The sequence below is a fragment of the Barbus barbus genome (assembly GCF_936440315.1).
Source record: "Barbus barbus genome assembly, chromosome: 33".
Lineage (NCBI taxonomy): Eukaryota > Metazoa > Chordata > Actinopteri > Cypriniformes > Cyprinidae > Barbus > Barbus barbus.
Genome location: NC_136761.1, coordinates 10,872,247 through 11,082,016, shown reverse-complemented (window position 1 = coordinate 11,082,016; position 209,770 = coordinate 10,872,247). Strand labels below are relative to the sequence as shown.

The 209,770-nt window shown below is 36.5% G+C and overlaps 12 protein-coding genes across 17 annotated transcripts; 5 read left to right on the top strand and 7 right to left on the bottom strand.

The window, feature by feature from the left end:
- The first annotated feature begins 7,324 nt into the window (after positions 1-7,324).
- Positions 7,325-27,745, top strand: LOC306852832 (vascular endothelial growth factor A-like). Its single transcript, XM_079389931.1, has 8 exons — positions 7,325-8,235; positions 12,015-12,057; positions 13,422-13,618; positions 14,704-14,777; positions 18,786-18,818; positions 20,442-20,522; positions 22,081-22,284; positions 24,632-27,745. The coding sequence occupies exons 1-8, from the start codon at positions 8,152-8,154 to the stop codon at positions 24,651-24,653; spliced, it is 738 nt and encodes a 245-aa protein (XP_079246057.1). The 5' UTR covers positions 7,325-8,151; the 3' UTR covers positions 24,654-27,745.
- A 3,482-nt stretch (positions 27,746-31,227) lies between these two features.
- LOC306853540 (syntaxin-5-like) lies at positions 31,228-38,803 on the top strand. Its single transcript, XM_079391035.1, has 11 exons — positions 31,228-31,333; positions 32,379-32,635; positions 33,515-33,582; positions 33,718-33,773; positions 33,963-34,033; positions 34,205-34,321; positions 34,506-34,562; positions 34,816-34,897; positions 35,705-35,811; positions 35,939-36,060; positions 36,733-38,803. The coding sequence occupies exons 2-11, from the start codon at positions 32,567-32,569 to the stop codon at positions 36,890-36,892; spliced, it is 909 nt and encodes a 302-aa protein (XP_079247161.1). The 5' UTR covers positions 31,228-31,333; positions 32,379-32,566; the 3' UTR covers positions 36,893-38,803.
- Positions 38,659-42,952, bottom strand: LOC306853541 (protein RD3-like). 2 transcript variants are annotated; one of them, XM_079391037.1, is made up of 3 exons: positions 42,400-42,952; positions 40,763-41,064; positions 38,659-39,806 (listed from the first exon to the last, which is right to left on the bottom strand). In XM_079391037.1, exons 2-3 carry the CDS (start codon positions 41,062-41,064, stop codon positions 39,443-39,445), a joined length of 666 nt encoding a protein of 221 aa, XP_079247163.1. In that variant the 5' UTR covers positions 42,400-42,952; the 3' UTR covers positions 38,659-39,442. The 2 variants fall into 2 exon arrangements, with proteins under 2 accessions (XP_079247163.1, XP_079247162.1); XM_079391036.1 differs by lacking the exon at positions 42,400-42,952 and adding an exon at positions 41,825-42,001.
- A 1,417-nt stretch (positions 42,953-44,369) lies between these two features.
- On the top strand, positions 44,370-67,208 carry LOC306853690 (uncharacterized protein). Of its 2 annotated transcripts, none has more exons than XM_079391282.1 (16): positions 44,370-44,558; positions 46,058-46,276; positions 49,196-49,392; positions 51,266-51,369; positions 51,641-51,684; positions 52,114-52,375; positions 55,547-55,728; positions 55,815-55,940; positions 56,155-56,283; positions 58,823-58,945; positions 60,550-60,685; positions 61,136-63,519; positions 64,176-64,363; positions 64,593-64,737; positions 65,317-66,166; positions 66,377-67,208. In XM_079391282.1, the coding sequence occupies exons 2-16, from the start codon at positions 46,115-46,117 to the stop codon at positions 66,508-66,510; spliced, it is 5,166 nt and encodes a 1,721-aa protein (XP_079247408.1). In that variant the 5' UTR covers positions 44,370-44,558; positions 46,058-46,114; the 3' UTR covers positions 66,511-67,208. The 2 variants fall into 2 exon arrangements, with proteins under 2 accessions (XP_079247408.1, XP_079247407.1); XM_079391281.1 differs by having other exon boundaries at positions 52,111-52,375.
- A 4,767-nt stretch (positions 67,209-71,975) lies between these two features.
- On the top strand, positions 71,976-79,765 carry LOC306853525 (potassium channel subfamily K member 4-like). The gene is made up of 6 exons (XM_079391008.1): positions 71,976-72,170; positions 72,933-73,047; positions 73,130-73,290; positions 75,205-75,391; positions 76,607-76,743; positions 77,481-79,765. Exons 1-6 carry the CDS (start codon positions 71,982-71,984, stop codon positions 78,324-78,326), a joined length of 1,635 nt encoding a protein of 544 aa, XP_079247134.1. The 5' UTR covers positions 71,976-71,981; the 3' UTR covers positions 78,327-79,765.
- A 5,562-nt stretch (positions 79,766-85,327) lies between these two features.
- Positions 85,328-92,824, bottom strand: LOC306853227 (transforming growth factor beta-2 proprotein-like). Its single transcript, XM_079390480.1, has 7 exons — positions 91,012-92,824; positions 89,313-89,476; positions 88,983-89,115; positions 88,758-88,868; positions 87,854-88,031; positions 86,502-86,652; positions 85,328-86,026 (listed from the first exon to the last, which is right to left on the bottom strand). The coding sequence occupies exons 1-7, from the start codon at positions 91,358-91,360 to the stop codon at positions 85,868-85,870; spliced, it is 1,245 nt and encodes a 414-aa protein (XP_079246606.1). The 5' UTR covers positions 91,361-92,824; the 3' UTR covers positions 85,328-85,867.
- Positions 92,825-96,405: 3,581 nt separating this feature from the next.
- LOC306852834 (uncharacterized protein) lies at positions 96,406-101,203 on the top strand. 2 transcript variants are annotated; one of them, XM_079389935.1, is made up of 5 exons: positions 96,575-96,652; positions 97,157-97,347; positions 97,812-97,953; positions 98,116-98,240; positions 99,583-101,203. In XM_079389935.1, exons 2-5 carry the CDS (start codon positions 97,183-97,185, stop codon positions 99,910-99,912), a joined length of 762 nt encoding a protein of 253 aa, XP_079246061.1. In that variant the 5' UTR covers positions 96,575-96,652; positions 97,157-97,182; the 3' UTR covers positions 99,913-101,203. The 2 variants fall into 2 exon arrangements, with proteins under 2 accessions (XP_079246060.1, XP_079246061.1); XM_079389934.1 differs by having other exon boundaries at positions 96,406-97,347.
- Positions 101,204-105,146: 3,943 nt separating this feature from the next.
- Positions 105,147-106,644, bottom strand: LOC306853565 (multifunctional methyltransferase subunit TRM112-like protein). The gene is made up of 4 exons (XM_079391068.1): positions 106,447-106,644; positions 105,996-106,097; positions 105,712-105,804; positions 105,147-105,476 (listed from the first exon to the last, which is right to left on the bottom strand). Exons 1-4 carry the CDS (start codon positions 106,519-106,521, stop codon positions 105,378-105,380), a joined length of 369 nt encoding a protein of 122 aa, XP_079247194.1. The 5' UTR covers positions 106,522-106,644; the 3' UTR covers positions 105,147-105,377.
- A 500-nt stretch (positions 106,645-107,144) lies between these two features.
- On the bottom strand, positions 107,145-136,613 carry LOC306853354 (autophagy-related protein 2 homolog A-like). Of its 2 annotated transcripts, none has more exons than XM_079390680.1 (42): positions 136,099-136,613; positions 135,320-135,482; positions 135,061-135,210; positions 134,843-134,945; positions 131,529-131,667; positions 131,045-131,248; positions 130,780-130,882; positions 129,404-129,574; positions 127,742-127,884; positions 127,275-127,350; positions 126,917-127,169; positions 126,688-126,829; positions 124,776-124,874; positions 124,509-124,676; positions 124,117-124,378; positions 122,483-122,570; positions 122,168-122,336; positions 121,944-122,086; positions 121,559-121,713; positions 121,145-121,299; positions 120,862-121,012; positions 119,835-120,019; positions 119,652-119,732; positions 115,390-115,496; positions 115,217-115,309; positions 115,064-115,134; positions 114,897-114,973; positions 114,222-114,392; positions 114,014-114,140; positions 113,467-113,693; positions 113,087-113,316; positions 112,739-112,874; positions 112,447-112,659; positions 112,272-112,373; positions 112,097-112,178; positions 111,105-111,258; positions 110,943-111,012; positions 110,680-110,762; positions 110,480-110,601; positions 110,111-110,265; positions 109,103-109,255; positions 107,145-108,995 (listed from the first exon to the last, which is right to left on the bottom strand). In XM_079390680.1, exons 1-42 carry the CDS (start codon positions 136,267-136,269, stop codon positions 108,759-108,761), a joined length of 6,084 nt encoding a protein of 2,027 aa, XP_079246806.1. In that variant the 5' UTR covers positions 136,270-136,613; the 3' UTR covers positions 107,145-108,758. The 2 variants fall into 2 exon arrangements, with proteins under 2 accessions (XP_079246806.1, XP_079246807.1); XM_079390681.1 differs by having other exon boundaries at positions 113,467-113,690.
- Positions 136,614-136,746: 133 nt separating this feature from the next.
- Positions 136,747-150,140, bottom strand: LOC306853017 (nuclear RNA export factor 1-like). 2 transcript variants are annotated; one of them, XM_079390175.1, is made up of 22 exons: positions 149,994-150,140; positions 148,832-148,888; positions 148,291-148,486; positions 148,067-148,190; positions 147,795-147,878; positions 147,150-147,254; positions 146,979-147,059; positions 146,819-146,888; positions 146,602-146,690; positions 143,770-143,877; positions 143,502-143,611; positions 141,044-141,080; positions 140,610-140,678; positions 140,468-140,523; positions 140,260-140,364; positions 139,222-139,280; positions 139,017-139,132; positions 138,876-138,918; positions 138,710-138,782; positions 138,277-138,456; positions 137,788-137,848; positions 136,747-137,400 (listed from the first exon to the last, which is right to left on the bottom strand). In XM_079390175.1, exons 1-22 carry the CDS (start codon positions 150,073-150,075, stop codon positions 137,362-137,364), a joined length of 1,944 nt encoding a protein of 647 aa, XP_079246301.1. In that variant the 5' UTR covers positions 150,076-150,140; the 3' UTR covers positions 136,747-137,361. The 2 variants fall into 2 exon arrangements, with proteins under 2 accessions (XP_079246301.1, XP_079246300.1); XM_079390174.1 differs by having other exon boundaries at positions 137,048-137,400; positions 146,979-147,254; positions 149,994-150,137.
- A 1,108-nt stretch (positions 150,141-151,248) lies between these two features.
- On the bottom strand, positions 151,249-155,947 carry LOC306853431 (inositol-trisphosphate 3-kinase B). The gene is made up of 8 exons (XM_079390831.1): positions 155,886-155,947; positions 154,691-155,576; positions 154,102-154,186; positions 153,749-153,962; positions 152,915-153,119; positions 152,446-152,547; positions 151,965-152,036; positions 151,249-151,702 (listed from the first exon to the last, which is right to left on the bottom strand). Exons 1-8 carry the CDS (start codon positions 155,903-155,905, stop codon positions 151,484-151,486), a joined length of 1,803 nt encoding a protein of 600 aa, XP_079246957.1. The 5' UTR covers positions 155,906-155,947; the 3' UTR covers positions 151,249-151,483.
- A 601-nt stretch (positions 155,948-156,548) lies between these two features.
- LOC306852997 (seipin-like) lies at positions 156,549-174,515 on the bottom strand. The gene is made up of 11 exons (XM_079390139.1): positions 173,523-174,515; positions 173,331-173,419; positions 170,128-170,166; positions 161,469-162,143; positions 160,442-160,523; positions 159,334-159,477; positions 158,740-158,874; positions 158,491-158,588; positions 158,214-158,343; positions 157,566-157,635; positions 156,549-157,124 (listed from the first exon to the last, which is right to left on the bottom strand). Exons 4-11 carry the CDS (start codon positions 161,726-161,728, stop codon positions 156,880-156,882), a joined length of 1,164 nt encoding a protein of 387 aa, XP_079246265.1. The 5' UTR covers positions 161,729-162,143; positions 170,128-170,166; positions 173,331-173,419; positions 173,523-174,515; the 3' UTR covers positions 156,549-156,879.
- Positions 174,516-209,770: the final 35,255 nt, after the last annotated feature.

Here is a 209,770-nt window from a genome sequence, read left to right as displayed (position 1 = left end):
ACAAAGGCCGCTCACTTCCGGCTTTTGGCAAATCGGACCATGCCGCCATTTTTCTCACACCGGAATATAAACAAAGGCTCGTTCAGGATCCTCCGGTGCAGAGAGTAGTGACGCGCTGGTCCTCCCACTCAGAGGCTATGCTGCAGGCGGCTCTTGATGACGTCGACTGGGACATGTTCCGGGCGAGTTCTTCTGACATCAGCGAGTTCACGGATGTAGCATTAAGCTTTGTAAACACGCTAACCGAGCAAGCTACAGAAACAATAACGATAAGGACATTCTCCAACCAGAAACCGTGGGTGGACAGTACAATCCGTGCTGCGGTTTACACACGCACTGCCGCTTAAAATGAGGCTCTTCTGACCGGGAATATGAGCGAGTACAAAGCATCGTGCTATGCTCTCCGACGCGCAGTAAGAGCCGCTAAACACAGATACAGAGAGAGAATTGAGTCTCATTTCCAGCTCAATGACTCTCGACGGATGTGGCAGGGACTGAGGACCATCTGTGCCTTCGGAAACGAATCCTCCGCGGAGGTGAGAGCAGATCCGTTGCTGGTCGACGAGTTAAACACCTTCTTCGGCCGCTTCGATTGCAACGGCAGCGGCGCGTCTCTGCCGACCAGTGCGTCAGGAACATAGACTGTAAAAAAAAATGGACGTAGTGTCCGTGACGTCACTCGTAGGTTTCTGAAGAGCGTTTTTGAAGCCTAAAGTGGGCGGAGCCGACCGCCGCCATCTTGGCAACGCGTCACCACGCGTCACTCCCGGATGATCCAAAATGGGCAATGAGGCAGGACGTGGGCGGAACTGAGGTGCCTGGTTGTCTGTATATAGTATGCTTTATTAAACATGTTCTCACTGAGTTTCGTCTTTTAAAAACAGTTTTAATCGTTTTTAATTCTTTAAGCCACAGAGTTTGTATTATAGCCTAACAGTTTTCTATTGGAGGAAAACGCTTAACCAGTAACGTTAATTACAGGCCTAACGTTACAGCCAATCACAGTCTGTCGGATTCTGGAGTGTAGTTAAGTTTTAAATAAAATTATAAAGAATAAATTAATTAATAAATAAAATTACATTACAATATCACTCACCAGAAAAAATGGAGCCTAGACTTGGACGGTCTGTTAGTACAATTAACCGCACAACAAGCCATTTTATTAGATAATTTTAAGAAATAATAACGAAAAAAGCCATAGACTGTATAAAACAAAAGCAGAAACACGGCAGAGATGCCAAGTTCAGCGGCTGAGGTAACGTGACGGCTAACAGACAGCAGATAGAGACAGCAACGTCAATCAACCTGTCACTCAAGTGGCCACGCCCTTAATTATGCAGAAGTTTAAGGCTTAATATAATTTAAATGGATGAGTTATAAAAACATTCACCCCCCTCACAGTTGTCACGAAGGGCAAAATTAGCTATATAGACCAAAATAAATTTTTGTACCAGGCTGTAAACATGTTTTTTTCTACTGTAAAGTTGGGCATTTTAACATGGAGAGTCAATGTGATTGACTCCCTTTTGGAGCCAGCCTCCAGCGGCTAGTCTTAATCACTTCCGTGTTGGTTTCACTAGAGGGAGCGGGAGGTTGCCGCTTGGTCAGGAAGCAGCAGTCAGAGCAGCGATGATCCTGTAATCACCGTGTCAGAGGATGAGGTTCGGAGGGCGCAAAAGAAAGTGAACGTCAGGAAAGCAGCCGGACCTGATGGGATAACCGGCCATGTTCTGAGGTCCTGCGCCGATCAGCTCGCTGGTTTGTTCACGTCTATCTTTAATGAGTCCCTTGCTACCTCCGTGGTTCCCACCTCATTTAAAAAATCCGTAATAATCCCTGTGCCTAAGAACAATAAACCCTCTTGCCTGAATGACTATCGCCCAGTTGCCCTCACATCTATAGTCATGAAGGTTTTTGAGAGACTTGTAAAGAGCCACATCTGCTCCTCCATCCCTGATACTTTGGACCCTCTTCAGTTTGTCTATCGCCCAAACAGATCTACGGACAATGCCATCTCTCAGGTCCTCCACTCTTCCCTCACACACATGGACAGCAACAATGGGAATTATGTAAGGCTGCTATTCATTGACTATAGCTCGGCTTTCAACACTATAGTCCCCATCAAGCTGACTTCTAAACTCACAGACCTCGGCCTAAACTCCTCACTCTGTGACTGGATTCAAGACTTTCTCACCGGCAGACCTCAAGTGGTGAAAGTTGGCCAGTTCACCTCAAACTCCATCACCCTGAACGTAGGAGCCCCACAGGGCTGTGTCCTGAGTCCCCTGCTCTACTCTCTCTACACGCATGACTGCGTGTCCTCTCACAGCTCCACATCTATTATCAAATTCGCTGATGATACTGTGGTTCTGGGCCTCATCTCCAACAATGATGAGACCGCATACTTGGATGAGGTAGAGAGACTCATATCATGGTGCCAGGACTACTGTCGCTCTCTGAATGTGAGCAAAACTAAAGAGCTGATCATGGACTTTAGGAAGAGAGAGCAGCAGCCCTACACTCCTCTTATGATCAGTAGGACCCCTGTGGAGAGGGTGAGTAGCTTCAAGTACCTCGGTGTAAACATCTCCGAGAACCTGACTTGGACTACACACATCCAAACACAGGTTAAGAAAGCCAGGCAAAGACTGTACCATCTGCGACAGCTGAGGAAATTCAGGGTCTCGCCAGCAATCCTGAAAACTTTCTATTCAGGGAACATAGAAAGTGTACTGACTCAGTGCATCTCAGTGTGGTATGGAAACAGCTCCAATCAGGACTGCAAAGCACTACAGAGAGTTGTACGCTTAGCTGAGTGCATCTCAGGGTCTGCTCTCCCCTCTCTGCAGGACATCTACCTGAAACGCTGCAAAAGTAGAGCTGTCAAAATCATCAAGGACTATAATCACCCTGGTAACCGACTATTCACTTTGCTTCCATCTGGTAAGCGCTTCCGTAGCCTGATGGCAAAAACAGAGACTTAGGAGGAGCTTCTTCCCCCAGGCCATCAGGCTCCTAAACTCTAACTCCGTGTCATAACATCACTTGACTCCATGTTAACATCACTATATCAATAAGTTAGTCATAATTTTTTCTACCTCATATTGCTGCTATTTAAATACCCTGTACAACTTTTTTGCACATTCTTTTGCACATTCCTGTTATATTACTATTTATGTCAACAACATACTGACCTGCACATTTATATTTATATTTTTTATCTTTTATTTTACTCTTTTTTTTTTTTTTTCTACTTTTCTTTTTCTTAATATTTTCCTACAATTGCACTGTGCTTGGAGCGGACCTGACCTACATTTCACTGCTGGTTATACTCTGTATAATTGTGTATGTGACAAATAAAAATCTTGAATCTTGAATCTTGAGCTCAGAATTTCTGTAAAAAAAAAAAAAAAAAAAAGTCAGATTACATATAAAGTGTTCAGATTAAACTTTTAAAAGAATTTTGCTCATAATAATCCCCACCACGGTAAAACAAGTATCTTCATACTGCATATATATGCTTCAAAAATTAATTCACTCTAAAAACTGAACCTGCTCTTGAGCAGCTGACAGATTAGGCCTCCATTCAAGAACAAAACATGATGCACTTACATTTTACGGCTTTCTCTTACGGATCTAAAGTGTTTTTCTGTGTCAGAGCTTCCCACACGGCAGTGTTACCACAAGATAAATATTATTATTAAATTCAGCAGTGGAAACTTAAACTTAGCAGGTGCTATAACAGCGTGCTCAGTTTGATTCACAAACAAATGACTCATTTGAATGGTTAAGTGAATCAGATCAGAGAGTCACTCGTATAGATATTTATGGCGCCAGCAGCGGCGTCGACTCCTATGATTCAATAGCAATCACTCGTTGAAAAAGACGATCGAATGAATTCTAGCAAACAAAATAGAATTTAACTTATTCAAATTTAATTAGCTAACATTATCGTGCACTGGATACAGCTCATCGTTTTTATATAAAAGAACATTTTTCTAAAGAGACCGTGCCTAACAGTTAGGCCTAAAGTTCCTCATCAACACTCAATACAGGTGCTGGTCATAAAATTAGAATATCATGAAAAAGTTTATTTCAGTAATACCATTCAAAAAGTGAAACTTGTATATTAGATTCATTCATTACACACAGACTGATATATTTCAAATGTGTATTTCCTTTAATTTTGATGATTATAACTGACAACTAATGAAAGTCCCAAATTCAGTATCAGAAAATTAGAATATTGTGAAAATGTTCAATATTGAAGACCCCTGGTGCCACACTCTAATCAGCTAATTAACTCAAAACACCTGCAAAAGCCTTTAAATGGTCTCTCAGTCTAGTTCTGTAGGCTACACAGTCATGAGGAAGACTGCTGATTTGACAGTTGTCCAAAAGACGACCATTAACACCTTGCACAAGGAGGGCAAGACACAAAAGGTCATTGCTAAAGAGGCTGGCTGTTCACAAAGCTCTGTGTCCAAGCACATTAATAGAGAGGCGAAGGGAAGGACAAGATGTGGTAGAAAAAAGTGTACAAGCAATAGGGATAACCGCACCCTGGAGAGGATTGTGAAACAAAACCCATTCAAAAATGTGGGGGAGATTCACAAAGAGTGGACTGCAGCTGGAGTCAGTGCTTCAAGAACCACCACGCACAGACGTATGCAAGACATGGGTTTCAGCTGTCGCATTCCTTGTGTCAAGCCACTCTTGAACAAGAGACAGCATCAGAAGCGTCTTGCCTGGGCTAAAGACAAAAAGGACTGGACTGCTGCTGAGTGGTCCAAAGTTATGTTCTTTGATGAAAGTAAATTTTGCATTTCCTTTGGAAATCAAGGTCCCAGAGTCTGGAGGAAGAGAGGAGAGGCACATAATCCACGTTGCTTGAGGTCCAGTGTAAAGTTTCCACAGTCATTGATGGTTTGGGGTGCCATGTCATCTGCTGGTGTTGGTCCATTGTGTTTTCTGAGGTCCAAGGTCAACGCAGCCGTCTACCAGGAGGTTTTAGAGCACTTCATGCTTCCTGCTGCTGACCAACTTTATGGAGATGCAGATTTCATTTTCCAACAGGACTTGTTGGAAAATGAAGGTTACACACTGCCAAAGCTACCAGTACCTGGTTTAAGGACCATGGTATCCCTGTTCTTGATTGGCCAGCAAACTCGCCTGACCTTAACCCCATAGAAAACCTATGGGGTATTGTGAAGAGGAAGATGCAATACGCCAGACCCAACAATTCAGAAGAGCTGAAGGCCACTATCAGAGCAACATGGGCTCTCATAACACCTGAGCAGTGCCACAGACTGATCGACTCCATGCCACGCCGCATTGCTGCAGTAATCCAGGCCAAAGGAGCCCCAACTAAATATTGAGTGCTGTACATGCTCATACTTTTCATGTTCATACTTTTCAGTTGGCCAACATTTCTAAAAATCATTTTTTTTGCATTGGTCTTAATTGATATTCTAATTTTCTGAGATACTGAATTTGGGACTTTCATTAGTTGCCAGTTATAATCATCAAAATGAAAGGAAATAAACATTTGAAATATATCAGTCTGTGTGTAATGAATGAATCTAATATACAAGTTTCACTTTTTGAATGGTATTGAAATAAATCGACTTTTTCATGCTATTCTAATTTTATGACCAGCACCAGTATATCCGTATGCAAACTTCCTAATAGAAACTATCTAAATACTCTTCGTGGCATTTAAAACATCAAACAACACGCGACTGAATATTAAATAACTTGAATAACTTGCTGAAGTATTCCTCTTGAGAACTGTGCCCGCTGAAATCTCCTCAGAATTAATCTCCAGATCTTTCTCTCAGGCGCTGATCTCCTTCAATCTAGCAGCGGCCCGCCGGAGACTAAACTAACTCGGACCAGAGATAGAGACACTAAACTAACCCGGGCCAGAGATAGAGACACTAAACTAACTCGGGCCAGAGATAGAGACACTAAACTAACTCGGGCCAGAGATAGAGGCACTAAACTAACCCGGGCCAGAGATAGAGACACTAAACTAACCCGGGCCAGAGATAGAGACACTAAACTAACCCGGGCCAGAGATAGAGGCACTAAACTAACTCGGGCCAGAGATAGAGGCACTAAACTAACCCGGGCCAGAGATAGAGACACTAAACTAACTCGGGCCAGAGATAGAGACACTAAACTAACCCGGGCCAGAGATAGAGACACTAAACTAACCCGGGCCAGAGATAGAGACACTAAATTAACCCGGGCCAGAGATAGAGACACTAAACTAACCCGGGCCAGAGATAGAGACACACAACTACACAGAGTGTAGACCTGCCACGCCTACAACAGCTTTCAGCCGAGATCGGCCCAGATAGAAAGAGCCGTCTGTCAGCCAGAAGTGTTTTGTAGAGTCGGCGCGGCTCTGGCCCATCATCTTCCACCGATTCGTTTGCTATCTGCGCGACGATTCCAGGATTACATCGACAAAATAATCTCGTGGCCAGACATATTATCACACTCCCACGAGTTAATATGTTGTGGCCAGGACAAAACTAGCCTAATTGAACCGAACATATCCCCTCCCGGTCGGAGATCATCTACTCTTCCCTGTGGATGACCTCTGACCTAGTTTCTTTACGATCTGAATTTCTGCGCTTTGAATTTTAAATATTGAATTTAATGTTCCGAATTTCTTCTTCATCTTGAAAACTTGAAGCTGTATTTTTTAAAACTGGATATTTGCATTCAAAGAATTCAGAACAAAAAATCCGCTGTTTGAAAATACATGTCTATTAAAAAAACTGCCATAAAAAAATTCAGTTGTTTCATTTCAAATGTTCATTATTCAAGTTTTAAAAAAATCAAATTCAGAACTATGTTAAATGCCACATTATATTCAGTTTTGTTAAATGACACCTGTCAATAATTAAAATTTACATAATTAAAATTCAAATAGTTTTGTCATATTATAAGCTCCATAATTAGGTAGCTAGACCTACTCAGGTGAGACAGATTTAACTCCTTAAGGAAACAACAGCGCAGTTTCGCGTTTAACTGTTTGCCGCCGCTATCGATCGATCAACCCACATCCAGAAATGAAATTAGCCGTTTTATAATTACCATCCTGTCTGTTGGTAAAAGATCAATTCTTTGCAAAATGCATGCGTGCTTTCAAAAAGAACCCAAAACACCCTGACAGGGTAAAGCACTCAAAAATAGACAGGGGGAGTCGGTTAATAATTGTCCACCTCGCGATGCGCGAGCATTACACCTGTGCGCTTCTGCGCGCGAGCAAAGTCTGCGCGTCAGGAGGAGAAAAAAAAAGAAAAGTTCCACGAGCGCCACGGTGACGCGCGCAGAGTGTGTGAGTCCTGAAGGGCAAATAAGAGACTGGAGAAAACGACCTTAACCATATCAAGGTGCATTTCTCTCGTTCTTATTTCATATAGGCGCATGTGCGTTGACAGTGTAGATTATGTATATGTCGAACATTTGAATTATAAGATCTTGTGTCTGACAAGCAAAGCGTCATCATGGGTTTTGGTGGGCATGATTTCTCTGGTGACCTACAGTAGCACGGGATGCGCCGCACAAAGCGAGTCTGAAATGCCAGACGGGAGACACAGAGACCTTCAGGAGGCTCATAACATCGATTATTGAGGATATATTTATTTGTTACCGGATATATTTCTCTGGACCTTAAGGACGTACTCTAGTGCCACCGGGAATTTTGCTGCGAGGGAGCCGGTATAAATGAAATGCGTGGAATGCATGGAAAACTCTCCTGTAAAATAACATATATTGAGTTATTTATAATAAATACGCCCTACGACCATATTGAGTTGAGCTTCTTAAAAGCCTGATATTATAGCCTACTCAAGGAGTCCCTGTTGTCTATTTGTTCATTTACCTTCTTTAAAACTTAAGATATTTCATTTTTGTCTTTTTTTTTCTCTCGTTAAGCCATGACAGGGATGACAATTGCCTTGTTTTTTGAGAATCTGCTGAGTAAATTGTCATTGCTTGGATTAAAGATGTTGGATTCGGATGTGAAAGTGGAAAAATCATTCATAGAGAATTGACAACTGTAAGGACTGGACGTTGGACCTGCTATATATTATTTACTCAACTATTTCTGACTTTTCTTGGTGAACTCAAACAATGGGGATCAAGCTGAGAGTTATTCTGGGAATGTTTCAGTTCGTCTCATTTACCAGAATACCAACACAATGTGCCAAAACACCGGTAAGTACATGTTTTTAATTATAATAATAATAATATATTTGTTATGATTTTTGTTATGATATTAAATATTAGACAGTAGCATTGCAGTGTTCCTACAGTACTTCTTTTAAAATGTGTAGTCTTCATTTTAAAAAATCTTTAAGTCTTCAAGCTTAAATTGAATGAATTTAACTTATCTGGTCTGTCTTTTATCACACACTTGATAAGTATCTTTTAATTCCTCACTATTGCTTGTAAAATGCACTTTATAGAGCTGAGTTAATGCACAACATACTTCTAGGCATTTTATGTGTTGAAATAACCTGACGGTCATTGACGTTTGGCAGGATGGGAAAGGTGCTGCTTTTAAAGATGTAATGCTCTGATAAAAGCCACCAATTAAGTTATCGGACTTATGTTTTGTGTTTAGTGTTGTCTGAGAACAGATTAAAGCGAGTTGAGGGTGTCAAAGAGCACATTATGGGGGTGTGGCCTGTAATATAATATCAATACATTGTGGTGCAATATAATAATATAAATAATAAAACAATAGCCTATAATATAATGCTAGAATATTTTAAGATTAAAATATATATATATATATATGTAATTTAATAAGCGTATAATATTTTTATGTATTTTATTTAGTTTTTCTCAGTATTCAATATCTACTATACATCGTGGGTGTAAAATAATATTTTGTGTGTTTATTAAAATCATATTTTAATAATATATTTAATTAATATACATGTATTGTTTGTTTGTCCAAAACACTTTTTTTTTTGGCTGGGTCTTAGAAGGATAGACAGTGACGCACGTCTTTTCTTTATCTTCACTTAAACAAGCTTTTGTCAACATGACAGCCATCAGGCCAGGCTATTAGCACCAATAGCGTTGCGAGGTGTGATAGTAGCATATGAAGGCAGGATGGCAGAATGCACTGAATTTGCGCATCTCCGTTGATCGTAAGCGCAGCGGTATGTGGTCGGTGTACGTGTGACCGGAGCTCTGCTTTATGGAAGCATATCATAAGTCTTCGTAATGATGCAGCTCCACTCATCGTTTGTCTGTCGTGTTTAGCCGAAACTTGGTTTATTTATTTTAGACTGCAGTTTGGCTCTAGTATATTTAATTTGAAGATGCTGTGAAATGTAAACCTTCCGAAATGTTGCACTGCATTACATTGCATGCTGCCAGGCTTGGTGTAAGTGCACCTCAAATGCATGGTAAGGTATGGCTTGATTTTCAGAAGTCTAACCTTGTGACCTTTAGGTTTCTCTATGTCACGTGCACAGTGATGTTGAAGTTGCTATTGCCAGGTGGGCAGTGATCAGGGTTGCCAATCCCAGACAAATTTTGTCCTCAAAACTACTCTCGAAAAATTGATTTAGCAATAGTTTTCACTCAGAAATTGCTTGTAAATTTCACAAGTAGCTACAAAGAATAGCCAATAACAAGGGAATTAAGCATTAAAATTTGAAATATAAAGTAAAGAAAATATTTTCTTGTAAAAGATACTTCAATATTCTTTGTTTGCAACTTCAAAAATAAATAAATAGCATTTTATTCATATTCTATTTTGGTACTTTTAATTCTTCCTTTGCTTTTTTGTTGATTTTTAATATTCAGCTATTTTTTTCTAGATAAATTCCTTAAAATGTGAGTAACAAAAATTAATAACACTGTCACAATGTGATACACTGACATAACCATCCATAAAATGCTGTGTCAATAAATTAGTTTTTACATGTTGTCCTTTACCTTACTTACTTTTAATTGTAGTTCTTCTGACCTCAGGACCATTGTTAATACACATCATACTGTTTTATTTTCATTCGCTCTTCTTTCCACAGTCACTCTTGTTTTGTCTTCACACGAACATCATTGTGCAATTTAATCCTTAATGTTTAATCCAAACTCAGTTAAGACGCCTTAAAATCCAATCCCTGATGTGGGCGAAACTCACATAATCTCTAGATTCAAACATGCCCCCCATATTTTCCATAAGGTTCTTAGGTTGCCAGATATTCATTTAAAGGATCAATACACACAAAGTAAAGATAATACATCGTATATACTAAAAAGATCTATCTTCATTGTTCTTTTTCTACAGAAAAACTTTTTGCAGCTCCGGTACATTATAAAAACTAGGCCAAAAAACTTTCCCGCAACTGCATTTTCAAAATAGCGCAAATGTGCAGGAAAACTGCACCTCTGATGGTGATGTCTAGCATGTTCTGTTTGCAATCAAGCATGTGCAGTGAAGTCTGAGACCACTAGTGAAAATATATCTTGCTTTTTTTTCAAATAACATTATCAGCTTAATCATTTAAATGAGGGGATATTAAACAATATAGGCGAATTTCAGAACATCTTAGTATTTGGTTTGTCTCCTTTTGCTTTAATGACTACAGTATTATAACTGACATGAGCAAAACCTGATGATTGTGTTCTCCAGCATGATTTAAGATGATTCAAAGAGCATCTTGTTTCAATAAAAAAAAAAAAAACTTTTGTAGAAAAAAAATCTCATGCATAATGTCAGAAATTGGTTATATTCAATTAATGACCTAGAAATACATTGTAAAAAAATATTTCTGGAAGTTAATTAAGTTAATTTGAAGTAAAGTAAACAAGGATTACCGGAGTATGTATTAGAAAACACTATCTCAGTCTTTCTACTTGAGAATTTCACATTCAATTCAATGTTTCTTTCCATGTATGTGTAATGATTTACTAGCAATTTCTGGGTAACAAAACTACACCAATTTTTTTTGCAGTGAGGTCCAGAATTTTACATCATAGTATATCTCTAATTTTAATTCTTGAATTTCTAAAACATTCTGTTTATTTTCAGTTAAAAAAAAAAAATCCCAGATTGTCCTTGTGGTCTCAGACTTGGATCAGCTATAGCAGTGCCTGATACCTGCTGTTCATTTTGAAAAGCTCGAGTCCATTCACAGACGCCAGACTGACCCACGGGCCTCAGGTGGAGGGATTGTGGGAGAATGAGGCAGCTGAGCTGATGATTGGTGCTCAAACTCAAGGGCTCTTAGAAAGAGAGGGCTGACACAGCCAAATCCTGCCAACTGCTGCTGCAAAAAACCTGGCAGTACTGTGATTTTCAGTGTGTGTGCATTTCAGAGAGAATATGTGTGTGAAAGTGTGTGTGTGCCAGTCGCCTTGCCAGCTCTGAGCTGGCTACTGTATTTCACAATGGCACCGAGGCAGGAGGTAGATGAGGAATTGACTGACTCAACCCTCATATTGCAACACAGAATCAGCAGACGCCTCTCCCCACATCACTGCCGTGCAATGATCTGCCTGTTTTCGGATTAATATTGCACTTAATTACATTAAACCTTTATTTGATGCCAGAATAAATGCACAGAAACACAGGGTATAAACTGAATGTGCTGGCCTATATCAGTGTAAAATCACTTATAATACGATTGTCACGCATGCTTAGAAAAACTACCCACACAGTAAGCAGTCAGACATGGTTCAAGGAAGCCATGTATGTGTGTGTTGTTTGCGCTGCAGTGCAAAGTCTGCTTTCTCCCACAGCGGTGACCTTGTTCCAGTGCATGGACCTCACCGTATAAGGGTGTGAATGTGTGCTAAAATCCACCTTTATGCTGCTCTGGCACAAATAAAGACTAGAAATGCATTATAAGAAAATGTTCTCAGCATTATGTTGACTGGAATCAGCTCTTCATGGCATCATATAGAGTGTGTGCTTTTGTTATTGTCTTTGCTGTATGTTGTGTCTGACGCTTTGTCTGTGTCCTTTCCTCTAGTCAGACCACTGGATGCCAACAGAGAGCCATAAATCTGGAGAAGGTATTGAGTCTTGCTTTCTTTTGTTATCTTATTCTCACAGGTGCTTTACTGATTAAGTGAGGTTACATAATATATAATAAAACAGAGTATTATAATAAAATAACTCATTCTGGTCCTCAGTGCTCATGGCAGAATACCTCTTTGGCAGCTACTGTGTCATTACATTGCACCCATAAAAGCCACCTACAGTAAAAGTTTGGAAAATTTTCTTTTGTTTTAAAGAGAACTTTAATTCAGCAAGGATGCACTGAATTAATCAAAAGTGTCATGAAAGATATTTGAAGTTACAAAAGACTTCTGCAATCAAAAGAATACTGGGGGAAAAAAAATATTTCAAGAAATATATTAAAGCAGCAGCACAGCTGTTTTTAACATTGATAATAATGTCTCTTTAGCAGCAAATCAGCATATTAGAATGATTTCTGAAGGATCGTGTGACACTGTCCACTTTGCATCACAGTATTACATTTTGAAATGTACTTAAATAGAAAACAGTTTAAATTATAATAATAGTTCATAATATTACTGTTGTTACATTAGCGGCTTTTGTACGGTAGCATGTTAACCTTGATTTTAGCAACTATTTATTTTATTGGAAGTCCACTGAAAGAAACAATAATTTAATTAAAATTGTCTTTAAAGCAATAAAGTACTTAAGCAATGCTATATTGTATGAAAAGATGTTTTGGAAAGTTTTTTATGTTGCATTACAGGTGCATTACAGATCAGTTTATTAGTTTCTTTAAAGTACCAGTATATTGGTGCTATTTAAAGGAATGTTCTGGGTTAAATATAAATTACACTCTATAAACAGCATCTGTGACATGCTGTCAATTACCGCAGGAAATAATTTAAATATTTTAGTTTGTAAAAGCAAAGAAATCTTCTCTGACAATGCACTTATTGTACAGTTGATAAATGTTAAAAATGCATACTATTTTGAAAGTACAGCCTGAACTTTATATGTGTTCACATGAGACTGGTGCAAGAGAATCACTTACAAATATGTTGCACCATGTAATGCTTTACGCACATGGATACCAGGCACAGATTGTTTACACTGAGAAAAATCAACCAACTGGAATTCTGTTGATAACACATCTAACAGATATTGCGTCAATAATTTAGATCCTTGCATCAATATTTATGTCTATATAAATTTATGTATAATGTATAATCCCTTTATGCACATGTATAATGTTGTTTTAAATAATGATGAGGCAGGTTGTCTAATTAACCTTCCAGAATGAATGAATGTAAAGTTTATAGAATAGCTTGTCACAGATTCTGTGCTGAACCCGGAACGTTCTATAAAGAGCAAATGGGTGTCTTTCTCAGTGTTATTCATTTATTCTCTCTCTCAGGGGTGAAGTGGTTGGATGTGTATCAGAGAAGCGGATGTCATCCCAGAGAGACACTGGTGGAAGTTTGGCGGGAGTTTCCGTGGGAGACACATCACCTCTTCCTGCCGTCGTGTGTAACGCTGCGCCGCTGCGGAGGCTGCTGCTCCGATGAGGCACTGGAGTGTGTGCCATCACAAACACACACACTTGTAATGGAGGTACATTCACACACAAACTAGTGCACTTAATGCAGGGTTCACACAGGTGCAGTTCCTTGCATTAATTATGGACATGTTCTATAAACATTCGACATCCAGTATTTTTTATTAATAAATGACATTTATTTTGATATTAAGTTATCTAATGCAATGGGATTCATGCATTCTTAAAATGTAGCTGAATTGTCCAAATACTTTTTAGGGACCTCTGTATATAATTACATTCACCATTGTTCAAAAGTTTGAGGTTGGTGAGATTTTTTTGTATGTTTTTGAAATTTTCACCAAGGCTGTATTTATTTGGTCAAAATTACAGTAAAAACAGTATTATTGTGAAATATTATTACAATTCGAAATAACTCTTTTCTATTTGAATATAACTTAAAACTAAATTTATTCCTGTGATGCAAAGCTGAATTTTCAGCATTGTTACTCTAGTCTTCAGTGTCACATGATCCTTTAGAAATCATTCTAATATGTTGATTTGCTGCTTAAGAAACATTTCTTATTATTATCAGTGATAAAAACAGTTGAGCGGCTTAATATTTTAAAAGTGTTGTTTAAAAAAAATCTTACTGGCACCAAACTTTTGAAAGATTTTGAAATTCTTTTCATTTCACCACTCACAGAAACACTCATATATAACACTCACAGAAACCTTTCACACATACATGTACTATTTTACATTCACATGCTTAATGTGGTGGTATGCAACCCTCATATTACACACTCATTTACATGTATACGTCAATAATGACAAATGTTTTGGGGCAAAGTACCTCCACACACAAACACACCCCATATAATGCAAGATCTCAAACCTCACGGCTTAGTATGGTGAATAAAATATCCAGAAAAACACACACACAGAGGACACACAGCATGAGTTAGTCATACATATTCAGTATGGGTAGATGAAGTCTCTAGTGTAATGGATCAGGTTGGATCCTGGTCACGTACTGTATAGACAGATTGAGGGATAAAAGATGGAGTCATTACTATGCAGAACAGATTGTCCGTGTGTGTGTGTGTGTGTGTGTGTGTATGCATTTAAATGCTGACTCCTGCTCTGTTGAACTCCACAGCTCATGAGGACCTCATACATGAAGCATGAACTTGTGCAGCTGCCTTTTATTGAACATAACCAGTGTGAGTGCAGGTGAGATACATGCTCACACACACAAACTGACCTAGCAATGTCAGTAAGGGCAGCATACCATAGACTTATATTCCCTTGTAAAAAAAGTTATATATTTAAAAACATTTACTTCATACTAATTTAAATCTATTAACATATTTACTGACATATTTCTCAAGACTTACTGATATACAAAGTATAATTCAACTTTATTTGGAGTATCACTTGTGCACAATGCACATTTCTTAATCTTAAGCCTAAAATGTGTTATAATATCTCTATTGACGAGGATTGTGTGAATAATATCAGTCTTTAAATGCAAGATATTTCAAGTGTACCTGAAATATACTTGCAAAGTTCCACAGCACAAACAAATACTTCAGGATATGTAGTATTTTAGTGGGACTTCAGCACTACTTCCGGAACAATTAAAGTGCATTAAGTCCAAATTTAGTTGTTCCAATTTAGCAGACTTTGAGTATACCAGTATACTAAATAGCATACTAAAAGTGCAATTGCAGGGTAATTTTATTAAGCACATAAATGTGACCCTGGACCACAAAACCAGTCTTAAGTCGCTGGGGTATATTTGTAGCAATAGCCAAAAATACATTGTATGGGTCAAAATGATCTATTTTTCTTTCCAAAAATTATTAGGATATTAAGTAAAGATCATGTTCCATGAAGCTATTTTGTAATTTTCCTACCGTAAATATATTATGACTTAATTTTTGATTAGTAATATGCATTGCTAAGGATTTCATTTGGGCATCTTTAAAGGCACTTTTCTCAGTATTTATATTTTTTGTTTTTGCACCCTCAGATTCCAGATTTTCAAATAGTTGTATCTCAGCCAAATATTGTCCTATCAACAAACCTAACAAACCTGAAATTGTCCTTTCATCCTAATAAACCACATATCAATGAAAAGCGTATTTATTCAGCTTTCAGATGATGTATAAATCTCAGTTTTGAAAAATTGACCCTTATGACTGGTTTTGTGTATTTGTAGTATACTTAGCATGAGATAAATGTACTTCAAATACATTTTAGTATATTTATTTTTTAGGGTTGTTTTAATATAAAGCTAATTATTATGAATCACAGACCATCTCAAACCCTAAGGGGCAGTTCAGATGACATAATCTTGTGTTTAGAAAATTCTAGACAAAGCACTATGAAATGGAACGGTAAAAGCTGAACTACTTTTAATTTGATGCACCACCCTAAAATCACTGTGCTTGTGGTGCCAAACACTGAAAAACAACGATGCAACATCGAAGACTATGCATTTGAGCAGAAATTTAAAAACGGAAACGAACAGAACATGTTCTGAGCAAAAGGCCCTTAACCCTAACTAAACTAAATAATTTTGTATTTGTAGAATAATAAAATCACTTATATGGAAATCCTTATAATTACTAAAAATCAGATCATTATAAAAACCTGAAAAGTTAAGAAAAAAGACTTTGAAATGGTTAGGTTTTTCTCTGGTTTTGACATCAAAACAAACCTGTATAACGAGTAAGACATGCTTTTTTATACACTAACATTGTATACACTTTGGGATCAGTTTGTTTTTAAATAGATTAATACTTTTATTCAGCAAGGATGCATTAAACTGATCAAGAGTGAGAGTAAATACATTTTATGGTTAAAAAATGTTAATCAAAGACTGTTCATCAAAGATCCTGAAAAATAAGTATTATTAAGCAGTACAACTCTTTTGTTGATTTTGATTGCTTCCATTGTCCTCATTTGTAAGTCGCTTTGAATAAAAGCGCCTGCTAAATGACTAAATGTAAATGTACAACTGTTTTAAACATTGATAATAACAAGAAATGTTTCTTGAGCAACAAATATTAGAATGATTTCTGAAGTATCGTGTGACACTGAAGGATGCAGTAATGATGCTGAAAATTCAGCTTTGCATCACAGGAATAAATTATATTTTAAAACATATAGAAAAGCATTATTTTAAAATGTAGTAACATTTCCTAATATTACTGTTTTTACTGTATCATTTTATCAAATAAACGCAGCCTTGCTGAGTTAAAGAGACTTCTTTCAAAAACATTTTAGAAAATCTTACTGACCCTAAACTTTGAATGGTATCAAAAATCATTGAATGATAAAAGAGCACAGTTTACACAACTTTATTAATTGTCAGGTTATTAAGCACGATTACTAGAATATTTACTATATTTATGAACCATTTTACCCTTGAAAACTCTCAGAAAGAATGTTTTGTCACATTTTGCCAACTTGTTCGGGGAATTTTGTCCCCTAAGAATAGCAGTGCCCCCACACACACACCCCAATCCAAAGCCTATCTGACTTTCAGATCACCCCTCACACACACAAATGCACTTCCACCCTGTTTGTCACATGGGGAATGACCCCATCTCCCCACAGACTACTTCCTGAACCCAGTCACAGAAAGTTGTCACCCCCGAACCACTCTTTTGTTGGCGTGTAGCCGAGCTGTCAACATCAGCTCTTTATCGGCTCATTGTGAGGTTCTCCTCAAAAGCCTTTTCAGAGGTTGTGGGGTTCGGATTAAGGCCAGGGGTGGAGCCGAGCGTTCGGTAAGAGCATTTACATGCGCTCACCTCTCTATCCTCTCTTTGTAATACTGATCTGCCCCGTACACACTGAACTCACCACTGTTGACCAACCCTGAGTTCCTTAAACACCCACGCTAACCACACGGGCAACCACCCAACATTATTAACTGCGCCCAGTCCGAGGCTCACGTTATCATGCGATAAAACATTTATCTTACTCATAATGTTTACACTCTCACATGCTAGAACCATTATCTTGTGATAAATATATATGCACATTCAAGTGCTACTAACATTAACATTAAAATTCTGATCTACATTATCTCATGTGGAAGTATGCAGAGTGATAAATACTAATTTAGATGTTGTGGATGGTAGTTATGTGGTTGCTTAAGCATTTTGGATGGATACCAGGATGTTCTGGGTGGTTGCTTACTGGCCCAAGTCATATCTTAAAGGAGTGGTTCACCCAAAGATGAAAATTTGTTGATAATGTACTTATGCTCAGATCAACCAAGATGTAGATGAATTTGTTTCTGCCTCGCAACAGATTTGGAGAAATTTGGCATTACATCTAATCACCAATGAATCCACTGTAGTGAATGGGTGCCATCAGTAGAAAGTCCAAACACCTGATAAACACATCACAATAATCCACAAGTAATCCACACCACTCCAGTCCATCAATTATCATCTTGTGAAATGAAAAGCTGTGTTTATAACTTATGACTCTCATTGTGACGGCAACCATTCACTGCAGAGGATGTATTGGTGAACAAGTGGTGTAATACTAAATTTCTCCAAATCTGTTCCAACGAAGAAACAAACACATCTACATGTTGGATGGCCTGAGGGTGAGAACAGTTTTAGCTCATTTCAATTTTTGGGTGAATGATTACTTTAACTTCTCTTGAAAAATTGATTGAGTCACTAAAAGAACATTTGGAAAGTTTAGAAATCAATCCATTTTGACAAATTTGTGTTGCTACAGCAAATAGAAGACACTAGTTTAAATGTATAACAAGCAGCATTTTATTGTTCACCAATCAGTGATGTATTAACACATCCAGATTGCAAAACCTTTTGTAAAATAATCTTATTACTCCCTCAATTCAATGTGATTTTATACCTCATTTGCAACACAGCAAAACTAGATTTTGTTCTCATTGTAAGTGCTTAAAATAACTTGATTAATGTATGCATGTAGTTTTGTTGCTTTGTGTTGCACCACTTGCACTCAGAGTGGAAATAATTGATGCTCGCTTTTTTTTTAGCAGCACAGAACAAGTTAAGCCTCCAGAGTTGAATTCTTATTGTTAGGGGTTTATTTAAAATGATAAAATATGAGCAATAATAACAGTACTTGAATAACCCTGTGTGTATGCTGTGATCATGTTTGATCTTTCCTTTAATTGTAAATTTCATTATCATTTTGTTTTTACTGTATGTATTTTCCCTACAGGCTAAAAGCGAATCTTTATGCAGAGCCAACCAGGTAAACTGTTTATTTGTGTTTATTTGTGTGTGTGTGTGCGAGAGAGAGAGAGAGAGAGAGAGAGAGAGAGAGAGAGAGAGAGAGAGATGAAGGTTCGCCAGCAGTATGAACACCATTTGCCATCTTTTCCCTTTGCCCCACTGCAAACACACTCACACACTCATATACACATACAACTCCATGGAGATGGTTGCATGGTGAGTTAATTGTGTGTGAAAGGCAGAAGTGGTTCAGTCTGTTCTGCTCTGATACTAGTTTACGCTGACCCTAATGTTAAAGAGAACAGCTACTGCTTTTTCCAAATATCTTTTTCACAGTCCTGTCCCAGACACTCTTGACCAAAAACACAAATCTGATTTCTTAGAAAAGTAATTGCACACTCCTCAGGGAGCCACGCGATTTGAAGCATCATTCATGCCTGTTGCACAAACCGTGTGGGATGGCGTTTTATATTTAGATTTTTCAAACAACTAATGATACTTTTACACCACTATTTTTGACAATTTCATTTCAAGATTGAGCCACATTCAAGTGTGTATACTGATAATAATATATGCTAATTATAACCAATAGTGGCATTAGAACTGTGATGAGAGCAGACAGTAATTCATTAAAAATGTATTTAAGTGTGTAGTGTGTGAACTTGGCATTGGTCCTCATGTTCACACTTCTCTTTGCTGTGAAATCAGTTTTTACAAGTAATTCTCCCCTTTTATTGCCAATGGACTGTCAGTCTGTTCATTTAAAGTGGATTTTTTTTTGGTACAACCTACATTTTTGGAAAAAGATCATTTGAAAAAGAATAAAAGAAAGAGAAAAAAGAAAGAAAGAAAAAAATGATTGGCATAGGACAAAATAAAGAATCGGAGTAAGATTGATATGGGATAAAATAAAGAAGCTGTTTAAATTTCCAGTGAGCAGTAGAATATGTTTATGTAGACAAAGATACTTTAGTAATGCACCGGAATACATTGTATGATTTTGGGCTGTCCCAAAAGACAACCAACGTGAAACAATCAAGGCGATTTCTTTCATTATGGCTCCTAAAGGTTTTATTATTTTATATTAACTTGCATTATAGCTTACGATTCAATATGTGTCATCATCGTACATTCTACATGTCGCACCCAAGTTTTAATAGATCTATGTCACACATGTGGTTTGTAATGATCTTATAAGGCTGTCTGTAGGCATAAAACACTGCATTTATCATTTGAAAAAAATCTCTGACTTCTAAAAGACATAATCATTAGGTTTGGTGTGTGTGTGTGTGTGTGTGTGTGTGTCCAGCTGGCGTGCGTCTTGCACTGTTGGAAGGGAGTCAGAACCCAGAACCCTCCTTTGTTGGGAAATGGAACAGAACATTCATTTTATTGCTTAATTAGGCCACTGGCCCCTGAGGAGCCTCACCGAGACCAGGGCTAAAGAGTCACAAGAATTAAGACTTGATAAAGTCATCTCAAGACTCTCTGAATGAAATATCTTAATTAAAAACGTGAAATGCAGTTTAATACTTTTTATGCTGACATAACATGTTTGTGTAAATACATTTTAGCTGAGTCATGATCATATTGTACTTTATCTATTTATATTTAATATTTAATATATTTTGTATTTTTTTAGGCAAGGCCCACAGACAACAAGAAAAGGCAGAAAGCGGCAAAGGGGGAAACCAAAGCGAAAGAAACACATGGGGAAAAAGCCGTAAGTTCATCATTTCCTATTACAAAACAAAATACTGCCATGTTACATAAAAAGTATATTTTCTAATATAATATAAAAATTATATTCTCAAATGAATCTTATTTTCAGACTGTTTACATATTTTTACTGGAAAACACGAAAAAAGTACTGATTAATAAAATGCCATGGTATTTATATTTCCACTTTAAATTGCTTCAAAGAATACCATGGCACATTTTGGTACCTTTTTGTTATTGTAGAAATTACTAATGATAGACATTTAATAGAAGCAGTTTAGCAAGATGCTTAATAATTAATCTTTTTTTTTTGCCTTAATTTATTTAGTACCATCAATATTATTAAATATTCAAATCTATTTCGAAGCAACAATGTACATGAATCCCATAGATGCATTTCTGGGCAATGAGAGCTTAAGATTTTCTTTGAAATCCCTATTTTTCATACATGCCATATTGCACGTTTATGCATGCAACATTGACTTCTACTCAGACAACAATTAATTAATTCTGGTCAGGGAAAGAATTCAACAGTTCCGCTCCTTCCTTTTCTACTTTTGCTTTTTCGTCATTGGTTTTTGGTGAGGGCAAGTGGAGGATGCTTCTTTTGGACCATCTTTCCCTCCCTGCTATCCATCATCTACTCCTCCATGGATGGAGTCAGTGGCAAGTGTGAAATCAGGCTAATTTGGCAGCCAGAACGCCCCTCCCTTTTCCTCGTCCTCCTGTCCGCCGGTTCTATCAGCCTCTCAAACCACTTCCACACAATGATTGATTTTCTTCCTTAATTAACTCTCACCCATACACTTCTCTCCAGTTTTGGTTTAGTTAAAAAAGGAAAGAGGGGAAAAAACAGCCCCACCAGCCCACCATCCCATCAGAGATGTCACACAATGAGATATCAAAGAACTGGCGGCCATAGACACTATCCAGAGTATATCTGAGGTGCCGTCCAAAAAGAAGATCAGGGCTGTGCATGTTCAGAATGCATTATGGGTCCTTTTGTGCTTGCTACTGAATTTAATTTCAAGCCTAATGTGGAGATGCAGGCTTGGGTCTGGTTTTGCAAAGTTAATGATTGCAAGGACCGACGTGCTCTTTGTCCATTGTCGCGGTTTTACATAATTCTCTTGGAGCCGGATTTGTCAGAACCAGTATTATAATCAGAATTGTGTTACTCAATTACTTGGAGTCTTTTCTTACTATTTTAAAATTCTTCCTGACTTTAGGACCTCTTTACAGTTTTCACAACTTGAAACTGAAATCAAAGAATAGTTTGCCAAAAATGACATTGTGTCATAATTTACTTATTCTCATACTGCACTCTCAGAAAAAGGAGCAAAAGCTGTCACTGGTACCTTTTCAAAACTTTCACCTTTATACTGTATTTACTCCCAAAAGATTCATATTAGTATCTTTTAGTACATATTCATGCCTTTTAAAAGCTTTGGTACTTTTTAATGTAAAATAAATAATAGCAACTGTTCCTTTAAGGCATATGAAGGTCATGCACTCTTTATTTCACACCATCAGCTGATTTTTTTCTCTTCTCGTGCCAACAGGACTCTCATGCCAACTACACCCCCTCCTCCTCCCCCTCCCACTCTACCGCCTAACTCCGCCCCTCCACCACCTGCCAGAGAGGCGTGTCCACAGTGCCCCACCCGCAGGATGACATCACAGCCTCCCTCTTGTGAATGCAGGTGCAGTTTGAGGGAGGTGAGCTGTACAAAGAGAGGGAAGACACTTAACCACCACAGCTGCCGGTAAACACACACACACACATAGTATCCAACTAATTCAAATGTAGCTTATTGTGCTAAAAATAGACCCTTACACACAATGGCATGCCCTCCATTTGGGAGTTTATTGCACAAGGAAGTGTTTCTCCATCTGTGACCTGCAGAAAAGAAAAAGCATTTGATAGCATTTGACACACACACACACACACACACACATAGTTCTTTATACATAAACAGACTAAAAATTACAAAACATATTTGATATTTTTTGACACACACACACAGTTCTATATATATATATTTGACTCTATATCTGTATGTGTATATACATATAGACTATATTGCCAAAAGTATTGTCACCTCCTTCTAATGAACATGTTTGACTACTTTAGTCATTTCTATGAGTACAAATCTTAATGTTTAAGCATATAATGATATTCTATGGAATTGTGTGCTTCTAATTTTATAGCAACAGTTTGGACAGGACCCTTTTTTATTCTAACATGACAGTGCCTCTGTGTATAAGGCACTGTTCAAAAAGACATGATTGATTCAGTCAGTGTGGAAGAACTTGACTGGTCTGCAGAAAGCCAAGTCCTGATCCCAGCTGAACTCCTCTGGTGTGACTTTAAATGCAGACCTTGAGCCAAAAAACTCATCACCAAACACCAATGACTTGTACATAAGGGTACTGTCATTTTAAACACGTCCAAAACTGTTGCAACAGAGATGGAAATACAATTTTTAAATACATGAATTATGTTTCCATCTTTGTTGCCACAGTTTTGTTAGTGCCTTTTTCTGTTCTAAAGTAGGGGGTGTCCCAACACTTTTGTCCTTATAGTGTCTATACAAGTCATTGGTGTTTAGTGATGAGTTTTTGGCTCAAGGTCTGCATTTAAAGTCACACCAGAGGAGTTCAGCTGGGATTAGGACTTGGCTTTCTGCAGACCAGTCAAGTTCTTCCACACTGACTCAATCAATCATGTCTTTTTGAACCGTGCCTTATACACAGAGGCACTGTCATGTTAGAATAGAAAAGGGTCCTGTCCAAACTGTTGCTATAAAATTAGAAGCACACAATTCTCTAGAATATCATTATATGCTTAAACATTAAGATTTGTACTCATGGAAATTTCTAAAGTAGTCAAACATGTTCATTAGAAGGGGGTGACCCAATACTTTTGGCAATATAGTGCAGTGGTTTTCAACTCCAGTCCTCGCATCCCCCCCCCCCCCCCCCCCCCCCCCCGCTCTGCACATTTTGCATGTCTCTGTTGTTTAACACACCTGATTCAGATCATCAGCTCATTAGAAGAGAGTTCCATGAATGAACTGTGTTCTGATTGACATGCTCCCTACACAGAGTTCATTGCTCCCTACTCCCTAAGCATGAGAAATCCATTGACGTTTACTTCACTTCGGAACTTATTTATTCACTGATTTATTCACGGATTTACGCTACGCCACCGCCAGCGCCATAACACTCACAGACGAAACTTACTAGTGAAGTGAGACAAAATATACCTCTGTAAATAAATACAATTTAAATTCACGTCTCGCACACTTCAATGCCCTTTGAATGGAACATATACGCTCGCTTCGAACTGGAATCATGGTGGAATATCCTGTGATGTCCACTTTGCAGGGCACTTACGGTCGAATAGAACAAAGGTCTGAAGTGAAGAAAGAAACATACAAAATGTGCAGAGCGGGGGGGGCGCGAGGACTGGAGTTGAAAACCGCTAATATAGTGTGTGTGTAATATATATATATATATATATATATTAGTCATAGTTATAGTTGTTGGTTGCTGGTGGTTTCCAAACTCTTGATTTCTCCATGCCCTTTATTTTTGCTAGAGCTCTAATTGACTTCCTCTCTTCTTTTAGCATCCAAATTGCTTGCTTTTCTCTCAAAGTCAGCTCCCTCATCTTCATCCTGGTTTGTGTGTGTCATCATCGAATGCAAGATTCAGAATACAGAATTAATGGATATAACTGATACAACACATTCCCTGCTTTTAATATCTGAAGAATTAATGCAACAGGACACAGCTGATCACTTAGAAAGACATGGTTCCAATACTTATGCTCACATCAGATAGAGGGCAATATATATATATATTCAAATATTGTGTATAATCACTATTTTTTACTGTATTTGGATCAAATAAATGCAACCTCGGTGAATATAAGAGCCTTCTTTCAAAAACATTTCAAACATTACCAGTCCTGAACTTTTGATCAGTAGTTTAACAATTGTTATGCATTACCATTGTGGTTACAATTGCTTATGAAAGGCTTGAAGTAAAGTGTTGCTCAGTATTTTTAACACGAGTAATCTCTTTCCTCCTCTCATTCTCTTTCAGATGTGAAACCCAAAGCGAATAGTGAAATCAAACCACCCGTATAATCCACCGATCAAACTTTGCACAGCTTTGAGGAGGTCAAAGGTTTGCTTATTCTTTTGTCACGGACTCTGAAGTTTGGGTCTCACGCAAAAAGAGGGTTTGCAATCGGGAACAAACCACAAACCCACCCCCTGGCCCATCTGGCTATGTCCCACACACTATTACGACAGTATTAGACACATATTCACTCATTCTGTACCATGTGTATACGGGAATATCACCAGATCCTACTGTTGAAGTCTTTTGCCATTATGATCCAAACTTCAGATCACCTTTAACCATTTGACACTGTATTATGGACATTCAGTGGGTCAGGCGTATCGCTGGAATATTCAGTGCGCTAAAAGTGAACCATAGTGTTCTCATTAAGCTTTATCCAAAACCAATTTGGGGATTTTGTTCAGCTTCAATGGATCCTCATAGGCATGGACACAGCTAGTGTGATGCTAAGGATGACGAGTGCGCTGAGAACTTTCAAAGGGAAAACTGAATAAGGAAGGAGTCCTTTTTCCTACCAAACTACTTAAAGTGGAGAGTTTTCGATGGGATGGATGTTGACAGATCTTCAATGTTGAGAGAACTCAAGTGTTTCACTACACAAACAGAGTATCTCATCCTGAGAACATCCCCGACGTCTCCTCTGACCGTCCGCATGTGATAAATGGATGGATGGGTCAATTAGACGGATCGACGGGTGTCTGTGTGGTCTGAATTGTACATAATAAGGATCTGTGCGTCTATCCTAATTTATTCCTGGCCTCTATAAGTCCATAATGTGGCTTCACAGACTGTATCAATGAGTCTTTTTGTGTTTGTTTGATTAGCTTTTTGTTCAGTTCCTTCCTTTGGGAATTGAAAGCTTTTTCCCACTGGCTAGCCAGTGAGAAGAATGCCAATCGTAGTCTCTTTCTTTATCCCTTTTCACTTCATCTGTCTCTTTTTCATTCTTTCTCCCTCACACACACAGTCATGCGTACACATACAAATGCAAGCAGGTAAATATAAGCTTTTCTGTGTTGATACTGAAAGAAGAATTTATTTTTATCTTATTCGTTTTGTAAAGAATACTAATGTTATTGTAGTCCATTTTGTTTTAAAGAATGTTTCTTTTATGTATCTCTGTTAATCCAACCTATAGAGTCAGGCTGGGTGGCCGGCTGTGTGTTGAATTTGAGTAAAAAGCTCTGAAAGTCTTTAGGAAAAGGGAAATGCTTTTTCTGTTTGTGTTAAGTCAGTTTTAATCATCTCGCAGCATTGGGAGTATGATGTATTTATTTTTTATATTGAGATGCATTTTGTATTATGCTTTGCAATGTTTCTTTTGGGACGTTTAATTATCTGCTGCGACTGATGATTCGAGAATATTCAGTATTTTTGGCTGATTTCCTCAGAATCGTGCAGCTCGGATAATGTAGCTGTCAGTCGATGTTGAGGATTGTTAGTTTCCATCGATGCCAGAGTCTGCGAACGTGAAAGAATCGCTTATTTTTTTAATGGTGGTCATTTAACCAAACACTTCTTTCCACCATATATGTAGCATTATTGAATGAAATATGAATTTCAAGAGCAAGGCTGACCTCACTTTAAGTGATTTCTCAGATTATTTATTTAGTCATTATCTGCAATAATGTAAATTATTAGGATCCCTCAGCACCCTTTCACTCTTCAGACTACGCAGATATAAGATATCCACGAGTTATCAGCATTCCCAAACTACTGATCTGTGTTAAAGTCAACAAGAAGCAACCCATTTTACTTCAGTGTACTGAAACTGGTCTTCAGTGAGAAAAAAATATGTAGAGTGGCACTTAATTTTATGCATTGGCAGTTGATTGAATGGTGCATTAAAAAAAATGTTGCAGGATTTACTACAATTTTCACTCAGAAATTCCTAGTAAATTTCACAAATGGTAGGTAACACAATAAATTTAACGTGAAATTTTGAAGTAGAAAGACTGAAATAGAATTTTCTTGTAAAACATCAGCCAATAATCTTTCAATTTGAAAAAAAAAGTGGGTGTTCCAAAACAAAATGGAGCAAAACCTGAATCCCTAATTAGCTGTTTGACTATTCGTTAGCATTATCCAATAGCCAACATGGCCTAAGTGACATCAGCGGGAAAGGAAAGTTGTTTCAGAGACAGAGCAAGTTATTTTTAATGTAAGATGCGAATGCAAATATTTCTTTCCTTAAGACCAGGAATGTGTAAATGAAAGTAAACAGGGTTGATTTTGAGTTCATGTTGACTTAAAGGTCTTCTCTGTGTGAACTATGTTGTCCTGTTTCCTCGTCTATGATGACTGGCTTTCCTTCAAATCTATTGCCGCTGTGAAATGTTCCGTGTGAAATATCCTGTACTATAAACGTAGCATTTTCTCTCTCTCTCAAAAGTAACATGTATCAACTACCTCTGTGTCTGTACAGTTAACGTAACTATCACAATAAGATTATAGAACCGTGAAAATATATAAAACACATACACAAAATGCATACCATATGAATGTACCGGCAGAACTTCAGTGTTTCCGATCTCTTCTGTGTAAAGATAATTCCAGAACCCTGTCGCTTTGTTCCGAGATTTTGTGCGTAGAACCATATCTGTCCGATATGTATCCAGGTAGATCAAGACCCAACAGAACCCAATCTGCACCACAGTCTATACACGATATAAGCTTTGAGTGTTTGAACGTAGTTAATAATGGTTATTGCTGCTACCATCTGTGCCCAATTCTCCTGTGTGTGAACATGTGTATAATATTTGTTACAGAGAGGCATAACCTGCTCTGCTTTATGTCTACAATGTGTATAAATTCAAACGTAGGTCAGATCACACATACAGTATATACAAAACACAACAGCCATAAAGCAATGTGCTATATATTAATATAAATAAAGTGAAATGTCTTATTTTTGAGATAGATTTGTGATGATTTGGTAATTCTGAAGTGTCAAAATTTACCACAGTATTGGGTGAATCTCATAAAACTTGTTAAAAACATGTCTGGGTCAGATTTCAAATCAAAATTGTTTTAAAATCAAAAGAAAAAAAGTCTGATTTTTGTTATTTTCATTATGCATCTCGTTACTGTATTGCAAACAAAGATATATATATATATATATATATATATATATATATATATATATATTTTTTTAAAGATATATATTTCTATATTCATAGAATATATTGGGCAACATATAAAATAAATGCATTACAGAAGTGTTTATTGTATTGTCTTGTGTAATTTAATTTTTGTAGTTTATGAACAGAAAATCATTGTATTACAGGGGTAAAACTCAAAAGTAATATCTGATTATAAAATATAGAATTTGTCATGAAAATAATGTTTACAATGCAAAAAATCTTAATGGTCTTAAAAATAGACTTCATTTTTGTGGTGAAATGTGACCTGGACATGGTGATGTGAGATTGGATCTATAGTGGAAATATGGTCTATAACTGGACATGTAACATGATTTGAAGAAGACATTGACCTTGGATGTAACATGGTACATGTGAATAGTAATCATTTAGTACCATACTTTATACATATCGAAGTACTATAGTCTTACTATCTGATAAAATCACTGTACCATGATAATGTAACAGTAGTTTTCTGTAGGGAAAGCACATATTTGCTTTAGTCTTTGTTTTATTCTCAATTCAACCTCCCTGTTTTGTGTCGTCCACCCCCTCCCTTCTCTTTTCCTGCCGTTTAACGGTAATGAAAGATAAACAATGTGATAATTATCACCTGGGTCTGGGAGTCTCGAGCAGAGGGCCGCCAGCACCGTAATGATGTGAGAAATAATATTATCTCTCTCCCTCCTCTCGCTTGACTGCTGCTGAGTCAGACTTGCTCACACACACACACACACACACACACACACACACACACACACTGCTTAATGCTAATGCCACCTGCCCAGTGCCTGTGGAACCGCACAAACCTTACCTGATATCTCTTGTCTGATGATTCACTGATACTTGTTTTATTCTCTCTTTCTAGGCTTTTAACAGGAGTGATACATCTGAAGACATGCTGCTAAAAATACATGCAGCGCTACCAGTGAATCAGTCCTTCTCACAAAGAAATGTCTGGCTCAAATCAAATCAAATAAAAAAGTAAAGTAAAATAAAATAAAATTATAAAACAAATACGAAAAAATTTATAAAAACCACTTACCGTAAAAAAAACAATTTTCAGTGTACAAAGTTTTTATGAGACTCTATTCATAAATCTAGTCAAAATCTAAACGTTCTGCCATATTTCAGACTCAAACAAGGGTTTTTGTTGGCCTGTGCTTGCTGACAGTTTTGTAAAGGTCAGATTTTATCATGCTGAGTGGCAGTGGCGCTTTTATTCACTGTCTGGTCCCCTCATCACACTCTCAAATGGGATTTTGTATTAATAGAGAGCCAGACATCTGATTCCAGTGACATTATCAAAACAGAACATCCTCTCCAGCGCATCACCTGCAGCGAGACGCAGCGAGACGCTGGAGAGCCAAGTTCTCATATAAATATTTCACAGCATGTTTGATGACTGTGCGTGATGCAGCGAGGCCGTGCATGTGGGGTGGTGGTGGGGGGTGCAGCAGTCTGCATTTATGGATTTATGTCTGAATTCAGTGCTTGACTGTTTCCAAATATGTGTGTGTTTGCTCAGAGTGTGTGTAGACTCATTTTGAGGCTGATGCTGGCCTACCTGTCTTTTAGGGCTCAGCGCCAGGACTAAATTTAGCAGACCGCCCTCAAGATTACGAAAAACGGGAGAGGGAGAAAATGCAGAGTGACTCATCCGTCCAGAAGATGGAATACATTTCAGTGCCACTTTCTGTCTTTCTCTCCCTTCCTCCCTGTCTTCTCATAGGCATTATAGAAATGATATTTTCCAGGGCCGCCCTATTCCTCTATCAGGCTCACCTCTTTTTTCATTTCCAGCTAAAAACACAGTCCCGTGTTGTTTTCCTGCTCTTGCGTGTGTGAGTGTGTTGGTGCCCAAAGTGGCACTAATGATAAAACATCAGTTGTGTTTTCCTTGCGTCTCTTTGTTGAAGCAGCTGTGTTCTAGCAGGCCTGGATGCTATCTGGACAACATGAATATGTGTATGTTGTGATGTTATCTGGCAGAGACGACGACATTGTCTGAGCGCAGCCGGTGTGTGTATGTGTCAGCATGTAAGAGAAAAATGTAAACCTTCACATTCAGGCCACTAAAACTGGTTTCCTAATGTGTTTTTATGAGCATTTCTGCACTGAGGGAACACTGATGCTATTGAACCCTGTCTGAAAAGAGCCGTGTCATCGATCTCAGTCCAAAAATAATGCAGATCCTCAGATAAGTTACAGGGTTTGCTGGATTCAAAGTGAGTTTGCTGATCGGCACAAAGGAGATAAGGAGCACAAAAAGCTCTTATGCTGAGAGGACTTCAAATAGGTTACATGCTGCTTCATGTTGAATGGCTGAGAATATGTATGTGTGTGTAGGTCAGTGTTTTCCTACACTGTGGAGACCAAGTGTTCACTAAAAGATAGTAAAATCTGAAATTGATAATTGTTACAAATAGATTAGGAATCATGCTAATCATGCATGTTTTGATGAAAATCGAAGGTTTGAGGCTAGGTGTAGGGTTAGAAAAATAGAAAATAAGAGTAGTTTGGAATAAAAACAAAAGTCAAAGTCAATCGTCACTGTCGTAAAACAAAAATGAGTGTTTGTTATTTGAAAGAATCACAATTATGTTTCAAAAGCACTGTCGACCAGTGTTACTTGGCTTGGTAATGTGTGTACTAGGAACAACATGTTTTAGTCTGTGCATGAGTAGTCTTTTAATCTTTGAAATCATATTCACTTCAAAATGATTCATTTCGTGGTTTCATTGGCATCAAGTGCAGTTTCTCAATTTTTAGTTCTTTTGGCGACATCTGCTGGTGTTGTAGTGCTTTGAAAGGTTACAGTCATTAGGTTTGCTAATAAAATTGTAAATGTTTATAAACTACGAATATTCGTCATAAAATGCACTTTAACAAAAACCAAAACCTATTTTTATTTCAAATTAATGTATTTGTAAATTTGTTTTATTTAAAAATATAATTTCTTTAGTTTTTTGTTGTCGTTAAATAAAGATAAAAATGAAAATAATAGGACAAACTAAAATAACATTTATTTCCATGGCTCCAGCACTATTTTAAATATAAATTATTTTAGTTTCAATTGATTATTAATAATAAACACAGATGTCACGTGGTTGGGAGTGTTAAAAGCATCCATGCATTTCATTAATTACCGGTAATTAATTTAAAAACCTTTCATTTTTGTTAAATGTCATCCCTAAGAATATTAAAAGTTGATTTAACATAAAAAAGTAAACATGCTATAAAACATTTAAACAAGAGAACTGTCTAAAAATAAATGTATACAGTGAAAACCAACTAGAAAACGTACAAATTAAATTCTAATTATATTCATATTAATCCTGCACAAAATTTTATCATCTGCGTCATAAATCACGCTTTCGGAAAGTGGTAGTGCGCGTGCGCAATCGTGGACGTGGCAGTGACGTAACGCACACCGGAAGCGGTTAGAGCTGGAAGTGAAACCCCGACCTCCGTAACATCGGGAATACTGGAAAAAAAACGACAAAATGATACAATAACAGTGAGTAAACGATTATAAACCATGTAATGAATGTGTTAGCTAGTGGTTTAGGTTCATCCGGAGTGTTTATAGTTCAAATTAAGACAGAAATTGTCGAGTTTTGGGCCAATTAGCCTCCAAAGAACTGCGTACCGCTGGACTGAAGACGGTGGCAGTCGCTATACAGACATAAACAAACAAACCTGTAAACACCTTCAGAAGATAGAATTAGTGTTTAGAACATGTGAGTAAAAGCTTGTAATATATCTTCGCGAAGAACGAGTTGTCCTTCATTGATTTGTGTTATTAAACATCTAATTTAGCCGTGAAGCCAGAATATTCTAGGTGGCCTATAATCCGATAACATGTGAGTTCAGTTTACCTCTCTGCTCATCTGACTGATGGTCCGGTTATTTGTAGACATTGTCTAGAGAGGGTTTCCTTATTGATATTGTAAAGAAGGGTAAGCTGAGGTGTTGGGATCGGTATATGCGCAGATCTTCTGTTTGTCAAGTATTACTGGATGTGGGAGTGACATCCAGACAAGAGTGTTTATCTAAATTACTTATTTTATCTGGATTCACAGACAGCAGCCATGTACCTAGAGAATTGTATTTGATGCTAAGTGGTTGAAAATCAGTTATGGGTAAAGTTAATGCATTATTTGTAGCCATTTCAATTGATATTTTGTTATCAGGTACAAGAGTATTTGGATATTTCACCCAAAAATGACAATTCTGTCATCGTTTACCAAAACCAAACAAACGCTGACGGTAGCCATTGACTTTCATAGTATGGGGAGGATAGAAACCTAAGGAAGTCAATGGCTACCACCAGCAGCTGTTTCGTTACCAAATTTTTTTAAAATTATCTTTTTTTGTGTGTTCAACAGAAGAAAGAAACTCATTCTGGTTTTGAACAGCTTGAGGATGAGTAAATGTCAGAATTTTTATTTTTGGGTGATCTGTTCCTTTAAGTGTCAAATGTTTTCTAACATTGTTTAGTCTCTTCCCAGCGATGACAATCAAAGTTCAGGTGATTGATTGAATCATTCTGTGATCCTCAGATGATGTGCGGAGTCGCTGAAGAACAGTCAACTCTTCCAAGCTTTTAGTAACATCTGAAGCCTGAAGTGTTTGCTTTGGCCCTCATAAAGACGCCAGCAGAGAGTTTCACAGCAGCCGGATTGCTTTAGACTCTGTCACACATACACATCCTGATATCATTTAGGGAAGGAGGTTCTGCAGCATTATCATGACGTGTCGGGACCGCACACTTGAGTTCCAGTCGGCTTGTAAGTCACTGCAAGGGAGACAGTTACAGGTATGACAATATTAAATACATCTGCAAACAGTGTTATACAAAGGATATTCAGTGAACTGTGCAGTGTGGTTTTCACAAATGCTTAAACTATGTGTAGCATATTACATATTTTAAAGGATAAAATAATAGTACACTTTACATTGAACATTTTTTAAAAGGATAGTTTACTTAAAATCTGAACATTATGTCATGATTTACTGACCTATTTCTTTCTGTCATGTAACACAATTTAAACTAGGCAGAATGTGAGCTTTTCTTTACATACATCCAAAGTAAATGGTGGTTTATGCTGCTGAACTCCGAAAAGGCACTATGCAAGATATATAAAAGCAGTATAAACCACCATCTACTTTCCTTGGATTGAAAACAGAAGGTTCTGCCTTATATCTCCTTTTCTGTTTCATGGAAGTAAAAAAATTGGTGTAATATTTTTAGATTTTCATGTTACACTTTGCGCAATTTATTCACCTTCAGGCCATACAAGATGCAGATTTGTTGTTGTTGTTAGCATTACGTCACTTGCTCACCAATGGATCCTCTACAGTGAATGGGTGCCGTCAGAAGGAGAGTTCAAACAGCTGATAAAAACATCACAATAATGCACAATTCCCACTGTTGTTTTGTTTATAATCATTCTGAAGGCACCCATTCACTGTAGAGGATCCATTGGTGAGTAAGTGATGTAATGCAAAATTTCTCTAAATCTGTTCTGATTAAAAAAAAAAATTTAACATTTTGGAAGGTCTTGTGGTGAGTAAATTTTCAGCCAATTTCATTTTTGGCTGAACTGATATTTGATGATGCTGTTAATTTTGGTGTATAATAACAACAATTTTATATTTTTGGTAAAAAAATAAACATTTTCCTCTGTCTTTTCAGAATGGGACTCACACTAAACCTGCCATTAATGCCCTTAAACAGCGCAGTGACTTCACTCTTATGGCCAAGTAAGAGTGCATATCCATGTTTTATTTGGCTTTTGCCCAGTTTTTTTTTTTTTTTGCTTCAGTGCAACTGAACCTTGTCTTGTTTCCTCAAAACTTTGCCCCCTGAAACCTTGTTTTTTTTTTTCTCCGTAACAGGAGAATTGGGAAAGACTTGAGCAACACATTTGCCAAGCTTGAAAAGCTTACAATTTGTAAGTAACAAGACCCTTATATTGGTGGTGGACGAATGTTTTCTACAGTACTGTTCTGATGCTTGTCCATGGTTATTTGGCAGTGCCCTAGTTTACTTTGGGGTCTAATATGATTGACTTAGAGTTATCGATTTCTTGCACTGTACGGTCTGGTGTCATTATAAACTTTTATTCTTCCCTCACTCCTAGTGGCCAAGAGGAAGTCTTTGTTCGATGATAAAGCAGTGGAGATTGAGGAGCTAACGTACATCATTAAACAGGTTAGTGACATCTCTGTTGTCATTCTCCATATGTCTCAGTTCTTGCTTATTTCACTTTGAAGTTGCCTGTATGCGTGTTGGTATTACCAGAATCTTTCAGCTAACTACAATATTGTGTAAGAGCAAACCTCTTGCAGTGATCTGATATATATACGGTCTATGTCTCATCAGGACATCAACAGTCTGAACAAGCAGATAGCGCAGCTGCAAGACCTTGTACGATCCCGCAGTGGGCAAAATGGCCACCACATCCAGAAACATTCCAACACAATTGTTGTCTCCCTGCAGGTACAATCTTATATCTGATATTTCTGCAGTTCACAGATATTCCAGGAAGTGTTATCTCAAATATCCCTAGCTGTAGACAGTAGGGGTGGTTGATCTCATTTTGATTGACATGAGATGACTTGACTACCACACCTTTCATTTTCCTGCTAAGAAACAGTCTTATCTGTAAATGTTTGTGTTGCAGTCCAAGCTGGCATCAATGTCAAACGATTTCAAGTCAGTCCTGGAAGTGAGAACAGAGGTGAGGGTTTTTTTTTTTTTTTTAATGATCAATGCCACACTTTTATAACATCATTTCATGCCAAGCAGTTGTTAGGCTTTTAAATATTTGATGAGATCCTTAGCAAAGCAAAAACGCACAATGTTTGCTGTACATCATGGTCCTATGTAACCACCTGCTTTTTCTTGTCAGCTTTCTTTTGTTTAAAAAAAAGCTTGTGTTTTAAAACAAGAAGAATTTTAGCTGAGGCATATCTGTCCTGTTGTGTATTTAGAATCTGAAGCAGCAGCGCAGCAGAAGGGAGCATTTCTCCCAGGCCCCTGTCTCGGCCTCTCCTCTGCTCGCCAATAACTTCAGTATGTAACCTCTTTAGTACTGCTATTTTCATTTTATTTTCATTTCGTGGTTCACACATCTGAATGTTTATCCTTTTAGGTTCCAGCTTTTGCTTTTTTATTTCAGTTAGTTCTTAGTAATGAAACATCGTAAACAAATGAAAACTTCCTTATATTTGAGATTCTCTCAGAATTTTTGTATTAAAGGGATCGTTCACACAAAAATAAATTCTGTAATTCGTTAATTACTCACCCTCATGTCGTTCCAAACCCATAAGACCTTCATTCATCTTCAGAAAACAAATTAAGATATTTTGATGAAATCCGAGAACTTTCTGACCCTCCATAGACTGCAAGGGTACTATCACGTTCAAGGTACAGAGAGTTTCAAAGAACATAGACAGAATAGTCCCTGTGACTATCAGTGGTTCAGCCGTAATTTTATGAAGCAACGAGAATACTTTTAGTACCCTTGCTGTCTATGCAGGGTCAGAAAGCTTTCAGATTTTGTCAAAAATATCTTAATTTGTGTTCCAAAGATGAATGAAGGTCTTACATGTTTGGAAGGACATTAGGGTGAGTAATTAATGAGAGAATTTTAATTTTTGGGTGAACTATCCCTTTAACAACCTTCACCTTAATTGAAAGTTTTTGTTGTATTTATTATAATAATTATTATAATAATTGAAATATTATGGATATTATTTTTTATAAAATATACATTATAAACTGTACATTTTATATAGATAATTTATATCTCAGTTCTATTCTATTTCTATCTATTTATAATTTTGTATCTAATAGTCTTCAATTTCTTGGCTCTCGCAGACACCTCAGTTCTGATGCAGGATGAGTCCAGGAGTCTGGGAGGAGAGGTGGCCATCGATATGGACTCTAGAGCAAACCCTCTGCAGCTGCAGCTCATCGATGAACAGGTATCAGTCTCGCAGGAAATTAGGAAGGGATTGCAGTCTAGGCTGTTGCTTGTAGCTGAAGGTTTGAGAGTATGATAAATGTTGAATGTTTGATTTCAACATCAAATGTCTCTTTATGTTTTTTTAGGACTCATATATCCAGAGCCGAACAGACACCATGCAGAACATCGAGAGCACCATTGTGGAGTTGGGTTCCATCTTTCAGCAGCTGGCACACATGGTCAAAGAGCAGGAAGAGACGATTCAGAGGTCAGTCAACCACACAAACACATACACACCACAGGAATAACATACTGCAAAACCACAGACTCAACAGTACAGTACATGCTTCATAAACATGCTGTACAAACTACACACAAACACTTACGAAGGTCATACATGTTTGGAAACATGAACAAAGGTCATACATGTTTGGAAACATGAACGAAGGTCTTACATGTTTGGAAGGATATTAGTATGAGTAATTAATGATAGAATTTTCATTTTCCCCATGAGGGGAAGTCGTGGCCTAATGGTTAGAGAGTCGGACTCGTAATCCAAAGGTTGCGGGTTCGAGTCTTGGGCCAGCAGGGATTGTGGGTGGGGGGAGTCCAGCGCTCTCTCCACCCTCAATACCACGACTGAGGTGCCCTTGAGCAAGGCACCGAACCCCTAACTGCTGCAGCATAAAATGGCTGCCCACTGCTCCGGGTGTGTGTTCACGGTGTGTGTGTGTTCACTGCTGTGTGTGTGCACGTTGGATGGGTTAAATGCAGAGCACGAATTCCGAGTATGGGTCACCATACTTGGCAGTATGTCACTTCACTTAGTCACAGTAGTATTCTTTTTAAATCAGCATAAATGTCAGTGTGAGTTTTACTTGGATTTGCGACTAAAAGTTGATGTGTGCAAATATTCATTGTCTGTTCTGCTGAACACCAGGATCGACGCCAATGTGGAGGACACCCAGCTGAATGTGGAAATGGCCCACACTGAGATACTGAAGTACTTCCAATCCGTTTCCTCCAATCGCTGGCTCATGATCAAGATATTCCTCGTTCTCATCATCTTCTTCATCATCTTTGTGGTCTTCCTCGCCTGAGAAGGAATGACCCTGAGTGTAAGGAGGGATGAAAACGGAGCCAAAGGTTTTGAAGGAGGGAGAAACAGGCTATGGACTTATGGGCGAATGTGCAAAAACACAAGTGGACTGTGCCGCAGGGGACTCTGGCTCCCGGGGGGGTTTCTGATGCTCAGTGGTGGGATGATTTTTGACAGAGTAACTTGAGTCAGATGTTAATTCTGTCACTGTCGACTTCCACTCCCTTACACTAGAGGGAGATGAAGATGAAGATGATACTGATGAAGACGGTGGAACTAAGATTTACTGTGCATTTAAAAAAAAAGAGGAGGGTGTTCGGATTCACTCTTTTCTCTTTAAGCTTCATTTACATCTGCATTAATATTTGAGCCTTCGTTTCTTATTAATAATCACATATTAAAAGTGAAGGCTTTTTCCCAAGTGGTTTGATTCTCCAAACTGGTTTAGTTGGTTTTTCTCAGTGTTATCCGTAATCAGCGATAACATTTTTTTACAGTAAATTAAATGTGACCTGATTCTCCTCATAAAACACGCCTGATAATAATAATTCCCCTGTTAATCTTTATTAATGTGTTTTTATATCAAAGATGGGTGAATCTCACAAAGAAATATCAGTCATATTTTACCCCAAATAATTGATAGGAAAAATTATTTATAATTAATTGTATTTTTATAATTAATTATATTGTAATACAAAAGTAATGTGTATTTTAGGACCATTATGACATTATTTCATGAAAACTAAGTTCTCATATGTAATGTGAAAAAAAGGGCCGTATAATAATGAAGATTATTATATCTAGCATGATTTTTAAAAAATTATTAATAATAGTATAAATTAAATTCAACAAATGCTACCTTGTTATATACGTACCAATGTACAATATTCGTAATAAATGTACAAATAGATTTTTCTTTCACATTACATTCATGGGAATTTGGGGGGAAATGTGCCTAGTTGTCATTGAAATAATACCGCAATGCAAATAAATAAATGTATTTATTTATAAATGGTCCTTAATGGTCATAAAAAAAATTATTTTCTTTTGTGGGTGGTGAAATATGTCTGATATTTTCTGACCATTTTCATGAGATTCTCCTTTCTAGTGTGTTAAGGCCTTATGATTGCAGGCCCTGTAAATATGGGGTCTGTAATGCTATATACTGTTTAGAGACTTTCAGTTTCTTTCGTTCTTTTTTTTTTTTTTTCTTTTGAGTTTGATTCTGCCAAATACACAAGGAGGAGTTAAAGGAAGTTGCCTGGTCTTATGTTATTGCTTCGTGCAGGAATGAAAAAGGTGCGAATGAAGACCGGTGTTTTAAACAGTACTATGGAATTTAAAAGATCACACTGCTGTTTAAAGGGCCCAAAGAGACTCCAAACGGGTCTAAAGCTATAAACCGCTCATTCATTACATCAGGACGTGTTTCGTTCCAGGCCATTGCAGAGGAAGTTGCATGTTTTGGTTGTTCTAGAGCTGAATGTCTTGTGATGAAACCGATAGGTACTCTGAGAGCTGAACACTGGACGCGTTTCCTTCATTTGTGAGGAGCAACTATGGCCTGATGAACATATTGGCCACCTGCACAAAGAACTGAAGATCAGCTCCTTCATGCTGTGATGCTGTGAATAATGGAGCTGGCAGAGATCGTCGTCTTCTCTTAGAAGCAGCGTTTTCAAGGTCAAACTCTCTAATTTGGTAAATCACAGACTTTCTCTCTCCCACACATGCCATGCTATCGCAAATCAAACTCACGAACGATGTACAGTGTATTATTTAATGAGCACTTTTTATGAAGACTCCTGTTTCCAGGCTTTTTTTAGCTGAATGGTCTGCATCTCTTGTATAAACTGAACGCTGTTGTAGTGTAAGGGCAAACAGTACATATTAAAATACATCTGAGAAACTGATTTTGGGTAATGTTGCTTTTGTCGCTGTGGCTGTAGAGATTTTGTTGAGTGAATCTCACAAAAGATGGAATATGTTGCACCAAAATGAAAAGAAAGCTGACATGGTTTTAATAATTCAGCACATTTCACCTTTTGAGGGTTTTATTATTTTGTTAATTTATTACTTAAAAATAGTGTACAATTAACTGATAAAAAATATATATTTTTTTGTATTTTATTTCAATATTTTTCCACCACTTTTTGTTTTTCTTATTTTGTTCCCTTATTTTATAAATGTTTTTTTCTTCCAGAAATATAAACTGGACATATTCTTGACCGGTTTTGTGAGCTTCACTCTGTGAAAATACACACATTTATGCCAAATATTCACATTTATATTTACATCCAAATATTCAAAATAATAAAAAAAGACTAGGCCAGTGTTCTTTGGTTCGATTAACAGTGTTTGTCTTGCAATCTGAAAGCATAAGCTTTAGTCTTTCAGGATGTCTCGTAGAATCAGATTTTCTTCCCTTCTCTTGTTCTTTGCCGTCGCCTCTTTTCTTCCTCCATTGCCAACTTACCTCGAAGGCTACATTTCCTTCAAGCTTTTCAAATCCTTCTTTCCTCTTGTCTTTCTCTTCATCTCTTCCTCTTGTTCAGGTCTGTGCCGCCTGCTCAAGAGGAGTGATCTCTGGCATGCTGAGGCTCCGTCCCTTCCTGGTGCGCATGGCGGTTGTCTCCTGTTCGGATGCTTCCTCGTCTTCATCAGACCATGTGTTTTCCTCTTGCAGGTTGTTGCGGGAACCACTGAAGCTTCCCTTCCCGCGGTTCAGGGTGCGGAACTTGGATCGAAATGTGACAAAGGAGAGGCTCTTGCTGCGCTGTTTTTCCCAACGGTTCACCCGATTCTGGAGCTCTGCGTCTCCCTGAAGCTCATCCAGGCAGTTTCTTAAGACGCTCCGGAACAGTTTGGGGACGTCCTGCACCTCCGTCTCAAACTCTGACACTAGCTTCCTGAACCTTTTAAACAAACAACAAAATCTTAGAGGTATTACTTGACTCACCTCTGTCACTATAACTCTTATTTGGCAATACCTACCAGGGTTATGTAAATCTAAAAACAGCATAAAACATTTGTTACTTGAAAGAAAATAAATCTTGATGGAAATAAAAGAAAAGAGAAAGAAAAAAATGAAACTTTTAGCTAGTTGCCAAGGAAATACTTTTTATTCTTGTTTAGTTTATCGGTAACCTGATGTACTAAAAGAACTCAAACTAAAACTGTGAACAAAAACAAACAAACAAACAAATAATACAAATGACAAAAAAAAAAAGACTAAAACTAACAAAAATGAAAAAGGAAAATATAGAAATAACTCAAATTGTACATTTATGTTGTAAAAATAATCACAGTAAGTAAAACAAAGATTGGAGTGAAATTATTATTTTTTTACAAGAAAATACTGTTTAGTCTTTCTACTTCAAAATGTAATGTTTAATTCAGTGTGCTACCTGCCATTTCTTTGTAACTAATTGTAAAACAAGCCATTTCTGTTTACTACTAATTTTAAACTTTTATATATATATTCATTATACTAACATAAACTGAAATAAGATATCATTTTAAAAAACATTGTATTTTACATGTACACACAAATACACATATAAAAATACATTAACACATTAAATACATTAACTTAAATAAAACATTACTAAATCTCGTTTTATTTCAGCTTAAGCTAGTTGCCAAGGAAACATTCCTTATTTTCATTTAGTTTTACTTGGGGTACTAAAAACCTAAAATTAAATAAAATGATATATATATTAAAGTATATATAAAAAATTCACAAAAGCTGACTACAAAAAATTACAAAAATTTTAACAAAACTTAAAATGAAACTAGAACATACAAAAACCTAATTCAAACTCTTAATAAAAATGTTATCTCAGTGATACTAAAAAACACTGATGCCCACCTGACAATGACCGGGCCGCACTGGTGAGGTGGGATCTGTGCGCAGAGGTCCTGCAGTTCCAGCACGTCTCCTGGCGTGAGCTCGTAGGGGACGTGTGGCTGAGGGCCGGCCAGCCAGCTGTAGTCTGCAGAGGAAGAGTTGCGGCGTCTGCGAGTCTCTGCTGCCTTCTCCAGCCGGATTCGCTCGGTTCGTTTCACCATGGCACCCAGCTCCAGCATCAAAGTGTTGGTCACTAGCTCCTCTGGAGTGCGCTGGCCGGGAACCTTTGGCTCCAGGGAAAACACAACCGACCAGGGAAACATCTGTGAGAGCAACAACCATTCAAATTTGAGTTATGATTTTTAACAGATCAGCGGATTTTATTTTTAATGTTTTTGTTAAACATTTAGAAATGACATCAAACTGTATTTGGTGCACCAAATCTATCTGATTTTAAACGTGTAATTTCTAATATGATAATATTAATGATAACGTAATATTTAATTATTCGACATTATTATTTATTATAATAATATCATAAATCTGTTTAATTGTTATTATTACTATGTTGTTAGATTTAATAATTCTAGATTAGATCATTATTATAATTATCATTTGGAAAACAGAATTTTTACCATTTTGATCCCTCAAATTATTCATATTCAGTGTATATCTGACTGTTTGGTCCATATTTAAAAACTTGTTTCAGTGCTAAATAGTAATATATGTAATACTAATATACAGTTTGCTTCCCGGATAGGTAGTAATCTGCTATAAAGTAAATACTGCTCTATTCTATTTGCACCCTTGAACTCATGCGTGGATAATTATCAAAACTGTTAATTGCAAATGATCTCAGGGTACAAATATCTGCACCGTGTTACTGGTATTATTTAGAGAAATTATAAAAATGTATGGCTGTTCAACTAAAGTTGAGTAAAGGAGCAGGACACTAAGCAACAAAAAATAGGGGAACAAATGTAAATAGCCACACTGATATTAGAGCAGCTGAATTTTATTTCGCAGATGCAAAATATTAAATAAGCTATATGTATATACTGAAGTTGCAAAAAATGATATTACCTTTCAAATAATGTGAGTTATATTCCTGTTTTAATGTGAGATGTCTTCAAATTGGACCCGAAGATGTAAATGTAGAGGCAAAATATTAAAATCCAGGATTTGGTTTCCAATCTAAGCACTCCGGAGGAGACCGCTCTCTGCGCTGTTTTAGACACTGTAAATGTGTGCATGTAATCCTATATAAATATGCAAGCTGGTATTTAGCCGTCTGATTAGCTCAATGAAAACACACCTTGCATACATTGTGATCTCCTGCTCATCCGCAGGAGCTGATTGCACAATATCTCCTCATGGACATGTGTGCACTGAATGAATGCAACAATTTTTTATTTTATTTTTATAAATTATTTAATGCACTGAGATTGTATTTATTGCATCATGTTCATATTAGACTATTATTAAGGAATTTCTAATTCATTTGTGGCATTTTTGAAGAGTAACAAAGCAACGTTTAAGTTTCATGCAAAATAATGCAATGAAAGTGGTCTGATTGTTAATTTTCAATAAATTATGACCTTTAGAGCTATTAAAGAAATGGTTCACCCAAAATAAAAATTTACTGAAAATTCACTCACCCTCAGGCCATCCAAGATGTAGATGAGTTTGTTTCTTTATCTGAACAGATTTGGGGAAATTCAGCATTACATCACTTGCTAACAAATGGATCCTCTGCAGTGAATGGGTGCCGTCAGAATGAGAGTCCAAACAGCTGATAAAAACAACACAGTAATCCACTCCAGTCCATCAGTTAACACCTTGTGAAGCAAAAAGCTGTGTGTTTGTCATAAACAAATCCATAATTAAGATGTTTTAACTTTAAACTGACCTCTGGCCAAAATAACAGTCCATAATCCATAATAAAGCTTCCTCCAGTGAAAAAGTCCATCCACTGTTCTCTCAATCAAATAAAGAAACAAACTCATTTACATCTTGGATGGCCTGAAGGGGAGTAGATTTTCAGCAACTAATCATTTTTCTCTTAACTGTTCCTTTAAGTTCTGCTGGACACCAACAGGTGGTAATATCAGTTACTCAGAGGTGCTTAAGGAGTTGTGTAACCCATGCACATGCTGTCTTAATCATTGTGTATCTGTACCCAACTCTCTGTGTCTGATCGGCCCGAAAGAGGGAGAGAGAACAGAACTGTAGGTGCTTTGATGGTTTCCGCTCTATTCAGCACTTCAGAGGTTTAATCTGCATATGTGTGTTCATGGATTACAATGCACTCCTACACGTTTCTCAGAAACAAGGCGGCGATGGACATAATCTGATTATGTGCTGTTTATGCTGGTGTAGACCAGTGAGAGTGACCAGTATGTTACATAATGCATGACTGATGTACTTGGTGCATCTTGTTTCTCTACTTAATTTTTGCATGGTTTTTTTTCTTATATTTGTTTTAACCTTCATAATTTTGACTAAAACGCAGTGATTTAATATTTATCTTTTTTTAATATATTTGCACACTAGAATTTGTGATGCCTATTATGGAAAATACAACCGAATCAATTAGCTGAAATCTATTCTTAATCTTAACAATAATGGCAGGTAACTGTATGAAATTACCATTAAATACAATACTAAAGTAGCCATAAATATCCATAAGAAATCATATCATGGTAAATCATAAATGGTACATTTTTATATTTTTGACGAAATATCTGTAGATGTCTGTGTTTACAGAGAAACTAAACCCATAGTAAACTCAGGGTTCCCACTCCTTATAGGCCTAACCCAGTTAACAAAAAATATACTCTAGGAACGTTTTGAAAGTTATGAAAATGTTATTTCTGAATGTTCTGTGAACGTCCACCTTTTTAAATGTTTAAAATATTTTTTTCCCCCTTGTTTATGTGAATGTTAGAGACAACATTAAGGGAATGTTCCATTTTATAAATGCAAACATTATGGGAATATTAGTTTTGAATGTTCTCTGAACCATCTAGTTCTCTGAACCATCTGAAACTAATAAACTAAAGTTAGACGGCCCATCTTAATTGTTTTAGAAAAACATTCTATAACGTATTTAATTTTTATTGTTTGCTAAAGTCTTAAGAACGTTAATAAAGACCAGATAACTTGGACTGAACGTTGTATTAATGTTACTGGAGGAATGTTTGGTCATAACTTTTGAGAGCCACAGTTCCCTGTTAGCTAGGAACCAGCTAAATTCTAACCTATTTCTATTAAAAAACCTTTCAGGGAGTTTGTGATTAACAAACATTTTAACAAATCTCCATGATTTTTCCTTTCAGACCTGGAAATCCTTCTTTGTAAATAACGTGAATGTTAAATAATGTGATATAAAACAGTATGAAATAGAGTGTTTAATGATTTTGTTTACTCGAGTATTTTTTTTTAAATATTATAAAATTATATATTTTTTATATAATTTTTTATTATTTTATTTGATGTATATATTAAATCGACGAAATCCTGTGTAAAAATGCTTTAAAAAATAAAAAAATAAATAAAGTGACCTGCGGGTGCCACTGCACTTGGTTACCTCTCAAGGCCCCGCCTCTTTATGAACGTCACGGACCCCACGCACGCCTCTAGTGAAATCAAGCTCGGCGGTTCTGCGAGGGGCACGAGATACAGCGACCGCGTGCGCTCAGTTTTAACTGTTAAAAATAACGACAATCTGGAAAAACGTTAAACGACCAGACTCCTCACATGTAACAGATATACATATCGGCTCTACTTTATTAACAGCCACGTTAACGAGCTCCCGGTAAGTGATGCCACATTGTTTGATTTCGCTGTAGCATTTCGTTTTATCTGACAGTATTTTGCTCTGCGTTTGTCTTTCTCAATAAATAAACCGTTTTTATTGCACTTCTGAAAGTCTTCAGGTTCTAGTTTGCTCAAAACCCGCCAGCAAATCCTACTATGGCGAAGGGTTTGCTCATGAATATTAAGTATAACTTAGTCTTCATTCACAAAGCTTAATTGATATTCATGAGCCAGGATTCGCCATAGTATGATTCATAAATTCGCTGAGGTTTTATTTTCATAAAAATACAGTGGATGCAGACTGTAAACGTAAGGCAAGAGTGTTGTTTAACGTGTAACGTTATAATCATCTCGGTAGCCACAGCCTGGCGTCAGCTGTATTTGAAAGCACCGTCTTTGATGCTTTGTTATGGAAATGAAGGTGCATGGAGAGATCTGACCAGGATGTTAACAGTTCACAGATTCATGGGCCGGATTTTCCTTGACAATCCAGTTCTCACTGTCAGTGACTGGGAAGAGAAACTAAACACAAGAGACTGAGAGTTAATGTAAATAGACACTTTCACTATGTGTGTGTCTCTGGGACTTTCCAAACCTTTGCTTTAGTGAAGTTCCCTTCAGAGAATAGTTCACCCAAAAAATAAAAAAGTCTTTATTTACCTCATTAGTACAACAAACATGGACTAATTCAATGCATGTATATAGGCTGTGTGTGTTTAAATGAAATATATCCAGTTATAATGATGGTGAATAAGAATTGGACCCGTCAAGCTGTAAAATTGCCAATAAATAAGTAAATAAAATCAACAAGTATCATAAAAGTGGTGCATACGAGCGCTCAAGCGTCATAATCCAAATCTTCTGACGCCTTATGAAAATACTGTTCACAAAACAAACCGAAATAACTCATTATGCACAAAAAAAATCTTGACATCTGGCTTCGCTCAACTTCGTGTGTTCATTCTGTGAATTAATTGTTCTTTTGAGTCCAATAATTTAATTGAATTTATTGATCTGTTACACAAAAGGCGGTCTGAATGATTCATTCATGAATCGGACTAATCTGGTTTTTGAGTTTAACTGGCAGTCCCTGTCCTTTGTAATTCCATGGATAAAAACAACCAGCACAATTGTCAGTATTTTTTTTGTGTTACAAAGAAAATAACATGCCATACAGGTTTGGATGAGTAAACAATCACAGAATCTTCTGTTTTCAGTTTAACTTGTGGTGTTTTGGCAGCAAAAGTCTCTTAAGAGCGTTTCCATGAACACTCTGACAAACACACACACCCTCGCCATCGCTGTGGTTTTCCTTTATATAAAACTGCGGACACAAGGATTAATTTTCCTTTTTGTCATTAGTGAATGCTAAAAGTATGTGAACTGATATTTTTGGTCTGAAACCAGTACAGGCAGCTGAGAGTGTATCCCCTGAAGCAGCACACAAGATCCTCGTGAACAACATTTCAAGATTTTTCTGTATCTCTTCTGTCTCAGCACTGGAAGATGAGCAGCCGAGCTTTCTGAAGCATCAGTCTGTACGCACCTGTGGCGATGAGCTGGGCCGGGGACGACTGGGCCGTGGGTCTGACGGGTCACGTCCTACAGAAGGTTCAGCAGCTTCAGGCTCAGAATGAGAAACTGAACAAGGAAAAGCAGCAGAGGCAACTGCAGCTGGACAATTCGGAAGCAGCTCTGCACAAACAGAAGCAGAAGGTGAGTTATGGGGGTTTAGTTGAGAGATATGTACATGAGCATTTTAACATTGTAAAGCCTGACATAGAAAATAATTTTTTCATTTTTAAATTTTTTTTTATTGATCAGTTTATTGAACCTTTTTTGAGCATGGTATTTGATACATTAGGCCTTCATAATTTATATTAATTGAGAATATGGAGCTTGAAAAATAAAAAACAAGTTTTGCCCAAACTGAACAAAGATATGCAATTCAGTTCAGTTGCTGGTATTTTTTATGGCCAGAAAGTAAGATGAAATTCTAATGTAAATCAATTATTTGTTTATAACAGTAATTCTGTATTTCCCAAAAAATGTATTAGTGAGATGCTATTTAATTTCTTAGTTGCATAATTAAAGTTCTGTAGTTTTTATTGATGCTGTTCGATCAGAGAGATACAAAAATGAAAAAGAAAATTAGAACAGTAGTTTAACAGATCAAAATTAAATCGGTAAAAAACTTCCTTACTCTCTGAGTCAAACACAAAATAGCCTACAAATAGTAATGCTAGCACCAAGAACAGTACAAAAAACTAAAATAAATTTAGTTTTAATTTTAAAAAAATAAAAAAAAGTAAATATGAATATATACATAAAATGCAGTAGTTGGAACAATTCTGAGGAAGAAAAAAAAGGGAGAAACGTACGGTGGCCGTGAGAGCTCAACGCGCTGCAACTTCAGAAAACACATGCAAATAGACAAAACACCAGCAAATCAAGAAAACATCTTCATCATTTTGACAACACATGCGCTGCAAATGAGAAACGCTGCAAATCCTCACAACACATGCAAATTGAGAAACGCTGCAAATCCTCACAACACATGCAAATTAAGAAACGCTGCAAATCCTCACAACACATGCAAATTGAGAAACGCTGCAAATGCTCACAACACATGCAAATTGAGAAACGCTGCAAATCCTCACAACACATGCAAATTGAGAAACGCTGCAAATGCTCACAACACATGCAAATTGAGAAACGCTGCAAATGCTCACAACACATGCAAATTGAGAAACGCTGCAAATGCTCACAACACATGCAAATTGAGAAACGCTGCAAATCCTCACAATACATGCAAATTAAGAAACGCTGCAAATCCTCACAACACATGCAAATTGAGAAACACTGCAAATCCTCACAACACATGCAAATTAAGAAACGCTGCAAATCCTCACAAAAACGTGCTGCATGGACCACAATGGAAATGTTTCAAGGGGACCCAAAAAAAGGACCAGCTGGGATTTGCTTATTGTGCAGTGGCTATTGGTTGAGTTGTTGGTGAACTGAAAGGTGAGTGTTTTTTTGTTGTTGTTGTTTATTTTAACACCCTGATTGCATGATTTCTTTGTCTTTTGGATATTATTAGATTAATAATGACAAATAACACGATTAACGTTATTATGTAAGATGGCTAACTTATCCTCAACTAAATATAATTTCAAGGTTAATTAAAATAAATTTGCAATGCTTCATTAATTGTTAAAACCAGGTCAAAATAAAAATGTCAGTAAGAATAATATTTAAAAATTTATTCAGGCTCTTTTAGTAGGCTAATGAAAGAAAGGACATTTGCATGTGTTGTGAGGATTTGCAGTGTTTCTCAATTTGCATGTGTTGTGAGGATTTGCAGCGTTTCTCAATTTGCATATGTTGTGAGCATTTGCAGCGTTTATTAATTTGCATGTGTTGTGAGCATTTGCAGCGCATGTGTTGTCAAAATGATGATGTTTTCTTGATTTGCTGGTGTTTTGTCTATTTGCATGTGTTTTCTGAAGTTGCAGCACGTTGAGCTCTCTCGGCCACCGTAGAAACGGCTTGCACCTAAGTACATAAACTTCCAACAATATGTATTTTTTTTCTCTGTGCTTTCCATTTATTAGTAAATCAGGGGCATGAAACCATAAAGGCCAGGTATAGAGGGAGGGGTTTTCTTATTTTCTTACCTCTTCATTTAAGAAGGGTTGCCAAGTAGTGTGACATTTTTCTGTATTATCGAGTATTGTAAATTTGATCTTTTCTATTTGAATAAGCTGCATCAGGTCATGTCAAGTAGCTGGGTGGGGATGGATTTTTCCAGTTCAGTAATATAAGCCTTTTAGCAATTATCAAGCAGAAGGTGAGCGCTTTTGATTGTGAGGGTGACAAGAAAACATTTGTGGGGTTGATATTTTTCAATATCGGAGATAAAACATTTGGAAATTGACTTTAAAAATTGATGCCCACTAAGAGGTCAATGCTGGGCAAAGCCAAAAACTATGATAAAGCGTAGCTGGAGCTTGTTGACTTGATGGATCACAACCAGGGTTGATTTTAGACCATTTGGCCTTTGTCCAATACACTCTATGCAACAAAAAACTCTGTACTTTCAGTGTTGTTTGAAAGATGAACAAATAAACTTTCCTCAGAAGCCTTAATGGATAATGTCTGATATTCACATTTAAACATAATTTTTCTAAAAAAAAAAAATGTATGAATAATCAAGTAAAGTTGTTTCAGTCCAGTAAGTGTTCATTTTGAAATATTACTGAAAATATAAAAAAATATTCTTGTTTACTTGTCATGAACCATGACCTGAATGTGCATGTTTTTACAAATATACTAAAATGCCTTTTGCTTGCTAAAAAAATATGAACTGTCAATCAAACAACAGAAGGCATGTAGTAGATAGTGTGCAACAGATTTCTGACCAGAGTTTTTATAATATTGATAATTTAGAGGCTTTAGCAATTCATGTATCAAATATGAGACAGAAGGCTTTTTATGGGGTTAACAGAGGCACTCTAGCAATGCAGAAAAGCTGCCTGGAAGGACACCAAATGGAAAGTTGGCTAAGAGTTCCAGCACAGCTGTAGCACAAACAGTGCGGGATGTGTTATGTAGCATCTTCCTCTCTGTCAGTATGAGGAGGTGCGTGTGGAGCTGGCCGCGGTTCAGAGGGAGCTGGGAGGAGTGCGTGAAGTGACGCAGGTGGAGGTGCGGGCCAGAGAGCGTCTGTCTCACGACCTGCAGGTCAAAACAGGTCAGGTGCACTCGCTGGAAGGACAACTCGAATCTACCAAAAATCTGACACACAACCTCACACAGGAGATCAAACGGTGAGACATGCACACACAAATCATCCTGTTTGTTTACATACCAAACTGAACCAAATCATGTGACAACGATTAGCAGTTGAAATGTCATTTTATTCTTACATTTATCCTTGCATCACTACTGTATTTATGTGTCTATATTCAAAAATGAAGGAATGTTAAAACTAACCTTTTATATCCTTCTATAACCCCAAATTGCTTGCGGACCCCACATGAAAGTGTCATCAAAAGTTCTGTCATCAATTACTCACCCTTATGTTGTTATAACCTGTATGCATTTCTTTATTCTGCTGAGTACAAAAGAAGATATTTTAAAGAATGTGGGTAACAGATTTGGTTTTCATTGACATGTATGGACAAAAAAAAAAAAACCCCAATGGAAATCAATGGGAAACCCACTATCCTAAAGAGAGATCCACCAATCAGAGAAGTTGCTGAGCATCGCACGTTCACGTCACGCACACTCACATTTAACTGTATTAGGAAGTGGATTATGTGGCAGCAACAACCAATGAAGGTGCACGATGTGACTGTGTATTTGCATAAAATTTAACTCTGCTGAATGGTGTTGCACAGCCAAGGGTCTCTGGTGTTTGGTTTGCCTCATCACCCACTCTCATTAAAAATGAATGACGTTTTGGTTGCTTTGTTGCTGCATATTGCTGTCAATACGAACATCCCTTAAAAAAAATACTTTACATAAAAAAAAATTAAAATTCATTTTCATTTTTGGGTGGAGTATCCCTTTAAAGTGGAAATTTCCTGTATTTTTATTACGTTCTGGTTACTGCTGTTTTCTAAAGAGATAACATTTAAATGCATTTGTTATTTAAGCCTAATACTGTGTTTTTAGCAGTTAAAGAGGTTCAAAATTTGTCATTTACTCATTTACTTATGTCCTTCCTAACCTGTATGAGTTTCTTTCTTATGTTGAACATAAAGAAGATATTTTGAAGAATGCTGGTAATCAATTTGATGGTCCCCATTGACCTCCATAGTATTTTTTTCCCTATTATGGAAGTCAATTGGGACCAGAAATCGTTTCGTTCATCTTTTTTTCAATGACATGAGGGTGAGTAAATGATGAGAGAATTTTCATTTTTGGGTGAACAATTCCAATTAACTAAAACAAACAAGAAAAATGTTTTCTTTAATTGTAATGAAGCTGAAATTAAAAAATTAGATGAAAACATAACATTACAAACTTAAAAAAACAGAAATATTAAAATTAGTGGTCAAACGATTAATCATAATTAATTGCATCCAAATTAAGTGTTTGTTTACATATGTGTGTGCACTGTGTATGTTTATGTATATAAAGAGACACGCATACAGCATATATTTTGAAAATATTTACGTTTAAATGTATATATTCATATTCATATAAATGATATCATATATAAATATTTAATATGTACACACATTATGTAAACAAACTTTTATTTTGCATGCGAATAGTCATGATTAATCATTTGACAGAACTAATTAAAATACTTGAAATAATTAAACACAAATTAGAAATGTTGTCTTAAACTAAGTGAAATAAAATGTTTAATTTGATGTACTAAAAGTACCCCCCCCCCCCCCAAGAAAATCTCATAAAGATGGCAAAAGCACATCACAATGTTGCTTAAACTAAAATGTTAAAATGAGAACTGAAAATAAAAGCTAATTCAAAATATTAATAAATACAATAATGCTATACACATAATACCAAAATAACCCTGGTGGAGCCTAAGGTGCTGTAGTGATTTCTGTACTGCTAGTAGCACCAAACTGAATTTAAATTTGTTTTTGAGAAACCTTTTTGCCCCATTACTCTGTTTTCTGTCTCATCCTATAACAAGCACCATTTCTATTCTTTCTCTGCCTGTAGGCTCGAGGCGGAGCTGGAAAAGCTGCAGAAGGGAAATGGCTCTGGGGAGTCCATGTTGTTTTCCACACCTTGTTGGAATATGAGCTCTCCCTGGGACAACAACGGTAGCGCACCTCACGCTCATTGCTTTTGTTTTTCACTTTTCTGTCTCTGGCTCTACTTCAAACATTGCAAAATGTATCCCCTGATTAAGTAGGGGAAGGAGTGTTTTATTTTTCTGAAGGTCACTAAGGACTGGTTGCATGGTACAATGTGTGATGGCATTGTTTCTCTCTGATTTGAACTTTGTATGCTCTGATTTTAACTTTTGTATGCTTTGTATCTAGAAAGATCTATTCGTCTTTATTCTTTTGCTGTTGTTTTCTAACTCTGCAGGTGGTTTCAGAGCAGAGAGTGAAACCAAAACACAACAGGCCAGAGTAAGTCATGTATACTTTTAAGAGCAACTTCTTAACCTCTTATTCTCTTATTGGGGTAGTCATGGCCTAATGGATAGAGAGTTGGACTTGTAACCTGAAGGTTGTGGGTTCGAGTCTCAGGTCCAGTAGGGATTGTAGGTGGGGGGAGTGAATAACCAACACTCTCTCCACCCTCAATACCACGACTGAGGTGAGACCCTTGAGCAAGGCACCAAACCCCCAACTGCTCCCCGGGCGCCGCAGCATTGGCTGCCCACTGCTCCAGGTGTATGTTCACTACTGTGTGTACACTTGGATGGGTTAAATGCAGAGCACAAATTCCAAGTATGGGTCACCATACTTGGCCACACACCACTTCCCTTTCCCCTTTCCCTTAAGAAACGCTGTTTATGAATATACTTCCTGACGGTGTTCTGTCTGTTGTAGCAGCACCTGCAGTTTGGAGATGTCCCCAAGCCCTCAGTGGGAGGGGCTTCCTCTCCGTTTCCACAGCAACCTCATAAATCCCCACCCCTTCAGTGCAGCATCCGCCAATCGGAACCGTCCACCCCTTCCTCTTTGTTTCCATGGGAACGTGAGGATTTGTGGTCCACTCCCAAAGGACGACCAGCTTCCTCGGTTTCATCCAGTGATGTCATAATCAAGAACAGTGACTCAGGGATGGAGGAAGCCTTGAGGAAAGAGATAGATGGTAAACTTCTCCACACACTATTGGGGTTTCAGAGGTTTTGCACCGAAAAGCTGAATTTAAATCCGTAAAATGAAACGGGGAATCTTTTTGCAACCACCCCAGACAATGCTCTTTATTTCTCAAATACTGAACTACAGATTGAGTTACATCTCTCTTCCTGGGCTGCTTGAATCCAGGACATTTGCTTGTCTGCTCTGTAATGTAGTCCGAAGTCACTATTTACAATGTGTTTGCATGGCAGCCAATGAGATCAACCTCGTCAGTGGCATGAGCAGATTTGTGTAGTATTTGCATGTTTAAGGAGATTTTTACAGCAGTCGTAGTTTCAGACTGTTGGAAATAAATTGGTTGCATTAGTTTGCCATAAGAATGTGCCTGGTTAAGGTAGTTTAAGGAAATACAGTGTAGTTTTATTTATTTTGTGCAGCTCTGTTTGCACATTAACCAAGGGAGAGTATCATGTTTATTAACTGAATGTCAGATGGATTTACATAAGCATCCTGATTATTAGTGAGTGAAGTAGTCAGGTTTCCAATACAGTGGTGTGAAAAAGTGTTGGCCCCCCCCCCCTTCCTGATTTTTTTTTTTTTTGCATGTTTGTCACACTTTAATGTTTCAGATCATCAAACAGATTTGAATATTAATAATCAAAGATAACACAAGTGAACACAACATGCAGTTTTTAAATGAAGGGTTTTTTTATGAAGGGAAAACAAAATCCAAACCCACATGGCCCTGTGTGAAAGTGTTTGCCCCACCCCGTTAAAACATAACTGTTGTTTATCACACCTGAGTTCAGTTTCTCTAGCCACACCCAGGCCTGATTACTGCCACAACTGTTCGCAATCAAGAAATCACTTAAATAGGACCTGCCTGACAAAGTGAAGTAGACCAAAAGATCCTCAAAAGCTACACATCATGTTGAGATCCAAAGAAATACAGGAACAAATGAGAAAGAAACTAATTGAGATCTATCAGTCTGGAAAAGGTTATAAAGCCATTTCTAAAGCTTTGGGACTCCAGCGAACCACAGTGAGAGCCATTATCCACAAATGGCGAAAACATGGAACAGTGGTGAACCTTCCCAGGAGTGGCTGGCCGACCAAAATTACCCCAATAGCGCAGCGACGACTCATCCAAGAGGTCACAAAAGACCCCACAACAACATCTAAAGAACTGCAGGCCTCACTTGCCTCAGTTAAGGTCCGTGTTCATGACTCCACCATAAGAAAGAGACTGGGCAAAAATGGCCTGCATGGCAGAGTTCCAAGACGAAAGCCGCTGCTGAGCAAAAAGAACATAAAGGCTCGTCTCAGTTTTGCCAGAAAACATCTTGATGTTCCCCAAGACTTTTGGGAAAATACTCTGTCGACTGACGAGACAAAAGTTGAACTTTTTGGAAGGTGTGTGTCCCATTACATCTGGAGTAAAAGTAACACAGCATTTCAGAAAAAGAACATCATACCAACAGTAAAATATGGTGGTGGTAGTGTGATGGTCTGGGGCTGTTTTGCTGCTTCAGGACCTGGAAGACTTGCTGTGATAAATGGAACCATGAATTCAGCTGTCTACCAAAAAATCCTGAAGGACAATGTTCAGCCATCTGTTTGTGACCTCAAGCTGAAGCGAACTTGGTTTCTGCAGCAGGACAATGATCCAAAACATACCAGCAAATCCACCTTTGAATGGCTGAAGAAAAACAAAATGAAGACTGGAGTGGCCTAGTCAAAGTCCTGACCTGAATCCTATTGAGATGCTGTGGCACAGCTGTAACAGACTCGTTGCAAGTTATCGCAAACGCTTGATTGCAGTTGTTGCTGCTAAGGGTGGCCCAACCAGTTATTAGGTTTAGGGGGCAAGCACTTTTTCACTCATGGCCATGTGGGTTTGGATTTTGTTTTCCCTTCATAATAAAAAAACTTCATTCAAAAACTGCATGTTATTTACTTGTGTTATCTTTGATTAATATTTAAATTTGTTCGATGATCTGAAACCTCAAAGCGTTACAAACATGCAAAAAAATAAAATCAGGAAGGGGCCAACACTTTAACACCACTGTATTTCCTAGTACAGGAGGTGCAAATGTAACCCATCTACAGATGCATTACTTGGTCAAAAACCAAGTTTCATTTTATGAAATATTATTGCAATATATTCAATGTAGAAAACAGTTGTGCTGCTTAACATTTTTATTTTTTCTTTGATTAGAAATTAAAAAAGAACAGCATTTATTACTGTTTACTGTTACTTTTGAATGTAATGCATCTTTGCTTAAAAAATATTCATTTCTTATAAAAAAAGAACTTGGCGTAAATGCTAATATTAGCCAATTTGTGGTACTGATCTTTTTTGCAGTGTAAAATGAATAAAATGAGAGGAGGGAATTGTACACTGACACATGCTGGTCTTATCTGTTGCCGGAATGGGACACATTTGTGAGGTTGTTTAGTGAGAGAGTGGGTGTGTGTATGTTGAGCAAGAGAGATCAGTGTTACACTGTGTGTGTGTGTGTGGTATGAATGTTCTCCATTGTCTTGTCTCTTTGTGTTGGTGAGTCATCAGGGTTGGTCATCTCCACAGACAGCTGTGCAGCTCTACAACACACTATCACTGATTCTTCCCAATAAACACTTCCCTTCCAATGGCCTCTGGATCCAGAATGTAAACTTTTTTGGAATGTAAATTCCTCAAGAGAGGCTGTAATAAACTGTCGCCGTGGCAGGTGATTCAGAAGGGTTTTAAAGGGGTCGTATCCAACACTTTTGAAACATTTCATTTCTTAAATATTCTAAATTAGCCAAGGTTTTCACTGAAAGTTATTGTTTAACAGACTATTTCATGCATCTCTTTGACCCTTAGAACTAAACAGGCTGTTTTTGCTACAATGGTAGCAAAATGACCAAAAAAAAGATGCTAAATTATATTTCAAATGAAGACAATGAAGCAAAACCATTTTTAGGGAATATTTTAACAACAAAAAAAATATTTTCATTGTAAGGAATTAGAATTTGAAGGGAAATAAATGCTGAATTGTCCTGAAAATAATGTTTATATTTTAATTAATTTGAGATTACTATTTTAATTCAAAATACAAACTCTTATTTCAGAAGAGCCAAAAATATCAGTCAGTATGATAATATAAATAATTTAGTGACTGTCTGTCTCTCTCAGAGCTGCGTGTGCGTGTATCAGATCTACAGCGCGAGGCACAGCTGGAGTCTGAGCGCTTGAGGGACATGGAGTCTCAGCTGGCTCAGGCTAACAGAGAGATCAGCACCAAAGAACAGAGCCTGACGCGCACGCAAGACCAACTGACCCGTGCACAGACCCGCATCACACAAGAGAATGACCGGGTAATTTATTAAGAATTTATTTTTGTTAAAAATTACTGTCTGTACTGAATATTAAATGTTTATAACATGTCTCTGTGTGTCTGTAGGCCCAAGCTTCTGAGCAGAAAGTGAAGCACCTTCAGGAGGAACTGAAGTGTCAAAGGCAGAATGCTGAAACCAGCCGCTGCCACGCAGAGCAGCGCAGGAAAGACATGGAGCGAGAACATCAGAGGGTGAGACGGAGAACACGGACACTGCACCGCCCTGCTGCTAAATACACAGCCTCATCGGTCTTTTAATTTTAGCTATGAGTTGTAAGGTTCCTGTTTTGGAATTGATTTTGTTTCTTTAATAATAGCTCTTTTCACAATGTATGATATTTCAGTGCAGATGTACAGAAAATTGTGCATTTAAGTCCCATGGTGACTGGAGATTTGTGTTGTGTAGGAGCTATTGGAGCTGCAGAGAGAGAGACAGGCTCTGGAGAGACAACATCAGCAGGAGAGCAACAGACTCAACCAGGAGATCCAGCAGGCCAGAACACTTCACAACACACTGCAGGCTCAGTACGACAAGGTACCATGGCTGAGGAGTAACTAGATGTAGCGACCCTGCTGAATTGACTAGAATAGTGTAGGCGTTGCTCAGCCTTTATATAAATAGTGTAGCTTTGTAGTGAGTTTAAGTTATTTAGAAGTTATGCTGTTGCTAATACTTTGTGTTTGCTCTGGTAATAAAAACCAGCTCAAAATTCCACTTCATAGAGGGGGTCTGACACATATCTAGGCAAGCCTTGATCTAGTAGGAAACCCCTACAAAACCAGAGCAAAGTCCTAACAACAATGTAGATCCACCTTTTAACGAGGGTAGTGCTTTAGCAATCACCCTGTGAATACCCTTGTGACTGCTTAACAACACACTGATAAACGTTTAAAGGGATAGTTCACCCAAAAATTTGAATAACTTCATGATTTACTCACCCTCAAGCCATCCTAGGTGTATATGACTTTCTTCTTTCAGCTTTATAATGGCAGTGAATGGGGGTCAAGATTTTGAAGTCCAAAAAAGTGCATCCATCCATCATAAAAAGTGCTCCACACAGCTCTGGGGGGTTAACCTTCTAAAGCAAAGCGATGCACTTGTGTTAGAAATATAGCCTTATTTAAAACTTTATAAACGTAATCTCTAGCCCCTGCTAACTGTTGTTGCGCATTCACGAGAGAGTGGCATTCCAATGGATGACTTAAGATATAGGCGTAGCAAACTGTATTTATTGACATCTTTGCACAGGTTCAAACACTGATCTTTCAAGAAATCTTCTGATGTTCATTCATATTTATTTCATGCTGTAATCAATAGTAAAGAAAAACAGTTCACATGTGCCCCATGCAAAATGTATTGTTTGCGTTTTGTAATAAAATAGACACTGTATCCCATACATAGATTTATTTGTGGTGGCCCGCCACAATATCAAAACTGACTAACACAAATAGATTTTCCAAAAGGCTTTGATTTAGTTGAATAAACATGAGCACTGCACGTTTCAAAATCAAAATGTGGCACGGGTGTTTTTATAACACTTTTTTTTGAAGAAGAAGAATGACTGTCTTCAGAATATTTTTGACGTCATTTTCATTTAATCTTGCATGTAATGCCTGATAAAGCAGCATTTGTCAGCTGAGCTCTGCTTTGTGTACAGCCGTTACTGCGGAAACCTCCATTTCTCCCACTCTGAAAGCGCCTCCTGGTGGCAGAGATTGAAATTGCATATATATTGTTTCTTTCCATAAGATCAATAAAAATGTTGTTAAAATTAGATGCGTGTATCTTTTAACCCCCCTCATGTAACGTATGCATACTCTAGTGTACGCAGTATACTTTGGGCTCTAGAAACCACATAGCAGTGCTCCAGTAACCAATTGGAACACAGGGCAATGTAATGATGAGTGTTTAGACAAGCACCACTTATCTCTACTCGCTTCTCCTATTTCCTTAAATAGCTTTGGTTCATTCAGCTACTTTTTGTTTGTAATTTGCAGAAACTAGATGTTTCCAGAAATCTAACCTCTACTCTATATTAAACTGTAGCTTCTGTCCTTTTTCTCAGTCTCTTTATTTCTCTCTGGCTCTCGTTCTTCGTCTCATGGGAGCTCCAGAACGGGTGTCCGCTGGTCAATGCACTAATGTCACCCCTCTTTCTCTCTTTCTCTCATTCTCCCACTGCTCATGTTTTCTCACACAGTTCTATTCCTTTTTTTCTCTTTCTGTTTTTCCTCCTCAGAGGACACTAGAGCGAAGGTCAGTGTTGTAATCTCAGTGTGATGTATGTTTTAAACTCATAGCATGTTTTTTTAGAAATGCCTTCTATTCTCCAGAGACTTGAGTACAGGAAGAAGATATGGAGATGGCCCAGGGGTTTAGTGTGTGTGTTTGTTGTAAAAAAAAATCCCTCTCATCCCATAAGTTCACTCATATCTCACCAAGATAAAACAAGTCTTGTTTGAGCCCTGTTTTGTTACTTGTGTAAAATTAATCATTCTGTTATATTGCTTATTTCCTGTGTGTTAAGAGACACGTGATGTAAGCATGTCTGTAAATACAGCGATCAGTAATGGTGTTCCTATGCTGATGGGACACTCAACTGATACCATGACCTGAATTGAGGTCATGGAATGTGCCGTTTTGAAATTCTGAAAGTTACAGGTTGTATTACACTACTTACAGCCATACTTGGATGTTTTACATAATTACACATTCTCTCTATTTTTATAGAGAGAAATAAAAACAAAGTGAGCATAAACATTTCAAATGTGTGCTTTGCATGAATGTCAAATTTACATGAATAAGCGTTTGGATTCAGTTCTGTAAATGTTGCATGGTTTGTACATCATCTGGTTAAACTGCAAGAAACGTGAAAGGGACATTTTTCATTTTACATTCCATAAATAAATCTCATCATTTGTTTGACATGGTTACGATAACATTGGTGTACGTGGCATCCTGCATGAAAATAAGTGACACGTACTTAGTCTGCCACAAACACGGCATGAAGATCCGTGCTCATTCTCTTGGCACACGCTCTAATCCTTCTGCTGATTGTTTGTCGTTCTCTCAGGTGTGTTTGCAGAAGCAGAGTTTGGAGAGAGATCTAGAGGATGTGAGAGGAAAATTGAAGAACACAGAGTCTGACCTGAAAGAGAGTCAGAAGAGAGAGACACAGACCGAGGCCAAACTCACGGTATAACAACATGCATATCACACTGACCTGACAGAGTCAGAGTCAACACGTCAGCAGATTTAGTTGTACTACCATTCAGAAGTTTGGAGTCAGTGAGATGTAGTGAGTCAGTGAGTGTTTTTTTTTTTTTTTTAAAGAAATTAGTACTTGTACTAAGCAAGGATGCATTTATTTGATCAGATTAAAGACATTTATAATGTTAAAAAAAGCTTCTGTTTTTAAACGGATGCAGTTCTTTTGAATCTGTTCAGGGAATCCTGAAAAAATGTATCACTGTTTGTTCAAGAAAAATATTAATCAACAAAACTGTTTAGAATGATCTTTGAAGGATCATGTGACACTGAAGATTGGAGTAATGATGTAAAAAATTCAGCTTTGCATCACAGGAATAAATTACATTTTAAAATATATTAAAAAAAATAAAATCTTTGTGTAATAATATTTCACAATATTACTGTTTTTAATGATGTAAATGCAGCCTTGATTTTCATAAAATATTTAATAATCATACTTTTTACTGTAAAATATAAAAACATTTAATTTCTTTATTAAATATTTTTCTTTCTGAGAAGGTCAAATTAGATATTTGGATTTGGTTAACTTTGGCTATTTTTCAGCAATTTTGTGTGCTTAGAAATTGTGATATTGTTTCTAAGTTGGAACTTTTTAAGGTCAAGTAAATAGATTAATTTATTAAGAATGATGGGACAGAGATGCTCTGACTTTTCACCAATCTGACACGTTATTTAATCAATCTGTACCTTGCCATTTTTTTTTTTTTCACTTTCATCAAAATATAATATGTGTGTTAAGTTACCTCAACAAGAGAGACAAGAACTGCTGTTCAATAACAACAACACAAAGACCAGTTCGAGTCACTCATCACAATGTCTGGTAGATAAGGCAGGGCTGTCTTCAGTTATGATTTATGTGACACAAATCTTTGTAATAATGTAAAAGTTTTTACTGTTGCTTTTGATTAACATGTCCTTGCTGAATAAAAGTATTAATTCCTTTTAAAAAAAAAAAATCTTACTGGCCCCAGACATTTGAACAGTAGTGCATAGCTAGATCAGAAACGCACACCAACTGATCAGAGAGACCCAGTTAAAGAGACGCTCACACACACACACACACAGATGAAGCTCCTAGTGCAACAATGCCGTTACTGACTCAGCAGAGTACAGTCTCAGATATAGCACCATTATCTCCTTATGGCTTCTGTTTCACGCCGGGGCTTGGGTTTAAGCGCTTTATTTTTAGACAGCATGTGTACAATATGAGAGTCATGTATTATAATCACCAAAAGATTTATGATGTTTAAAAGCAGTGTAATGTTATATGCAGATCAGGATTGCAGTTGGATAACCTCTTTGTCTGTTTGAATGCTTTCATTTTGTATATTTAGGTGTGTCTTTTTCCAGCATGCCTCACCCTAAACACTTTGAGGATTATGGTTGCTTTACTGTTCACTGTTAAAATTCTGTTCGCTATAACAACACAGTTGTATAATATAGTTTTATGGCTGTCTCGTGTCTTTTAATCATTAATCTCATTTGACAAGCCTGTTGTGCTATATGTGCGCTTCTCATCTTGTACTGTAGGAGGCGCTGAGGGATTGTGAGAGTCTCACTGTGTCTCTGGGGCAGATGAAGAAACAGGAGAAAGCTCTACAGGAAGAAGTAAAGCGTTTGACTGAAGAGCTTGCTGAGGCCCTCAGGCTCATTAAAGAACTGCAGGGTGAGTCCACACAGAGAACTGCCCTGCCCTGTTACACAGATCCCTTGTGTTTGTCTCCCTCTTCTGACCAAACCTTGACAGTACACCTTCAAAAATCACTGTGCATTACAAAAAGCCTGTGGTGGGTTAGACAAGCCAGTCAAAGCAGTGGACCCCCAAATCCTCCCATTCTTTATCATTTACATTTATGGTTTATAAGACTATACATTTTAGAAACCTGAATAAAATGTGTTATTAGTTGAATATTACTGCTGTTCTTGAGTGTCATAATATTAAACTTATTACTCTGACTTGAAGTAACAAATTCCAGAGCTTTTAATTATATTAATATTAAATGATAATTTATATGACATAAAATGTATATAAAACTTAGCTTTTTGCCAAATAATTGCCAATGTTTACCGTATATTTTGCTCATTTTTAAAATTTTCTTGATTCTTTTTCCTGTAGCTCAACTGGCTGCTCCTCCTCCAGCTGTGGCCGCTCCTCACTTAAGCTCTGCAGGAGACTGCTTCTCTCCCTCCGTTTCCCTTCATCATGACCGCTCTCCTCCCTACAGCAACTCCTCTCAGGGAAAGAAAGCCCGTAAAACAGGTCGAACAAGAGAAGAGGAGAGAATGAAGTACCCCTCCGGCAGAGAGCCAGGCGAGGGCATCGACTCAGAGCACATTGGAAAATTTGAGTCTGAGGAATCACAGAAATTTAAAGGAAGAGGAATCCAAATACATCCAAGTGACTCTCTGAGACTGAGTGAGACTGATGTAGAGACCTCAGTGACGGAACAAGACACTGGTATTGAAGATGTGGACACAGACTCGCTCACGTCTGAGTCAACCAGCGACGCAGTGCCTAAAAGTGAATCGGCCATCTCTTGTAGCCTACAGATAGATGACACATCAGGCAAAACAGAAAAATGTGACTCTGCACCTCTAAAAGATCTGAAGAAGGAGAACGCAGAACTTCGTGATGAACTTAAAGATGTGAAATATGAGCTTCAGAACCGACTTGAAGACCTCGAAACCCAGAGAAGAGCTGAAACTGAGTCTAGGACCAAACTGAAACAGTTGAGCCGGAAACACTCGACACAGACCGAGCAGCAACGTGCCAAAGCTCTTGAACTCAAAGACAGCGTGACAAAACTGGAAGCCCAGCTGGAGCAAGAGAAAAAAGAGAGCGCACAACTCAGAGAAACTCTTGATGCGTTAGAACGAGAAACTGAGAAGAAGCTAAAAGATATAGAGAGAGACCAGGAAGAAGGTACCCAGCTGAAGAAAGTCTTGGCTGAGATGGAGCAAAAGGAGACTTGCATGGAGGAAGAAATGGCAAAACTGAAAAAGGACTTGCAAGACCTTCAGCTCAAGCTTTCACAGGAACGGGAGGAAAGAGAGAGGGAGAGAGAAGAGGAAGGGAAACGGATCAGAAAAGAGGAATTGGAAGGACTAAAGATTGCACAGCTTCAAGAAGAGCTGGACAATCTTCGAAAATCTAGGAGTGTGGAAGAGAAGATATCAAAAGACAATCTTCCCCTCACATATTTACAACTAGAACACCATCCAAACACTAATAAGAAACCTGCTGTTACAGAAAACAAAGACTTGGTTCCTTCTCCTGACAATCAAGAGTCCATCTGTGATTCTGTGAACCTTCAGAACACAATGGTCTGCAAAGAAATCAGAACAATGGAGCTGATTATGGATCTTGGAGCACAAACTAAACCAACAGAGGACAGAACCTCTGCTGCAGAGATAGGCAGGACTCAAGCATTGAGCAAAGATGCCTCAGATTTGGACAGCACTACCATTTTAGTTTTAGAGCTCGAGCGCCTGAGGGCAGCGCGAGACCGAGAGTCAGATAAGGCCAAACTAGCTCAAGGAAAGCTGGAGGACCTACAGAAGGAAGTGACCACTCAGACCAAGAACCTTACCCAAGCTTTTGAAAGCCAGAGCAAGCACATTGAGAACCTGCTGAAAGAGATGCACGATAAAGAGTGCGCCCTCAAGAAGCAGAGCAAGGAATTGCAAAAATGTCAAGAGAAAATCTGTCTTCTTGAAGAAAAACACACTAGGATGACCATTGCCCCCAATGAGGTCTCTACGCTTCCTGAACTGGCTTCAGAGATCTCAAGAGACCTAAGCTGTGATTCGGTCTTCAGCAATACAAGCATAAGCGACCATGAAATGTTTAGTGATGATTCACAACCGGTTCTGAAGGAAAAGGTCTCATGGCCTACTGTACAACTACCTGTTAGTCAAAACATTGACCAAGCCAACACTAGTAAGATATCTGATAAGCTACAAGCGACTGAAGCTTCCAAGCCACATGAATTATGTCTCACTTTAGATGCACATTGTGGAAATGCTCTGAATTCTAGTGCTGATTCAGAAGCACCCAGACTTTCTGAGTTAACTGATGAGAAAACAAGTACTCTATTGCAAAATGAACAGCTGGATGTTCTTAACTTCCAAAATCACGTTCCAGAACCTTCCACAGGTGATATCAAAGAGCTAGAACGTGTAACAAAGGAATTACAGGATTCTCAGCTTGAGCTGAATGTGTTGAAGGCTCAGAATTCAGAGCTTGCTCTACAAGGAGATGTGATAAAGGAGGAGCTTCTGAATGTTAAACAAGAAAATGAAGAGTTGAAATTGAAACTGAAACATTTGGATGAAGACCCTTGTGCTAAACAAGATGGTGCCTTACTTTTAGTGAACACTGAAAATGAAGAATTGTCAAGCACAAAGGAAGGGTTACAAAGTGGCTTTCCATTAGGACAGGAGGAGCTGATTGTTCTTCATGCAAACTCCAAAGCAGAGGTTCAGTCTCCTCAGGAGCAGGTAAGTTTTATTAAAATGGAAATGTTTTGTTGGCATGAATTGGAAATACACCCTATCAGTTTTTTAAATCCAACTTGATGTTATGAACGGGTTTCATTTTTTTTTTTTTTTTTTTTTTTTTACATTTGACCTCAATCTTGAAATGACAGGATTCTCTCTCTATATGCCAAAACTTCTCCAGTTATTTTGTTTAAACCCCACCCCTTTTTTAATACTGACTGCAAGTTCACATTCAGATGTGCTTTCATCCAGTCAAAAGTTCCTAAATAGGGTGCAATGAGACAAAGCAAAAAGTGATAAATCCCTTCCATGTTAATCTGTGATCTTGTCCTAATCCGCTACGAATACAATAAGACATTTCTTTTTTTTTTTTTTTGTGGTGTGCTGTGTATCTCATCCCACAGTGAAATCTCATTATTCTAAAATCGCACAACCGCATATTAAACAAAGTATGTTCTGATTGGTTTTGATTTTGATACTTCATGCAGCATTTTCAATGAGCGCAGAAATATGGCTTGATAAACAGCAGATGAAGTACTGTAATATCACAGTATGTCAGACCTAATTGGGAAAACTCCTCTATTTACATGTATGTACAGTACATTTAGGTCATGTTCATTTTGTTATTTTTGATTCATATTCTCTGTGTCCTCCAGATCCAGGCATTATTAGAGCAAATCCAACAACTCTCGGAGCAGAACAGGACACAAGCTGAAGAACTAGAACTCTGGAAGCCCTCAGAAGAAACCGTGGGCAACAACTCGCCCGCCATCGTGCTAAAAGAGTTCAATATGTACCTCCCCTGCAGTACCAGAAAGCTGCACACGCAGTCCCAAATGACAAGGTAACATCCTTTGACTGGCATTTGTTGAAGATAAATATGCGATAAGCTACATAGTAATGTAAACAGCTTTTGTTCATAGTAAATTTAAAGGCAGTGTGAGGTACTTAACGTGAAATATGTGTATGTTGGTCCTGAGATGGGGAAGGTAAACACAGGTTCAGTGAATTGAGCGATGTTTATGTAGGACCCTTAATGCAAGACCCTTCAGTCTGTGCTCTGTCTGCTGTAGAACCAAGATGCACCAGTGCACTGTCAAAGATGTGACAAATCGATCCGGATTAGCCGACACAAATGACCAAACCAACTTGGGGGACCCTGTGTCACCTGAAACTCAAATGACACATAATGTGAGAGAATCTCAAGGACCTGATAAGGTAAATAACATTTCATAATTTATTTTATTATTTATTTACATATGGAAAAACGTTGAACTGTTGAAAGTGTTGAATTGTACTTTTAAAGAATAGGTTTCCACGAATGAAATTTGTGATCGTGCGCTAAAATTTTGTATTTTGTTTAAATTCTTAGAATTCTTTTTTTGTACAATGAGTGTGATTGGGGAAAGTGACAACAAAAGTGCATTAACTCATTCATTTTTATTTTATCGAAAATGACTGCATGAACATTCTGCTGAAAAATCTTTTTTTGAATATAGACTGAATAAAGATAGTTTAAGGCTGTATGATTAATCAAACTAAAACCATAAGAGCTCTCAGACAAAAAAAATATAAGATTGATGGCTTAACATTTGCAAATTTAGAAATATAAATATTATTCATAAATATTAGTATTGATGTCGCGATATTATGAAATGAAATTAAAATCCCCCCAAATTGTGCAGCCATAATAGTCATAAGCATTTGAAATTTGGTAAATGATCACAGACCTTTCTTTTTGTCTGCAATAAAATGCAATTCAAATGATCACTGACCTATTCATTTAATTGTTTTCAGGATTTTATGACTGGAAATGAGAATGTAATGACCAAAGAACATGCTCAACACAAATGTGAAAGCAGCTCGGTCAACAACAAAAGTCTTCCTGTCTGTGTCTCAGATATAATGAGTAGTAACACTAAAGACAAGCCGTCACCTCCACAGACCAAACCAGTAATTCAGATTACAGATTACAGTAATTCAGATTCTCAGACAGTTGCCTCAGTATCTCCCAAGGATCAGACCAAAGCAGCAGATGCTAGTGCGAACAGCCAGGAAGATGCCTTAATCAGTGTTTCCATGTCAACCAAATATCAGACCGAGGTAATCAACTCAAATCCAATCACAGAGTCCTACGGGACTGCAGACTCCCAAAATTTTGGTGTGTTATGCCTTGGGCATAATGAGATTGAAACTATGGAAACAGTTGATTTGGATAAATACGGACATTGTTATGGAGAAACAACAGATAAACAGAACAAACATGTGGAAAAGCCAATCAAGAATGAATCTGCTCAGTGTAAAATGGGCAAAGTCAGAACAGAGGTGAAGAGTGTATGCACTCAGACAGAGGAGAGCCAAGAGCTGATTTTAGGGGACAAACAGCCACCCGTCCACGCCTGCACCCAAACAGATGGAGAACAGCTGGAGACGGTGGAAGATAAAGGTGATAAAGAGCCTGCAGACTCGCCGCCCCTCTCTCTGACCCCACAGTCTGTTACAAACCAACTGCTGGTATCAAGTGTGTTCCCCATGAATGACCCAGCTCACCTCGCTGAACGCATCCGGAAAAACCGCAGCCGCATGTCTGCCGCTTACGACGAGACCGAATACGAACCGTATGGCCTGCCAGAGGTTGTCATGAAAGGTTAGATCCTATATTAAAAACTAAACATTCTTCAAAATGAAAACTTGTCTGAGATGAGTTTCTTTATCAGAACAGATGATCAAGTGTAATGCTAACTTTCCCCAAATCTGATGATCAGATGAAGAAACAAACACCAGTACATCTTGGATGGCCTGATGGCGAGTCAATTTTCAGCTAATTTTTTATTTTAATGCTTTTTATCTCTTGAAGGATTTGCTGACATTCCCAGTGGGCTGGGTTGTCCATACATCCTGCGTAGGGGGCTTCTGGGAACTGATGCAATGCCCCTCCCACGCAAAGAAGCCACACCCCAGGAGGAGGAAGATGATGACATCGAGCCATAGTACTCATACACACCTGATACCTCCCATAGGTTTTTACTCTGCATGCTTTGCAACACATTTTTAATGCATCAAATCATTTTCACTAGTTATTTTAATATAACTCCCATTTCAGAGCAGCAGCATCAGTGCATGTTCTCAGGTCTCCACGCTGAAGGAATTTCACTCTTTAATCATAATGTCCATGTCAATGGTGTCCTCTGCTCACATGACATTGAAGTTTTTTTTTTTTTTTTCTTTCATGATTGTTCTCGTCAGCTGAAAGGCAATGCCTTATTGTGCATATTGATGTCTTATAGTTTTGAGTGTTGGAGCCGTTTATAAAAAATACCAATGTAATATATTTTTGTTTGCGTAGAGGAGGTGTTAGCCCCTGTTTTATGAGACTTGAATTTTGTGAATAGCCTTATTTATTGACAGACACTTCTTGAAGACTTGCCTTTGTGCACTACTGTGAGAGAGGGAGAGAGAGAGAGAGTGTGTGTGTGTGTGTGTGGTATGACTCAGATCAACCTGAGCCCGTTTCCGATCCTTGTATGGCGATTCACTGTCAGGCTGTTTCTTTCTCTCTCTGTCATCTAACAGCTTTATAATGCAGAGTGGAGTATTTATATCATTGTCATTTCTTCTAAATGTCAAATGGTTTGTAGGATTTTCAGTTTGGAATGTTTACATTAATCATTAAACATAAATTAAATCCAAATGTTCGTGTGCTGTTGTTGTTTTTAGCACTGTAGTAACCTGTACCAACTACATTTGAAGTTTACTTCATAATGATTTGAAGATATTTCATTTTAATTGGTCAATCTCAGCTTTCTGTTAAACGTTTTTATATAATAATGGATGTGTATAATTTAGTTAGTGTATCATTTCCTACAGATTTTGTTTCGTTTGTCTCGTATACACACTCTATTTTCATATTTAAATAATTTTAACTCGTATCAATATTTCATGTCCTTTATTGATTTAAGTAGACATGCAATACAGTCAGCCAGTCATTATTGCAAATTACACTCAAATCAAGTCAGCTTTGCTTTACTATTCATTATTTTCCATTACATAGTGCTCACATCGAAATGTCATTTTATTCTTTTGAGTTTTGAATTTTTTAAACATTTATTTGTGGATCTTTCTTTAATTTCCATACATTTTGTGAATTTGAAGCTCCGTTTACACCATATGTTTGTGACATTACATCATATTTTTCATCAAATTTGTCAGATTCATGGGCAGCAGATCCCTGCAGCCTTAAAAACAAAGTGGATGCAGCACTTAGTTAAGTGTAAGCAAATGTTATCCAAACCTCGAACACAGTCATTTAAAGAGAGTAATGTACAACATTTCAGCTCTCTGTATTTTTAAAGACTCTCCGTTTGTGTCTTTTGGCTGAACAGGCTGTTCGAAGGGTCTGTGTTTAGTTGACAGTGGATGCTTTCCTCTGGTTCACAACATTTCTACTCATCTGTAAGAAATGTACTTCTGGCATAATGTCTTTTACACAAACCTCCTTCGGTCACAAGTAATTTCCACAGTTAAAGTACAACCTGTTTTGCAGAATAATGTAATAATAGATTGCGATAACTCATGAACATGGTGTTATGCACTTGTTTTCAAAAGCCAAATGTTAGTCATTGTTGGAGCAGAAATCAAAGGCTTCTCTAGGGATGTGATATCACATATCAGAGCTTTTAAGGCCATTTTGGTCTTTGCATCAGCTCAGTCAGGGAGTCCTGTTTCTTCTCTCCTGAGCTTTGGCTGGGTCCAGAGGGCCTACTGGGGTACTTACAGTGAATGTTTTGAATTCTGAGCTTTAATGTTTGACATTGATTTAGTATTGCACTACTGTCCACAGATGACAGACGTAGTGCTGGGTCATCACCGTAGCTGATGTCATTATTTTAGGAATGAAGGTTGTGCTATAAGATGAAAATAAATATACGTAGAAATGCACAGCCTTAAGAACCTTATTGAGAGAACTTTATTTGGTAACACTTTGGTAATTACTCTGTATTATGGACACCTTAAAATAATATAAATAATATATACTTACTACTATAATAACAATAAATTCTGCACAATTACATGCAAGTAACCCTAAGACAAACCCTAATCCTAACCATATAGTAAGTACATGTAGTTAATATTTCTTAGTATTTAAAATGTATAATTACACTGTAACAGAGACCCCTTAAAATAAAGTGTAACCCTTATTGCTTTAATAAAATGATTAAGACCATTTATGTCCTTATTTATACTGTACATATTTCCATTAAAGGCATATTTTATTGAACTTGCAGTAGACTGAGGTGTATTTCATTTTTACAAATGAAAACTAGTCTGTACAATCCATTCGGTAGGTTGAGTTGCAATTTTGTACTTAATCAAATTGGTTAAATTCTAATTAAAATGTGTGTACTTCGTATTTTATGTAGTCAGTTTTTCATAAAAGCAACACTTGAAGAACTGAGAGAATAGTAGTGTGAATTATTCAATGACTCTCAATAGTCTATATTCTGATGGATTTCTGTCAGTGTCCTCTAGCAATGTGAGCCTATAAAAAAAAAACTTTAATCCAAATCTTTTTCAAATGTAAATCTGTCATGAATTGTTTGACAGTATTCATTACATTACTTGCTGCTTCCATTTGTTTTTTAAATGACTTAATCTTTGTTTTTAATAAAATGTTATATAAATATTCCATCATTAATCAATTACCGGTTATAATCGACTCCTAAATTATGGACCTTTTTTCACAATCATATGTTTGTCTTCATGTGAAAGAACGTAAGTGAAAACGTCCAATCTGGTTTATAGCGTACCTTTTTTATTGCCACAAGAAAGGATAAATGCAAGGGGTGACTACCATTGAAAATACAATTACAGGTTACAAAATCAGGAAAACATTATAAAAATAACACCGTGAGACAGTTAAGGGCTGTAGAACTGCTGGAAGAGTGTCCAGGTAGGATTTAAGTTCCTTATAGAAAACACAGGAAAGTAGGGCTTAGCACCTTGAAACTTACATTTATGCAAAATAAAATAAAAATAAAAAGGAACGTTATGCGTCAGTGAAACAAATGCGCAGCCATCTCTAGAATCTCGTTTTTTAACTTCCGGTTTGCGGTAGCGTCACTGGTGAAATGGATTTACATATTGTAGAGTTAAAGAAAGTTATCGTGTGATTTGAAATGTTCGAATCGGGTGTGATAAATGTCAGTAGACCAGGAAGATTTTTAAACGAGCAGTTCATTCTTACAACTTTACCTTCACACTAAAGTGTTGCAAAGGGGCTGTATTGACCAATCAGCATCCAGGATTATAGTACGCGCTCACATCACCTGCATTTTTAGTCTTTAAAGCATATAAAATTCAAGCAAATAAGGATACAATTTCTGGAGGATTTCGGATTATAATTAGGGCACATGGACAAACGAAACTGTCTGTCCCAGCTATAACTTTTCAATCCCCAAATGTTCTGTGAACGTGTTTGTTTACAAAAGAACCTTCAGAGAACGTTCTTAGAACGTTAATAATAGGTTCCCAGAAAATAATCTAGTGGACTGTTTCATGGCATAACCCCAGTGCTTTAATTAAAGTATGAGATGAAAGATGAGAGAAGAGCGCTCAACAAAAATGTTTTAAACACCTGAAACGGATCAATAAACTGTCAGCTTTCGTTGGTGTCTCTGCCAAACAATCCTCTCTCCTCCCCTCCTCTCTCCGTCTCTCCTCTGCTCTTTTTCTTCTCTCATGTTGGCAGGTTCACATGGGGAAAGTCCTGATGAGTGCATGTATCCTCACAGTGGTCTGCAGGAGAGAGGGAAGTCCTCACGACACCCACTCTCGACGGAGGTAAGATAACACTCCCTCACTAACTTTACAGCTGTTTTTATGCTGTTTTGTAAAGCATTGCACTGATTAAACGAATAGTTAACATTTTAAAGTAGATATTAATGTGAACGGTTACTTTTTATTACCTGTTGCATTGCAAATAATCAAAAATGAAACTATAACAGTGATGTGGAACACTCAGAAATAAAGATGCATTTTCAAAATATGTATCACTTGGGTACTATGTACCTTTGAGGGACTACTGTGCACTTCTTAGGGGTAAACAGGTACAAAGGTGTGCCTTTTGAAAAGATACCACTCCACTGATAGCTTTTGTTCTTTTTTTGAGAGTGAAGATGAATTATGAATTATTATGAATTTGCTTTGTTTGAATGTAAACCTTAAGCATAGAGATATTGTATAGTATGAAAGTCTGTGTATTATGGGATGTATCAATATATATTACTTGGTTAATAAAGAAAGGTCAGAGAAATGTAATATCAAAGCCATTTTAATTTAATAAATGTAAGTCTTTAATCTGATCTTGGGAGCAACACAATTTTTTTATTCCAATATATATATATATATATATATATATATATATATATATATTTTTTTTTTTTTTTTTTTGTGCTTTACCCATTTGCAATAGTATATTTTGTAATATCTGTAACCATTTAATGTTCTTTGCAAAAAAAAAAAAAAAAACTGCAAGTTGTGCATATTTACGATCATAATCAATGCATTGTAAAACATAACACAGCAAAGTAAAACAAATGATTCAAATACTTAGTGACAACATAATGTATACCATAATATACGGTAACTATGCGTCTACAAAGTAAGCCTTAGAGAGCCCTGGTGAGCATCAAGGTTCTGTCAGAGGGCCGTAGAACAATTTGTTTACATAGACCTTTGCCAGAAGTTCTGTTTCAATGCCGTCATGTGTTGTCTTCTTACCTCTGTGCCTTTACCCCTCTCCTGTTATGTGTCTGGACTGGGTCAAAGCTCCTGAAGCTCAAAGCTGATCTGGAGTCAGTTTCAGGATGTTTAGAGCATTTTTTGACCATTATGTCTCACAGGTTTTTGTGTGCGCCAGTGGAAGAGGCTGTGCAGAGACAAGAAGAGTGTATAAATGACTACAGCAAACATCTGCTATGGAGGAAATGGAGAAAACAGTGAATTTGGAAAAACAACTTTGATAAGGTAAATCATTTATCTCTGTTTTCTATTACATATACAGTGAACCTAGAAATATTCTGTTGCTTAGGCGCTCATAAATAAATACCATTGCAATAGAAAACAAAATATCAAATAAGCTGCCATTTGTTAGGAGCACAAACACTTTCAAGCTGAACATTTCACAAAAAGATGTGATACTGTTCAAAATGCGATTTAATTTGCAATAAGTTGTTTCGCCTAATTTTTTACATACTTTGAAATGGTCCTGATGATAAATAATCAAAACACACTCACATTTCTTCATTTGTCGTGATAAGCAGAGATAATTTCATTGTGTTTGTTTCCCTTGATGCTCTTCTCTTCGCTCCACCTAACATGATGGACACATGATTATCAGTGTTTCCAAAACATTCATCCACAGTATGTGGCATCTTGTTTGACGTCATCAGCGCCTCGTAGCAATGCGGTACACAACACTGTTGACCATCCTGGCAGCCGTGCTGCTGTATTTGGTGTTGGGCGCTCTGGTGTTCGGCTGGCTGGAGTCCTCCAGGGAGGAATGGGCTCACCGCGAGCTGCTGACGTCTCGAATGGCTTTCCTACAGAACCACAGCTGCGTCACCCCTTACAGTCTGAGAGAGTTCACAGAGGTCTGTTTGAAAACGTAAATGTAAAAAAATTAAGTGGAATTACAATCTATAACTTGGGGAATTGGTGTAGAAATCATTTACATTCTGAAATTGCTAGTAAGTGTCACAATTAATTACAAAGAAATGACAAGCAATACACAGAATTAATAGTATAATAGTATTTTATGTATTACATACTCCAATAATCTTTATTTATTACTTTGTAAAATAATTATTTATAGGGTATATAACCAATAATTGTCTAAGTAAAGCTATTCAAAATTGAAATGTTTATTAAAATAAAGCTAAAATAAGATATTAGATGGAAAAACTTAAATAGAAATATAAAAAAGCAGCAACAACAACTTTTTGTTTTGTAGTTTAATAATTTAAACTAAAATTATAAAACAGAAAACAAAATATCAAATAAAAGACAAGTGAAAATATTAATAAATACTACAATAGTATTCAAATACTATAGCAAATTTTAGTTTGACTAATTTTGTAATATGCTTTTGTCCTTTTTTTATTTTGTTGTTTTATATTATATTTTATATTTAATTTTAGTTAGTATTTACTTTATTTAAATTACTTGCCAATGCCAAGACAACACTTCTAAATTTCTTTTTAATATTCTCGTTTAATTTTTTTTTAAATAATTTATTTGATTTCAGCTTTATTTTAATTAATATTTAATTTCTTAAAAATAACAACAATATTTTTATAAATATGCTGTGTGTGTGTGTGTACACTGGGGCATCATCTATCATCTTTTCACTTCAGAAAGTGGTTGATGCCATTGAAGCAGGTGTGGATGCCAGAAGCACATCAAATTATACCAGCAGATGGGATCCATCCAATGCTTTCTTCTTCTGTGGTACCATCATAACCACTATTGGTGAGATTTTTCACCTTTTCAATTTCATTTTTCGCTTTCATCATCTTAGGAGCTTGATTTCACATGCTCTCCTCTTCTTTAGGCTTTGGAAACATTTCACCCAAGACAAAAGGCGGTCAGTTGTTCTGTATATTTTATGCTCTGGTGGGGATCCCCATGTTTGGGATACTGTTAGCAGGGGTTGGAGACCACCTGGGCACCCTGCTGAGGAGAGCGGTGGCAAAGATAGAAACACTGTTCTTGGTAAGTGACTTCTCAATATTCAGACAGAATATTATAGAAAATTAGATTAATAATGTGGATGAACAGATAAAACAGTAAGTGATTACATATTGTATTAACTCATTGTAACATGAACATTTGCAACATGAACTTGACACAAAAATTGTATTGTATTACAAAACATTTCATAGTAATGTAATAAAGAAAGATAATTTTTTTCTTAAGATTGTTCTAAAAACAGTAACGAATTTAGCATGAGCTCTATCTTGAAACAGGCTCTTTAAAAACAACTGTTTAAAGTACATGACAAGTGCTGAACTTCCAGACGGTTACTACGAATAATAAAAAAAAAACCTTATAGATATCACCATACTTCTGCAGTTGATTGATTACATTAGAAATATATATATATATATATATATATATATATTCTTACATTTTGTATAAATATGTGACACTGGACCACAAAACCAATCATAAGTAGCACAGGTTTATTTGTAGCAATAGCCAAAAATACATTGTGTGGGTCAAAATGATCGATTTTTCTTTTATGCCAAAAATCATTAGGATATTAAGTAAAGATCATGTTCCATGAAGATATTTAATGAATTTCCTACCGTAAATATATCAAAACTTAATTTTTGATTAGTAATATCCATTGCAAAAGACTTCATTTGGACAACTTTAAAAGCGATTTTCTCAATATTTAGATTTTTTTTACACCCTCAGATTCCAGATTTTCAAATAGTTGTATCTCAGTTAAATATTGTCCTATCCTAACAAAGGATTTATTCAGCTTTCAGATTATGTAGAAATACAATCGGCTCTTATGACTTGGTTTTGTTGTCCAGGGTCACATGTAAATTAGGCATTATGTTAAATATACACTAATTTGCATACATTTCCAGAACAGAAATCTGTACATTGGATAAAGCCAGGTTAAATATTCTTGTTTCATTTTCTGACATAAAGTCAAAGGTTTCTACAGAGTAGATTTTAGATAAGATTTTTTTATCAAGCCTGAAATATGAACTTTCAAGTCTGAGAAAAAAATCTGAATTGTGATATATAAATTTGAAATTAAGAGAAGAATAGGCCAAATTGCGAGATTCAGAGAAAAAAGACAAAATTGTAAGATGTAAATTCTGAATCGCAGGAAAAAGAGGGTTTTTTGTTTGTTTGTTTATGTCTCACAATAAACTTGCAAAATCTGAGTTGTGATATAAAAAGTCACAATTGCATATGTTTTATTTCCATGGATAAAATAAACTTCTATAGAAAATAATGTCAATGCCCAGAAATAATGTTTTTAGGAATGTACAACATCAGGAAAATGACCAAAGAACAAACCCCTCTATAAAAACAATATAGATAGGAGTAAAACTGTAAAGTCTGGTGTGTGTGAGTGCTGCTGAAGAGGAGATTTCTTCAAAGATATGCATTGTGATAGAAGTATACAGACATAAATAGATAAAGTGCGATAAAATAAACACTTAAATGTGAATATTTTTTTATGTTTTCTTTCTACTAGTCTGAAACACCAACCAAATAACCCAAAATCTCAAAACTGACCAGTGCATGAAAAAGCAGTTTTTGTCAGTAGTATCTTGCCTTATTATGATTATTACTGTAAACTGCATGCAGCGCAAAAAGACAGCCTTGAGTTGTTTTCCATTGAATTGATCATCAAGTCTTCAGCAAGAACCGCAATACAATCAGTACACACTAAAGACATTCTTAAGAAATTACCTGAGAACATCTTAAGAATTACACTTTCTTATAAATTAACATTTTTGCGTTTAAAGATTCATGTGAATCCAGCCCCTGATTCATAAGTACTAATAAGCATCAAATCATTTCCCAAATAAAAAAAGATAACTCTATTGTGTTGTCAGGTTATGTTGAAAACGTCTTGATTTTCCCCCTGCTGAACAGCGTAAGGGTGTGAAGCCCACCAGTGTCCGTGTCATCTCCGCTGTCTTCTCCATCCTGATTGGCTGCTTAGTCTTCATCGCCGTGCCGACCATGGTGTTTAAGGAAGTGGAGAGCTGGAGCCTGTTGGAAGCGGTGTATTTTGTCGTGATCACCCTGACCACGGTGGGCTTTGGGGACTATGTGGCAGGTGCACAGATATATGATGTCTACATACAATAATCATTACATATTATTTAGTTTACTGTGTCATGTGACTGTATGATAATTCTGTTAAGGAGCTCAATATTGTATTACTCCTGGAATTGCAGGATGTTTTGTGGTCATTGGATCCAGACGGCCATGAAGTGGCAGACATATACATCATCTAATTATCTGTTTTTAAGCCATAGACACTAATTGTAATAGAATTAATTGTAATAGCTGTAATTTTAGACCGGAGCAGGCACTTATCTCTAATCTATGAGAATCTATATGTTAGTAATTTGTCATTTAACAGACGAAAAGTGACTTACAGTAATAAAAGAGCAGATTTATCAACACAATTTAAATTTAGTCTTCAGTGTTTTCATGTTATTTAATCAACACTCAAACTCCAAACTCAGTCTAGTGGTTTTGCTTTAGTCATACTTGTTATCTTTTGCCAAAATAGCTTTAAATTTATATATTTTAGTATTCATTAAATCCATTTCCCATTTTACTGACTACATTTTATGTTATTTTAGACAATGATAAGGTATTGAACTGTAACAGACCAAATTTAACCACTTTTTACTGTAATATATTTTTCTTGTAGTAATTTAGATATTTATATTTTTATATTTATTGCATTTTTTGTCTTTTAATAAATTGCTACTACTTTTATTAAGTGAGGATGCCTTAAATCAAATGTTACAGTAAAGACATTTATGTTGTCGGATATCCTATATTCTATATTCATCAAAGAATCACAATTTCCATACATTTTTCAGCACAACTGTGAAAATAATCAGCAAATCAGCATATTAGAATGATTTCTGAAGGATCATCTTATGGCTGCTGAAAAGTTAGGAATAAATTACTTTTAATAAATTATAGAACACAATAATTTTAAATGTGTCAAATTATTTCACAATATTACTGTATTTATTGTATTTTCTTTTAAATGTAGCCTTGTTAAGCATAAGAAACTTCAAAAACACCAAAAACCTACCAAAAATATTTGAGTGGTGGTGTATATTTTTGGTAGAGCTTAACTAGTGTTTAACTCAGAATATTTCTTTAAGTGCTTTGCTCATTTGGACAATGGTGTTTGCCCATGGCTCAATCTTCAAACCAGCAATCTTCCCATTATACCAGCCCAGAGCTTTCAACCACCAGGCCACACCACCCCTGTGTCATTATCTTTCCCTTTCTTCTATTCCAGAGAACAGGAGAGATGGAACGCCCCTGTACAAGCCGTTGGTGTGGTTGTGGATAGTGTTTGGTCTGGCGTATTTTGCATCTATCCTAACTATGATTGGGAACTGGCTTAGAGTGCTGTCAAAGAAAACTCGTGCAGAGGTGAGACAGACAGAATGAACAATGGATTTATCCATTTCAGTTTTTCCACAGTGGACTATGGAAAAAATTCCATAGTCCAAATTTGTATGTGAGATCAGATATACACTACTGTTCAAAAGTTTTTTGTTTTTTTTTCAGCAAGGATCCATTAAATTGACCAAAAGTGACAGCAAAGACATTAATAGTACTACAAAATATTTTTTGATCATGGGGAATCATGGGGAAAAAAGTATAACAGTTTAGAAAAAAGCAGCAAAGGTTTTCAACATATTAATAAGAAGTTTTCCTTGAACAAAAAATCAGCACATTAGAATGATTTATGAGGGATCATTTGACACTGAAAACTGGAGTAAAGATGCTAAACAATTCAGCTTTGCATCACAGATAAATTACATTTTAAATTATAATAAAATAGATAAGTTATTTTAAGTTGTTTAAAAATTATTTAACAATATTACTGTTTTTACTGTATTTTTGATCAAATAAATGCAGCCTTGGTGAACAAGAAACTTCTTTTAAAAATATTTAAAAAATCTTACCAACCAGTGTATAGTATTAGGATTTGTCCCAAATGAGTTTGTAAAAAAAAAAATAGAATGGCAACTTTTTTTTTTTTTGCATGTTTCTAGGCTCTTATTACCTTTTTACTGCTTGTATTGGAAAAAAATCACTTTCTCATAAGTTAATTCTCTCCATCAGTTTTTCTTTTTTTTTATGGTACTGTGTTTTTGTTTTAGATGGAGGAGCTCAGAGCCCATGCAACAGACTGGACTCAGAACATCCAGAACATGTCCATGGACTTCCGTATTCCCGTGCCACTGGATCTCAACGACCCCTTTCAGCTCCAACGGCGTCGTAGACGGAAGCGTCACCGCCATCATCGCCACCCGAGACTAAGCGCAGCGGGATTGGCTCGTGGGATCTCTCTCGATGCCGATGTTATCCGAGAGAATGGACACCTGATTCTCGGATGGCCTGCGTGCAAGTACATCCCAGAGTCTGATATCAAGTCTGAAGCACCGTCCCGATCCAGGTCGTGGTGTAGGTTAGATGGGGTGTATGAGGTGAGATCTGGATCGAGGCTGACAGTAGGACCAGCGTCAAGATCCGTCTCAAGGTTAGATCTGAAACTACCATCGAGACCCGGCTCCAGAGCCGTTGCCATGTCCCCTTCAGAATCTGGAACGAGATCAGTCTCTGGATCCGAGACGCCGTCGGAATCCTGGTCGGAATATGAATATGAGTCAAATTCCCTTAACTCAGAGGACCTGGAGTCTGGAGCTGAAGGGACTCTCAGATCACTGGAAAGTCCGAAGGATGTTCCTGTCGTCGTGGTTGACAGCTGCGGTCCACCTCATCCCTCCCTTCTGGACTTCTTTGGTGAGAACTTGGCGTACATTGACGAGTCCTCAGACACACTTAGTGATCGGGGCAAACCTGCTGGACAGAACCGCCAACGCAAAGCCAAGAAGAGGAGCATGACGAGACAGATTCCCCACTCACATCCTGTCGGACTGCAGAGGGAGATCAGTAGTGAACTACAACCTCCATCGCACCCTCCAACACCTCCACCTCAAACCTGACACATAAACATCTGACCAAAGGGCTGTTAGCTTTCAGCATCACAGTTTGAAGATGCTACACATGACCGATGCAGACCGTCACAAATATGATTGTAAATATAGCTTAAATTAAAATGGTTTGTGCATTGTACAAAGAGTTCACGCCTCCCAGACAAACATAAAGTGGCTTTGTTCAGAATAGCATACTACCATTTCTTTTGTCAAAAAGAAATTTGTACTTTTGTCAAAAGTTTTGAGTAAGACTTTTTAATGTTTTTTTTCATGTCCAAGGCTGCATTTATTTGATCAAAAAGTAAAATATTTTTCAATTCAGAATAACTGTATTATAATTTTAAAATGTAATTTATTCCTGTGATGCAAAGCTGAATTTTCAGCAGCATTACTCCAGTCTTCAATGTCACATGATCCTTCAGAAATCATTCTAATATGCTGATTTACTGCTCAAGAAATTATTAATGTTAAAAACAGTTGTGCTGCTTGTGGAAACGTGACACTTTTTTCCCAAAATAACAGCATTTATTTGAAATAGAAATGTTTGTAACGTTATTCTGTAAATGTCTTAACTGTCAATTTAAATCAATTGAATGCATCCTTGTTGAATAAAATATGAATTTCTTTTAAACACTTTTTAATGACCTCAAACTTTTAAACAGCTGTGCGTAAGGTCTAATGTCCAGATGGCAAACAACATTTGCTGAAATATGCAATAATAATAGAGCACACTGTACTAATTGCTGCATCTCACAATGCAATTTACTTTACCATCCATTTCCAGATGAATCTGAAGTAATATCCACATTAAACATCTTTTTATCCCATTATTTTCACTTTTTTGATTTAACTGATTTTTGCAAAATGTAAAATAACCATTTTTTAATTTTAAAAATATCAACTGGACATTTGACATCTGAATAAAACATGCTTCATGACGTCATGTATCAACAGTGTATCCTAATATGTAAAATTAGATGTATAATGTGTTCTCTTATATATGGTATTTAATAAATGTAGTATTCTATTCTGAACACTGCCAGAAATTTCAGATCAGATGTTTTGTTTTAATGTTTGTCACTGCCACCATTTGTCATATTCTAGTCATAATATTTAATACAATTCACTGTAAATGTTATGCTGTCAGTGAACTAGGTAATAGGTTCGTGTTCTGATTTGTAACCACAAAAAAAGTGAATGGTAAATGCTATGTTTTTAGGAGTGGTATTTTATTTGTAGTGTCTTGCTTGTTAATATTCGTCTAATAGTTTTTAGTATTATAGTTATATGCTTTAGTTATATAAAAATACTGTTTATATTTTGCATGATATACTTTGAGAAAATAGGAGACAGTTTGTTGTAAGAAGCGCATTGTTTAGTGACATAATTTTATTTGTGTGCCAAATTGGTTATAATTTTATTGTCATGAATACAATGTTTGGTTGTTGATTGATGTTTTTTTTTGGACATCAAGGCGGATTTCAGACAAAGAGATCTAAAATACCTGGAGGATGATAAATGCAGAAATCTTATTGCATGGCTACTTTTGAACGTCCATCCATATGTTTTCAGCTGTAGGTTGTAGAGGCAGAATCTACCAGCAGGGGCCAACATGCTCCATATCAAGCTTTAACTGCTTAACATTATTAAATGCCCTACTGTGGTCATCTGAACTGGGCAAATCTCAAGGTTTTCTCAAGTTATATCTCGTGATTTAAAAAAAATAAATACTTAGCAGGGCATAAATCAGTCGGTTGTTTGTGCAAATGTTATATTTGCCCTGCAGGTTTGCGGCTTACACACAGAGACCCGCTCTGAACACACTGCTCACTTTCCATTTACCCAAACACATTTTACAGCATTTACACAAACAGAATGTTTAATTTCGATAGTGAATTTGCACAGAAGGAGCTAGATGACCTTTTAAATGCCCTTGGTGTGGGAAGACGAGGCGAATGAGAGAGAGAGCGAGTATGTCCCAGCGTGCGACAGATCCAGGAATGGCTTTTGTAAGGCCCTGGCTGTGGGGATAAATGCTGGTTGCAGAGTAAAGGGGGTATTTAGAGGGAAGAGGACAAACACATGGTGGTGGTTTACAGAGGAGCTTTTCCCACAGGGCTTCCAAAGCACCCTTAAATTCTACCTCTGCACTTCAGCCCCACCTAACACAACTTCTACATCCATAATACTAATGTCTTGAAACGGAAACGGTTTCCTTTCATAACCTGAGCGTGAGTGCGATCGATTTCTGAGGGAAAATGTTTAACAATGTCTTGCTTTAGAAGTGGTCAGTGACACACCTGGACTTGGAGAGCAGTCTATGGAAGTAAACATTTATGTAATTTTGTAAATTATAAATAAAAAAAAAACTCTTTGTGAATAAAACCCCTGTTCCATAAACTTGCACAGAGTAAGATAATCATGGAATGAATTATCCACCACCTGGTGCCTTTAGGAAAACAGCGAACATATGCAATATGCAATTTAATGTGGTAAATATAGGCTATAAGAGAAATATGTCAGTCATTTATATGTGCCAAACTTACTGCCAGCTGGTGGCGCTATGACTATAAGTGAATATTGGCATCTAGATGTCTTCAAGCCAGGACTTTTATCAAACATATGAAGTTTGGTGCATATTAAACATGGTATGTTTGAGTTAGTGTAAAACATGACATATCCTGTTGCCAGCAGGTGGCGCTATGATTATAACAGCATATTGGCCTTAGATGTGTTCAGGCCAGGACTCTTGCCAAACATGTGAAGTTTGGGGCACATTGAACATTGTATGGCTGAGTTACAAGGACTTCCTTTTTCATGGCGAAACATCGAACTTAAGGACATGCCTTTTAACGAAAACTCAAGATCTTTGCAATTTAGCATCACAAAGAGCTTTAGATTACACTGACCAAATTTGGTGTTGATCTGATTAAATCTCTAGGAGGAGTTTGTTTAAATACAATGCCTGAAAATGGCAAAAAGGGCACCAAACTTGCCGAGAAAATTCAAATGAAGACTTCCTGTTGAATTTTGGACTTCTTTTGTGGGTATTGGTGTGTATGTGAAATATAGCTTTATTGAAAATTTATCTGTGGCGCTATTGAGCGATTTTGCCACACCTACTTCTGGAACCCATATCAAATGTACATTTTTGCCACTTCTGGCGCATGTGCAACGGTTCATGAGTTTTCAAGCATGTTTGGAGAAGAAGAAGAAACTGAGCAATTCCAATAGGGTCCTCGCACCACCGGTACTCAGAACTTAATGATGAAATTTTACTCCAAGCAGTAAAAAACATCTATCCCTTTATCCATGGTTTTACTGCAACACAAAACATGTTACTATCTACAGTAGTTAGTATTAGTATAGTTAAACCATGGAACCACATATTATCCATGGTTTTGCTACACTTTTACTAAAAACCATGATTAATTTTCGTAAGGGATCAAGCCAGATATAGAGACAGTGACACAAATCATTTGATCTGCATAGATATTTCTTTATAATATTGTACTACCAAACAACATATAACATATAAAGATGTATTAAGTTCAGTATTAAGTTCAGATTATCTCATAGACATAACTGCCCAGAAAAGTCTTCTAGTACATTTACTTTATACTTTCCACTTATTACAGTGCAACTCTAACTAATAACAGCTGTTGCTTGTTGAAGCAGAGACTGTTTAGATATTTTGGCAGAGACAATTCTTAGTAACTGCATAATTACGTTCTCGAATATCTTTTTTGTCTTGGGAGTTAATGATGTAAAAACAGGATGCAAGACATGTTCAAGTAACCTCTAAAAATCTCCACACATCCAACACTTCACATCTCATCAGCTTCACTGCATGAACATGACATCAGATCACATATTCCATTACTGTTTTTCTGATTTGTTCGTTTCCATTGGTGTGGTTGGAGATTTTGCATTCTTAATTGAAAGAATACAAAAACTTTGGCCAAGAGGTGGTGTGCTGGTTTGTATCTAGAGGAACGTTCTAGAACGACTGGCATTACTGTAAGTTTATGTTTTTAAACAGCGAGTGAGATCAGGAAATTTGTACTTCTGAAGGGTCAATATCGCTGTTCTTGATTAGCTAAAAACCACAGGGGCTAGAAAAGTCAAAACATATGAAATTTCCACCATCAACAGTAATGAATCGAAAACAAAATCAAACTATGAAGTTGTCTAAGATGACATCAAGTCATTTCTTAACCACTTAATTGGTGTTTCCATGCTACAGTTTACATTTAAAAACCTGATTCACTTTTGGCTGAAGTGCTCATCCACAAGATTAGCTTCTGGGCATTGTGGGTCGAACATTTCAATAATACCAACCGCTGTTCATGTCGTGAGATGTCAGGAACCCAATAGTCTAACAAAATACACCCTAAATGACATAATGCTTTATTTTAAATCAGTTATAGCTTCTCTAAATGCTTTCTCTGTTCTTCTCTTTCTAGTTTTTTTTTTTCTCATTGGCGAATGCAGAAATAGTTTCAACAAATACGCTATCCTTTAACTTTTCTAAAAGCATGCGATGCACATATCTAATATTTTTTGGTGAAAACTATTTAATAAACCATTAGTTGGCATCCTGGGCTGCTGACATTAAAATAAAATAAACTTAAAAAGTTATTTTGTGGCACATCTGTGGAAAGCTACAGCTTTACATTAGCTTTATATATCATACAGGTGTGAAGCAACATTTCGACATCCGCTCTGAACTCTATAAATATATAAACAAACTATAAATAAGTGCTTTTTCTATTCATGTATGTATTCAGAAGCCATTTTGTAACTGCTGCAGTGGATGTTTATCTTTAGCATGCTTTTAGAATTATTGGGGAATTGAAAGATTGAATAAAGAATTTGCTTGACATCCTCTCCATAAAAGCTTTTCTATGATTTTGTTGTGTATATAAAGATCTTTTGTACTCACACACTCTGCTGTGGCCAAGAATCTTCCTGTTTATAGACATGAACTGCCAGAATATCTCTGTCTCTCCATCTAGACTCTGCTTCAGACAAAGACAAACAAAGGTTCAATCAGTAATGCCAAAGAGATCCTTTGAAAAAAATATTATTAGTGATTAGACATTATAAATATTACCATTTTAAAATCTGTCATTGTCCTGGGTTCTTGATGAAGGTAAGTGGCCATGGTGCCCCATAAATGTCACATCACATCTTGGATCCATTTTGTGTTGCAGTTTGCATATTTATAAAGCAATATTCAATATCGGTGTCTTATTTTCCTGAACTGATCACAATTTCATGCAGGATTACAGTTATACTAAAAAAAAAAAACAATTAAAAAATCTCACTTCTGTACCGTTATTTGCAAGTACATATAAGAATTAACATTAACTGAAATAAAATAAAATATATAAAATATAAAACAAAAATTTTATATTTTTTATATTTTAACTTTATGTACTAAAATAACTAAAAACAGAAATTAAATGAATAAAATCTATATAGACATACTCTATAAAAAACAACTGCAAAAAAACAACCAAATTTCTAAAACTTTTAACTAAAATTAAAATGAAAAAGAAAATATAAAAGTAAAAATTTATTCAAAACATTACTAAAAACTATAATAGTATCTCAGTGATACTAAAAAAAACTGCCCTTAGATGGTGAGATGATCATAATGGTTTTGGAGAATATTAAATATTTATGACTTCAAACAAACACAGTTTGAAAAAATGTATGCATGTGTATTTACATGACAGGTATATTCATTTCAACCGAAAAAAAAAGCACTGTAATAATAACCCTTCTCTTACATTTATGCATTTTGCAGACACATCTGTCAAAAGCAACTTAGACTGCATTCAGATTTGAGCTACAGGAATGCAGTAAAATTGTTGTAATGCAGTCAAAAGTCTCCTAAAAATGTTGATCTACAGGATCAAGGACTCAACCAGTGGCTGATAATTGAGATCACAGTCTGCTGTGTCTAGACTGCTATGCAACTCTCACGACACTTGTGCACATTCACACCCCATCAAAGCCATGTGTCCCAAAGCTCCTCTCACACCCAGCCTGCTCTTCCCAAACCACACGGCCCTCAGACGGCTGATCGTCCTCTTTCGTGCCCCGAGGTTTCGAATTTGCACTCCACCAATCAGCCTTTTGCGGAGGACGCTGAGTCAATGTTGCGTAAGCGACAATAAGTATTTCTGTCGGTTCATTTTAAGGACTGTTATGTAACAATACGCTCTCCCTCTCTCCATTTGCATCCCCCATTTCCTATCAAGTTATAAAAGTTGTTTTCACTGAGCAAGAGACAGAGGAATTTGCTCATTTTAGCTCTGGCAGCCAAACACAGAAACCCTGTCATTCCCTACAGATCATTCTCACCGGCCACAGATAAACATTTAAGCTGTGTTTTTCACTCAAAAACAAACTTTTAACGCCATGCCAGCAGCTATAGGTTTTTAAAGGACACGTTGAGGCTTTATAGGCAGAATGAAAACAAACAGGCGATATGTAGGCCAAGTCAACATTCCTTCCAACTTCCCACAGATCAGACGAAATTATATCGCTCAGCATTATAGGGTGTGGATAGCACTGCCAGATTATACAAATCAAAGCCATCACATGGTGCGTTTGAAACGTGACCTACAGGCAATTTCGACTTGGTGGGTCGGCCCGCTTTTCGCCCACTATTCTTTCTGCCATGTCACCACAAACCCTGAACCCCAAGTGTTTAAATTTGGCGTTCTGTGAGTGGTCGGTGTCTGGAAATTGTTCACATCCTGTTTACGTCGGAGATTTTCTAACCTCGAGCCACAACTGGCAGGTTGAGTCCACTAGTCAAATCTGCATTTTCAGCGAGTGCAAACCACACAATTATCGTTTGAAGAAAAAAAGGAAACCTTGAGAGTAGGCCACTCGCTGGGCCGTATACTGAATAAATATAAGCCACAGCCAATAATCTACTCCGAGAAACTTCTATCAATGTGACGAAAAGAATAAAAAGGCCACAAAATATTATCTAATCAAAATTTATTGTATTTAGCAAATAAACACATATAAACATCACCAAAAACTATTTACACTTGCAAAAATATAAACTGATCTACAGTAAACTTCGTACAAAATCTAAAAACGATGTACTGCTGGCGTGTATTTTGTGTGTCACTGTTGCGATACTGAAAATGCGAGGAGATATTAGTCAAAAAAGCTTATTTATTAGACTATTACCAATGCAGGAGACGGTTATCGCTCCTGTATTGAAGATACTTGATGTATGATTATACGCTATTCCTCATACCACAAGTTTATAGCTATAGTTCACTCAAAAATAAAGATTCATTTCCTTCTTCTGTAGACCATAAAAGTCACATGGAAGTCGATGCTTTGGTTCCCAAAATTCTTAAGAATATTTGGTGTTTGTCAGAAGAAAGAAATGCATACAATTTTGGAACAACATGAGGGTGAGTAAATGAGGACAATTTTCATTTTTTGGGTGTAGTATCCCTTTAAGATGCCGTTCATCTCCTCTGATCCACCTGTTTTCTCTCTCCACTGCATCAACGGCACTTGCAGGACCGGACCACCATGTTGGAGAGCTGTTCCACACGGGGGGTTCGGCCTAGGAAATAAACAATGGTGAGGGGCTCCAGGTCCTGAGGAACACAACACGGAGCTGCTGATGCTTCTGGATTCATTTTATTATACAGTGGGAGAATCTAAAAGAAGGACAGACAGAGAAACACTGTAAGCAGACACAAAAAACAACATCTAAATGCAACATTTTAAAGTGAACTCTCTCCAAAACTGCACATACAAGCATTCAAATGTCAATGCCTTTCAGTTTTACTGACAAAGAGAAGTATCGAGAATCGTACATGTGAAAATGGGCAGAGAATTGTAATCTAGTTTAGAGGAAGAAAGGAATCATGTCTTTGTTGCAGTTTTTCTGGCGATTATGGTATAATAGAAGACTTATTCACCTTACAAATGATTGCTGACTGCAAACATGCGACAAAACGCATATCAGATTATGTGAGAAAGTGCGATGTGCTGAAGCAAAACAGACACTATTTTTGTAATCAGCAACCCTAATTTAGTAAGAAACCAGCACTGATGATGCAGGGCGGTGTAATCTTTGAGCTGGCAGTTCTGATCCAACCTTCAAACATGTTCAGTCTGATTAATATTTACCAAGTTGTAGTGGTTGTCTGCGCTCCATAGGTAAGGACAGTCCCCCGCACAGAAATTAGCTTTGTACCCTTTTGGCTCGTGGATCCACTTCCAGTTCAAGTCCCGACGAAAATCGATATACAGAGACCTCAGACAGCAGTCCTGATCAGTCCTGGAGGAGGGAAAATGATTGGTTGCAATGCACTGTGCTGTGTTTAAAAAGTAATATACCTACAAATGAGTGTTTTTATAGGAGCAACAGACTGGATATATAGTTTTATTTATATATTTTATTTCCAGTTATAGATCTAATATTTATATTTTGTTTTATTTAACCTTGATTTCAGTTAACAATTAGTTTCAGTTAACAATAACAACTCTATATTCTTATATTCTTAAAAAAAAAAAAAGTAATACATAATTCACCCTTAGTGCTCCATGGAAGAAAAAACTCTGTAAATTATGTGAGCAAATAATGAGAGAATTTTCATTTTTGGGTGGTCTAACCCTTAAATAATTGCTGTCCAGTTTTGACTCCAGCAACAAATTCAGATTTGACTTAAATGTGACCATTTCTATGTTGCTTAGCACAGAGGAACCACTCCACACAACAAATACAATTTAAAAAAGCATGTACTCCCAGGACAGACAAGATCCAGACTGCATATCAGACATGACACTCCCTGGGCGAGTCGCTGCATGTGTTCTGTGGGTGTGTGATGCAATATAATCAAGACTACTATTTTACATGTACACGCATTACGATCAGTCTCATCCAGTGCTGAGTGTCTCTGTTGGTTCCTGATTGGTTTTTCATGCAATGTTTTTGTTTTAACTGGGGACACCTGAGCTTCTATTCAAAGGTTTGATATATGACTGACACTATTGGATGAGAGCTGAATAATGACACTACTGTATTCCGAAGAGCTTCTTATAGCTAAATTGGACTTGTTTTATAATTGATGAACTTTACGCAGTAATTGAACTGAACTGAATCAACACTGAACTGACTTGAGCTCCATAATGACACTATTGTCTTATTAGAGCTCCTTTTGTCTCATATTTGTTGAAGAATTTTCCTGCTTATTACTGTATGTATTAACAGTATGTATTGAATAAAGTGCTATATGAATAAAGGTAACCTAACAAAATACTGTATATTAAGCGTGATACTGAAATCCTTCAGAGCCATTTACACTACCCTTTTGCATCTGTTTTTATACTAGCATTCATTTTGTCGCAATCTAGCTTTTCTAATGTGTGCTGGCATGGAACATACAGTTAAGATTATACAAAAATATCTGATTCTCAGTAAAAAAATCAAGTATTCCAGAGACATGCTACATACACTCCAGCACTCTTTCTCTCTGTACCGTGAGCATATTGATGTGTCTGCTGCTGATCTCTTCTTGCGGTTTTTCTTGGTAGGACTGTCTAGACGGTCGGTGGGCAGCAGGGTTAGTATCAAATGGGGAGTTTTTGTGCTGAATTCAATCTGTCCTTTAGTCATGCCTGGTCTTCTGTTCTGCTTTATAAGGTCGTCATCAATGCCTGGGAAAGAATCAATCCAAAATATCAATGATAACAAATAATGCAATGAGTTTCCTATTACATTAACAATGTTCCACAAACATCTGACAACTAGGAAAGTGCATGTTTTGTTTTCATTCTGAACAGTATTTTTTTACTGTTTCAAACTTACTTTAGGATGACTAGGGAAGGCACTGAAGTTGGCCAAAAAGTCACTGTTTTAAAAGGATTAAAGTCAACTATCTTTGTAGAGCTGAGTGTTGCACTTGTCTTCTAAAGTTTTACATTTTCTTTATTAAATATTTTGCTTAAAAATGCACTTGTGCTGTCTTATATTCATACTTTTTAAAATGTAACTGTTGGGGGGGGGGCACAGAACATTTATTTTATTGCAGCATTGTGTATAATAAAAAAAAAAAATATATATATATATTGTGTTTGTATTATATATTTTTAATTAAGTAATTCTGCATTTAATTATTGACGTGTTAGGATGCTACGTCGTTGTTGTTTGAGTTGAATGTTTGTGGCCATTCTCAATTGTTAACCATATGTTCTGTTTTTGGATTGATTGTAAGTAATATACATGTTACATACACAATGGATTTGGACAGTGAGGAAGGCTGTTAAAAGTCAAAACACTGACTTTTTAATGATTTAGCCCATATTCATTAAAAGATTTTAATTTGCTACCACCTGATTGCCTTTCTTGTTTTAATTCAAAATTCATATTGATGGGAATATGACCTGCAAATCTGGCTTCCAACTCTTCACTCTTGTTAGGGACGATATTGTTTGTGGAAGGGACGAATGTACAGCAGGGACAGTGAACGCTGATCTTGAGTCCGAGATTCCTCTCTAAAGGAGAAAAAGATGATTTTTCTTAGAGAACGAAGTACTTCTCATTTGACTTGCTCTTCGGCTTCATTGAGCAGTAAATATATGTTCAAACCTCCAGATGAACTCACTGACCTCTGAACGCCATCCACTCCTTCACAGTCTCAGTGACGTCGACAGAAAGCCACGCCCCCTTGGCTCGAGGCTCAACTGTTCTGGAGTCGATGTACCTCTGAGACGGTGCTGTCACGCTGTCAGATTTAAGAATCTGTGGGTGTGAAGGGAAAAAAACACAAGCTTATTTGACTTACCTATTCATTCAGCTGCTAGTCTATTTCTTGCACTGTACAGCATGAAAAAATACGTGAGGAATCAAACCCTGAGGAATCATCTGCCACCACTCGCTGCTCATGTTTGAAACGACCCAAGCCTTTTGTCTGGAAAAACCACATGCGATTCTCTCACCTGGTATATTTCCACACGCTGCTCTGTGGTGCGCGCCTGTGGGTTTGGCGCTCTGAAGATGCGAAATTCTGCTTTGACCAAAGTACTGGAATTTCTCTCCACGTTGGTGACGTCGAAGCCCACTATCCTGAAGTACGGGCTCTGAGGAACTGGGTTGATTGAGTCTGTGGAACAAAAGCAGGATTCACTTTGGCCTTATTTACACTCCGTGGTCTGTGCGTGGTTTTCAGAGGGTCAACCTCAAGGAAATAAAACTGGCTTTGATGCCAAAGCAGCAGATGTAATGACTAACCCCTTTCAGCTTCTCAGAGGCCTCACTGAACTCAAGCTGCCTTATTATTAGCAACAAAATTGTATATTATAGGTACACTATATATGATAGGTGTTAATATGCCTTAGAGATATTTTCAACACTGTACATTTTTCGAATCTGATACTTTTATTGTATATAAACTATGTATGTAAGGGAATGTCACAGAAGCATGTCCTGGTCATATTACACCCAAAAATCAAAAGAAAACCAATAATTATTTTGCATGAAGCAGACTTCTTTTTTAGGGTAACAACAACTACTTTGTATTGTGGCATTAATATAATGAAAATTAAGCACATTTGACCTACTACTGACAATGTACTTTTATTTGTGATTGCCATTATTTTCAATAGTTTATTAGTTCACCAATACGCGATTTAATATGTGATTAGAAAAACTGCATTATAGTTGTATTATTTACCATAATACAAAACAATAAATATAAGAGACAGACTAGTAATCTGTTTGATATTTTATACTGATAGTCATACACTATAACTTACACTTTTCTTTTTTTAGGGCACCTATTTATCTAGAGAAAAGCACCAAAAAGGTTATTCAAAATAAATAAATAAATGTATTAAAAACAAAGACAAATATAAGTTTGCGGCGATTTAGACTGCAAAACTATTTTTCTAAAATATAACAGCATTATAATTGCTCATACATTATATTTTTATTGTAGTTATCTAATAATCAGGTTGTTAGTAATGTGTTAAAAAGCAGTAATTAAAATATTGCATATCGGTTATTGTTCATAATAAGGCAATATTGGTCTACTAAATACTACTAGGAATAGAATTTAATAATACAATATGCAATATGAATCATGTTGTTATTGTGTTAAAAAGCAGAAAAAAAAGAAAAGAAAATAATGCATATCGGTTATCGGTCATAAAAAGGCAATACTGGTCTAATAAATACTACTATAAAGAGAATTTAATAATACTATAGGCAATATGAATCATGTTTTTATGGTGTTAGAAAGCAGAAATAAAACTGAACATATTGCATATGTTCATTGTTCATGTTCATTGCATATTGCATAAAAATAATGCCTGATATGATATTGATAATATATCGGTTGACACTTATTTATTTATTCATTACTTCTTCATTAAGCAAAACATAATTCCTAATATTTCGGGGGTGAAAAACAACCCAGACATGTTCTTGAATGAGATTGCTTTAACACTGTAAGATATATTTTTAAACAATATAATCAATAATCTCCTTTAATTATTATTATTTTTTTTCCACACGCACAACCAATTTGGATATGGGCGAGCTAAACTGTGCACTAGTATTAGGTTTAATTACGCATCCATAACCACAATGCATTCTTTGAATGGGCAACCATATCAGATAAAATTCCATATCACTCACTCGTATCTGTGCGCAGTGGCATCATATTGATCCGCTGCACCTCTTTGGCGTAATAGTCCTCTTCGCTGCTCTCCCGCTCGCACGCGGCTTCGGCCTGGCGCGCGCGCTCCTTCAGCAGCTCTTTCGTGCTGTTGTAAAGTAACATCACCTCCACCGGTACCGACTCCTGTGGCGGGCTGGACTCGGGATTCGGAGGACTCCGGATGCGCAGCTTGCTCAAAATCTGTCCGCGCACCGCCTCGATCCTTTTCGATTTGTGGTCGTCCAAGTTGTAGGACTGACACGTGGAGAATCCCTCCGCAGACACAGACAGTTTGAGAACGAGCAAAGTTAGATTGATGAACCACATGGTTGATTGACAGATGCTATTATGCTCGGATGCGCTCCTCTATAACGCCCGGTCCGCTGGATGTCCTCGGGGAGGGCGCGCACTGAGCGCGTCTCTAGCAATGGGACAAACCCAAAGTGCGTAGGCTGCACTGCTGGCGCTCTGTGTTCACCAGGTGAATGAGCCGCTGTGCTGTCAGATAGGAGCTTTTACCTCCTCATACACTGCCTGACATGTCATTTATGTACTCGTCTAGTCTATTTGGGGTTAAAAAAAAATCAAGAAAGAAGACTGCGCAGAGGACATTAGCTGAGCTCGATGTGTGAATTCCAAGTAACTTAAAGGAGATCAGTTTTAAGGTAATTTTTGAGGCGCAAACGTTTAAGGTACGTCTCATGTAACATATTTTTGCGTCCCTAACGGTTAGCAAAACGACAACCGTCTTAAATACTTTTTGTTTTATAATCTATTTGTAAAATAAATATACAATAAAGTGCGAAACAAGTAGCCTACCTAGTTTTATGCTTTGTTTTTCTGTTCGTGAGCGTTACAGCGTTGGGAACACTTAAATGTTTGTAAAGGTTTTTTTGGAAATTTATGTAATATGTTGAACTTTACCAGTTCAGTATAAGCACTTTCTAAGACCCCCAACTGTTAGTTTGGACTTTTTTATGGTTCAATCCCAAGCTAAAAACCCTCCTTAATTCACACCCTGCATGAGCTACTAAAGGTAAAACAAATGTTAAATATTGGCCAGATTTCTTTGCATGTTGTGATGACAAGCGTAATACAAGAGTCCATTATTACAGACCATCACAATAATATGAATCCGTATGGAATCTATAAACACAGCCTTTCCATCATGCGTCCCTGGGTTTTAAGTATTTACCGGTAAGGTAATAAATGGAACAGTTCCTCATGCTCGTCTGGTATCCAATGATTCAGAGAGAAACTCCAAGTGCTGCTTTGAATTCTTGTGGTTTCTCTTGGAGCTTTTGTGAGGACCGCTAGTACTTTCTTTTAAAGTGACTCTCCAGCTCATTTCCCATGATAGCTATAAGAGATCAGGTCAGATTTTATTCTCTTTTCTTACAGCCTCGAGTCAAGATGCAGACCTGCCATGCAAATGTTCAATCAAGCCCTTGAAGTTGCTTTAGGAAAATAAAATTATCCCATGACAAAGACTGACTGTCTCCAGCATAGAGTTGAACTGGATTTAATATAAACAAAATGAAAAAATGCTAGTCTAGGCTTGGCCTACCAGAATACATCTTTTGCGAAGAGTAATCCATTTAAAAGGAGAAAGGGGGAAAAAAACGACAAGACCGTCAACAAAAATATCAGACGTCAAAGAAAGTCTTTGAAGGTGTGAACTTAACTACTCTGCTATAATTAAAAACACAAACCTCTTTGGCTTTCAGAGCTACCAAACACATCTCTTCAACAAAACAAGTCCCTAAAGTTTTCTGAAGTTTGAAAGGAAGAAAAAAAAAACATACAGCAGCTGTGTGTGGGAGAAAGGGAGGGAGGGAGAGAGTGAGAGAGAGGGAGAAGGAAGGACAAGAGAAGCATAGAAAACTACAAGGACTAAATATGTCTACAATAATAAAAAGGAGAAATCTTTTGGAAATTTAATTTTGAACATGTCAAGTTCTTAGAAATATAATAAACATTTGATTTAATGATTCAAGTCAATGGGTCTAAACATTCAGTGAAAAGTTTGAATATTTTGCAGATGAATTGAATACAGTTAAGTTGTGTACAACTTTATCATCTTTCAACTGTATTATCAATTTAACATTTTCATAAATATAATGAATTCCCATTTCAGTGCATGTTGGTTATGCCAAACTGACTTTGATTTGGTTGGCAAAAATTTTAGTCAGCCTTTTAATCAGATACTTTATGCAAAACATGTTCATCATAGAAAAGATGTTATTTTTGTTTATTTATATGAATTATATTTTAATGCATTTGTTAATCTTAATAGAAGCTTTGTTAAGCATTATACAATAATTTGGTTGTGTTATCGTAAAAAGTCACCAGAACAAAGCTGCAGAAGTGTATTTAGCAGTTTTCCTGTGAAATATTAGTATTTCTCATAGACTTTTCCAGATGGCATCATTGCATAACAACGGTGACACTTTTTTGGAATCTTTCCTTGGCAACCGTGTTTCCAAGCAGCAGCCTGATATTTAACAAAAATCTTTACAAACAGTCAAATATCCACCACAGCAGGCTGAAGTTACTGACTGACTGTTTCTTAATTTGTTTACCTTGGAAATAAGACAATGATCTTTTCTAATCCAATATTTCCCTCATGCATTTAACAGACCCGTTTAAGAAAAAAGACCCACTGGACACATTTAAAATAGATTTACTGGATATTAATTTCACCTTCCATTTTGTTTCCTGAAGAGAAATGATAGATATCCAAGGCCTCAATCTAAACTTTCCCATCCTTTCATTTTGTACACCCTTCCTTACTGTCTTTCCACTCCCTATCTTTCCTCTCATTGTTAATTACAGCTCACCATCTACATGATCGTTAATCTTTCAAAAACAGCTTTATAGCTGCTCTCTCCACCTCTCCATTATGACATCATTATAGTTTGGCCAAGAGGACTGTAATTGAACTTCAAGAGAAGGCAGAAGGTATACGACACCAAAAGCCTTGAAGAAATGAGATATTAGCAACCAAAAAGAGACACCAGAGGACTGGAATTTTTCAAGGGCAGATACCATTTCCAAAGAACGGCTATTTTCTTGTTTAAACATGAATTCAGCGTTTGATCTCTGGTTCTGAATCGGAGAAAATGTGGAATAATCTTGACATGGATGCGGAGCCTCGAGCGCGGATGAAAGGAGCGGTATTGCAATATAAGATTTAAAAATAGAGAGCTTGAAAACAGTTTATCCCGTTTTTTTCTTTTAACCTCCCTCAAGCTAAGTATAGTCGCTGCCTTGCCACGTCATCTTGCTCTCAGAGGTTTCTGTGTGATATGAATAAGTCCTTGGCAGAGTTTGTTCAAGAACCTACTACAGCTGACCTAGATAATCTCAGACAAGAGCACTGACTACAGGAAGACAAACATAATGAGACTACAGCAGGTTCATGACTTTAGGTACTGGGGTATTATTGTAAACAAAACTATTAAAAACCTTATTGTTAATTAAATATAGCTGAAATAAAATTATTAGATTTAAAAACTGACTAAATGTTAACTTGACAACTAGTTAATAAGTTTTAAAGGGATAGTTTACCCAAAAATGAAAATTTGATGTTCATCTGCTGCTTACCCCTAGGGCATCCAAAATGTATGTGACTTTGTTTCTTAGAACACAAACGAAGATTTTTTTTAACTCAAACCATTGCAGTCTGTCAGTCATATAATGGCAATCAATGGGACCCACGGCTTTGAGAGTAAAAAAAACATACACAGACAAAGCCAAATTAAACCCTGCGGCTCGTGACGATAGATTGAGGTCTAAAGACACGAAACAATCAGTCTGTGCAAGAAACTGAACAGTATTTATATCATTTTTTTTACCTCTGATCCACCGCAATGTCCAACTGTCCTGAGCGCGTTCACAACATCCGGTGCATGATGCGTCAATGTGATCTGGCATAGTAGATCTTTAGACCTTTTCGCGTCTTTAGACCTCAATGTATCGTCACGAGCCGCAGGGTTTAATTTGGTTTTGTCTGTGTATGTTTTTTTTTTTTTTTTACTCGCAATGCCGTAGGTCCCATTGACTGCCATTATATTACTGACAGACTGCAAAGGTTTGAGTTAAAAATATTCATTTCTGTTCTACTGAAGAAACAAAGTCACCTACATCTTGGATGCCCTGGGGGTAAGCAGATGAACATAAAATTTTCATTTTTGGGTGAACTATACCTTTAAATATGTTAAGTTAGTTAAAGAATTGAAATTACTAACTCAGAATAAAAACTAAAACTGAACTAAAAATAAAATTAATGAACCTAAATAGTAATAAAAAAACAATAAAAGGTGTGTGTATGTATATATATACACACACACACACACATACACACTAAACAGTAATAAAAAACAAAAAAAGGTGTGTATATATACACATGCACACACACTCACACCTTATATATATATATATATATATATATATATATATATATATATATACACACACACACACACACACACCTTTTATTGTTTTTTATGTATTTCTTATTGTTTGCTTATGTATATGTATATGCTGTCAAAATTAGAGCGTTAACGCAGGCGATTAATTTTTTCAGTTTAACACGTTAAAATGATTTAACACCGTTAACGCAGGGGCGGGGCCTAGGGTTGGCCACCCCACTCATAACTGCTAATTCTGTCTCTTTTTTCTGAATTTATTCAGTCGCAGAACGTCGTTACGAGCGCATCAAACAGCGCTTCAGCGTCAGGCGAGAGCGCAGAAATGGTCCTGTGCTCGCAGCGCGTGCTCTTCAATACACGCACAAAGGTGCCGGCGCGCGCATAGCCTGTATCATTTCATATCAAATCGCGAAACAAACTACGAGCATGCAATGTGTTCAGTTAAGTCCTGAAGTTACCAAAAAGGCGATTAAAGCTGCCATAAAACTGCGTGCATGTAATATGTTATATATGAGTTACATTAAGAACATGTCTCTGAAATGGTTTTCAAAACCGCCCTGGAGGATCCTCATCAACACCCGATTCAACTCGTCAGCTCATTAGAAGACACTGAAATGGGTCAGAAAAGGTAGAGTTGAGAAAAAATAAGATGCGTCACATGCAGCTCTTAAAAATATAGCAGCCAAAACAACCTAATAACCAGCTGTGATGTCTGTTAATCAGGAATATACACTCTCAAAAAGGATGTGTTAATTAATAACACATTTTTTGTGTTATGGCTATTTTAACACATTTTGTGTAATTTTAAGTTGATCATGTGTAAAAGAGAGAGAGAGAGAGAAAGAGAGAAACAACACAGTGTGTCCAACACAACATGTGTTAACTATCATCCAATCACATTGCTGCTACGTCACTCCGCAAGCCGTTAAGCAATTTCGCGCCTCTATCTCCATCCATGGGTGACTTGGATGCACATGTCAGGTATTTGGATTTATTATTTTTAATTATTAGAAACTGTCATATATATGTTTAATGTGAATTTTTTAGACGGTCAAATGTGCGTTTAGTTAGCAGCCTCTAGTCATTCATACGGGTATTTTCGGTAGTCACGAGAGGCGGTGTTGAACAGGGCGAAAACGGCGTCAGATAGTTAATGCTTCACACATTATTATTTCTTTACATTTTGGTACGTTTGTTCCTCGCTTTCTGGAGAGAACTTATTTTTAACGAGTTTTATGTTTTTCTTTGCTTGATTTGTTGCCAATTATATGACGTCCGATAAAACGCTGCGGCCATGGCAGGATTGTCGTTAATGAGTTTGACAAAGCGGTAGCAGCTAGCAGCTAACTCTTATCACTTTCACTGCTATCCGTCGCCTTTCTTTCATTAAACAACATAATCTATTGATGTCTTGTTAAATGTCTTTAAATAATACTATGATGTATTACTGTAACGTTTAACATTTGATTGACTTCGACATTCGCATGTCTTTATCTCAAAAAGGATGTGTTTAGGTTTATATCTTGAAGGTTTATCTAGCTTTTGTTAGCTGTTTTTGTAATAAATATTCATTATAACACTGTTTGTTAACTACATTTTACATTATGAATGTATGTGTAATCAGTATATGTATATAACAGATTGGTGTTTTTCTTTGCCTTTTTTACTTTGGATATAACATATGCTGAAGGGGAGGAGGACTCCACTCAGGAGTGGATGACTGTGATCAAAAGGATGAAACCATCTCCAGAAAACCTCAATACCATCAAATTGGGCATGGAGAAAACATACAGTAATCGCAGGTTATGGATTGCAAACACGTCCCCAACAGTGCAAGAGATTTTTGAACAATATCCTCGATTTGTAGACATGCCATACTTGGTAAGAACATCTTGTGTTTTGCATCTTGTGTTTTGTGTTTTTTTTCTTCTAGCTAGGTATAAATAGACTTGTCAGTACAGGGACAAGGCTGCTAAATATTAACATTTAAAGTCCAAATGAATTCAAAATGTTTTTTTTATATACTTTGTTAGTGCACATTACTAATCTTGTGATGAAAAATTCTATGCAATTTAATTAAAATAAAGTATAAAATAAAGTCCTTTAAACATCCTTTAACCACTCCCCTCCAACCATCAGTCTGCTGCAAGCTAGAGATTGTAAGGTGCACTGAAATCAAGCTCCACCATTTATTTTACTTCAATCAGTTTAATTCAAATCATAAAACTGAAGTATAGTAGTTTTTTTTTTACTGTTATGATTGCATAAACTTAGATTTGATCATTTGTGAACATACTGAGAAAACACGGTAGTGTTGTAATTGTGTATTGTATCCTATGTTGTAGCTTGACACTGAGTTTGGAAAAATGTTTCCTGGGAAGGCTGACCTCTTTCTTCGAAAATGGGAAGGAAATATTGTTCCGAAGTTGCAAAAGATGTCCACAGTGAAAGATCCTCTGGTCATGCAAACTGATAATGAGAGTGAAGGTAGGCTACTTTGCTTGTTCTGTCAAACCGTTGTTTTTCTTTCAGTGGACACCATTAGTTTTACTAGTTCTCTGAAGGCAAAGTTGGAGATCAAAGTCTGCCATTATTTCAGCCATTTGAAAAATGCCATTATATTTTGTGTTTTTTTTTATTATACTACAGAGTCATGTTACAGAGCTCTTCAAATTCTTACTACACTGCTGCCCCCCACTGCGTCCGGAAGGAGCAAAGGTTGGGCCAAATGCAGTACAAAGTCAGCCCTTTCTTACCTCTTGGACATTAAGCCGGTAAGCAGCTTGATTGCCCTAATATGTTTATGTTTTAGTTTGTTAGTTTTCTGTGCAAGCACTTTGTGATGTTACTTAATTACATGACTCTCTAATTTACATAAAACTATACTGTTTTCATTTTGTTTTCTTTTAGGGATGCACAATATTAGGTTTTTGTCAGTATTTTTTAGCTCACTTTGGCTAAGTATCTTAAGGTTATTTGTGCATTTTACTTTTTATTTTGTTATAAATAGACCAACAGCGGCCACTAAACAAACAAAAAAAACGCCTTACCGAATGAACATTAGTACCAAAGGGAGGCTGTTGCTGCTGTTGTCACTGCACGCTATCACACTAAACACATCATTCTGTATGTGCATTCTCAAATGAAATGCAGTGATACAAAACAGTGAAGTGATAATATTGTGCATTCCTATTTTCTTTTGAACATAAATAAGAAAATATCCCTGGCCTTCAGTTCAATGAATGCAAATGAATTAAAGAGATGGTTCATCCAAAAAAGTTTTATTACTTAGTCAGTAATTATTCACCCTCATGTCGTTCCAAACCCGTAACACCTTCATTCAACTTTGCAAACACAAATTAAGATATTTTTGATGAAATTCAAAAGCTTTCGGACCCTCCATAAACAGCAACACACCTGAAATGTTCCCAAGCACAGAAATGTAGGATATAGGTAAAAGAGTCCATGTGACATCAGGGGTTCAGTTGTGCTGATATGAAGCTATGATACATTTGTGCTCAAAGAAAACAAAAATAACAGGTTTATTCAACAACTCTTCTCTTTATCATCTGCCGTGGTGTGCTGCAGTTTTGGAGAGAGTATCACGACGTATGCACAGGCTTTCCTGTCCATGTAAACAAAGCACTCGTCGTGTTTTGTTTATGAGCAGAGGACAGCAAATGCATGCCTTGTTTACATCAAGCGGAAGCAAGTACATGCGTCATGATACTCTCTTCACAATGGCGGCATACAGGCAGCAGATGGAATGAGGAGGAAAAAGTTGTTGAATTTGTAAAATTACAGATGAATCACTGATGTCACAGACAATTTTACTGATGTCCTTTCTACGTTTCTGCATTTGGGAACATTTCAGTTTTGTGTCAGTTTTGTTTCTGTTGCTGTTTATGAAGAGTCAGACAGTTCTCAGATTTCATCAAAAATATCTTAATTTGTGTTCCGAAGATAATAGAAGGTCTTACGGTTTTGGAACGACATGAGGGTGAGTAATTACTGACAGAATTCAAATTTTTGGTTGAACTATCCCTTTAAGAAAACCTTCAGTCACTTGAATTGTTTTAATAATAGCTTTTAAAAAATGTACTTTTATGTTTACAGGCTGGAACCAGCATCTCCAGCCTCCTGGATCATTCCCAGACAATGGTGGAAAACCATCAACCCCACATTGTCTGTTTAGGAGCCCGCAGTTCTACAGCGCAATACATCATTGTGGCCGAGAATGACAAAGTCACCATTCCACTCAACGATAACAGTCTGACGTGTGCCATTGACAAGCTGTTCAAAACGTATTGGGTTTGCAATGTACAATATCCTGTCCAACTTACATCGGTCTTTAATTTCCTTGAAAATGTATATGACATTCCTTTCTCTGGTGGGAAGAGATCCAAAGTTGTGGAGCTTATTTCGAAGCTTCAAGCACTATCCTAAATTGTACCACCATGTACATATGTCCAAGGTGTAAAAAATCAACTTCAAAAGACGTCCGGAAACTCATAATTCATCTTAGGCATGTCCATGCACTTTCTGATGGACAGGATTATACAATTGTTTGTAGTCAAAACAATTGCCAACGAACATACCATAACTTCAATTCTTATACTAAACATCTCAATAGAGAGCATGCTCAGGTTGCAAACCCATTACATTTAGAACAAGACCGTGACACCAGCACGAGTGAGGACTTTCCAGCTCCATCTTGCTCTGCTGCTGTTGATATTCCAGAAAATAATTTTGATGGCTCCAGTACTTGCAGCACCTCTGACTACCAAAGCTGTGCAGCAGCATTTGTTGCAAAAATGTACTCCTCTTCAAATTGTACTCTGACTGATGTGCAAAGAAGCATCACATGCACAAAAGAACTGCTCTGCGAAACCCTGGACTGTTTGCAAGAGAAAACCACATCTCTGCTTAATCGTTACTCTATACCCAGTGATGAATTGCAGACTTTGATGGATGAATTTGAAAGAGGACGACATATGTTTGAGGAAGTTGATACCCCCTACAAAATGACCAAATATTTTGCAGCAAACCACTCTTTCATCAAGCCAATAGAAATCTTCCTTGGAAACAGAGGTGATACTGCAAGAAAGCAAGGTACATTAACTCAAGTGTTAATAGCAGATACATGTCAGTACATATCTATTATTGATACTCTGAAGTTTCTTTTTGACAATGAACAAATGCAAAAGCTCTTTGTGGATTCAACCGAAAGTGACGACAAATTGCGTGATTACTGTGATGGCTCACATTTTAGAAATCACAAATTGTACAGCAGATATCCTCAAGCTTTGGCTATGAACTTGACACATGTAGCACTGTTCTCGTTTCTCACTCTGTTAATGCGTTCGGTCAGACTTTTCAAACTGGTTGTGTAATTGCTTTAAACCGTGACTTAAGAGAAGAGCGTCTCTTTGGTGACGTTTTACACAGTTCCACAATGTGAAAAAGAAAGGGTTGTAGTTTTTCTTAGTTCTATCTCAACTGTATTTTCACCCACACTTGTATGCATATGCTGTCCAAAGAACAAATGAATATAAAGTCATTAATTTAAGCAATGCTGCTGATGTAAAACCACTTCACATGATTTCTAACAAAGAAAACCTGTTTGTAAATCCAAGATATAAAATTGTTTAAAAATCTTTATGAAATTCAAATGACATGTGAATATTGCCTTTGTGAAAATTCAGAAGTGAAGTTTTAATAAATATGTATATATTTGAAAGAAAAAAGTTGTTTTTTGTATTGCATTCATTGTAACTGGTAAAAAATAGCACATATGACACAAATTGTGTTATCAATGACACATTAGTGTGTTAAATATTTTAACACACTGAATGTGTAAAGAAGAATAACACACTGGTTGAGTTAAAAGTAACACAAAATGTGTTGTCCTTAACTAGACACACGGGTGTGTTAAGATATAACACAGGTTGTGTTGTTTTTAACACATCTGTTTTAAGAGTGTAAGAAAAAAGAAGAAATCAATAACTTTAATAGTTTTAAGGATTCATCTGTATTTAGTTTAGAATTTAGTGTTTGATAACTTTATTCAATTTCTGTTGATTTCTGCTGAGGGGCACAGGTACATAAATATGACATTTATTACAATGTGTTTATGTGAAGATTGTTTTAAGTTCACTTAAATTATGCTATTTTTAAAGTCTAATACATGTTCAAATTGATTTCTCTTAATTATAATGTAAAGTTGAATGGCTATAGTCAATGGTTAAATATTAGTGGGAAACATTTTTATAGGGAAATCAGTATTAATTGGTATCAGTGATACTGGCCGCCAGTCATAAAAATAAAGATGCCATTCAACAAATATTAAAAATATACTGTCGTTATGTTGTTTGTACATTAATTTGGAGATTGAATGTGAAATTATTGCAATATAAAAGTATATTTAAAAACTTTAATATTAGGTGGGATTAATCGCGATTAATTTCAGAAAAATGTGTGATTAATTAGTAAAAATTTTTAATCGATTGACAGCACTATATATATATATATATATATATATATATATACAGTCCCCTCCATAAGCATTGGAACAGTAAAGACAAAATTGCTCTGTTGGCTGTGGAGTCAAGACATTTACAAATATGTTTAAAAGATGAATATGAGACAAAACTACAGAATGCACATTTTATTATTAGCCGTTTCAACACATACATGTTTTACCAAATAAAAAGAACAGCACTTTTAGAGTTCTTCCCACTCATTGATGTGAGCATAAGTATTGGGACAGTTGAACATAAGGCAGATATAAAAGATTAAAAGCTATTATTTAGTTGCAGATCCCTTGCACACAATCCCAGCAGTGAGTCTGTGACCCATAGACATCACCAGACTCTTGGTCTCATCCTTTTCCCAGCCTTTAATGCAGCCAATTCCAATTGTTGTTTGTTTTGGGGAGTTTCTGCCTTTACTCTCCTCTCCAGCTGCTGAAATTCATGTTCAATCGGATTTAAATCTGGAGATTGACTTGACTTTCCATTTCTTTGCCCTTATAAATTCCTTGAATGAACTGGCAGGGTGTTTTAATTAAATTAAAGCACTTCCCAATGAATCTGGTGGCATTTTCTTGAATATTGGTAGGCAAGATGGTTTTGTACCCTTCCAAATTCATTCTGCTACTGTCATCATGCATTAAGTCATCAGTAAAGTTGAGAGGGCCTGTTCCAGAGGCAGCCATGCATGCCCATGCCATGACACCACCTCCACCATGCTTTACAGATGAGGCTGTGTGCTTGGGATCATTTGCAGTTCCCTTTTTTCTCCACATTTTTGCTTTCCCATCACTTAGATAAAGGTTCATCTTTGTCTCATCGGTCCATAAACACAGTTCCAAAACTCTTCTGACTCACCTTTGTGCTTTTTTGCAAACTCTAATCTTGCCTTTCTATTTTTGGTGCTGGTCAGAGGTTTGCATCTTGCTGTGTAGCATCTGTAATTCTGTGTCAAAGTCTCCTGAGGACAGTAGATTGTCAGAGCATCACCCCAGCTTTCTGGAAGATGTTGGTGATTTTACAGACACGTATTTTAGGATTAATTTTCACAGCTTTTATGATTTGTCTGTCATCAACTACTGTTGTTTTCTCAGCCGATCAGGTAGTTGTTGGTTGCTGGTGTCGCTGGTTTCCAAACTCTTGATTTCTCCATGCCCTTTGTTTTTGCTATAGCTCTAATTGACTTCCTCTTTTGAATGAATGAATGAATGATGCATTTATATAGCGCTTTTATTGTGTATTGCCATACACCCAAATCGCTTTACAATCATGTGGGGGTCTCTCCTCAACCACCACCAGTGTGCAGCATCCACTTGGATGATGCGACAGCAGCCACAGTACAACAGCGCCAGTGCGCTCACCACACACCAGCTACAGGTGGAGAGGAGAGTGATAGAGCCAATTCAGTGGATGGGGATTATTAGGAGGCCATGATTGATAAGGGCCAGTGGAGGGAATTTGGCCAGGACACCAGGGTTACACCCCTACTCTTTACAAGAAGAGCCATGGGATTTTTAGTTACTACAGAGAGTCAGGACCTCGGTTTAACGTCTCATCTGAAAGACGGTGCTTTTTACAGTATAGTGTCCCCATCACTATACTGGGGTGTTAGGACCCACACAGACCACAGGGTGAGCACCCCCTGCTGGCCTCACTAACACCTCTTCCAACAGCAACCTAGTTTTCCCAGGAGGTCTCCCATCCAGGTACTGACCAGGCTCAACCCTGCTTAGCTTCAGTGGGCAACCAGTCTTGGGCTGCAGGGTGATATGGCTGTGGATATGGCTTTTCTTTTAGCATCCAAATTGCTTGCTTTTCTCTCAAAGTCAGCTCCCTCATCTTCATCCTGGTTTGTGTGTGTCATCATCAAATGCAAGATTCAGAATGCAGAAGTAATGGATATAACTGATATGACACAATCCCTGCTTTTAATATCTGAAGAATTAATGCAACAGGACACAGCTGATCACTTAGAAAGACCTGAGAGGCAACTGTTCCAATACTTATGCTCACATCAGATAGAGGGATGAAACTCTAAAAGTGCTGAACTTCTTAGCTGGTAAAACATCTGTGTGTTGAATCACCCAATAATAAAATGTGACATTCTGTAGTTCTCATATTCATCTTTTAATCATATTTGCAAATGTCTTGACTCCACAACCAACAGAGCAATTTTGTCTTTACTGACAAATACTTTTGGAGGGCACTGTATATAATTACATACACACGTGGTCAGAATTGTTGGTACCCTTGGTAAATATGATCAAAGAAGGCTGTGAAAATAAATCTGAATTGTTAAATCTTTTGATCTTTTATTAAAAAAAATAAAAAAAATAAAAATTAAGCTTTCATTGGAGAATAAGAATTTAAAATGGGGGGAAATATCATTATGGAATAAATGTTTTTTTTCTCAAAAACATGTTACATGTTACTGGTACCCCTAGAAATTCTTATGAGTAAAATATATCTGAAATATATTCCTATTCATATTCACAATTTTGAGCACTTCAGGGTGATTATGAACATGAAATTATGAAACTACTATGTTCTCTAACCTCATCAGGCATTATAGGTGTTATTATAGTATTATTATATACTTCTATACTATTTTGGCAAATGGAGGTTTCAAAAAGTATTGAACAAAAGGGTACTGTTAATTATGTCCAATGTGTATTAGAGAAAAACATTTATGTCATACCCCCCCCCATTTCAAATTCTTATTCTCCAATGAAAGGTTAGATTTTTGTGAATTTTTCAAAAGGATTAACAATGCAGATTTATTTCTACAGCCTTCTTTGATCATATTTACCAAGGGTACCAACAATTCTGACCACGTGTGTGTGTGTGTGTGTGTGTGTGTGTGTGTGTGTGGTTAATCTTTAACTTAGTGGTTAACAACTTTATATACACAAAAACATGACACCTGTTAAAATATGAATATAAAACATATTATTTAGGGATAGATCAGATAAGATACAGATAATATAACCGAAGAGACATAAGCAACTGAAATAAATGAATAAATAATACACACACACATTAGTATTATTATTATTATTAAAAAAATAGTCATTATTGTCATTATTATTTGCAGGTCGCACCAACAAGTAATAGATTTTGTATAGAAAAAAGAATCTAATAAAGCCCAACTTAATCAATACAAATTTATTTCATATTTTACAGTGACAGAAACAACAAAAAGTAAATAGCAACCAAATGCAAAGTAACCACATGTTAGTTGAACATGACTATATAAATCAGAATTACTTGTGAATTATGGTCTTATATTTATCTCCGTTATCCTTTGAATAAAACGCCACCCCAAAAACGTGGGTCTGATATTCAGTATCTTTTCTTCTGGGACACGTGCAGCAGCTTGATCTACTCGCCTTCATTGAGTAACATGTTGGGAACACCTTTGGAGATTGGGAACTCTCTGCCAGATTCAGGACACTGTAAACACCCCTCTAAAACCTCAACCTATGAGAAAAGAGAACACCGCTATCAGCACTAATTCACTTCAACAAAGTTCAAATTTGACATCTTTCTCACCAATGTAATCAATCTTTTTTTTCTCTCTTTTGGGAAGTCACAGAAATGCTATCATTTCTTTTGACTTCTGAGAACCCCAGACATGTGAAAAGGGTCCATGGAAAACTACTAAACTATTAAAAAGAAAAGCATTAGTTTCTATAAGTCATCTGATGTGTCTCACCTCCAGAAGAATTCTGTGAACTTTACGCAGGAACTCCTCATCATTTTCATAGTCTGGTATGAGAGTGCTGGGCAGGTCTTGAGACTGTCCAAGCTGTTAAAAACACTTCATGAGTATCCCTCAATCCACCAGTGAAATGCAATGAGAGACATGTTAATATCAGCCGATACTGATGTATCATGCACAGACAAACACCTCCTGCTTTCAGTACTTACTAGAAAGCTGTACAAATCCACCCTCCTTATTAAATATCATTAAATGACATCCAGTTGGTCTTCACTCACCCATTCTGCTGCCTGGATCAATGCACTCCACTCCAGCTTAGGAATCATTCGGCTTACAAACTGAGCATTGAACTCCAGCTCATTCACTTTCACTTCTGTTGCCTTCATTCATGAGCCAAGACAGAACAAGAGTCAGATTTGTCATTCAAAAGCATAATGTGTGTCTACACACACACACACACACACACATTAATATGTATTCATCTTCGGCAGTTGACATTTCAAGCTCTAACACTCATGTTAATTCAGCTTATACGGTCACATATTTTGTATTTTGATGGTCAAAAATGTTTCATAGACATGCAGCTTCCCTGTAATTTTCTAATATGTTTGATTTTTGAGCGATGAGTTTGTAATCCGCCCTAAATGACGGATGCATGCTGTATTTATGTGTAACGTGATCTAAAAAATAAACACTTATTATTAATAAAACACTGTACGTCAAGCTCACCTTGATAATAAGTGGGTATCCTTTAGTCACACCTTTCACGTGGGATGTTAACATGTTATGCGTTAACAGCTTCATCTCAGCAGTATGTGACTATTTATTTCAGAAACAAAGATTAATGATTATAAAAGCGTTACGTTATAAACAACAACCACATGCGTTTTGGCGATGACTGTATGCAACCTCTAAAACAAGCACCCTGAGAAACAAAGCGCGGTGTATTTGGTTCCGCGTGCAGAGCTACAGTAGCTGACTGCATTATGTCGTTATAAGTGGAATATATGTAATAATTTCAATGTAAGCTGTAATGTTATGGCTAAATTTCAGTGACTAATTTGAGTCTAAATTACAATTATACAAATGTGTTTCTTTAGTGGTTCTGAATGTTGATGTCAAACGTCTTGTTCAAAAAAGTGCTAAATTATCATAATGTGCTCCAAACTAAAACTCAAAATAATTTTTGTAATTCTGTAGCCTGTGAGTTTTACTATAGGCTATACATGTGTATGCATTAACTGTTTGCTGTGAGACAAACACCTTGTCACATAGCATAAGATATATGTTTAAATCTATTAATGTAATTTTCTAGAATGGTGCAGAAATAAAAATCTGCCTTATCAAGCTATATAAAATTATTTATTAAATCACACTATTATTGCCTCTGGATGAAACATCTACAACAGTAAATCACAATATTTTTTAAAATGCACATTTTTATTCCTTTTTTTTGTATTAATTTGTTTACACATCGTCTTGGTACTATACAGGTAATTCTTACAGCGTATGATATAGTTGTGATTCATATCGCGTATGAATCACATAGCCAGCCAGTCAACCACCAATACACAAACATCATGCATGTCCTGACACACTCACTCAAACACACATTGTACATACTTAGACACAAATAAAAACACACACCAAAAACTCACTTCCCTCACACTTATGCAATTACCAAAAAAGTGAATGTAACATTACCCATAAGCTCTTTGTCCACCAACCCACTCCCTACCGCTTCTTCCTGCACAAGGACATCAAATGCTCAACATTATCAGTTTTACATTTCACTAGCCATTATTACACATACAATAAAATATTTAAAACATGTAGGAAGGCAACTAATGAGACAAAAGCAAGCATGTTTGATTGAGGAGTAAATGGCAGATAAAAGGCTGAATCCGTCAAGAACATGCCTGGGTCATATTTCACCACAAAAACAAAAGAAATACTATATTGTACCCCCAAACAAAAAGTTTGCATTGTGCATTATTTTTCATGACAATTTAACCACATTTCGATACACAAATCTCATTATTGTAAAGAAAAGAAATCTACTGCAATGTGAAAACATAATAAAATAGCAAAGTATTTATTTATATTGATGGTATATATATATATATATGTGTGTGTGTGTGTGTGTGTGTGTGTGTGTGTTGTATTGACTTTATACTGATTTAAATATAAAATACTGCATTACAGAGATGAAAATTAAATGAAGAATTAAATGTACAATATCTGGATGCGTTACAGATGCAAATATGTGCAATTGTCAAGAAAATTATGTTGCAATACAGGAAATCCTAAAACAGGCTTTATTTTCTTTATGTATAATCTTGGTGATTTTGGGGTGAAATATGACCTGGACATTTTGCAAGATTCACCCAACAAAGGACAAGACAATAATCCTTCATTAAATTCTGAAAGACGAGAAGATGAATAGAAAACAAGAGTGACCCCCTCCCATACAAAGACTGCATCACTCAAATAACCAATGCATTCTTTTACGCTTAAAGAGTTTAAAACAAGATCTTTATAATGTCAATGAAGTAGAATTATGGCACAAAGACATCAGGATAGAAAGGACAAAGAAGAATCACTTTCCTAGTGTTAAATGAAAAGGCCACCTCAACGCATTCAATAAGTGTTTCACCTTACCTAAATGAGTATTTAACCTCAACATTATGTCTGAAATACTCGAGAGGATTTTTCGATTCAATCAGATGTTAAATGAGGGTTTCAGAGAGGGAAAAGAAACATCTGGTCTTGAGCTCACAGGTAAACAGAGTTACAGACTGATATGATTGCATACGTTTCAATACTAGATGAGACTGAGCTGCACTTGGCTGTCAAAAGTGCAAGACCAAAATATTTGCATTACATGAAACAATGTGTGCAACTATGTGGAAGTCACTTAAAAATGGTTCAGTTTCCATTTTTTTGTCCTTTGTTTTTGCATTGCTACTCACAGATAAACTCACATTCACACTCTCACATTCATACTAACAAAAATCAGACTTCATTAACGCCTGTCAATCTCATTCTTGGCCATCTTCGGTGCGCCATTTTAAAAAGTCTTCTTTCCGCGCATCTGGTTTAATTTGGTTCCGCATTCCTCCCAGTAGGTTTGAAGTGGCCTCTGAGGCAACTATAAGTGGACGGACTACAGTGGGCGGGATCTGACGCAAAACCCCGCCCACTGCTCCAGGAAGACCTTTCTGCTCGTGACCACGAGACGCGACATCACACAGGGTCTGAGCGGTGTCAATCACTCCCTGGGAAAGACAAAAATGGCACGAGGACGTCAGTGATAAAGAGAGTTGGACTAGCCATAAACACTTTATATTATACATTTATTAACTAAATAGTCGCAGAGATGTACCTCTCTGACGGTATCATAGGCTTTGGCCACACCCTCTCTGAGGTCAGCTGGTTGAGGGGTGCGCCTGGGACGGGGAGTGGGACGTCCTTCAGTGATGTAACGGGTCAGAGGTGGAGTCGGAGATAAGATGTCATACACGGTCTCCGCAGTGGCCTGGAAATATATAGAAAAATTAAATATTAAATAAATAATTACAAATTAAAAATTGTAATTAAGGCAACAAATATAATATGTAATTTAACAATTAAAATCTAATATATAAACAATATATATATAATAAAAATATATAAAGTAACAACAGATAGATATACAAATAAGATAAATATAAGAAATCTATCAACAAAACAATTAACTAAAATATCTAGTAACATGGTAAAAAGTACAAATATTGTAATAAATAATTTAAAAATATAATCTAACTGTAAGCATAAAATTATGCATAATAAATATAAATATAATTTATATTTATTATAAAAATATAAAAATATGATAAATATAATTCAAAAATGTATGTTTTAATAAAATGATTAAGAATAATAATGAATAATGATAATAATTATAGATTCAAAATATCTAGTAACATGGTAAACTAGCAACAAATAAAATACAATAAGATATAATTAAAATTTAAGAAATATAAAAATGTGTATAATAAAATATATAAAGTAACAAAAAAGGAAAAGTATACAAATGAGATCAATATAATTATGTAAAAATAGAATTAATAATAACAAATCTTTCAATAATTTCATAAACTATGATCAGAAAATTATACATAAAAATAAATATAATTTAAAATAACATGATAAATAAAAATACAATACAAAAATAAACGTTTAATAATAAAATGATAAATAATAATAATAATAAAATAATACATTCAAAATAACTAGTAACAAGGTAAACCAGCAACAAATAAAATAATATACAGCTTTAAAGATATAATTAAAATGTAAGAAATATACATGTGTAATATTTTGGTTATATGTGCGCGTGTGCAGTATATACCTGAATTGCCTGCACTAGTCTGTTGCTGAGCTCAAGAGCTGCAGAGGCTGTAGAGGTGCCAAAGGATGCCGCCCCCCTCTGGAGGCCTCGGATAATACGCCCATCCTTCCGGTACTGCTCGATCGGCATCCAGAACAAATCACGCACACCATGGACTGCAGAGAACAGAAAACTTCATTGCAATCTGACAATTCAAGATTAACCTCGTGGTCATTAAATTCCAACACCAATGGAGAAACATAACTGAAAAAATATTAAAGTACTGAAATCAGTCTAACCATTAGACTGATTTCAGTACTTTCCTTTAAGTAGCCAGAGCACTTAAAAGAAAGACAGCAATGTCTAACTAAGATGTGATGTCATACTCACAGAGCTGTACGACAGAATGCATGGGACCAACACCTCCCAGAATCCCTGGCAGCTGGTTCTTCCTAATGTCTGTGAGCCATTCGTTCACAGCATACTGAATCACCTTATCAACACCCAGCAACCTGAAACAAAACAGCTCACTCTTCAGATCTAGATTCAAAGGTAAAGCTGGCAAAAAGTAAAGATGAAGAGGTGTTTACCCATGTCTACAGCACAATCTCTTCAGCTTTAGTTCAGAGCAGTTCAGCTGGGCCAGACCAATCAGGATGCCTGCAAACGTTCCCTAGGAAACCAGAGATGATATATGTTACTACAATAGCAGTAAACGCACACAAAAAAAAGATCTTATTCTGAAAATTTTGGAGAGTTTTGTTGCTGGTTAGGCTTAGCGCTCAAACTACACAGATAAACTGACTATGATTGCATGAACAAAGCATCAGTTATTTTATAAGTGATTGCCAACCTGCTCAATAAACACATGCTTCCCTTGATAGTCCAGCCAGATGGGAACTTCAGAGGAGAAACGAAACTCTCTTAAAGAGAAAGAGTGCGAAAGGACATTGATTATGATTTACATAACTGTTTTGTTGGATAATGTCATGTGGTTCGATGCCAGATCTTCTACCTGAAGTAGATGGGTTGGTCAGAAGAGGACGAGGAGCCAGCGGAGGAGGAACTCTGCTCACTATAGGTTGTTTCTACAGAAGCAGCCAGATCATGGCCCAGTCCAGAGCCAGGATCTGTGTCGTCTGAAGCTTTCTGAGGAATGTCAGTCCTTACTGGGAGCAGAAGATCCAAGATAAAGATGATGAACACCAACACACAAATAATGTTAAAATAAAAAATAAATAAATGTGTACAATTAAAATTATACAATTAAACTCATATATAAAAAACTATTAAATTATCATTTTTATTTAAATAAAGCTGAAATAAAACAGAAAAATATCACATGAAAAACTTAAACTAAGGTGAAAATGAGAAATGTTGCCTTGGCAACTAAAATGAAATTAAACTGATTTAAAACTAAAATTGAAATTAACTCTAAAACTAATAAAAAAAAATAAAAAAAATGGCAAAACCACCAAGTGAGTGCAACTTTATACTAAACGTTACTCTATTGTATTTATTTGTGCTGTTGCTTGTAGATAGTCTTATTTTCTTTATATTTGACAGTATAGTTTTTTTCCTAAACACAGCACATACTGAACCGTACCGAAACCATAACTCTAAAACGATGATACAAACCGAACTGTGAGTAAGCTGAACTGTTGCACCCCTAATATATATATATATATATATATATATATATATATATATATATATATATATATATATATATATATATATATATATATATATATATATATATATATATCACACAGGAATGTTGCCTTGGAAATAAATAAATTGAAATAAATTAAAGCTGAAGCACTAAAATGAGTAAACCCAAACTAAAGCTAAAACCTAAACAAATTATTGCAGATTAATGAAACCCATTTAGTAATGTTAAAAAAAGACTAATAAAAAGTAATAAAGTAAATAAATAATAAATACAAATTTTAAATAAATAAAAAACAACAAACAAATAAATTCATTCATGGGGGGCAGACTTACCCTCAGCTGCAGGGTCGGATAGGTAAGGATTAACTCCTGCAGCCATGTTACTGAAAAAGTCCTTCAGGAAGAAAAGTGCATCCTAGGAAATGAAAACAAATGTGACTTTTACAGAGCCTGATATGAAACATTATTTGTGTTGTGTCCTGAAAAATGGTAAACACATAATGAGTACCTGGTCAATATTGAGTCGCAGTGGTAACAGACTGACTCTCAGACAGCACTCTGGTCCGCCCAGACCCGATTCAGGCATCACCTGCAGCGCTTTCACCGTCAACTACAGCAACAATTGAGCCGGGTAAGAACACAAACACAAACTTGTTCACTTTGTATCCCACTCTCTAACTCACCATGTTGGAGTGGGCTCTACGCGGCATGCTCTCACTGGTGTACAGGTACAGGAACTTGTTGATTTGAGAGGAAGCCAGACGGTCTCGCACCTCCAGTTCCTGGACGATAAACACTTGGCGGGAAATAGGCTGTTCTCCAAGGCTGGGTCCTTCTGCATCTGGTCCTGCAGCAGGGAGCACCACCACTGGGTACGTCTCATGCTGGAAACTGACCTGAAGAGAGAGAAAAAGTTTATAGAACTAGAAACAAGGCTTTCTGAATCTTCAAATCACTGATTGCAATACATTATACCTTTGTCAGTTGTATCTCCATGAGCAGTGTGTGCTGCCGCCCACTTCCTCCAACCCACCGCCAAGAGTTCTGGGGCCGCGAGGGCCCTGCTGAACGAGAGGGAGAACCACGGGCTCCAGGAGCAGCTGAGCGAACTCTGTGACACACAAACATTTCATAACATGTGATTTCAACGTTAAGGCATTTTCACACCTGGCTCGTTTGTAGCGCTTGTTTCAGAACCTGTTGCCTTGCGAAAGCAAGATGAACCATAAAGAAAATGCAACATTGTAATAATCTGTAACAAACAAAGCAAAGATCTACGAACACCATCAAAGTCTGGCTTCTCAGACCTTCTGCTGTACTCACTTATGGCTGTGTGGTGTGTGGGCCAAGCTGGGTTTGCCACCGAAGTCTTTGCCGCCATACAGGTGCCAGACGACAGACACCTCTCGGAGCACCACTCTGTTCTGAGGCACTGGGAAGTGGGCCGGGGCGCGCAGCAGATCTGAACTGCCCCGAGGCCGAGAGTAGTAACCATCCCGCACCTTTACAGGGCCCTGGGAGAGCACCGTCACCACAGGCTCACCATCTCTAGGCTATCAGAGAGAGAGAAACTGCACTGTAAAAATTATTTTTCAAAGTTTATTGAAGTATACTATTTATGTAATATTTATGAAATTTGTTTTGTTTTTCGCCAGTGTATTAATTAAAGGCTAGAGAAGAATATGAAAACTGAGGGTACATACTGGGATGCCCATCCCAGGAGCCTCTAGGATGCAAAAGTCGTCGTTGTCGGTGGAACCCTCTGATCCTTCCTCTGACATCATATCTGCATGAGCTTCCATAGCTGTGGTGACCAGTCCATCAATATCAGACTCCTCCCCTTCTAGAACAGAGGGGCAGAGCTTGGGGGCTTCTCCCGGGAACAGATAGACTGAGACAGGTGAGGCTTGGCGAATGGAGGGAGAACCTGCTTTATAAATAATGAGATAAGAATATTTCTTCGCAGCAAATCAGCATATTAGAATGATTTCTGAAGGATCAAAGAATACATTGCATTTTAAAATATATTCAGACAGATATATTATTATAAATTATAATAATACTTCACAATACTATTGATTTCACTGTCTTTTAGATTAAACAAATGCAGCCTTGATGAGTATAAGAGTTCTAACCAACCCCAAACTATTTATAAAAGAGTAGTCATGAAACAACTACATCAATTTAATTCCACACGTTTTGTTGTTATAGATATGCCTTGCATATATATAAACAACTTGAAAGTCTTACCAGAATCTTGGGTCTCTTCCTGTAGGATTCTTTCAGTGTCAATCAAGGCATCTGTGAGGTCACACTGGTTAATCTCTGCTGTCTCTGCTGGAGGGCAGGGCGGAAGGGAGGCAGGACTTTCTGATAGCTAAAAGAGAGAGATTTGAAGGTTGAATACAAATGGGAGAAAGAAGCCATACTATAGCTGTAAAAAAAAAAAAAATCATACCAGAAGTTTCTGTCCGGCGATCTCTGTGGGGGATGTGTGGCGAGGGGGAGGGTGAAGATCGCCCTGGGAAACCAGGTACTGCAGCATGTTAACCAGAGCAGCGCACGAGTCGGCACAGGTGTGCACGTGAACTACATTATTAGAACAACGAAGCTCGAACAACGGCTGAGTCTGCAAATATTATTAAAGAAACATAGATAGTTATTAACAAAATGGAAGATAAAAACAGAGTAAAATAAATGCTGCTACTGTATAGTCCAGCATTGTGTCAGGCTATAATTAATCTAAAATGGCATTTTATGTAATTATTGTATAATTTTGTAACCTTAAAAGGAATATATGAGTTTATATTTATATGCAGTAAAATTTATTTGTCACATCCCACGATTAAGAGATTAGCAAGAAAGATAAATTGTGAAATAAAATGGTAACAGGTTTATACAATTTGAAATAATAATAATAGTGCTGGGCAATGATTAAATGGCATCCAAAATAAAAGTTTTTATTTATATAATGTATGTGTGTGTACTGTATATATTTATTATGTATATATAAAGACACACATAAACCGTATACGTTTTGAAAATATGTATATATTTATATTATATATAAATATAATTAATATATAAACAACACATTTTTCTTCAAGCCAGTGGAGGTTGGCATGAAACTAACCAGTTTACTCGAGTCAGTTCCTTTCCAAGTTGTTATGGCCAGTTCCAGCAGATCAATGTCTAACACACAAACATAGTCTGAGACAGACAAAAACAATATAATTAGAGGTGGCCCACCTATAGACATTCATGCAAAATAAGATTTTAAAAGCTATGTTTGTTCTGTACCTCGTCTCAAATCCACAGTATCACTTTCACATTTATCGGACAGGTACAACGCAGAGTCATCTAAGATAAACCTAAAAGAAGATTTCAGAGCTGTTAGGTCCAATCAATTAATTTCAGCGCAACCATTTAGGATCACACCACAATGACCAGTACCTGAGGTGAAAGGTCGCAGTGTCCACAATGATGTTGCTGGATAAAGAAAAGGACTCGGCTGTAAACAACATTCGCAGAGGAAGATAAAGCGGCCTGGAGGGAGAAATGAAAAAGAAAGTTTACAGAATGAACAGAGTATTTGTGAGACCAAACATTCAGTGTTACTACAATACCTGTAGTCCACTGCACAGGTGGCCAGGTGAGTGTGAAGAACCGTGATGACGGCAGGTGGGGTGTAGCCTAATATGTCATCATCAATGAGATCAAGGAAATCAACAATCTGTATAGAGAACAGTGTTATTATAATTTACTGAAACTAAAACCATAAAAAAAACACATTTGAGTTATTTGCATTGACCGAAATAAAGTATAGAAATCCAACAATTATTTTTATTTCAGCTAGTTGCAATATAGTAGCAACATTTCTCATTTAATTCAGTTTAACTTAATGTACTAACCCCCGGTTTCACAGACAAGGCTTAAGCCTAGTCCTAGACTAAAATGTAAATCTGAGCTGTTTCAACAGAAAGAAACTTGCACTGACTGATCTTAAAACATGTCAGTGCTTTTGTTTTATCTTAAGATGCACAATAGTAATGCTTTTTTCTAAGGCATGTTTATAAAAATGACTTAAATGTCCTAATTGAACTATGGCCTAATCCTGGTATAGGCTAAGCCCTGTCCATGAAACCGGGTCTAAATTAACTAAAACTGGATTAAAAATGAATGAAAAAAAACAAAAAAACAAAAACAAAAACACAACAAAATTACTAAACTAAAAATGGAAAATTGATTGATTGAAAACTTTATTAATCCCAATAGGGAAACTGGTTTGCCGCCAACGAACACAATACACAATTTACAGACAGATAAATAATTCTGCATTAGGAGACTAATAAAACCTGATTAGTAGACACAATTGAAGGAGGATTAAATTTCACAGTTCAAAAATATAAAATACAAACACTATAAAAGACAAAAATAATATTAAATAATTAACAGTGTTCATTGAAATATCTGACCACTGCGGGAACAAAAGACCTTCTCATGCGCTCACTAGTGCACCGGGGCATTACTAATCGCTCACTAAAAGAGCTTCTGAGTCCTTTGAACAAATTGTGTAGTGGATGGCCTTCAAAAAGCAGGACAATTTTTAATTTTGAACTTATCCTCTTCTCCACAGTATCCTCCAATACATCTGGGTTAAGACCAATAACTGAACCGGCTCTCTTGATCATCTTATTTATCCTATTTTTGTCCGCAACAGATATACTGCCCCCCCAGCAAAGTACAGCATAAAAAAGAACACTAGCTAAAATCCCTTGATAAAAACCATTTAAGAGCTTTGTGCTGGTGTTGAATGATCTGAGTTTCCTCAAAAAGAACAGTCTCGACTGAGCCTTCTTCATTAGGTCATTAGTGTTCTCTTTCCAGTTAAATTTTTCATCCAGATGGACACCTAAAAATGTATATGACTGCACAATTTCAATCAACTGACCATTAATTGTAACTGGAAGAATCTTCTTTTTTCTTTCTGAAATCAATCACAAGTTCTTTAGTCTTCCCTACTTTCAGTTTCAAAAAGTTTGACTCACACCAGCTATAAAAAGACTGAACCTCCCTTCTGTAAGCAAGATCATCACCCTGATTAAGTAGACCCACTAAAGCAGCGTCATCAGAAAATTTTTGTACCCAGCAAGATGGCTGACTATGCCTGTAATCAGCAGTATAGAGTGAAAATAAAAAGGGGGATAAAACTGTACCCTGAGGTGCTCCAGTATTAGTTAAAATGGTATCAGAATGTTTGTTACCAATCCTAACAAACTGTGGTCGAGCTAAAAGATAGTCTAGAATCCAGGCAATGGTTGTGTTATGCAATTTAAATCAATTAATTTATTAGCTAAAATATGTGGCTGTATAGTATTAAAAGCACTCGAAAAATTTAAAAACATGATCCTAATGGAACTGGCAGTAGTTTCAAAATGACTAAATATTGTGAACCATAAATAGTAGTACATCATCTACCCCCACACCCTTCCTATAAGCAAATTGCAAAGGATCCTGAAAGGCAGACACATGCCTAGTCAGATGATCCAGTACAACCCTCTCAAAACACTTCATAATCTGCGAAGTCAGAGCTATAGGCCTCAGATTAGCAAGATTGTTAGACACTTTAGCTTTTTTAGGAATAGGAAAAAGACAGGATGTTTTCCACATAACCGGGATTTTGGCAGAAGACAGAGACAAAGAAAACAATGAATGAAGGATGGAGCACAGCTGGTCAGCACACACGTTTTAGGGTACGTGAATGAACACCATCAGGGCCTGCTGCCTTATTTGGTTTAATACGCTGTAACTGCTGACGAACCTCTTCAGTGTTAAGAATAATAGCTGGACTACAGTCCTCAGAGCTGCTCTGCCTGAGGTTAAAAAGAACATTCTCATGAAGTGAAGAAAAGTCTAATTCATCAAACCTCGCAAAAAAAGTATTGGCATCGTTAGCCTGTAAACCCAAATTACATAAACTGGGTTTACTGGTCCCATATCCAGTAATAGACTTCATACCATTCCATAATCCTCTTGTGTTACTACAGGACATATTTCCTTCAACCTTTTCCTTATACTTTAATTTGCCCTGTCTGATAATGACGTTCAACTCTCTTTGAGCGTTTTTAATTCTTTCTTTATCACCACTGTAAAAAGCAGCTTTCTTCTTATTTATAGCAGCCTTAACTTCTCTGGTGACCCATGGTTTGTTATTAGGAAAGATTTTGATTAGTTTACAAGGAATTATAGACTCAACACAATAATTAATATAACAAGTCACTTTGTCAGAAATACTGTCCAGATCACTGTCTCCATCAAAGAACACAGTCCAATCTGTACAATCAAAGCACCCCCTTAATGTTTCACAGGCATCCTCTGACCAGATGCGCACAGTCTTTGACGTTATCGGCTGTTTCCGTATCACCAGAGTATATTTAGACATCAAGGTTATCAGGTTATGGTCCGATTTACACAGGAAGCAATTTAGCAACATAGCCATCCTTAACGTTCGTATAAAACAAGTCAATAGTTTTGTCACCCCTCGTAGGACACGTCACCATTTGTTTAAGAGACGGCAGAGTGGTGGAGAGAGAGCTGTGATTAAAATCCCTGTTTAAGATAACCAGCGCGTCTGGAGAGGAGCGCTGTAAGTCATGCGTGATTCTCGAAATAGTCTCATTGGCACGTTTCCCATTACCCGATGGGGGAATATACACCACCATGACAATGACATGGGAAAACTCCCTTGGTAGGTAGTAAGGTCGACAACTTACTGCAATGAGCTCAATGTTCGGGTCACAAACTCTCTCTTTTACCGTAACATGTTGGGTATGACACCACCGGTCGTTAACATACAAACAAACACCTCCACCTTGCTTCTTACCCATGTTTGCTTGATCTCTGTCCACCCTATATAGTGCGAAACCTTCCATCTCCACGTGAGAATCAGGTATCCTGTCGGACAGCCACGTATCAGAAAAACAGAGTAAACTGGTCTGCCGAAACATGCGATCGAACTTCATACAGGCTGTCAACTCGTCCGCTTTGTTGACAAGGGAGCGGACATTCCCCATAATAACCGAAGGTAGAACAGGTTTATATCCCCGCCGACTGTTTCCTACCAGAACACCTCCTCTGCAGCCTCTCTTCCTTCCTTTGACCCTAGGCTTGATATCTGCCAGATCGGCATCATGATCCAGTAATCCTGGTACAGAAACCCGCAGCTGAATAAGATCATGCCGCCTGTACATTATGAGAGGCGGGCCGGGCTCTATCATCACCTGGAATGTTGTTTGTGCGGCTTTCCAAACAATCAATGTCCACAGCCACAGAAGGCAAACAATGGTACGATTGTTGAATAAAACCATAATCATGTCATCAGGGATCAATCACTCTAATAATCCAGAATTAAAAAGACTTCTGAGGAGTCACAAAACACATAAAACACGGACGTTCAGACGCACAGTGGTAGCAGAGTCGCCAGCAAAAACTAATTAACATACTAATAAAACCTATAAAAGTATCTCAATGTGACTAAAATAGCATTGATAGAGAATGCAGAAAAAAAATATCAGAAATAAATAATTACTACTACTAATAATACATAATTGAATTCAAAACATTATGTTATTGTTAACTAAAACTAAAACCATTACAAAATAAAATGAATAAAAAAAAAATAAAATAGAAAAAACAACAAATCTAAATATTAGATGAAAAACCTAAAAGACTTAAGTACTTTTAAGAAAAACTTGCCATGGCAGCTTTAGTTGAAATTACTAAAACTATAAGCTATATAGAAATACATAAAAAATCCACATTAGCCAAACATTCATGAGAGATCCACACACCTATTTTGTTGATATCTAATCTAGTTAACAACAGGTACCTGCTCATGCCAGCTATGATTGGTTAACGCCATGTGATGTCGTAAAGTAGCACCATGGAGTCGCATTGCGACCAGAAACTCCTGCAAAGAAAATGAGATGAATACTTATAAATGACAAACAAATAGCAATCATCCCATAATTAACCTAACTGATAGGTGACTAGAAGATGAAATAGCACAGACCTTCACATTCCTTTCAAGATCTAACGTGATCTTGATGGCAGTCGACAGCATCTGAACGTCGGTTTCTCGGCCACCAACACTGCTCACCCCCACTTCTGTGGGGTAAATGGTAGGGTCCAGATGACCCGGGGAAGTGAACCTGGGCATTTCCAGTTTCACAGGTATAGGGGAGTCTGGGACATCGGCTATATAAAAAGCCAAAGACACAAAAACAATATTTTGCATTTCAGAACAGGGTAATACCTTTTTTCCCCATGCAAAAACTATAGGAGTATAAGAGGCTGGATGTCATTTAAAGGGGTCAAGAACTGCCTTTGTTTTTTTTTATTTTGTATAGTTCTCTGATGTCCACTTATAATGTTATCAAGATTTTTATATAAAAAAAACATCACAATTTTGTTACATCAAAAAAACATTTATTTGTAATAGGCCATTGTCTGTCCTGTTTTGACCCAATATATTTGGCACAGCACTGTCTTTTAGTTTCAATGTTTCTGAAAAACCTGCATCAAATTGTGCCTTGTTTGTAAATGAACCCACGGTAAAATAAAGTGAACAAAGGACCAAGTTCTTACGATGCGGTCTGATAAAATAAAGTTCATCCACTCTTTTCTAGGGATCAGAAGGAAGGAAATGCAAAGACTGTGTACAGGTTGGCACTGGACAGTGTCTTGTTGTGTTGGGATTCATCTTTATTGTTTGGTTTCTGCGTAGACCTGTGTTCGCCTCCCGTTATTTACACTGCATGCACGAATCGGTGGGCGGGGCTAAACAGGCAGCGATGTAGAAGCAGACGTTGATCTTCTGCAGAGGCAGTGTTTAGCCCCACTACTACATCACAGAGTAGTACATTTCATTTGGGCAGACTGGCTTCAATATAAGCTGGTTTCAGACTTTCAACAAGAAAGTTTTGAGTTCTGAACCTTACAGGATGTTTTTATAGTACAATGACCTCTTATATGTGAAACGATCAAGGGAATTTTGGTTTCTCAGTGCAGGACCCGTTTTAAATAGATTAACAGCTCACCTTTATGGTACAGCTCTACTCTTCTGCTTTCTATGGTGAGGAAATTGAGATTGGGATTGTTCTGATGTTGCGTCACACTAAAAATCTTCCCTCCTTCCAAGTCCAAAATGAGTTCTCCATGACAGAGGTCCATTTTACGTCCAGCTTCATTCTTCAGAGGAATGGTATCAGAATTTGATGCGAGTAAAGTGAAAATGTTTATGCCATAGGTGTTGACTTCTATAATTTTGCTATTGTAACAAGGCTACAACAATTTATCATGCAATTTTTTTTTCACATTTACCTTGCAGTCTGTCATGGCTTGGAGACGACCTTTGCCAATCAGCACTGTTAAACAGAGCAGACTGAGGGCGTGGCTGGATTGAGGCTCTAACTGTTTCCTTCGTTTTGATTGGCTGGTTGAGAAGAACTGAGGTTCCTCCTCCTCAGAGTCAGATTCTGGAGTAACGAGTGGAAAGAACAATAATCTTTAATTGAAGCCAAAACATTGTTGTTGCTGTTAACTAAAACCAATAAAATAAAATAAAATAAAAATTATGTAAAGATGGAAAAACTTGCTTTAGCAACCAATTTAAATAAAATAAATTTAATTACTAAAACTAAAGCAAAAAACAATTGAAGCCATATAGAAATATAAAAAGAGACTAATAAAAATGACAAAAGCACATAAAAAGCACTTAAGATGAGCATGACTGACCCAGCCTGAAGGCAGATTTACAGAGGTGAAATTCATCCTCCTCAGGTCTGTGGTGGTGGGAGGGACTACGAGAACTTTGAAAAGAAGAAGGAGGAGCAGGAGGAGGGGACGGAGGAGGTGGAGGAGGTTCCCACATCAACAGATCATTATTAATCCTGGGTAGAAAGAGATAGCGGAGCTTGACATCAGTCAAACATGGCTTTATTTTTACATGGCATTAATTTTATTTTTTACATGGCATTTATTTTATTTTATTATTTGTTTGTACCCAACACAACATGCATATAATCTGAAATGGTCATTAATACTGAAAAGGATATTTCAAAGTCCATTTTTGGAGATAATTTTTTAGAAAGTTAATTCTCTTGAATGTGTTGAGCAATACCTGTTATAGATGCTCAGAAAAGCCTCTTTACTGGGAAGGAGAATGTAGGCAACAGGAAATGTGATATCCACCACATACTGACACTGACATATACACTGAGTCTGAAACTCATCCATCTCCTCCGGGTCTGCTGGGATTACCATCTGAGACAGAGACAGAGAATGAGTCAAGCACAGAAATGAAAAACAGACAGACAGCCAGAGAGACGGGTGAAGTGGACGTACCTCTTCTGTTTCAAACATAGTGCGGTTTGAGGAGAAAGGAGAGCTGTTCTTCTCTCTGAGTTCACAGGGGTTCTCTAGAGACATGGAGCCCAGCCCCAGATCCCTGTTCACCCCTTCACATACACCTGTACTGACAGAGTCCACCCCTTCATGCACTCGTATCTGAATCCTATAGATGGAAAAGAGAGGAAACTAAGAGAGGGAACTACAAATGCTTTCCTAAGATTTGGTGTTTTCCTCCAAATAAAGATTGATATGACACATTGTATTGTACTCATAACATAATCTCAGACACACATGCACTCTCTAACTCACCTGGGAATGCCATCAGAGTTCTGTGGATCTGGGCTCTTTTGCACACGGATACAGGGAAATGCCTCTCCCTCCCAGCCCTCATACACTCCTAAAACACACACATACACACTCCAGGTGAGTTTAGAGAGAAAATATCACTGTATCCTGAAATGAATCCAACCAGACTGAAACAGAAACAGAATTTAATAAAAAGAGCTGACAATAATTTTGATTTTATCCACTAGGATTTGATTGAATCATTACTATTAAACGGATATTAAAAAATATATTTTCAGGAATGTTGGCAACCACACAGTTGCTGGTAGCTACTGACTTCCATAGCATGGACAAAAAAAATGATGGAAGTCAATGGCTACCAGCAACTGTTTGGCTAACAACATTCGTCAAAATATGTTCTTTTGTATTCAGCAAAAGAAAGATATTTTTAATTTTTGGGTGAACTATCCCTTTAAAGGTGCAGTAGGAGATCTCGGAAAATGCAAACTTTAGCCTGATAGCACTGAACGCGAACGTCCCACCCTCCCTGCAAATCGCCGTTCAAAGCCACGCCCCCTGAACGCATGAACACACACACAGACCAGATGACCAGAGACAACATTACTACAATATATCATGTGTCATTCACCGGTGAGAAAACTTTATAGCACAGTTAGTAAAAGTACTACAATGCCAGGAAGGAAGGTGAGGTTGTTGATGTTTGTCTGCCATTCTCGCTCTGTCTGCATAGCGTACGTGAACACGCTGATGACGTATCCTGTCTGCCCGAACCGGGTGCGCAGAGGTATGCAAATACACATGTTGACAGGCAGGTAGGAAAGTCAATAAAAACGCTCGGAATGAGCATTTTGATTGGACGAACATTTCTTGGTCCTACGCCTTCCACAGAATATATAAATACATATAAATACATTTAGACCACTTAACATAATGATTGCTATCGGGATGACTTTCAACCAACATAACAAAAAATGATTCTGAAGACATTCACCTATTGCACCTTTAAGCTGATATTATTACTTATATATTATATAATATTATATTATTTCTAATATTTGATTATAACAATAAAAAAAATATTATTTGCTTTGGTTATATCATAAAAACAAAATTATATGGTTATTACATTTTGGTGAAAGATTTCAAAAATATTTTTCCCTTTATTTTACAATTTGATTTCGTGATCTCATATGTTAATACATATAAACGTTCAAAGTTTAGGGTGATACAATACACAGTAATACTCTTAAAAATGATTCTAAATTAAAAATAACTTTTCTATTTGAATATATTTAAAAAATTTAATTAATTCTTGTAATGCAAAGCTGAATCATTACTCCAGTCTTCAGCGTCACATGATCCTTCAGAAATCATTCTATTATGCAGATTTGCTGCTTAAGAAACATTTTTAATTATTAAGATTGTTTAATATTTTTGTGGAAGCCATGACACATTTTAACAGGATTCTTTGGTGAATATAAAAGTTATATTAAGAGCAGCATTTATTAGAAACACAAATCTTGATTAATATGTCCTTGCTGTATTAATTGCTTAGGGAAAAAAAATCTTACTGACCTCACACCTCTGAATGCTAGTGTATTTGATAACTGAAAAAATATAATAATTGGATGCCTCACCGTGCATATCAGTGAAACAGGCCTCCAGTAGTTTGGTGAGTTTGGCCCCTGGGCTGCAGAACGTCTGCTGAACGTCTGGCCCCTGCTGAGACTTCAGCTCCAGATTAGAGATCTGCAAGTTCAAGATCTCATTTCGCAATGCATGCTGACTCAGGGGCCGCCTCAGCCCCAGGGGTCGAAGGTCAGGAATGGGGAAACGGACCTTCAATACGGCATAAGGAGATTGAAGCAGGAGAGAAGAATGGAGCTCTAACAAATGAGACTGCAGAGAAAAAGACAGAGGATTAAACCACACATTACAAACAATGTAACTGTGTGAGGTTAAAAATAAACCATTTTTAGCTGAGGTAGGGGTATTATGCTGTTGTTTTCGATCAGGAGAGTTTAGTAACCTCTGCAGCCTGTGCTGTGTTTCTTTGAGGCGGTGCTGGACAGTGCCTCAGGGCCTGCAGGATGTCCTCCAGTCGGCCTATAATGTCCAGGTCCAACTCAGAGCTGAGCTCCCTGAGCTCGACTCGCAGAGAGCTGTCCCTGCGTATCACACGATGCCTGCTTCCACTCTGTAGGAGAACAGGAAAAATAGTTTCATATAGATCTATCACTGAAAGTATAAAAGACACAAACAATTCTCACAAATCAATATCATTCAACTGTAGTACCTTACGCATGTGCTTCTCAGACAGACTGTGGTGGAACTGGGCACAGGGTCTGGCAGTGGTGCCCATTGTGAAGAGGCCGGCTGACTGGAACTGCAAGAGCTGGGAAAAGAAAACGTGTGGACGCACATGCTCATTTTAAAGGAACTCATCCAGAACCTTCATCAGCCTGCATGATGTCTCCTTCTGGATTTTCAAAGTTTAGGCCGACTGACTGGTCGTAACTTAAATTGTATTCACATCTGTTTAAAATTCTCCCTGAGCAGTTGGCAAAGCCTCGGATGTGTGACTGTATTACACCATTACACAACTGTAATAATCTGGTGACCAACTGTTAATTTTCTTGTTTGAATTGCCGTTTGACTGTTTTGACAGTCCAGATTGTGGTCTAGAGTGCAAAAGCGATTAAAAATTAAACACAATACTCTACAAAATGATGTAACAAAAGTGTTTCAAGAGAACGTATAATGAAAAACAGAACTTGCTCTTTGCTTTAACTGAGAGAGTTCAAAAAGTTATTCAGTGTTTAGCATTTGGCCAGCCAAACATAGTGGAGGCCATTTGCATGTATTCTTCAAGATCCAGCTATTTAGTCCCAAGCTTATTTGAACTTTTAGGGGTCAGAGAGTATGGTGAAAATGATTAGAAAAACTAATTAGTCACACTGAAAGGGATAGTTTACCCAAAAATGAAAATTCTGCCATTAATTACTTGCCTTTGTTCATCTTAGGAACACAAATTAAGATATTTTTGATGAAATCCAAGAGCTTTCTGGCACTCCATAGACCACAGTCAAGGTCCAGAAAGGTAGTAAGGATATTGATAAAATAGTCAATGTGACACCAGTGGTTCAACTGTAATTTTATGAATCTACGAGAGTAGCCTGATGCTGCTGATGCAGCTGGCGTTCTGGCGTAGAACCCAGATGCGCTGTGGCTTGTTTGCAAAGAGAGGAATGCACACACATGCTTCATGGTACTATCGTGAATTCGAATTCTGACACAGAAGAGAAGAAATAGTTGAATTAAGTTGTTTTTTGTTTTCTTTCCGCACAAAAATAATCTCGCATTCATAAAATTACAGTTGAACCACTGATGTCACATGGATTATTTAAAAATGTCCTTACTACCTTTCTGGGCCTTGAACGTGTCAGTTGCGTTGCTGTCAATGGAGGGTCAGAAAGCTCTCAGATTTCATCAAAAATATCTTAATTTGTGTTCTGAAGATGAACGAAGGTCTTAAAGGTTTGGAACAACATGAGAATGAGTAATTAATGTCAGAATTTAAATTTTTGGGTGAACTACCCCTTTAACAATAAGGTTCAATCCCTTAACATTACTTAATGCATTAGATTAGATGTGATTTGAGGAAAAACATAATTGTGATTTTCCTGATAACAATTGTGATTGTGATTTCAAATGCGTTTAGGTTTGCTAAGCATGTTTGCAGGGCTGAAGTTTAAAAAATAAAAAAAAATCTAATTTCTGAATTCTCAAACGTTCAAACGATCTAGCTTTTATTTTAAAAGAAAACTGCAAAGAAACTGAAGAGCTATTTTGTTGACATGCATGCATTTATTTAAAATGCAGCCTTTTCAATTTGATAATCACACTAAGCAATATCACAATTTCAGTTTTATTTATTTTTTATAAATCAACATTAACCTAGATACACATTGTAACAAATACACATTGTATTAATGTTATTAAAATAAACTTTAGTTCATAATATATTAATTTATGCAAACAAAATGAACTTCACTAAGCATACTACTATTTTTACTACCATTTTATATGTGGACTTTAGCTGAAATTATAAAAAATAAAAATAAAATGTTTCAAAATTTGTACTGTAAATCAGATTTTGGTAAACCTTGATGACTCAATCAAATTATTATTATTATTAAAATTATTACCTCTGTGTACTGTGCACCGTCCGAGTCCCACAAACACTCCAGCAGTTCCAGCCTGCTGAAGGAGAGGTCAGAGGTCGTGGCTCGGGTGTGCCGCCCTGCACTACGCATCTCGCAAGCCAGCTGCACTGCTGCACCAGTCACCCTAATGACCAGAGGTCAGAGAGAGTCAAAATTAGTGTGTGGACATGCATATACCGTAGGTGAGTATAGCAGGTAATTCCTGCCGTACCTTATGTGGGAGTGGGGACATGCTTTAGCAAAATTTCCTCTCAGATTGTGGAAGTCTCTCTCACTGAACATGCTGTCCTTAAAGAACCCAAGCTCACGGAAAAACAACTGTGACACCTCAGCCAATGAGGAGTGCCCATCCGGCCCGGGAGGCGGGTCCTGCTCTAACAGAGTAAGTGTGACTCCACCCAGAGAGAGGCGGAGCAAGGAGTCTGGTTTCAGCGGCTCTGATTGACCGCTTCGAGAGGACCGTTCTATAGGGAAAAATACAACAAAGACTGATGACACATTGCAAGAGAAAACTTTAATGGAATGCAGTAACGCAAAACGTGTTGTTTAAAACAGGTTTAGATACATACTGGGAGGTCTGCTACATTGAGGCAAACTAGATAAGGATCCTGGTACAGGATAACGACGAGGACAGTTGAGCATTCCCTGTAAGACACGTATAAAAGTGCAAGCCAATCACACACTGTACATAGACAGCTAAAGCATAACAGGTTGATGGACTTTTTTTTGTTAAACATTGTTGCAATTGAGTTGTGAAAATGTAGCCTATCAATTAATATGTGGTCAGAAAAAGTGCATTCATAATAGCCTACGAAGAATAAAAGAAAATAATTAACAAAATAGACGTGGCATGCTATATAGCAAATCGAATGCGTCTTTACAAGAAAAAAAGTTGTTGCAAGCTGTTCAAACCAAGTCTGACGTGAAATTGTCATTTTCTGAAAAATGTTTAGACACCTGAATGAACATCAGAAATACAAAATATGCTGAACTTCATTAGAGACTTTTACACAATTGAGTTCATAACAGCACTGACCTGTGGAGACAGAGGGTTTGTTTGAACCAGGCTGCTCTGGCTATGAATGGACGACTCCATATCGCTGTCTGACAATTCACTCGCAGAGCGTGTTGACAACACACTGCTGGTCATATAGCCAGGACCCGTCGAATAAAACATCTCTGAGAAACAAGAGACAAAAATAAGAAATTTTGGGCGAAATACTGAACTATAAATAGTTCCAGAAAATGAAAAAAGAAGAGAATAAATTCTGACATTGCACTTTTCGTCAAGAGCCTGAACCCTCACTTGTAAAATATATGTATGATCGCATTTAAATCTAAATTTCATGGATTTCATCCAATGTCAAAGTAAGGAACAAATTGGGTTTAATTAAGACAGAAACTGCTGTGAAAATGTTCTTATGCATTGCATACACCAACTGAATAGCAAGTGTACAAACTTTCTGGCATTCATATAACAGTTATTCAATTAATTCAACATTGTATGTGAAAATGTATATGTATATAGGGATATATACATATAGATGTTTTATAAATTTAGCAAACTGCTGCACATTCACATTTGGGATCATTATACATCTTTATAAATGAGGCCCCTGGAGAAAATGGCTGCATATGGCCTACTATTTAAAAATAATATTCTGTGAATTAGTGTGTTATTTAGCAAGTGGCATCTAGTTACCACCTCAGAAATATTTTATATTTTAATAAAAAAAGAATCTATAAAGAGAAATTAAGTACCCTAACTCTTATTGCTTCCTGGCATGTTGATACGGTCACATATGAAACTGAAGGTCAGCATGAGCATATTGCATTGTGGAATACATTATTCCACACTCTTGTTGCACACTACACAATTTAGACAAGGCAAGGCAAGCTTATTTATATAGCACATTTCATACACAATGGTTATTCAAAGTGCTTTACATAAAAGGAAGTAAAATAATCATTAAAAAATAAATAAATCAAATGTCTAATATCTAATGTTTTAGCACATCTGATCTCTTCTGGAAGCTGGTTCCAACTGCGGGCGACATAATAGCTAAAAGCGGACTCCCCTTGGTATTTCTAACTGGTCTGTTAGGTTTATATTCAGTGAGCATATCTGCATTGTATTTAGGTCCAAGACCATTGAGTGATTTATAAACGAGTAAAAGTACTTTAAAATCAATCCTAAATGTAACTGGAAGCCAGTGTAAGGACCTGAGGACTGGTGTGATATGCTCAGATTTTCTGGTTCTAGTCAGAATCCTGGCAGCAGCGTTCTGGATGAGCTGCAGCTGTCTAATGGTCTGCTTGGGAAGGCCAGTGAGGAGACCATTACAATAATCCATCCTCCTTGTGATAAAGGCATGAATAAGTTTCTCCAAGTCTTGACTGGAAACAAAAGTACCATTCCAGAAAGCCTGACCCAGTTTTCCAGTCTCTCTAGAATTATGTTATGATCGACAGTGTCAAACGCAGCAGTAAGATCTAGTAGTACCAGCACTGATATTTTGCCAGAATCAATTTAGCAAATGCTGCATGCCAAGCAGGTATGTCATTCATAACAAAAATGAATTTACTTGCTGAAAAAAAATCTAGTAGTAATATAGAAGAATGCCAATCTGAACACACCCATAATTACAATCAGCCATCTCCAATAATCCTAACAAAATATTGACTACATTCGTCTCACCTCCGTTCTCCATGCTGATGACATAGGGTTCTGCTTCCAGCTCCAGATCTCTGTCATACATTTCTGAGTTCAGCTGCTTACTAAGATCTTCTTCTATCAATCGCAAATCATCAGAATCCAGAGGCCTAGAAACACCCCCACCGGATAAACCACCACCACCACCACCGACATCTGACAACAGAGAGAGAGAGAGCACAGTCATTTCACTGGACACTGCCAATCAGATAAGAACATCCAGGCACATGAAGTGTTTTTCCCACAGGCGATCTCCATTTTGAACAGCAGCTAGCACACCCACCACTATCTAGGTGTTGTTTATAGATCAATATCCTTATGGTGCTTACGCAACCAAGACAGAAGAATATGTTTTAGCATTTTAATAGTAGTAGAATTAATTATTTAAATACAAAATGTATCATGTAAAACTAATTATTTTTTACATGTTTATACAATATATTTTTAGATGTATATACAATAATTAATTTAAATTAAAGTAGTTCTAATTACTATATCTAGACACATCTAAAAAAAAAGTAGAAGGTAGAAAAACAAAGTAGTATACTTTAATATTTTTTTTCTTTATATCCAATTTTGCATATACATGTAAGTTCTTTGAGCTCTTGGAAATCATCAAATTCCCTGCACATTTTGCACACTTGGCAAATAGAGAACATTCTGATTCTGAAAAGGGATATTTCACACAAATATGAAAATCCTGTCATCATTTACTCACCCTCAAGTTGTTTCAACCAAGAAATAAGTTTATTTCTTCTGTTAAACACAAAAGAAGATATTTTGAAAAAGAAAGAAAGAAAGAAAAAGAAAGAAATAAAGAGTGGTAACACTTTACTTGAAGGGGTGTGCATAAGACTGACATGACACCTTCATAATCATGACATGACACATTATGAATGGGAAGGAGGTTTTATGCATGTTTATGACAACTGTCATTAAGTGTCATTCACTCTGTTATGTCATTTTTAATGCAAAGGTGACATTATTTGACCTAACCCTACCCCTAACCCATAACAAAGACATCTCAAACAATGTCATCTTTGCATTAAAAATGACATAACTGAGTGAATGACACTTAATGACAGTTGTCATAAACATGCATAAAAAACCTTCATATTCATGACGTGTCATGTCATGATTATGAACGCGTCATGTCAGTTTTATGCACACCCCTTCAAGTAACGTGTAACCAAAAGAGTTCCTTCAACTTTTTGGTTACCCATATTCTTGGGTAGACAGAATTTTCATTTTTGGATGAAGTATCCCTTAAGGTTGGTGCAAACAGCCATATGATGATTGCAGATGTGTCTCATTTGAAAACAGAGAAATTGAGATACGAGAGAACAGATTGCTCATGTTACCTGATGTCTCAATGCAGAAGGAGGACAAGAGGTCCGTCAGGTGTGTGATCTGACTGGGGGACAGCAGCAGGTGGAGACACCCGACTTTACCGTCCAACTCAAACTAAGAGGAAATTCAAATCAGTTAATAAAGTAATATAAATCTCCTGTTCTGCACAAATGAAACTCCTTCATTCATGATGAAGCCAAATGATTTGATCTCACTGATTCATGATCATGCTTAAAACATTCACATTCAGTCTTCATTTTTATTGTGCACACAAACCTTGGGCCCAGGCAGCATTTCATTCTGTTTGATTTTGACAGTCGTCTCTATGAATCCAGAGCACTGTCCTATCAGCAGAGGCTCGGGGGGCTTCGGGGTGGGATGTAATGATTGAGGGCCATCGGGGCCATTATCACCTCTATCATTTTCATCCATCTTATCCATCTCCCTGCTGCTCGCCATATCATCAGAATGAACTAGCCCCTAAATTGATGAATTGAAAATCACTGTCCATTATAACTTTATGCTTGCCATAGCAACAATTATATTTATTCATTTAGCAGATGCTTTTAACCAAAGCCACACATCACAAGGAACATCACAAGCAATTTATCATGAGACAACAATATTTGTAGTACACAGTGTTAAATATGAATACACAAGCTAGCGTGTAAGTGAAATGCAGAAAACAAGTGTAAGAAAATAGGAGTCATAGTAAGAGCAAAGTCACTAATTAATTAACAGGTTGTATTGTTTCCCTGACCTGTGATCCTCCGAGAGTCTCATAGAGAAGCTGCACAGAGTTGAGCTGAAGGATCTTGTGTAGGAAGGCTGGTGGCTGGTGGATGTCTACAGGCACTGTCTGGCTTGAGTCTCTCACAGCCTCATCACAATAGTCCACTCTGCAGTATCACATGTTACCACCAGGGACAGAACACAGATTGGTCACAAACAATGGAATGCACTCTAGAGCAGGGTTGCCAGGAGTTCACAACAAAACCCGCCCCAATTGCTACTCAAAGCTAGCCCAAAACTAGCTCAATCGAGTTTTGAGGGGGTCCCCCAGTAAAAACCATGTTCCGGAGGGTGAAATACACGTTTTATTTTAGTGGGGTTCCCCTGGTAAAATTTGCATTCCAGGGAATAAATATCACATATTGGTGTCGCTTCAACCCACAGACATGAAAACAACCTGCAGCAACAATGTGAAAATTCTGTCATCAATTAAACAGCCTGATTACAAACTTTCCACAAAATATATTCCTTTGTGTTTGGCAGAACAAAAAAATTCATACAGGTTTGGAACTACTTGAGGGTGAGTAAATGACAGAATTTTCATTTTTGGGTGAACTATCCCCAAAGTAGCCCAATTCCACAGGAAAAACACAGACTTGGCAACACTACTCTAGAAACTCAAGCATGCAAGGTTTGTTCTGAAGGATATGATTGATGTTTATGAGTCAATGAGTATTTTTGGTTTAACCTGTGAATTGACTAAAAGAATGCAAAGATTTTCCAGTATTTTGATTTGAAAAAATATGTTTTTCCAGTAACATGCAATACTGTTCAAAGGTTTAGGGTCATTACAATTTAGAAATGAATACTTTTATTTAGCAAGGGCATAATGATCAAATGTGACAGTAAAGACATTTATTTACAAATGACTTCTAATTCAAAAATTATTCTTTTGAACCTTCTATTCATCAAAGAAATCTGAAAAAAAATTTTCACAGTTTCCATAAAAATATTAAGCAGCACAACAGTTTTGAACATTGATAATAATAAGAATTTTTTGAACACCAAATCAGCATTTTAGAATGATTTTGGAAGGATTATATGATACTGGAGTAATGATGCTGAAAATTCAGCTTTGACGTCACAGGAAAAAATTACATTTTAGAATATATTAAAATAGAAAACAGCATAAGAGACATTTAAAAAAACATAAAAAATCTGACCCCAAACTTTTGAACTTTAGTTGGTAATACTTTATTTTAAGGTGTCATAATACAGAGTAATTACCTAATTAAGTACTTAGTAGTAGCCGTTGTACTTAGATGAAATAAAATGTACTTATGTAACTAAGTTATAGATCAGCCCGTAATTACAGTTTGTAATTATGTAGATGTAATAGGCAGCTACTGTTACACATATGTAACAGACGAGTATGTTACACAGCTACTATTACACTTAAGTACAATGTTGATACACTTTATTTTAAGTAGCTTATGTTTGTGTAATATTCTGTAATTTTAATGTAATTAGAAATGTATTACATGTATTTAAGCTGTGTACTGGTGGGTTAAATCAAACTAAGGTGCAGACTAAACTGTAGTTACAGGCTGTTCTATAACTTAGTTACATGGTAAGTACATTGTTTCATGTAAGTACAACAGCTACTACTAAGTACTTAACTAGGTAATTACTCTGTATTATGGACACCTTAAAATAAAGTGTTACCCATTAGTTTATTTTTTGAATAACCAGAATCAAAGTTTTAAAGATCCATGCCACTCTTCAATGGCACATTGTAAGGCTGTTGCCAATATGTCTGATCAACCCCTCGGTGAAACAAAAGGCCCTTCTGAAAATTAACACTTGAACTGTCTCCTGCATATGTAAAAGGAACTTCGGAGATGCAGCACACAATGCAGCTCACACTTCACACCCACACTATCTCCCCTTCACCCCCCTCCCCCTCCTCACCTAAAATACACTGAAAACCTATGCAATGTTATGTATGTACAAGAAGTAACTATACATGTTTGATATCATTAAAGTGTCTCCGTGCGCCTGGTAAAATGGTCTCATTCTCCCAACAATAATGAAAAGCTAAAAGAAGTTATAAAATATGAGACAAGTGATGTGTCTCTTAAAAGGTGTTTCCCTCCCCCAGATCCTCCATTCAGACTATACCTCCTGTATGTAAAACAAGAACCCATTCAAATACAAATTCTGATCTCACAGTGTGAATCCCTCAACAGGGAACCAAATTGTAATTATAATGACAGACGCCACCATTTGGTAAGAATATTGAATTAGCTGGGTATAAGCTGCAAGCTGACTTCCCACACAAACGCTGTGTGTAGTTTTGTTGACAGGTAGTAATTTCTACAAATTCCTCTATTTCTGAATTGTTGTTATGACATGTTCAACTGATGATTTTATTCTTATGAATTGGATTTTGAATTATTGCTTCATTACCTGGTCAATAAATTGTAAACGTTTGATTGTATTCTGACCGACTCTGAGATTTGTTTTTCCCAAGTAGATTATCAGATTCGTATATTTCCACAAGTTTGCGTCAGAGATTAGTGACGACTAATACCCAATATCTAAATTCAAGTGTGCTTGGATGAGGAGACGAGTAAGTTTCTGTCTAGAATCAGCAGATGCTGTTTGATCAGCCTAGATCTGAATGCGTCGATGACCTCTGTTCTAATTTAATGTTACTTTAGATAAGTTTACGTGGAACAAGCCACGAGCTTGGCCAAAACAAAGCCATTTTGAAGAAAGGTAAAGTTGATCGACTAACGTCTTTAAATGGTGGCCAAAAAGAAGACTCTAAAGTAAACGATTGAATTAAGTTCCTGAGGGGCATCCAAGGGGGCTATATATTACATATCTTTGATTGTGCACGTGGGAATACGGCAAATCTCAGATATTTAGCCAAATACCTCTGTTTTGGGTCATTGGAACTCGAAGCGATATAGTTTCCTGATCTAAGCGGGTAGAGTATAATCAGAGTTTAACAGAACAATCAAATATTCGTTCACTTCAATGATGCACAGATATCATTAAAACCTTTTTCATTTATGGAGTCAGATGAAACAACGAGTTATTACATGTGAGAAAAATATATTGCATTTAATCTTGTTGTGTTGCAAAAGGAAAGACAAGCAATACGCAGAGAAACCTTCCTCGTATTATTGGGAACCCCCATTGGACCAATAGACGAGCCTTACAACATCTACCTGGGTAACCATATCTGGCACATCATCACCATACTTTATTAATAAGCAACAAAAACAACAAAATGCATCCATAAATGTGAAAAGATGTAATTCATGGCCTCACCGTTTAATGCGCATCTCTAAGGCGACCCCAGTCTCAGCGTCCAGGGAATGGTGTTCTACTCGCACAATGGTGTCCAGAAAGGTGACTTTTATTCGACGCAAGACTGCAAACACACAAACAGTATGTGACAGTTAGCCAGTCATCTAACAGTTTTCCTTCATGATGCAACAATATAAATGTACAGAATCACACTCCTAGACACAAGAAATGCTACACACCTGTCTCGATGGTCTGTGCAAACATTTCCAGCCCCTCCAGTGGAGCAGGCGGCTCTTCTGACGCCTCGGGTGGGTCCTTCAGGCACTCCTGGGCCAGCTGCATGCTGGACGTCATGCATGACGACCACCCTTGGGAATCCCAGTTTCCGTCTAACCGAGATCAGAGAAAACACAATTAAACAATAAGTCAGTCCTGTGTAAAATATGGCTTTATGAATTAGACCAAATGAGTGCACAACGAATGCTCCACAGAACTCACTGGTTCTGTATTTGGGTCTGCATGTTATTTGCAATCCAGTGACTTCAAGTATGCAGTGTTCTGTCACAAGTGCCGCCCAGGGAATAGTCACTGCGATGCTGTTCACGAAACCTTCAACAATCTCCAGCGGAGCTCCCAATGAGTCCAACAACTCATTCACTGCCTGAAAAGAGGATTCAGAGAATAGTTAAGGAATCTGAAGGTCAAGTGATCACATGTGAGAACAGAAGATGTCAAAATGACTGTGAAACAGGGGAAGGATGTTGTGCTAGATCTGGGGTTTTCAGTCTTTTAGACGCCATAGAATATAATCATGGCCATACTAAAATTTAAAAGGTGTCTATATATTTGTAAGTATAAATACCCAATTTATACTGTCAAAAAGTGTAAAATAATTGTTTAAAGTGTTTATATTACATATAATTTATTTAAATAATTTAGTTAAATTTAAATAGTATTGACACTTTTACACTGACTTATTAGCACTCCTTTGCAGCCCCAACTCTGACAACTCCACAAAAATTAAAAAACACAAAGTAATTAGACTCAAAATGTGAAAGCAAAAGTTAGTAAGCCTTGATCACTGTGACTTAAGACCAGGAAGAAGATCTAAGATGCAGCCTTTTCTGCACAAGTCATCAAACTCTTGGAAACATGAGTGCTGCTTCAACTAACAAGATGTGTTGATCTCATACTCAAGACTAGATATTGCGTAATGCTGGAAATAAGGGCCACTTGGACAAGGAAACTCGTCTGGGCATGTCTTACCCCAAACTTACCCACACATCCAGGTTAATTTCTCTAATGACCCCGCTGCCATTGTACAGGTCCAAGCTCAGCTGGTCCAAACTGAGTCTTTCCTCCAAAAAGTGGCCCAGGTAGTGTTGCAGGAGGTACCGGCAGGCCCGTTTCTTTATTGAGCCCGACCAGGGGAAGAGCCACCGAGACATAGGTCCAGAGCAGACGGGGAGAGGGAGCAGAGAGGCGGCGGAACAAGAGACCAGTCCTGCATAACAGACCTAAACCCCCCTCGGTAGTGTGTGAAAATGAGAATACAATAATACAAGCGTACTGCGATAGACAAGAAGGGGTAAAACCGTCTAACTTCCTGTCCTTTAACACCAAAATCCCCTGGTTCTTCGTTTTTGGACGTCAGGTTGTCCAAAGCAGCGTTTAAAAGAGGATATGTGTGTTGAAACGGGTCACTCCGGTTCTACTTTTAATAATAAATGCCACTGAAATATGCGTCAGGTCCTCTAGCCAACGGGTTGTTTATTGTTTTCATACTCAGACTGAAGGAGTGTGCGTCATGACGGCAACGTAACTGAAAATACCGGAAGTTGGATGCGTCAATCCGCCATGTTGGGACGGTCAATTTGAACGCTTCATCCAGATAATGAAGAAATTACTGTACCCAAACTTACGTAGATTTACATTATTTTTTATTGTGTAGAGCTTTATGTAATAAAGATTCGAATAAGTTCCATAGAATTACTGATAACAAATTCAACATTCCAACTCGTTCTGTATTATTAATTCTGTATTGATTATTAGTTTTATACAAACGCAAATGTAGTCACATGCCCAAAAGTTTATCTGGATTTTTTTCTGGTAAGGGCCAAATATTCCTCAAGTGCTGTCATGGTTTTAGTGTGTTACATTTAGCAATAATCAGAATTATTATTTTAATATAGCAACAACTTGGTAAGGTATTGATTTCTTGATCTTGCTGAGTAAACAAACTTTATTGCTGTGAAAACATCACATTTAACACAACACCAACAAAAGCTCAGCACATACTTCAGACATCACAATTAAAACTGAAAACGTGCTTTTAAAATTAATGCAGGAACAGTGCTGTAATTTATTCAAGCATAAACCTGAGGTAGGCTATAACCCTTTTAAGAAAAAAACTCAAAACTATAATTAATATAAAACAAGTTTGTTTCATTTCAGTTTAACACATCATAATTAAATGCCTGCTAAACAACAAATAAAACTATGTACATACATACATATGCATTTCTGTATGTTTGTTGTCGTCATTTTATGAAAGCAGCTCCTGGGATCTTTCCTTGAGCCTGAAGGAGACAGAATATTATAATGAATAATATGATAAATTTCAAAGCCCAAAGCCTCAAAATGGATGCAATTAGATTTCAAAAGCACATGGTCCACCTCAGATCTGAACACTAATTAACATAAATTAACAGCAATGAGTTACAACGTTCACAAATCACCTGATATCTGGGGATTTTCAGATAAATTCTTCAGTTTACCCAGTCAAGGACTGGCAACATGTTTTGAGAAGGTTAATCAGCTTTTGAAACATTTAAACTAGTGGGGCTTTCAGTGGTTAATGCCAGTATCTTTTAATTTCTGATTATTTGTCAGCAGCAAACTGAACTGCTGAAATGAGGGCATATTGAACATATTCATTTCTATCAATTGGCCAAGCAAATTCATACCTTGAGTTCTGTGAAAATCTGAGCAGCTCGATGAAAATCCCACACGTTATCCTGCAGACATCTGACAGCAATACACAAGCCTTACCAACAGGGTTGGGATAATATTGACTAGGGCTGGGCGGTATGACCAAACCCTTACATCAAAGTAAGGGCAACTTTACACCAAAAGTAACAATATATAGTCTTCTCAAATTCAATTATGTTTTTTTCTTTTCTAAACAACAGTGTGATAATGCCTATTTTAAAATTAAACATTTTTCAAATGAAACCTACTTAATTTTTTGGGACTCATTTGTAAATTATGTCTTGCTAATACAGTATAACTTACTTCTTTGGATGCAAATAAATAGCAAAATAGCTGCTTTTGTATTAAGCTTCATATCGCCCAGCCCTAATATTTCCCACATCATTCATAGAAAGAAACTTCTATATCTAGTTCTATAATTAAGTATTGCAAGTATAAGGACGTGGTTTTTGCTCTCTGCTCACTTTTGAGACCATTCCAGGTTCATTTCAGACATCTGGGAGAAAGCGGAGAGCATCTCCTGCTGGGATGCCGTGAGGGTGGGCAGCACTGGGCTATTCAAGGGGGCTGGTGCTGCAAATGCACAGCGTATCTCCTCGCTGGTGGCGTTCCTCACAAAGAGCTCATCGTTCACGATACACAGACTGCAGAATGCAACAAATACCAATAAACATGCACTTTATGTTAGTAAGAGCTAATTTTGACCAAGTGACTAAGGATGATTGCTTTAACTGTCAGCTGAAAGGTCAGACATGCACATACATGAACTCTGGGAAATTAAGTGTGTCTGTGGGGGAAAGCCAGTAAATTAAGATAACCATATTAAGTAATAAAATACAGCCCAAAGCAGCGAGTGTTATTTGTTCATGCTTGTGATTTGCTGCAGGCTTCTCCTACCCAGAATTCCGAGCTGGAACTGTGATGAAGACTCTGGAGAAAGCCTTGACATGGTCTCTCAATTTGTCATCAGCTGAAGACAGAAAACAAACATTGAGTTGAAAACACAGCGTTATTTGATCAACTGTTATGCTGACACATGTAACTGCGTTCAAGCAAGACTCACCTTCTTTGAACACTCCACTCACTGTGAACGCTAATAAAGTCCTCTACGGAGACGGCAGGAAAACAACAAAATGTCAAAAAAATGTAAATGACAAAACAAGAGCTTCAGTGCTAGCAGTGTTAAAATCATCGAGGAACTCACCGAGTAAGTGTTGACATCAACATTGACTGAATTCATGTCATGCTGTGTCTTGGGGAGCTCGCTGAGGAAGGCGACTACAGTCAGGCGGGAGCGTTTTAGCAGGTGGAACCGAGCGGCTGTAAAGAAAATGATGACTGCACATGACAGATATTGATCGTTTTTTTTTTACTTTATTACTTGCTTGTTTCTCATGTGTGAAACATACAGGGATCTTTGATGTTCTTGATGTTGCGGCTGTGTTCATGATAATTTTTTAACCTGCATCTGCAAAATTATAGGAAAAAGAAATGAGAAATAAAATTTGTATATCATATACGATTCTGCACATTTACAAACACTAAAAATATTTTTTTACATTTACATTTATTTCCACAAAACAAATTGCGTAGTATGATTTTTTTATTGACAAAAATCTGGAAAACATTTTTTTAAAAATCACAACATTTTTTTTTTTTTTAAATGATAAGTTTTAATATATAACAATTATGTAACATAGTACAAAGACAAATAAAGCCTACTTTAAGGACCATTACGTTTTTTTATTTTACATTGGGACATTATACTATTAATAATATTTTTAATCTGTTTTTATTTTTTATATATTTCTGTTTCACTTTAGTTCAAGTTTAGTCATTTTGTTCGTTTTGCCATTTTAGTAGGTTTAAATATAGGTTAAATATATATATATATATATATATATATATATATATATATATATATATATATATATATATATACACACACACACACACACACACACACATATATACACACACATACATACATACATATATATATATATATACACACACACTATATTGCCAAAAGTGTTTGGTGATGAGTTTTTGGCTCAAGGTCTGCATTTAAAGTCACACCAGAGGAGTTCAGCTGGGATCAGGACTTGGCTTTCTGCAGACCAGTCAAGTTCTTCCACACTGACTCAATCAATCATGTCTTTTTGAACCTTGCCTTATACACAGAGACACTGTCATGTTAGAATAGAAAAGGGTCCTGTCCAAACTGTTGCTATAAAATTAGAAGCACACAATTCCTCAGAATATCATTATATGCTTAAACATTTTTAACAAGATTTGTACTCATAGAAATGACTAAAGTAGTCAAACATGTTCATTAGAAGGGGGTGACCCAATACTTTTGGCAATATAGTGTATATATACACATACATATATATAATTGTTTATTAAAGACAGCAGAGTGCCATCAAAGATGAGTGGTGTTTTACCTGGAGAGATGGTTTATGGATGGCAGGCTGAGAGAGAAGCAGGCATCATCGTGATATGCCTCCAGCAGCAGCTGTCTGTCCCCAGAGTCATACACACAGTAATAACTGCCACAAAACAAACAAAAACACACATCACTGCTGACAAAAGCTTGCTTTACAGAATACTAAAGATCATCCTACAGGAAAACAATTGCACACATGCACTTACTGTTGCAGAAAACACTGAATGAGACCCTGAATTTCATTCGACGCAAAGTGGCTGCCCTGAATTAGTTACACAGACACATCCAGTCAAAAACTTCACATTAACACTCCTCAGGTTAATATAACACAGCAGACTCTTGGGTTACCTTGCAAGGAGGGATGTTTGTGCCTGTTTCCACATCAAAGCAGATTGGAGGTGGAAGCACATGACCGTCCTACAGAAATAACACACATCCAATTCACTCATGCAACTGCAAGTGATCACATTTTGACAATAGATTATAAATACAAAGACTGTTTCTCTAAAATAACATGCACTGCTTAATTATGCATATTAACAGCTAAATAGGATTCATTTTGATTTCTTGTTGACTTTAAATTTCTGTATTACAGTTGGAAAATTGCCCTATGACACCAATGATCACAAGCATGCGTTCTTTTGGCAGCGAACATGGAATCAGGCTTCCTGTCCTTGACCGATTAATGATTGACTGACTTTATTTCTGACAAACACTAATAACTGTACCATACATTGAGTCCTGCTAGTTCAAAACCTTACTGACAAATGAAAAACCCTCACCAATCTGAGAAGCCTGGGAAATCTCTCCTGCACAGCACTGTCACAAGACAAGAAAGACAAGAGGAAAACAGTGATGCACCTGATCATTACAGCAGGCAGACACACACTCAGACACACACACACCTGTGCACTCCCAAGCCATTTCCCCTGATTTTTATTTGTTTATTGTGTATGCAATCACAACAAATGATTTCTGAAATGTGTTGTAAATTCATTTGAATCAATGCAGTACCAGGTTCAGCACAGAATAAATAGTTTTAACCCTATTTGCAACACTCTCTCTGGGTGGATTCAGTTTTTAGATTTTAAACCCTAATGCTGTCAGTCACTTTTACACCCCAGCATGTATAAAACACAAGATAATCACAAGAAAATAATAATCTTTCACCTACAAATGGCATATAGAAACATTCGCTGAATATTAAACTTGAATAGGAGAAAGTGTTTCTACTTTAACAGACATAGACAAGTTCTCAAATGACTTTGTGAATGAAAGTCATGCGTGCTCAGTGAAAAAAAAAATGTGTTGGGTGCTGTGGCTTTATTATCCATTTATGAATGCACATGAGGGTATTTAAGGAAAATTGATGACTGCAGACTCAATAGGTCATCAGAAAAAGCAGGGTTATTCAATTAGTGACCCACCATTCATCTTCATTCAAAAGAAGCATTGAGCTGTACACTTGCTGAATGTATCTGTGAAAACCGAAATATACTTAGAGTTTAACGTAATGTTTACTCCCAGACACCATTACAAACATTTACCATGAATGCACTTTAATAACACTACTTGTATTAACCATGTTTTTGCAGAAATGTGGTATATTCAATTGAATACTAAATTATTAGTCATGTATTACATTTATCAGGGGAGTAAGGTTTTGTTATAAAACTTTGGCAGTTTGTATGTGTGTGTGTATAGTTTTTACCAATGTTTAGAGAACCTCCCCCTTGGGATAATCTGGCCCTCAAATGAAGCTAACTGAATAGCCCTGAAGTAGTCTTTGCATTGATGCCCTGATAACCATCAAAAAAGTATCTTCTAGTGAAAATAAAAGCCATGAAAATAAAGTTAGCTATGAGAGAAATAGTAATACAATGAAACCGATCCCAGCAGCTCCAAAACAGAGAACTCTTTACACCAGTACTGACTTGCCACATAGACATAAACGGGCTCATTTAACAAAAAAAAAATTATTAGTAGGATGAATTTATTCCTGTTTTCAGGAGCATTTCTCAACTCACACTCTCAAGCATGAAAATTTGTCCCCAAGCCATTTAAATACAACAACATGGAGTTTTGGAACAGCCATCTTCCTTCCATCAACTTCCTTCTTCATTGTCATGACTGTAGGCTTTTTGCAGTAGACAGAGAGTGGGATCTTATCAGTCACTGGCTATCCAGAAACGACAGTCTGATTGGAGCAGGAATACAGGGACGGGGAAAAGATGAACATGAGCAAACACATTTACTACATTTTGCAGCAAAAAAGTGGACTGATTTCCCTTGAAATGCCACCATACTATTTCATGTGGATGTCTTGATGAGGAAATAAGTTATATTTTTCTTTAAACTTATTATAACGGTCTTAAAAAACAGCCTACATATTTTTTTATTATCATTTATTCAGTTCCCCGTTATAAAGGCTGGGATCAACTTCATGCATAACCAATGTTGCTTTATGGAAGAAAGAAAGAGGAATGGTTTTGTTAAAGCCCCAGAATCAACACAGGATGCAGCTGCTGCTGTGATTTGGAGAGAAGGAAGAAAGAAAATCCAACTAAAATGAAAGACATTCTAGACATGTCAGTCCGTCACACATTTGCACATGTGAATGTACTTATAACAAATGAACAGAGTGCCATATAAAAGAAAGAAACACTGCAATTTATTCATACAACTTACAATTTGTTCTGAACCACAGTAACTAAATAATGATGGATGCTCTGAAGCAGATGAAATAAACCACAAGCAACATCTGCAATGCCAGGTTTTGATGATTATTTTTAGATGATATTCCAGGTATATTAAGTACTACAGTTAAGTAGTATATTAAGTGTGGGCCAGAATGGGACTATATGAGGCTTTATGGCCTGTAAGACTGTACTGAACTCTGTAACTGTGTCAGAGAGAAACATCATGGATGCTACTTAGATAACCTGAAAATAGTCCATCTTCTTTAAGGCCAGTAGTTCTCAACCTTTCTGACTTCAAAGCCCTCCGTTGTCCACAATGATATTCAAAATGCCTGTTTTCTTAAATTTTTTCATTTTTCAGGTCTATAAATCACTTTTAAAATTAGGCTACCATATACCTTCAGGCTTTTAAAGAACTATAGTGATTTACTTAGTGACAGGTCTGGGATCATGTCTATGAGGAACAGTGATTATTTTAAGTATTCTTTCAGCTAATTGTACCAACTTTGACCTTTACCCTTGACGTGTCACTGGCACTGACCTGATGTATGTGGTCTGATCTTTGAAGTCATCACACAGAGGGTTCCTGTCCAACCAGAGCTCCACCAGCCTGAACCCCTTCACCTTATCCAGCTCTTGCTTTGACGTCAGCTGCAGAGAATGAAAAGACAATATGGCAACACAACAGATACTGAAAGTAAATGATGTGGAGCTTGCAATCGAGTAAACAGAAACTGAAGAAATAAATGGGCAAATATTGTGTGACAATAGCAATAACAGATGATAACAGCAGGGCCAGACTGACTCACCTCATTATGAGACAGGTTCAGGGACTGCAGTTTAGGGGCTTTGTTCACAAGTTCTGCAACGTCAGTCAGCTTACACAGCTTGTTGTTACTCAGATTCAAACACAACAACTAAGAAGGATCAAAGAAAGAGACATGTTACTTCAAACTCTTATTTGTTTAAAAAGAAGGATTCTCCAAAATGAGGAACATAAACTGCTGGGGGAGTTGGTGAAATGTGACCCTGGACCACACAACCAGTATTAAGTCGCTGGGGTAAATTTGTAGCAATAGCTAAAAATACATTGTATGGATGAAAATGATCGATTTTTCTTTTATGCCAAAAATCATTAGGATATTAAGTAAAGATCATGTTCCATGAAGATATTTTGTAAATTTCCTACCATAAATATATCAAAACCTTATTTTTGATTAGTAATATGCATTACTAAGAACTTCATTTGGACAACTCTAAAGGAAATTTTCTCACTATTTAGATTTTTTGTAGCACCCTCAGATTCCAAATAGTTGTATCTCGGCCAAATATTTCTATCCTAACAAACCATACATCAATGGAAAGCTTATTTACCACATTTACCCTTATGGCTGGTTTTGTGGTCCAGGGCCACAAATTCTAATAATTAAACCATAAAAAATAAAAATATCAATATTTAGATTAACTTTTTATTAAAAAAATATATATTTTATTTGAAAATTTATTTAGAAATGACTGACATTTTTCAATAATGTATTTTAAGTCAAAGAGCTTCAACTGACCAAAAAGTCTGAATCCCTGCATTTCAGCCCGGCCCCGACTTTTTTACACCTCTAGGGCCAGGCTTCGGGTCAATTTTCACATCATAGTTCAGACGCGGGCCGGGCCTCGGGCCTGTTTTAGGCTTCTCCTTATTTTTATATTTTAGACATCCATCAATTAGTGATGAAAAAAATTGCCGCGCTGGTGGAAACAACACGAGACCGGGCTTTGCAGCAAGCTTCAGCCTATTGCGTGCATTTGAACGCAGCGCAGATGAAGAGTTCTGCCTTCAAATGCACACAATAGGCTGAAGCTTGCTGAAAAGCCCCAGCAAAAGTAATTACCATGAATGTGTTGGGGAGGAAATAGTAAGGAAATATTTGAATTATTTACTAATAAACTAGTGTCAGTGTCGCAAAGATGAAGATGATGATCCTGACTCGCCATCTCCTCATTAGTCGCGCCTTTAGAGAGAAGTGCATCTTCACGGATTATAATGAAAGCGTTTTTGTTTTCGATTTGATTTATTTTGTTAAGTAGTAATTTAAAGCTTTCTATAGATATATTTATCATGTCTGTGAGGCATGTATTTGCTGACTTTCGGTTCATTTTTGTGAAGCGCTCCTGTTCAAGACGAGATGGCAGAAAGCGCATAATTGTTTTCTTTATTTTATATATCTATAGATTTTATTTTAGGCAAATCGTGATGATTTGAGAAGGCTAAATTGATCAAACATGGCTATGATCAGCCTGCCGGTCTGTCGTTGGCCGCTTGGTCATTACTTTAAGAAAGAAAAAAAACTTAACGAACAAAAAAATGCTCCAAACATTTTTCTAAATTAACTTAAATTAAAAAAACGAAATGAAATAATCACTTTGCCATTACATACAAAACTGAACTATTTTAATAGCAAAAAAACAGTATAATCTGATTTGGGAGAAGGGGGAAAAAAGACGGGCTCGGGATGGACTCGGGCTGGTAATTCTGTCAAGCTCTCGGACACGGGCCAGGCTAGGGCCTGAGTGAATATGCTGTCCAGAGGGCCCAGAATCCATAGCGGCGCCCCTGCCTGGAATCAGTGTTTGAGCACGGCCTACCCACAGCTGTTTACCCTAGAAATAAAACTGCAAAGTTTAATGTTTTCACCAGCTGGAAGTTTTGATTTCCTATTTTTGTCCAGACATTGTGGCTGAACTTTACTGGATCAGATGAAGTTACTATTTTTATTCTTTAGTGCTGCCAAACCGGTCATGAAGCAATGAACACCTGGCCTTTGACACACTTCTCAAATGATCATAGTAAACCTTCATGGATCTTAAAGCTACTTTGTCATAAACATTATTTAGCTGAATGCCAAGATAATGTAGTCCCGTGTCTTAGAAAAAAAAAGCCAAAAAGAAAGGACTAAATATTAAATTTGATGATGCTGAGTTCAAAAATTCCTTCATGTACAGATTGTTTCACAAAACAAGAATTTTGATTTTTCAAATCATATACATGTATCGTATGAATCAGCTTTAATGTACTTATAATAAAAGCAGTCAAATTTCTTCAAAGTGTATCAATTAACTTGCAGTAGTCTGCAAAGGAGTGAACAGGTATGTTCAAATACTCAATTTAATGTCAAATAACTTTACATAAACAAGTTTATAAATAAACCTTTTCACAAAATCTGTATTTTCTGTCGCTGTTGAGTAAAGGTAGTAGATGTAGAAAAAAAACATCTGGGTCATGTTTGCATTTTCTTCTGTCACTGGCCATAATCCTAACTTTAAAATCAGGATTAAGCATAAAACAATGTGTTAGAATCAGTTGTAATGTGAGGGAAAGGACAGGAATCATGTCTTTATGGCAGTTTTCTAGTGATTATGGGATATTACAAGACTTCCTCACCTTACAAATGATTGTCGAAAGCAAAAATGCTATAAAATGCACATATTTTGTCAGAAAGTGTGACATACTTGAGTAAAAGAGACACTATTTTTGGAATCAGCACCCAAAAATAGTAATAAACAACTATTGGATTTCATTCAACTAAGGTTAGAATCACTATTACTTATGTTTAGGTTAATGATTTGAACAAACCCTTAAGTCTTACCTCTGGGATATTCTCCTGTATGATTTTGATCACAGCTTGCATGCAGTTCTTTTGATTTAAGATCATCTCAATATTATGGGAAATCAGGTCTGATGGAAGAGAGTCAAATATATATATAAAAAAATCATTTTGAAAAAGCTCTCAACTGAATTTATAACAAATAAACTGTGGTAATATTGACCTTGGAAATCTATGCTACTTTGTAGTATAGATTTACCTGGATCAGTGTGGATGCTGTTCAGGTCGAGAGACTTCTGGGAGCTGTCAAAGCGTTTGGACATGCAATGCTTCACAAAAAAAGAACAACAGTTAAATGCAACAGCTGCCACCTGTAGACCACAAGTGTTACTGCAGCAAGAAGCAGCAGTACGTCAAACCTTTAAACACTCCAGATCTTGTGGCTTCAGCTCGCTTTGGAGGAAAGGGGGAGTGGAACAACTGTTCATAAGCACGGCCACCTGGAGAACAAGAAACATGTCAGCAGTTTCAAGAAAACACAGTAATGAGAACGAGATGAATGCTTTACAATAGATAAGACAGCGCTGTACCCGGTTCCCTTCACTGTCTGTGACTCTGCGTGAGAGTTTGCACAGAGCACTGGCAGCAGCAGCATCTTCCAGATAGAAATGAACTTTATTTCCCTCTGTGGAGTACTAGACAAAAACACAGAGAGACACAGATGTGACATCAGCTGAAAATAATGTACTGGTAATTCAGTGATTTAACAATTCACTGACAAGTTAGTTAAAAGGTTAACTCACGTCTTTGTGAGTATGTATTTAAATATCACCCCAAAATTTTATTTCGAAAAAAAAGAAAGAAATCCATTTTCTGTGTTAAATGTGCTTTACAATAACAGAAAATAATAGCAGTCCTAAAAATAGACTTCATTTTCTGCAATGAAATATTAAGAAATATATATTAAAATTGTCTTTTAATTTTGGGGGGAAATATGCCCTGGGAGTTTCTTGACAGTTTATGGGATTACCCTTAATAAATAAATAAATAAATAAAATAATCAAATATGTGGGAACATGACCACGCACTTGTTCAATAATCATTAAAAACCATTATCATCAACAATTACAAATACATTAATTGAAAAACATAACTGACATAAAACAGCTCTACTGATCCCTTGTGGACAAACAATATGGCTCAGCTAAACTGATCAAATCACAGCGATCGCTTACGTGTAATGGAATAAACACAATGGGGCAGAGATTCTGTAGTGATGTTAGAAGCCATTTCTTATCATACTTTTTTCCATGTGGGATCTGTGAAATAAAAGTAAATGTTTCAGATGAAGTAAACCAGTGGTTTCACAAGGCATTAATTGATGCAGTGGAATCATGTGGATTTTATCAGCTGTTTGAACTCTCATTTTGACGGCACCCATTCACTGCAAAGGATCCACTGGTGATCAAGTGATGTAAGTTTTAACAGGAATAGTTTTAACTCTTACTATAATTTTAAACCAATTTTTCCCTCCTCTCTCGGCATCTTCTGCTCCGAATCTGTGCGCGTTTCCCCCTCCAATTTTGTCCACCCCCCCCTCTCCTCTCCGACTGGAACGTCCATATGGAATACTACAGGAAAAGCATAACATGGATTGGGAATTACATGAAACATTCCTTACATAGGTACAATCTTTATTTATGAAGCTGAAACATTTGCAACAACACTTACAATCTCTGTTGGGACTTCCCAGACTGACTAGCCATCATAGACACATCAACACTGCCGTCCTGAAACCTGCCACGGGGTACCGGCCCCAACGGCTCTGGGGCTGCACCTCCATGCTGCAAGCAAACAGAATCACTGTGTAGACGAGCCTCGATGGACCCCCAACCTTGACGCACCCCCAACCAGCGCCCGTCATGATCTGAAACACAAACATATATCACAAATATCAGGTTTTCCATAACTGGCAGTGTGCCACTGTACATTTGATAAGATGTGCTTATCAGCTCAGTGTTCAGTTTAGGATATTTTTAAGTGCTTGTCATCCAAAAACAATCTTTTGCAGAACTACTGCATAAAGACGACACGAAATAGAACACATGAAATAGACACAGTCAAACAACAACAAACAAATCATAAGGAATGGAATAGTATTCTAGCCATATCTCTGTATACATGGACAAAAATGTAATTGTTTTAAATTAAAATAAATTCTCCAAATACAGTACAAAGTGTATATGTGCATATATATTCAGTGCAGTTTTACCAGTGAAAGAGCTTTCAGTGCTCCACACCTGTCTCACTACAGCAGAGCCACTCGGATCTAAGGGAAGGGGAGGAAAAGATTCAAGCATCACAGACTGCTGTTGTTCATGGACTGTACAAGTGCAGCATTCGCTATAATAACTACTAAACTATTGAGTTCTTATTTCATTCATTAGAATAAAATTATTTACAGGAAATGGGGAATATGGGAATTTTTAGCGAATGATCTGATGAACTGGATCAACTGCTTTCAGGGTCATATCTTCAATAAGAATTACTAAAACATCATACTGAAATACAATACCCATAATGCATCAACAAGCATTGAGTTAATCAAAAACTACAATTCCCCAAATACACTGACAGTCGGGTTTCTCTGCGCCAAAAAATTTATGTAATTCCTAACGTTACTTTCCTAGTATTCAAATACGGATTAATTATATTTAGCTGTGTGTAAATAATCATTTTTTCAATACAATATTGCCGCCTTTGCAGATAATCGTGGAATCATTTTTCCCGACTTTTCTATGGCATGCTTCCTAGTTGTAGCCTAACGTTATATTTCATTTGTACACTAAATTGTACATTAACGTTACACATATTGCTAGCTCCATAGCGAATTACTTTTGTTCCTGTTTTGTAAATCGCTTTGGATAAAAACGTTTGCAAAATGCATTATGTAAATGTAAGGATCAAAATCGAAGACAGCAACATAATAACATGAAAATATTACATACTTTTCTCATCTTTGGTGCAACTACATGCTCAGAAACACGTGCTCCTACATGCAAGTTACTGCAACTTTGAAATGTATTCGGCATGTTTATCCTGTTTAAAACATTTTAGGTTTAAGTTAATTTTACCCAATTCACCATGAATTATCAGTATTTGCATCGAACACTAAAAGGGGGGAGACATCATCATCATTATGCTTCACTTTTTGCACCGAATAATGTTGACGTGCTAAACGTTTATTTGTAATATAAAAACAAAGCAATGATATAATGAAAATGTAAAGATGAGCAGCTGACCACAATCAAACCTGTCAACAAGTCCGCCTTAATTAATATCATGCCGTGCAACTTTGTTCAGCAACGTTACTGCTTCGCAAGACACTAAACCACATGTTCATATTCAGACATATATCATGATAACTTCGGTACCTGAAGAACTCTCGCAAACCCGTGTTATCACAGACAGGTTGGGGTACCATTCCCGGTATCGAGTCATCTTGCACCGACTCATTAAGTTTAGATAATTGCTCGCGACCGCGTGCACGTGCTCTTACTGACGCACGTGAAAATGTCCTTGAAAGCATGAGCGTGCGCCAAACAGTCTTGCATAGATCCATTCAACAAGCATTTCTAACTAACCTTTCTATAAATTAGACATTTTAAAATATAACATGCATCATTTACTCAGCTGGGTTAATAAGCTAACCATATTTAAGCACTGACATTTAAAAAGTGGTTAATTTTAAACTACATTTTTTTAAAGAAAAGGGGATTTGTTTGTGTTGTGGCCAGTTGCTAGGGCATTGCCATGGCTGCTGATGTGTTTTGAGTGTTTAGCACGTTGCTATGGTGTTGTAGGTGGTTGCTAACTTATCCAAGTCAAAGGAGTCTGCTTTCAAGTGTAAATGTTATCTGGTCACTAGTGGATATGGATTGGTGTGCAAAGTTAGTCTGCAGTGTTCTCAGTCTTCTGCTAAGTGAAAATCATAAGTCCAATTGCTTATTAGCTCATCTCCCATCAAGAAGCTTCACAATTTGAGATACGTGACCCTGGATCACAAAACCAGTCATAAGGGTCCATTTTTGGGCATTGAGATCTATACATCATCTGAAAGCTGAATAAAGGATACAACTATTTGAAAATCTGAAATCTGGGGGTGCAAAAAAAAATCTAAATATTGAGGAAATCACCTTTAAGTTTTTAGCAATGCATATTACTAATCAAAAATTAAGTTTTAATATTTACGGTAGGAAATTTACAGAATATCTTCATGGAACATAATCCTTAAAATTGGTAATTATGACCCATATACTATTTTTGACTATTGCTACAAATATACCCATGCTACTTAAGACTGGTTTTGTGGTCCAGGCCAGGGTCACATATTATGCATTTCTGTAGCAAAATATGCACAATATAATTAAAGGGAAAGATATTTTGAGGAATGTTGGTAACCAAACAGTTGGAAAAAATACTATGCAAGTCAAAGGCTACCGTTAACTGTTAGTTACCAGCATTCTTCAAAATATCTTCATTTGTGTTCAACAGAAGAAAGATACTCATACAAGTGTGGAATAACTTGAGGGTGAGTAAATTATTACATAATTTAAATTTTTGGGTGAACCGTCCCTTTGGATGATCATTAGCTGGGTATCGGACAGAAAGAATACACACAATACTTTTAGCATATCAAACATTTAATAGACAAACTTTTATATGTAAAAAATGGTAAAGGTAAAACAGTAAATCCACAAGAACATCTGCAAGAACAATAGCAACACAATTGCTTAATTAATACTGTTAACTGTAAAGCTTTATAGACCTGTAAAGATGTGTAATGCCCAAAAGACTGTGTGGTTGTCTATTGATAGATCCAATATGAAATCCTCTGTATATGTGAGGACACATGAGGTCCCTCTCAGCTTTGCTCCCCTGCTTGCTTGATGGCTTCCCCCAGCAGAGTGATGAGGGAGGTCAGTCCGACGAGGTACCCATCCTCCCTGTTTCCCTCCACCCATGGAATATCATGCCTCAGGTGGACATCCTCTGGGTTTGTGATGGTCTTTCCAAAATCGATCATCCATATGTTTGCTTTGCTGCTGCAGTCGTGGACGAAAAGTAAAGAGCTGCCTATGATCTGTGAGAAGATGTTTATGAGGCAGACTGGAAAACACATTCCCATAAACTGTGTTTTGAGATTAAAACAGAGCTGTACAGCTTTAAATTTTATGTTTGAGGTAAATGTGCATAATTTATATTGTAGAACAAACATGAAAAGTCTGTCAAGAGCAATTCCACAGCTCAAAATGGCAATTCTCTTCTGATTTTTAAGGCTTCAAACTGATTACTGATTAATGTAGTATATAGAAGAAAACTGAAGTTTAAAGTTTCGCACTAACCTCATGTCTGTTGAAAAAGCTTGACCCCTTGAGTGCTTCGTTCAGTGCCTGTAATCTGGATTCGTAGGTCTCCTGAGATACACAAAGTTACAAATAGAGGACATATTTTAGATAACCTGCAATTGTTATTATGATATTCCAATTGTATTGTCAAGCAGGCATATTTTGTGTAGAATAATAGTCATATGAGCATACTAAAATATACTGCTTAAAGTCAACATGAATTTGCATTCACAACCCAATTTACTTCAACAATGTGACAAATTTCAGGGTAAAACAAGATATGCAAACATGGGATATGTGGGTTTAATTTGATCTTTTAGGAACTAACTGAATCGCCAGATGCATTATTTATTTGGAAAATAAGAAGGCCAGAAAGGAAAGTTGTTTCTGAATGTTGACTTCTGAAATATTTATATCTGTGTTAGTTTTTGAGACTAAAGTAATTAGTAAACTTTATAAGGAAATGGTGTGCACTCACTAGAATGTGAACCTGCCTCCTGGTGAAGTTTAACAGTGTTTCTATCACTTGAGCTTCTGTGCGTGTCTTGTAAAAGTCTCGTAATACTTTCCCGTTCCCCATCTGAAAAAATAAAATAAAATTGTGAGACAGTTATAATCTATATAAATGGCCAGTAAGTCGTTCAAGGTCCATTCACACCAAAGACAATGACTATAATGTTATAGTTTTACATGGAAAAGAATAGCAGAGTCCACAACACACAAATAATGATAATGGCATAGAGGAGCAAAATCATTAGAATCACTTTCACAACATTTATTTTTTTTTTTGCTGATGAATGACAGAAAGCATTGACAGCCAATCAGAATCCATTCTGCTTTTAAGATCTTGAGCATTTAAAGTGGCAGACAACAGAACTGCAGCATGTGCTTATATAGTATTTTTATTATTCTTGGTGTGACCTGGCCTTCAGCTTCAGGTTTCGTACCACTATGCCTTCTATGCGGAAGCCCAGTGAAGAGGTGGAACTGCTGTCATCCCTCCATTGCAGGTAACGCAGCTTCGTTACACCTTTCTGTGCATGTTCTTCTGCAGTGGGAGCTGCCGGATCTACTTTCACCATCTTTTGATACATATCAGAGCGTACACTGGCGTTGCTCCTAGCCTTTATGATCTCCTCCTCTTGGTATGTCCTGCAAGTAGTGCCATGAGTTCAGATGGTTCTGTATTATTGTTCAAATATTATGTGTTTATAAGGTCAATGAAGCATAGAGTAGTAAACTAAAATGGTATTTGGTGATCAGAACTAGAAATGCACTGAAATTAATTTACAGAAACGCTCAAACTGAAGTTTTCATTTAAATGAAAACCAAACAAATAAAGAGAAATTTGTATAAATGGACAGTAGAACTCGGTATGCTGTTCAGGGTGTTGTGTTGTGTTCACACTGCTGACATGTTGACCTGTTAGTATCCATGTTGAGTGCACAAAATAGTCCGTCACATGGTCAGAATGCATAATTGGAGAAGCACTAATTGAAAAGTAACCGTTTCGTCCAATGATTTAAGTACCCAAAATTCTGGTGTATCACTTATTAGAACATTCGTGCAATACTAATATTCTGTATTGCAGGCAAATACATCATGATATTATAAAAACATACCCACAAATTCCATTATTTTAAAGTATTGTCTGTCTCTCACTTTGAGGTACTCTGCTAACCATCGTGGCTTAAGTGAACAAATATAGTCTAAACTAAATATATTAAGTCAAAAATTATTCAGTGTTTGCAAGGTAAGCTGTTGGGTTCGTTCCTTCCTACCGGACACCCATTTTGCAGTCCATGATGACAGGATTTTTGAGCCCACTAAGCAGATCCTCTAGTCGGATGTATCGCTCTCCGTCCTGACTGATGTGCCCGAAATAATGAGGCACGAACTGACTGAGCGCATCAGTCATGAGGGCCTGTAGACAGATGGCCTCCACCTCACAAAACCTCTTCAGGACCTCACCACCCTCACTCAGCCTCACGTTACCTAGAAAGAACGTACAAATCTCATTTTCATTCGAAATACTGGTCATGGACATGGCAGATACAAAGGAAATATTCAAACTTATTTTACAATGTATTTTGATAGAAAGTGAAGGTATGGTTAGGGTCAATATCCTGAGTACCTTGGTGTCCTGCTAGCTGGATCCATGAGCTTTGTGTACGTTTGGACCACTGCATCATGGTCAAAAATGTTCTCCAAGATCGACACTGGGAAAGAAATGGGAGCTATTTAGTGGCAGTGATCAAACAGTACCTTAAAAAAAATTTTTTGGGTTTCATTTTCCAACTTTGTTCATAATTTTGTGCATGCTTTACAGTTATACTCTACCCATTGTGAAACTGTTCAGACCCATAGACATTGCCCACTGCTTGTCCAATATGGGGTACATTGCATGTTTATCAAGTATGATATTTGAAGATAAGTTGAATTTGTTTTGGCAATATTGCAAATGTGACAGTAACATGCTACTCTAGCCCTATCTCGGTCTACAGTACTATGCAAATAGCTTATTCAAATACGCAATGTTATGGGTAAACTTTCAGAATCATGCAAATTGTCTTATACATTTCAGTGCACCGAAAAAATACAGAAAGTTTCTGTTAGTCCACAGGTCAGACTGAACCTGACACCAGTTCACTGGTCCTGAGAGATTCTGCAGAATCTAGATAAACTGCTTTGTGCTTTCTAAGCCTTCCCAAAATTCCACTCACCTTCTTCATGGTCTGCCTCCTGGCAACAGTGTCCTCATTTTCACTGAAAACCTCATCGCTTTCTGCTGAGGAGTTGTTGAAGGAAGAAGAGGACGAAGCTGAGGAGTGAAAGAGAACCCGAGAGAGAACCGGGTGTGGAACTAATTTTTCCTCACCATCTTTCTCCATACTTTCCTCCACACAATGTTCTCCATCCCGTGATGACCCAAGCTTTTGTGCATTTCTCTGTCTTGAACCCCAACTCTTCTTCCTGTGCAGTCGTTTGTTGCTGAAATCTCCCTCGTTACTCTCATCGATACTCTCCAGACTTGCTCCCAGTCTTTCCCGCATCCCTTCCTTCACCCTTTCCCTCAGTTCTATCTTGCTTCTCCACAGGCTTTTCCTAGTTGCTGCATTCAACGCCACTTTTGAACCCTCTTCAACAAGATTTTCACCTGCCGTCACCCTCTCTTTCACTTTCTGCTCTTCTACGTCTTTGTCCTTGGTCGTTTCTCTTGTAGGAATTGGTAGGGGATCCATGCAAATGCATTCTGGAGGTTCTGGTTTCATATCCTCTGCTTCCTCATATGCATTTGTCTGCATTTCTTCTGGGTCTTCTAGCTTGGATGAAAGGATGGCATGAGCAGAAGCCAGTTTAGGTCTGGCTCTGAAGCCAGTTTTCTTGATATGATTACTTTGATTGATTGAGGATGGTGAGAAATCAAAAATCCTTTCTTCTATGGCATCTCTCATGCTCTCCCCATCACTTCCATTGCTCTTCTTTTCTGACAATGTGCTCATTCTTTCTGGAGGAGAATCCAAGTCTTTCATGAAGCCGCTGGGTGGGAAATTTTCATCAGAAATGGATAGAACTCCTATTTTGTTATTTTGAGCCCTAGAAGAGAATCTTAAACAAAATCATTATTTGATAAATCATACCTAAGGAAAACAGATGAATAAACAGATGACATCTTAACAACATAATACAATATTCAATATCTTAATAATATTGATATTTAAAGAGGCACATCATGTAGGGAATTTCCTGGACATATACAAAGCCTCGGTCTAAAAAAATATTGCCGTCACTTGTGGTTTCCTATAGAAATAGATAAAAATAAGCATCATCTTGTCCAGGAAATAGCCCACATGTGCTAAATGGCACAAAGTTCAAAACAATTACTTGTAGGGGGAAAAAGCACATACTCCCACGTACCTGAGTTGCCAATCTTTCATCACTCCTGTGTGTTAAACTGAATCCACCAGCAGTTCAGCGCCAAAGACTCAACACCAGTTTAAAGTCTTGCTGTCAACGTTTTCCAGCAGTGCTTTGCATAATGTGACATCATGGTTTTCCACAACATATCTGACAATGAGTGCTTCGAGGTTGGGCTGACGGCTGGCCCACACTCTCTAGTGTCGATAACGCGTCATATACAGTATGTGTTTCCATGTGGTAGATGGTTTCAGCTGTGATGAATTTATTTTATCAGCATGCAAATTTCCCAGGAATTGAACCTAGTGACTTGCTATACCATTTACAGTAAACTACAGATTTCGATTTTTATTTTTTTAAGTACTTGTTTTTTGGTGGATATACAGCTTGCCACAAATTGTCTTTTTAAATTCTCTCTACTATTATGCAGTATTTTTATTTATAAAATCAGTATAAAATTGTATTTATTTTTCAAATTAAGTTTACATGTTAAAATCATTATAAATGTCCATAAATACATTTCAGTAAAGTAATATCCTTTAGTTCCTTCTTGCAACACAAGCCGATATTTCTCTAGTTGTTTCTGCATTAGAAAAAAGTGGAATACATGTAAATGAATGCAAATTAATAATGTTATTTTCCAGACATAAACCACAAACAAATGACATTCTCCCCCTTTGGCTATTTATTGGCACAGTCTCACTCTTTTCAGTGTTGTGGAATATAATAATAAGAACAACAAAGGCTATGTCTAGAAAGGTCAGTTTTGGATATACAGGTTATGTCAATATTTGGTAGACAATAAATGGTTACTATACTGAATATTTGTGGTTGTCTTGATAATTGTTTTACAATAATGATACAAGTGATTAGGGCTAGCATGAAGTCCACATTTTTAAAACAAGGACATTGTTACCAAATCTATGAAGTCCAGTGGGTGGCCTTTGCTTTTCTTAACCTTTACCCTCTTTTAGCAGATGGCTCCATTCGCTCTCTAGCAGCTTGAACAGACACCAACACGGTAGTACGTTTTATCTGTGGTGTCTGTTAACGCTTGAGATGACTGCAACGTGCCCTGTGACAAATGCCTGTGCCTCAAAATCATTTCTCCAACCCCAGCCTCACAGGTGGATTCATCTTCAGCGAGTTCTCTGGAGTCATCGTCACTCTCCTCCACCCCCACGTCTGGAATGGATTCTTCTACCTCCACTGAATTGCAATCTATGGCGTCGAAACTTTCTATAACAATGAGGGGAATCCAACAAATGTGTTGTAGTGATCAATGAACATAAAAAAAACAATAAGATTGGAAAAGCTAGTTTAGCAAATGAGTAAAGGGGTAGTTAAACCAAAAATTAAAAAAGTAATTTTCTCTCCACCTTGTGTGCGGAACACAAAACAAGATACTTTGAAAAATGTTTCCATTTATTCATACAATGAAGTCAGTGGGGTCAGAATATCTTCTTTTGTGTTCTACATAAGAAACAAAGTCATACAGGTATTTTTTTTTCTTGATTTTATCTGATAATTTTCACAATTTTTAATTAATAAAATTTATATTTCTGTATATTACATCCAGTGTAAAGTAAATTTCCAAAATTAATGATCAGATTTTACCCTTTTAATTACTACATGGGTTGCAATTGGTTTTAAAATTTCAGTGAATAAACCAGATTTTACCTGGTGCCTTTCCTTCATCCTGGGGTTCAGACTTATCATTCAGGTCATCTGGTTCATCATTTTCTTCTTGCTGCATAACAGCCAGAAGCAAGGAAAACACTATGAAAAATGTTAACACAGACATTCACAGAAGAAACACAAAATGACAATTTCAAGGCTAGAATGGCCATAACATACTGTATACAAGTATATGAAATCAAGTATGCAAGCTAGATTTCACACAATGCAATCCAAATATGTGGACATAAGACAAAGCGAATGCGCATTGCATTTTATCAGTGCGGCATTAAAATATAATGGTCTTTTTTTTCTCACAATTGAGCCTTTTCTCATGAGTTTACATCTCAACATCTATGACTTTTTCCCTCAGAATTGTAAGTTACCATTTTGCAATTCTATGTTTATATGAAAAAAGTCTGAATTGAGAGATAAATGTCACAATTATCTTTATTTTTTTATCCTGTGGCAAAAACAAGCTTCCATACATTTGTACTGCTTTGAGTACTGAGGTTTGAAATGCCTCATTAATGATTAATGCATTACATATTTACAAGCCTTCACATCTGCATTTGCATACTTTTGAAGAGTATGCCCTTTTCCAGTGTCTTATATATTGAACATTAAATGCTCAATTTTAGAGCAGCGCACCTTTCCACGAGTTCTGTGACCGCCCAGATTAAACTGCAGGAAGCTGAGAACGATGATCAAACTGAGGAAAGTAAAGTTACTCATCACTCCCATCAGCGCTGATATCAGGGGGAAGTGATACAGCAGGTACCTGTGCAGATCAGAGAGATTCGTAAAGACCATCATCTGTTTGATGAATCTTAAACACAGAGCACATTATTTAAAGTAATAAAATATGGAAAAATGTAAGGACTTTTTAAGCAACCCTGCAAAAAGACAGGAATCCACAAACGCAAACCTGATGCCTTTAAAGTGAGCGAAGATGTAGAGATGAGCCCTGTAGATCTGAATATGCTGGGAATGGATCTCAATGACGGCTCCAACAGTGGGGTTGTACTGAACAGCGAAAAGAGAGAGACAAATATACTAAATGAGCTTCAAAATTTAGTTCCACTTCTCTTATACTGTAGATAAGCTGCTAAAGGTGTTCTAATTATTTTTGTAGAGTTTCTATGTGGTTGCTAGGGCGTTCAGAACCATCACTCACAGAATCATCTTTGAATTTAGAGTACAGCTCCACTATGACTGACTGCTTCTGCTCCGACGCTCCTGTTAACAGCATGGGGGAGAAGACCACTGTGCCCAGAGCCTGAAGAAGAGAGGAGCGATAATGGAGCATTGCCTGAGACACAGAGAGAGAGAGAGAGAGAGAGAGAGAGAGAGAGAGAGAGAGAGAGAGAAAATGGGAGTCAATCTGACAAGATACCATAGATGCATTGTGAAAACAAAATGTTCTAAACGGGTTCAGAAAGATAACAAGTCTCGCCCTGGCGAACCTACATTTTGCAACACTTACTTAATAGGAAATTTCATGTGCAAATGAAAATTCTGTTATGGAAAAGCACGATGACTTCTGTCCTACATTCAAAGTCTCTTGAAGCCATTTGACATGAATAATGTGAGTACAGGTGAGTAAATGCTTACAGAAATGTAATTTTTGAGTGAACTATTCCTTTTAAGCATTAAATGAATTTGACTGGTTGAATAATTTACATTTTACATAATACTGTGTGTAATCTAACAAGAAGCAAACATTTGATAGCTTTTCTATGTGTACCCGTCTCCTCGTTTGCATACTTACAGAACGTGTTGATATGTCAACAATCTGACCAGCTTTAGAATAGGGAGTAATTTTTATTAGGAACATTCCCAGCTCCTGATTGGCTGGAGACTCAGGCATTTCCAGCTCTAGCGTGATCTGATATGGCTGACCATATGTCATTACCTGTAGTAGGCAGGAAAGAGAAAAACAGCATTGCAATCTCTAGTAAAAAAGCAATATATTTAAAGTACATTCATTTCAAACTAAGTATAGTTCAAATCTATTAACAGATTTACTGACATGTTGCTCAAGACTTGCTGATATAATAATGATAATTAAACTTTATTTGGAGTTCTACTTGTGCAAAATGCACTTTCTTAATATTAAGCATAAAATGTGTTTTAATGTTACTATTGATGAGGATTGTATGATTTTTGAATAATATTGGTCTTTAAATGTCTTTAAGTACCTAAAGTATACTTGCAATAGTTCCACTTTAGCACAATCAAATATACTTCAGTATATCTTCGGTTGGACTTCAGCATTACTTTTGCACAATTAAAGTGCATGAAGTACAAAACTAGTTGCTCCAATTTATCAGACTTAAAGTACACCAGTTTAGTATACTGAAAGTACAACTGCAGGGTATTTTTATTAAGTACATGCATGTAGTAGACTTAGCATGAAATCAATGTATTTAGTATATTTATTTTTCACAAGAGATAATATACTTCTAAAACATTTTTTTTTTTAAATATGTCCGCTGTGCATAGAATGCAAATATTCTTTGTCCACAGCATGCAACCTGAGCTAAGTGTATAATACACTAAGTAAAGTGATGTCAACCTTTATTTTTAACAATTTTCTCCCGATTTATTTGATCAGACTGCCAAAAAGTAATTTTTGCACAAAACTGGATAGATGCAAAATAAATGTATTTATTACCAATATAACTGAACATAAATGGAAATAAATATGCCATAGTGACAACATTTGACAACAATGTAGCATGCTAGTATTTGAAACACTTATTGCATAGCCTACTACTATACTAAACTCAGCAATAAAAGATAATCAAAAAAGAACTTTAAAATAAAGTTTGGTTAAAATTAAGAAACCATGCAAGGATGAGATCAAGGATGATTACCTGATGCTTTCCATTTTTCAGTAAAGAGACATTAGCCACAGGGAAAGAACACACAGTGTGATGAGGAGATGGACAATCAGTCCTGCTGATCAGAAACACATTTGACATGAACAAGCAGATGACAAACATCAACAACTACCACACTCAATCCTCTGATGAATTGCAGCTGATTGTGTGAATATTTTACAACCTGTTACCATCTGACAAGGTGTCTTTTAAAAAAATATTCTCATTTCAACTACATCTGAATCATCAACATGATGAAAAAATATTGTACTCAATCTACTATGCCTTCTGTAGTTGACAGTTTATACATTTTTAGCAAGTAGGCCTGTTAGTATAAATCTAAAAATGTCTTCCTTTACTGATATTTCTAAAGATAAAGAACAACATTTATATTATTAGCAATATTTCAAGATGAACTGTATGAAATATCCAAGAAAAATCCTATCTTGGTCTACATCAAACACAATTGAATGCAACACAATTAGTAACAGCTTTTAAACCAAGCTCTTACTTTTTGGCCAAATAAATATCAGCAACTCAACCTACTTGTATATTTTGGGCACAGTTGGGCCTCTGAATAAAACTGAGGTGTTTTCTTATCCTCCTCGAGTGTGAGCTCCATATTATACTACACCACACTATATGAGCCATAAAAGTCTTAAATACTCAACAAATACACCTATGCAAACTTTTTTTGATACATTGTCTTTTTTTTTTACATTAAATTATTACATTAACATTTATTCATTTAGCAGACACTTTTATATAACGTGACTTACAAAAAAACCCTGCTTTTAAAACTATATATTTTTGTCTGTTTAATGCATATCATTTTTGTGAGGTTAATGCTTAATCATGAATAATGATTTTGTGAATGGGACTAGAAAAATGTGTTTTCTTCTTTTAAGAAGATATTTAATCATTTAGGCCTATGCTTAAAAAACATGAAAACAAGATGAAATCCTGATTAAGAAAATGATTTAAGGTGGCATATTCTGCTGGGTACCTGTAAACACCTCACCTGTAGAAAAAGTAGACAGGTGTGATGAAATTGGCCGTGGGCATAAAGGAATAATAGAAACTGCCATAGAGGAATACAGCCACCCAGAACACCAGCAGAATCACACAGATCAGAACAGCCATTTCCAGAAGCTTCTGTCTGATCCGGACCAGCAGCACTGACATCGTCTCCAGGCTCTGGATCACCAGGCCGTTGATTTCAGGTCCCACATCTTGAACACCAGAATCCTCTGAATCGAACTCCTCCATATTGGGCTGCATGTTTACTGAGATTTATTTCTCACAAACGGTCCAGTGTTGTTCTCAGAAAAGTCCTTCACAACTTCCTCTTCTCTTTCGATTTCAGCTCTTGTTGGCGTCTTTGGTTTATATACAAAATAACCCAAACCTGCCCCATTCCTCATGAAAACGCTGCCAATTTCTCACCACCACCACCAGTTCAGTTCTTGAGTTCCTGTGAGATTCTTCCTCTGCCCTTGAAGCTCTGACGTCTGACTTGGATTCATCTAAAATGTTCTGAATCAATGAACAAGCCCTTTTTAATAAATGTTCCTGCAGTAGTAGACTGTGACATTGTCGGTTCCTGGAAAAAATGGACAGTCCGAAGAATAGCTGGATCCCAGTGGGACGACGCTGGGACTCATGACCAGCATGTGAGGCAACAGGAAAAGGAATGCTGTTAGGAAATATAAAGGGTATGAAATATCCAAGGCAAATCCTTCTATCTTCAATCTAGATGACCTAAAACACAATTAGTAACAGCTATTAAACCAAGCAGAAACAGTTGTCATTTATCATTTTGTGAGGATTGTATGCATGTAAATGGTTTGCAAGGCCGGATACGCAATAACCATTTCAAGTTTACCATGCAACCACAAATCCATTGGATGCACCCAAGACACATGCGACTTTAAAAGCCGCCGAGCACAGTAGCTCAGGTCAATGCAAGGTTTCAATAAATGCTAAAATTACAGGCAATTAGCTCTTTGAGGACACACATGCACCCTGTTATTATGGCACTGAGTTTCCAGCTCAGTTGAATGTATCCCACATAATTACTCCTACATGAACGTAACAAGCTTTGCACACAAAGTAAAAAGGAGATTTTGTGTACAGCCCTCTTGTGTGTTCAGTATTGTGTCACCATTAAATGTTTTTGTAATGTGAATCTCTTTCCACTAGATGGCAATAAACACCCTTTCAGTAACATTTGTGAGCAAACTCAAACTGTATTACAGTAAAGCATGTTCATTAGGAGATTATGGTGAAGGATTTTATTGTAAATGATTATTTAAATGAGCGTTTATTTTAGTATTAGTAAAAATGGTGTTGCGCTCATGGAAAACGCAATACGTTAGTGATGTTTGCTTTTGAAGGAAGGACTCAAGCTGAATCATTGAGACCTAAAATTGGCTCTTTTGACTTGGGTACAGTAAATAACTACCTAGCAACAAAGCAAGACACCTTAGCGACCGCAACGCAATGCCATAGCAACCTCTCACAACATTCTAGCATTGGGGCAGTGAGTTTTGCATGGCAAAGAGCACTTACATTTCCTTTAGAAAACACAAAAATCTAGTAGTTTATGTAATCTTCAGTAACACGAACACCGGTATCAAATGTCTGAATGTATTCCTTTAGTTTTTTCCCCCTAAAGCAAGTGTTTTTGTCTAAAACGAGCAGCACTTGAAAAGGTGCCACGTTTGGATTGATTTTTCACATGCCAGAGAAAGCGCGAGAGATGATAGGAATTTTGTGGATGATTTCAAATGACCTGCCAAAGAGAGACTGCTGGCCTACATACATATTTAAAAAAGGATCTTGCAGGTGAATCAAATTGTTTCACCAAGTGGAATAGTGCTTTTGTTCTGATGGAATGATAAAGGGAGATAAAGTGAAAATTTAAAGCATGACTCCTTGAAACTTAAATGGAGATGGAATTAAATTTGTAAAAATGGAGAGAGGTGTAGCTGAACTGGACTGCAGATGAGAGTTCTTCTTCCCCTCCTCCTCCCCTCATGCTGGTATGACTCATTTGCAAATCATACTCTGTGATAAAGATATGTAAAGCTATAGTATGCAGCTGCACTGTGGCTGTCAACACTACAGAAATATGTTGTTCTATCACTTTGTTCTATCACTAAGGTTCTATCATTCTTACTTCATTCTGATTGGTCGGTCAATGCATCATACATTTTTAATGTGAAATCTGAATTACACCACAACAGAAGATGCCAGAAAGATTGTTCATGCTGCTCTTTACCATATAGCATAAGGTCACTTGTATTTGTACAAAATAGCTTCAAAAAGGGCAAAGCTGATTAAATGACTTCCTTAAAGGAATAGTTCACCCAAAAATTAACATTCACTGAAAATGTACTCATTCTTAGGTTATGAAAATTTGTTTCTTCATAGTAACAGATTTCACTTGCTTTCACATCACTTGCTCACCAATGGATTCTCTGCAGTGAATGGGTGCCTCCAGAATGAGAGACAAACAGCTGATAAAAAAACAAAAACAATAATTATAAATAATCCACACGACTCCAGTCCATCAATTAACATCTTGTGAAGCGTAAAGCTGTGTGTTTATATGCTAGAAATTTGTCATTATGGCATTTTAACTTTAAACTGTTGTTTCTGGCCAAAATAATCCATAATGAAGCTTCCTCGAGTGCAAAGTCCCCTTGTTGTCCTCTTACATCAAAATCCACCAAGATATTTGTTTAGAACGGTTTTGGCTTATAATATCTGAATATATAATATCTGGAATATAATATCTGTGCAAATTTCTTTCCTGATTCAGATGAGATGACTTTTTCACCATTGAAAGCAAAATACAGACAGAGTTCTGATATTTTAGCCGAAAAAATTTTTTTTTCTTAGAAACACACCTTTTCTCAAGACATTAATTGATGGACTGGGGTCGTAATATGTTGCAATTATTTGTGGATTATTGTGATGTTTTTAGCAGCTATTTGGACTCTCATTCTGATGGCACCCATTCACTGCAAAGGATCCATTGTTGAGCAAGTGATTTAATGCAACATTTATCTTAATCTGTTCAGATAAAGAAACAACATCTGCATCTTAGATGTTCTGAGGGTAATGAAGTTTTCATCTTTGGGTGAAGTGTTCCTTTAATTTGTTATTCAGTTATGAGAGCCACACACAATCCAGTCACGTCAGATATAGGTACCACAACAAACCCGCTTCAGGTCATGTAGAAACAAGGCCGAATAAGTTAATTTTTCCCATCAGTTAACACCCCCATACAGGGGTGTCGGACAGGGGGTAATAGTGGAACAAAGTAACAGGGGAGCTTGGCATTTTCCATTGAATTTAACTTTAAAAATGTCTATTAGTCTATTAGTGCATTGTTATCTTAGCAACATGTTAAAACCATACTGTTCAGGATGCTGCCTTATAAAGCTGTCAATTAGCCTTAGCAAGGCAGCTCACTAGGTTTTGGTATAGAGCCACAGTTCTGCTCAGGTGAAGTGAAGGGTAGCGGCTGTAGGTGTTCTCTTCACATGTGGATCTGACCCTTTGATTGACAGGTGTCTGCACCATTATCGGTCTTAGCTAACTCTTTTGACTTAAAGCGTACCTCTTGTTTGATCTCACCCTTGATGCACTCAGATGTTAAAAATAGGTATCTGTCTCCATTCATTTGAAAGTCATTAAAACAGAGCAGATGTGTTGTACTTCTTTTGACCTGTAGAGATCACTGTTGCATCCGATATTTTCACAGTGAAATTTAAAAAACAGGTTATTACAAATGCAGCAGTCTTTTTTTGTTGCCTTTCTGCAAGAAAAAGAATGTAAATTTTACATAAAAGTTTAACAAGATAAATTTAAATATTCTTAAAGTCATGATGAAATGGAAGTAGCGACAAATCTTTTCTTCTGTATATTCCTTAAATATGAAAGTATATGATTTAAGGAGCTAACTAAGTGATTTAAGTTATCTTGTTTTCACCAAAAGATCTAGCTATGACATATAATTTACATGTAAAAATAAAATATACATGGATGAATCATTCACAATAATATACAGTGGTGTGAAAAAGTGTTGGCCCCCTTCCTGATTTTTAATTTTTTTGCATGTTTGTCACACTTTAATGTTTCAGATCATCAAACAAATTTAAATATTAATCAAAGATAACACAAGTAAACACAACATGCAGTTTTTAAATGAAGGGTTTTTTTTTATGAAGGGAAAACAAAATCCAAACCCACATGGCCCTGTGGTTATAAAGCCATTTCTAAAGCTTTGGGACTCCAGCGAACCACAGTGAGAGCCATTATCCACAAATGGCAAAAACATGGAACAGTGGTGAACCTTCCCAGGAGTGGCAGGCCGACCAAAATTACCCCAAGAGCGCAGCGACGACTCATCCAAGAGGTCACAAAAGACCCCACAACAACATTTAAAGAACTGCAGGCCTCACTTGCCTCAGTTAAGGTCCGTGTTCATGACTCCACCATAAGAAAGAGACTGGGCAAAAATGGCCTGCATCCACGAAAACCGCTGCTGAGCAAAAAGAACATAAAGGCTCGTCTCAGTTTTGCCAGAAAACATCTTGATGATCCCCAAGACTTTTGGGAAAATACTCTGTGGACTGACGAGACAAAAGTTGAACTTTTTGGAAGGTGTGTGTCCCATTACATCTGGCGTAAAAGTAACACAGCATTTCAGAAAAAGAACATCATACCAACAGTAAAATATGGTGGTGGTAGTGTGATGGTCTGGGGCTGTTTTGCTGCTTCAGGACCTGGAAGACTTGCTGTGATCAATGGAACCATGAATTCAGCTGTCTACCAAAAAATCCTGAAGGACAATGTCCGGCCATCTGTTCGTGACCTCAAGCTGAAGCGAACTTGGGTTCTGCAGCAGGACAATGATCCGAAACACACCAGCAAATCCACCTCTGAATGCTGAAGAAAAACAAAATGAAGACTTTGGAGTGGCCTAGTCAAAGTCCTGACCTGAATCCTATTGAGATGCTGTGGCATGACCTTAAAAAGGCGGTTCATGCTCAAACCCTCCAATGTGGCTGAATTACAACAATTCTGCCAAAAACAGAATCTGCCATAAACTCAAAGCCAACATCCAAAAACCACAAAACCAATTTCACTGGCTCTTTAAATGAAAAGGTAAATAATCAGTTCAAGTTATTTCCAGCAACATTCTATTGGATCTAGATAGGCTAAATCCGCTATTGTATTTTGGGAGCTTGTGTGAAGGTTTTATACGAGACCATGGCAGGTGTCCTCTTTCCATCCGGATGATTTCTTATTACACTACAGTAATAAAGCCATCAGTGACCTCTACTCTCTTTACCACGCCTCATAATCTCTCTCTATCCATCTCTCTCTTCTGTCCTTGCTCTATATTAACCAGCCCTTGTCTGACAGTTGCGCTATTGTGACACTGGGGAAAATGGGTGTTCGAATCACTGAAAAAACATAGCTATTTTGTCATTTTATCTGCTCTAATTACGGTTCTGAATGCACTGCATTTCATAATCCCAGTATTTTTGTCAACTTTTGCACTTGAAGCACACAGTACGAAGGGAATGCTATCTGACAGCTCACAAATGCAAGGAAGCACTCAAGCATACATAGACATGAATGCATAACCAAAGTATTGCCAGCTCGCTGATCCAGTGTACGTACTTTATGTTTGTTCTTGAAAGAAAAATCTGACTGAGACAGTTTACGCAAATGCTAAACGCCACAGTAGCACTCTTTGAGGCAAAGCTGTGAATGCATCGTGTACTTGTGTTGCATTATAAACTGCGTTCTGACACATTTCAGAGCTCAATGGTGCATGAAATTGAGCTTGCATAGCTAGAAGCATTTGCGATCACATACTCGCATAGAGTATGTTTCGGGCCTAAGCAGGTCATTTCGCCATTTCTGATCAATTTGAAGCAAGGTGGCAATTTATTGACAGGTCATTTATATAAGACCTTACCTGGGCTTTCAAAACCTTCAATTGCTCCGAAGACAACAGGAGTCTTCTGTAAAGATGAAGTGTTCAACACTCCAGTCTGCTGTTGGCCAGCCAAAGAAATAGTCCAGCCCCAAAACTCCCCATTAGCAATCTCGCCAGGACACTTTGAAAGTGCAATTAAAATCATATTTACTACTACATATTTAAATTCTATTCACACAGAACAGGTTTACCAAGGCTTTTAATTCAAAAAGAATTAAATGGAAACCTGAAGCTTATATTACTTTTTTTTGTTAAAATTTTAAGGCACGCTAATTTTGAAAACAATTTTGGGGCCAGGATGATTTTTTTTTTTTTTTTTTTGAGAGATGAACACTTTTATTCCGCAAGAGCGCATTACATTGATCAAAAGTGACAGTAAAAACATTTAAAATGTTACAACAGAATTTTATTTAAAATAAATGCGGTTCTTTCAAAGAATCAAAAATGTATAGTTTGCACAAAAATATTAAGCAGCACAACTGTTTTCAACATTGAAGGTACGGAATGTTTCTTGAGCAGCAAATCAGGATATTAGAATGATTTCTGAAGGATCATGTGACACTGAAGACTGGAGTAAAGATGCTAAAAATTCATTATGCATTAATAATTCAAAATGCATTATAGGAATGAATTACATTTTAAAATATAATCAAATAGTAACCATTGCAATGTTATTTCATAATATTGCTTTATTTAACTGTATTTTTGATTAAATAATTGCAGTCTTAGCAATCATAAGACTTCTCTCAAAAACATAAAATAATACAGCAGTGCACAAAATTTATTTATGTATTTCTGAGATACACTGTCTGTTTATTTTCCTTAAAATAAATGCATATACTGTATGAGACTACAAATTAATCTTATATATTAATTAATTTAGCAGCATCCAACCAGAATTAATGTGCTAACCAAATAAAAAAAAAAACATAAATGTATTAAATGTATATAGACAAAAAGACATGAATCAAAAGAGCAAAAGAGGACTACGGATGAAAAGTACATGCAATTTTACATGTTGCTATGTATTATGTACTGTCCCTAAATTAAATTAAATATTAAAAAATATTAAATATGGTTAATTTATCCTTTTTTAGAGGGGTTATCAGACCGAGAAGATCCCTAGACAAAGGAAATTAAAGGGAACAGCATGTGTCTCATCGCCCGTCTGACACCAAAGATGTTGATCTTTCTGCCGAGTCCTGCTTCAGCTTGACAACATGCTGATTATTTCTGCCCCAGCAAGCAAACACCCAGACCAGGTGTCACCAGGCTTTCCATACTCAACAATAAGTCTGGGAGGCAAAACAAGGTGCTGTAAACTCCAGGAGAATTATAGGCAAGCAGATCCAGTCTAATAAACATGGGGCAAACACCATATGCCTGGGTATTTCTAGGTTTTTTATTTATCCCACTGATCTGTGATTAGAGCTTATTACGTACATGAACCTCAGACGAGAAATCTAACTGGATTACTGGGTTTATTTGTTGTTATTCTTCAAAGTGCACACATTAGAAATAATAATACTGACACAACAATGTGGTTTACAGAACAACAATTGTTCTCGCTGCAGTCAGAGGGAGAGAAGCTTGGCTCAGGTGTGTTTATATCCCAGCAAGCCTGTGATGTGAGCAGCCAATGAGGCCAGAGATGAAGCCCTTCCGGGTGGCCATCTGCCGGCTATGGTCTCCATACACTCACATGCTCTGACTCACGCGTTCAGACAAAGACACACACACGTTTTTTGCCTTTGCAAGCTTGGCTCGGTGCACAGTGCTGGATTAATGACAATAATAGGAGAAGAAATGAATCTACAGCCCTCGAGAACGATGCAATGCCGCCCACCTGCAGGTGGATGACATCATATCGAGTCTTGGGTCATTCCCACTGAATGAAGTAGTCATCTGTTGCTCTTTTGTGCGATGATAAAGTAGTGTCTATGTGCACACACACACACATGTTGGTTTTTGTGGTTTATGGGGACTCTCCATAGGCGTAATGGTTTTTATACTGAACAAACTGTGTGTGCTATTGCCCTACACCTAAACTTAGCCCTCACAGGAGACTTTGTGCATTTTTAGATTTTCAAAAAAAACACCATTTATTATGTTTTTTAAGCCTTTTGAATTACGGAGACATAGGCAGTGTCCTCATAAACCACCTTCATATTGTAATACCTCTGTCATACCCATGTCATTATACAAATTTGTGTCCTCAAACCACATAAACATGCACGCACACACACACACACACACACAAATGCATGCATACTTGCACAAAATAATCTTACTCACAAACAAACAAAAACACACACACACACACACAGCATTAATTGTAGCCCGATGCATAGTGACAGGCATGCATAATGGGAGTGAATAAATGTAAATGACATGTGGGCAGTGCTAACACTGCTGTCAATCATTCTGGATCAGTGTTGAGCCCAGCAGCTGAGTCTCCATTAAAACCAAATACATCTCATGCAAAGGAAGAACATTTCAGGTATGGAAACTCAACCTGTAGTTTTACCTACTAAATTACAGGCTGCCAGATTCGTTCTTCTGTATCTGATCTAATAGTTGTAGCAGGATTCACTTATTAGTGGTCAAATATTAAAGTGATAATTCACCCAGAACTGAAAATTTTATATTTACTCACCCTTATGTTGTTCCGTATACTATTCTGTAAGACGTCCTTCTGTGGAAGACCAAAAAACATAAAAAGTGGGTTTTTTGTCAATACAATGAAAAGTGAATGTGATTCAGTGTTGTTTGAAATCCATATCTCAAACTGAATGATGGCTCAAATAGTGTGGTTAGCTTCACGTAATCACAAAAAATATTACAATTAGAAAAGTTTACTTCACTCTTCCAGGTCTAAAAAAAATACACTTTAAATGACCACATAAATTAACCAGGTGTTGGTTCTTAAAGGGCTACTTCACCCCAAAATGAAAATTACCTCTTGATTTACTCTCATTTACCCTCAAGCCATCCTAGCTGTATATGATTTTCTTTTTTCAGGTGAGTACAATCAGAGTTATATTAAAAATATACTGAATCTTTCCGGCTTTATAATGACAATGGATGGGTATTCGGATTCTGAAGGCCAATAAAGTGCATCCATCCATCATAAAAAGTGCTCCACACAGCTCTGGGGGGTTAATAAAAGCCTTCTGAAGTGAATCGATGCCTTTGTGTAAAATATCCATATTTATAAACCGTAATCTCTAGCTTCCGCTAACTGTCGTATGCACGTTCACGAGAGAGTGGCGTTCCAGCAGATGACGTAGGAAGTAGGCGTAGCATAAGCTCTGGTGAGAATATGCTAGTCTCGTGAGAACCAAGTTTCGTTTACAGCAAAGGAAAACTAGTCTCCTCTTGGCTTTATATTGAAATCGCTTTGCTTCAAAAGGTATTTATTAACCCCGTGGAGCTGTGTGGAGCACTTTTTATGATGGATGGATGCACTATATTGGGCTTCAAAATCTCAACAACCATTCCCTGCCATTATAAAGCTTGGAAGAACCAGGAAATTTTTACATTACAACTCCAATTGTATTTGTCTGAAAGAGGAAAGTCATATACACCTAGGATGGCTTGAGGGTGAGTAAATCATTTCTGGGTGAATTGTCTTTTTAAATAAAAACCACAGTCATTTGAGGCCCCCCTGGAAGTTTGCCGAGACCCCCTGAGCCATAGACTTAAATTGACCCAAGACCAGAATAATATTGAGACATGGGTGGGCTCTTTTAACTTTATAAGCAAACACTCAGAACACCCTAGCAACCACTTAGCAAGAACACTCAGAAAACCTTAGCAACAGAAAAACACCCAACCAACAACTCTAGAATCATGCAGAGAGTTTTGCAATCTTAAGCGCTCTGCTATAGTCTACTATAAAATCTACTCTTCTGCATTTGTATTAATTATACAAATTTATTTTTCTTATGTTTCTACGTCTCCCCTATGGATATGAGAAAAAGCTTAGGGATCAGATATGTAGCTAAGGCCAAACGTTGTTAATGAGTTTACATGCATTCATTCAGCCTCTGATTAATATAAGCTCCCGTTTAAAGGTCATATGTCATGTTTCATAAAATGCCCTGCCAACTCTGACTGGAGTGTCCATCATGTCCGCCTAATGACAGTGAAACCTTTCATGACAGCATTTAGATGAGCGTGGCTTTCATTTTTCTGGAAATTACTGCCAATTGTTCTTGTTCTGTGTGTTTTTATCATTGTGCAAAAACATCAAAATTCTTCAATCAGCAAATGCACGCCGCACAAATATTTTTTGGCTAATTAGTGAAAGCAAAAAAGACTTTTCAAGCTTGCCAAGACAATTCACTTTGTATTAAACTTTGACAGACAGCTCTGCTGAACTGAGAAATTGTAATTCAGTTGAATTTCTGTTTACAGAAAACGTCTGTCAAACTCTTTTATTCAAAAAGAGTCTGAGTACCAGCTGAAATGAGAAATAATTACTGTATTCATCATTTGTGATAGTAAATATGGCAAATGTATCATTACAAACACAACACTGTATGTTATCTTTTTAAAAAAACTATCAATACATTATTAATGCTCATAGATGTTTGGCTGGGTGTCTGTCCTTCAGGAGCGTTTGCTAGTAAAATCCTGTAAATGCCTGCACAGACATTAAAGGAGATGGATCGTTAAGTGTTTGATGTCTGCTTCATTTTTACTTAATTATAAGACACTATTTGGCTGTCTGTCATCGTCTTTGCAGACACAACAGATGGATATGTTTGCGCAGTGAAGGTCATTTGATACCAGCGGTGGGGCAGATTGCACTCTCTATCTCTCTCTCTCTCGCTCTCTTCATTCAAACCCTGAAGGACTGTCTCTCATCTGATCCTTCAGAAGTCGTCCTATAGATGAGCTGATGTTGCAGTCTGAGCGAGTGAGTGATTTGGGCTCCTTCAAAGTAGTACTACAACCTTGAAGAGGAGACACTGATATTATTTTGCGGCATGTACTGTACTGATGTAACACTTATTATTTTATAGGGTCCTCTGAGTCTGTCTCTTCAGGAGTTCTGATGGCCTAACTGGCCGCTTGTACTCATTTTAGAATGATATGCATCTGTGTCCAATGCCAAGCACAAATAATTTGGCCTGAATTCTTCCTGTTTGGCTCATCAAACGCTCATTAGCACATGCTAATCCCGTTTGCTCTCTTCACACAAATGGAATTCCGCATAATTTCTAATATGAAATTTGTTGCTTCATTACACTATCTGATATGTTGACATTTTGACTGAATGGATAAAAAGCAGAGCTTTAAAATTCATTACGACAGAAAATGTTTTTGCTGAAATTATACAATAAACTGCGTTTACCGCTGTGGTGTATTTTTTCAAGAAATCCACCTAAACACCTTTTACAACAGCTTGTGTTTAAACAGATCTGTGATAGATGAGATATTTTAAATTTACAATAAATATATGCATATGCATTGTACATACATTGTTTATAGTCTACATTTAAAACAATGTCAAAACATAAAATCCAGCATAAAAGCATATGGCATATACAGTATCTTTTAAAAAGTAGAGCAAGTTATTATATTGTTATTGTATTTTGAAAACAGATTACAAAGATTACAGTTTTTCTATTTGGAATATCATGCACCAGTGAATCATGCACAATAAGATCAAGAATGTGCATTAAAATAGTGCCACGTCATTTCATGTTGTCTTTAAGCACAGAGCTTCGGGACACTGCATTTTCTGTTTCTTCATTTCTGAACAATTCCAACATTCAAAATATCTTACACACAACTGAAACCTCTCTGATAATTATACCTCTATAAGGAGGAAAACAGCCAAATATGTACCTCCATGTGGCCATCACTGCTCATAGCAGACAGGTGGCTGGAGACAAGTGCCTGAAACATGTTGGACTACTTTCTCCACCCATGCTGTTCTGACGTCAAACAAAAAGGAAAGTCATTTTAGAGCAAGTCAGGACATTTTTGATAAAAACAATAAATCACCCAAAAAAGAAAATTTCCTTAACATCCACTCACCCTCAGGGCATCCAAAATGAGTTTGTTTCTCGTCATTAATCTCAAAAAGGAGAGTTTTGGAGAATAGATCACAAATAGATCAAGATGTTTCCAGTTTAAATACAAGCCCTCTATCCAAAATACTGCTTCCTCCAGTGAAAAAATCATCTTGCCTGAATCAGGAGAGGACTATGTACAGATCAATATGCAAAGAAATATGCACCATTTACAAGCATAAATCATCAAAAACAGTTTTAAACAAATATGTTGATGGATTTTGATGTGAGAGAACAACAGGGAATGGACTTTTTCACTGGAGAAAGCATTATTATGGATATTAAACACAGCTTTTCACTTCACAAGACGTTAATGGATGGACTGGAGTGGCGTAGATTACTTGTGGATTATTGTGATGTTTTTATCAGATATTTTTGCCTCTTATTCTGACGGCACCCATTCACTGCACAGCATCCATTGCAAGTGATGTAATGCTAAAACTTATCTACATCTTGATAGCCTGAGGGTACATTTTCAGCAAATTTTCATTTTTCAGTGAACTATTCCTTTAAAAACCACCAATGGCACACCGTTTATTTTTCTTTGCAATAACACAAGACCAGAAACATGCATTTAGAAAGTAAACGGGGTCAATACAATACGTTTTCTTTAAAGGAACACTCCACTTTTTTGGAAATAGGCTCATTTTACAACTCCCCTAGAGTTAAACAGTTGAGTTTGACCGTTTTTGAATGCATTCAGCCGATCTCGGAGTCTGGCGGTAGCACTTTTACCTTAGTTTAGCATACATAGATCATTGAATCGGATTAAACCATTCGCATCGCGCTCAAAAATGAGCAAAGAGTTTCGATAATTTTCCTATTTAAAGCTTGACTCTTCTGTAGTTACATCGTGTACTAAGACCGACGGAAAATGAAAAGTTGCGATTTTGTAGGCCGATATGGCTAAGAACTATACTCTCATTCCGGCGTAATAATCAAGGAACTTTGCTGCCGTACCATGGGTGCTGCAGGCGCAATGATATTACGCAGCGCCTGAAAGTAGTCCCCAGCTATATCATAACTAGTTACCTAGCTGAGAACTACTTTCAGGCGCTGCGTAATATCATCACACGTACATCGACCAGATTAAACTGAGCACTGTTATCTATATTTAGTCATATACAATACAACTAATCTTAAACAAATGCAATGCACCATTACACACTACCTAAATGTAATCTAAAGTTATTATGTTTTAAATTAACATACCACATTTTCCCATATTTTTTTTAATTACTTTTGGAAGAGCGAGTTAAAACAGTGCCTAGATAAAAAAAAAAAAAAAAAAAAAAAAGGGAAGCTGCCTCTAAATGATCAATACACTATTTAAACAAAAGCCAACACACATTTACCCAGCTGGGACCATGTGCTCAATCTACTCTCAGTGCTCATACTACAGTTTTTTACAATCACTTTGCTACTATTTTCAGAACCTTGATGTCATTTTTCACAACTATAGACACAAAACTCACAACCAATAATCAAAATGCAAATTTTTTAAAACTAACCTTTTTCTCAATTGCTTGGATACAATACACATAAAACTGAGATCATTTGTTCATTCAACAAAAATCACCTGTTTAATATGACAAAACTTAACATCAAAGTACTGCTATTTCAAAAGGCAATTCACACAATACATTTCAAAAGAGTGTCTATTCATTTCTCTGTTGCATTTCTCTTAATGCATAGTTGTATGGAAACGTAAATAACATAAATTTATGTTTAAATCATGAAAGTTTCAAGATACTGTAACGAGATTCATTGTCACCAATTAGCGTGGAGCATGAACCAATTAGACTACAATATCCATGGATGTAGCCTAATATTTTATCATAATGCTTCATCAGACAATGTGTCTATGGTCCCAAATACTGTACCACCTTTTCAGACTATTTACAGTATTGACAGTACTGCACTGTATAGATGCAGGCCCTTGTAATTGCTTGTCCAATTCTGCCAACTTGTTACTGATGATTGAGTGCACATTGTGGAATGAGTATATAAAGAGTTGATTGGGATCCAATTGCAAGAGCATAGTGATACGTAACATGGAGCCAGCAGGTGATCCAGGTCACAATGGAGGTCAAGCAGTGGTGGGAGGAAGACGTGTTGGTCAAAGGAATGGCAGGGGACAGGCACCCCTTCTGAGAGGTGGTCGTGGGCCTCGTTTGAGAGGTGTGGGGGAACGTGGTAGAGGACAGGCACCCCTTCTGAGAGGTGGTCGTGGGCCTCATTTGAGAGGTGTGGGGGAACGTGGTAGAGGACAGGCACCCCTTCTGAGAGGTGGTCGTGGGCCTCATTTGAGAGGTGTGGGGGAACGTGGTAGAGGACAGGCACCCCCTCTGAGAGGTGGTCGTGGGCCTCGTTTGAGAGGTGTGGGGGAACGTGGTAGAGGACAGGCACCCCCTCTGAGAGGTGGTCGTGGGCCTCATTTGAGAGGTGTGGGGGAACGTGGTAGAGGACAAGGCCACGGACCAAGACAGCGGCAGCAACAGCATAGTGTCCAGTGAAATTCGGGCAATAGTTGTAGACCATGTCATAAATCATGCCATGATGATGACTGAGGCGGCTACAATGATACAACCAAACCTCAGAAGGTCAACCGTGGCCTCAATCAGAACTTTCCGCAATGAGAACCGGTAAATTATCAGCATGCACTAAACATTATGCTACTCTCAATTGTCAAATGACTGCATACCAATGTGTATCACAGAATAAGTGATGTGACCAAGTGTCTTCTTACTCTAATGTTCCCTGTAGAATTGTGACCAGACCAAATAGTGGAGGCAGAGGCAAAATTCTAACTGACCAACAAGAGCAGGCTGTGGTCGATTTGGTTCAGGCCAGAAATTATATTCGCCTTACAGAAATTCGCCAGCATATCTTGGACAATGAAGACATGTTCAACAATGTGGGATCCATAAGTTTGCCGACTATTGCACGCATACTGAAAAGGCACCAGGTATCTATAAAACAACTATACCGTGTGCCACACAGAGTGAAGCAAATGAGGACTGAGTATGTTCAGGTAAGTTCAGTTTCAAGATGGCTGTTGTAAAAACATTCCCAAAAATTCTACATTGTACAGTAATCTCTAAATCTCTTTCCAAAATGTATTTTTAGAGGGTGATGGAGCTGGATGCTGATGACGACCATCACAAATTCATATATTTGGATGAGGCAGGTTTTAATCTGGCCAAGACAAGGAGGAGAGGTCGGAATTTCATTGGCCAGCGGGCAACCATCCAAGTACCTGGACAACATGGGGCCAACATTACCATGTTTTCGGCTATATCAGAAGATGGTGTGGTGGGACGCAGACCTCATATTGGACCATATAATGCAGCTCTCCTTGTCACCTTTCTTGATGAGCTCGATCAGGTTTGTAGAGCTGAAGGTGTGACCTATGTCATTGTGTGGGACAATGTCAGGTTCCATCATGCTCATGTGGTGCAAGCATGGTTTCAGGCCCATGCACAATTTACCACCCTGTATTTACCCCCATACTCTCCCTTCCTTAACCCAATTGAGGAATTTCTCCGCATGGAGATGGAAGGTTCATGATAGGCACCCTCATGAACAAGTCACTCTTCTCCAGGCCATGGATGACGCTTGCAATGACATCACAGCAGACCAGTGTCAGGCCTGGATTCGCCATGCCCGAAGGTTTTTTCCAAGATGTTTGGCTAATGAAAACATCCATTGTGATGTAGATGAGAACCTGTGGCCAAATCAACAACACAGAGTTCATGACAATGTAGAAGTACAGTAATCACTCCCGTTTTGTCTCTTAAAGTACAAGCAAGTTGAGGAACACTGCATTTGATATTTTACAGTACTGTCTTTTCTATTTCATAGCTAATTACTGTATTTTTGCTTTGACTCAAATAAACCTATGTTGTGATTGTACTGTAGTGTTTTGCATCAATATTACAAACTTTGTTCAATGATTCCACTGTGTCTGTAGTATTCTCTCTACTACTGCAGTACTTTTACAGAGATGTATTTACTGTACATGTAGTACCATAATGAAACCTGTATCACCTATTTTGTTCTACAAGATTTAATGATTGTACGAACAATGACAGTGACACTATCGGATGCTTGTGTGTGGGTGATCTATAGTTATGTTTCAATGGCATTTCACAGTAAATTTTTTTTTTTTTTTTGAACCAATGATTGTGCAAGATTTCTTTAAAGCTGTGAATGCACAATGCAATGTTTTGAACATTAGACCGCCTGTGTTACACGTGATAACCGTTTTGTGTCTAGAGTTGTGAAAAATGACATCAAGGTTCTGAAAATAGTAGCAAAGTAATTGTAAAAAAAAACTGTAAAACTACACAAGGTCTGCAGGGAGTCAAATGAGTTATTTGGGGTAGAAGGCAGATTAAAAAGGGAAGTGCACACTTCAGTTGGCTCCCTGATTAAACTGGAAGAGAGAGGGCGGCTGAGTGGACGTATTCTGCTCACAAACACAATCTAAAAACATCATTAGGGCAGATGCTGCTTTGTTCATCTGTTCATTGTTAAAAAAGTTCATCTGTAAGCGTGCAGTCAAACAATACAGATTCCCAAGCTAGTCATGGTCCTGGCGAGGGTTCGGTCACATAATGAATGAACACTTACCAAACAACAGCAGCCAATGTGTTAAAACATGTAATAAGGCTGACCATGGTCGAACAACGGCTGTTTTAGTACTAAAAGCCAGTGGAAAGGTCAATTGCACATTTCAAAGGATGAGTTCCTGGTGTGCTCATGAATAAATTAGTGTGGGCTGAGCAGATTTGCTGTCTTAATGGTGTCATTAACGGCCACAGCCTATTGAAAATGCCAAACCTGCTCTCTGTTAATAGATAAAAGCGTGTGAATGTATTTGAGGAGTTTTGCCTTACATGAGGGGAGATGAATCATCAGCATGTTCCTCAGAGGACGACAAAATGTATCCTTGCAGAGGCAACTGAGGACAGAGCCAGACAAAATTAAAGATAAAACAAATATAAAACAATCCCTAATCCTAACTGTAAAATATACTTGTTTATCTTAAACAGTTATTGATTAAATAACTGAACAATTAATATACAATAAATAATTATCTTCACAGTATATACAACATAATTTATTTAAGCCATAATACATAATATAATACAATATATTTATTTGTATTCTATTGTTATATTGAAAAATATTCTGTATTTTTTTATTTCTTTTATTTTATACGTTTATTACAGCATACAACTCTTTGGCATTGTCTAAACTTGTCATTTTTATATAAAAAAAATCTAATTAAATAGTTGAATTAAAAAAAATAATATGGTGTTCAATTATTAATAGATACAATTTAAATTATTATTACATTTCTTAAATTATTAGACAATTATTTTAACAATGTCTTATGTCATTGTTAAAAAAAACATCAACATTAAAATATATTGGTTTTAAATTATTAATAGATTTTTTAAAAATATTGTGTTAAATTATTAGTGCTGTCAAATGATTAATCACAATAAATAAAAAATAAAAGTTTTTGTTTACATAATATATGTATGTTGTACTGTGTGTATTTATTATGTATATATAAATACACACACATACAGTATATATTTTGAAAATATTTACATGCATATAAATTTTGTATATTTTATATATCATATTCTTAAATTTTATATAAATATATTTAATATAACATTATTCTTAAATGTATACATGCATGTGTTTGTATTTATATAATTAATGTATACAGTATACACATTACATAAACAAAAACTTTTATTTTGGATGTGATTAATCGTTTGACAGCACTATAAATTATTAAAATATTTTTTTATAGTTGCTAATACCTTTTTAAGTCTGTTGCAAAAATGGTGCAGGATGAATTATCTGCCAAATTGTAATACTTAGACCCCTAACATAAGTATGAGCAACAGAAATAGCAATATTCCCCTTAGAAAATCCCATTTATTAGTCTGCAGTGAATTAGCTACGGTGTCACATATCGTGCCATGCTCTTTTTCAGAATAATTATGAATTAATGCTATTTTGCGTGCAGCTTTCAAGTTACAGTTTTTACATCTTTTTAAACACCCCATTCATGACAGTATGTGCGAACAGACCCGAATCTGGAACCGGGAAGCGGGATGTTGTCGCTGTTGTCATGGGGATGGAATGGATCTCTGTGGTGTAGCTGGTACGTTGCAACGAGAGACACAGAGATGAGTGGGATTAGAATGTTCTGGAAAGCATTTACCGCAGGCTCAGGCCCATTTCCCAAGCTAATGGACTGGAACAGATGGGTGTGGATGAAGAGTTCTGTATCTGTGGCACTGAATCGCTGGGTCACCAGTCGCTAGGCCCTGTAATGAGAGGTGATGAATGGCAATGCATTGAACAAACCCAAAAAGCTCGCCCGTAGCATCCTCTCTGCAGTGCCTGCTGGACACATCCCATGAACGCTTGGCTAATCACTGATCCCCTCATTTCCACATGGGTCACAGCTGTGAACAATAGCTGGGCGATGCAAATCAAACTCAATAGGTTAGAAAATGGAGGGCTTTGAGGTTGATCAATCATAATTTGTAACCATCCCTCTGTCACAGAAGAAAGTCTTCATTTTAGCCCCGACAAATAGCAGGTAGATGTGTATGTTGTGTATGATGTGTGTGTTCTAGGACATTGAGAATTTAACTGAATACTAATTAAATTCCAATCAAATTCAATTTCAATTCTTGAATTTGAACTGAAGTATCCAAAAGGACACATTTATGTTTATGCATTTAACACATGCTTTCATCTAAAGCAACTTAAAGTGCAATCAAGAGTTAGCCTATATATTTAATTTTTATTTTATAAATTGGTTTTAAGGAAGCAGAATTAAAATATAATACATTAAGGCTTGGTTTCACAGACAGGGTTTAGACTAAACCAGGATTAGGCCATAGTTCAATTGGGAAATTTAAGTAATTTTTATAAACAAGCTTACAAAAAAACATTACTGGGGTGCATGTTGAGACAAAACAAAGGCACTGATATATTTCAAGATCAATCAGTGCAAGTTTATTTCAGTTGAAACAACTAAGACTTAGATTTTAATCTAGGACTAGGTTTAAATATTGTCTGTGAAACCGGGGGTTAAACAAATTCTCATAACTGTATGTGTAATGAATTCTAAAATTTCCATTTCACTCCAGAAAAATGTACAAACAACATACAGACAATTTTTTTAATGATATTATTGTTACACATATATTGTTATATCCAATCAGTGGCTTCACATTAATGTAATTTTTTAAGTAATTAAAATCAAAATCTGTTTCTCGTAAAAGCAATATCACACAAACAAGTGTAAATAACAGCATGATTGTGAATGAGATATTGCTTGTTTTTATGCAACAGTTTGATATATAAGAAATTAATATTGAGTAACTTACATTTTAGACATTATATCGCCAGGTATTTTGTCTGTTTTTTGCTCAACCAGCGACAAAAATCCCAAACGAAGTCAAAGCAGGATCAATTCTTTAGTCTCCTCACAGTAGGTGTTTTGCTTCTAAATGAATCAGTATGTTGAACTAATCAGGTGCATAAATGATTCAATGAGAGCACGGTTATCATGTTTTTAGTTCCCGAACGAATCAGTATGTTGAACGAATCTATTGAATAAATGACTCACCCAATTTTCATCATCTGCTGGATGTAACGTGCTCTTGGAAGTGTTTTCTTTGTCATATTTCTAATAACTGACTACCATAAATAATTACATTTAATGCAGTACATTATATACATTAGTAAACATACTATTTTAGTATATTAGTAATGAGTTCCATAAACTTTATAGCTTTAGTGTGATTGATGGATCGTATCAATAGCCTGTTGTTTGTCCTGTCATGTAACACTTCATCAATCTTAATTGTCTCACAATTTTGACCAACCTTGTCTATGCTGAGAAAAAATATGAGATTATTCAAGTCTAAATTTAGTTTGTACTCCCCGTATCTTCACATTTCTTTTAAGTAATCACCCAATTGGTCTGAATAATTGGAGTTCCAATTTATACAAGATACTCCAATAAATGAAACGAGGTAGCTGAAATGAACAAAGGAGTGATAAAAGATGGACTGTGATGATAAGCACTGGCAAGTAATTAAATCGTTCAGCTGCACGCCCTCGCAATTGGACAAGATTATCTCGTGGGGCATCCCATCATAACCATTCATTTCCTGCAGGATCTAAAAGGACATTTTTAAAAGAATGTGCCTTTACAAACTTCTACAAAATTTTCAAGCCCAATTGTTCCAAGGATCTATTTTCAGAAGAAGAGCGACAGGTGAGATTAGATTGAGCCATCTTTATCTGCTATCCACCTTCACATTGGTCTCATGGGCTTAATGCCAAAGATTCCCCTCAACAGCAGATGCTCTCTTAACATTTTTATCTCGCAACATTGCAACTGTGAGCACAGTGTGAAAGTGTTCCTGTATCCCAGAGGATGGCTAACATAAGCCAGGAACTACATCGGAACGCAACACTCTTAAAAGATCTAATTCCCAGCAGCGGAGGTCTTGCACAGTCCTACTTGCTACTTGGGTGTATTTGTCTTCTGTTAAGGTGCTTGACGGAAAGCAGGAAAGAGAAAGCGTGTGCATGAATGCATACATGTAGAATCCAGGGTTTTTTCTCATGCTGTCAGGAAGCAGTAGAAATCTTAATTTGCGGACAGCTTCTTAAAAACAGTTCTATGGAACATAAGCAGAATAGACATTAAAGGAATAGTTCAACCAAAAATGAAAATTTGCTGAAATTCAAGATGTAGGAGATGTAGATAGTTTCTTCTTCAGAATAGATATGGAGAAATTTAGCATTACATCACTTACTCAACAATGAATCCTGTGCAGTGAATGGGTGCCGTCAGAATGAGAATCCAAACAGCTGATCAAAATATACATAATCCACACCACTCCAGCCCATCAATTAATGTTGAGGGAAGTGTAAAGCTGTGATTGTATAAGAAACAAGTGCATCATTAGGATGTCTTTAACTTCAAATCTGAAGTGTAGTGACATACTGCCAAGTTTGGTGACCCATACTCGGAATTCGTGCTCTGCATTTAACCCATCACGCGTGCACACACACAGCAGTGAACACACACACACCGTGAACACACACCCGGAGCAGTGGGCAGCCATTTATGCCCCACTTTATGCCCCAATTTGTTTAGAACTGTTTTGACTATTTTCACTTATAAACAGTGCTTGATTGATGCAGAATTTCTTTCCTGATTTAAACAAGACTTAATATGAAATATTATGGATAGATGACTCATATTTTAGCTGGAAGCAACAGTCTTGATGGATTTGTTTATTATACAAACACACAGCTTTTTTCTTGATGGACTGGAGGCGTGTGGATTACTTTTGGATTATGTTTTTATAAACTGGTCTCTCATTCCGACGGCACCCATTCACTGCAGAGGATCCACTGTTTAGCAAGTGGTCTAATCTTCTCCAAATCTGTTCTGAAAAACAAATGAATCACCCTCTTGGGTAGCCTGAGGGTGACTACATTTACAGCAATTTTTTATTTTTGGGTTAACTATTCATTTAATCAGATATGGCTCACTATTCATGCTGCTATTCTGGATGCATTTGTGACCTTTGTGATCTGTGACCTATAGAAACTTTTTCTTCTAATGATGTTCAGTGTGACCACAACTTCAAAAGATCTGCCATCATTTATGAATCTGTTAAAGTGAGCAATAATGTCTCACATCTTAAATATAAGATATAATGTGTCAGTATGTGTCAGAATATTTCATCATTTTACTTTTGTATTTTAGAAGATAACATCTGCCATTCTCTTTACTCAACAGAAAACTCCACAGAAAACGGCAAGAATATCAATTTTAAGAGAAGTTCTGTTTGGAAATGATTTTTTACTCCCATGCTGACAAAAGTAAATATGAGTATAAAAACTGCCATCAAGGTAAAAAATAAAATAAAATAAAAATCAGTAATATTCATTTGAAAAAATATGACAGAACAGTTGCACTTATATTCTATTTTCCCCAGAAAAAAATCATCTGTGAACATAAACAGAATTATTTTATATTAATCTCTAACTATTTGTTCTCTCTCTCTCTCTTTCCCAGTCTCTCTTTCTATTTTAATTAATTATGGTGTGGAATATTAAAATGTACATAATTTAGTTTTTTTTTTCTTTTTCGGGAACAGCATTGAAGTGTGGAAAATTGTTTCTCCTACTCAGATTAACCATAGTCAGCTCATTGTGTCAGCATAACTATATCTGCAGTACAATGTGTTCATTTGAATGGAAGTGGAAAAACAGACATGACCTACCCATAAGAAACACATTAGAGAGTCTGTCACACTAAGTTTTATCTTCAAAAAGACTGCAAATAGAGTTCAACACTGAGCGCCTGGTCTTGGTTCCGGAACTATTTTTCTCCTTTCAGTTCCTTCATAGTGATTTCAAAATATTCTTCAACAAAGAATTATAAGAACAAAACCAACCAGGTCTGAGATTAATCACAATATTACAAACGTGTTTCAAAAGAAAAGAACAAAAAAAGACTATACACGTTCATTTTTACTCATGAAACAATGCATAATCAAATCAAAAACCATTGTACAATACAAAACTATTAATTTACAATCATTCATAAATATAATGCAACATATTTAAAGTTAATATTACAAATAAATAATTGTTTCAGAGTAGTAAGTGACGCACATCATTCACAATGCTACTTGTGGCCATTGGAGCTTTTTCATTTCCATTGTAACAACTAATGTTCTGATTTTGGAAATGAAGCTGAATTCACATTTACTGGGGTTTCTCCAGAAGCATATGTTGGTATATTTGAAGCAATAACCAACAATACACTATATGGGTCAAATTTATCGATTTTTCTTTTATGCCAAAAATCATTAGGATATTAAGTAAAGATCATGTACCTGAAGATGTTTTGTAAATTTCCTACCATAAATATATAAAAAAGTTAATTTTTGATTTGCAATATGCATTGCTGAGGACTTAATTTGGACAACTTTAAAGGCGATTTTCTCTCATTGTTTTGTACCCTCAGATTACAGATTGTCAAATAGTTGTATTTCGGCCGAATATTGTCCTATCCTAACAAACCATACATCAATGGAAAGCTTATTTATTCAGATTTCATAATGTATAAATCTCAATTTCAAAAAATTGACCCTTGTGACTGGTTTTGTGGTCCATGGTTTGCGGTATTAAGCTCAGATCAGAGGTCTGTCAGGAAATCAGTTTCTCTATGGAGAGACAACAAATAAGCATGCATTTTAAAGAATGAATTGTTCATATGAAACAATATATAACAGAAACACTGCAATATCTTTGCAGAAACTTTTTCCCCACCAATTTTTGACTTAAACTGCCAGAAATGGCAGCATATGACCGAACCACAAAACACATTATCCAGAAAGTTGTCAAAAGCTGTATGCCAGTTGTTATTAAAACATCTGTAATCACCCAGAAATATTTACAAATGGAAAAAGCGCAGTAGAAATGTTAAAGTGTTCTTAAACTGCAATCTTTTTTTTTTTTTTGGATCCTGCACTGTTTGGATTGTTTGTTTAGCAGTTTATGAAACTAAAAGAAACTGTTATACTGCATGACGTGACAAGTCAGACAGGGTGGACCCACTTATGTCCCAATCTGACGCAAATAACAGCTGATTCTCCAGGCAAGTGCAGACACATCCTGCTAATTATCTGAATGCTCCTTAATGACCATGAAATCAAATCAAATCAGACAAGATGGCACTCGCTCCGTTCCTGTAATCACAGGTCACAATCAACTTAAGAGCGTGTAATTATAGCACTCTGAGCATGCTCATATTCATCTTTCTCAATCACTGTACTGTCTCAAAGTTAGATTTGTGTGAGAAGATTTCTACCTGTGTTTGTGGCCTGTGATGAGCACGAGCAGGAGCAACATATTTGGCAACATTTAGGGGCATCCAAAAGTCTAAAAATTCACTAAAGCTAAATTCATTTATTTCCATGTTTAGGAAATGCTTCTTCCTAAACATGGAAATAAACAAAGTTGTATGAATTTAAGACATTTAAAATGTCTAGAAATTGAAACTATGAACATTTTCATCAAAATAAAAACAAAACAAAAAAACATGGTGAGTGTTTATCTACAATGCAAAAGTTTCTCAATTTCAGGGTATTATAGCCAAAAGCCTTTTCAAACACATTTAAAATGAGGGAGCAATATGATATTGATGATAAAAAATAAATAAATAAATAAAATTAAATAAAATAAAATTAAATAAAATTAAACAAAACAAAAAACAAAAACATTTAGAGAGGTGCATAGGAAAAAGGAAAGCAAATAATAAACAAAAATAAATGAATCACACACTATAGCTATCAAATATAAAATATTTAATGCAACTTTTCATGTGACCATCATCAGGCATTGTTTTCAAACAAAAAACAAAACATTCAAAACCAACATTATTATATAAAATAAATAAGATATACAGTATTTAATCACTATAATTTGGATGATAACATGTTTTTGTTAAAACCATTTCAGCTGTCATTAAAGCGAAAAGGGGAACAAAATAAATACAGAAGACATTCTCAGGTTCAACTTATCACTCAAATAATTAAGCTGATAACGAGTTACAAAAAAACAAACAAAAGAAAATTAATTAGATTAGAAAATGATGAAAAATAGAAGCAAGATCACTAGTGGTTTCCACTATATAAGAACTGAATCTGTCTTTGGACTCTGAAGAGCAACATATTTACATTCTGCATCAATAGTGATTATTTATTCAGGAAGGACTACTAATAACTTATCAGAGACAGTTTATCTCCACCTACGATGCTAAATGGTTACATTCTGCATTTGTCACACATTTTCCCATCCAAAAAGCCTGAGGGGGCTCTAAACAGGATGACAAACGCCGGCCGGGCGGCCCATGCGTCCTGCTGTAGGCTGCAAATGCCAGCTTCATTATAAGGGTTTTCAAGCATCCTGCTATCCCAGCTGCCGGGCCCTTTGTAGTCCCCCCACCAATTGATACTTAACATTTTCACGCTCAGTGTGCAGCCCCTCTAAGCACTGTAAAAATGTTAAAGGGCAGAGAGTTTGGGGAGTAGAGATTACGCAGACGGCGAAAGGCCCGCGTGCATGTTTATTTACTCTTTCAGAGCCTGGGATGAATGGAAAAGCCTCTGCTGGCATGTCGCTCCAAGGCACAACACCTCAAAAGAACGGGGTGAAACATGCAAACCGTGCCGTTAATTGATTCCATGTTTGCTTACGATGTCAAATTTTCATGTGGGCAAATTGTCACTGCATTACTATTGACTTCAAGGTAAGGGAAACACAATTCACACACACTGTTGGCAGATTTTAAAGGAATAGTTCACCCAAAATGAAAATTTCCTGAAAATTTATTCACCCTCAGGCCATCCAAGTTATTTCTTCATCAGAACAGATTTAGCTCACCAGTGGATCCTCTGCAGTGAATGGGTGCCGTCAGAATGAGAGTACAAAAAACTGATAAAAACATTACAATAACCCACGAGTAATCTACACGACTCCAGACCATCAATTAATGTCTTGTGAGGTGAAAAGCTGTGTGTTTGTTATAAACAAATCCATCACCTTTTGAACTTCAAACAATCGTTTCTGTCCTCTACAAGTCCTCTATCTATAATATTGCTTTCTCCAATGAAAAAGTCTGAATCAGGAAAGAAATATGCTCAGATCAAGCAACATTTACAAGCCAAAGTGGTGCAGTTTTTGATGAGTTTTATGCTTGATGGGATAGGACAGCAGAGAAATGACAGGAAAGTATCGAATAGAGAGAGATTTGAGCAGTAGTGGCAAAGGACTGGAATTGAATTTGGGTCGCCGCAAACACAGTTGCACACTTAACCACGAGGCTATCAGCGCCAACAGTCCAGAACAATTCTAAACAAATATGTTTGTGGATTTTCATGTGAAACAGGAAGTGTTATTATGAATTATGGATTTTAGCTTAAAGCAACAGTTTAAAGTTAAAACACTTTAATGATGTTCTTGTTTCTTACAAACACAGTTTTTCTCTTCACAAGACATAAAATTATGGAGTCTTGTGGATTATTCTGATGCATTTATCAGCCTTTTGGACTCTCATTTTGATGGCACCCATTTACTGCAGAGGATTTCTCCAAATATCTTCAGATGAAAAACAAACTTATCTACATCTTGGATGGTCTGTGGGTGAGTAAATCTTAAGCAAATTTTCATTTTTGGGTGAACTATTTCTTTAAAGCATCCAGAAGTGCTCCAGATGTGAAGGCTGTTCTAAAAAGAATGCAACTTAATTATGTTGCTTGCTAAGATGCCTTGTTTTGACTCCCATCATGCAGAGCAACAAGCAGACAATGTAAGAGACATTCTAAATATACTTGAGATTCGTTCAATACCGAAAAGAAAGAAACTAAAAGTTTAAAAAAATAAAAACTGAATCTGAATATTTGAAAAGGGTTCCAAAACATTTATCATGTTGTCAGAGAATGCAGCAGCCTGATGTCCGTAGGCAGCGAGGCAGAAGAACAAAGCTAAAGTCATGAACCTTTATTATACCTTATTTTTTAGCTGAGCTGAGGTATCTATATATATAGGTGAAAGAAGTGCATCTCTGCTAGTGCCCTTGAACACTCAGCAGTGTCCTCCCTTACTCACTCTCTCTTGCGCTGGAGTCAGGCCAGAGCAGGAATGGCAGCGTGTCCGTATAGGAAATGAAGCTGTGTCCGTATCTCTCTGCTTTCAAGATAAAAGACTGAAAAGAAGCGTTAGCCCTGAGAAGTTCAGAAAGAAATGGAAACTAAGGTCTAAGTTCTCATTTGTGAACATGTTAAGTGTAATCTGCAATGTATCCCAATTTAAACATATTAAAACCAAAAGTCATTTCACATTCATTTAATCTGAGGGAGCAAGCTGATAGCCTATTGAATGCATCTTCGACCAGAAAAATAAGTAATATTGATAAATAAAATAAAAATAATACAATTAAATATACAAATTAATAAATACTGTAAAATAAAATTATGGTACTTATGTACTTATTACCAAGTACATACCATAAAAGTAAACATGAATGGTACCTGTTCATGTTACACCAAAATATTAAAGAAATGAATTACAATACACACACACACACACACACACACAGACACACACACACATACACACGCACGCACACACTCTACAGGTCAAAAGTTAATAAGGAAAAAATATAATTTTTTATTTTTTTTTACATTTATTTGATGGAAAATACAGTAAAACCTACAGTAAAATATTTTTACAATTTAAAATAACTTTTAAACTTTATTTTAATAGATTGCACACACACACACACACACACACACACACACATTTGTTTATTCCACAAAATATATTTTTTTGTGGCCGAAGTCAGTTTATTTGTGTCACACCTTCTTTGATCATTTACTCATCTTCACCAGTAGCTATACTAGTAAAGGAAAAGAGTAATTGTTGAATAATCCTTTTACATTACCACTTTTTTAAACAAAATGAATTAAACAAAAACAAAGATTTAAGCTTTCTCAGTGGCCATGACAGAACTGAATGAAATACAATGCAGAAGCTCTGGAAGCAGAGTGACAGGACATCAGTGCAGAAGAGTGGGTGTCTCGTATTATTTAAAGCACAAATGTGTGTGATAGTTGAGCGCTGCCAGCCAGTGACATGTGTATGTGCATGTGTGTCAGCGTGTGTTATGTTTATGGGGAGTTAATGATTGACTGAGTTATTACAGTATGCATCGGGCCATGCAGTGGGAGTGATTTTGAGACACCATTTTCCATTTCGCTGCCTTGTGTTCTGCTGTTATTGACCATAAAATGATAGATGGTGAGAAATTGCTCTGTTTGCGCATTGATCAATGAGACTCAGGAGAGATAGAACCAAAAAAAAAAAAAAAAGAAGAGAGAGAGAAAATAGAGTTATAGATAGCAGAGAGCATCTAGTTGTCTTTGTGAAGCAAGAATAGTCAGGCTGCTGAGTGCAGAGGATTTATTTTGTATTTTCAGCACAGATTTCTCCACATATTGTTACAACTGTCACAACTTGTGTGGTAGCTTGGTAAAATACGGGAATTTTTTTGCAGTAAAGTTTTGTTTTAGACTCAGATCTAATTTTGTGAGGAGACTTTAATGCAGCAGTCACAAACTGAACTATAAACGAATTATCTGCAACATGAGCATCAAGTACAGAAAAAAAGACAACTGGCTCTCTGGAAAACATTATAGATTTCAGAGAAAATAATGCAACAGTCTGTCCAGTCATCAAAGAGAGCAAGAAAGAATATACACTGTAAAAAAATATATATATATATTTACAGACAGTACACTCTTAAAAATAAAGGATCTTTACTGGCATTGATGCTTCCATGAAGAACCTATAACATCCATGAAATCATAAAAGGTTCTTTATAGCAAAAAAGGTTCTTTATATAATCAAAATATTCTTCATATGCAAAGAAAAAATGGTTCTTTTAAGAACCATTCACTGAAATGTTCTTTGAGAAGCCAAAAATGGTTCCTCTGTTATATCACTTCAAATTTTTAAGTGCCCTCTGTTTTTAAGAAATGCACTGTGACAAAATAGAGACAGCCAATATGGGAAATATAGTCTGAAAATCATGCACTGAACATGCCACCAACACAATGAACCAGACATTAACTTAAGATAAAGTAACATAAAATTTAGAAATATAGAAAATGCAGATATAACCTAATGTAAATAACAAAATAAATATGAAGAAACAAAAGTATTTAAATAAAATATAATCAAATGTGACTTCTGAGAATGTCTATTTTCGACTCATTTTAAACATAAAAAAACATTGTTTTAATAAAATTATACTGTTTTATAGTATGTTTTGCCTTGTTGAATATATTATAGATTTTCATCATAAATGTGACCCTGGAGCACAAAACCAGTCTTAAGTCACTGGGGTTTATTTGTAGCAATAGCGAAAAATACATTGTATGGGTCAAAATGATAAATTTTTTTTAATGCCAAAAATCATTAGGATATTAAGTAAAGATCATGTTCCATGAAGATATTTTTTTAAATATCTTACCGTAAATATATCAAAACTTAATTTTTGATTAGTAATATGCATTGATAAAAACTTCATTTGGACAACTTTAAAGGCGATTTTCTCAATTTTTTTTTTTTTTTTTGCACCCTCAGATTCCAGATTTTCAAATAGTTGTATCTTGGCCAAATATGGTCTGAATCTGACAAACCATACATCAATGAAAAGCTTCCAGCTTTCAGATGATGTATAAATCTCAATTTCGAAAAATTGACACTTAAGACTGGTTTTGTCGTCCAGGGTCACAAATGATATGGTACTTCATTTTTTTTTTTTTTTTACATACAAAATGTTGTGTGATTGAAAACAAGTCAATTTCACAGATACTTACTAAGAAATGGCAAAGTAACACATTGAATTTTAAATGTAAAATTCTGAAGTAGAAAGACTGAAATTGTATTTTCTTGTAAAACATACTCCAATAATCTCTGATATTTACAACTTCAAAAAATATGTTTTTTACAGTGTACATCCTTTTTCTATCAAAATTACAATTACAATTACAAATAACATTTCAAAGTTAAAAAGCTAAAAAGAGAAAACTTGAATCTGTGTGAAGGAAGGATAAAAGGCAAAAGCAAAGAACCAGTAAATGAGATGAGAGGAAGAGGAAGTAGAAGGAGGAAAAAAGAAGAAAGTCTTGGCACATTCTGAGATATCCTCACTTTCCTGCCAATCGTGTTGTCCAGCACTCAAGCCGCTGTCAATCATGACTTCCTAATCCCAAGCACAGACTGAGCTCTCTTTGGACCACAGGCCTGTGAAATCACTTTGGGAATACATGTATTCACTCACCCCTTGCTGGGTCAAAACTCACTGAGAAAGAGAGAGAGAGAGAGAGTTCTGAGAAGAGCAAGATAAGTGTTTTAGTATGTGACGAGGTTAAAAGTTCAGAAGCTTTTAACATTTTCTAAGGTAGTCAAGCATGTGACAATATGACATATTGTACATTTAACTGTAATAGTCTTGATTTGATTGTCAAATGGAAAACATTAAACCTAGTGATATCAAATAAAAGTAATGTAATATTCCTAGATCACAAACCCAAAAACATCAAAACCTACAACTGCTTGGAGGACAGTTTGTCACAACAATCTCCTTTAACCCCCACAGGAAAGAAAATCACAATATGAAAGACTGTAATATAGGAATAATTTCTCCGAGACAGCAATCAGATTAAACAGAGTCTCAAGTGTGTCTCTTCTAGAGCTTCAGATAAGATCTCAACAGTATCTCAATCTGCACTGCTGACAACAATGAGTGTTCAAAGCCTCTTCATAGGGTTCAGTTCAACTACTGAATGTCATCTTCATGTGCTCTATTTATACCTGAATGGGTTCACAGTTCAATTATGATGTAATAAAAAAGGATGTGAAATTAATGTCAAACACTGTGACCTGTCAGAGAGACACACAAAAAACCCCCCAGACTTTTGCTAATGTCCACAAAATGACAACTTACATCACCTAAACATTTTTGTCTTTAAGTACCATAAATAATTTCAAACTGATGTTGCATCTTTTTTTAATTGATCAAAATTGACCAATATTGGATATAATTTGTTCAGTCTATTTTATATAACACTAATGTTTGTTCCTTTTTTTATTAACTGTTTTATTTTAGGCTTGATTTGCTTTTAACTTTGAATATTAACATTCTTCATCTGAACAGTATATTTTATTCATCTTTACTCATTTTAGTGCATCACGCTAAACTAAATTAAAGGAGAAATGTTGGCAGCTAACTGAAATAAAATGAGCTTTTTATATTGTATTGTATTTTTTCATTTAACAAAAATGGTTTATTGTAGTTTCAATTAACTATAATAACCCTGGCAACTTCTGAATATTGGAACGTCTGTTAATTCTGAACATTTCCAAATGTAATTTGAGCGTGAACACAGCAATGTTAATTTCAAGGGGCTTTATCAATATAAATGAGTTTGGTAAAGAGGAAACAATTAGCACAGCAGTTTGACACAAATGTCAGACTAGCCTATTCTCCATTATCACAACATGCATAAACTTTCATAAGCTAAGTATAAAATTGCTAGTTTGTAAGGTGGCGTTCAAGAACTTCCTTAACTTATCAGGAATGCCCATAATGTAATGAAATTTTATTGAACATGACTGTCCATTGTAGAAGTATGGCTAGCCAGAATTTTTGCATAGCAGCACCCTGCCTCAGCATATTGATTATTGTGGCATGTTTCACGGCAGTTTCAAGGCAAAATGTCCAGTGTCTGACACTAAATGACATGTTCAGTTTTCTCCGAAACAGTTAAATGTAACGGTGGCAATATTTTGTTATGTTGGTTATTTTACTTATCATGGCAGTTCAAAAATGAAATATTAACAAAGCAAACTTGAGATAAAAACAGAATTGCTGAAGCAACAATACCATTTTATTTTCTTGCTACAATGATTTGAGCTCTTTTATTGATTGACTTGTGCTTTACAGAACTTGCACCAAAGCGCTCCACATTGTAAGTGCATCACAGTATCAGGTGAGCAACCAAGCAAGTTTACTATCTTAGAAAAGCCATACATGTATATATAGCAGGTTAAGTGTTGCATGTGTTTGTATCAGTTATGTGTTTGTTTATAAATCATGCACTATGGTAAAAGTGTTTTGATGTTATAAATTACAGTATATGCAAGAAACTGTGTATAAATAAGTCTTCATTAATCTATATCATCGTTTGTGTAAAAATGATTTACTGCCACTACCCACATTGGCAAAAATATTTTTTTTCCAGCCAAAATATATATTAAATAAATGCTAAATATATGTTTCAATCAGTGAAGCTTAATGAATTTTTGAAACTGAAAGTATACTTTCAACCTTCATAAACCAAAATATATTTCATTATATATTTCAGAGGGAAAAAATACACTTTCAATCTAAAAGTAGCCTGCTCTTAGCTTTTATTCACATGTGACACGGGAATGTATTTTCTTAGACTGAAAAACATGAAGAGCAAAATATATTTTTATATGCGTTTAAAATATATATTTTCAAATATATTTTCAAAAATATAAAAAAATGCCCAAAAATATACTGGTCTAAAATATATTTACATATTTTGAAACATATTTTAGCAAACTTACTTTTTTTGTATATTTAAAATATATATACAGTGCCCTCCAAAAGTATTGGAACAGTAAAGACAAAATTGCTCTGTTGGCTGTGGAGTCAAGACATTTACAAATATGATTAAAAGATGAATATGAGACAAAACTACAGAATGTCACATTTTATTATTGGGTGATTCAACACATAAATGTTTTACCAGCTAAGAAGTTCAGCACTTTTAGAGTTTCATCCCTCTATCTGATGTGAGCATAAGTATTGGAACAGTTGCCTCACAGGTCTTTCTAAGTGATCAGCTGTGTCCTGTTGCATTAATTCTTCAGATATTTAAAGCAGGGAATGTGTTGTATCAGTTATATCCATTACTTCTGTATTCTGAATCCTGTATTCGATGATGACACACACAAACCAGGATGAAGACGAGGGAGCTGACTTTGAGAGAAAAGCAAGCAATTTGGATGCTAAAAGAAAAGAGGAAGTCAATTAGAGCTATAGCAAAAACAAAGGGAATGGAGAAATCAAGAGTTTAGAAACCAGCGACACCAGCAACCAACAACTACCTGATCGGCTGAGAAAACAACAGTAGTTGATGACAGACAAATCATAAAAGCTGTGAAAATGAATCCTAAAAGACGTGTCTGTAAAATCAACAACAACTTCCAGAAAGCTGGGGTGATGCTCTGACAATCTACTGTCCTCAGGAGACTTTGAGACATAATTACAGATGCTACACAGCAAGATGCAAACCTCTGACCAGCACCAAAAATAGAAAGGCAGATTAGAGTTTGGAAAAAAGCACAAAGGTGAGTCAGAAGAGTTTTTGAACTGTGTTTATGGACCAATGAGACAAAGATGAGCCTTTATCTAAGTGATGGGAAAGCAAAAATGTGGAGAAAAAAAGGGAACTACAAATGATCCCAAGCACACAGCCTCATCTGTAAAGCATGGTGGAGGTGTTGTCATGGCATGGGCATGCATGGCTGCCTCTGGAACAGGCCCTCTCAACTTTACTGATGACTTAATGTATGATGACAGTAGCAGAATGAATTTGGAAGGGTACAAAACCATCTTGCCTACCAATATTCAAGAACATGCCACCAGATTCATTGGTAAGTGCTTCATATTGCATCAGGACAATGACCCAAAACACCCTGCCAGTTCAGTCAAGGAATTTATAAGAGCAAAGACATGGAAAGTCTTAGATTGCCCAAGTCAATCTCCAGATTTAAATCTGATTGAACATGAATTTCACCAGCTGAAGAGGAGAGTAAAGGCAGAAACTCCCCAAAACAAGCAACAATTGGAATTGGCTGCATTAAAGGCTGGGAAAAGCATTTCAAAGGATGAGACCAAGAGTCTGGTGATGTCTATGGGTCACAGACTCACTGCTGTGATTGTGCGCAAGGGATCAGCAACTAAATAATAGCTTTTAATCTTTTATATCTGCCTTATGTTCAACTGTCCCAATACTTATGCTCACATCAATGAGTGGGATGAACTCTAAAAGTGCTGTTCTTTTTATTTGGTAAAACATGTATGTGTTGAAACGGCTAATAATAAAATGTGACATTCTGTAGTTTTGTCTCATATTCATCTTTTAATCATATTTGCAAATGTCTTGACTCCACAGCCAACAGAGCAATTTTGTCTTTACTGTTCCAATACTTTTGGAGGGGACTGTATATATATATATATATACGGTATATATAAATAAACATTAAAAAACAAATTGCCATATGGGTTAGTAATCATTTTGCCTGTTTTTGCAGTTTTGCCAAAGTCACACATTTGTGAGCCTGTGTTGATCATCCTTCATGTAGCTTAGTCTACACACAGCACACTTTAGACCCTTTAGACCACAACTGGTACTTAACTGCATTTACATTGACATATCTGGCACGATGTGATGTACCATCTAACATCACAGTAGTGCGATATGCCTGTTCTGCTCATTCTAATTATATGTTTGTGTTGGTGAGGAACATTCGGTGTTCAGTTGTGACATCACAACGTGTTCCAGGACGTTATTCTGACAGACAAAAGTAAAGTGTTATCAAGGCAGAGCAGGTGTTTCGTGACTAATTCCCGCCATGCCCTTCAGAAGTACTGATTCACAGAGTCATCTTGTTCCCCTGTGGTGAAGATGGGGATATGGATGTTAGCACAGCAGCCATATCAAATATTTAATCACTTGCTCCTGTTACATAAAGCATGGTGAAACCTATTACAGTATTACTGAGATATATCTGTGCCCAGATTACTGATAACAATGGAGGAAAAAAATCCTGTAATATAATTAAAGTGATTATATAGCCACAGCGTGCTTATCTGTTCAAATGAGCGCGTGTTGTGGCTTGTAAACTTGTGATGTGCATAATTAGGGCTATTTGTAATTCAACACATATTTGCCAAGAGCAGGCTGCCAAAATGTGTTAAAAGGGTTCATAATAATGGCAAGTTGTCTCACCTTGTTCTGGGTCTGAAAAGAATAATAATAAATGGATGTGGTGCATTATGCTATGTGGATGAAGGGGACAGCAACCTGACACTGTCCAAGTTGTGAAAACGTCAAATATCACAGCAACACCATGCACCACGAATTCTCTCAGACTACTTTGTGTAGCTAACTTAATTTTGTTTGTGCTCTAAATGTTAAAGGTCTCCTTCAACCAGTTCTTGTTCAGTCAATTTCCAATTAGCATTACAGGAAACTTTTGGAGGATTTGTTATTTATCCTTTTGCAGAGAGAGGCTATTGAATCTCAGGGATGCATCCTGCAAAATAAAAAAAAAAGGAAAAGAAAGAAAAAAAAGCGACATTCAATGCCCAGCCAACAGCATTTGTGAAATAATGTTGAATACCAGGTGAAAATAGTTTAGACTCTTTATTCATTTTATTAAATAATACCAGCAAAAATCAAGGTCACAGTGACACAATTACAATGGAAGTATTTAAATGCAGAAAAGTGAAGTTTAAAATTGTATAAAAGCACTTAAACCCATTCTTGGTTTAAAAGGCTTGTTTCATAGACAGTATAATGATTTTGAATCAAAAAGGTCAATAGATGATATAGATTTGAAATTAAGTGGAAATTAATTTTTGTTCATCTTGAATATTCTCTTTAGGCTTTTAAATAAGAGACTAATATATTAATAAATTCCTTTAAACAGTAAACTGTAAGAATAAAAACACAAACCCAGTGCAATGCACAATTCAAAATACAGGTACAGTAAAACACCTTTAAAAAAATCAGTACAGAAAATTTCTTTATATTAACAGTATTTGTGACCTATTTTAAAGGCTTTTCTTAAAGTCTATAATCTTTTTATGCCATAATGCATGCAATACCCCACAACCCCACCCACGTCACAGAATTGAAAATCTCACAGGCATAATTATAACTGGCAATAACACCACATTTGGGCCACGCTCCACTGGCACTCACCAGGTATAATGAAAGAGCTGGCCTTGTGTTTCGAGCTGTAGCTTGTCAAAAACAAAGTTCTTATAATCACTGCTGTTACATCCAAATGTAATTGTTGAATTGTTTCTGTGTTGATATAAGTGAGAGCAAATTAGTTCTTGCAAATGGTACTAATTAGGTTTTTTAGGGCACTCAACCTTTTGATGCACAGGAGAGGATATGTTTGGTTCTTGGCTAATTTTGCATACGGTCACGTCACAGCTTACATTCCACGTAACAGTCTTAAAAATACTACAAAAAGTGCTAGATTTGTTTTTGTTTTTTTACGATACAATAAAAACAATAGAGCTATAACAGACATTCAAAACTTTTGAAACAGTTTAAAATAAGACTAAAATACTTCACATTTCTCTGTAATGTGATTCCAAAAATATTCATCTTTGCATCAGTTTCAGTTGCTCTCAAATGGTCAAAAGTCTTGTTTTGTGGAAAGTATAATGTAATAATAAATTTACAGATTTTGGGAGTACAAACAAAGTCATGTTATAATTTGCAGAGAAAAAAACATAAACTGTCATTCCCACAATTCTCTGTGTAAAACTTTATTTTTTATTTTTTTATAATATATAAAAATATTTTATATATATATTTTTAAAGTATGTACATTTGGGTTTTATGTTACATCTCATGTTGTTTATTTATTGTTTATTGCATTATATGGTTATCAGTATCCATTTTATTACTTTAAATAGTAACATTGTATCAGTTAATGAAACATTTTTTTTAACCCTAAATTTGACTTCAAATGTTGCTACCATATTTTTAATGGTGAAATGCTGGCTGTTCTTTTCAGTGGTTTATTTTTACACTGAACATGCAAGTACGGTATGTGTGCAACTAACTAACAAATGTTCAGAAAACAACAATTATTTGTATTCCTTACACTGTAGCCTGTGGTGAGAGCAGCAAAAGAGAGTCTGATTTTTGCTGGAGAAACGAACAGGATCCCATCTAGCAGTCTAGAACAGATTTTCTTGAGCCTGTGGAGGAGAGATTAGCCATCTCCCTTTAGCCGTGAAACAGCTCATAATCCCAACACCGTAATCTCATACGCCACACAGGACAGACCTTTATATATGCACCCTGTCAGGCAAAGCTCTCAGCTTCTGAGGATTCAAGACACGTCTTGCGAGGCGATGGATACCGCACATATTAAAGCATAAGATTCAATTACATGATATTAAATTTGCTCCAGTCACAAATTAAGTCATAAATGTTTGATGTAATGCCATATCTGCAAACGCATTGTTACGTTGAGAAGACATACATCTGTAACCATGGTTACTTGTGATTGCTTTTGTATCCTTGGAATGAAAGCACAAAGAAAGGGTCGTTATCTGAAGAATGCTTAACATGCAGACGTCTTCCTTAGAGAGAGACACACACACACTTAGTTAAATATTGCATTTGATGAACAGACTTTCAGGCAGATCTCAAGCTAAAATGCAAGAGAAAAACGAACACACAAGCCTCTCCTTGTGTACAGAAAGAGCCTATTTGGCCCTATATGTGGCCAATTTCATGGAATGAGAAAAAGAAATGTTCTTCTCTTCGGTTGAGCTCTGGCCCTGCACCAGGGAGGAGCTCGTTAAGGGAAACCGTAATTGCTATTTCTTTTTTCTTTGAGGGGGTAAGAAAACTACGGCCAAAGCATATGCAATTTTCTGCCAATTACAGCAACAGATAAACGTACAACCCTCAGATTGTGCCATGGAAATGAAGGCAATGTCTGTAGGAAGCCTGGGAGTGTTCCCTCAAAAGAGAAGATAGTTTATTAGAAACATTTCAATGGCTTGAATTTTAACTGATGTATTCATAAAAAAAGTAATTTCAATATGGGGCCACAGAAAGTTTGAGACCTCTAAAATGCTTCTATTCTTTAATAAAAAATAAATAAATTAAATCACAAATTTTATTATCAGTAGAACCATTTGAGTGAAAGGCTGATGAGAAATAAACATTTTCTCTTTTAGTTTTAGTGAAAGCAGCATTCAAAATGAAAATCTGTTCATATACGAGTGAGTTCACATGCTCTATGTCACTAATTTTCTTACTTTTAAATAGTGACCTAGGAATATAGTGCAGAATATTGAATATTTATTATTAATTTTAATATGAATTCATAATTCATTTACATTTTCTTTATTTATTCCCTTCAGTTTAAAACAAGTGTTGTTATAAAGTAAAACTATTAAAATTTGCTTTGGCAAATGAAATAAAGTAGCTTATGCATAAATTACATTAAAACATGAAAACATAAACTTAAAAAAAAAGCTTAGAAAATTAGAAGTAAAGTGTAATAAATACGTAGAAGTACTAAAATTACTGAAACTGAAATCAAATTTGTTAGATATAGAATTTTTTAAATTAGAGTTATATAGAAATATAAAGAAATGAAAAAAGCACATAACAAAATTACTAAAATTTTAACTAAAATTAAAATAACTGAATAATTAAAAAATAATTGAAAATATAAAAATAAAAGTCAAAAATTCAAAATATTGATAGATACTATAATAGGATGGAAATAATAGTAAACAAAACAAAAATAGGTTTAAACAAAACAAACAAAAAAATTATATATACACAGTCATGGCCAAAAATAGCATGGCACCCTTGGTAAATATGATCAAAGAAGGCTGTGAAAATTAATCTGCGTTGTTAATCCTTTTGATCTTTTATTTAAAAAATTGACAAAAATCGAATCTTTCATTGGATAATAAGAATTTAAAATGGGGGGAAATATTATTATGAAATAAATGTTTTTCTCTAATACACATTGGCCACAATTAGCGGCACCCTTTTATTCAGTACTTTTTGAAACCTCCATTTGCCATTTTATCATCTCTAAATTTCCTCCTATAATGCCTGATGAGGTTAGAGAACACCTGACAAGAGATCAGAGACCATTCCTTCATCCAGAATCACTCCAGACCCTTTAGATTCCCAGCTCCAGGTTGGTGCTTCTTCTCTTCAGTTCATCTCACTCATTTTCTACAGAGTTCAGGTCAGAGGACTGGAATGGCCAGCAGAAGCTTGGTTTTGTGCTCAGTGACTCATTTTTGTGTTGTTTTTGAGGTTTGTGTTTGGATTATTGTACGGTTGGAAGATCCAAAAATGGCCCATTATAAGATTTCTAACAGAGTCAGTCACTTATTGATTTTTTATCTGTTGGTATTTGATAGAATCCATGATGCCTTGTGTCTAAACAAGATGTCCAGGACCACCAGCAGAAATATAGGCCCACGACATCAAAAATACAGCAGTATATTTCATTGTACACATGGGGTACTTTTTATCCCTATGTTCACCAAACCCATCTTGAGTGTTTGCTGCTAAAAAGCTCATTTTTTAGTTTCATCTGACCATAGAAGCCAGTCCCATTTGAAGTTCCAGTCGTGTCTGATAACTGAATATGCTGGAGTTTGTTTCTGGATGAGCTAGGAGAATTTTTCTTGAAACCCTCCCAAACAACATGTGCTGATGTAGGGGCTGTTTGCCAGTTTTTTTTAAAGGTTTTCTGACCCCGAGACTAGTTTCTGGAATTCTCCAGCTGTGGTCCTGGAAGAGTCTTTGGGTCTAGGGGTGCCAATAATTGTGCCAACGTGTATCTGAGAAAGACATTTATTTCATAATGATATTTCCCCCCCATTTTAAATTCTTATCATCCAATGAAAGGTTAGATTTTTGATTTTTGAATCTTTTAAATAAAAGATCAAAAGGATTAACAATGCAAATTAATTTTCACAGCCGTCTTTGATCATATTTACCAAGGGTGCCGATATTTTTGGCCATGACTGTATATATATATATATATTCAATATATATTTCAATTTCCAATGTGTACTCAGATTTATACAACCCATAAATCCAGTGATATTTCCATCTAATCAGCCATCTTGATAAACACAACTCTTGTCTTAAAGGAATAGTTCACCCGAAAATGAAAATTCTGTAATTAATTACTCACCCTCATGTCGTTCCAAACCTGAATTTCGTTCATCTTTGGAACACAAATGAAGATATTATTGATGAAATCCGAGAGCTTTCTGACTCTGCATAGACAGCAACACAACTGACATGTTCAAGTCCCAGAAAGGTAGTAAGAGCATCATTAAAATAGCCCATGTGACATCAGTGGTTCAGCTGTAATGTTATGAAGTCATGAGAATACTTTATGTGCACAGAAAACAAAAATAACGACTTTATTCAATAATTTATTCTCTTCCGTGTCAGAATTCGACGCATGTTCACAAGAATACCACGACACAGAAATTAAATTTTTGGGTGAACTATCCCTTTAAATCTTAAATCTTAAATTTTCAGATCTGAAGGTCCAATCTAACAGACGGTTAAGGATTGACTGACTCAGCGAGACGTTTTCTCATAACCGAGTCTTGTTTGAAAAGATGAACTACCATCATCCACTCTATCAACCATATAATCTAATAAATAAGCTTTGAGGGATGACCGGCTAGTGACAATAAACTTTTCATTTGTTCTCCCTTAAGTCATGTTGGCTGAGTTTGGTGAAGGTTCAATGAAAGCAATGAATCATCTGCTAATCATGAACTTTTGCTAGAGAGGCAAAATTTGAGTGCGTGAGAGAAAGACATATTTAAAAGTGCTGTAAGCCATTTTAGCTATTTTGCTGACTTCCAACAGTCTCTTTTCCCCATTGGGTAAAAACAATTAGTCTGTTTTTCTCTCTTTTGTCCTTTCCGATGGCAATAAGTTATCAGTATCTCCTTATCGATTACTCCACATAACAAACACAGAGACTGACAAACAGAAGAGAAAAAGACAAATGTGCCAACCTAATAGCAACTAAGTTTTACTCTTACTCTCACTCACACAACTTTAAGTACTTCCCCACCTAACAGCAAACGCTCTCTTACAACTATCACTCATTTTTTTTATATTAAAATGTTCAAAAAATGTTTATGGAACATTCTTAGAACATTATTAATATTTGATACACATTCTCATAATGTTGAGAGAAAACATTCAACAAACAACATTATTTGAACATCCTCATGATGTTATTTTTATTTGAGGAATGCTGTTATAACATTGAGAGAAAACATTTTTTAAATGTCTTTATATTTGTACTTCTTAATGTTGACATTGTTATAATGTTAAAAATACATTTAAATGTAATATTTAATATGAAAATAAGAATGTTGTAAGAAAAGTTTTAGTAACCTTTAAATAACATTCTAATTACCGTACATTAGAAAACTGGACATTTTAATCCCATATTTTGTTAAAGTTAGCAGAATGTCATAACATTTAAATGTTCGAATTGCGATATGGAAACTGGACATTTGAATGTTTTAGTAACGTTTAGAATCATTTGTCACCTGGGTCACACATAAAAAGTCACTTTACTGAAAATACCATATATACATACAGTATAGGAATATGGTAATCAATCAGTCTAATATGGTGTTACCATGGATCACTGTACTGCAGGGATTTTACACATAATGAAGTGAACTGAGTATTGTGGACCTCATCACTTCTCACTGTTTGTCATCAAACACAAACACGTGTGTGTTCAAAAGAGGACGTGATTAATGCAGGTGAGACTCTTGTTTTTGTCTTTGATGCTTTGCTGTTTGCTTGTGTGGTTCAGCGGGATGAGTGTGCTCGTCTCCAGAGAGAGAAACACTACTCACCGTCAGATTATGCCAACACGCTCTGCATCCTGAGCAGCCCACGTGACACTAATACTTTGCAGGATTTCAGCATTCTGTCCAAGCACTGGAGAACACAAGAGCATCCGCGTCTGAGCATCCTGTGAGAAAGACAAAATAAAATGCACTGCCATGTAAAGAGATCTTTGAGAGTTTCTACAACTGAATGTTTAAGATTCAGAGAGTTTGACCAAGACTTTAGAAGAACCTCTGTTTAGAAATGAAGAGCTCTGTTGACTTTAACAATCTTTTTTAAAGTGAATTGCGGTTAGGGTTTTTGGGTTGATTGGAGGCAGTGATAGGATAATTTCTGCTTGAATATGTAGCTAATTAACTTTTCAGATCTTTGAACTTCATATGAACCCTATCGCATAGAACTGATGTTAATTTGATACTAATCAGTTTCTATCAGTTTTGCTGAGCCAATATTCATATAATCTTTCTTAAAGACATTCATATACACAGTAGTGTTGAAAGGTTTGAGGGCAGTAAGATTTGTTTTGAACAAAATTACTGCTCTATTCAGCAAAGATGCATTAAATTGTTCAAAAGTGTCAGTAAAGACATTTATAATGGTACAAAAGTTTCAAAATTTTCAAAATAAATATTAATTAAAGAATCCTAAATATATATATACTGTATATATATATATATATATATATATATATATAGAGAGAGAGAGTTTCAGAAAAATATTAAGCAGCACAATTGTTTTCAACATGAATAAAATCAGCATATTACAATGATTTCTGAAGGATTATGTAACACTGAAGACTGGAGTAATGATGCTGAAAATTCAGCTTTGCATCACAGGAATAAATGACATTTGAAAATACACAAACAGAAAACAGCCACTTGAAATTGTAATAATATTCTACAAAATTACCGTTTTATACAGTATTTTTGATCAAATAAATGTAGCCATAGTGAGCATAAGCATCCTTTTTTAAAAGCATCAAAAATTATTTAAACAGTAATGTAGTACTCCTAAATGTTGACTAAACCCATTTTAAACAAAGAAACACATTTAAAATTAATATTTACAGACGTTGTCTTCCAGGAAATAGAACAAAAATATTTATGACTCATCCTGCACTACATAGATTTTTGTCCAATCATGCTCTTTAGAATAAGAATGATCCACCCACTAAACTGCAACCAGCTAGCAAGTAGCAAGGTATTGCTTTGAAAAATATTTTGCTTCAAATTTGCTGTTTTAATACAACATATGTCCAGTGTTGGGGAAGCTACTCTGAAACTGTAGTTTGACAAGCTACAAGCTACTCGTAAGTTAAAGTAGTTAAACTACAGTCAAGCTACCCTTTTGGAAAAGTAGTTAGCTACACTACAAGTTACTATCAAAAAGTAGCTAGCTACATTGAAACTACTTTTGATTTTTTTGAACAACGTATATTATAAATAACTGAATAAGTGTCTGAGGAATGTTTTAAGTAAAATATTTAATGTTTAAAACAATGCAATACAATTATGATTTCAAAGAGTTGTTTTATTACACACAACACTCAAATATCTCAGACTGTTACAAAAAGTGTAACCTTTACTTGTCGTTTCTTTGAGAGACATGAACTTGGACAAATAAGGCCATGGGTAATTAACGTTAGTTGTTTCTCCATCCTCCAAATCTGCCGCCACGTCTTGCTCCATCATGGATAATATGGGTGTGTCTGTCAACCCACTTCTGTACGTCAGTGAACTTTTTAGCCGCAAGATCCGTGATTAAACAACAGGTGGCGGTAATGGCAAAAAATTAGTTTGTAATCTAACAAGAAGAATATCCTTGCATCGCGCTGATTCGCGCAGGCTCGACAAAACGCAATGTAGCTTTTGCTCGCGCTACACCGCTACTTGCTGCAAAAAGTAGTTAGCTACTGGAAAAGCTACACTGTTTAAAAAGCAACTGAGCTACTGCCAAGCTACTGAAAAATGTAGTTAAGTTAGTAGCGTCGCTACTTGTAGTTAACTACTCCCCAACACTGCATATGTCTATACATGAAAGAAAGCTGGGTTTGTTGATTCCGTGCAATTTTTCGTGACATAATACACAGAGTTAAAAAAACTTTATAAATGATTATTTTTATGCAAATGAGTGGCATCATTACTGCCACTAGGCTACCAATTTTAGTGAAGACACTTTATCTCATGCGATCCATCTTGTGATGGAGAAGTTACTGTGAGCGATTTTACTGTTCTAAACAATGCTTAGCCTACAGGGACATAATGACTGAAAATGATGCATGGAAAACAAATGAGTTTGATTCATGCATTGATAATCAATCATCTTGTTCCTGATATATTATCTACTGCTGCAGTTTTTTATAAAAATGCCTTCCAGAATGAATATTTTATCGCTAGGGGTGCTGTATGTGTGAACAAGGCATTAGCCACATGGCATTAAGGTGCCATCTCATTTGTTTGTTGTCTCTAAGTATTGACACAAAATAGATCAATAAATCATTTGAGCCTCAATTGGCCAAAAAATGATTAAAATTCTTCACGCTCACTTTATTTAAGAGATCATTAACCAATTACTGTGAGAGACTTCAAACTCCCAGGCGTCAGAATCAACAGATCTATACCGACTCTTTGCCCTTCAGCAAGACTTTGCCTTCAAAGCTTTGGTGCTTTAGCATTGCTAAACAGAGATTCTCTCTTCAAAACTCAGTGTGCCGTAAGCTACGTCTAAGCTCCGGTTAATAAAGCCAGTCAATGATGCTCATGACTAATGGAGTCAGTGTTTTGGCTAAACCCCAAAGCTCTATTAGAAACACTATGCATCAGGAGTTTCTGCTTGACATAATCCAGAGTACTAGAAAACGGTTGCATGCCAAACCTAGAAACAATGTGCTCATCCTAATTTAGTTTATAAAGAAAGCCAGCCAGTTTCACTCAAGTCTCACTACAACAGCCGACAGGTGCAGCTTTCAAACTTTCCCGTGCGTATTTGTGTGAGCCTCTATTAAGAGCTTCAGAAGTTTTTATTTACAACGTGTTTAACAGCGTTGAGCATCGTAGCCAATCACAGACATGAAAGCAATGGCCAATCAGAGTTGTTTGAGTTTGTCAGTGGCGCATCCTAAAACGTGCAAGTTTTCATTTTCTACGTGCTTTCTGATTCTTTCATTGTAGCTAACAAAGTGTAAACTGTAAAAAATGTGTAGCCTAATAACCGCAACTTTAGATTGCACTTTGTATAGTTTTTTTGTATAATATTTTTTAATATTTCTATATTAATATTTTTAAGTAGGATAAATGTGATTTTAGGTTTTGTTTTCATTTAGTAAAAAGCAATAAATTGTCAATAGATGTTTTTTTATTTAATTTTTTTTACATATAGTGATTAAAAAATAGAAAATGCAGTGTACAATTTTACTGCAATAATAGCTGTTCTATACAAATCAAAATGGTCTTTTTCATTTTTCATGTAGCCTACACGTGACCCTGGACCACAAAACCAGTCATAAGTAGCACAGATATATTTGTAGCAATAGCCAACAATACATTGTGTGGGTCAAAATTATTGATTTTTCTTTTATGGCAAAAATCAAAGTAAAGATCATGTTCCATGAAGATATTTTGTAAATTTCCTAATATATCAAAAATTAATTTTTGATTAGTAATATCCATTGCTAAAGACTTCATTTGGACAACTTTAAAGGCGATTTTCACAATATTTAGATTTTTTTGCACCCCCAGATTGCAGATTTTCCAATAGTTGTATTTCTGCCAATTATTGTCCTATCATAACAAACCATAAATCAATGGAAAGCTTATTTATTCAGCTTTGAGATTATGGATAAATCTCAATTTGAAAAAAATTGACCCTTATGACTGGTTTTGTGGTCTATGGTCACATGTTTGTAAATAATCAGACTCTTGAGCAAGTTGCCAAAAGTATTAAAATTCCTTGTTCCAAATCAAGTGCATTTTTAAAAAGGATTTATTTGTTTCTTAAAATGTTGTTTGTTGGTGTAGAGTGAGCCTGATCGCTATAATCAATGCCTACAAATCATACACTAATCCAATGATTCTCCCTGAGAAACATTTTCAAATAAAAAGCTAAGCAGCTTATTTTGTGAAAAAGGAAAAAAACAACAACTGTGGTTTCATCCAATGTTCTGTAGCAGTGAGTCAAAAAAGCTTCGTTCTCTCACCTGAGCTGCTTAGGGAATGTAATTTAACTTGTTAGACATATTTATGATTCAGCTCATGCGATCACAGAAGACAGGACGGCAGTGTGTGGAATTCTAGCAAACAAACAAACAAACACAAATAGAAGAAAACAAACTGAGATTTTAATAATGCTATTAAAATATCACATTGCACTGAATATATATATATGGCTGTGAATTGTGGCCACAAGCAATCAATGATATTCAAAGAAAAAGCTCACTTGAAAGTCTATTTACAATCACGTTTGTCAGTCTGTCCAAAGCAGATTTATGGACTGTTCACACAGCACTTGTTCTTGCTTTCCGTCTGGGCTATTTTTATAATAGTTTGCCTATGTGCACATGCACCAGATGGACATCTTTGTTGCGTCACGCTTGGCTGTTTATTTAGCGTCTCGCATCATAAACGGCATGTTTGTAAGATGCCATGTCAAGCTATAAGTTGTTCAATTTTGAAGAATGCATCTTGCTTTTGGTTCCAGTCTGTTGCACTGTGTCCAGATTTATTTTATTTTATTTTTTTGAATGCATGAACACATCATGTGTGAATGGCTCCGTCTGCTCATGGTGGATTGATAAAACATGTTGCCTTTAGCTGTAGGGGCTGGACTGATAGCTGAATTCACAAAAACATGGCCTACATTTATGTGGTACCTTTTATATAAGCAAAATGTAGGCCTGTTTAACCTCTTAAGACCCGAGAAAAACGTTTTAGGAAAAAAAATGTTTTTTCATGTCTTTAAATTGTTTAGAGAATTTAGAATAATGTAAAAAAAAAAAAAAATTAAAATTGATATTTCATTCATAAGTTATGCTATGTCCTCGTTTGAGGACATCGGGACTCAGTTTCTTTGAAAAACTAAAAAGACATGAATGAACATGCATGGGTAAAAACAACAGATTTTTTAAAATCACCAATACATTTTTAGTAAAATATATATATATATATATATATATATATATATATATATATATATATATATATATATATATATATATATATATATTTTTTTTTTTTTACCAAACATTGTATAAAGATGATTCTCAACTATGTTATAACCGAATGATTCAATACACCTTTTTTCTTTATGCAAAATGTGTGTAAAATGGCCATAAACGGGTTTTCTCATTATTTACAATGTATCTATAAACTAAATCTAATTTGCATATTAATGTGTTTTTAGGGCAACATGTAATGAAAAAGAAGTGTAATAATGGGAGTAATAATTTACCAGATTTTCATAATAATATATAATATTTCATAGAATATTGAAATATAATTAATTTCCCTATTCATTTGTTATGTCTTCCAAAATGCGTAATAAACATGCTTTTACTAAGGGTGTCCTCATATGAGGATATGTATGAAACCAATGTCCTGTTTCATAACAGAAAGTCATATTTTGATTTGAAACCCCATAACATTTTCCTGAGATGTTGATTTATGACACACAATTTAAAAATTAGACGGATTTAAATGATAATTGTCACTAAATGAATTTCAGACATTTTTGAAGAACAAGGAGAGGGAGTGGTCATGGTGAAACATCCAATTGTCTGAAAAGCCCTGAATGTGTTCTGTACAGGACATCCAGACTTAAAACTGTGACATGTATAGTCTCAGAGAAATTCACTAAAATATAATGTCCTCATATGAGGCCACAGGGTCTTAAGAGGATAAAAAAATAATATATAGCATTATTTTTATATACTATATAAATTTACTATAAAATGAATGCTATAAAATGACTGCTAAAATCCTATAGAATTTATATATCATTTTTATATAATATAAAAAATTATATATACGTACTAATGTGGGGGACTTCAACTTCAAATAATTATTTTTAAAAAAATACATTTATGGGAATAATGTTGACAACAGCTGTTTAATATTCTTGTGGAAAATTATACTTTAAAAAAAAAAATTCATTCATTCATTTAAAATAATACTTACATTCAGCAAGGATGCATAAAATTGACCAAAAGTGACAGTAAAAGAAATTTATAATATGCATTATATTATAATATTGAATGATTTCTGAAGAATCATGTGACACTGAAGACTGATGCTGAAAATTCAGCTTTGACATCACAAGAATAAATAACAGTTTAAAATATATTAAAAAGAAAATAATTATTCTGAAGTGTAATAATATTTCACAATATTACTGCAGTTTTGATTAGCCATGGTGAGCATACGACTTTCAAAAAACATTAAAAATATCTTACTGGCCTCAAACTTTTGCATACATGGTCTTAAAGACACTTGTTAATACAAATCAGTTGTGGACTGTAAAGGAAGGACTCACACACCTGTTTGTGTTTTAGCTATGTTTCTGTATCTCTTCTGCAGGAGCAGGGAAAACGGTTTGAGGGTATACGTCGCTCTGTCAGACAACGATAGCGGTACATTCATTACTCAAGACACCGCAGGCTCACACTGAGAAGAGAAGCCGAACGCTACAGCAGATGTTTGACTCTCGCTGTGTCTCTGGATGGCGTTCCACATGGTGGATGTCCCGCAGTTTGCAGGCGAGGGATTTTCTCAAG

What these genes read in the sequence shown, in the direction of transcription:
- LOC306852832 (XM_079389931.1), top strand. Translation starts at nt 8,152, where the DNA reads ATGGGGATCAAGCTGAGAGTTATTCTGGGAATGTTTCAGTTCGTCTCA. An exon ending in CACACACACTTGTAATGGAG is followed by an intron (nt 13,619 to 14,703) that starts GTACATTCACAC and finishes TGAACTCCACAG; the next exon opens with CTCATGAGGACCTCATACAT. An exon ending in AAACACATGGGGAAAAAGCC is followed by an intron (nt 20,523 to 22,080) that starts GTAAGTTCATCA and finishes TCGTGCCAACAG; the next exon opens with GACTCTCATGCCAACTACAC.
- LOC306853540 (XM_079391035.1), top strand. Translation starts at nt 32,567, where the DNA reads ATGACGTGTCGGGACCGCACACTTGAGTTCCAGTCGGCTTGTAAGTCA. An exon ending in GACTTCACTCTTATGGCCAA is followed by an intron (nt 33,583 to 33,717) that starts GTAAGAGTGCAT and finishes TCTCCGTAACAG; the next exon opens with GAGAATTGGGAAAGACTTGA. An exon ending in CAATTGTTGTCTCCCTGCAG is followed by an intron (nt 34,322 to 34,505) that starts GTACAATCTTAT and finishes TTTGTGTTGCAG; the next exon opens with TCCAAGCTGGCATCAATGTC.
- LOC306853541 (XM_079391037.1), bottom strand. Translation starts at nt 41,064, where the DNA reads ATGTTTCCCTGGTCGGTTGTGTTTTCCCTGGAGCCAAAGGTTCCCGGC. An exon ending in TGCGGCCCGGTCATTGTCAG is followed by an intron (nt 39,807 to 40,762) that starts GTGGGCATCAGT and finishes TTTGTTTAAAAG; the next exon opens with GTTCAGGAAGCTAGTGTCAG.
- LOC306853690 (XM_079391281.1), top strand. Translation starts at nt 46,115, where the DNA reads ATGAGCTGGGCCGGGGACGACTGGGCCGTGGGTCTGACGGGTCACGTC. An exon ending in CTTGAGGAAAGAGATAGATG is followed by an intron (nt 52,376 to 55,546) that starts GTAAACTTCTCC and finishes TGTCTCTCTCAG; the next exon opens with AGCTGCGTGTGCGTGTATCA. An exon ending in TGGAGCGAGAACATCAGAGG is followed by an intron (nt 55,941 to 56,154) that starts GTGAGACGGAGA and finishes TGTGTTGTGTAG; the next exon opens with GAGCTATTGGAGCTGCAGAG.
- LOC306853525 (XM_079391008.1), top strand. Translation starts at nt 71,982, where the DNA reads ATGCGGTACACAACACTGTTGACCATCCTGGCAGCCGTGCTGCTGTAT. An exon ending in GTCTGAGAGAGTTCACAGAG is followed by an intron (nt 72,171 to 72,932) that starts GTCTGTTTGAAA and finishes TTTTCACTTCAG; the next exon opens with AAAGTGGTTGATGCCATTGA. An exon ending in CAAAGAAAACTCGTGCAGAG is followed by an intron (nt 76,744 to 77,480) that starts GTGAGACAGACA and finishes TTTTTGTTTTAG; the next exon opens with ATGGAGGAGCTCAGAGCCCA.
- LOC306853227 (XM_079390480.1), bottom strand. Translation starts at nt 91,360, where the DNA reads ATGTGGTTCATCAATCTAACTTTGCTCGTTCTCAAACTGTCTGTGTCT. An exon ending in AGCGTGTGGAAATATACCAG is followed by an intron (nt 89,116 to 89,312) that starts GTGAGAGAATCG and finishes TCACACCCACAG; the next exon opens with ATTCTTAAATCTGACAGCGT. An exon ending in CAGACAACCACTACAACTTG is followed by an intron (nt 86,027 to 86,501) that starts GTAAATATTAAT and finishes TCCTTCTTTTAG; the next exon opens with ATTCTCCCACTGTATAATAA.
- LOC306852834 (XM_079389934.1), top strand. Translation starts at nt 97,183, where the DNA reads ATGACTGTGATCAAAAGGATGAAACCATCTCCAGAAAACCTCAATACC. An exon ending in TTGTAGACATGCCATACTTG is followed by an intron (nt 97,348 to 97,811) that starts GTAAGAACATCT and finishes CCTATGTTGTAG; the next exon opens with CTTGACACTGAGTTTGGAAA. An exon ending in AACTGATAATGAGAGTGAAG is followed by an intron (nt 97,954 to 98,115) that starts GTAGGCTACTTT and finishes ATTATACTACAG; the next exon opens with AGTCATGTTACAGAGCTCTT.
- LOC306853565 (XM_079391068.1), bottom strand. Translation starts at nt 106,521, where the DNA reads ATGAAGCTGTTAACGCATAACATGTTAACATCCCACGTGAAAGGTGTG. An exon ending in GATACCCACTTATTATCAAG is followed by an intron (nt 106,098 to 106,446) that starts GTGAGCTTGACG and finishes TCATGAATGAAG; the next exon opens with GCAACAGAAGTGAAAGTGAA. An exon ending in TGATCCAGGCAGCAGAATGG is followed by an intron (nt 105,805 to 105,995) that starts GTGAGTGAAGAC and finishes TGTTTTTAACAG; the next exon opens with CTTGGACAGTCTCAAGACCT.
- LOC306853354 (XM_079390680.1), bottom strand. Translation starts at nt 136,269, where the DNA reads ATGTCTCGGTGGCTCTTCCCCTGGTCGGGCTCAATAAAGAAACGGGCC. An exon ending in AAATTAACCTGGATGTGTGG is followed by an intron (nt 135,483 to 136,098) that starts GTAAGTTTGGGG and finishes TCCTCTTTTCAG; the next exon opens with GCAGTGAATGAGTTGTTGGA. An exon ending in ACCTGTGCAGTGGACTACAG is followed by an intron (nt 115,310 to 115,389) that starts GTATTGTAGTAA and finishes TTCTCCCTCCAG; the next exon opens with GCCGCTTTATCTTCCTCTGC.
- LOC306853017 (XM_079390174.1), bottom strand. Translation starts at nt 150,075, where the DNA reads ATGAGTCGGTGCAAGATGACTCGATACCGGGAATGGTACCCCAACCTG. An exon ending in TGAACCTGTCTCATAATGAG is followed by an intron (nt 143,612 to 143,769) that starts GTGAGTCAGTCT and finishes CATTCTCTGCAG; the next exon opens with CTGACGTCAAAGCAAGAGCT. An exon ending in CAAACATCCCTCCTTGCAAG is followed by an intron (nt 140,524 to 140,609) that starts GTAACCCAAGAG and finishes TAACTAATTCAG; the next exon opens with GGCAGCCACTTTGCGTCGAA.
- LOC306853431 (XM_079390831.1), bottom strand. Translation starts at nt 155,905, where the DNA reads ATGAAAGATTGGCAACTCAG. An exon ending in ATGAAAGATTGGCAACTCAG is followed by an intron (nt 155,577 to 155,885) that starts GTACGTGGGAGT and finishes ATTTTGTTTAAG; the next exon opens with ATTCTCTTCTAGGGCTCAAA. An exon ending in CCAGCTAGCAGGACACCAAG is followed by an intron (nt 153,963 to 154,101) that starts GTACTCAGGATA and finishes CGTTCTTTCTAG; the next exon opens with GTAACGTGAGGCTGAGTGAG.
- LOC306852997 (XM_079390139.1), bottom strand. Translation starts at nt 161,728, where the DNA reads ATGCAGCCCAATATGGAGGAGTTCGATTCAGAGGATTCTGGTGTTCAA. An exon ending in CCTGTCTACTTTTTCTACAG is followed by an intron (nt 160,524 to 161,468) that starts GTGAGGTGTTTA and finishes TCTGATCAGCAG; the next exon opens with GACTGATTGTCCATCTCCTC. An exon ending in GTCACAGAACTCGTGGAAAG is followed by an intron (nt 157,636 to 158,213) that starts GTGCGCTGCTCT and finishes GCTGTTATGCAG; the next exon opens with CAAGAAGAAAATGATGAACC.